General features: G+C 57.7%; 76 protein-coding genes across 76 annotated transcripts in view; 42 read left to right on the top strand and 34 right to left on the bottom strand.

Annotated features, from left to right (window-relative positions):
* Positions 1–677, bottom strand: part of BJ171DRAFT_426033 (kinase-like domain-containing protein) — a gene marked incomplete at both ends in the record, with an annotated part of 873 nt that extends 196 nt beyond the window's left edge. The window contains one exon of the mRNA XM_053107753.1: positions 1–677. This exon is cut by the window's left edge and continues 196 nt beyond it. Within this exon, the coding sequence (XP_052964997.1) occupies positions 1–677 (677 nt within the window).
* A 5,500-nt stretch (positions 678–6,177) lies between these two features.
* On the top strand, positions 6,178–7,050 carry BJ171DRAFT_426090 (kinase-like domain-containing protein; the record flags this gene model as incomplete). Its single annotated transcript, XM_053107756.1, has 1 exon — positions 6,178–7,050. A coding segment is annotated over one exon (873 nt), but the record flags the coding sequence as incomplete, so codon positions are not given.
* Positions 7,051–7,657: 607 nt separating this feature from the next.
* On the top strand, positions 7,658–8,357 carry BJ171DRAFT_512609 (uncharacterized protein). The gene has a single exon (XM_053111675.1). It carries the CDS (start codon positions 7,729–7,731, stop codon positions 8,185–8,187), a length of 459 nt encoding a protein of 152 aa, XP_052964995.1. The 5' UTR covers positions 7,658–7,728; the 3' UTR covers positions 8,188–8,357.
* Positions 8,358–12,236: 3,879 nt separating this feature from the next.
* On the bottom strand, positions 12,237–13,580 carry BJ171DRAFT_512582 (uncharacterized protein; the record flags this gene model as incomplete). Its single annotated transcript, XM_053111674.1, has 2 exons — positions 13,550–13,580; positions 12,237–13,484 (listed from the first exon to the last, which is right to left on the bottom strand). Exon 2 carries the CDS (start codon positions 13,476–13,478, stop codon positions 12,237–12,239), a length of 1,242 nt encoding a protein of 413 aa, XP_052964994.1. The 5' UTR covers positions 13,479–13,484; positions 13,550–13,580.
* A 1,034-nt stretch (positions 13,581–14,614) lies between these two features.
* Positions 14,615–15,283, top strand: BJ171DRAFT_512581 (uncharacterized protein; the record flags this gene model as incomplete). Its single annotated transcript, XM_053111673.1, has 1 exon — positions 14,615–15,283. One exon carries the CDS (start codon positions 14,615–14,617, stop codon positions 15,140–15,142), a length of 528 nt encoding a protein of 175 aa, XP_052964993.1. The 3' UTR covers positions 15,143–15,283.
* BJ171DRAFT_512579 (uncharacterized protein) lies at positions 15,284–16,275 on the bottom strand. The gene is made up of 3 exons (XM_053111672.1): positions 16,177–16,275; positions 15,648–15,945; positions 15,284–15,484 (listed from the first exon to the last, which is right to left on the bottom strand). The coding sequence occupies exons 2-3, from the start codon at positions 15,794–15,796 to the stop codon at positions 15,352–15,354; spliced, it is 282 nt and encodes a 93-aa protein (XP_052964992.1). The 5' UTR covers positions 15,797–15,945; positions 16,177–16,275; the 3' UTR covers positions 15,284–15,351.
* Positions 16,276–16,716: 441 nt separating this feature from the next.
* On the bottom strand, positions 16,717–17,505 carry BJ171DRAFT_425944 (Sel1 domain protein repeat-containing protein; the record flags this gene model as incomplete). Its single annotated transcript, XM_053107745.1, has 1 exon — positions 16,717–17,505. One exon carries the CDS (start codon positions 17,503–17,505, stop codon positions 16,717–16,719), a length of 789 nt encoding a protein of 262 aa, XP_052964991.1.
* A 2,254-nt stretch (positions 17,506–19,759) lies between these two features.
* BJ171DRAFT_512577 (uncharacterized protein) lies at positions 19,760–22,726 on the bottom strand. The gene is made up of 4 exons (XM_053111671.1): positions 22,155–22,726; positions 21,407–21,870; positions 20,738–21,255; positions 19,760–20,432 (listed from the first exon to the last, which is right to left on the bottom strand). The coding sequence occupies exons 1-4, from the start codon at positions 22,532–22,534 to the stop codon at positions 20,103–20,105; spliced, it is 1,692 nt and encodes a 563-aa protein (XP_052964990.1). The 5' UTR covers positions 22,535–22,726; the 3' UTR covers positions 19,760–20,102.
* Positions 22,727–23,417: 691 nt separating this feature from the next.
* BJ171DRAFT_461017 (protein-tyrosine phosphatase-like protein) lies at positions 23,418–25,159 on the bottom strand. Its single transcript, XM_053108464.1, has 2 exons — positions 23,984–25,159; positions 23,418–23,756 (listed from the first exon to the last, which is right to left on the bottom strand). The coding sequence occupies exons 1-2, from the start codon at positions 25,032–25,034 to the stop codon at positions 23,482–23,484; spliced, it is 1,326 nt and encodes a 441-aa protein (XP_052964989.1). The 5' UTR covers positions 25,035–25,159; the 3' UTR covers positions 23,418–23,481.
* Positions 25,160–27,658: 2,499 nt separating this feature from the next.
* Positions 27,659–29,277, top strand: BJ171DRAFT_461012 (ribosomal protein L4 domain-containing protein). The gene is made up of 2 exons (XM_053108463.1): positions 27,659–27,696; positions 27,904–29,277. Exons 1-2 carry the CDS (start codon positions 27,694–27,696, stop codon positions 29,029–29,031), a joined length of 1,131 nt encoding a protein of 376 aa, XP_052964988.1. The 5' UTR covers positions 27,659–27,693; the 3' UTR covers positions 29,032–29,277.
* Positions 29,260–30,958, bottom strand: BJ171DRAFT_512572 (uncharacterized protein). The gene has a single exon (XM_053111670.1). It carries the CDS (start codon positions 30,513–30,515, stop codon positions 29,349–29,351), a length of 1,167 nt encoding a protein of 388 aa, XP_052964987.1. The 5' UTR covers positions 30,516–30,958; the 3' UTR covers positions 29,260–29,348.
* A 4,482-nt stretch (positions 30,959–35,440) lies between these two features.
* BJ171DRAFT_512569 (uncharacterized protein) lies at positions 35,441–36,872 on the bottom strand. Its single transcript, XM_053111669.1, has 3 exons — positions 36,807–36,872; positions 36,415–36,581; positions 35,441–36,265 (listed from the first exon to the last, which is right to left on the bottom strand). The coding sequence occupies exons 1-3, from the start codon at positions 36,836–36,838 to the stop codon at positions 35,454–35,456; spliced, it is 1,011 nt and encodes a 336-aa protein (XP_052964986.1). The 5' UTR covers positions 36,839–36,872; the 3' UTR covers positions 35,441–35,453.
* Positions 36,873–37,082: 210 nt separating this feature from the next.
* Positions 37,083–45,502, bottom strand: BJ171DRAFT_512568 (uncharacterized protein). Its single transcript, XM_053111668.1, has 13 exons — positions 45,370–45,502; positions 44,864–44,954; positions 44,453–44,577; positions 44,045–44,179; positions 43,806–43,935; positions 43,553–43,650; positions 43,115–43,237; positions 42,824–42,964; positions 42,367–42,497; positions 42,015–42,254; positions 38,342–41,748; positions 38,165–38,240; positions 37,083–38,004 (listed from the first exon to the last, which is right to left on the bottom strand). The coding sequence occupies exons 1-13, from the start codon at positions 45,451–45,453 to the stop codon at positions 37,260–37,262; spliced, it is 5,526 nt and encodes a 1,841-aa protein (XP_052964985.1). The 5' UTR covers positions 45,454–45,502; the 3' UTR covers positions 37,083–37,259.
* Positions 45,503–45,664: 162 nt separating this feature from the next.
* On the top strand, positions 45,665–47,322 carry BJ171DRAFT_512565 (uncharacterized protein). The gene is made up of 3 exons (XM_053111667.1): positions 45,665–45,995; positions 46,275–46,378; positions 47,074–47,322. The coding sequence occupies exons 1-3, from the start codon at positions 45,798–45,800 to the stop codon at positions 47,180–47,182; spliced, it is 411 nt and encodes a 136-aa protein (XP_052964984.1). The 5' UTR covers positions 45,665–45,797; the 3' UTR covers positions 47,183–47,322.
* Positions 47,323–49,235: 1,913 nt separating this feature from the next.
* On the top strand, positions 49,236–49,927 carry BJ171DRAFT_476382 (uncharacterized protein; the record flags this gene model as incomplete). Its single annotated transcript, XM_053108830.1, has 3 exons — positions 49,236–49,494; positions 49,609–49,647; positions 49,881–49,927. 3 exons carry the CDS (start codon positions 49,236–49,238, stop codon positions 49,925–49,927), a joined length of 345 nt encoding a protein of 114 aa, XP_052964983.1.
* A 3,260-nt stretch (positions 49,928–53,187) lies between these two features.
* Positions 53,188–55,886, top strand: BJ171DRAFT_163458 (uncharacterized protein). The gene is made up of 4 exons (XM_053105894.1): positions 53,188–53,268; positions 53,443–54,681; positions 55,027–55,277; positions 55,410–55,886. Exons 2-4 carry the CDS (start codon positions 53,523–53,525, stop codon positions 55,473–55,475), a joined length of 1,476 nt encoding a protein of 491 aa, XP_052964982.1. The 5' UTR covers positions 53,188–53,268; positions 53,443–53,522; the 3' UTR covers positions 55,476–55,886.
* A 1,380-nt stretch (positions 55,887–57,266) lies between these two features.
* BJ171DRAFT_476379 (uncharacterized protein) lies at positions 57,267–57,978 on the top strand (the record flags this gene model as incomplete). Its single annotated transcript, XM_053108829.1, has 3 exons — positions 57,267–57,458; positions 57,600–57,624; positions 57,845–57,978. The coding sequence occupies 3 exons, from the start codon at positions 57,267–57,269 to the stop codon at positions 57,976–57,978; spliced, it is 351 nt and encodes a 116-aa protein (XP_052964981.1).
* Positions 57,979–59,045: 1,067 nt separating this feature from the next.
* Positions 59,046–61,695, bottom strand: BJ171DRAFT_512560 (uncharacterized protein). The gene has a single exon (XM_053111666.1). The coding sequence runs from the start codon at positions 61,527–61,529 to the stop codon at positions 59,118–59,120; it is 2,412 nt and encodes an 803-aa protein (XP_052964980.1). The 5' UTR covers positions 61,530–61,695; the 3' UTR covers positions 59,046–59,117.
* A 148-nt stretch (positions 61,696–61,843) lies between these two features.
* On the top strand, positions 61,844–66,559 carry BJ171DRAFT_512559 (Cullin). Its single transcript, XM_053111665.1, has 15 exons — positions 61,844–62,267; positions 62,531–62,704; positions 62,900–63,050; positions 63,254–63,468; positions 63,702–63,795; positions 63,909–64,039; positions 64,181–64,288; positions 64,487–64,627; positions 64,734–64,865; positions 65,032–65,232; positions 65,379–65,469; positions 65,575–65,735; positions 65,829–65,902; positions 66,006–66,111; positions 66,291–66,559. Exons 1-15 carry the CDS (start codon positions 62,049–62,051, stop codon positions 66,483–66,485), a joined length of 2,193 nt encoding a protein of 730 aa, XP_052964979.1. The 5' UTR covers positions 61,844–62,048; the 3' UTR covers positions 66,486–66,559.
* A 100-nt stretch (positions 66,560–66,659) lies between these two features.
* BJ171DRAFT_512556 (acyl-CoA N-acyltransferase) lies at positions 66,660–68,372 on the top strand. The gene is made up of 5 exons (XM_053111664.1): positions 66,660–66,824; positions 67,044–67,201; positions 67,412–67,524; positions 67,752–67,854; positions 68,194–68,372. The coding sequence occupies exons 1-5, from the start codon at positions 66,801–66,803 to the stop codon at positions 68,267–68,269; spliced, it is 474 nt and encodes a 157-aa protein (XP_052964978.1). The 5' UTR covers positions 66,660–66,800; the 3' UTR covers positions 68,270–68,372.
* Positions 68,373–69,347: 975 nt separating this feature from the next.
* On the bottom strand, positions 69,348–70,310 carry BJ171DRAFT_476376 (uncharacterized protein; the record flags this gene model as incomplete). Its single annotated transcript, XM_053108828.1, has 2 exons — positions 69,348–69,464; positions 69,795–70,310. 2 exons carry the CDS (start codon positions 70,308–70,310, stop codon positions 69,348–69,350), a joined length of 633 nt encoding a protein of 210 aa, XP_052964977.1.
* Positions 70,311–74,415: 4,105 nt separating this feature from the next.
* Positions 74,416–77,733, top strand: BJ171DRAFT_444090 (uncharacterized protein). The gene is made up of 3 exons (XM_053108134.1): positions 74,416–74,824; positions 74,938–75,147; positions 75,299–77,733. Exons 1-3 carry the CDS (start codon positions 74,635–74,637, stop codon positions 77,485–77,487), a joined length of 2,589 nt encoding a protein of 862 aa, XP_052964976.1. The 5' UTR covers positions 74,416–74,634; the 3' UTR covers positions 77,488–77,733.
* A 620-nt stretch (positions 77,734–78,353) lies between these two features.
* Positions 78,354–79,953, bottom strand: BJ171DRAFT_444085 (uncharacterized protein). Its single transcript, XM_053108133.1, has 2 exons — positions 79,284–79,953; positions 78,354–78,971 (listed from the first exon to the last, which is right to left on the bottom strand). Exons 1-2 carry the CDS (start codon positions 79,845–79,847, stop codon positions 78,564–78,566), a joined length of 972 nt encoding a protein of 323 aa, XP_052964975.1. The 5' UTR covers positions 79,848–79,953; the 3' UTR covers positions 78,354–78,563.
* Positions 79,954–82,035: 2,082 nt separating this feature from the next.
* On the top strand, positions 82,036–83,175 carry BJ171DRAFT_626026 (uncharacterized protein; the record flags this gene model as incomplete). The annotated part of the gene is made up of 2 exons (XM_053115519.1): positions 82,036–82,494; positions 82,681–83,175. The coding sequence occupies 2 exons, from the start codon at positions 82,036–82,038 to the stop codon at positions 83,173–83,175; spliced, it is 954 nt and encodes a 317-aa protein (XP_052964974.1).
* A 3,451-nt stretch (positions 83,176–86,626) lies between these two features.
* Positions 86,627–87,448, bottom strand: BJ171DRAFT_426011 (kinase-like domain-containing protein; the record flags this gene model as incomplete). The annotated part of the gene is made up of 1 exon (XM_053107750.1): positions 86,627–87,448. A coding segment is annotated over one exon (822 nt), but the record flags the coding sequence as incomplete, so codon positions are not given.
* Positions 87,449–88,796: 1,348 nt separating this feature from the next.
* On the top strand, positions 88,797–89,953 carry BJ171DRAFT_512542 (uncharacterized protein). The gene has a single exon (XM_053111663.1). The coding sequence runs from the start codon at positions 88,994–88,996 to the stop codon at positions 89,654–89,656; it is 663 nt and encodes a 220-aa protein (XP_052964972.1). The 5' UTR covers positions 88,797–88,993; the 3' UTR covers positions 89,657–89,953.
* Positions 89,954–90,030: 77 nt separating this feature from the next.
* On the top strand, positions 90,031–95,158 carry BJ171DRAFT_583704 (vacuolar sorting protein 39 domain 2-domain-containing protein; the record flags this gene model as incomplete). The annotated part of the gene is made up of 16 exons (XM_053114266.1): positions 90,031–90,289; positions 90,560–90,870; positions 91,078–91,285; positions 91,455–91,538; positions 91,677–91,948; positions 92,061–92,247; positions 92,422–92,705; positions 92,959–93,029; positions 93,201–93,348; positions 93,525–93,548; positions 93,673–93,850; positions 93,956–94,084; positions 94,175–94,277; positions 94,466–94,625; positions 94,736–94,870; positions 94,997–95,158. The coding sequence occupies 16 exons, from the start codon at positions 90,031–90,033 to the stop codon at positions 95,156–95,158; spliced, it is 2,715 nt and encodes a 904-aa protein (XP_052964971.1).
* Positions 95,159–96,267: 1,109 nt separating this feature from the next.
* On the bottom strand, positions 96,268–98,785 carry BJ171DRAFT_163291 (uncharacterized protein). Its single transcript, XM_053105893.1, has 4 exons — positions 98,486–98,785; positions 98,142–98,197; positions 97,476–97,694; positions 96,268–97,296 (listed from the first exon to the last, which is right to left on the bottom strand). The coding sequence occupies exons 1-4, from the start codon at positions 98,553–98,555 to the stop codon at positions 96,415–96,417; spliced, it is 1,227 nt and encodes a 408-aa protein (XP_052964970.1). The 5' UTR covers positions 98,556–98,785; the 3' UTR covers positions 96,268–96,414.
* A 3,684-nt stretch (positions 98,786–102,469) lies between these two features.
* On the bottom strand, positions 102,470–104,926 carry BJ171DRAFT_569396 (lysozyme-like domain-containing protein). The gene is made up of 6 exons (XM_053113568.1): positions 104,789–104,926; positions 104,323–104,621; positions 104,016–104,111; positions 103,601–103,889; positions 103,239–103,472; positions 102,470–103,092 (listed from the first exon to the last, which is right to left on the bottom strand). The coding sequence occupies exons 2-6, from the start codon at positions 104,460–104,462 to the stop codon at positions 102,799–102,801; spliced, it is 1,053 nt and encodes a 350-aa protein (XP_052964969.1). The 5' UTR covers positions 104,463–104,621; positions 104,789–104,926; the 3' UTR covers positions 102,470–102,798.
* Positions 104,927–105,090: 164 nt separating this feature from the next.
* Positions 105,091–107,917, bottom strand: BJ171DRAFT_600611 (plasma-membrane choline transporter-domain-containing protein). Its single transcript, XM_053115029.1, has 3 exons — positions 107,453–107,917; positions 106,405–107,216; positions 105,091–106,162 (listed from the first exon to the last, which is right to left on the bottom strand). The coding sequence occupies exons 1-3, from the start codon at positions 107,716–107,718 to the stop codon at positions 105,219–105,221; spliced, it is 2,022 nt and encodes a 673-aa protein (XP_052964968.1). The 5' UTR covers positions 107,719–107,917; the 3' UTR covers positions 105,091–105,218.
* Positions 107,918–107,996: 79 nt separating this feature from the next.
* On the bottom strand, positions 107,997–109,972 carry BJ171DRAFT_512495 (uncharacterized protein). The gene is made up of 5 exons (XM_053111662.1): positions 109,838–109,972; positions 109,662–109,745; positions 109,086–109,554; positions 108,432–108,951; positions 107,997–108,318 (listed from the first exon to the last, which is right to left on the bottom strand). The coding sequence occupies exons 1-5, from the start codon at positions 109,881–109,883 to the stop codon at positions 108,172–108,174; spliced, it is 1,266 nt and encodes a 421-aa protein (XP_052964967.1). The 5' UTR covers positions 109,884–109,972; the 3' UTR covers positions 107,997–108,171.
* A 229-nt stretch (positions 109,973–110,201) lies between these two features.
* BJ171DRAFT_512494 (pyruvate phosphate dikinase) lies at positions 110,202–114,620 on the top strand. Its single transcript, XM_053111661.1, has 8 exons — positions 110,202–110,463; positions 110,690–110,777; positions 110,906–111,216; positions 111,401–111,849; positions 112,091–112,271; positions 112,372–113,254; positions 113,465–114,171; positions 114,264–114,620. The coding sequence occupies exons 1-8, from the start codon at positions 110,337–110,339 to the stop codon at positions 114,485–114,487; spliced, it is 2,970 nt and encodes a 989-aa protein (XP_052964966.1). The 5' UTR covers positions 110,202–110,336; the 3' UTR covers positions 114,488–114,620.
* Positions 114,621–114,733: 113 nt separating this feature from the next.
* Positions 114,734–116,818, top strand: BJ171DRAFT_512493 (chromate transporter-domain-containing protein). The gene is made up of 3 exons (XM_053111660.1): positions 114,734–115,230; positions 115,369–116,114; positions 116,226–116,818. Exons 1-3 carry the CDS (start codon positions 114,953–114,955, stop codon positions 116,657–116,659), a joined length of 1,458 nt encoding a protein of 485 aa, XP_052964965.1. The 5' UTR covers positions 114,734–114,952; the 3' UTR covers positions 116,660–116,818.
* Positions 116,819–116,881: 63 nt separating this feature from the next.
* Positions 116,882–118,431, bottom strand: BJ171DRAFT_476365 (uncharacterized protein; the record flags this gene model as incomplete). Its single annotated transcript, XM_053108827.1, has 4 exons — positions 116,882–117,385; positions 117,573–117,644; positions 117,737–118,108; positions 118,198–118,431. The coding sequence occupies 4 exons, from the start codon at positions 118,429–118,431 to the stop codon at positions 116,882–116,884; spliced, it is 1,182 nt and encodes a 393-aa protein (XP_052964964.1).
* A 4,486-nt stretch (positions 118,432–122,917) lies between these two features.
* BJ171DRAFT_163209 (uncharacterized protein) lies at positions 122,918–123,982 on the bottom strand. The gene is made up of 4 exons (XM_053105892.1): positions 123,961–123,982; positions 123,761–123,846; positions 123,418–123,693; positions 122,918–123,314 (listed from the first exon to the last, which is right to left on the bottom strand). The coding sequence occupies exons 2-4, from the start codon at positions 123,817–123,819 to the stop codon at positions 123,023–123,025; spliced, it is 627 nt and encodes a 208-aa protein (XP_052964963.1). The 5' UTR covers positions 123,820–123,846; positions 123,961–123,982; the 3' UTR covers positions 122,918–123,022.
* Positions 123,983–127,379: 3,397 nt separating this feature from the next.
* BJ171DRAFT_460986 (uncharacterized protein) lies at positions 127,380–130,018 on the bottom strand (the record flags this gene model as incomplete). Its single annotated transcript, XM_053108462.1, has 3 exons — positions 127,380–129,025; positions 129,142–129,449; positions 129,613–130,018. 3 exons carry the CDS (start codon positions 130,016–130,018, stop codon positions 127,631–127,633), a joined length of 2,109 nt encoding a protein of 702 aa, XP_052964962.1. The 3' UTR covers positions 127,380–127,630.
* A 1,938-nt stretch (positions 130,019–131,956) lies between these two features.
* On the bottom strand, positions 131,957–135,697 carry BJ171DRAFT_512480 (Rtr1/RPAP2 family-domain-containing protein). Its single transcript, XM_053111659.1, has 7 exons — positions 135,383–135,697; positions 135,078–135,173; positions 134,584–134,738; positions 134,379–134,420; positions 132,897–134,135; positions 132,526–132,672; positions 131,957–132,228 (listed from the first exon to the last, which is right to left on the bottom strand). Exons 1-7 carry the CDS (start codon positions 135,635–135,637, stop codon positions 132,105–132,107), a joined length of 2,058 nt encoding a protein of 685 aa, XP_052964961.1. The 5' UTR covers positions 135,638–135,697; the 3' UTR covers positions 131,957–132,104.
* Positions 135,698–136,900: 1,203 nt separating this feature from the next.
* Positions 136,901–138,049, top strand: BJ171DRAFT_425957 (uncharacterized protein; the record flags this gene model as incomplete). The annotated part of the gene is made up of 1 exon (XM_053107747.1): positions 136,901–138,049. The coding sequence occupies one exon, from the start codon at positions 136,901–136,903 to the stop codon at positions 138,047–138,049; it is 1,149 nt and encodes a 382-aa protein (XP_052964960.1).
* A 1,090-nt stretch (positions 138,050–139,139) lies between these two features.
* BJ171DRAFT_512473 (glycolipid transfer protein domain-containing protein) lies at positions 139,140–140,905 on the bottom strand. The gene is made up of 4 exons (XM_053111658.1): positions 140,671–140,905; positions 140,481–140,536; positions 140,039–140,293; positions 139,140–139,603 (listed from the first exon to the last, which is right to left on the bottom strand). The coding sequence occupies exons 1-4, from the start codon at positions 140,792–140,794 to the stop codon at positions 139,436–139,438; spliced, it is 603 nt and encodes a 200-aa protein (XP_052964959.1). The 5' UTR covers positions 140,795–140,905; the 3' UTR covers positions 139,140–139,435.
* A 1,545-nt stretch (positions 140,906–142,450) lies between these two features.
* On the top strand, positions 142,451–144,172 carry BJ171DRAFT_625966 (uncharacterized protein; the record flags this gene model as incomplete). The annotated part of the gene is made up of 4 exons (XM_053115518.1): positions 142,451–142,835; positions 143,031–143,078; positions 143,174–143,430; positions 143,687–144,172. The coding sequence occupies 4 exons, from the start codon at positions 142,451–142,453 to the stop codon at positions 144,170–144,172; spliced, it is 1,176 nt and encodes a 391-aa protein (XP_052964958.1).
* Positions 144,173–145,954: 1,782 nt separating this feature from the next.
* Positions 145,955–148,424, top strand: BJ171DRAFT_562378 (tryptophan synthase beta subunit-like PLP-dependent enzyme; the record flags this gene model as incomplete). Its single annotated transcript, XM_053113267.1, has 7 exons — positions 145,955–145,971; positions 146,026–146,309; positions 146,450–146,662; positions 146,819–146,942; positions 147,029–147,490; positions 147,643–147,980; positions 148,125–148,424. 7 exons carry the CDS (start codon positions 145,955–145,957, stop codon positions 148,274–148,276), a joined length of 1,590 nt encoding a protein of 529 aa, XP_052964957.1. The 3' UTR covers positions 148,277–148,424.
* A 301-nt stretch (positions 148,425–148,725) lies between these two features.
* On the top strand, positions 148,726–150,417 carry BJ171DRAFT_426063 (uncharacterized protein; the record flags this gene model as incomplete). The annotated part of the gene is made up of 7 exons (XM_053107754.1): positions 148,726–148,799; positions 148,938–149,036; positions 149,195–149,329; positions 149,443–149,536; positions 149,560–149,798; positions 149,871–150,072; positions 150,271–150,417. 7 exons carry the CDS (start codon positions 148,726–148,728, stop codon positions 150,415–150,417), a joined length of 990 nt encoding a protein of 329 aa, XP_052964956.1.
* An 893-nt stretch (positions 150,418–151,310) lies between these two features.
* On the top strand, positions 151,311–153,796 carry BJ171DRAFT_460973 (glutamate-5-semialdehyde dehydrogenase). The gene is made up of 5 exons (XM_053108461.1): positions 151,311–151,637; positions 151,790–152,156; positions 152,373–152,469; positions 152,559–152,975; positions 153,171–153,796. Exons 1-5 carry the CDS (start codon positions 151,337–151,339, stop codon positions 153,354–153,356), a joined length of 1,368 nt encoding a protein of 455 aa, XP_052964955.1. The 5' UTR covers positions 151,311–151,336; the 3' UTR covers positions 153,357–153,796.
* Positions 153,797–157,191: 3,395 nt separating this feature from the next.
* On the top strand, positions 157,192–159,697 carry BJ171DRAFT_163090 (uncharacterized protein). Its single transcript, XM_053105891.1, has 9 exons — positions 157,192–157,442; positions 157,719–157,784; positions 157,944–158,233; positions 158,351–158,478; positions 158,612–158,668; positions 158,804–158,898; positions 159,017–159,181; positions 159,291–159,383; positions 159,536–159,697. The coding sequence occupies exons 1-9, from the start codon at positions 157,359–157,361 to the stop codon at positions 159,584–159,586; spliced, it is 1,029 nt and encodes a 342-aa protein (XP_052964954.1). The 5' UTR covers positions 157,192–157,358; the 3' UTR covers positions 159,587–159,697.
* A 144-nt stretch (positions 159,698–159,841) lies between these two features.
* On the top strand, positions 159,842–161,656 carry BJ171DRAFT_444054 (uncharacterized protein). Its single transcript, XM_053108132.1, has 2 exons — positions 159,842–160,316; positions 160,453–161,656. Exons 1-2 carry the CDS (start codon positions 159,901–159,903, stop codon positions 161,540–161,542), a joined length of 1,506 nt encoding a protein of 501 aa, XP_052964953.1. The 5' UTR covers positions 159,842–159,900; the 3' UTR covers positions 161,543–161,656.
* Positions 161,657–161,714: 58 nt separating this feature from the next.
* On the top strand, positions 161,715–163,825 carry BJ171DRAFT_512465 (uncharacterized protein). The gene is made up of 6 exons (XM_053111657.1): positions 161,715–161,889; positions 162,022–162,093; positions 162,175–162,425; positions 162,528–162,743; positions 162,867–163,320; positions 163,479–163,825. Exons 1-6 carry the CDS (start codon positions 161,865–161,867, stop codon positions 163,571–163,573), a joined length of 1,113 nt encoding a protein of 370 aa, XP_052964952.1. The 5' UTR covers positions 161,715–161,864; the 3' UTR covers positions 163,574–163,825.
* Positions 163,826–164,980: 1,155 nt separating this feature from the next.
* On the bottom strand, positions 164,981–167,207 carry BJ171DRAFT_444053 (WD40-repeat-containing domain protein; the record flags this gene model as incomplete). Its single annotated transcript, XM_053108131.1, has 2 exons — positions 165,767–167,207; positions 164,981–165,693 (listed from the first exon to the last, which is right to left on the bottom strand). Coding segments are annotated over exons 1-2 (1,788 nt in total), but the record flags the coding sequence as incomplete, so codon positions are not given.
* Positions 167,208–170,123: 2,916 nt separating this feature from the next.
* Positions 170,124–170,966, top strand: BJ171DRAFT_460966 (uncharacterized protein). The gene is made up of 3 exons (XM_053108460.1): positions 170,124–170,300; positions 170,446–170,835; positions 170,958–170,966. Exons 1-2 carry the CDS (start codon positions 170,174–170,176, stop codon positions 170,601–170,603), a joined length of 285 nt encoding a protein of 94 aa, XP_052964950.1. The 5' UTR covers positions 170,124–170,173; the 3' UTR covers positions 170,604–170,835; positions 170,958–170,966.
* Positions 170,635–171,648, bottom strand: BJ171DRAFT_583682 (protein-tyrosine phosphatase; the record flags this gene model as incomplete). Its single annotated transcript, XM_053114265.1, has 4 exons — positions 170,635–170,804; positions 170,939–171,111; positions 171,305–171,432; positions 171,616–171,648. The coding sequence occupies 4 exons, from the start codon at positions 171,646–171,648 to the stop codon at positions 170,635–170,637; spliced, it is 504 nt and encodes a 167-aa protein (XP_052964949.1).
* Positions 171,649–172,095: 447 nt separating this feature from the next.
* On the top strand, positions 172,096–177,455 carry BJ171DRAFT_460964 (uncharacterized protein; the record flags this gene model as incomplete). The annotated part of the gene is made up of 8 exons (XM_053108459.1): positions 172,096–172,497; positions 172,707–172,905; positions 173,036–173,669; positions 173,900–174,808; positions 175,055–175,470; positions 175,671–175,840; positions 176,142–176,500; positions 176,608–177,455. 8 exons carry the CDS (start codon positions 172,096–172,098, stop codon positions 177,185–177,187), a joined length of 3,669 nt encoding a protein of 1,222 aa, XP_052964948.1. The 3' UTR covers positions 177,188–177,455.
* On the bottom strand, positions 177,450–180,136 carry BJ171DRAFT_444046 (ergosterol biosynthesis ERG4/ERG24). The gene is made up of 7 exons (XM_053108130.1): positions 179,764–180,136; positions 179,343–179,458; positions 178,743–179,196; positions 178,596–178,622; positions 178,432–178,469; positions 177,990–178,239; positions 177,450–177,831 (listed from the first exon to the last, which is right to left on the bottom strand). The coding sequence occupies exons 1-7, from the start codon at positions 180,086–180,088 to the stop codon at positions 177,605–177,607; spliced, it is 1,437 nt and encodes a 478-aa protein (XP_052964947.1). The 5' UTR covers positions 180,089–180,136; the 3' UTR covers positions 177,450–177,604.
* A 255-nt stretch (positions 180,137–180,391) lies between these two features.
* BJ171DRAFT_512405 (small-subunit processome) lies at positions 180,392–182,277 on the bottom strand. The gene is made up of 6 exons (XM_053111656.1): positions 182,190–182,277; positions 181,781–181,985; positions 181,512–181,622; positions 181,014–181,170; positions 180,758–180,885; positions 180,392–180,623 (listed from the first exon to the last, which is right to left on the bottom strand). The coding sequence occupies exons 1-6, from the start codon at positions 182,207–182,209 to the stop codon at positions 180,432–180,434; spliced, it is 813 nt and encodes a 270-aa protein (XP_052964946.1). The 5' UTR covers positions 182,210–182,277; the 3' UTR covers positions 180,392–180,431.
* Positions 182,278–182,408: 131 nt separating this feature from the next.
* BJ171DRAFT_569379 (survival motor neuron interacting protein 1-domain-containing protein) lies at positions 182,409–184,479 on the top strand. Its single transcript, XM_053113567.1, has 3 exons — positions 182,409–183,149; positions 183,259–183,464; positions 183,609–184,479. Exons 1-3 carry the CDS (start codon positions 182,496–182,498, stop codon positions 184,279–184,281), a joined length of 1,533 nt encoding a protein of 510 aa, XP_052964945.1. The 5' UTR covers positions 182,409–182,495; the 3' UTR covers positions 184,282–184,479.
* A 30-nt stretch (positions 184,480–184,509) lies between these two features.
* BJ171DRAFT_512400 (uncharacterized protein) lies at positions 184,510–186,463 on the bottom strand. The gene is made up of 3 exons (XM_053111655.1): positions 186,183–186,463; positions 185,100–186,061; positions 184,510–185,054 (listed from the first exon to the last, which is right to left on the bottom strand). Exons 1-3 carry the CDS (start codon positions 186,384–186,386, stop codon positions 184,913–184,915), a joined length of 1,308 nt encoding a protein of 435 aa, XP_052964944.1. The 5' UTR covers positions 186,387–186,463; the 3' UTR covers positions 184,510–184,912.
* Positions 186,464–186,620: 157 nt separating this feature from the next.
* BJ171DRAFT_162938 (RNA pol II accessory factor, Cdc73 family-domain-containing protein) lies at positions 186,621–189,297 on the top strand. The gene is made up of 7 exons (XM_053105888.1): positions 186,621–187,191; positions 187,471–187,538; positions 187,676–187,847; positions 188,006–188,273; positions 188,522–188,754; positions 188,885–188,958; positions 189,129–189,297. Exons 1-7 carry the CDS (start codon positions 186,831–186,833, stop codon positions 189,228–189,230), a joined length of 1,278 nt encoding a protein of 425 aa, XP_052964943.1. The 5' UTR covers positions 186,621–186,830; the 3' UTR covers positions 189,231–189,297.
* Positions 189,298–189,950: 653 nt separating this feature from the next.
* BJ171DRAFT_162964 (uncharacterized protein) lies at positions 189,951–191,648 on the bottom strand. The gene is made up of 2 exons (XM_053105889.1): positions 191,442–191,648; positions 189,951–191,254 (listed from the first exon to the last, which is right to left on the bottom strand). The coding sequence occupies exon 2, from the start codon at positions 191,249–191,251 to the stop codon at positions 190,043–190,045; it is 1,209 nt and encodes a 402-aa protein (XP_052964942.1). The 5' UTR covers positions 191,252–191,254; positions 191,442–191,648; the 3' UTR covers positions 189,951–190,042.
* Positions 191,649–191,685: 37 nt separating this feature from the next.
* On the top strand, positions 191,686–193,579 carry BJ171DRAFT_559023 (uncharacterized protein; the record flags this gene model as incomplete). Its single annotated transcript, XM_053113188.1, has 6 exons — positions 191,686–191,705; positions 191,863–192,134; positions 192,480–192,731; positions 192,942–193,011; positions 193,226–193,278; positions 193,413–193,579. The coding sequence occupies 6 exons, from the start codon at positions 191,686–191,688 to the stop codon at positions 193,577–193,579; spliced, it is 834 nt and encodes a 277-aa protein (XP_052964941.1).
* A 7,973-nt stretch (positions 193,580–201,552) lies between these two features.
* BJ171DRAFT_162676 (uncharacterized protein) lies at positions 201,553–203,662 on the bottom strand. The gene is made up of 6 exons (XM_053105886.1): positions 203,152–203,662; positions 203,008–203,063; positions 202,687–202,810; positions 202,428–202,539; positions 202,084–202,129; positions 201,553–201,888 (listed from the first exon to the last, which is right to left on the bottom strand). Exons 1-6 carry the CDS (start codon positions 203,220–203,222, stop codon positions 201,854–201,856), a joined length of 444 nt encoding a protein of 147 aa, XP_052964940.1. The 5' UTR covers positions 203,223–203,662; the 3' UTR covers positions 201,553–201,853.
* A 1,075-nt stretch (positions 203,663–204,737) lies between these two features.
* On the top strand, positions 204,738–206,977 carry BJ171DRAFT_162849 (uncharacterized protein). Its single transcript, XM_053105887.1, has 9 exons — positions 204,738–204,935; positions 205,071–205,295; positions 205,409–205,520; positions 205,625–205,723; positions 205,825–205,912; positions 206,125–206,208; positions 206,321–206,350; positions 206,532–206,607; positions 206,750–206,977. The coding sequence occupies exons 1-9, from the start codon at positions 204,841–204,843 to the stop codon at positions 206,775–206,777; spliced, it is 837 nt and encodes a 278-aa protein (XP_052964939.1). The 5' UTR covers positions 204,738–204,840; the 3' UTR covers positions 206,778–206,977.
* BJ171DRAFT_162606 (P-loop containing nucleoside triphosphate hydrolase protein) lies at positions 206,978–209,410 on the top strand. The gene is made up of 9 exons (XM_053105885.1): positions 206,978–207,217; positions 207,409–207,591; positions 207,782–207,853; positions 208,077–208,205; positions 208,446–208,512; positions 208,623–208,764; positions 208,882–208,968; positions 209,104–209,137; positions 209,234–209,410. Exons 1-9 carry the CDS (start codon positions 207,178–207,180, stop codon positions 209,257–209,259), a joined length of 780 nt encoding a protein of 259 aa, XP_052964938.1. The 5' UTR covers positions 206,978–207,177; the 3' UTR covers positions 209,260–209,410.
* Positions 209,387–212,334, bottom strand: BJ171DRAFT_512327 (uncharacterized protein). The gene is given in 11 exon segments (XM_053111654.1): positions 209,387–209,595; positions 209,769–209,965; positions 210,075–210,200; positions 210,369–210,492; positions 210,712–210,894; positions 211,031–211,177; positions 211,257–211,375; positions 211,546–211,623; positions 211,768–211,850; positions 212,072–212,263; positions 212,279–212,334. 10 exon segments carry the CDS (start codon positions 212,155–212,157, stop codon positions 209,542–209,544), a joined length of 1,197 nt encoding a protein of 398 aa, XP_052964937.1. The 5' UTR covers positions 212,158–212,263; positions 212,279–212,334; the 3' UTR covers positions 209,387–209,541.
* Positions 212,335–212,417: 83 nt separating this feature from the next.
* BJ171DRAFT_583667 (uncharacterized protein) lies at positions 212,418–213,481 on the top strand (the record flags this gene model as incomplete). Its single annotated transcript, XM_053114264.1, has 2 exons — positions 212,418–212,520; positions 212,667–213,481. 2 exons carry the CDS (start codon positions 212,418–212,420, stop codon positions 213,479–213,481), a joined length of 918 nt encoding a protein of 305 aa, XP_052964936.1.
* Positions 213,482–214,381: 900 nt separating this feature from the next.
* Positions 214,382–216,580, top strand: BJ171DRAFT_425947 (NIPSNAP-domain-containing protein; the record flags this gene model as incomplete). Its single annotated transcript, XM_053107746.1, has 10 exons — positions 214,382–214,607; positions 214,750–214,795; positions 214,887–214,981; positions 215,101–215,129; positions 215,213–215,251; positions 215,484–215,624; positions 215,883–215,914; positions 216,037–216,138; positions 216,263–216,339; positions 216,516–216,580. 10 exons carry the CDS (start codon positions 214,382–214,384, stop codon positions 216,578–216,580), a joined length of 852 nt encoding a protein of 283 aa, XP_052964935.1.
* Positions 216,581–217,259: 679 nt separating this feature from the next.
* BJ171DRAFT_460954 (uncharacterized protein) lies at positions 217,260–219,446 on the bottom strand (the record flags this gene model as incomplete). Its single annotated transcript, XM_053108458.1, has 4 exons — positions 218,980–219,446; positions 218,704–218,823; positions 218,128–218,462; positions 217,260–217,941 (listed from the first exon to the last, which is right to left on the bottom strand). Exons 1-4 carry the CDS (start codon positions 219,190–219,192, stop codon positions 217,260–217,262), a joined length of 1,350 nt encoding a protein of 449 aa, XP_052964934.1. The 5' UTR covers positions 219,193–219,446.
* Positions 219,447–220,263: 817 nt separating this feature from the next.
* Positions 220,264–222,353, top strand: BJ171DRAFT_512319 (metalloprotease 1). The gene is made up of 6 exons (XM_053111653.1): positions 220,264–220,443; positions 220,614–220,652; positions 220,778–220,982; positions 221,117–221,365; positions 221,532–221,611; positions 221,789–222,353. Exons 1-6 carry the CDS (start codon positions 220,324–220,326, stop codon positions 222,080–222,082), a joined length of 987 nt encoding a protein of 328 aa, XP_052964933.1. The 5' UTR covers positions 220,264–220,323; the 3' UTR covers positions 222,083–222,353.
* A 212-nt stretch (positions 222,354–222,565) lies between these two features.
* Positions 222,566–224,054, top strand: BJ171DRAFT_512317 (regulator of chromosome condensation 1/beta-lactamase-inhibitor protein II). Its single transcript, XM_053111652.1, has one exon. The coding sequence runs from the start codon at positions 222,830–222,832 to the stop codon at positions 224,018–224,020; it is 1,191 nt and encodes a 396-aa protein (XP_052964932.1). The 5' UTR covers positions 222,566–222,829; the 3' UTR covers positions 224,021–224,054.
* A 3,920-nt stretch (positions 224,055–227,974) lies between these two features.
* BJ171DRAFT_162560 (uncharacterized protein) lies at positions 227,975–229,839 on the bottom strand. The gene is made up of 3 exons (XM_053105884.1): positions 229,046–229,839; positions 228,700–228,915; positions 227,975–228,500 (listed from the first exon to the last, which is right to left on the bottom strand). The coding sequence occupies exons 1-3, from the start codon at positions 229,703–229,705 to the stop codon at positions 228,150–228,152; spliced, it is 1,227 nt and encodes a 408-aa protein (XP_052964931.1). The 5' UTR covers positions 229,706–229,839; the 3' UTR covers positions 227,975–228,149.
* Positions 229,840–231,350: 1,511 nt separating this feature from the next.
* On the top strand, positions 231,351–233,219 carry BJ171DRAFT_625906 (uncharacterized protein; the record flags this gene model as incomplete). The annotated part of the gene is made up of 7 exons (XM_053115517.1): positions 231,351–231,411; positions 231,514–231,542; positions 231,640–231,701; positions 231,809–231,930; positions 232,088–232,306; positions 232,410–232,593; positions 232,765–233,219. The coding sequence occupies 7 exons, from the start codon at positions 231,351–231,353 to the stop codon at positions 232,958–232,960; spliced, it is 873 nt and encodes a 290-aa protein (XP_052964930.1). The 3' UTR covers positions 232,961–233,219.
* Positions 233,220–233,366: 147 nt separating this feature from the next.
* BJ171DRAFT_512310 (plasma-membrane choline transporter-domain-containing protein) lies at positions 233,367–236,149 on the top strand. Its single transcript, XM_053111651.1, has 7 exons — positions 233,367–233,907; positions 234,025–234,221; positions 234,382–234,570; positions 234,659–234,867; positions 234,962–235,311; positions 235,433–235,525; positions 235,636–236,149. The coding sequence occupies exons 1-7, from the start codon at positions 233,461–233,463 to the stop codon at positions 235,960–235,962; spliced, it is 1,812 nt and encodes a 603-aa protein (XP_052964929.1). The 5' UTR covers positions 233,367–233,460; the 3' UTR covers positions 235,963–236,149.
* A 998-nt stretch (positions 236,150–237,147) lies between these two features.
* On the top strand, positions 237,148–239,610 carry BJ171DRAFT_512307 (uncharacterized protein). The gene has a single exon (XM_053111650.1). It carries the CDS (start codon positions 237,278–237,280, stop codon positions 239,297–239,299), a length of 2,022 nt encoding a protein of 673 aa, XP_052964928.1. The 5' UTR covers positions 237,148–237,277; the 3' UTR covers positions 239,300–239,610.
* A 217-nt stretch (positions 239,611–239,827) lies between these two features.
* BJ171DRAFT_162465 (uncharacterized protein) lies at positions 239,828–242,421 on the top strand. Its single transcript, XM_053105883.1, has 5 exons — positions 239,828–240,004; positions 240,122–240,239; positions 240,392–240,789; positions 240,881–241,146; positions 241,330–242,421. Exons 1-5 carry the CDS (start codon positions 239,951–239,953, stop codon positions 242,009–242,011), a joined length of 1,518 nt encoding a protein of 505 aa, XP_052964927.1. The 5' UTR covers positions 239,828–239,950; the 3' UTR covers positions 242,012–242,421.
* A 92-nt stretch (positions 242,422–242,513) lies between these two features.
* Positions 242,514–244,644, bottom strand: BJ171DRAFT_512304 (uncharacterized protein). The gene is made up of 5 exons (XM_053111649.1): positions 244,330–244,644; positions 243,565–244,257; positions 243,238–243,331; positions 243,088–243,129; positions 242,514–242,928 (listed from the first exon to the last, which is right to left on the bottom strand). Exons 1-5 carry the CDS (start codon positions 244,525–244,527, stop codon positions 242,831–242,833), a joined length of 1,125 nt encoding a protein of 374 aa, XP_052964926.1. The 5' UTR covers positions 244,528–244,644; the 3' UTR covers positions 242,514–242,830.
* Positions 244,645–246,769: 2,125 nt separating this feature from the next.
* On the top strand, positions 246,770–249,153 carry BJ171DRAFT_600575 (uncharacterized protein; the record flags this gene model as incomplete). Its single annotated transcript, XM_053115028.1, has 2 exons — positions 246,770–247,255; positions 247,358–249,153. Exons 1-2 carry the CDS (start codon positions 246,952–246,954, stop codon positions 249,151–249,153), a joined length of 2,100 nt encoding a protein of 699 aa, XP_052964925.1. The 5' UTR covers positions 246,770–246,951.
* Positions 249,154–249,707: 554 nt separating this feature from the next.
* Positions 249,708–252,070, top strand: BJ171DRAFT_512302 (uncharacterized protein). The gene is made up of 4 exons (XM_053111648.1): positions 249,708–249,937; positions 249,974–250,290; positions 250,402–251,102; positions 251,133–252,070. Exons 1-4 carry the CDS (start codon positions 249,816–249,818, stop codon positions 251,655–251,657), a joined length of 1,665 nt encoding a protein of 554 aa, XP_052964924.1. The 5' UTR covers positions 249,708–249,815; the 3' UTR covers positions 251,658–252,070.
* A 560-nt stretch (positions 252,071–252,630) lies between these two features.
* Positions 252,631–254,207, bottom strand: BJ171DRAFT_600573 (uncharacterized protein; the record flags this gene model as incomplete). Its single annotated transcript, XM_053115027.1, has 5 exons — positions 253,918–254,207; positions 253,725–253,757; positions 253,424–253,598; positions 253,012–253,356; positions 252,631–252,974 (listed from the first exon to the last, which is right to left on the bottom strand). Exons 1-5 carry the CDS (start codon positions 254,125–254,127, stop codon positions 252,631–252,633), a joined length of 1,107 nt encoding a protein of 368 aa, XP_052964923.1. The 5' UTR covers positions 254,128–254,207.
* A 1,046-nt stretch (positions 254,208–255,253) lies between these two features.
* BJ171DRAFT_625894 (plasma-membrane choline transporter-domain-containing protein) overlaps positions 255,254–255,387 on the top strand; it is a gene marked incomplete at both ends in the record, with an annotated part of 2,369 nt that continues 2,235 nt past the window's right edge. The window contains one exon of the mRNA XM_053115516.1: positions 255,254–255,376. Within this exon, the coding sequence (XP_052964922.1) occupies positions 255,254–255,376 (123 nt within the window). The remainder of the gene's footprint in view (positions 255,377–255,387) is intronic.

Genomic DNA, 255,387 nt, shown 5'->3' with positions numbered 1-255,387 from the left:
TTCAGGACCTCGTACATGGTGATGGCGAAAGCATAGACATCAGTCTTCATCGTGGTGCCAGATGGATTTTCGTCGTCGAGCATCTCGGGAGCCATATACCCCTCGGTACCTCCAGAGGGACCGTTGGTTCGATTGGGGTTCATCGAGGCTGAGGTGTGCTTGGTTCTGGATAAGCCAAAGTCGGTGACGACAGCCTGGAAGGATCTGTCCAAGAGGACGTTCGCTGCCTTGAGGTCGCCGTGGATGATTCTTCTGGCGTGCAGATAGGCCAGGGCCGACGCAACCTGGTACAGAAGACTGAGTTTCTCCTCGAGGGAAATGTTGCTATTGGCCACATAGTCACGAAGCGTGCCGTTTGGCATGAACGGAGAGACCATGAAAGGAGTGATCTTTTCGCCGGCGTCGCCCCTGTCGCAGGCTCCGAGGAGGGGGAGAACATGGGGGTGGCTGAGATTCTGCCAAACCCCAATCTCATGGTGGTAGCTGGCGAGCTCGCGGTCGTTTGGAGCGCCGAGAAGTTGCTTGATGGCGACTTGGGTGCCAAAGTAGTTGCCAGTGAACACCTCACCAAACCCACCACGGCCGATGGGGTTGGCTGAACGGTCGGTGATGTCGCTGGGAGAGATGTACCATGGCGGTCTGTCTTGGCGCTCGCGGATAAGGGGTTTGCTGCTCATGTTGAAGGAGATGGAGGAGCGAGAGCTGCAAGGAGGAGCGGCGGAAAGCGGGCATTTTCGTTTTGGTTCTGGAGGCGAAGCCTTTGTCAGAGTGACTCCTGCGCCAACGACAGAAAGCTCTGCCCCATTTGGCAGCGCGACTCTGAAACATGCGCGCACAGGAACGTGTTGTTTGTGCTGCGCATGATCACGTGGTAGAATGCGCAGCAGGTCCAAGCCACACCACGTGGGTGGCGGTCCAACTCAAACACAAGGCACACACAAATGATTGGGACAGCCCAAAGAAGCAGCCACCAACTTCCATCATGACAGCGCGCAACATGATCATCCTGTGCAGGGCGACAGGAATGTTGTCGAGGCGACCTCTTCGAATGGACATACAGCGTTTCCAAAATGAAATGGGACACCTCGTTTTGAGTCATGACTATGTTTTTTTCTGTGACCTGTATACACACACCCACCCACTCATTGCAATCAAGGCCAAACATAGCACCGTCGTCGTTTCGCACTGCGGCACTGCGATGCTTCACACCAATGGTTCCTGCGCTTGCTGCTTTCCCTTCTCTGGCCCACCCATCCAGTCGCGAATGACACCAAGTCGCTCGATGAACCCACGACCTGCCTCTTTCCACTGGCCATTCAGCACCGCGAGTTCTCTGTTGAGACCCTCCAGTTCCGCCACCCGTTCTGCCGTTGCCATAGGGCTGCCGGCCGGTGCCCCCATGCTGGTGGCGGTGGATGCATCTGCCAAGACCACCGGCTCATCTGTCATTGTTTCAGAGTCCGTTGTCGATGGCTTTTGCCGCTGCTCTGCACCCCCCCAGTTCCTCCACCAGTTGCTTGATCTTGTTGTCGCGGTCGAGTAGCTCTGCCTCCAACCCTCTCACTTTCGCTTCCAACGTCGCTTGCTGGTTCTGAAGCTCTTCCTCCAACTCCTTCACCCTTGCTTTCAGTGCACTCTGCTCATCCAAGAGAACTGCATGTTTCGCTTCATGTTCTTGCACCGCCGTGTCCATGTCGTTCTGGAGTCTCTCCTTCTCCTGGCTTTTGCCGTCGAGTTGCTCTTGGCACGCCTTTGACTGCTCCTCGAGTGTCTCGATCTGTGTGGTGTACCTCGTTGCTTGCTGAGTACATTCGTTAAGCTTTCCTACCAGTTCATCCACCTCTGCCATCTTCTCAGCTGTAGCAGCTGCGGCTTCCTCTGACGCAGCGCCGGCACTCTCCACATTGTCCTGGAGACTCGCGATTTGCTCCTTGAATCGTGCGATCTCGCCCTCGTACTCTTTCGCCCGGGTTTGGCTGTCCTAGAGCTCGCTCTGCGCATCACCCAACCTTTGGTTCAGCTCCGATAGCTCTTGTGCAAGCCTGGTGTTTTCTGCGTCAAGCTCCTGCTGCTTGGTTTCTGTCTCCGACTGACTCGCTTTGTGCTGCTCCGCCAACTCTTCCATGGCCTGGGCATTTTTCTTGATCTGCGCTTCCAAGGAATCGTTCTCAATCTCCAATGTCCCGATCATCATTTGGCACGTAGTGAGGGAGTCGCGCAGTTCTGCGGCCTGCTGCCGCGTGGCAATGTGCGTTTGGGTGAGGGTGTGCAGCTTGTCCTGAATGGCCTTGTGGGTCAGCGCACAGCCCGAGTGCGCTTCATTCAACTTTTGCAGTTCGTTGGCACTGGCTTCGTCGCGGGTTTGCTGCTCTGCATGGAGGGTCTCGATTTGCGCGGCGGTATCGGCCATCAGCTGCTCGTATGGTGCGTGCAGGTGAATCTTGTATTTCCGACGCCTATTGGTCCTGGAATAATATGCGCAGCCGCATTTTCTTTCGAACGGCGATGACCTTGTTAAACGACTCAGAATCGATCATGCTCTCGTTCGGCACGAAGCATTCCCTCATAACACATCATCCTGGTGAGATATTGGCGTTCAAAATGAGGTCATTTTAATAATGATGACTCAAAAACTGGCCGGTGCCGCGCACAATACACGCTTTCGGTCACACAATCCAAGCGCGTTAACGCGCGTCCCTCCTTGCTCACCTCCCTCCAACTCAGACCTCCTCGCCTCCTATATAGCCGGTGTCTCTCGTCGATCGCCCATCACCAACGCATCCTCATCATGGGACGAACATCCAGGAATAAAAAGCGATTTCAGAAGGCTAGAGAAACTGCCCTCCGAAATGCAGCTTTTCGGGCCGAGTTGAGGAGATCTAGTCACATTAACACAATCTCTCCTCGACGTCAGCACGCAACCAGCTCGCGAACTCCCGCCTCTCCAGGACAAGGATGCATCTGGCGCCTCCTTGGCGAGACCAGAGAATGCTCAACCAGACAGAAAAATCATAGTTTACGATCTGGATGCCGATGAAACCATGGATACTTCAGCTACGAGCTGGGCTCCCGCAGTCGATATCGATCATGATTGTTCTGTTCTCATCAACGGCACTGAACCTCAGCCACGCCCGGCTCCTCGTCAGTCAGAGCATCCGTTGCTCGCGTGGCCGATCCGTTTCCCGTCCTCCTTTCCCGAACCTCCTGTCAAAGATCGACGACGGCCTTATGTTGGAAATTCAGAAAGTAGTCAGCGACGAGCCAATGCCGAGTCGCGTTCCCGGGCTTTGCAGCACGGCACCTCCAAAACGATTCCCGAATACTTCGGTTCCCAATGTAAAGCGGCAGCCCAAACTTCCTTTGAAAGAACAATCGAGGACAGCAATTTGCAAGTCTTCGATATTGACGCTGACCATCCACCACCCAAATTCCCCTCCGATTACATCGTGGGCTTGGATGGCTGCTATCCAGTCCGGATGTGGGATGCTCAAGTCATTGACCTGGATGACGGTCATCAGGCGGCTGGAGTCTCCACTGGCATGAGAAATTACGAAAGAAACGAGCCGTCCGACGAGGCCCCTTCCAATGTGATATTCGAAATTGATGGTGATCAGGAGTCGGTGTCCTCAGACGACACGGAATCCACCGACTTTGAACAACAGATATCGATGGAAATCGACTCGGCCATCGGGCACCTCAGAAGTGAGACATGCGCACGATGTGCAAACACATCTCTTGGAAAGAAACCCAACTATAGAAAGACGGTTATGCACCATGCTATATACCTCTACCTTCGAGAGAAACGAAGAAACACGGAACTCACGGTCGCTAAGATCGGTGTCGAAGTCGCCCGTCAACTTGCTATGGGAAAGTCGTTGCCATACTTCAGTCGGATCATAAGGAAAGCAGCGACTGAGTATTTGACGACAGGATATATTCCTGATACATATACGTTGCTTCACCCAAGAGAGACATCCCTGTTGTCGGATAAAACAGTTGCGGAAATGTGCTTGGAATATCTGAGTGATAACAAGCAGCGCAGCCCGGTGAAGTTCGCCAAGTTTGTCAATAGAAAAATATTGAAAAAGCTCAAAACGGAGAGGAACCTTCGAAGATATCGGCTCAAACACGGCAAAATATCATACCGCACTGCCTTGCGTTGGATGAAGCACCTTGACTACAATAAGACCAGGGACAAGAAAGGGGTATATGTCGATGGCCACGAGCGTAGCGATGTTGTCGATTATCGCCGTGTATACCTCCAGAAGATGAAAATTTATAGACGACGTATGACTCGATACGTTGGGACGGATCTTCAAGAGGAACTTCCCCGAAATGTAAATCCCTGCCTCGCATCGTCCTCGTCACATATGACGAGAGCACTTTTTACACCAATGAATCAACCAACTACTCATGGCAACGGAAGGGCGAATGCAGACTGAAACCAAAAGGCCTGGGATCAAGCCTCATGGTCAGTGCATTTCTATGTGAATGTCATGATCTATTGAAGGTCGACGACACGAATGGCTCGACCAAGATCATCAAGCCTGGGCGTCAAAACTGGTGGACATGCCGAAATTTAACTGAACAACTCGAGGAAGCCATCCCTATATTTGAACGGATGCATCCCAATTGTGTTGCACTGTTTCAGTTCGACAACTCATCCAACCACCGGGCCTTCGCTGACGACGCTCTCAGAGCTGAGTCACTCTGGCCAGGAACAGGAAAGAAGTTTCGGCCTACATCCTTCGGGCCAGATAACATTCCTCAGGCGATGTGCTTTCCGGAACAAATGGACGGTGAAATGCACGAGGTAATGTGATTGATTCGATAAATGAATTGACAAAAACGGAGCCAATATGATCTAACCAACGATCCTCTTCACGACTCCCTCGAGCGACAATGGGCAGGGCAGCCCAAAGGACTTTACATCGGGCTAGAGGAACGAGGGCTCTGGGAAGATGGTCTGACACTGACGTGCAAGAGAACCTCCGAAGAAACCGAGAACTCTGATGGCCCAACACGCACCCCTTGTTGTGCCAGGCACCTGATGAAGGTCCAGCCAGACTTCCAGAAACAAGAGCCATGGATTGACGAGACCATTCACAGTCGAGGCCACAAGGTTATCTTTCTCCCCAAGTTCCACTGCGAGCTGAACTTCATCGAACGATTTTGGTGCGACGCCAAGCGATACACCAAAGATATGTGCTTCAACAGTTTCCAAAATCTCGTGAGGTTACTTCCAATAGCCCTGCGGAAAGTAGAAGATGTCAGACGAGTCCGAAGGCATGCAAGGACAACATGGAGGTACATGCGTGCTTACAGATGAGGCATTGCATTGACTGAGATCCAGGAATATGTAAGGAAAAGGTACACCTCCCACCGGAAAACCTATCATACTGTCGATGCCGCACTGAGCAGGGACGGTGCAGACGACACAGACTCTGAATGCGAACCGAATTGTGATGCTGAAAGTGACCGGGGATGGTGACAGAAGCGCGGGGGTGGGGAGCACAGAACTGCTATTGACACCTATGGCTCGAGCCGGTTCGAATATATGACTCATAGTGACAATTTTTACTCATATGGGCGAACTAAAATTTGGCCACTTCTGAGCGCCTGCAAACGCTACTTCAAATCTTCACCTTCTCGCACCATATGGCCCACACGACTGCGTGATGTTTGCGCTGGGTTACGACATCACAGGAATCGTCCACGTGACCACGGATCTGGTTGGATTCGATTCGATTCGAACCAACGGGAGAAGGGTGACCTTGCGCAGCACACCCCGAGCCAATCGGGATGCGAGATCCCTGCTCCTCGGTCGCGCGGAATATAGGCGATACAATGGTGATACAAGAAATCACGACCTCACAGTAACAATGACTCGCTCAGAACCAGCAGAATCCACCTGTACTACCATCGCCGAGTTTACCCGTTTACCCGCCAGGCAAGCCTTGCCAAGCCCACCCAAACCCATCTCGATTAGGCACCTGCTGCGCTCGTGTGTCGCGCATCTGAAACTGTGTCACCGTCAATGATACCGGGTGGCGTGGCTCGGGCCCTGCCTACTTTTTCTTCGCTCGTCCCCCGTTTTCCCCCTCATCCCTTGTCGTCCCCCACATTTCGCCAACACCCACCTTCTTCTCTCCTATCCGGCTGCCTCCCCTGCTCACCATGGCCAGCAGAGCCATCATCAGCCCCGCTCCCGAGCGTCCGTCCTGGTACATATCGCCCAGGGACATCACCAACCGCTCAGCCAACCCCATCGGCCGCGGTGGTTTTGGCGAGGTCTTCACTGGCACATACTTTGGCTCCAAGGTCGCCATCAAGCAGCTCCTTGGAAACTACAACAACCGGGAGCTTGCTGATTACAACTATGAAATCAGCATCTGGAAGCAGCTCAGCCACCCACACATCCTCCCCCTGCTCGGCGCTTGCGACAAGGACGATGACGGTAATCCGATTCCTCCCTTCATGGTCTCGCCCTTCATGCCCAACGGTACATTGCGCAACCATGTTGCCAACAACAATGTCCCACTCGAGGAGAAGCTCCGTCTCCTCTTCCAAGCTGCATCGGCTCTGGCATATCTCCATTCCCGGCGCATCATCCACGGCGATCTCAAAGCCCTGAACATCCTCCTGGACGGCTTGAACAACGCCGTCGTCACCGACTTTGGCATGTCCCGCACCAAGCACACCTCTGCCTCGCTGGATCGCAACCGATCCATGGGCCCGACCGGCGGTACCGATGGATATATTGCACCCGAGATGCTGGACGACGATGATCCCAGTGGCACCACCATGAAGACCGACGTCTATGCCTTCGCCATCACAATGTATGAAGTACTCAACGATGCCAAACCCGTCTGGGTCACCAACAACGGACAAGCCATGCTAGGCCGAGCTATCGAACGCATTTCATGCAACGGCAAGCGCCCCAAGCGTCTCGATGGCATCCCCGACGATATCTGGGCCCTCATCGAACGCTGCTGGGCCCAAGATCCCGCCGCCCGCCCTGCCTTCACCGAGATCCTTGCCGTCCTCCAGCCATACAACCGTGACGCCGTCCCTGCTCTCGCCATTCCCACTCCCGCCAAGTCCCCTTCCGTCGACCGGTTTGTCAGCCATTTCGCCACTCTCAGCGTGAACAACCGATCCCCGTCCCAGTCCAGTCGTCCCGCCAAGCTCAAGTTTGATGGCATTGACGATGTCGTCCACATCCATGGCTCCATCGTCTCCGACGCCAAGCAAGGTGATCCCGATGCTTGTCTTGAAGCCGCCAAGTTGGTCTCGGAGGGTCTCCCTGCACGCCACCAAGATTGGAAGCTCGCCGCCCAGCTCTACAAGGCCGCTGCCGACCGCGGCAAACTCGAAGCATCCTTCCAGCTGGCCTGGCTCGCGTTCCTCGGTGAGGGAGTGGCCAAGAACGACCGCAGCGCCTTCTGGTTCTGGCAGGAAGTGAGCACCAAGTCAGATGACAAGGTCCTCAAGCCCATCGCCACGCATATGGTCGGATGGATGCACTACCTCGGCAGGGGTACCCAGCAGGATAAACAGAAGGGCATCAAGATCATCCGAGATAACCAATCGGATGAGTTCAAGCTTGGGGAGAACGAATGTCTGGGAGGATATTTGAACGATATTTCGTCCGACGCACCCGCTGCCTGCAAGTTCTTCGAGTTATGCCAGCTCGGATCGGACCGTGACTGGCTTTGCAGGCATCTCATGGCTGTGTGTGTGTTCCTTGGATTCGGAACCACCGAGAACAGGACGAATGCGGCGGGCATCTTTGAGCAACTCGCCAACGATGGACACAGCGACAGTCAGTTGTGGATCGGAATTTGCTACTCCTTTGGCGGGGGAGTATCGAAGGACCACAAGAAGGCATTCGAGTGGTTCAGCAAGTCGGCCAACCAAGGCAACTCATATGGACAGTGGAGGGTTGGTTGGTGCTACTACCGGGGATACGGAATCACCAAGGATCGCACCAAGGCAGCCAAGTGGTATCGTAAATCGGCCGAACTGGGCCATCGATTCGGACAGAACTCGCTTGGCGACTGCTACAAGAATGGTGAAGGTGTCCCGCTGAACATCAACGCCGCCGTCTTCTGGTATCGCAAATCCGCCGAGCAGGGTTGCGATTGGGCCATCAGCGAACTCAATCAACTCGGCCTGTGGCCCTGATCCCGAATCCCTCCCTAGTACCACTCCCAAATAACCAAGTCGCAACACTGAACATGCAAGCAGCCAAGCAAACCGCACCGCCAACACCCATCCCAACCACCATGATTCCAAAGTGTGGATTCGCAATGTGGACCCGATGAAGCGGCAATGACCGAGTGATGTTGTATTTGACATTCAATACATCCAATACATAAACAGTGCTGTCCCATAATAATCGCTGATGTTGATCGATCGGCAGAACCATCCCATGACTCGACAACGACAACTCGACCACTACAATCAATACTCGTTCTGCAGCTATAGCTAGCGAGCACGATCCAGACCATTCCTCGCCACATGGTACCGAAGAAAGCAGACAACAAGCCACCAGCCTTCCCCGGCACCAAGACCATCCTGCCTCGATCCGACACCAGGCAGCGTGTCCTGATCAGCATCGATGGACCGACAAATGGATGGCAAAGGCGACGAATGGCCTGGATCCAATCGGGCATAGGTTCGCCTCTACAGCCGCCAAAGGAAAGAAAATGGCCACACTGCAGCTTTCTGGTCCACCCTCGATCCGACCCAGGGACGCCGGGGCACGCCAGCGTATGTGGTAAGACCATGCGAGGTTGAAACCAGTCCACTGCAGTGCAGCCTGGAGACTGAGAGAGGACTCTTTGGACCACGAATGACAAGAACCACTCCTCTCGATCCGCATCTTCCAGGACACGAGCGTGATCAAGAACGATGTCATCCGTATCGATGCCCACCTCAATACCGGTGCCCATGACTTGACCAGTTCATCGACATGGCCAATGCCACCATGGGCTATCTATTCGAGTTCCCCATGTGGAAGGAGCCACCACTCTCAAACATCCTTGGCCGCCTCCTTCGGGACGAAAACCTGGCATTTCCCAAAGCACTCAACGCCGCCAAGCACTTCTACCAGTCCCAAATCGATGCGATCCCATACAGCAATCGCTGCTGCCCAGATCAGCAAGATCCTGTGACGTGATCACCAAGTACGGTAGCGGACTCGCCAACCACCACTCGTCGTTCAAGACCGCCTTCGCCAAGGATACAAGGCCTTTGTGGGCACCCTGGACACATCGACGGACAGCGTTGTGTTCAGTGATGGCACTCTCATCAATCTCCTGGATGGCACACGGCGCATGGCCACGGCAGAGGACATGTTCACGGCGACGCTCGAGATCCGATACAACCATGCGGCACTGACTGCCGAACGCAACGGGGAAATGATCACGTTCCTTGTGGTTGACACCCAGAACGGCAAGTCAATGCTGCTCAATATCATCGAGGCCGTGCTTAGGGGTTTGTTTGTCGTTCGATGGCGACAAGCTCCGCGATATGAAAAGTGGCATGTGCTTACTTGATCTCGATATCCGCGGGATCATCAGGGAGAGAGCACACCAGAGAATGAACCGCACCCTGCCGACTGGCACACTGCCAGCGATGGTCGCCAAAGCGCAGAACAACAGAAACCTACCAAGGGGCCATCCAGCATCAGCCCTGGTCGGATCGAGGGCACACAGGGGCCCGAAATCCGACGCTTGGAACGAGAGCGGCGATGCCTGAGCAGAATGCTCGCCCAGACCCCCGAGTACGACACGGAAGAGTTGGACGACCTTCGCCGACAGCTTCGGTCCACGAGAAAGGCCATCACCCAGCTCAAGCGCAAGAACGGCATACGGTCATGGAAGGAATCCATGGCCACCATGGACACCCAGAAGTGCTCCGAGATGACCAAGACCATCGGAGCGATGCACACGAGGAAGGAGAGGGAAGGATCCCATCTCTTTGACAACTCGGATGCGACTCTCGAGAAACTCGTGGTGCACTTTGGCAAGGTATCCTCCGCCTCGCAGGACAGCGGGACAGAGTACGACAGAAGTATAACCCCGCCACCCCTGAGCACGGAGGCGACCCTCCTGCCGCCCGACAAGCGGCTCCCAGAAGTATCGCTGGAGCACATCCAAGAGACCATCGAGAAAGCTCCACGTTGCAAGGCAGCGGGGTCCGACAAGATCAAGAGCGAAATGCTCATACCAGTCGCACCAGTGATAGCCGAGTGGCTCCGCCTGATCATCATGGCGGCGCTCAAGGCCAGCGTGGTGCCAAGCGAATGGAACAGCGTGCTGATCCACCCAGTGTACAAGCAGAAGGGATCGACCCTGGACCCGACCATGTATCGCCCGATCGGTCTCACTCAGACTTGCAGGAAGATCGTGGAAAGGATCATGCTCCCCTTCCTGGCAGAACAGGCAGGAGACATGGACGTCGCCCAAGGCGGATTTCGAGCCAGACGAGGATCCCTTGATCAGATCGTCGCCCTGGACACCCTGATCAAGCACCACAAGATGAACGGTGAGGAGTACTCTCTGATCTTCCTCGACATCAAAGCCGCATATGACACCGTATGGCGCGAGCGACTGTGGACCAAGCTCAAGCAGCGAAGAATGAACGGCATCGCCCTCGGCTTCCTCAAAGCCATGTTTGACCGGGTATCCATCCAAATGGTCAGCAAGGGCCGAAGATCCAAGCCAGTATGGCTCCAGAAAGGACTGATCCAGGGATCGGTGCTGAGTTCACTCATGTTCAGCGCCTTCATCGACAATCTGCCAGGACCGAATGGTGACCAGGACAAGAGAAGCAGCATCCAACATGACCAAGATGGGTCTGACCTTTGGGAACCTCACGCCAAGACACTGACGATTGCATACCGCACGTTCCTGCGGCCGATGATGGAATACGGCCTCGCCCTCGACGCCATCCCAAAGAACGAACAGAAGTGGCTCCACCGGACACAAACATTCTGCCTGAACTTGCTGTTCCGCACAGCCCTCTCAACATCACACGGAGCACTGCACCTCAACTGCGGATTACCTACACAGAGTGGTGGACACACAACTTCCCACGACCAGCAGGAGAGACAACCCTCTCTTCGCACCAAACAGAATGCCAGGCAGATGGAGTGACTGGGACGCTGAGAGGCACTAGGCCACGACAGCGAGTCCCTGTGGGACCTCTTGGAGGATGTGTTCACCCGCATGGTCCGTCTTGTGGGCTGGAGAGTCGGCGAGAGTCGGCGAGAGCCACAACAGGGGTGTGTGAGCTTGCTTGGACATCCACTGCCGGGTACCGCATGGTGCTGATGGTATGTTGAATGTTCTTGAATATACAACCATCGTAAACAAAATCAAAATAACCATGGTTTTGGCTCTCTTTGCCGTGCTCGCCTAATAAGCCCACTTGTTACATGGGGCTTTCCGCCGTCCTCTCACCCATCATTTCCCGGCCACTGTGGTTTCGAGGGACCAAGCCTTATTTCCTCTATTACTACTCCGTGTGGTGTTCCACTCGATGTGGTGCCCTACTCCGTGAGGTGTCCTACTCCGTGTGGCGTCCTACGCTTGATGCAAGCATTGTCTTTCGGGCCCACTCTCTCACTCTTTGAGCATCATCCGCCAAGGCCCATTTTCAACCAGCCCATCGGCTTTTTAGTAGAAACAAACCTTTTCATTTCATCCTCACCCTATTTAAACTCATATCATTCCCCTCCCCCACAACGAGCCCAAGAACGAGAGCGAACAAAAATATGGATAAACTCAAACTTCCCCCCCCCGAGAGTGTGGATCACTACTGTTGTTTCCTTCCCCTCCCCCTCAGCCAGAAAATACATGCATACGGTGCTCGTTATGTTGAACTAACAGACCCAGTCTCGTTGGCATGTGCGCGCTATTACTCTATATCAGAAGGCGTCGAGGACACGGCGGTCGTTCTTGGAGAGGGATGGGACAGCAACTCCCTGCCATTGGTGCACGAGGCAGCAATCGTCCCTCGCCATCTTCAGGGCGTATTCAACGGCGGTGTATAATAACGACATAGGCTCACGACGGCGTATCAGGCAGAGAGACATAGTATTCATAGCTTTCACCAACAGCAGGAACATAGATTAGTACCGCGCATCGCGAGCAGCCAAGTCTTGGATGAGTAGGTTCACCGGTAGATAGTACTGATGGTCGAAGGGGCTGCGAAGGCACCATCACTCAGCGAGTGTATGCAGGCGGGTTGGGGTCGTACATCTCCAGCTTGGTCGGTCCTGATCCGCCGACGGGAGCATACGCCGAGCTGCCGCCGCCATAGCCCGAGTTGGCGGCGAGCGGTGCGCTGGAGTATCCGTCGTATGGCATGGAGGTGGCTGGGTTGTTAAAATCACCCTTGCCGGAGCTCGCCACCGTTGTGATGGTACGGGGATGGTGGGCGGCAGGAGCGCCGGTCACATGAGGCTGGTGAGGAACATAGGCGTCTACCGGAGGCTGAGGCATGCCGGAAGCAGACTGGACGGGCACGAGCGCAATGTCCTGCGATGGCACTGATGGAGGGGCTCCGTTTGGTGTATAGCTGTTGCTGTGGGCTGGGGCGTACATCGGAAGAGGGTTTGGGGATATCGGATTGGGCTGGAACGGGGCCGAGGTGTCATACTTGCCACTTGGCAGCCGGTTGGCGGACTGGTCAAAGGTCGGGTTGGCGGGTTGATAGGCGAACTGGTTACCGGGCTGGTTGCCGAACTGGTTGCCGAACTGGTTCGAGGGTGGGTTGGCGGACTCGTTGAGGATCGGTATGGGCTTGGATCGCCGAGAGCGGTAGACGAGGAAGCCGACAATGGCGATCACAGCCACGGCACCGGCGGCACCTCCCGCGATGGCGCCAATAGGCAAGCTGGAATCGCTGCTGTCGGAAGAGGAGGGAGACGAGGCCGGACCAGATGCAGGAGCCGAACCAGGAACAGGAGCAGGAACAGGAACATGACTCGATGTAGCAGTTGAACCAGGGGCGGGGACGACCCTAGATGTCGCAGTTGTGCCAGGGGCGGGGACAGGGCCAGCTGCAGTAGTTGACGGTGAAGCGACGCTGCACTGCGTAGGAGTCCAGGTGGACGGGAACGAGAAGGTGCAAAAGTTGCTGCTGTCGCCAAAGAACAGGTCGCGGCAGGAGACATAGGGCTGGCCGGCGACAACACCAACGACGCAGGCAAAGTTGTCGTCTGTCGTGGCGCACGGGCTGATGGCTTGGTCCGAGAAGCTGCATCCGTTGAAGTTGCAGCACATGCGGGCGAGCAGGCGATGCTGCGAGTCCGAGGCCATCAGACTCTGGGCGCTGGTGATGTATTGGGGGGACACGCCGATGCAGTTGCCGGCGGTGAGGGTGCTGGTGGGGATGGTGCAATCATAGAAGCCCGGCTGGCTGCCTTTGACGCAGATCTGATTGACGCAATAGGTCTGGCTCATGGCGGGCGGGACGATGGATGGAGCTGTCGTGTGGGAGCAGAGTCGACAGGATCGTCGGCTGGACGAGAGCCGAAACCTTGGAGAACCGAAGAAACAGCGGGGAGACTAAGTAACCTTCGAGTAGACGATGTATCATCGAGGAGATGAACAAACAGCGAGGGAGAAACGCTTCTCTGACAAAGCAAAGAAATGGCCAAAGCGCGGGGCGTTCATGCTGCCGGAGGCGAGGGAGGGAACAAAAACTGGGCAACAAGAGGGACAACTAATCCGGCGCCGTGCGCGCATGGTTTTTTCGTACATGGTTTTCGCCCGTGTGGTGAGGGCTTTGTCGCTGGAAGGTGGATCGTTTGTCCCACGGCTTGACTTGCAGTAACACGGCGACATGGGACATGTCCAACCCGGGAGAGCCACCGTCCAACCCGAGAAAACCACCGTCCAACCCGAGAAAGACATGTCCAGCGCCCAGGGGACATGCCTGACACTGAAGAAACATGCTCAACACTCAGGAGACAGTCCGGGGGCACTTTCTCTGTCCGTGACGAGACAACAGCGCACATCCAAGGTCATCGCCACCACGGCTTCAGCCCAGCCCCACAGCCCCCAGAGCCGCGCCCCGCACCGGATTTTCTTCTCTTTCTTTATTGTGCATTAGTCATCAGGGTCCCCGGCATCTCGTTTCTGGGGTCCCCGCACCGGATGTGTGTGCGCCTTTGATCCGTCGCCTGGGCTGTGCGGGGGTGTTGTCAACCAATCCCACGCGTTTCGCACACCCCGGCTTGTGATGCAGTTGTACCGGGCTGTTCCGCCTTCGCAGCACAACGGTGGCAACAAGCAGTGCGGCAACAGAGTGTCTGGTTGTGGGTGGTCTGGGTCCGGTCACACACACAGCGTTTGGTATCAGTCATCCCGGCAGAACATGACTACATCTCCAAACATATCCATACAGCCCCCTAAAAGTACACCTCGGAAACAGAAAAATATCCATACAGCTGCCTTCGCCTTGTCCCATGCGCTCAAAGCGGGCAAAGCCCAAGGCGGCGATGTACCTCGCCTCTGGGATTTAAATGCCACCACTTCCGCTCCCACCATCACAACCACCACTACCAACTTCCACCTCTTCGACCAGTACCACCAACATGCAGTTCAAGCTCTCCTGCCTCGTCGCCCTCGCTGCTGCCTCGGCCGTCCAGGTCCAGGCCCAGACTACCTCCGTTGGTGCCCAGCTCTGCACATCAATTGGAATGTGTATCAAGAGCACGACCACCGGCAACTACTGCTACGACGATATCGCGCAGAGTGCCCAGGCCCTGGCCACCACAACCGACCCAACCGCCGCTGCCAAGATCCTCTGCACCCAGTGCTACCACGATGTGATCGTCTGGTTCCAGAACAACCCCACCGCTGGCGGCACTTCCGCAAGCCAGTTCCAGGGCATCATTACTCAGGTCAACACGATCTGCGGCGCCAACTTCCTGAGCGGCAACTCGACTGCCTCCCCCACCACCGGCTCCGCTCCCACCGGCTCCGCTCCCACCGGCTCCGCTCCTGCCAGCTCCCCTACTGCCAAAAGCTCCCCTACTCCCAAAAGCTCGGCCGACACCTCCAAGCTCTCGCTCGGTGCTGTCCTTGTCGGCGGTGTTGCTCTTGCTGCCATGATGTTCTAATCGTCGATGAATATCGAGCCATCTGCCTCACCCTGTACATGTTCTATGATTGGCATCGTAAGCCCTCCTATATGTCCCATGTACTTTTATATATCTCCCTGTCAACACACACAGCAGCTATTGCTTGCCAATACATATGTTTGTTGTCAAGTCATCCGTTTGCAGCTTCTTGCCTTCGTCGCTCCCACGCGGCAAATCTTGTTGCATTCTCAAGTGGTGTGGCTCAGCCCGCCGCTGTACCCGAATCCTTTGGGTCCAAACTTCTTCCCATAACATGAGCGACAGAAGATGGCGCTGTCTCGTTCGGCCATCGACGACGAGTCCAACGTCCGGTTGCATTCGCTGTTGGCCGTCCCCCATCCCGTTGTGGCAAGGACATGACACCGCGAAACCAATACCGACAGCAAGATCCATTGGCAGTCAGCGCGAGCTCTGTCAGTGATTTCTGCTCGTGAGCGACAGCACTTCGCGGCCATAACTTGCAGATGCGAACGAGGGCACTCACGAGCGCAGGAAGCAAGACTTGTGGTACTTTGTGTTTCCAGGGCCAAGCGCCTGCTCGGCAAAGTATACGGCCTTTCCACAGCGAGGGCATATGTCGGTCGAGCCAAATTTGGGCTTGGTGCTTGGTGCAGCTGAAACAGAAGCTGCCATGGGTGCTGCTGTCGGTGGTGCTGCTGGTGGTGGTGCTGGTTCGGCAGAAGCAACGGTGCCCGTCCCTGGTTCGGCAGTGCCCTGGCCCTGGTTGGACTGGGGCTTGCCTTCACAGTGGAGAAAAGTACCACCACCGCAGCCGCCGTATCCTGGCCCCATCACACGAGACAACGACCGTCAAATATCAATGAAATGCTTGCCGACTCTTGCGCGGGCTTCTTCATTGAGTCTCCATGTCCGGCGAACCCCATCGGCCGAGCCAAAAACTCTCCCAGGCTTGATCTGACCCCATGCACCAGGCAATTGAATACCGTCACATGTCTCTCAAGACCCATCAGAGATCAGGACTGGATGTCTCGTCGCAGGTCCGATGGCCTCACCTTTGGGACCAAAGAGCTTGCCATAGCAGGACTTGCAGTAAATCTCTCCGGCACTTTCAGTCAAAGTGGTGGACTCGAGTCGTTTGCGGCATTCTTGGGCCCAGAGGCGGTGAGCACGACGAAGCAGTAACGGGAGCAGCACATCACAGAGCCCATCGGATTGAATTCGGTTCACGACGCCATCATCGGTCGACGGTATCTATCGCCGGAATCGCATCCCTCACACCCACCTTGCAGCTGAAGCAGCTCTTGTGCCAGGCCGAGCCTGCTCCGATAACCTGAATATCGTGCTCAAGCGCAAACCGCCACTCTTGGCTCCGGCTCGGCTGCTTTACCGTCAGGATGATCGGTGCGGATTGCTCCACTCTCCAAACATTGATTGCCAGTGTTTCATATCCGTACGTCCATCGACAATGCCAAGCACGATCGTCTACCAACGGCCTCACTCTTGAAAACTGAATGAGTACGCCTGTGTATTCATGGTCCAGGATAGGCCCGCAATCGCGTCTGAAATGAGGAACGATGAATAATACTGCACTCTCAGATCACAAGACCCCGGTTCCTGAGGTCCTCGAGGCCATGGCGCGCTTCGGAATAGCCCTGATCAGCAGATTGGCGATACCAGCTGGCGGCCTTCTCGATGTCCTTGGGCAGCCCGCGACCTTCCTCGTAGAAAACAGCAAGATTGTACTGCGCATACATGTTGCCCTGCTCTGCAGCCTTGCGATACCAACTGGCTGCGATGGCGAAATCAGCAGCGACACCATAGCCGTTTTCGTAGCACAGCCCCAGGTTGTTTTGGGCCGTGGCGCTTCCAAGCTCGACTGCCTTGCGATACCATTCCAGAGCTTTGGTATAGTCCCTGACAACACCCCAACCATTTTCGTAGCACCGGCCGACCATATTTTGTGCGTACGAGTTGCCCTGGTTGGCTGATCGACTGTACCACTGGTATTCAGCGGAGTGATCCATGGCCACGCCTCGGCCGCTTCCGTAGCATCGGCCAAGCCAGTACTGGCTTACATCCCGGTCCTGCGAAGCGAGCTTCTCAAAAATCGCAACCGATCGGATTTGGTCCTTTGTTACGCCGAAGCCTCCCATGTAGCAAACGGCCACGAGGTGGGCACATATCCAGTCCCTCTCCGAGCCGATCTCGCACAACCTAAAGAATTGACGGGCGGCAGGCGAGTCCGACGAAATTGGGGTACGCGAGCTGAGGCAGTCTTCCCCAAGGCCAAATGTGACCGTTCGGCTCTGGCGGATGAGCTCGATTGCTTTCGGCTTGTCTGTGGGGGTGCCGCGTCCGCAGTAATGGCACCACCCGAGCATCAATGTGGCGAGAGGTTTCAAGATCGGATCGGTTGATTTCGAAGAGACAAGCTGCCAGCAACTGATCGCCTGATCGTCGCGCTGGCCGACGCCTATTCCGCAAAAGTACAGCCAGGCAAGATGGAAGCTGGCGCCGAGATGCGGTTCGTCGGCAGCTCTTTCAAAAAGCTGTGCAGTCCGCGCCCAAACGGGATCGGCGGCGGGCTTCTCAAAGGACAAGATTTTCCCAATTTGGACATATGCATCCAAGTCGTCGGAGAGAGCCCGACGCATGACCAAGCTTGGGATTTCAGGGGCAGAGCCAAGTTCAGCCGCTAAGAGCTTCAGCACACCGGGATTCGAGAGGATGCCGTTGTCCGGGGAGTCGGGTGAGTTCCCAGTCCGATAATGCAGGTATTCGATCACGGCGCGGGCGATAGTGAGTTTATCTCCGTCTGAGGTCTGATACAGGGATGGAGATGAAGACGAGGACGGGGTCGGGGATGGAGGCGGCGGTGGCACATAGTCCCGATAGGGCTCAAGCGCTTTGAGGACGATGCTGAATGCCGGACGCTGGGCCGGATCCTGGTGCCAGCAGCACTCTATGATGGCCCAGACATCATCGGGGATCCCGTCGAAACGCTTGGGACGACTACCTCGGGAGATCTGCCGCTCAACGATGCGAGGACGCAGTGGGGTCCCGTCGTTTGCGATCCAGGTTGGCTTGCTATCATTCAGAAGCTCGTAAAGCAGAATGCCAAAGGCATAAACATCTGTCTTCTTTGTCGTGCCCGAGGGCTCGTCGCCGTCGAGCATTTCCGGAGCCAGGATTCCAAGATCTCCGGACATGGTGTCGGTGAGACGGACCTGCACAGACGACGACGACGTGTGCTTGGTGCGCGAGAGTCCAAAGTCCGAGATGACTGCGACAAAACTCTCATCGAGGAGTATGTTTCTGGTTGTCAGGTTGCCGTGGATGATGTTGCTTCCGTGCAGATAGGCCATGCCCGAAGCAACTTGGTGGGCCAAGTACAGCTTTTCGTTGAGGGGGCAGGCGGACTCGGGGTCCGAGACGTGTGTTCGGAGGGTACCGTTCGGCATGAACGGGGAGACCATGAAGGGCCTTTCGGCCGCATCGCAGGCGCCCACCAAAGTAAGGACGTTGGCGTGCCTGAGCTTGTGCCAGATATCAATCTCTCGACGGAACTCGGCAATCTCGCTCTCGGTGTAGCTGCACAAGAGCTCTTTGACAGCAACCTCGGATCCAAAGTAGCGTGCCGTATAGACCTCGCCAAAGCCGCCACGGGCAATCGGCTTTGCGGAGCGATCGGTGATTGTGTTGGCATCGATGCGCCACCGCTCATTCTTCATCGAGCGAGCAACCTGGGACTGGGACTGGAGCAAGTGCAGGAGTGGGGCAACGACTCGCTCGACGATAGGCTGCGGCGCCCCGTCCTCACCAGCCAGTCCAAGCAGGGCACTAGTTGCCTGGCGGATTCTCCAGGCTTGACTGTCGATCGCAATATCAAACTTGCTGAAGACGGCGGTGCTGTTTTGCTCGAGAAGCTGCACCGCCTCGTCGATGAAGGCTTGTTCCTGAGTCTCATCCGCACGCATGGCCACGAGCAAATGGGACTCGTCGAGCTTCAGGGCACTGGGGAGGGAGAGTGTATGCGCAATACTTTCCCAGTGCGAATCGAGCTCGCGATAAAACAGTTGAACGGCCTCGCGGGATTGGCTGGCCTTGATAACCCGCTCGACCTTGGGATGTTTGTGGTTCTCGGTGACGTAGTCACCAATACGTGCGTAGAGATTCTGCAGACGTGCGAGGTGCGGGGCAAGCGTTGGTGGTGCATCGATTTGAGCCTCGGCGAGGGTCTGAAGGACCTCGAGCGAATGGTTCGAGAGGCATGCCCACGATGTTTGGTTCTCTTGCACTTGCTTGGCGGCATCGAAGGCGAGCAGGGCGGCATTCAGGACAGGGCCCAGCGAATCGCCGCCGTGGCACTGAACAAGGACAGCAATGCTTGTCAAGGCAACAGCAACGTCGACAACCATACGTCCGGCGGGCAGGTCGAGGAGCAGATGGAAGGCTGAGGGGGGAGACACGGGCGACGCCCAAACCACAGACAAGAATGGACTCTGGCCAATCAGGGCTGGGTGGTGGGTGCGACCAGAGCCACCAAAAACGGATGCCGTGCGACTGTCGTGATTCCGAATGATATGCTGGCTGGGGCGAATGATGTGCCCGGAGCGAGGCTGTATCTGGCTCCATGGGGCAGTCATGCAAACATCATCAACTCTACTCCACAGTGCAAAGGCTATGCCACCAGTCCCGCTGAGATTCGTCCGGCGCTTCTATTAGTCCCACCACTATCACCACCAGACGAATAGATGCTTCAACCAAGCCGAACATGCCCCTCTCTTGCTCGACAATGACGTCTGGATATCTCTGCACGTTTTGAGGGACTATATGCATAGTATACGACGGACACACACACAGAGAGAGAGAGAGTCGCAGCCCGGTGAGGCTCCTGCTCAATCTCACACCTTCAACGACAGATTCGAGATGGGTGCGGTTAGGGTCGCGAGGAGGCAGCGAGTGGGAAATCGAGTCTTTACTCGGACTCAGTCTGACTGGTTGACGCAGGTTTGCTCGACGATGTTGGCCGGCTCGGCGATGCTGGCTGGGTGGACGCCGCTTTTGTGGACGGGCTCTGGGCTTCTGGTGCGGATTCCGGCGGGTGGTAGGTGGCAACGGAAGCTTTGGCGCCCTCGGGATTTGCTTCTGCAGGAGGCGCCCGGCTGGTGGTGGCCTGAGCAAGACTGCTCTTGTAAGACGGGCACCGCTCCAGCGTGGGATGCTGTGCGGATGGATCCGAGGCGTCGTGCGGAGCCAGTTTTCTCATTGGCACAAGACCATGCCTCTCTGTGGTGTCGTTGCGGGCCTGAAACAAAAGCAAAGATTGCAGCAATGAGTCGATGGCCCGAGCAAGCGAGATAAGGAAGCATTCTGTGCATATCTGGAGGCGAGCGGGACGAGTGCAAGAGCTCTCGCAGCATCTCCTCGACTCGTCTCTGAAACACCGTCAGCGCACACGCGCTAAGCTGTGAAGCCTCCACATCCTCTTCGCACACATAGGGGGCCTGCTTGCGGTTCCGGCCACGCTAATGCTGCGGATTCAGTCGCCCAGATGGGAGTGACACCGCCGCATCAGTCACAGCCTTGGGGCTAGGGCAGGCGAGACTGTACCTGTCCCCAGGTCTCGTTGACGAGGTAGAACACAGTGACCACGTCGCCGACATTCAGAGTCAGCTCCGGCGAGCCTTTCTGAGGGTCGTGCGATTCGATGACCCTGAAGGGTGGATATCCGGGGTTGGCGGCCGAATTGAAGGGCGGGTAGATGTAGTCCGAGTTCGAAGAGGCCATGTAGCTGTTGCGCGAGTATTCCGTTGAAGACTGGACCAGAGACTGCGGTCGGTACTGCAAAAAGCCGGGTGGATCGGCCACGGATGTATACGAGATCGGGCGGTCGCTCTCGGCACCGCTGCTGACGGCTTGGGACGTCCGGGGTTGGCCGTATGCATTAAGGATCGAGGCGGTTAGATCCACGTCGCGGTCAGAAGCGCCAGAGGGCAACGATGCCGAGGGAGGCTGGGCACCATCTTGATTAGCAAGCTCGAGAGTCTCGAGGATGGCAGGGGGTTTCTTCTGCAGAGCTTTTCGCCGCTTAGTGATCACGACGGCGGCAATGATTGCAGAGATCACGACTGTGGTGGGAAGCACACGAGCAGGTCAGCGATCCAGAGCATGCGAGCATGTCAGCAATTCTGCCAAGGGCACTCAATCAGCTGAAGAGACAGCCGAAGCCGGGAGGTGTGGGATGCACCCTGCCATTCGCACACATGCTGCAGGACTCACCGAGGCATCCAACAACAATGCCGGCAATGAGACCCGCGTTGCTTGGGGAAGAGACCGGGGCAGGAGCGGGCCCGACGGGCGAGCCGCCGCCAGGCTTGGTGCCGTTAGCAAAGGCCGTTGGGATGGCAGCCAGAACGGAAGGACCAACGGACCAGCCGACGAAGGACTGGCTGGTACTGTTGGGCGCAGGGTGGCTGCATGCGCTATTGATGCCGAGCTGAGCGGACGTCGGGCCAGCAAAGCACGAGGAGCAGCCCGAATCGAGGCAGCCATAGTTGGTCAGGACCGCATTGCTGTTTGCGTCGCTGGTTTTGACGGTGTAGACAAAGAGGTTGGAGTCGATTTGGGTGCAGCTACCGTAGACGGGCACACGGATCGCCCAGGCAGCCGGGGTGTTGCAGTTGGGATCGACGTAGTAAGTGCTGTAGGCAAACAGGGTGGTTTTGAAAGACGGGCTGAGGCTACTGTTGCAGCCCAAGGCAAGCAAGCGAGAGGGTTAATACGAAAAACCGCTGCGAGTGGCAGATGCAAGCGAGTCCGTATGCAAGCGAGTCCGTATGCAAGCGAGTCCGTATGCAAGCGAGTCCGTATGCAAGCGAGTCCGGATGCAAGCGAGTCCGGATGCGCATTCATGCATCTGTGGACGAATGGGCAGGTCCATGCAGATAGGGTATGTGCAAATAACCAAAAAAGCAAATGGAGCGGGGATGTCGCTTGGGGCCAAGCGATCTCGGCGGCCACAACTTACTCCTTGGATGTGTAGTCGCTCGGGGTGACGCCGTACCAGGACGACCCACAAACATCGGCATCAAGGGCTGGGGCCGTGGCGCTGTTGTAGAGCTTGCAGGTGGAGGCGTCGCATGTGGACGAAAGACAGGTATAAGTGGTGCGGGCCTGGGTGGTGGGATCGATCGAGTCGTATTCGAACTGGGTCGGATCGTAGCTGAAAAAGTGGCTGCAAAAGTTGGTGCGGAAGACAAAGTCGCCGAGGACGCTTGCTCGCTGGGCGACCGAGGAGATGAACCGGCTGCACTGCGGGAGAGAGTAGCTCTGGTTGACGCCGTAGAAGATCTCCCAGCCATTGAAGGAGCTGCTCGAGTTGATGGGGACGACGGCAGGGGTCGACATGGCCGCGGGCGGTGCGGGGAGAGTGCGGGAAAGGGTGGATGCTTGGGCTGCTGTTGGTCAGGAAAGGCAGAGCAAGAGGAAGCGGACAGGCGCTATGAGGAGCAAGCAAGACAAGACAAGACAAGACAAGACAAGACCAAAGCCGGACGAACAGCAGCGCGGCCCGAGTCCAGAGCGGGATGCAAAGGCAAGATGAGAAGGGGGGCTGGCGGGCGGCAGGACGGCCGTTCGGGAACGAAGGCGAGCGCAGAGGATGCACGCAGGAGCGGGTGGCTGGAGAAGCAAGGAACGACCGCGGAGTGGACGACGGGATGGTGGGATGATGGGACGGGGTGGAGGGTGTTTGCGGCCGATGCTTGCAGACGGTGTTCACAATTGATATTCGCACTTGATATTCGCACTTGATATTCACAATTGATATTCGCGACCAATGTCCGCGGTTGATGTTCGCAGACGATGCGTATCGTCGGTCGTTTGGCTCTCGAATGCAGTCGCGGAATAACGGGAGGCCACAGCCACTGTGTGTGTGCTCTGTCCAACTGCTTGCCAACTCTGTCGCGCTGTGTCGCACGGATGTGCCATCTCGTTCCTTCTGTGTCGCTGTATCCGCCCTGTGTCTCTGTATCCCACCCGGCTCAAAAGCGCCGCGGCTGTGTTTGCTTGTGTCCTGCATCGCCGCTGCACGCTCTGTGCGGCGTGTCCAGCCCGGCGCCACCCGGCCCGTGACTCACACCTTGCCCCACCCAACACGCCAACACCGACCCGCCACCCGCCAACACCGCCCCATCTCGTGCCCACACGCGCATCCCAGCGCCTCGGCAGATCCAAGCTTCTGGCCACAGCCACAGCCACAGCCACAGCCACATCCATATCCATATCCATCTCGATGACGGCACCGTTGCCTGTATTCATCCAAGGCCCCAACACACACGCGGCCTCGTCATGCATCAGTGCTTGTTGATTGCACAGCTGCTCAGGCTGGCAATGTCCGTGCTCGAGCACGCCAGTCCATGCACTTCCTTCTCGAGCCGCATGAGCGCCAGCATGAACCCAATGTTGGGGCACACACCGGGCCGCAGTTGCTTGACGTGCTCGTAGGCATCCTTCAGCAGCATCTTCTCGCCCTTGATGAGATATCCAATCACTGCCGTCGCCGATCGAGACCGACCGGCCTGGCAATGAACGAGTATCTTGGCATCCTTGTTGGCGGCCTTTGCATCCACTGAGTTGGTTGTCGAGTTGATTGTCGATTGCCAAAATGTAGACCACAGGGCTGCGTGAGTCCAAGTTTGCACCCACCGCACAGACAAGCCACGAACCAACTCAACTCTACTCTACTCCGTTTGTACATCAGTTCCTCCACAAACACACATCCAATGACAAACCGCAGTTCCCGCCCAGCGAGCGAGCTCCCAGCCCCTGCTCCGTGACTGATGGCCTGTCTCGTACCGATAAACTGTAAGGCCTCCTTCATCGGGGCCTCGGCGTCCTGTTCCGCGCTGTCGTGCATCTTGATGTGGTGGTAGTGCAGCGTCCGGCCGTGGGATAGCTCCTTGGCGACTTTGACCTCTGCCGCCATGTTGAGGACGTGCGTAACTCCAAACCTTTGCAGTTGCGTAACGCAGTCGTTCGACTGAGGCAGTGCGTCCGAGCCTAGAAACAAGAACGGCCGAATCTCTGTTATCGGCGGCATCGGCGCCGGTTGCTCCGATTCATCGGGGCTCGGCAACTCCGGCGGCGCCGCTCGTGTCGATGTGGCAAGGTCCGGCTCCGAGAGTACGTTGCCGGCTCGCAACGGCGTCCCCTTCTCCAATAGCGCACGGAGAGGGGTCGAGCCGAACGCTCTGTCCTTGGTTGGCGTTGTGTCGATCGAAAAGTTGGAAACCTTGCGGGTACTAGGGTGCCGTATCGGCGACGGCCGCGAGGCCGACACGGCACTCTTCACCAGCGGCGACACAGCATCCGTTCGAATCGACTCGGGCTTGCTCGCCGCCTTGACCTTGAGCTCCGTCGGAGCTGTGGCCGCAATGGCTCCAGAGGGGATTCGTATGTCCGTAGTTTGCACCCCGGCCAGGACCGAGTCGTGGACCACAAACGGATGGCTGCCCGCAAGCGTCACAAAGGCGTTGAAGCCGCCCTCGAGGTACACGAGCTGGACCACCTTCCCATTCGGAAGCACCATCTCCGAGCCCGGCCCCCGGCCCTGCGACAGCTGCACGAGGCTGATCTCCTTCTCCAGGATCGAGATGAGGCCCCAAGAGTCAGACGACTGATCACGGTTCATGTGGTCGTCGTACACTAGCATCCAGGGCTCGCTGCTCAGGGCACCTTCTTGACGCCACTTTTCGTAGTCTTTCCGCGACTGGTCCGAGCCAAGAAAGTTGGCCATCTGGAAGCTGGAGATTGACCCACGGCTGAATCGCTTGAGCATGATCGGCGGAAGATACAGGTTAACCGATCCGGAAATCCTCCGCTTCTCATACTCGGCTGATGGACGCATATCCACAAACAACACAGCCGCGTTGGCCGGGAACTCAAATCCATCGCCACTGTCGTCGCGGCTCGGCGAGCGACCGGGTGAGCGGGAGCTGTGCTGGTGACGATGGTGATGGTGGTGGTGATGGTGCTGGTGGTGCTGGTGCTGGTGCTGATGATCGCGGTGGTGTTCCTCTTGTGCGGACACTGGCGGTGCTGCTGGTGCTGCTGGTGCTGCTGGTGCTGCTGGTGCTGCTGGTGCTGCTGGTGCTGCTGGTGCTGCTGGTGCTGCTGGTGCTGCTGGTGCTTGCTGTAGGTCGAGTTCGTTAGATTTGTCACCCAAACGACTTTCGGAGCCATGCTGCCCGACCACCACTTCGGTTGGGTTGCCCCACACTTGGAGCGCTGCCGGATCGGTCCCAGAGCCCTTGGACTGACTGTGTCCCCTCACTCGGGTTGGTGAGTGCAGAAACTTCAAGACATTGGCGGCACTGATACGCTGGAGAGTGGCCGCGGGCTTCTTGGAATCGGATCCTCTCTCACGGCCCGAACCCCAGGACATGAGGCCTTCATTTCCCGGTGACCCCTCTGGTGTGGGCTCGTGACGGTCCTCTGGCTCTAGCAGATCATCGGATGACTGAATACTGGACGCCGACGCCTTCAGGTCCACAATCCGCTCTTTGCTCGTCAGGTTTCTATCTGTTTGAACCGATGCAGCACGGTGTTTCATCGAGAGTCCGGTTTCGATCATTAGCAATTTGTCGGCCACCACCATCACCCATAGCAAGAGACTCGGTGTGATAGCACAGCGGCAAATCAGGGGTGGCTGGGTGGGCGCAGGGTTGCTGTATAGCATTCTCTCAAACGATATGGCGCTACTTTCATCCCTAGTGCGAACCCAAGCTGCTCTTGCCTCCAACCGATTCCCAATAGAAGCATTCGGCAAGCTCAAATCGCATGTGTCCTCACCTAGGGACTTGCTGGGGGCCACACGCTCTTCTTCGGAGGCCGAGCTAGCTTTGGAGGATGAAGTGGGAGATCGGAATCGGCCCGGGAGATGCTCGCGCGAGCCACTATGCGCGAAATACTGATAAAAGTGCGGGGTGGGCTCCTTGACAGGCGATTCAGAGGCAATATCCTTGTTCTCCGAAGACTTGGAGCGGATCCGAAAGGACGACTGTGCGCCCGGTCCTGATGCTGATGCTGATGCTGATGCTGATGCTGATGCTGATGCTGATGCTGATGCTGATGCTGATGCCGATGCCGATGCCGATGCCAATCCTGATGCCGACTGTATGTGCAGCGTCTCGAGAGTTGCCGAGAGCAACTCAGCCGAGCGCGAGGCCAAGTCAGATGAATGCGACGACAGCCGCTTGACCTCATGCTCGCTGCCGCTCGGAACGAGCTTCTCCTTGCTGCTCGAGTGCGGAAATGGGCTCGGGGGAACTCCAGCGGTCGTCGCCGAGCCCAGGGCCGGTCGGTCTCGCATGGCTGCCTTGCACAGCACAGGTCACGTCTCACGGCAACTTCACGTCGACGGGGGTATGTACCCAAGTGCTCCACGACAGGAATGCAACAGCTATGGAAGTTGAGTCCGTTTGGAGGAGATTACGGATCAAGTTACCGGGTAGCGGTGCAGGGACAGTCCCAGTCGGTGGGTACGGCTCAATATCGGGAGCGAGCAAGTCGTGGGAACAGGAGGGACTCGGCTTGGTGCCAAAAGTTGATGCGCTCGCCAGGATACGAGTGCGCAACTGAAGATTGCTCAAGTATCTGGCAAAACAACTCAGCAGTGAGTGTCGGTGCTGATGGCAATGGCGCTGATGGCAATGGCGCTGATGGCAATGGCGCTGATGGCAATGGCGAAGCGGATGTGCACGGCAGTGGAGATGCAGTGTTGGGCGTCGTGAGAAACGCTGGGTGGCCGGTACAGGGGAAGTCAGCGCCGCAGATTACCTCCTTGGACGGCGTGTCGGGAGAGATAGTTGCAGTAAGGATTACTACCGGGTGCCCTGCGGTGCTCGCAAAGGCTCGCAAATGCTCGAAGGGCAGCCGAGGGAGGAAAAATGGAAGGCCGCCGAGCCAGGCGAGCTGACGAGTATGCTCGAATCAAGACTCAAGCAAAAGAATAGCCCGAACGCCTCCCCCACCGTTCCAAGAAAGCCTCCCTCGAATCATACACGATGCCCAGATCGCCTCTTGCACGCGCCAGGGATTGTCTACCAGCCCAGTTCTGTCTGCGAGCACCGGCGAGGAAATCTGGGTCGATCCACCGACCACCATATCGAGCTCACACGCCGGGTATTGATCATTTAGAGGCACGTGTGTGTGTGTGTTGTGGCCATTGGAATTGCAGTGCGACACCAATTCACTCAGACAGCATTTGTCGTTGTCGGATCATATCATGCAGCCAAATGGGTCGAGTCATCCTTGGGCGTCCCTCCCTCAGCGCCGCCCCAAGAGTCCAGTACGATCCCACAATCGAGCCTCTGCGGTCGGCATCTCATCGCCCAGGTCCACCACAACGGCGCGTGTGTCGATCACCGTCCAAGCCACACAAGCCACACGGGCAGTCCACGTGTTGAGGTGTCCCGTTTCGGAATGGCCGCCGATATCTGCCGCTGGGCGTGGCGGCATTCTTGGATCTCCCCTTCATTTCGCTGTCAACGGCATTTACAGTCAACATGGTAACGACCACACGATCGACGCATGGACGCATGGACGCATGGACGGACGGATAGATGGATAGATGGATGGATAGATACTTGCACAGATGGATGGATGGATGGATCGACGGATAGATGGATGGATAGATGGATGGATGCGCACGATACCACCCGCAGCGCTCTCGAAGCAACCCCGCTGACCGATCGTCTCGCTGCCCGTCCCAACAGTCCGCAGCCAGACCCGCCATCTCTGTCTACTCTGACGCCGGCAGCAACAAGGTCGTCGACACCGTCCCTCTGCCCGCTGTCTTCAAGGCCCCCATCCGTGCCGATGTCGTGAACTTTGTCCACACCAACCTGGCCAAGAACAAGCGTCAGGCTTACTCCGTCAACGTCGAGGCCGGCCACCAGACCTCGGCCATCTCGTGGGGTACCGGTCGTGCCGTTGCCCGTATTCCCCGTGTCTCTGGCGGTGGAACCCACCGTGCCGGCCAGGCTGCCTTTGGCAACATGTGCCGTGGCGGTCGCATGTTCGCTCCCACCAAGACCTGGCGCAAGTGGCACGTCAAGACCAACCAGAACCAGCGCCGCTACGCCACTGCTTCTGCTCTTGCCGCCACTGCCCTCCCCTCGCTCGTCCTCGCCCGTGGCCACAAGATCGAGCAGATCCACGAGATCCCCCTCGTCATCTCGGGTGGTGTCGAGTCCATCAAGAAGACCAAGGACGCCGTCAAGCTCCTGAAGGCCATCAACGCCTACTCTGACATCGAGAAGGTCATCAGCTCCAAGAAGCTCCGCGCCGGTGTTGGCAAGCTCCGCAACCGCCGCCACCGCCAGCGCCGCGGTCCCCTCGTCGTCTACAACACCGATGACGGCATCGTCCAGGCCTTCCGCAACATCCCCGGCATTGAGCTCGTCAACGTTGCCCGCCTCAACCTCCTCCAGCTCGCCCCCGGTGGCCACGTCGGTCGCTTCGTCATCTGGACCCAGGGCGCCTTTGAGCAGCTCGACTCGATCTTTGGCACCGAGACCGAGACCTCCCAGGTCAAGAAGGACTACATCCTCCCCCACTCGATCGTTGCCAACACCGATCTTGCCCGCATCATCAACTCTGATGAGATCCAGAGCGTCGTCCGTGCTGCCCACGAGAAGCACACCAAGCGTCCCTTCACCCAGCGCAAGAACCCCCTCAAGAACGTCGGTGTTCTCGTCCGCCTCAACCCCTACGCCCAGACTCTCCGCCGCCGCGAGATCCTCGCCGAGCAGGCCCGCAAGGAGGGCAAGGTCACCAAGGTTGCCAAGAAGAAGGTCGACAACAAGACCTTCAAGAAGATTCTCCTGGACAAGGCCCTCTAATTGCCTCTGCCACCGGATGGTGTAGCGTCAGAATAATAAATCAGATCGCGGTCGAAATGAATGGCCCAACTCTGGATCCTCTGGTGTCTGACATTGCGTGCTGTGGCGAATGGTGGATCTCTTTGAATGCGATCTGAGGGCGAGCGGCCTTCAAATAGTCTTGCATGCGAGTCATGGATGCCACCCCCCGATTCTGGATCAACAATAGCCCAGCTCCAGGCCCTGTACTGCTTTGCGTACATCGCATCTAAGAGTATATTCGATCAAGCTCGCCAACTACGCCATGTTCTGTTCCAATTGGTGGCTGGTTTTGGTTGCTAGAACGAAAGTTCATCCTGCGTGTGCTTCTCAGCAGAATCATACTCCACGTTCAGCGAGCCGATGCGGTGCACGGGCTTCGGATAGGGAATAGGGCCCTTCGGCCCTGTCGGTTGACAGGAGCCGCTGGTCGCAGGGAACAATGTGCCGTACTCTGCTGGCCGCTGGCCATGGCCCGCATCGGCATAGTAGGCGAGTGCGTTGCCGTTCACCATCGGCACAAGCATCGGGCTTTGTGAGGGGAAGCTTGCGGGCATCACTGGTACTGTCGGCTGCCAGCGGCCGGCCAAATCAGCAGGGGAACGCTGCAAGATGTGGGGTGGCGAGCCCTTCTTCTTGCGCAAGGCTTCTTCGGCCTGCTGATGGGCAAGCAGGGAGCCGTGTGTGAATGACGGCGGTGGCTTCAGACCGACTTCGACCATTGGTTGATACTGATACTGCATTGATGTCGCTGTCGTGCGGGAATACATCGACGCTTGATCCCAGCCCGATGTCGTCCCTGTCCGCACGGACATGGTGTCAATGTCGCTTGGGGCCACGCTCCGCTGCGACGACAGCATGAGGTAGTAGGCCTGTGGGTCGGTGTAGAATCCTCCAGTGAAGCCCTGGTGATGGATGTCCTGTGGTTTGGGCGAATAGCCGCCACGATAATGCCGCGGCGACGGTTGCGGCATCAGCGAGGCTGGTGATTTGGGCGGTCGTCGTTTGGATGACGAGTGGCTCCCAGCCTCTGAGCTGGCGTACGCAGTTGCGGCGCTGACGAGTCGGTGAGAAACAGAGCCTGGGAGGACGAGCGTTGGGGTCTGGAGTGGCAGTTTACTTGGCTTATCGACCGGTCCAGCGGCCGCACGCTGCATCGCCTGGTGCTGGTTGCGCTCCAAAATGAGCTGCAGCGGCACACTGGACTCTCGATGGCTTGAGATGCCCCCCAGATCAAGCGAGCTTCGGTTGAGTCTGGGTGCCTTTTTCTTCCTCCTTGCCTTGTCCTTTTTCACTTTCGGCTCCGCCGGAGTACCAATGCCTCCTCCTGTCCGCTCGGAAGGCACTTGCCCATCTGTATGTGTCGTTGCACCATCTCTTCCAGAGACAGCAGCTCGACCCAGCCGTGATACAGCCGGCAGTGTATCTTGAGCGACTGATCTCGACTCTTCTCGATCCTTCGGCATCACTGTCGCCTCGGCCGGCGTGTTCTGAGTTGCAGGACCGTGACCGAGCCGAGTCTCCAGCTGGACTTTGGATGCAGGTCCCACGACTTGATCGGCAGCAGACACATCTACCACGGTGGTGTGAATGGCGGTCGCCGGTGCAGCATGCGCTGAGCGATCGGTATCGTGCGGTGGTTCGCCCAGTGCTTCCAGCGCTTCGTCATTGAAGGCAATGCTCAGGGCGTGCCGCCGATTCTCAAATAGAATGTCGTCGTCGTAGTGCCTCCGCTTTGATTTTCTCGCACTCCCCTGGCGGGTGAGAGTATGTCGCCGCTCGAGCCGTCGGCCAATGTGCTGAAAGCGGTCGGATTTGAGCGCCGAATCTCGGTCTGCCAGCACGGTGCTGCGAACAATGGACACGATCGCAGATTTGTGCTCTTGCCCGTGATGCTCGGATGATCCACTCGGTTTCGGCCGCCGCTGGTCTCGATCGATTGTTGCAGCCGTCGGATCAGACATGGACCTCATCGGATCGGTGCTGGACAGCAACTTGGCATCGGGAGAAGGCTCGCTGCCATAGGCAAGAATATCTTTTCTCTGAGGCGACTTTGCAGGGCGATGCACTTGATCTACGGGGTTGTGCTCGCTTGGGCGATCACTTTCGGTTCTTGTAGCCCCGTCTGTGTCAGATCCACTTCGCCTTCTGACCATGTCTTCAGAACCAAGCTCATCAGGGTCGGCAGATACTCGGGCGTCGGTCACGGCAACCCAGCTTTGTAGGGGGCAGACCAACACAGACGGGGCGACCTGGTCTCGCAGCGTGAGGAGGTAAGGCTCCTTTTGCTTCAGAGAAGGCTCGATTGGCTGGCGGCCGTACAACGGATGGTCTTCTGTCGGAAATATCAGCCGCTCCACTGTGCCATATGTCGGTGTATCGAGAGCGGCAAGTTGGTGGGCCGGAGAGGGGACTTGCTTAGCTTGAGAGGCAAGTTGCTGGACTGGAGAAGCAAGCAAATCACAATGTTCATGCGAGGTATCCACCGACGAACTTGGGAAGGATTTCGCTGTCTGGGCTTGATGCAAGGCAGCGCCCGCGATAGGAGTGGCCGCCGGAAACTCAACAGACTTGTTCAAAGTCGATATCACCACGGCATGGTCCAGATCGGTCAAGGCAGCATGGACGGCTGGAGGAGGCTTTATGGTCGTGAGGCGATCCGGGACAAGGGTGTCGAGTGTTCTCTGTCCACTTGATGCAGTTTTGGTGCTGCTCGGCTGTGTGTGAAATGGCAGCGGCATGCTTGTTGGAATCGGAGACGGCTGCAGCGATCCGAGGGAGGCACTGCCCACTCCAAGTCGATTTTGATGCATCGATGGGCAGATGGAACTCTCGGACGCAGCGTCGCTCGTGACGCCGGCATCCAGTGCACTGTTGTGTGGTCGGTGTAACTGCTGCTCATGGAAAGGCAGTATGGGCAGATCCGAGTTGCTCATGCCCTGGCCTGTGCTCAAGCGAGCCGGAGTAGCGCGGTGGGAACCTGGAGGGCGGTGGCAACAGTTATTCGGACGGTACATGTGAGCTCACCAAACACCGAAAGCGCAAGGTCTTAGAGCAGACTACACGAGCTCTGCCGTCTCGACACATGTGGCCAGAGTTATGAAATTGCAGCTTCAGATCGGCAATGGAGCGTAATCCAGAGGGCAAGCGCTTCGAGCCGCCATCCACTCCTTCACTAACCTCGAAATGGGGGCCACGATGGTGATTTGAGGCCTGCTTGTCGTGCTCGCCTTTTGTAGATCCACGCCGAAAGCATCAGCAAGGCAACGGTGATGGCCGCGCCGAGGGCTATCCCGATAATGGCTCCAAGCCCAAGACTCGTCGATCCTGTCTGGCTTGCGAGCTGACTAGAGGCAACACAAAAGAGATTGCCGGAGCCGCTGTCGCAAGCGAGGCACTGATTCTGCGAGGAGCTGAAGGATGTTCCGCGTGGGCAGTTGTTCGCCGGGTCTGGGTCGATGGTGCCTGTGGTTATTGACTGGAAATTGCCGAGCAGAGCGTAGTTGACGTTAATCACCCGAAAGAGACCGTTGGCCTCTGCGAGGGTGGACAGCTGCGACGGAGGCTTTGTTTCTTGTGTAAGCAAGAACGTGGCGCTATTGGCAAACGTTGATGTCGAGAGACAGCGAAACGTAGTGGCAACAATCGCATTGGACGAAGGCAGATTATATGGAGAGGCAAGCGGGAAGACGGGCGAGGCTGCCACGGATCGATGCAAGTTCTGGTCGATGGCGAGATAGTATCGTGCGTCCGAGGCCAACGACGAGTTCTGAACCATGGCCAAGAGGCCCTGGAATGACGACGACGAGCTGTTGAACTGGGGGTTGTTGAGGCACGAGAGCCACAGGACGCTGTCGGTTGCCGGAATGACGTTGGCCCGAGAGGCCACAACGCTCAAGGATGAGGTATCAAACATGGCGACACTCAGCCCGGCACCAGTATCGGAAGCCACCAGCGAGAGATACAGGTATGGCCCACAAAGCTTGAGTGAGGATTCCGATGCGTTGGTGGCCGCAATGCTGCCAAAAGGAACCAGCGAGTTGCGAGGAAACGAATAGGTGTGGAGGACCTTGCTGGGTTGGATTGCACTGATCGCACGAAGAAAGTAACTGTCCGAGGACGAGCCGAGCAGGTAGATCGTTTGGGTTGAGACATCGACGGCCATGTCGAGAGCTTGCTCGCTGGTGTTCATCGAGAGGCTCTGTGAAGTACCGATGTGTACTGAACCCGCTGTCAGCAATATCGGAATCTCGGGAGAGACTGCGTCATTGGCAGCGGCGATGCCAACGACTCCGGGTGCAGCATCGGCCCATTCCAGGACCAATGACGGACTGAGAGTGGCGGAGCTGATGGGTGGACTCGAGGCACTGATATTGAAGAGATAGAGGTTCTTGGAGTCCGATCCTTGGAGGGTTTTGACGGAAAAGACAACAGTCGAGGTGGAAGAGTCTGCGGTGGCTGAAACAAAACTGGCGTCTTCGAGCTCATCTGGCGAGCAGAAAGGAATCTGAAAGTATGCGAGCCAGGGTTGCAAGGCAGCAGTGTAAGGTAAGTGATTAGCGCGGGTCGACATAGTGGGAAACGCAGTGAGAGGACAGAAACGGTGATCGGGGCATGCAGCCCATTTGCAACAAAACAACACAAGATACGACATGCTTCGCTAAGGCGAGAAAGTGATCCATCTGCTCCACCGCCGTGATTAGCGATCGAGAGGCCCCACCTTCCAAGCCATCGAGAGGGACTCGTTGCCAGCCAGGAGACCCGTTGAGTTTTGAAGCGACGGCGACGATGCGTCTGGCTTGGTGAATCCATAGACGACCACGCCAAGCTTGGTTGAGTTGGAGCAGACGACATCATCGGCAAAGACGAGGAGCGGCCCAGAATCAAGCGGAAGCGTCGATCGCACGGCTCCTGTGTAAATGGGATCAGATCCCGTGAGAGCTGACAGGGAAGATTGTGTGCGAGCGGTCGCTTTGATAAGCACGCCGGTACTGCGTCGGCTGTGGAGCAAGGCTGGGGATAGCTGTGATACTCACAAACGTTGGACATTTAGAGTTGCTCGAATGTTTGGCTTTGCAGAGAATCCAATATCTCGCGCGCTGAAACAGATCAAAGCCTATGCTTCAATCACGAGCGGGTTGCAGCCGAGCTGAGCGGTGGGGACCGAGAAGCCTTGAAGGCGGAACGAACGAGGAATATAGCTGGAGACGCAAGAAGGCTTTAATACATGTATCGGGGGCAAGACGAGATGCTGGATATGGCAGGTCCATGAGATTGGTCCATAAGGATCATGCGATCGGTCCACGATCGCGCGCCGACCGCGAGAGATTGGCCTACAAACCTGAACGACGTCGTCTGACAGTAACAGAGGATGGACAAGAGGGATGATCGGAGGGCGAGAGAGGGGAGAAACGGTAGAGGGCTGCGGATTGTCGTGCCGAGATGTATGCGCTCCTGCCCTTGAAATCTGTCTGCAGAGGCTCTTGACAGCTTGGACGAGCGACGGATTGTTGGAGGCGACCAAGACCAAGACGAAGCCGCCGACGCAGACGGGCAAGTCAGAGAAGACAAGGGAAAAGACCAAGGCGAGAGGGTGCCGTGCAAGGACCCGAAGCGGAGCGGAAGATGGGGGGAACGGAAGGGAGAGCGGATGGAGGAGCCAAGCGGACAGGGACGGGGCCCTGAAATGTGCCGGTGGGAGCGAGCGGGAGACCCAGGGTCGAGCAGCGGGCGAATAAGGGCCAGAAAGGGGGCAATGGTAGGGTCGATGCGAGCGAGGGAGCAGCAGCGGTGGTAATGTTAGCCCGTAGTGAATGACAGTGTTGGCTGTGATGGTTCGCAGTGATTGCGTTGGCGACGACGGTAAATGTGGCCGTGAAGGATCGATATTAACGGGGTAGTGGTCGTCCGAGGAGAGTCCATCGCAGGCGTGGTTCTGTTACCGCAATGCCCATCTGCGCTGTGAATGTCGTCGTTTCCCAGCACAGCAAGAGCCTTGACTGCACGGTGATTGCAATCTCTGGCGGCAATCTCACGCAGCAATCTCTCGCATCAATCTCACGCATCAATCTCACGCGGCAATCCCACCGCAACGCCGACCTCGCGTCCGTGTGCATGCATGTCCAGCACGATCCAACATGCGATTTTGCCGACCACCTGTCCCCGCGGCAACCACCCGTCCTCCGCCTCCTCCGCCTCCGCCGCCTCCGCCGCCGCGCCGTCCGACACCCCAGACAACGCGGCCCACAGCGACACACGCCGCCAGCAGCGGCTGGCTGCGCATTCCGACAGCCAGCTGTCTTGTTCCGTTGTTCGAAGCCATCGCTCGGCCTTGCTCTGATTCATGGCACATCCGCATCGGCCTTGTGGTTGGCCAGGATCGTCTGCTGCTGTTCGAGCCACGTCTATTTGCATCCTGCCTTGCCGGCCCATCCAGGAGATTCGATCTCGCTCATCAGCTGCACTCGCCACCGCATCATCCGAAGCTCGGCCATCCGGCGTTCTCGTCGGCGTTGTCCGCCAAGTCTTCGCCCGACCGACCTGCTGCCTTCGTGGACAAGCTGCGGCCGTGCCACCCCAAAGTGCCGTAGTCCGCGCTGGTACCCGGTGTTCATGCGGTCTCGGAACGCTCGTGTCGGGCTCTTCCGGAGCTGGCCCGGCCATGCCTTTACATCCAGAGCCGGCAGACTCTTCGTGTTGTCCATCGGCTTCTTCAGCGCCGGCTCCTGCTTGGGCTTGCCATCTGGTCTGAATCGGATCTCCACCTTGACTTCGGGATATCCACTGAACTTGGGCTCCTCTTTGACAATGGCGACGCTGCTCACTTGATCTTCCTTGGCAACGGCGACAGTATGCACAGGCTCTTCCTTGACCATGGCGGTGATGCACATGGGCTCTTCCTTGACGACGCGGGTGATGTACATGGGTTCCTCCTTGACCTTGACACCATAAAACTTGGGCTCCTCTTTCACCTTGATGTCGTCAACCGTGGGCTCCACTTTGATGTGCTTCTTGGGGCTCTCCAGCTTGATGACAACGCTTCTGCAGGCCATCAGCTCGTTGAGAATCGACCCGCCAGTTCGGCTGCCCCGATGATGTGCGCGGGGCTGTCGGTTGGCTGGTTTCATCCGCAGACGAACGCCCATGGTATCCAACTTCCGCGGGCGACCCAGCATCGATGGCCCGGCTGCCATCGTCCGTTTCGCTTTGACCGAATCTACCAATACAATCTCTGGCATTACCATCCCCGATATTGCGCCGATTTCGCCCCGCTGCGGTGCACTCAGCTCAAATCGTGATGCGCGTGGTTCTCTACCGCCTCCGCTGCGACTCTCCGATTCAGGCTCGAGCCGCACCCTCACTTACCTAATTGCGGTGATGAGAATCTGCGGCAGCCAACTTGGTCGAGTTTGGGAGTCCTTCGTTTCGTCCCGAGCCCAAGCCTTCGTGGGCGGGCTGGGCTACCTCTTGGACTGCCTCTTGGGCTGGCCAGACGACGTTCCACCGAGCCTCCATGGCTTCGGCGAGAATTGCTGGGCATTCGAAATACAGTAAACCAGAGGTGAGCATGGAGGGGCAGACATTGACTCAAGGAGCAACACAGCCGTCGACCTGATGCAAAACATGTCGCCAGACCAACCCGCTATTCTCATCGGCCGAGCGACCAGTGGGCGGCCAGTGGGCGGCCTGGCCCATAGACACGGTTCCCTCAGACTCCCCAGCCGCACCCTCGCACTGCACCCCTTCCCCTGCCATACCTTCGATTCACCAGCGGCGTTGCGCTGGCCATGCTGTCTGCCGGAGGATCCCCTGTAAGCGGGCAGCGTCCTCGCCCTGGCCCTGGCCCTTCCCGCACCGATTTGGGCAAATGGATCGGAGCGGAGATTGCGACTGTCACGTGGACATCCCACATGTGTGGCGCGATTCCTGCGCAGCCCTGGCACGTGGAGCACGATCCCACATTCGGTGCTGCAGCATGTTCAGTGCGAGTCGCTCAGCCCCCAGGCGCTGCGAGCACACTTGGCCGTGATAGGCAATAGAGGAATGGGTGTGTATTCGGGGCCCCAGGAACAGCGACAGCCCTGAACCGAACAGGGTGTCCTGTTTCGTTTTGAGCATGCTGGATGTCGTTACTTGTTCTTCAGCCACACCTCCCCCCATCGCACTCAAGATTGCACTGGTGCAGAGTCGGTGCACCATGTCGCGGCTGGTCAGAACGATAACGCCACAGAATCCAAGCCAAGTTCCTTGCCAATCTTTTCCAGACAGAGCTTGATCGCCGCCGTCACAGCCGCCTCTTCGGCGCTCTTCGAGGCCGATAGCACGCTCAGGCAGTCGCACAGGTCGTGGTAGATGCAAAACAAGTGCGCCGATCGCCCAGATAGGATATGCGACCGAATCGGCGACACCTTCAAGTCAACCACGGTCTTGATCAGGACCCCAGGGCGCACGTTCAGTGCCGCAAGGTGCTCCAGGAGGAACTGGGTTTCCTGCACAAAGGCCAGCTGGAGAGCGCCGTGGGCAGCACCCTCGGCAGTGCTTGATCGTGCCTGGAATGTCTTGAGCACCACCTTGGCCTTCTGGATCAGAGCCGGCACAGCGATTTCCGCCACCCGAGTGCGGGCTTCTTCCGTCTCTGTCGTCTTGAGACTGACCTCGGCGCAGAATCCAAAGAGTACCTCGAAACACTCGGTGGCAAACTTGGCTCGACGGACCGGCTCCAGTGCACTTGGCTGGCCATCCAGCGGTGCTGAAGCGTCTCCATCCAATCCAGCGGTGTTCTCCAGATAGCTGGCACCCCGAGTCGCAATCTGTATCAGAGTGGCCAGTACCTTGTCCGAGACGTGGGATTGGGCCATATGAGGAACCACAAACGTCTCGATCGTTTGCAGAACCGAAATGTCAAAGACCTCGTCGGTCGCCAAGTCGTCTGCGGTCGCTGTTGCCGGGGGTTTGCTGGGAGGAGGAGAAAGGAGATTCCGTGCGTAAGCGGCCCGCATGGCGTCCCGTTTGTCGCTGGATCTCATTCTCGGCCCGACTCGGTGGTTCTGCATCTGCCCGGTATCCCCCGAGCTTTTCCATCCATCTTTGCACATGCTCGTTGTGTCGCACCCACCTCTTTGGCAGCAAGACACCGTCAAAGTTGTCAATGACCTTGGCATACACTTCGTCGAGGACAGTCTGAGGCAGCCCTGTGAAGTCAAGTTTATCATGAAACGAAACACAGTGTCATCAGCACGCTCTCAAAGCCACTTCTCTGGACCCTCTCGTGCGGCTCCAAAAGGGCGCATACCTCCGACAAACCGCTTCTCGAGCTCGGGCATGCCTGTTTTTGCGATCGACAAGAAGGCGTTTGATGCGAGCTTCCAGAGCGCCACGGCCCCGTCCTTGTTTCCAACTGGGGGACACTGGTACTTGCACTTCATCAGCTCACCAAGGGACTCGACAATGACATCAAAGCAGCCCGTGGTGTAGATGGACGCACGCGCAGAATACTGGTCGTACACGATCTTGAGGAGCTCCATCGACCGTCGGCTGAGTGCAATGAATGTGTAGTTGGACTTGCTGGCGGGGTCGGTGCCGACAGTGGATGCCACGCCGCTCGGGTTGGCGCTCGGAGCGACGCTCTCTGGGCCTCCGCCCGCAGCGGCGCTCAGAGACGCATCCGACCCCAGTCTGGGAGCCGACCCAGACACTCGCACCAGCGGCATCAGGGCGAATGCGCACAGGGCCGTGATCGCGCACTCTGGGGCACCTTCAATCCGCTCGATTCGGATACGGGGCTTGCGTGTCCCTGCATCTGCGTCCGAGCTGTCTCCGAGCTCACCGACAAAGACCTCCAGAATGGCGGTCTGCACGGCTGTCAGGTTGTCGAGGTCGCTTGAGAAATCCAGGCGCATGCGGCTCGATGCCAGCGCCGGTAGCGGATTGGTGTGGTATCCAGCAAGCGACACCAGGATATAGGCCAGGCGTCGATAGTCGTTCAGCGTAAAGACGGTCGCAATGGATTCGTAAATGTCCCCGGACAGAGTCGCGTACGCTGCCAGTGCCTCCTGGGAAAACGTGCCGTGGTACAGACTGCCGCGGAGCACTTTGCTGCTTCCTGCCGTCTGCGAGAGGCTTTGGGCGGAGCTGCTGGGGCCCTCGTCAGTCGTTGCCGCCGCCGCCTTGGCTCTGGCTTCGTCTGTTGAGTCGATCACCCCGAGGCCGATTGCCTCCCAAATGTCCCAAGCCGTCTTCCACAAGGCAATGAGGCGGTTCTCTGTCGCGACATCGCTGCCAACGCCCTCGATCGCCTTGAAGCCTCCTTGCTCGATAGGGTATCGGACCAGCGAGCGGAACGCCTTGATGGCCGCCATCGAGACCTCGGGGCTGCTGCACAGGCACCAAGTCTTGATGTAGTCCAGGAGCAGGCTCCATGCTTCATCAAAGCGCTTGCCAAGCTTCAGGAGGAGCGGGAAAAAGTCGATCAGAGTTTTTGTCACGCCGCCCAGCGTCAGGACCTTGGTTTCGTCCCACTGCTTCGTCATGGTGTTGCGCGAGTGATGCTGACTCGCCCCCACAGCCGACAGGAGCGTCGTCGAGACTTGCTTCTTGGAGACCGAGACCCGTGTGAGGCTGCCCGAGATCGAGAGCGGCCGGTCGCGTGTGGGCAGCTCGATGCCCTCGCCAGTCAGTTCCTTCTGGTCCTGCTCGACACGGTCGCTTGTGAGCTTGACTCGCTCGAGGAGCGGGAACAGAATCTTCCAGATACACTCGCTCCAGGCCTCGAGCGTCAGTCGCGGTCCGTTCATTGTGATCGTGCGGAAGAGCGTCTGGTTGGACGAGTTGCGGACCTCCGGTCGCGTGTCAGCACACAGCTGCGACAGATGCGAGAGCAGGTACATCCACAGCAAATCGAGGCTCTGCACTGTGATGGGTCCGTCCAGGGTATCGGCCGTGATGGGCTCGGCAGTCAAATGCGGCGACGCCGATCCCTCGATCCCTTGCCGCTTGGTCAGGACAAAGTCTCCGACCGACCACAAGAGCCCGATTGCGGTCAAGCCAATGTTCAGGTCCTCGTTCTGCGAGCCGAATCCTCCAAGCGACTCGATACAGTCGTACAGGCATCGCAGCGACAGCAGCGACAAAAAGTCCGTACAGATGAGCTGCAGGATCGGAAAGGCGTTGCGGACCAGCAGGGCGTTCTTCAGAATGGCCGTCCCCGAGGGCAGGGCCTGCCCCGCGGAGGCCCCAATGCTGTCGACCGGGCTGATCACAGCAGGCTCATCCGCGACATCGGTCGAGTTGGCAAAGTTGCGAATCGACCCGGAGGGGGTCACGCTCTTGGCAAAGCGCTTCTTGGCCGAGCCCGCGCCCGTAACCAGGGGTGTCTGGACAATCTCAAACACCAGCTCCCATCCGTGCGACAGGTTCTGGCCGCTGGTTTGGAGGATCTTGAAGAGCGTCTCGAGGCCACATTTTTGAATGTCAAAGAACCAGCCGCTCTTCATGATGCGCTCGCGCTCCTCCATCGAATACACGGGCGCCGACGGCGTTGTGCCCAGCATCAGCTGCTTGACGGGCTCGAGGATCTTCATCTCGACGCTGGGATCCTTGAGATCCGATGCCTGGCACACACCCGTGAGCACCTCCGAGAACGTCTGGCAGACCTGCAGGCGGACCGACATCGGATAGTTGGGGGCGTGCGCAATCTGGATGAGCTCCGACATGATGATAGTCCAGGTGTCAGACTCGCGTTTGGCGCCGTCGGCCTCGCCGGCAACGACTGTCGACGTCATCAGTCGGGTGGCGTTGAGCATGGCCACCTGCTGCAGCTTGGCGATGGCAAACGACTTCTCCTCGGCGCCTTTCGTGTCCTTGCCGAGAGTGTCGCGCTCGCTGCCAGGACCGCCGTCTCTGGAGACCGTCGATCGGCAGAGCTGACACAGGGCCTTGATAAACTCGGCAAAGCTGCGCAGACCCATATCCTTGGACATGTCAAAGAGCTTCTTGATCAGCGTTTGGGTCAGGACGTACTGGTTTTCGATGGGCTGGGCGCCAGCAGCGCCGGCCTTGGCCAGGTCGTCGCGGGCAGCCTTTCCCCACTTGCCGGCAGCCAAGAGTCCGTCGGCTACTTCCAGCGTCTCCAGGATCAGATACCAGGCCTTGTCTTCGAGGATGGGCGTGAGCGTGTACGCGATTGTGAGGAGGGACCGGAGACACACCACATTGCGATCGGTGAGGACCCCGAGGTTGCCTGAGGGCTTGACAGACGGAGCCTGCATGATGTTGAAGAGGCTGAATCCGCTGACGTTTTGCAGATTTGGCATATCGGCGCTGATCACGGCGGAACTAGGAACGCAGACCTTGCACAGCGATCCAATGAAGGCGTCGCGGTGAGAGACGAGGCCGAGCAGTCCGATCACGCCCGTAAAGTTGGTAAACGACCGCGTGACGAGGCCAAAGAGATCGTCGTCGACCGAGCCGGTGATGAGAAAGTTCAGGGCCCCAAGGATGCCGCCCCACGAGGCCTTGGCCATTTCGATCGCAACGATGATGTCGTTCTTCTCGGTCTCGCTCGGAGTGGTGCTGGGGGAGCGGAGGATAGGCACCACCGTGGCTTGCGATTCGACCATGTTGGCGAGACACTGGATGGCCAGATTCAAGGGGTATGTGTCTGGGAACGACGGCGGGTCGGATTTGTCGAGCTGATCGATGCTGTGACGGAAGGAGTGTGTCAGGTGCTGGTTAGCAAAGGTCGAAGCTGCAGCAGGGGGGGGGAGCTTGACCGATTTGATCGCTTCGCACATGGCTTTGGAGTGGTCCTCAATCATTATCCAGACATATGGAGATTGCAAATGCGACCCGTTTCGATCCCACGTGGAAGACGCACGATCACAAGCACCGCACACTGTCGCTGAATCGCCGACCGAGTGGCTCCGATCACTTGCGAGTCAGTAGCAGAACGTCATCGCTCCACCTACCACGGAATCTTGATGGACGATCCAGCAAAGGTAACGGCATAGGACTCAGTGCTCCCGCCTGATCCCGTGAGGGCAGAGCCCAGGACACCGCCAGTGTTGGTGGGACTCTCGCCGGCCATCGACGACGAAGCCTGGAGCAGGTAGTGCTTCTCGGAAACGATTACCCGGCCAAAGCCAGCCGTGATCTCGTAAAAAATCTTGACAGAGTGGTCCTTGGCGTCGTACTGATTGAAGATGGCGCTGTATACACAGGGTTGGTGTGAGTCCGACGATAACGTCAGCCACCACTGCTGCAGTTGGACCAAGCTGTTTTGGTGATGCGTGGTGATGCGTGGTGCAGCGAGCCCCTTACCGCAGGAGATTGATGTCGTTGCAAATGCTCTTGTACACCTCGAGTACAAGCACACGATGCCACAGTGGGGCCTGATCGCCCGCCTCCAGCACCTTGATGAACATGGACATGAAGATCTCGCACTCCATGGACTAGTGCACACAACGATACGGATGTTACCAACAGCGCCAACGATGACAGCACGGATGGATGTGATTTGGAGTTAACGATATGCAAGGATATGCAAGGATATGCAAGGATGTGCAAGGATATGGAAGGAGGTGCAAGAATATGGAAGGATGTGCAAGGATATGCAAATAACAAGAGGCGAGCGACACCCGTAAGTCACACCTATGGGCCACACCTATGAGCCACACCCGTGAGTGCCTCACTGCCCAGATCCACCAAGAGAACGACAGGCATCTTCAGCACTCGCATCCGGCAGTGCACTAGCTCGGTCAGCAGCGTTGGGTCTTACCAGAACGCCGATAAACTGCTTGGTAACAGTGTGAGCCAGTCGCGTCAACCGGACGGTCATAGCAAAGTCGTTTTTGTCCGAGAACGATTTGATGACCATCGGGCAGATACGGTCCTTCAGCAAAGCCTTCAGCTCAGGGTGCTGTGTGGGTTGAATTGCCATATTCAATGTCAGCTCAGACGAAACTGCAATCACGTCATCGCTCCAAAGTGGGCATTCTGCGGACACGGACGGCCTGAGCACGGGCGCGGTGCTGACAGCCGACTGAAGCTCAGCTCGAGCGATGCATACTTGTTTGAAGAGACCCGGGTGGTTGTTCAAAATCGATTCGATCAGCTCAAGCCCAAATCCCTTGGAGATGCCCGAGATCTGCATGAAGCCGCCGGTTTCTCCCACAGTCATGAGACACAAGTCCTGAATGCATACGCATCCGCAAGCAACAATCGACGCGGGTGTGACCAGGGTTGCGGGTTTCATCAATGTTAGCACACGTGCACATGCATATCGCCATTCGAATGTTGTCGCAGCCTGGCCCTTGGCCCTCACGGACAGAACGAGGGCCACATGCAAAGCCAATTGCGGACTGCTCCACCACCACTACCGCGGGACGGTCGGACCAGCACCGTCATTGATGAAGCCGGTGGTACCGGTTGAGCACGCACGCTACTCCACAAGACGACATAGTGGCAGCGATAAATCAACGCCCATGTGTGCAAAGCAGAGTCACACCTGAAAGAACGAAAAGGCATCGCGGGCGCAGGGAAGCAGCGCGTTGAGGGCGTTGTGATTGACAGGCAGGTCGATTCGTTCTGTCTTGAGCGTGTTGCCTGGTGCGGGATGGAAGGAATAAAGCGGTGACGGATTGTGGTTTCGAGGCGTGCCAAACAGTGAATCAGCTTTGGCTGGTTCAGCGGAAAGGACGGCCATAAAAGTCGGTCGCATGTGAACATCACAGCGTATGCGTTTACGGCTCTCCACCGACCTGGGAAGCGCTCGTCTTCCTTTGATACTTTGTCAAAGATGTGGATCACCAACTGCCGAATGGTGGCTGCGGCAGTGTTGCTGACGACAGGACTCTTTGATTCTTGAAGCTTGAAACACAGAGCCAGACACTGAGTCCAGGGACGAAGCACGATGGGTCAGCGGTCGATTCTTGAGCACTTTCGATGCCAGGACCAACATCTGCCAATTGGGATGAAAGGGGCAGCGGCAGTCGCATACCTCCGCCAGCACTTCTCCGTGGACCGACTCGTAGTTGTTGAACAGCGGAAGAATAGTCTGCAAGACTTTGAGCTGCAGATCCATTGGCGTTGCGACAAGCTCGGAGAGTGCCTTGAGAACCGGAGAGACAGATTTCTGCACGAATTCCACCAAGCGACACGATTGCGTTGGTACAGGGGCACATCCACGTTTGCCCAGATCCATCACACACATACATCCACCCAGGGCCCCTCGGGCCGGTGAGAGGTGCCGGTGAGAGGATCCAAGGACCGATGTCTCCCTGAATTTGTTTGTTGGTTTGTTGCCAACGGCAGGGCCTCGTGCCGATACCGATCGTTCATTTGGGGCAAGGATGCTCTCGGGCGATATCGGGTTGGATCAAGCTCTCCGCACTGTGCAGCATCTCACCTCGGGAATGGCGCGGTGGGAGATCAGCTTGTACACATAGCCGACGGCTATGGTCACCAGCTTTGGATTCTTGGTCTGGCATGAGAGAAGGAACGGACGCAGCGGCTCATCGGTCTTGGAGAGCTCTGTATGGCAAAATGCAAATGACCAGATGAGATGAAGCCCGTCAGTCCGTCAGTCCGACAACCCATCAGCCCATCAGCCCGTCATGTCCAAGTGTATAATCGACCGGCCAGCGTCTGCCGCGAGATCCGTTGTCGAGGCGAACGCGTGGATATCAACAGAACATGCCGCAGGAAGAGAACAACGCCACCCCTCGACACCGTCACAAGCGGCCCCCAACCCATCATAAGGCCGCTATTTTCACGGGGGGGGGAAATCATGAACGTAGTCTTTGGTGGATGCGTGTACCTTGCGCAACAACATCGACGCCGGGAGGAGCACTGGAGCTGCTGGCTTTGTCTTTCAGTGCCCGGAGGATATAGAGCACACGCTCTGCTGCCTGTTGTTGGTGGCCGCCGAGTTCAAAAGACGCAGGTCACCGTAGAGAACAGAGCACCGACAGTCGCGTGAGTACAGGGCAAGGACGTTGCTGTGGACAAGCATGAAGCTCGAGGCGGCCGAGCAAACATGGGTCAGGGCAGCCGCGATGCAGCCCAGACGATGTGGATCCAGACACCCGTAACAGAGGCGATATCGCACGGCCACGGACGGCACGCCGAAATCAGCTGGGCGACTGGCGACGCAAGCATCCGCTGACATGCCACACGAGCATAGCAGCAGGAGTCGGGGCGATAGCAACGGCAACAGCCACGACAACAGCCGCGGCAGCATCAATAGCAGCAGCAGATGCACAAGCAGATGCACGGACAGCGCCATCGAGGCGATGCAGAATGGGGCCGCGGCCCAGCACGCACTTCTTTGATGTCATTGTTTTTCTTTTTGGATTCCTGCGAGAGGTTGACGAGCTCGTTCTGCAAAAACGCCGCGAGTCCGCTCATTCTGGGCCAGGACGGGGCATGCAGGCCGGTGCTGGGCTCCTGGAAGGCAGACGAGCAAGGGTTGTTGGGCAGGCGCGGGGGTCGGTTTTGTGTGTCCTTGCCTGGAAGCCCCGCCGGATCGAGCCGCGTCGGCTCCAGCCGGATCGAGCCGGCGCCGTGGCTTGAAAAAAAGCGAAAACGCAAAAACCGATTTGGGGTGTCTGCGACAGCCTTCGACACCACATCGGCCGACCCGACAGGCTCCCCGACAGGCTCCCCGACGACACTCTGGCGAAGGCATCCCTCGCTCTTGACCCTCCAGCCACGAAAGAGAGAGAAGGATACGAAAAATAGCCACACGAACCATGCTGCCCGTTCTGCGCTCGCTCCGATCTGCGGCCTCGCCCCGACTCCTGGTCTCGAGATACGCCTCGACCTCGGCAAAGGCCAGCGCTCCTCATGCCACCAGTCCGCTGAATGGCCACCACAAGGACGAACACCACGACGACCATCACCACGAGCCCGAGGGATACGAGCCTACCGGATATTTCCTTGGACGAGCTGTAAGCACTGGCTTCTGAATCTCTCCATCCCTGGCCTTGCATCACGAGGCACAGCCAGGCGACGACACACGCTTCCCCGCGGATCTCTGGACGATGGGCTTCCGGGATCTGTTGCATGGTGGAGCACCGAGGTCAATCCTGGCTGCACATGGCACAGAGTAGGCTGGCTCGACCTGTTGATTCGCCATGCGCCCTTCCTGAGGTCCATGCAACCAACGGGCCAATATCCGCGGCCATATCCAAGGCTGCAGCCACTAACACGCTCTCTGTATGGCTCAGCCCAACGACCGCACTAGATACGCTTGGGAGCCCGTCTGGTACTATGGATACTACGGCTCCATCGTCGCCTTTGTCATTGCCTACATCTACATGGACAAGCCCACGTAAAGTATCAATGTCTGCGCTCTGATGGGGATGCAACACGGCGTGGGTGGGCTCTGGAATGGAACATGCACACGGGACTTGCTCAGACGAAGGGCCCTCTCGCTGTGGGGTCAAGTGCATTCACGTTTGCGAAGCCGGTGTCGATGACTTCAAGCGGAATATGGGCTTTGGAATGGAGCCACCGCCAAAATCGATCATTTGGCGTATTGGTCGCGAGACCCTCTAACGGCACTGGACACTGCATCTGGATTGGAGGCGACGAGAAGGACACGATACTCGATCGAGAATGGCACGCTGGGGCATATTGGGGAGACCAGACCCGGACTCTGCGGTGTGGTATCTCGTTGGTGCGCCGCCGTTTGCTCCCAAGAGCGAGATTGCGGACTGGAGCCACTCGGAATCAAAGCGACGGACATGTCTCGAACGGAGACTAAGCTGGATGGTCATCAGAGGAGAGTTGGACGAACTGGTGAATCGATCCTGGTGCTGCAGCGATCCAGCAACAGAGAGCATCGTCAGTCCCCCGGAGCGAGCCAATGATGGCCTGGGGCGACCGGGTGCTGTTGGCGATGAAAACGTGTGCGGGCACCTGCATGTGTACTGACGGATGTGTCCTCTCATCTTCCCTCTGTCTTGGGCCTGTCCTGACTGGTTTGCACGAACCACCGTTGTGCCGACGGACGACGCAACCCAGTCTCCACGAGCAGTCGAAGCTTGAGGCTCACAAGCGCCTGGTTGAGCGCGGAGAGTCTCTGGACTGGCCCCTTCCTCCTTCATATGCCCTTGTCAAGAAAAGCGAATAATCGGGAACGACGTGGCTCGACTCGATACCACAATGCACCCGCCGGAGCCGGGGCTTGCCTTCTCGCTCATCGGGAACGAATGGGAGCGGAAGCGAGGCTGAGGCGAACGAACACAAATATACAGCAACATATGCGACCGAGACACATGGCGTGAGGTGTGAGGTGTGAGGTGTGAGGTGTGAGGTGTGAGATGTTGGATGCAGGTGTGAGCAGGCAGGCAGGCAGGCAGGCAGGCAGGCGGGCGGGCAGGCAGGCAGGCAGCCCAAAGAATGAGGGGCTGGTGATCCCAGCGACGAGCCAGGTTCGCTGCATTCCCATGGGGGCAAGCCACAGATGGATATGGCTGACATGGATCGATCGGTGGCAGACCACCCCTGCATTTGCGAGCAGCAAAGAGGTCCACCTCCTCCCGACTGCCAGCAGCCCTGCCGCCGCCTGGACGGCATGTGCCAGAGTGTGACTCGGTCGCTGAGCCGCTCCCCCTTCCCGTCATAGTGGGCCACCTGGCAGCGGTAACCCACGGTCCCTGGCTTGTGCTGGTGATCCAAAGGAGAAGAAAAAAAGAAAGAAAGCGGCGAGTCGGGCCCAGGAAGAGGAGAGCATCCCACAGCACCCACAAACCCAAAATGGGAAAGAATGGCCGGGCATGAAAGAAAGAAGCGCTTCCGGCATGTCGTCCCGAGGGCTGTGCCGAGGTGTGCAAGCCGGCCGCAAGTACTTTCCGTTTCCTTCCTTCCTTTGCCCCCCGCTGCCTCGCTATCGACAGGCGAGGAGCCACGGCAAGACGAGACAAGACAAATACAGGGCCCCCAAACCGCAAAGGAAAGGGAAAGGCGGAGAGAAGGAAAAGGCAAGGCCCGAAGCATGCGCGCTGCTGACCAAGCTGCTCTGGTCCTGGATGCCCGGCAGCGGGATGCACATGGGCGACGGCTGAATGGGGGCGGCGGCTCGCGTGAGAGCGCATGGCGGTTTTGATTATGGTGCAGACCGATGCGATGGTGCAGTCGACAGATGCGATCGACCGATGCGATCGATGGATATGTCGATGCATGCGATCGATGGATGTGGCGAGTGATGCGACCTGCGGCAGTACCGGGACTCTTGCATCTCGCCATTCCGTCGGCTTGGCCAGAGCGCACCAACACGGCAATCTCGAGAACCGGCAGAGCACGCTTGCTCCCGAGCAACGAGCCGCTGAAATGGGCCCATGCCACGCCCCCTCCCCTCGGCCAAGCCGAGATGTGGCGGCCGATAGCACAAGCCCAGAGCGGAAGCCTGCCAGAGGGGCTCGGACAGGGAAGCAGACGAGCGGTCCTTGGTCGGCAGGCTTGAGCAACATCGGGACAGCGGGCCTATGGACCCGGGCGTTTCCATGGAGCACAAATACAGAAAGGAGCCGGGGACCCCCATGGCGAGGCGACGATCCAAAGCTGCTGGGCTGAGCACGCACCAGCACGCACACCAATGCCGACCACCGGCAAGGACAACTTAATGCAGGCACTTCCGGCATGGATTGCGAGCCCCCCTTCGCTCCAGCAGCTGGCACCAGGGAGGGCGAGTGGATTGGCAGACCAGGCCTGTGCTCGGCCAGCAGCAAACCCAATCGGCGGCTGGGGGCCATTGGTGGCGTCTCGTCCACCGCACCACTCGGGCTGGTGGTGGCAGCTGGTCATGCCAGCGCCCACTCAGGGGGGGATTGTGCTGGGCCGATGCGATGCTGGAAGGGAGATGCAATGGCATTGGCTTGATCGACCAGTGCACTGGGGCTGATTGACCATTGCACTGGGGTTGATTGACAACCGTGCGACTGCCCGAATCGTTACCACTGCTATCAGCATCAACTGCCATCCCGGGAACTCTACCCCCTGCATCATCCCGCTCGCTCGTGCAGGACTGGGCTGGCAGCATCGGGACACAGGCCCATCTGCATCGCGCAAGCGGGTCTGCCACGGCATCTCGGCCTTGTCGACTGCATCGAGGAGGCCAAGCACGATGACCAAGAGATCGTCATTGGCCCAACCCGCCCGATGGACCAGAGGCGCCTGACCCAGCCATGTGCCCGGGAATCCCGTTGGCCGTCGCCTCTGGGGGGCTGCTGGCGGCGCCAAGCTGCCCATCGACAACCGGGGGATTCGCGGCGCTCTGCCGGGGGATTCCTCGTGATGGCGTGGGGGGGGGAAGGAGAGCAACCAACTTGGGCCAGGGCAATGGGGGGGAAGATGGAGCGAAGGAGCCGACGGAGAGGAGCCAACCCACCGCGGGTGCACCGGTGTCGCCGGAGCGCAACAAGCGCAACAAGCGCTGGCGAGAAGGTGGGACGAATCCAGACCATGCATCTGTCCAGCATGGGGCAGCTCTGTGAATATGGTGGCGTCGGCGCACAAGCCCACCCCGGCGCTTGCCCAAGATCCAGCGCACGACGACAGCAAAGGAAGACAACGACTGCATTAGCTCGGGCGAGAGAGGTAAGCAGCAAGGCGGCGAACAAGAGACGGGACAGGCGGCCGTTTGCCGGATACGGCGCAACGTGCGGGTACGAGAGCTCGTCGGCCAGCAAGGGACTGCAGGCCTGCAGCGGCAGCGGTGGACGATCTGCTGCCCCGCACGCAATTTCGTATCTCGCCGGCGACTCTGTTCGGCAATGCGGGGGGGGGGGAAGTGTGCAGTTGCACCGGCTTGCTGCTGCTGCCTCGCACAGACTGCGGCAAGCCCGATGTGTCGGCATGCAACAGGGGGAGTGAGTGAGTGAGGGAGTGAGTGATGAAGTGATGGAGGGAGTGATAGAGTGAGGGAGTGAGGTATCGATTAACAACAACCAGCAGCAGCAGCAACAACAGCAACAGCCAGCGCCTGTGCGCTCGATTACGCCGGTTTATCGCATCTCGGATCGCACGATCAGCACTATCTCGCGGCGATCAGGCGCTGTGTTTCGCTGGTGAAACGCCGGCCGTTGGTGCGACTGCGGTTCCACCAGCGAGGAAAGAAAGCGCCGTGGCACGCAGCGGGGACGGGCTGCAGCTGGGCTGTATATGCGAGGTGTTGTTAGCTGTTGAATATCAACTATCGATTGCTAAACAACAGCTATCGATGGCTAGATATCAATTGTCAATTGTCAATTGTCAGTTGTCAGTTGTTAGATGTCCGTCGCTGGATCTGGCTGTTCGCAGCCGGCCCAAGTCGATCCAGGCAGAAGCAGCCACATGCCCGGGCGTTACGAGCGACAGTGGTGGCATGGCGATAATGCATTGGCGGACGCGCGGCCGTGCGCCCACCAAAGGGGAGTGCGATACAGCGATGCAGGAGAGGACCGCTTGTTGGTTGGGGGGGCAGTCCAGGCAAGGGACGAGTGTGCTGCTGCACAGAGAGTGTTGTTGTTAGCGCTGTTGTTAGCGTTAGTTAACAACTAGCATACCCGCCATTGCCACCAGTGTCCCAACTATTACTTCAACTGTCACTTCAACTGTCACTTCAACTATTACGCCAACTATTACACCAACTATTACACCAATTGTCACTCCAACCACCACACCGGCTGTTGCATCAACTACTGCACCAACTGCAGCCACCGTTGCCCAAGCGCGGCGACCATCCTGGCACTCGCCCGCGGCCGATCAGACAACACTCCCCAAGTGGTTACTTTTTCCCTCCCGCGACTTTGACACAGGCCCGCAACTAACGATGCACCGGCTGCCCCCGCGCAGCGCCAACAAGATCATGGACGCTTGCCCGCACAGCACCGGCAGCAGCACCGGCTTTGCCCACGCCCGGCCACAGACGCGCAGGGCCCCGCTATTTCGGCCCGCTGTGGACTTGCCCCCCCCCCGGCCTGCTTGCTGGCTTACTCGCCCCACTCCCCCTGCTTGTTGCTTGCTTGTCGCTTGCTTGTCGCTGCCGCCGTCTTTTTTTCGCCTTGTGGGCGGCCCTGGGTTCGAAATTTGCGGTCTTGTTACGCCTATAACTGCTCTGCACCCCTCCTCTCGCTCGCCGACCCCCAGCGTCGTGAGACTCTTTTTTCTTTGCCGGCTCCCTCCCCTCCGGCCTCGACCCCGCCCTCGTCGCTTGGCTCGAGACTTTCCCGGTTGGTACTTTGCACCACGGCGCATGGTCCCCTGGTCTCTCGCCACTCTTCTCCTCCACTTTGTCCTGATCTGCGAGCCCCACCACTACCTCGGCAATCGCACTCCCCTGCTGTCCACCACCGCTCCCAATCTCTCGCTAAACTCCCCTCTCTGATCCACCGCCGCTGCCCAAAGCCACGGTTGCTACTTTTTCGGAAGGGTGGTTTTGTCTCCCTCTCGCTCCAGAGCCTCCCGCCCTCAAGCCGTCGCGAGAATACTCTATTCGCCCTGGTGCACACCTCTTTGGTAAGCTTGCATTGCAGTGCATCGCATGGCATCGCATGGCATCGCATGGCATCCCATCCCTGCCGGACATTGCAGTCGCAGTGCCTTGGCGTGATGTCCCTTGGCCAGGAACACCCTGGCCGGTCGAAGCGCTGTCCAGGCGATCCATCTTGGGACCATTCGGGACCATCTGGGACCATCTGGGACCATCTGGGATCGTCCGACCACTTTTTGTACCCGCCCCGACCACCCCACCCCCCAGATCTGCCTCGATCGCTTTCCAGATCTACGCCTCTCCATGACCGCATCCACATCTACCCCCTCGCCACTACTGTCTCTCGTTGTTGCCTCGTCGGAGGGCACTTGCCACCAACGCCGTTTCCACCCCTCCTCTCCTCTCTTCGCCCCTCCCCGGCTCCACTATTCCTGGTCTGGTGGCAACGACCGCCTCCCGGTCTTTGCCACAGTTGCCACCCTTGCGTGCTTCCTCCTTTCCATCTCCGCTCCTTCGCTGTGACAAGCACTTGCTCCAGATCGCCACGAGTTACTCCCTCCCAGTCCGTCGATTGCATTCTCCCGTTACCTCCGGGCGACATTTCTCTCGCTCGCTGCGTTCGCTGTTTTGGCTCCCTCTTCCTTGGGCTCGATGCCCCGCTCCCCGAGTTGGTTCCACGCCGCATTGCTCCGTCTGTTTTGTTGGCTGCGTCGCCGCCCTCGAGTCGGGTCCGCAATGCAGTCCATCACGACGACGAGCAGCTTGCAGGCGCTCTTGTTGCATGACGCCGTCCTTGGTCTCGTGCAGTTCTCTCCTGTGATTCTTTCTCCCTCTGCTCCCGTGTCCTGGCCGTCCTTTGCAACGCACATGGCCTTGCTGCCGTTGGCGGGTACAGCATCCTTGGAGGCTACTTCCTTGGAGGCTACTTCCTTGGAGGCTACTTCCTTGGAATTGTACTTGTCTTCGGAGGGCGGTCGTGTTGTTCCCGAGAGGCTTTGCCGGGGCCACGCAGCTCCCACGCACCACGCTTCCTTTGCCGACCACCATGTTGCCCGAGCCCCTGTTCCTTGCCCGCCTTGGGCCCTATGGCAGAGCATTCGTTTGCAAGCATTCGTTTGCAAGCATTCATTTGCAAGCATTCGTTTGCAAGCATTCATTTGCAAGCATTCATTTGCGAGCACCAAGGCCGTTCGTTGCCGTCATCCTTCACTCGTGTGTGGTCTTGTGGTACCCTCTTTGCAGCGCCTGGTTCTATTGTTTGTCCACTTCCACCTCGCCCCCCGCCCAGATCACTCCCATATTACCCTTCAACCCACCCCCCCACATTGTCCATCTATCCTTTCGGCCACCCACACCCTCCCACGATCACACATTCGCTGCGCCCGCGCCCTATTTTTGTCCATCCTGCTCGCCGTCGACCTCTTAGTCCTTGACCCCGTGGTCCTCGACTTCTTGGCCCTCGCCCGACCACCAAATATAGCCGACGACCAGCCTGCTGCCGGCCGGGGCGGCACCGCCGATTGCGGCTCTTCCCGGCTGCTGTTTGCTGTCTCGATCGATCGGCTTGTTTCGTTGGGCAGCCTTTCCAAGTTATTCTCGGCCGTGTTTCCCGTTTGGGCGTGCCATTCTGTTGTGCGCCCGCTGGGCAGCCGCTGCCCCCCTCGACACCTATATATCTCGCCTATCCGCCCCTCCGACTCTTTCTGCTTTTGCCTCTTCTTCCCGCACCGCTCCATCGCTGTCTCGCAGTAGGTCCCCTCCCTCCCCCCGCCTCCAGCCCTCGACCGTTGTCCTCGACTGTTGTCCTCCCGGTCTTTGCCGGCTTGTCACCAAGACGACCCCCTCCCTATCTGCCTCCGCCGACAGTCCCCGTATCTGACCCCCAGCGATCTCTCTCTCCCCGATCTCGCCTCTGCCCACAGGATCTCGTCCAAGCCCGATCAAGCCGTCTCCCGAGCCCGAGCCGCCGCTCCCGCTCAGTCCCTTCCCTCGCCTCGTATTTATGATAGACTTTCTCCAATATACCAACCCCGCCATGCAGCCGCCGATGTACCATCCCGTCGCCCCCTCAAGTAGGCCCCTGACCTCGGCTCCGGCACAGCCCCAGGCGCTCTCGATCTCGACCTTCCCACAAGGCCAATCCCTCTACGGGATGCAGGCTCTTTCTCCCACGGGGCTCACGGCCCCTCAACGCACCGTCGTCGGCTCCTTCTATCCCTCCCACGCTGCCGACATGGCCAATCCTGCTTCGGTCTCGCCCTTTGGCCAGTACCCGCCGGCGTCGACCCCCAACCCGGCTGCCGCTGCTGTGGGTGCGGCTCCCCTCGGCCCTTCAACAGACCCTCGTCGCCCCTACCCGTCGCACCCATCGGCCTCCTCCGGCTATGTCGCCCAAGTATCGCCCTCGTCCTACGGCAGCTCCTCGAGCCCTTCTCCTCTGGTGCCGGACTCGAACAGCCTGTACGGCCCTGCTGGCTCGCTCGCCCGTTCCCACCACTCCGCCTCGACGACCGTCCGCCCAAGCTACCACCCGCACAGCTACTCGCCCTACCCAACCATGCCGCTGCTGACCCGGCCGTTTTCGCCTTCCTCGGCGGACAACTCGCAGCGCAACCTGGCCCTGGCACAGTCGCCGTCGCATCCGGTCTATGTATCGGCGCCTGGCTCAAACCTGCCCGTCCTGTCGGCCCCGGTGGCCGCGCGCACGGCGTCGCAGTCGATCCACCACGAGTACTCAGCCCAGCCCTTTGGCCACTCGCCCTACGGCTCCTCCAGCACCATTGTCAGCGCCGGCAGCAGCTCTCTCCTGGGATCCTCGACAGGCCCTCTTGCCTCCCCGCCCATCGTCACGGCCGCTGCGGCCGCTGCCATCACCGCTGGAGACCACCGTATCGGCCCCATCCTCTCGTACGTCGGCCCCCAGCAGGCACTGCCCACCGCCACGGGCGAGCCCTTCTACATGGGCGCCGGTGTGGCTCCCCCAATCTCGGCCTCGAACTTTGGCGACGGCACCCCGAACTATGCGGACGAGATGGCTTTTGGCCGCACTTCCTTCGAGACCACGCCGGACTCGGGACAGACGATTTCCCCAGCGATGGAGCACTACTACCCTGAGCCTCAGTATACCATCCGAGGCGGCCACTACGAGATGAGCGGTGTCGGTGAGTAGCATCCTTTGGCAGCGCTGTGCACTGTGTGATCTGGAGTGTGTCTGTCACGACGAACAGCGGCTTTGCTCTTTGCATCATACAGCACCAGACCTGTTGCCTCTGCTGTTTGTGTTGCATCCGCTGCATCCGTTGCATCCGCTGCATCCGCTGCTTCTGGCTGGCTTGGTCGCATCGCTCTACACTCGCTGTCAGCCGCTAGGACCGCTGCCAGAGCGGCCTCTCGATCTTGACAACAACCCTTGTCATCTCTGGCAACGACCCTGATCGCGTCCACATGGCCCTCTGTTTACGCCCATGTCCGCTGCCCTCTGGCTCCGCTGCCCTCTGGCTCCGCAGATCCCTCCACCTACAACCACATGTCTCAGAACATGATTTCGTGTCCTCATGACGACTGCACCCGCACCTTCTCGAAGCAGACCCACCTGCGTGCCCATCTCAAGTCGCACCAGAACGAACGGAACCATCAATGCAACACCTGTGGCTCGACTTTCCGCCGTTCGCACGATCTTCGGCGCCACGAGCGTTCGCTTCACTCGACAGACCGCCCCTATGAGTGCCTCGTGTGCCACAAGACGTTCTCGCGAATGGTGAGTGCATGTTCTCATCGGCAACGCGGACGACAGGGCTACCTTGGTGTGTACTTTGAAGTCGGTCCTGACCCTATTGCCATCGTTCTCATCTCTCGGCCTTGATCGTCCTGCCCCCCCCCTCTACCACAGGATGCCCTCAAGAGACACTCGATGCGGTCCAAGGGACCTTGCAAAACCGACTCGACAGAGCCATAAGCCTCTTTGCCTTAGCGCTTTCTCTTGGCGCTCTCGTGTCTTCCTCAAGACTGTGACGCGCCAGAGTAGTCCCAGGCTGCTCGCCATCTGTGCTATTCCTCCCCCCGTTCCTCCTAAGCACCTCGGTTTTGGTTTTCGTCCTCCCCTCTGCTCTTGCTTCGTTCTTGCTCCCTTCTCCGTCTTTGTTGCGCGAACGCCCTCCGCCCCCTTCGCTTGGCCGCTTATCCTTTCGCAGCGCTCGCCCCGTCAAACCTCTCCCAGTATCTGCTGAGCTGTGGCAGCCCAGCTCGAGCTGGCGATGGACCCGAGGCAAAACCCCCCACCTATCCTGGTCCTTATCCCTCATCTATATTTGTGATTTGCCTCGTCTCTTTGAAGCCCTCATCGCTATCTCTGTTCCTGATCCCTCCCCCTCCCTCGTACCTGGGCCCGCCTCTCAACTCTTCGAATCTCGCCGTGGCCAGACCGGACCGATCCCAAAATCCGTGCCAATCTCGCAAACCGATTGGGCACACCTCCCTGTCCACCACGATGATGTTGAAGCCGCTGCCGCTGCTACTGATGCTGCTGCCCGTATCTCCCCTCCCCTGAAGCGACTCGATTGCCAAGCTCCCCCCGGTACTCGCCGACTTCTCTGGGGGAAACGCGCTCGCCTATGACCCTTTTATTATTATTATCTCGCCTTCAGTTCTGATTTCTTGGACGTCTCCCTCCCCACCCCTCCTCTCTCTCTTTCGCCAACTCGCGCTGCCCTACTTCCCTTCGTCGCTCGCAATCTTGTCGTTTACAAATCGAGCTAACTATTTATTCTAGAAGCCCTAAATGGCCTCTCTCTCCCCCCCTCTCTCCTTCCTGCGCTATCTTATTTACTCGGACTGTCTTGTTAATGATTGCTTCAGAAAGCATTGCCGAGCGTGCTCTCCCTCTCGTGCTGCAATTCCTCCTCTTGCCTTTCGGCAATCGCCTCTCTTTTTCTCTCTCTCTCTTTCTTTTTATGTCTCCCGATTGATCTCCTTATTATGCTCGGTCCTTGGTCTTCCCTTAACCTCCCCCCCCCTATTTATGAAAACGAGCAGCGATAGAATAGACTAGATCTCATAGAGTGATACTTCCGACGCTCTTCCCTTTGCTCATACTCCTCCTCCTACTACTCTTCGCTTTGGGGAAACAGAGCTCCGTCACTGCCGTGTGACGCCGTGTCTTCCTCGCACAATTTTCCCCGATGGACTTGCCTGTGAAGCAAGCTGCCCGGGACGACGCCGCCTCTTTGCGCTCGCAATCCTGTCTGGATCGGGTCTTGGGTTTGGACCCAAGATCAAGGCAGCGTCGTCAAGGGCGGCTGTCACTTGCATGTCCGTCTGCCCCGTGTCCTCCGTGCGGGGGTGAGTGGGAATTGGCAGCGTGGGGGGAAAGCGCCAATCAGCTGTTCTCGCGTGCTTTCGCGCCGTCACCACGTGGACTGAGCTCATGGCCGAGCCCTAAGGGTTGTGCCAGCCAGCCCCTGTCCTTGCCCTCGCTCGCGCCCTTGCCCTTGCCCTTGCCCTCGCTCGTGCTTCTGTGTCGTCGTCCTTGCGACACAGATCCGCGCACGCTTTTCTGCCTTTTTTTCGGTGGTCTCGATCTGGCCGATCTGGCCTTGCGGTTTCCACTATCGACACCCGGATCAACAGCGCTCCCCCCTCCAAACGTGAACCGGTTCATCCTGCCGAACGACGAAAAGACGAGCATTGTCCATCGATCCATCATCCTTTGATTCACTCACAACCCCCAACCTGCAACCAGCACCGACAAATGGCCACGATCGTCAAGGAACTATGGGGAGCCCACCCAACCTTCATCCGCCAGCTGACTCGCAAGTCCATCTTTGATCTGGCCCGCAGCGCTCCAAACGGAGGGGCTGGGCTTCGGATCGCGTCGACGGAGCACTATCGAAAGGGCATGCATGACTCCTTCTACACCATCACCACCGTCAAGGATCAAGATGTGAGTTGGATCGGCAGCGTTTGAGAGACGGAGGAGGGTGGGTTCCCATGATCGTGGCTAATACGGGTCTGTTCCTGGCGCCGATGCTGCACTCGACTCGACCCAACTCGACTTCACTCGACTCGATTCGATGACTTCCAGGCGTACGGTGTTCTGACGTGGAAAGGTGAGTCTGGCCCGCGATTCTGGATCCCAATCGACGACAGGCATTTTTGAACTGGGCTGGATAGAAACGCAATGTCGTCGCCACCCGATGGCATCTCAAAGCAAACTCGATCGAGTTCTGTGAACAGCAGCAGTCCTTCGCCCATCCCCACACGCACACATCAATACGGATATGTCCTACCTCGCCTCTAACCCGATGTGAAACCACCACAATCCCACAGGCAAGCAGGGACCTGCACCCGTCCGAATTCCCAAGGCCGATGCCGGCAAGTGGCATCTGTACGAGCCGCCACATGAGCTCAAGACCATCGAGGAGAAGCTGCGGATCCTTCCGGACGCCCCGGCCCGTCCCTGAGCCTACTGAATGACGGAGGGCTGTATCGTTGCCATGGCCATAGGGCCCAAATGGAAGGCGGGAGCGACCTTCGCAGCCTCGTGCTGGGATTCACCTCTGACGTGGCTTCCGCTATCGCTATCGCCATCGCCATCGCGATTTCCAGCGTCCCCGGTCCCTGTACTCGTCGTCTCGATGGAATTTATGAGCCCTTTGAGACCCCAGGCCGTCCCGGAGCACCTTTCTGGCATCGACAACATCTCTCTGGCTGTCATTTCCGCCCACTCACCGCTCCGCTCCCACTTGGCACCGACCGTCTCTTGTTTCCAATATCTCCCGCATTTTGTCCATTTGCTTCTTGACCCTCCACACCAGCACACCAGCACACTCCAATAGAGCTTCATGGCTCAGGCTGATCCGACATGAATCCGAGACGCGAGACGAGACGAGACCAGACGAGGCCGATCTCGCTCGCGCCTCGCCTGCATTCCCCGTGCGCCCACCTGATTCATATGCGTGTGGCTGAGCCGATCGCCAAGCCACGCGCCTGCTTTGCCGCCGCTATATAAGCGCCCTGGCCTGGTCGCTCCTCTCTGGCCGCCGGGGGGCCTTGGAGGGAAGCTTGTGTTTAAAGGCAAACATACGGAAGCTCTTTCTTCCCCGTCCCCTCGCGGGGGAGGAAGGCGCTTCTCACGACCTTTGGCAGTCTCCCAAAAAGTCCTAGTAGCTCGAGAGGAGCAAGGCCGTATGGGTCGACGTCGTCACCAGCAAGCCGACCCCCTTTTTTTCTTATCCTTGGGACCGCAAGGTCTCTTGGGGGTTTGAAACCAGGCGCGTGGACAGCCACCTGTGAAGTGCAATACACAAGTCGCTCTGGGATGCCTCGCTTGCGGGGCGTCTGGAGCGGACTCAATTGGGATGCTCTTCCTCCACGGCCCCCCCCCTCCCCTAAAAACTACGATGAAAACGAAAGCAATCTGCCACCAGATCCGATCTGATGCGATGTGATGTGATCTGATCTGACTTGATCTGGTCCTGATCCAATGCGATGTGACCCGACTACTGATCTCGTCGCAGATCGGCCCGCAGTCCGTCCATGCGTTTGAGGGAAATAGCGGTCTATTCTCTACGTATCCTCTATTGCCCAATCGCTCTGCGTTTCACTGCAGACAGAGCTTGGTTCGCCGTGCATCCACGAGCTTCTCGAGCACCCGGCCAACGCGAGTGCCTGCCAGGTCGTTCTCGGTGACGTTCAGAATCTTGAGACTCTTCATATCCTCGATCTCGCGAAACACCTCGCTCGGCGCCGCAGCGAGCGCATTGTTGGCCAGCAGCAGATAGGTCATCAGGGGCTTGTGGTGGAGCAGTTTCTCGAGGATGCGGCGGCCGCTCTTGGTCTCGCCGAGCTGGTTGTGGGAAAAGGCGGCAATCTCCAGGCGCTTCATCTCCCCGAGGGGCTCAAACAGCTGCTCTGCCCAGTCCAGCGACAGCTGCGAGAGCCGGTTCATCTGCAGCTGCAGCGTCTCGATCTCGGGCTTGTTGCAGAGCCCGAAGCGCAGAATGTCGCTGCCGTTCGGGCTCGTGCCCAGCGCATTGTTCGACAAGTTGAGTCCCCGGAGCCGGTCCATGTGCCCCAGCCGAGACAGGTACTCCTCGGTCTCCTCCGGCGTCAGGGACCCAAGGGCATTTTCGCTCAGGTCGAGCGACCGGAGGCTGTTGCGCTGTAGGAAGTACAGCAGCAGCTTGCGTCCGTCGTCCGTCGAGCCGAGCAGGTTGGAGCCCAGGATGACCTTCTCGAGTCCCCGCAGCTCGGCGATCTCGGTGCTGAGTTGGGCCTCGTCCTCCTGCGCCAGCCGGAGCTGGGCCAGGGCGTTGTCGCTCAGGCCGAGCCATCGGAGCCAGGGCTTCTGGTGCAGGGCCTGCTTGAGAATCTCCTTCCCGCAGGCCGACGTGCCGAGCGCATTGAAGGACAGGTCCAGCTCCTCGATCTTGGCCATTTCGCCGAGGCTCCGAACGACTGGCCCGGCGGCCTCCAGCGAGGCCTTGCCGAGGTTGTTGTTGTCCAGCATGAGTCGGCGCAGATGGGGCTTGTGGTGGGCCAGGTACTGGAGCGCCTTGATGCCGCCCTCGGTGCTGCCGAGGTCGTTGTGTGAGACCTGGATCTCCTCGATTTGCTCCATCGCAACAAAGCTCTGGAACAGCTCCTCGGCCTCCTCGACCGAAGGCTGCCAGAGCGAGCTCCAGTCGAGCTTCAGGATACGCATTCGCGGCTTGGACGACAGCAGGAAGCGCAAGAGCTCCCGGCCGCCCTCGGTCGAGCCCAGGAAGTTACTTGCCAGGTCCAGCTCCACCAGCTCTGGCATTCCCGTGGACTTGAACTCGGCCTCCATCGCAGCAACGTCGTTGGCCGTGATGCGGCACAGGTTGTTGAAGCACAGGTTGAGGCGCTGCAGACGGGGCTTGTTTCGCAGCAGGAGGGTCAGGATCTGCCGCCCGGCTTCGGTCATACCAAAGTCGTTGTGTGAGGCTTCGAGGACCTCGAGTCCGTCCATGTGGCATTCGCCAAAGACCGACAGAACCTCTTCCACAGGCATCTTCTCGAGATGGCAGGACGTCAGGTCCAAGATCTTCATGTTGGGCTTGTCGTGCAGGATGTGGCCCAGCAGGATGTGGCCGCTGCCGAGAGCGCCCATATCGTTGTCCATCAGATCGACATGCTTCAGCGTCGTCGTCGTCCTGAGCGCCCGGAAGAGGTGGTTGGCGCCCAGCGCCGTGATCGACCCGAGCTTGGTCGATCGGAGCCGGAGCGTCTCGAGATTGGGCTTCTTCTGCAGGAGATACAACAGCGTGCGCTTGCTGCAGCGTCCAAGACCAAGCTCGTTGTGGGAGACGTCGATGTGCCTGAGGTTGACAAAGTTGCGGAGAAGCTTGAGAGTCTCTGGATTGGTCCCGTTGTCGAGGTTGTCGATGTGGTTGATCTTGAGGTGCGTGAGGGACTCGGGGTCGATCCGGGCAAGCACCAGACTCACAAACTCGGTCGAGACCCGCGAGAGACTGAGGCGCTTGAGGTTCTTGAGCATCATCGGCGACGTCGCCTGGTCCTCGACATCCTTTCCCGTGCGATTCGTCTGCCCATCCGAAGCAAAGACGGCCTTCCAGATCTCGAGCACATTCTCCTCAATCTCTGGGTCGCCCTGGAGGTTCGAAATGATCAAGGTTTCGACCGAGGTCAGCAAGACCTGCATCGCCGACTGGAACCGGCGGTGGCGCTTGGACGAAGTCTCTTTGACAAGGACCCTGAGGTTGTCGTAGATTTGGTAGATGAGCTTGGGTGAGAGGATCACGACCTTGAGCATCGTCGGCTGCTTGCGCCATTCGTCCGGCTCCTCGCTGATCTGCACCAGCGCGCGGGCAATCTCGGAGGTGCTCGCTTGCGAGCTGGTGGCTGGAAGGAGCAGCGGCGAGTACTGCGGCATCACCAGCGAGAGATATCGCTTCTGCTGGGGATTGAGGAACCGGCCAAGGCGGTAGATGATGTCATTGTTGAACTTGGACAGCTCGGAGGGCTCCATGGCGCTGGTGCGGCAGCGATCGCAAGAAATGGCTAGAAAATCGACAGATGAGGGCGAGTGAGTACCCGTTGCGCCCGATTCGAGTGCACCAGTCGGTCGGATGCCGTCGCAAGGACACTAATTGCACAAGAGCGGCTGCTGGGTGCCGTCGAGGCGATCAATCAAGCGGAAACCCAAGTGCAAACCGCAAACCGCAAACGCACACACACACACAGCCACAAACCAGGACGGACAGCCACACACACACGGCCACACACACACACAAGCCCTGGCACAGAAGGGCCTTGTCGTGTTCCTCTTGATCTTCGCCGCCATCTGCATCGTCGCCCGAGCCTGGTCCTGCTGCCCACCGCTGTCCACAGCTGCCCCCGCACGACAAACACCAGTCCTTCCCCGGCCTGCCCTCGCCGCCGCATCCGTCTCGCACCCGATCCATCGGCTCCGCTCGGCCCTCGCCTCCCGGAGCAGCCTCGACGACCAACCCGTCCGCTTTCCATCGGCTATCTCTGGCCCAGCCCAATGTCGCTCCGTCCCAAGGCCATCGATTTCAAGGCCACCTATGTCGACTTTGAGACCAACCTGCGGGCCCTGTATTCCCCGTCGGACCAGCGTCTGACGGGCATGAACATGTTCCAGGCTGTCTACGACATGTGCACCTGCTATCCAAAGGGGCAGGCCGATCGGCTCTTTGACTCGATCGCCGCATTTCTGACGGGCTATTGCACGCAGGTCGCCAACGTAAGAGACCGCGAGTCTCCTATCCAGTCGCCGTATCTTGAAACGCACCTCTTTTGGTCCAACTCGCGTGGCGCCGACTTTGGGCCGCATCGTCGTTGCGCTGCCCATCTAATCCTATCGTTCCTATGCTTGCCATTTCCATCTGCCCACCGTCGCGCATCGATCAATATGCATTCGCCACCTTCATGGGACGACGACGCCATGGATCCATTGTTGCCGCTCGTGTATCGACGATTCGTCTGGGTCGTCCCGGGGGCCGGCAGCGACTGCTGGAGTTTGAAGAAATCGCACCCATCTACGTGTCCGAATGGAACAGCTACCAGACCGCCTCTCGCTATGCCAACTCCATCTGCGACTATCTGAACCGCATTCTGATAAAGATGTATTCGAGCAAAGTGGGCTCCGACGCCAAGTATCGCCGGCAAAGCATCGAGGCCGTGAGTATGCGATTCGACGAGCACGGGCCATTTGCCCCATTGATTCGATTTGTGTGCATCGTCGTCGACCAGGCCCAGAACAGGGTCCGGCTTGAACTCTGTGTCCGAGAAGGAGCAAGACAGGGAGCCTGAACTGCACCGCCGAATGCCAGAGAGTGGCCCGCGCTCACCCGCTTGTCTCGTGCTCGCGTATAGCTGGCTTACAGCCTGTGGGTCGAGCACGTCATCAACCGCCTCAAAAGTCGGTCCAACCGGCTGATCTTCCAGGTCTCGCAGTTGATCGAGAAGAACCGGGATGGAGACTCGATCTCGGCAGACACGGTGAGGCAGGTCATGGAGTCGTTTGGTAAGATACGTGGCGTGATCCCAAATTGTCGCTGTGGCAGAGGGGAGGGCAGGTGATCCCGCGGTGGCGATTGTGCTGGCAGGCTTGGACGGCAAGACGATGCATCTGCTTCGAGCTTCCCCTGCGATTGCTGATTATCTGCTCTGCGCCCGTCGTCTACAACGAATGCACCACCAATGTCTGCGACATCATTCGGCATAAAGTCGAAGTCTACCGATACAAGGACCACCACCTCCAGCTGTACGTGGAGGAATATGAGAGGAGCTACCTCGAGTCAACCCGATCCTACTATGAAACAGAGTCCAGCACCTTTGTGGCATCCGAATCGATTTCCAACTTTATCCAGAGAGCTTCCCGGCGGCTGGCCGAGGAGCAGGAACGGACCACAAGGTTCTGCCACCCAACATCGTTCGAAAAGGTAGACCCATGTGGTTGATGCAGGAGCGGCGCTTGGCACTTGCGAGCGACTCCATCGCCAGCGCATCGGTACACTTGGTACCGCCATGTACTTGCTGTAACGAATCTGATGTCGGTGTCGAGAACCCGCAGTGGAGCCGCAGTGGAGCCGCCATCGTCGATCTGGTGCCTCCAGGCCATGACAATGACTCACTGTGCTGACCCGACCGTTTTGGTGTATATCCGATGGACAAGGTGGTGCGGGAGTGCACCAACCAGTACGTGGGCGTCCACCAAAAGCGCATCCAGGCCGAGTTTGTGACCATGCTCGTCCGCGATCTGCACGAAGGTACAGCCAGGGATACGCATTTGGTCGGGCACCGCTCTTCGGGCAAGCATCTCGTCCCGACCGGGATTGCATCGACTAACTGGTCGTCTCGGCCCTATCACGCTGGCTCGCAGATATGACTGTGGCATACGACTTGCTTATACGGATACCCGACGGCACACTACCGCTCCTTGCATCGCTGGAGACCCACATCAAGGAAACCGGCACTAAGCTTGTCGAGACCGTGTGGTCGGCTGCCACCAAGGTAGAGAGCTTGGCTGTACACTCCCATGTTCAACAGTCCCGTGTAGCTGCATCATGCACATACTGATCCATCTCCTAAATTGCATCCTCTGCACTCGATGGCCTCACGGATCATTCTTACGCTTCCACACCGCTGATGCAGAACCCTTCCGAGTACGTCGATGTTCTTGTGGCCCATCACGCAAAGTTCACCGAGATGTGCACCAAGCTCTTCAAGGGAGATCTCATATGCATCTCGACCGTCGACAATGTAAGCGTGATGCCGGTGGGACACGGACGTAGTGCAAGTTTATTGGCGGATACATCTACGAGCATGCATGCGTCGCCTGATTCACCGAGTGGGCAGCTGCACTCTTGTTCATCCTGGGGCAACGGTGTGATCGAGAGAGCGAAGCATCCGCCACACGACAGCGAGTAGGCGCTGATCCCCCGGACTTTTTCACCAAAGGCCCTGCGATCCATCATCAACAACCGCTCGCTGCACAAAAATACCGGCTCGGCCGAGCTGCTGGCCAAGCACGCGGACAACTTGCTCCGCAAGAAGAGTGCAAGCAGTGAAGGCGACGTCGAGGAGAAGCTGTCGGCACTGGTGCGTCCCTCGGCGCTGATTCTGTTGCGCCTGATGTCGCTGAATGTTGAGCACCAACGAATGCCGCTGCTGACGCGGCGCATCCACCTCGATCCCGCTGTTGCAGATGATCCTGTTCATGTACGTCGACGACAAGGACGTGTTCCAGAAGTTCTACTCGAGAAGTTTGGCCAAGCGGCTGATCTACGGCGGCTCGGTGTCCGATGAGGCCGAGCTCAGCATGATCACCAAGCTCAAGGTAGTGTGACAGCACGGACGAGAGAGAGTCGAGTGTCCGACAGTGTAAACATGAAGTGTGAATCACAGCTGCGCGGCCCCATGGCTCAGACTCGCTCTAATCCCTGTGAAACTCAATGCTCGGCATCGGCACGCTTCGTTGCTGAATCGGAACCGACAATGACCAGATGGCCTGTGGCGTTGACTATACCAGCAAGCTGCTCCGGATGTTCCACGACATTGGCGTGAGCGACGATCTCAACACGAGGTTTAGGGGCCATCTGGATCAGCAACACAAGTCGCTCAATCTGGACTTTAGCATCATGGTCTTGACGGCCGGGTTCTGGCCTCTCATGAATGCGCCATCTGAGTTTCAGCTGCCGGCCGAGGTGAGGATAGCGGGCCGTTGCGATCTGGCCCGGTGGCCCAGTACGGCTCAGTGGCGGCTCTATCGTCGCTTGAATCGTGCACGGGAACTCACTCTTCCCCATTCGTGGCGCCGATGACACTGTGGTGGACGCTTCCATTTCGCAAGATGGAGCAGAGTGTGATCTACTTCACCCAGTTCTATACCAGCGTTGCCTTCAACGGACGCAAGCTCACATGGCTGCACCATTTGGCCAAAGGTGTGCGCAAACATTCGCTTGGGCAGTGTGTGTTGCACCTGCTCTGTCGAGGCCGGGGGCCCATGCAATCGATTGGATCTGTGAGCTAACTATTGGTTTGTCTAGCCGATGTCAAGCTCATTGGCTTTGATAAGCGGTACGAGTTGAACGTATCGCTCTACCAGCTGTCGATACTGCTGCTGCTCAACTCGCTGCCCAGAGTTAGTCTCCAAGAGATCGAGAAGCAGACCAAGCTCAGCCAAAGCGAAATCCAACGATCGCTCAAGGCAAGGAAGGCAGAGTTGTTATCGACAATGGGCCGGGGGGAGTCAGGCGGTATGAGCAGCGCGTGTTGACTGGATTTGATCTCGTTTGTGCAGGCGCTGGTGGACATCAAGTTGGTTGAATTCAACGAGGGAGCCTCTGAGATCTCGGTCAACGCCAAGTTCACCAGGTGAGTGCTCGCTGCGGATCCGCATCAACGACGAGCCGCTGGCACCATCTCGAGAGAGAGCAGTCTCACATTCGTGGCTTGTATCTCGCTCGCGACTGTACAGCAAGCGGATCAAGATCAAAGTCACTGCAGGCGTGCAGGCCGACACGCCACAGGAAGTCGATGCAAATCGCAAATCGGTCGAGGATGATAGAAAGATATACATTCAGGTGGGGCCAAGTCCGAGCCCTGCACAAGAGCGACATGCGACTTGACTCTGCAGTGTTTCCAGGCGAGATGGATCGACCCAGCAGAGAGTGTCTGAAACGGCACTGGCAGCACAGCAGGCCGCGGCGATACGTCCAGCCACCGCCACTTGCTTACGTCTCCGCCGCTCTTTGCTTCACAGGCGGCGATCGTCCGGGTGATGAAGTCCCGGCGCGAGCTCTCGCACAACCATCTGATCCAAGAAGTCATCAGCCTGTCCAAATCGCGGTTCAGCCCCAGCATACCCGTGATCAAGAAGTGCATCGAGCATCTGATCGAGAAGCAGTACATTGAGCGGAGCAATCAGAATCGGGACCGATACGTGTACATCTCATGAGCCGTCGGTGTGGGAGACTGGCGATGAAATATATCTGTGCGATGCAGCCATCGACAAGCTGGCCATGTTCTGGACACGCGAAATCCACGCTCTTGTCACGTGTGAGCGTCCACGTGGACAGACTCTCAATCGATTCGCTGGCTTGCGGCCAACACAACACAGCCCAAGGCAGCAGCGATCGCACCGGCCTCGACACCGACATCACCAACATCGACATCAACGACTGCAACAGCAGCAGCAGCAGCAGCAGCCGCTAGAACCGCCCGCTCATCTCCGTCCGCCGTACCCGCCCCCGCACTCACACTCGTCGCAGCCATGATCCACATCCGCCAAGCTACCGTATGAGCTTGTTTCCGATCTGATCGCAATGCCGATACGAACGCTCGCACTGGCCGCCAGATCGACAGCCGCAGCGACGAGAGGGCAGGCCGCCGAGGGTTGTGCTGGACTGAAGACGAGGCCGTGCCCGTCGACGGCGACGGGGGGATGCCGATCTGCTGCCAGGATGTCTTCGAATCGATCGCTGACCTGGATGCTTCACTTCCGCACCAAACCCAGTCCGACGACCTGTTCGCGATGCAGAACTGCAACCTGATGAACCTGCCGGAGAACTACGTGATGAAGTATTACATCTACCATGCCCTGTCGTGGCCCCAGCTTTCCTATGTCGCCGAGGACCACAAGGGCCGGATCGTTGGCTATGTTCTGGCAAAGATGTGAGTGGCGTGAATACGATATCCATGCGCGTTGGGTGCCGATCTTGCGAGTTTGAGCGAGGACGGATGGGCATTGCCAGGAGAGGCTTGATGGAAGCGCTCGTGCTGCTGCTATTGCTATCCTTGCTGCTAATTTCGCTTCGCCGCTGGCTGTGTTTGCATTTCCCTTCTGAACGCCTTCTCTGTCGCTGCTCTGTGGGCTTTGGCCAGGGATGATGAGCCCACCGATGCCTCCAGTCCTCCCCACGGCCACATCACCTCGCTGTCGGTGATGCGAACCTGGCGCCGTCTCGGTATCGCCGAGAAGCTCATGACACAATCCCGTAAGTGCAGCCCTTCCCTTGATCAACAGTAGAGCGGACCGGAACATGGGCCAGGCGCAATCCGGCTGCTTGAGCGGCGCTCTGTGCTCGGTGGCGAACAGAGAATGTAGCTTCCTCCAGATCCGCAGGACGGTCGTCGACTTGCGGATCCACCCCACAGCCTCGCTAACTCACTTTGGGTTCTTCGCCCCTGCCCGATGGCAATCTCCCAACTCCATCATCCCCAGAGAATGCCATGGTCGAGTGCTACAATGCCAAATACGTTTCGCTACATGTCCGCAAATCGAACCGAGCTGCCCTCCATCTCTATCGGGACACTCTCAAGTTCAGGTACGGCTCTTGTACCATCATGCTGTGCAGCATATGTTTGTGCGGCGAGCGAATGAGCAAGCTGCTGGCAGACGTCTGGGTCAATCATGGCTTGGGCTGACTGGCTCTGCCTTGCACTCCCGTCCAACGATCCTCTGTTTTGTGGGGGGGGGATATTCTGCGACTGATTCCGAATCACATTGGTACTGCTGGATCCGCTCTCTGGACGGTGATGCTTGCATCGAATCATCATCCAACCCTTCCTCTGCCCGAACTCTTGCGATGACCTGATGGGACTGGACACAACTTCAATGTCTCGCTGGCAACAATCTCCCATGCACTCTTCGTTGTGCCATCCAGCGTCAGCGAGGTGGAGACCGGATACTACGCCGACGGAGAGGACGCCTACTGCATGAAGAAGGTCCTGCAGGAGTAGGATCTGCTTTGTCTCAATCCCCCTTCCCACCCTCAATACAGCTTCTCTGAGCGGGATAGTTACTTGCCGAGAGCCACGACGGGACAGGTAGAGGATATGAAAAGAAAAAGTATATGGTGGGCAGTTCTTGCTGATACAAACAATGTAGATATCGAATGTGAGAGTATTGCGTTCTTCGCAATAGAGAGGGGGCGGGGTCGATGCCATCCGCCGTTCCAGTTCCCAACATCAACAGCGCCGAGAGGTCCACACAGACAAAAGCAGAGCAGCCAGGCGCTTTGCTTGGAGGAATGCCGAGATGTAGATTCAGGTCCAAAAATGCTAGCTGAAAGGTAATAGGTAATAATATGCGAGCAACCCCGACAAAACCACAACACACCAACTACCACGATACAGGCAATAAATAAGGGATGCATGGAATGGGAGAGATACTCCTCTCATAGATTGATCAGGCACATGGCGGTCAAAACTGTCGCCACAGACGGTCATTCCGGCAGAGTCGAGCGCCATTCCGGGACAATCTGGGTCGAGACGATGCAAGAAATAGCAGGCATCAGAGCTGTACGATCTTGAGTGCGGTGGAGGGTGCAATAAATAGCTGCAGAACAGAGTCGAGGGCACGAGGTTGCTTGGCAGTGGACGCAGGGGGGATCCGTTGGGTCGTGGGAGCGGCATTGCGGCGGCTACTTACGATCAGCGTCCCCCGGAGCGGCTGCACACTCGCTAAAGAGCCAGTTAAAGAGTCGAATCGGGGGGGGGAAGCGGGGAGGCAAAGGCGGAAAAGGGAGGTGGAGACAAGCGGCAAGCGAAGACGGGAGGGGTACTGTGAAAGAAGGCGGATTTCATACAAGGCGATAGCTAGAAATGTTTGACATCGAAACCAAGCCTGCGCCGGCATCGAATAGGGGAAGAAATGAGAGGCAGGCGACACCTGCGCAGTGCCAGATGCGCAGGGGCCTGTGGGAGAATCATCGGTCAAAAAAGAAGGGGGAAGGGATGGAGCAAGATACAAAGAGAAAGCGTGCGAGGGAGAAGACTTGGCAGGACGGTCGAGGGAATAAGGCGCAATGTGAAGCCCTTAGTTAGCCACGACGAGGGAGCTGCGTTCGTTGGATTCGACGGGGGAGTCGTTCGCGGATCGTGGCTGGACGAAAGCGAGAGGAGACTGGACGTGCGGCGCAAACGACCGAGGGTTCTGTTGAGAAACCCACCGTGCCAGGAGAAGGTCAGAAACGGCATGGACAGGAGAGGAAGAGGCCGAAGCGCAGTTGGTATCCAAGCGACCGGCTCAGGAGGGAAATGCACACGCAGGCAGACAAACAGACAGACAGACGGGCAGGGCAGGGCAGGCCAGCCCAGCAGATTGGCCATCGACATCCGCCTATCGACGAGCCCGGAGCAGCATCGGCGCAAAAGGCCCACTCTCGGCACAGTCGGCTGGACAGGCCCTCGGCCGCCGCGACGAGCTCGCTGGCATACATGCGTGCGTCGGCATCGATGGCGTAGCCAAGGGCAACGAACTTACTTTGAGGACAGGGGTGCGGCGCTCTCTTTGCGCAGGAATAAATAGTCTATTGTTCGGAGCGTTGGCGCCGTGATTACTGCTGGCGAGCGGCGAGGCAGCAGCGGCGACGGCGGGTCCTCGCTGCGATGGTTGCAGGGACGGGTCTTGCGAGGCGTGGCTCTCGTAGATGGTGGAGACGTGGCCGTAGTCGCCGATGCGATAGGAGACGCAGAAAGGATCGATCCACAGCACCAGGTCGAGCGGGAAGAGCCTGGCGACCGGGGCAATCGACTCTCTGGAGGGCAGCGCAGACAGCAGCGAGGACACGATGACGGGGTCGAGGTTCCCCGCCAGGTTGGAAAGGGAGCGGAAGGCGCTGCCCTTGTGGGGACACTGCAGGTCCCAATGGCACGAGTATTTTGCGAGCAGCGACTCGATAAGATGGGACTTGAACTGCGAGACCGAGTCTTTCGAGGACTGGTGGAGCATGAGATACCTCGAAAGGAACTCGGCTGCGGTGGTGATTTCAGTCAGCATGGTGGCTTGAGGGAGGGGGGAACTTGGCGAGGAAGCGCAGCGGAAAGACAAAGCAAAGGTCGCCGAGAGGAGCTATCTTGGGGGGAAGCAGTGAGGTGGAGCGGGGGGAGCAGGCAAGAGCGGATGCAGCGGGCGAGAGGAGCAGCGCGGGCTATATATGTGGAGAGGGGATGAGCTGGCGATGAGCTGGCGATGAGCTGGCGGTGAGCTGGCGGTGAGCTGGCGGTGAGCGGCAAAGGAGGACGGCGACGGAGGGGCGCAAACAGACCAAACGGTGGAGCGTCGGCGACGTCGGATGGATCGCTCTCGCGGGGCTCTCGGTGCGCCCTCGCCCGCCGCAGTCGCCTGTGCTCGCCCAGCTGGCGGCGAGAGGCGAGAGCGCCGCGGCGAGATGTCCAGCCGCAAAGCCACCGCTGCATCGCCACCCAGCGGCAGAGCGGGTCACGCGCCGCTCATTCGAGCCGCCGGCTGCATTCCAGCTAGACAATCCAGCCAAACAATCCAGCCAGCAGCGGCCAGGTGACCAGCGGCCAGGTGACCAGCGGCCTTCCAGAGTGTGCTCCGACGTTCCAGCAACAAGCAACCCATGTGGTCTGCGTCCCCTGGTCTTGGTCGGGGGAGGAAGACGACGCCGACCTAAAAATAGCTCCCGGCGAATGTGTGCGGACGCCGTCCTCGTAGCCTGCCTTCTCGTCAGTGCCCGCTGACTGCCCGGTGATGATACTGCGGGTCGTCCTGTGATGGCCCTGTGGGAGGCCTGTGATGGTTCTGAAGGCCGTCCAGCGATGCTCCGGTCCAGCGATGCTCCGGTCCAGCGATGCTCCAGTCCACGGCCCGATCAAGGCAAGCTGCATTCTGAGGACCTGCTGATTGCGCATCGCCCACTGGCAGCACAATGCAAGGATTCGCCTGACCTGCGCTCGCCCGGCTGCCGGGCGGTTTCCCGCATCGACCCGCAACTCTGAGCGGCTGGATCAACAAACAAATCAAATCAAATCGAAAGCGAAATCGATGGCGGTATATAGGGGGTGAGGAGGACGCCAGCCCCATCGGCATGCATCCATCGACTCGTTGTTCTTCTGCTCAGACATGATGCACCAACCCGACCCGCTGTCGCTGCCTGCTCCGGGCTACTGGGGCCATCCAACTTCCACTGTGGACTGGTGCGAAAACAACTACACCGTCTCGTGGTATATTGCCGAGTTCTTCAACACCATATCGAGGTACTGCCCAGTACTCTTGCTCTGCTTGCCGAGGGTGGGCAGGATAGGCGGGCGGGCGTGTGCAGGAAAGCCCATGCCGGGGTGGCAGGGATGGGATGCACGATGCGGTGCGTGGGAAACGGGATATGCGTGCTCTCAGATGTCGCCGCGGTGCATGGTCGAGGACAGCCCACTGTCGCAGCGACCTGTGAACGAAGCTGGGGTGAGCAGACGACGACGACCTCAGATGTCGCCGTGGCAGCGCCGTTTGAGCCGGAGACCCGCATGGCGGACTGCCCTGCATGCTCGCTGCAGCCAGAGGCACTGTTCCGGCTGGTCAGTCGCTGTGGTGCGTCGAGGAAATCGGTCTCGGCTTGCCCGAACCAGACTGTCTCGCACCCGCACAGAGGGAAATCCCGGATGGAACGAGGCTCGATTGCTGCGGCGACTAACTCGTCTGTTGGATCGGCCCAACCAGCGCATCCATGGTGATCCTTGCTCTGATTGGCCTTTGGTCCAACGCCAAGTTTGGTGCCCGATTCGTTGTCATTTTTGCGTCGTTCTTGGTCGTTGGCATTGTGAGTATCAAGAGCCCGCACCGATGTGCACGCGTATCCATTGCTTCGATCCCTTCGATCCCTTCGATCCTTGGATTGCTTCGATGCACCTCTATATTTTTGTATCCACACCCCATTCTTCCATCCCTGGCTGCGTACCTGTCGTCGCTGCGTTGCATCACACTGACTCTTTGTCCCTGCTCTGTTGTGTCTTTGCAGGGGAGCATCATGTTCCATGGAACGCTGCTGTTTCCATTCCAGATGCTCGACGAACTCCCCATGTGCTACACCTCTCTGGCCATGGCGTACTCGCTGCTCGAGCCCTCAAAGAAAAAAAAGTACGGCTGGACGCTCCCCGCAGCGATGACGGCCTATGCTGTTGCCACGACCCTCGTTATCGCATCGAACCAGAACGCGGTCCTTCAGTTCTTCTCCTTCCATCTGAGCTTTGGACTTCTTCAGATATTCGTGTTCGGATCGACGTACCACTTCATCCGCGACCGCAGCGACGACGCCCACCGCATCTGGTGGACCGGCATTCGGCTCTATGTGTTTGCCCTGGTGTTGTGGCTCGCAGACCTGAACTTGTGCTTCCTGATGAACTCTCTGCCGATCAATCCTCAGCTGCATGCCTTCTGGCACATCCTTGCTGGGCTCGGCTGCTTCTACACCTGCCAAGTTTGCGTGCTCCATCGACTCGACGGGCTCGGTCGTGTTGGGCGAACGGTTCGCCTGGCCAGGATCATACCCCTTGTTGTCGACGGTGGCGAACGACTTGTTTGCCGCACAGTGTGTTGAAAAACAGTAAGGCATGTCATTTCTCTTGGACAAAAACCCGCCGAGGTTGGATCATGCCATGCCCAACCAACGACGGAGTGGGTCAAATCACCTCCGCAGATGTCCGTCCCGTGGAGTCGGTCCAAGTCACCAGTATCTCATCGGCCGAGTCCGCCACGACGATGTGAACCCCGATCGGCGTCGTCCAGCCAGGTCGATCAGCATCGTTCAGTCTGCGTGTTGAAGTGCTCCATTTCGCTTTGGCCGTGCTGTTCATTTTCCAATCATACCCTTGGCCCCCCCAACCTCATACTCCGTGACTCGAGCTGGACAGCGCTGCCAGTGCAATACAGCTTGTGTGCTAATAAGACATATGTCCCCGTTTCCTCCGCTGTCCTTGCGGGTTGAACGATCTCGGCTGTGGGATTGCTTCTGGTCTTGGTTGGGACAGCATGCTCTCCATACTCGGTCGACACTTGGACATGGGCATCTATTGCCCTGGCTCCGCGGGATGTGTGGCCGTCGCAGATGATGCCACTGCGAGTCTGGTCAGACGTGGCGGAAGAGAGATTTGACAGTGGCACCGATGCCGCAATAGTGCCGTCCCGCTGGCATGTGTCTCGCGCTCGCCAGAAGGTTTTTGGGTGCCTCCCAACTACTCTCCCGACCACCCTCCCGACCACCCTCCCAACCACCCTCCCAACCACCCTCCCAGCCGTCCGCCAGCCCAGTGCTTGTGAGCTGCTCCTTGCGCTTTCAGCTGCCATCTGTCCCTACTGCTCCTGGCGTTTTCAGTTGCCATCTGTTGTCCGCTGCAACATCCCACTGGACTCGGACCCGACTCTCCAGCCAGCTGCCGCCATGTGGAGGCAATTGCACCATCCCCTGTTCTGGCTCCTCTGTATCGACGCAACCGTCGCATCCCGATCGCCCACGACAACCATGTTCGCCCACGACAACCTTTTCCGCACGGCCCAATCCGAATGGACTCGCATCGGATCCTCGCGGCCACCAGACGCACCAGCCGCCTTTGCTGATCGGGCCGCTGCGCGCTCTCGTTCCCCAGCCCGTCTGCGCTGCCAGGGTGGCTCGCCAGCAGTGCCACACAGCCTGCTGTAGATTGCCACTGTCAGCACATCTCCTGTCGGTGCTGGCTGGGCTGGGCCGAGTGGGAGCCATGGGCCGATGGGCTGGTGTCCATGGTGGCACTGATGTACAGCAGTACAGAGGCCTGAGCGCCTTGTGCGCTGTCCCGCAGGACATGTGATGCCCCCACCGGCACCCGCGGGGCCTTGCTCAGGGCCCATCCAAGCCCCCAGTCGCGCAGGAGTGGGTCAGCTGGGGATACATGTCGCACATCCGTGTCCACCGCCGGCTTGCTGCTAGCTTGTTGCTGGCTTGTTGCTGCCCGGTGCTGTCTACCCAAGCGCTGTGCCGTGCTGGATCTGGGCTCTCCGCGCCCTTTCGCGCCTCCACTCACCCAAAGAGAGTTGCATCACGGATCCGTTGTTGGCTGCAACCCAAAAGCCATCCCCATTCCTTGCAGATCTGTTCCCATGGCGCACATGGCGCTATCGCCCCACCCGATTTCATCTTCCCAGGCGACACCATCCTCGTTCGTGGGCTTGTGTGGGCCGCCGTCCCCATTCCGAGCCAGCGTTGTCAGCCAGCTCCTGGGGAGTCGGCTTCCGAAGATATAAACCCATCCTCCCCCGTCCCGTCGACTGCCCCTCACCTTCTATGCTTGGTCTCCTCGCCCGGGTCTAGCTGCAGCCTGTCGACGCCAACATGAAACTGACCTCCATCGCCTCGTCCCTGGCCGTCCTGGCCTTCATCCCCGCCTCGCTGGCCAACTTTGCCGGTGACTTCCAGTCGCTCGTGAGCTCTGGCAAGCTCAAGAAGATCAACGGCACCTCGTACTATGCCGGTCTGGCCGGCGACCTCCGCGGTTCCGTCACCAACACCGTCCTGCCCTATGGTATGTCCCTCTTTGCACTGCACCGCTTCCTCGTTCTCGTGGCCATTTGCCTCCATCTGGATCGTCCTTCGCTTTGCTGCCTGGCGCTCATCTGTGCCGTCGGCTGCCTCCAGGACCCGACAAGCGCCAGGCTGTTGCCGATGAGGTCTCCAAGCTCTTTGACATCTGGGTCAACCGCCAGTCCAAGATCGACCACTACGGCTCCGATCCCCTCGCCGTCTTGGGCGACATTGTTGGCAACGCCAGAACCACCGACGACCTGAGCTTCCATCTCTCCATCTCCCGTCTCTTCCTCTCCATCCGCGATCTCCACACCAACTACTGTAAGTGCGGTGCACACTCGCCCCGGTGGCACATGCTGCAAGTTGTGGCTGTGCATGCTGATTCGCTCGTGTCTGATACTGCCGTCAGCGACACCCTCTGTCCGTTCCCACGGCTGTCATCTCACCCCTGCCTTGCCATTGATTCCCACAGACCTGCCTCCCCCTTATGCCTGCAACCGCGCCTTTCTGCCCTGGGGCTTCCAGTTCGTCGACGGCCCCGACTACTGGCAACCCACCCTTGCCGTCGCCGGCTTTATCAACGCCGGCTTCCCGCTCTCGCAGTTCTACACCCCCGAGGTCCGTGCCGCCGTCGCCAACGTCAAGCTCGGCCACACTCTCGTCAGCATCAACGGTCTCGAGTTTGGAGAGCGTTACTTTGAAGACCCCCACAACTACCAGACCTACGGCGCTGCCGGAGCCAACGACCAGGGCGGCATGCAGCGCTACGCTGCCAAGCTCTCGGCCTTCAACGGCCGCTCGGGCCCGCTCCCGCTCCCCGAGGAGGACAACCTCAAGCTTGTCTTTGCCGACGAGAACGGCAGACAGTACACTGTCTCCGTGCCCTACATCCAGCGAGTCGACGGCGGCTGCATTGCCCCTCTCCTCCAGTCAAACGGACTCCAGGCCGAAGAATCCTCGCTCCTGTCGGACCCTGTCCCTCCCCCCAAGAAGCTGCCTCCTCAGATGTACGACCCCACTAACGACGAGTACCGCGAACTCTTCCCCGACAACTACATCCCTTACACCCCCACTGGCGAAGGCACCGTCCTGTACTCAAAGTATACCAACAACGGCGCCAATGTCGGTGTCATCCGCATTACTTCCTTCCAGGCCACCACCGGCGACGACGGCGCCATCCAGACCATCCGCAACCTCCTCGTGAACGAGTTCAAGGACACCGACGGTCTGATCATCGATCTCCGCAGCAACGGCGGAGGCTCCATCACTTATGCCGACTCGCTGCCCCAGCTCTTCAAGTACGGCTGGGTTCCCTACTCTGCTCGTGCCCTGGTCTCCAAGACCAACACCAACCTCTTCAACAGCGCCAGTATCTCGGAGCGCGACTGGACTGCTCCCTACAACGCTGGCTTGGCGGCCGGTAACAAGTACAGCGACTTGCATCCCTTTGACCTCCCCAAGGACGTCAACACCATCGGTGTCGCCTACCTCAAGCCCGTGGCCATTCTCAACGACGCCAAGTGCTTCTCGGCCTGCGAGCTGACCTCGGCCAACTTCCAGGACTTTGAGATCGCCACCATCTTTGGCGAGGACGGCCAGACTGGCGGTGGCGGCGCTAACGTCGTCGAGCACACCGCCAACTTGGTTCCCTGGTCTGCCGGCAGCCAGAATGCCTCTCTGGCCTTCAAGCTGCTCCCGTATTCCGACTACCCCAACCCTTCGTACCAGCCCAACATGCGTGTTGGCTGGCGAGAGCTCATCCGCTCTGGCCCCAACGCCGGCAAGAGTGTCGAGGACGACGGTGTTGCCTCGGACGAGACCCCCATCCGCCCGACCGTCAAGGACGTTCTCACCGCCAATGTCTCGAGCCAGTTTGACCGCATTGCTTCGTACCTCAAGGGTCAGGGCGAGCAGACCGGCCGGAACAAGCTCTACTTCAACTCTGAGCCATTCTACTTTGAGCGCAAGGCCGGAGAATCGATCGACATCTCGGGTGTCGTCGGTGGCTTCCGCACTCTCACTGCCGAGCTCGACGGCACCAACCAGACGTCGTCCGTCGCCGGCACCAGTGCAAAGTCCAACTTCACCGTCAAGATCACTCCCCCTGCCCAACTGGGCTTCTACACCGTCACCATCAAGGGTGTTTCTGACTACTGGGGCACCGACGATGCTCCCGCCCTCGTCACCAAGCGTCTCGTGCGCTTGACCCCTGCCCTCAGCAGCTACCTGACCTTGCCCGACAACTACACCTTTGACTATGACCTGAACAAGCCGTACTTGGCCCTCTACAACCGCCACAACTCGCCCGAGCACGGCTGGTACATCAAGGACAGCCGCCTGGTCGTCGGCCACCCTTACGTCGACAATGTCCAGTCCACCCTCTCGTTCTTTGTCAACCTCAACGCTGCCAAGAAGTACACCGTCCAGCTCGAGATCTCCTATGACACCGAGCCCAACTACGACTTTGTCTATCTCAAGTCCGTCAACGCCGCTGGAGACTCGACCACCTTTGGCCAGTGGACGGGCAACAGTGGAGGCTTTGTCAACGTCTCGGGCGCCGTCCCTGCTGATGCCAAGGAGATCCAGCTGGTCTTCTTCTCGGACGGAGGTGTCGATGCCAGCGGTGTCGAAGTCAAGTCCCTCAAGATCGTTGCTGCTTAAAAGTTTCCCGTGTTCGGGGGGATGGAGTTTCTGGTTCCTGTCTTGCAGCGTCGATGCATGCGACCCTGTGTCTGGCATTGGGCGAGTCTCTCAGCGGGGCGCTATTTCTATTGGTTTAGACTCTCTATGAAGCGCACTTTCTAATGGATATGTGAGTGCAAGTGACTATGATTCTAATACAACTTGGTCAGAGCGAAGCAGGATATCCGTTCCTGGGTCCTGAATACACAGCCATCCACATCAAAAGCGATCAGTCAGTGCTCCATGAGGCGTACCTCCAGGAGGCGTACCTCCAGGTCTTCAGCGTTTCGAACAAGGCAATCGCTTGCTTAGAGGTACGATGGAACAGTGTCGTGGTCCGAGGTGACATTGAGAATGGATGAAGTGATCGAATCGGTTTTCCACCTTGGGGAATATGTCGGGCAGACGAGCGGGTGGGACCAGGCGATGACCAGGTTGGACATGGGCCATGCTGCTGAGTGAGAGGCATAGCCTGTGGGGGGAGGCTGCCAATGACAGAGTCAGAGTCAGAGAAACGATAGATCAGAGGGGAGAGCGAAAGTACGAGGGCAGTTGGTGGTTGTTGAGGGAGAATGGCCGAGTGTCTGGAGGAGCTTGTGAGGTCCTACGACAGGCAGATGATACCCTGACATGGTAGTCTACAGACAAGGATACCCAATGTGTCTTCATGGAGTGATGGAAATCACCAGAGACTGTGTCGGTTGTGCTGGTGAGTCGTCCAAGATTTGGCAGAGATCGCGTGGGTAACGGGGTCGTCGCTGTGTGCTGGTTGACCCAGTCCTGTGTGATCAGCCATCGGGCTCGGCAGGAAAGATGAGCCATTCGGCTATTGCTCAGGGGAGAGTGCTGGTTTGTATATCGGATGTATTGGATGGATTGAATGCCAAATACAACATCACTCTGCCAATGCCGCTTTATCGGAACCACTTGTCAAGTCCTCTCACTGGTATCGTGTTGTCTGAGATGTGTGTGGACGGCGGGACTGCTTGGTTACTCTGATAGGATGTTCAACGTCATGATTTGGTTGATTGGCAGTGGAACTCGGGGGCTCGGGATCACGGCCACTTGCCGAGTTCCTTGAGTTGGTTGATGGAGTATTGGTGACCCTGGTCGGCGGATTTGCGCCACCAGAAGACGGCGGTGTCGGTGTTCTGGGGGACACCATGCCCATTTTGATAGCAGTTGCCGAGACACTTTTGCCCGTATCGATTGCCCTGCTCGGCCGACTTGCGATACCACTCGACCGCCTTGGTGTGGTCCTTGGTGACTCTGTATCCACAAAAGTAGCACAAACCAACCCAGTACTGCCCGTACGAGTTGCCTTGATCAGCAGACTTGATGAACCATTCGAATGCCTTCTCGTTGTCCTCCGATACTCCCTTACCACGACAGTAGCATTCTGCGATCCAAAACTGGCTGTCGCTGTGGCCCTCGTTGGCAAGTTGCTCAAAGATGCTCACTGCCTTGGTTTGATCCTTAGTGGATCCGAATCCAAAGAACACACACACAGCCATGAGATGCCTGCAGAGCCAGTCTTGGTCCGATCCGAGCTTGCAGAGATTGAAGAACTTTCGGGCTGTGGGTGAGCCGGATGAAGCCCAATTTGCTGCCAGACACTCATCCTCTCCGAGAGGGAACTCATCCGATTTGTTGTCTCGGATGATCCTGACGCCTTCCTGCTTGTCCTGCGTGATACCCCGGCCGAGATAGTGCATCCAGCCGACCATGTGAGTGGCGATGGGTTGGATTACTGAATCGGTGGAGTTGGCGCTGACTTCCTGCCAGCGGTTGAAGGAATCGACGTCGCTCTGTTCGATATTGTGGCCAACGAATGAGAGCCATCCACGGAGGAACACGATGTGGAGTCGGCCGTCTTCACTGCCTTGGTCAGCTGCCATGGAATACCACTCGATGGCTCTGTTGTAACTTTGATCGACACCATCGCCATTCTCATAGCATCGACCGAGGGCGATTTGGGCCTGAGGGATTCCACGATATGCAAGACTGCGGTACAACTCGACAGCCTTGGTGTGGTTCTCATTGACTCCAAGTCCGTCGCGATAGCACCGGGCCAGGTAGAAGTGTGCCATCGTGTGGTTTGCGTAGGTTGCCTTCTCCAGATGCTGGAATATCTGCTGATGCTTGGTGTTTTCTTCAGGCTCATCGTAATCGTCTGTTTGTAAGTCGATCTCAGATTGCAACATTCGAGCCAAGAGATACGAGGCAGCAGCATTGCCCTGGTCGGCTTGATCTTCCAGCCAGGATCGGTTGGCTGTGGCTTGATCATCGCAGTGCAGAGAGAGGGCGATCTTGTCGCTCGGTGTGAGGCCAATCCGCATCTGGCCGTCTGTATGACACAGTCCTGCATTCTGGCACCAGTTGTGGAAGCGAGGCAGTTTGGAGCTCAGGAGAGGACGGGCACGCCTGCACACTCGGAGCAGGATCTTGATGGTGTTGTGGTCGAGGGCAAGCTGGAAGCTGTCGTTGCAACAGATGATGGTGAAGATGTCTAGGATGTGTTCGAGGGAGAGCTGGGTGATATCGGGCATCGACGAGGCTGTGGTGGCTTCAGCTTGTGATTGCTGAGTGGCAGATGATGCTGTGTTTGGAGCAGGCTCCTTCATGCTGGCCATGTTGACGGAGACAGGAGGCAGCGGGATTGGAGGCAGATGGTGATGGAGATGGACAGGAGACAGAGGCAGGTTGTGGCGAAGCAAGCCAAACCCTGGCAAGCCAAACACTGGACATTGAAAACACACACACAAGCCTGGCTCGATCCGTTGGTTTGCTGGCTGGATTCGTTGTTGTACCTGCATTGCCATATGTACTGCCACATGCACTGCCACATGCACTAAAATTGGAACCAATCATGAAGTCGAACACGGAATCGGTCCTGAAATCGAGTCCTGCAGGCTCGCCATCCAAGGCCAGATGCACCTCACAATCGGCGATCCACAACCTTGACCAGCCCAGACCCTTCAGGCATCCTCATTCCCTTGCATCTCGCAGCACGCCAGACCCACTTGAGCCCACTGAAGATCGCCAGGCATCAGGCCGCTCATACCAGAAAGGGACACTGTCCGTTTCTTTCCGAAATGACTGTAATAGGGAAAGGAGGCGACTTCGCCTGATGGAGCCGTTTCAAATGGGAATGGTACCTGATGGATGGTGACAACTGGGAGCTCGCCTGGTACAAGTCTGGGACCCACCGACACGCATATCCATGCACCGATTGAGGAGCGCCGGAGCTGGACGACGCATCGCCATGATACCGGTCGACAGCCTCAGCGTCGGTTCAATCTGCCCATCAATCCCGCGCGCTCAAATCAGAGGCGGTTCGGTATGCTCTCTGAAGACATGGCTGCGAGCGCGGACCCGAGGCAATGCCAATCCGACGAGCCCCAGTCATCCGTCATGCGTCGCGGTGGAGCAACTGGCCTCTTTGAAACAGCTTAATACAACTCGCTTCTCAAAGATAACTGTGCCCCCAATGGACCACTCGCATCGTGGCAGGTGCCCATGGTGCATGTCCAGAACGCCCGTCGACAATCGCTGTCGACCCACCCTTGCCTTGGACATGGCTCGTCGTCTTCCGGGAGGCTCCGTGGCAGGCCACCCCCACCACAGCGTTACCAGCGGAATTGGTATTCCTCAGCAGAAGCCATATCGCTGTGCCCATGACCACAGGGCTTTCCTTTTTCATCACGGGTGCCATTGGATATCCAACCCGTCAACGAAATTGTCAAGGACGCTTGCGATTTCCGGGAGGCACCTGCGTCAGCTGCTGGTGCTCGGCGGCGTGTGTGCCCATGTTCGGTCGGCTCAAGGATGCGGGTCTAAGAAGCATTTGCCTGACAGAACAGATGCACCCGCGTTCTCACGCGTTCTCACGACCGAGGCGGCACTTCCACTGTCCCCACCCTCACCAGCCCAGTCAGCATTCCACCCACCCCCAGTTGTAAGCATCTTTGCGGGGCTGGTACATTGATCGAGTAAGCGAACCCATACCCAACGTTTGTCAGCACACCATACAGCGAGGTTGCTGTCTTGCATGCGTTGTCGTCGAGAGTCGAGTGCATATAAACTCGTGCATCACGGAACAGCTAGACTCCTGCACCATCGATGCTTTCCATTGGGGGCGTATTGCATCGTCCGCCAACATGCACATACTCGCCTCCGAGCCTTCGGTCGCTTTCCACAATGCGCACTGGCAGACCGCCCACCCCTCCCCGTCGGCAAAACACTTTGCTGCTTCTCGCGCCGGGTCCCGTCCTTTGCGTTCATTCATTCGGATGCTTCCTCGGCGGCACCATCTCCATTTGGGGCGTGATCCCTCCACTCCGCTGCACTCCCGCATGACCAACTGGATCCACCTCGCATCCTGCGTGCCGCATGGGGTTCCGAGGGCCATAAATACCGATGCAGTTCCCAGCCTCCTTCGACCAGCACCACATCCACCGAGCTCGACCAGTCGCCTCTTGGAGCAACACCCGCCTCTTCACTACTCTCACCAACCCTCCTCCAGCCATGCTGTCGATCAAGTCCTCTGTTGTCCTGCTCCTTGCCCTCGCCGGAGCTGCCTCGGCTGCTCCCAAGCGCAAGACCACTACACACAAGCCCCATAAGCCCCACAAGCCCGTCGTTGCTCCCACCAAGCCTGCCATTCGCCAGAAGGGCATCCACTACAAGGACGGCATCTTCCCTGCTCCCAAGGTCGAGGAGATTGCCGCTGCCTCGTCCAACGGCCTGACCTACTACGGCGGCCCGGTCATCGCCAACATCGACGTCCATCCCATCTACTACGGCGGCAACGTCAACTACCAGAACGAGATGGATACCTTCTACGGCGCCATCGTTGGCTCTCCCTACATCAGCTGGCTTTCCGAGTACAGCACCCCCACCCAGAACATCGGCACCGGCACCTTCTCGGGCTCGATCACCCAGAACTCTGGCCTTAGCACCTCCACCACCGATGACAACATCAAGGTATGCTTCCTGTTCGCGCTGTGTTGGCTTGTACTGCACCCAATTGAGCGATGATTCCCACTCGCCCGGGCACCCTCGATTCACTACGTTACTCGATCCGAACTGCTTGCTCTGCTTGTGTGTCTGTTTCAGCGACATCTCACACGCTGTTACTAACTGGCTTGCATATACCCCTCTTCATTGCAGACCTGGCTCCGCGGCCTTGTCCAGAGCGGTACCCTCAAGCCCACCACCAACACCTACTACCCCATCCACTTTGCTCCTGGATACTCCATCTCCATGGGCTCCGACTCGTCCTGTGTCCAGTTCTGCGCCTACCACGGCACCATCGATGTCTCCGACATCAGCTCGACCAAGTACCTCTACTACGGTGTCATGCCCGACCAGGGTGGCTCTTGCGCTGGTGGCTGCGGCAGCAACCCCTCGACCCTCAACAACCTCCAGTCCGTCTCGTCCCACGAACTCGTCGAGGCTCTGACCGATGCCGCTGTCGGTATTACCACTGGCAACACCTTAGCCTGGTACAATGAGGCCAACGGCGAGATCGGTGATCTGTGCACTGCCCAGCAGGCCACCGTCTACGGCACCGATGGCAAGACCTATGTCGTCCAGAAGCAGTGGTCCAACTCCCACAACGGCTGCTATGTACCCAAAACTCATATCAATCCTTCGAATGTTTGAATTCTTGGCTATGACCTTGATCCGAACCAATTGATTGTCCTGACCCGCAGCGCGAACGCGGTACTGTGAGTCAATCCCCTTCCAAGTCCTCAAAATAGTATTTGTATCAACGGACATCGTCCCTCCCCCGCGATTGCCACAGGCAGTTGTAGTCAGCCTTGCAGAATATAATGGCTCCTTTGATGAATATAATTTGCTGGAATAGTTTACTACACCAGAGCCCGCACCAGCTGCCTCCTCGCTCATCAAGAGTGGTCACGCCTTCAGGGGCGTACCCATCGGTTGTGGCATGGCCTGGCTGAATGGAACGCTCGGGCTGACAACAACCGGCTGTACAAGCCCATTCTTTTGTTGCTCCGCACCACTCTGAAGAGTCGGGTCAGACAGTGCATCTGTGCTCGTCTGAGTGTCACCGCTTGCTGCTTCTGGAGCACTTCGAGGGTCAGTTCATACCAGAGCATGGGCCGAACAAAGGTCTTGAACACCCTCGTCACCGTCTTGGCCGAGTATCGGCCCAGGCTCATTCCGTGCTTCACCAACTTGTCGGCGGCACCTCGAGCCTTGTGTGTGAGGTTCTGGATCTGGCGGTCCATCCTGAAGCCGTTGATGTCGACGATGGCTCCGAGGTATCGGAACTCCTTGGCGACTGACAGCTCCTTGCCATACAGGTGTACCTTGGCATCCTTCTCCGGATGCTGTTCTGTAAACATCACCTCGCACTTCGGGAGCGAGAACTGGTATCGGTTCTCGATCCTGTAGCCCTCGCAAATGTCCAGCATGCACTGACGAGATCATTCCTGTCTCCTCTGATTTTCTCGAGCTTTGCTCGCGGCACAAGGCACCGAACTTGATCCTCTCGCTATGCATATGGACACAAATCAGCCCACACTGTGGGCATATATCCGAGTTCATGAAGCAAGTATATGCTCTATTGAATAAACGAAATACGTGGGAATACCCCATAATTTTGACACGACGAACACTTAAATTTGGTTGGTTAGGCTAGCTTGCGAAGCCACTTGGATAATCCCTTGAGCTTTTCAACTTCAATCTGTTTGGCTTCCTCGACTTTCGTCGTCGAATTGGCTTGAGTAGAGGGAGCGCGCGCTTGAATCTCGGGGTCAGTCGAATTTCGAAGATATTTGGTGATGGCCGCCTTGATCTCCGGCGTTTTGAGATACACGGGCTGTAATTATTGAAGTGTTAGAAAGAAGGTTTCAAGCGAGGGATGGGTAGCGATTGAACTTACCAGAATAGTAGTGGGCAAGTGCGGGGACTCAGTTGTCCAAAGGATGGCCAATCGTGGGGCAAAATCGCGACGACTATATGATATAGGTAATTTGGCTGCATGAATTCCGTGGCGGATCCATTGGGCTTGATTGTCAATTTCGACCCATTCATTCGAGGTAAGGGTGACTGGAGAAATGATTGCTGCCGAAAAAGTTGATGGGTGATCGGAGGAACAAACAAAATCATCACCACTATGAACCCAGACGATTTGATGGTCGTCGTTAAATTGACGAGAGAGAATTGTGTTGCCGTCGGCCGAGATAGCTACTGAGCGGACAGGATTTGTGTGTCCAGCGAGGGTATGTTTCAACTGGCCAGTGGCGGCATCCCATACTTTGATGGTCTTGTCCCAAGAGCCAGAGACAATCCACTTGCCATCGGGTGAGATGGCCACGTACATCACCAAGCTTATATGTCCCTCGAGAGTTTGCTTCACCTGACCTGTGGTGGCGTCCCAGATCCTGACAGTGTTGTCACTCGAACCAGAGACAATCCACTTGCCATCAGGGGAGATGGCCACGGAGTTCACATCGTTTGTGTGTCCCTTGAGGGTAACCTTTGAACTGCAGGTGATAGTATCCCATAATTTGATGTAATAAGGACGATCATAAGGATTGTTACTCACAATAGCCACAAACTTGCCATCGGGAGAAAGGGCCGAGGGCTTTTTGTCGTCGAGATGATTAGTAAACGTTTTCTTGAGCTTCCCTGTTCGCGCGTCAATATGTTTGATGGTACAATCTTCTCCGACAATCACGAACGTTTTGCCATCTGGCGAGATCGTTAATGCGGCAACGCTTCCATATACAGAAGGGTGTAAATTCACCCCGCCGGTGGCGACATCCCAAATTTTAATGTTTTCCTTCGCCTTCGATGCGAACCAGGTACCATCTGAGGAGACACCAACCCAGCTAACTGGCTCCAAGTGTCCCTCAGTCGATTGCGCTGGGCTATCCCAGTGGTTCTTGGATCCAAGTGTAACCAGGAAGGGGATTTTGACTTCAAGTCGGGCAGCGTATGCCCTGTAGATCGCCGTCTCCTTCGGTGTGAATGCATACCCCGAGTTGTACACCTGTGGTGCACTCTTGATGATCGGATCGGCAAACTCGCGGATGAATCGATACCCGTCCTTGACCAGCTCCTTGGTGATGTCATCGGCCACCGTGCTAGGGGCCAGGGCGAGTGTCTCCCCCAGCGAGTGGAGCTGGGTTATCAGTTCCGGAATCATGCCGATAAGGGAGCCCACCTCAAGCCAGAAAAACACATGGCTCGCGAAAAGACGGCCAAGCAAATCGCCCGAGCCTGAGATGCGATACTGCTTCCAGATTTGTCGGTCAAACGATTCTTCGTTAATGCACCACACAAAGTGGGTGATCCAATGGGCAACACTATATCGGAGAGTCGGTGTGATCTTGGCTCTGATTCGGTCTTCAAAGTTGTGAATATTGTCATGAAAGTCGTAGATATCGCAAACGTTGACTACAGGCTCGAGGGATAAGATCACAGAGAGGCACCGTGAGGCGAATGTGATGTGGAAACTTGGGAGAGCATGAAAGATCTCGTCGGCAGATTCGTCTCCGAGCAGGTAGGCGACTATCGACTTGTGTTTCTGGGACTTGGTCTCTGTGCCGCTTTGCTTGTCGCGGTTCAGTTTTCCGGGATCGAGAACGGATCCGAGTTCCTTGATGCACCGACGGACGATTCGGATGTCGATGCCAAAGAGGTCAGCAATCATTCGGATGGTCAGAGGAGACTGCGATGTGGCGATGGCCGAGATCAACAGAGTGAGCTGCTGCTGATTGCGGGACTGGGCATAGACGTTGGTGAAGGTTCGTTGGTAGCTGATAGAGTCGTTTCCATCGGAGACCGCAAACCAGAGATCGAATTCATCGTCATCGTCTTCGTCCGAATCAAACTCAGCATCGCCGCCGACATGGAGCAGATGCTGTGCGTCTGCCAGGTTCCTGACAGGGACTGGCTTGGATGTCAGGATTGCAGGGGAGGAAGGGGCCTCCGGAGTGAGAGGAGCAAGTAAGGACATACGAGGAGTGAGAGCTTGTTGGATTGCCTGGAACGACTCCAAACGGCGAGGAGCAACTAGAGCCGGTCTGTGCTCTCGGTCTTGAATGTGGTAGATCTCAGTGGACTGGCGGAGGATGGCAAGGATCTCGGGAAACTTGGGTCGCTGAGTGGGATCCTGGTGCCAGCAGCGCTCGATGAGGGCCCGGATGTCGTCGGGGATGCCATCGAACTGCTTGGGTCGATTTCCTTTAACGACTTGGCGCTCGATAGCCGTGGGTCGCATTGGCTGACCGTCGTTGGTTGACCAAATGGGATTACAGTCGTTGAGGACCTCGTACATGGTGACGCCGAATGCATAGACATCGGTGGCCTTTGAAGATCCAGCTGGGTCGTCATCATCGAGCATCTCTGGAGCCATGTAGTCAAGGGTGCCGCCCATCGGCTGGTCGCGGCGGGTGCGGTTGGCCGTGGCCGAGGTGTGCTTGGTGCGGGACATGCCAAAGTCGGTCACGATGGCATTGGATGAGCCATCCAGCAGCACATTGAGGGACTTGAGGTCGCCGTGGACAATGTTGTTGCCGTGGAGATAGGCCATGCCAGAGGAGATTTCGTAGAGGAGGCGGATCTTCTCGCCAAGGGGTCGGGGATTGGGTGCGGTGGTAAAGTGGTTGTGGAGAGTACCGTTGGGCATGAACGGCGAGACCATGAAGGGCTTGGCGGTGGTGTCGCATGCACCGAGGAGCTGGAGGACATGAGGATGACTGAGTCTGTGCCAGATGCCAATCTCGCGGCCAAAGTCGGCGAGCTCGTTCTGGTTGTAGCCTCGATAGAGCTGCTTGACGGCGACAGGGGCACCGTAGTATGAGGCAGTGAAAACCTCACCGAACCCGCCGGCTGCGAGTGGATTGGCAGACCTGTCGGTGATGGCTTCCTCGGGGATGTACCAGGGTTTATCGGACATGGTTCGACAGAAGGAAGTTTGAATGAGGACAGCTGCTGGCGAAACCAAACGGGATGAGGACCGAACCGCCTTGGGAGGGCGACAATTCTTGGTTTTTATCTCCCGATTTCGGCCATCAGTTGATGGCAGAAATGGGTGTTTCATTTGATCAAAAGCGGAAATCGCAGAAAACACTACTTTGATTGTTTCATGTTGTTGACGCGACTCTGAAACACTCTGTGATAAGAGATGATTCGAATTTGGACAGATCCCGCCTCATCAGGGAGATTTGACGAATGGCATTGACCACTCCAGTCTGCCGCTGTGTGCTTGGCTGTTTTCTGATCTCGCCCATTGTCTGTCGCCTCAAACACCCACTCTCGCTCTCGCTCCATAAATCCAAGTTTCAACTATTGCCTAGCCTCGTGCCAAGTGTATTTAGCTGATTATGCTTGGTAACGTTCGTCTCTTGATCAAGTCGACTCCACAGCCATTGAAGAAAAATACGTACCATTGTGCTTTGGTGATAGCCACATCTCTTGGCTGGACCGATCTCACCAAAGAAGGCATCAATGTTACGGAGCCACTCGGCGAGTAATTCATCCATGCACCCGATATGTTGCTGGATCCGAGACCTCTTCCAAAAGCGGGATGGCGATCCTCGCTGCCGTGGATCCGAGGCGGGATCCTGGCGATTCTTCTGTGGGACTTGGGCTGGCAATGCTTGGCCTGTGGTGATTCCCAGTGTGAGCCAAGACACGCATTGAGCGAGCGGGCACAAAGTGGACCAGCCAGTTGCTGCAGATGCAGTCGCTGCAAGTCAGGGAAAGAGCACACATCTCGAATGAATGAGGAAGACGCAGGGTCAAGATCAGGTTCGGTCTATCCCATCAGCCGAGTTCGTCCCAGCAAGGGCAGCGTCGATCAACTTTCCTCAATCCGCGTGTTGCACTGCAATGCCCAAACAACCGCCAGGCTTGGTCCCTGAAATGGCGGGCGCATCGCAAGCACACTCCCAACGCCTGATTGCCGACGCCGCCATTCCACTTGGTTTCCTCCGGCATTGGCTCCGTCGCTTCGATTCTGCGCGGCTCGACGTCGACGGTCTCAGTATTCTTTCCCGTCGCGGCTGTTTCCACCTTGCTGGTGTCTGTCGTTCTGCGGTGCCGAGCGAATCCTCGCCCTTGGCTGTTCCTGGTCTCTTTGATTGTCTCCAAGCACTCAATCTATCTGCCCCGCGCCGGAATGATCCATCCAAAGATGCGGCGAAGACTTGTTCTCCTTGCCACTGTGGTTCTGCTGTTCTTGCTCGTCATCGGCTGGCAGCAGCTTGGGAGCCCACGTCGCCCAGAGCAAGTATTCAGCAACAGCCGCATCAGCCAGACCGGCGATTCGACCGGCGGTTTCTCCAATTCATCCGCGTCCATCCATGAACCGGATCCTGACTCTGCTCTCGCACCACGTCCCGAAGGCGATCTGGCGTCCATCGACTATCCGGATATTGCTTTGGGTTCGCCCCGCATCCTGGTGGGAATCCTGACGGTGCCAGCCAAGTTCCAGCGCCGGATGATGATCAGGTCGACGTACATGCGCCTCAAGCCCGAACACACCGATGTGTACTTTGTCATGTGCTCGATCGATCAGGAAAATGCGGGCTGGTATGCCTCGATGGTCCACTTCGAGGCCATCAACCATCGCGACATCATCATCCTCGACTCCTGCACCGAGAACATGGACATGGGCAAGACCTACTCGTATTTTGAGTTTGTCGGCCGCCCCCACAGCCCGTCTGTCGTCGGTACCCTCCAGCTGCCGGCCTACGACTACGTCATGAAGACTGACGACGACGTCTTCCTGCACCTGCCCAACCTCGAGGCCCGCCTTGCCGGGATCCCACGCAATCTCGCTTACTACGGGCGCCAGTTCAGCGGCTTCATGACCGGCATGGGCTATGCTCTCTCCTACGACCTCGTCCGCTGGATCAGCCAAGAGTGCGAGTATTGCGCCGAGAACAAGGTCGGGCAGGAGGACTTTATGGTTGCCAAATGGATGATCCACTCTGGCAAGAGGATCCATTGGATCTCGGAAGACTCCGAGCACTACGACGCCCCCGAGTTCAAGCAGGGCTGGTCACATCCTTATACCAGCGGCACCATCCTGATTCACAGACTCAAGGACGACAAGTGGTTCATGAACGCCGCCGCCCGGTTTGTCCTGCCCTTCATTTGATCGGGCGGAATCGAGCCGCTGGCGCTTCCTGCATCATCGTAAATCAGCACAGCTGTTCAGCGTTTTGTTCTAGCCTCCGATGATCTCCTCAACTGTTCGTGATGTAGTGCTGGCGATATTCCAAACCTGGTTTCTCAATGAGTGACGGCAGCACAGGTCCAAATAGAATAGCTCGATGCTGCGCTGATCCATTGGGGCTGCCCTCGGCATGTCGATGCATGTCTGGGGGTGTCCATGTCGGTCTCAGCTTGGATCAGGGATGGCCAAGTCGAGGGTCGGTGCTCGCACGCCCTGGATTCCTGCTCTCGCATCCATCCATCTCGCAAGCTGCCGCCACTCCCTTCATCTGCTCCGCCCGTCGGCCCTCCTCCAACATGGCCAGCAGCCCGCAGGCCTATGAGGTCTTTCGAGCACAGACCGTCATCGACAGCCTCCCTCTCAGGATCGAGTCCCTGGCCACCTACCACAATCGTCTGCTCGTGGGCTCGGACGATGGCTCCATCCTCGTCTACACCATCGAGGACGAGCCCGAGTTCAGCATCAATCTCGTCCAGGTCCTGCAGGGGTTCGCCAAAAAGTCCATCGACCAAATCGTCCCCATTCCAGAGCTCGGCTGCTGCTGGGTGCTCTCAGGTGTGCTCGTCGGTCTATCCTGCGATACCCTGGCTCAGGCGAGTCCAGGGCCATGCTTGCAGCGCCGCCCTTCCACCCAAACCAGTCCCATTGCCCTGCCAACCGCTCTCCATCCAACTCGACCGTCTTGACTGCACGGCCAGAGCGGGATGGATGACGGCGCCGGCGTCGCTGCTGGAGCCCACATGCCATTCTCGCTCTGGCCAAGAATGCTTTGGGCTGAACTTCGGCACTGACCAACCGAGCCCCATCTCCCTTTGAATGGTGCAGACGGCGCCGCATCGGTCTACGAGCTGGGCACCCTCTCGCTCATTGCTCCGCTCCCGTCAGCTCGCGGATGTAGTCTCGTTTCGATATGGAGCCCCCCAACGGTCGATCGAGGAACCAGCGAGCCACTGTCCCGGCTCTCAACCGGCCTGGTGCAATCGCCGCGAGACCTTGCTTCAGTCGGGCTGGAGGAAGCCTCCTTTGCTCCCCCGTCGACGAGCGAGCCCGGACGGTTCAAGGCTTGTGTCGTCGTGAAAAAGAGGCTGATTCTGATGGAATACGATCGCAGGTCAAGATCGTGGCTCGAGGTTCAGGTAAGAGCGACGCAACGTCCGCCAACGAGGGCTGTTGTGCCAGGGTCGTTGGCCGCTGATTTCGGCATTCCAGCCCGAGATGGGTCGTCCGTATCTGGGGCTAACTAAGGTCCTGTCATTCGGCCTTCAACGACGATTGCATCTTGTGCCGGTCGCATCGGCGATTTCACCTTTCACTACCCTCAATAATCATTGCACCTGGCACAGTCGCTCGCCACGGCCGACCGAGTGCGCTCGATGATGTGGATCGACGGAGACAAGATCGTAGCGGCCCTGCCCAAATCCTTCGTCTTCATCAATCTCCAAACGGGTGCCACGGCCGACATCTCGTTGCAGGTCGGCACGGCCGGCCGCAACAACCGCCCTGCGATGGTTCGCATCTCCGACAACACCATCCTGGCATACAACTCGGAAGGTATGACGGACCGGATCTTTCCGACGCTGTGATGGCCGGTGGCTTCAAGCGCCTCGATCGAGCCCAAGGGCCCGATGCATCCTCGACATGACCTCGAGATCTGTGAATCATCGAAAGCGCACGACTGCCTGCTTCTTCTCCGTCTAACAGCGAACCTTGTGTGTATCAGGTTCCAAGACAATATTCATCAATCTGGACGGAACAGGTCCGCCGATCAGCTTCCTGGAGTGGTCTGCATATCCCGAGGAGCTCTGTAAGTCATACCGTCGCTGTTGAAGCCCAGCTGCCTTCGTTTAGCCCCGAATCCGCCCGGCCTTCCGCGTTGTCTGCCCAGAGTATGTCGTCCGAGTCCACAACCAGATCTTGCTACTCACACCCAAGCTGCCTGCAGTCTTTTCGTCTCCTTATGCGATCGCACTCACCTCTGTCGGCATCGAAGTCAAGAGCACAAAGTCAGGGCGCGCCGTGCAGACGCTCGATTCATCAACCGGCTGTCGACACCTCGCCATCGGCGACTCCATCTACGTCGCCAGCTCGACTTCGGTGTGGAGACTCTTCATGGTCGACTTCGAGGATCAGATCGAGGACCTGATCGTGCTTGGCAAGCACCAGGCCGCCGAGCAGCTGATCGAGGATCTGGAGTTTGCCTCTCCGGAAGAAAAGGTGTGCCGCGCATATGTCCGAGCTTGCTTGTGGGAGGGTTACGGTTGAGACAGGCAGCTCGGCTAACGGCTTGATGGCGCTCGTATGGGGGATCCGCCATTGCTGTCCACAGAAAGCAAACATCGTCCGGGTGAGGGCGCTGCATGCCTACCACATGTTCGCTGTCGAGAAAAAGTACAAGGAGGCGATCGAGATCTTGGAGCAGCTGGATGCCTCGCCCATCGACGTCATCAACCTGTTCCCTGACCTCGCCGTCGTCGACCCTGACGATGAGCCAACCGAAACTGCGCCCGAGTCCGGTCCGTCTGCGCTCTGGTTTGATCATGCACCCTTGCTTCCTGGCTATTCCGGGGTCGCCGTGGACAAATTCCATCCTACCAGGCTGCCCAACTGACATGACCCAAGCTCCACGACCTGTGCCTGGCCAACGTCATCCCGCTGACGGTACGCTGCTTTGCACCATCACCGCACAGACCCCAAAGCTCTCGAGATCCTGGTCATCTACCTCACCGGTCAACGAAACATTCTGTCCGAGCTCAAGAACAATCTCGAGGGCCGATATGCCGTCGTGTCAGAGCCCCGCCGCAAAGACTCGCTCCGGGCCGAGCTGGAGGAGACCCTGTATCTGATGCAGCTGGTCGACACGACGCTGCTGAAAGTGTATCTGGCCATCAACGACGGCATGGTTGGTCCCCTCATGAACGTGACAAACAGCTGCGATGTCGAGATCACCGAGACGCTCCTGCGTGATGCAAAGGTGAGGCGTCAGCCGGGGCTTCTGCGTGGACACTTGTAGACATGTCTGGAATGGGGCAGCACTGACGCAGGTCGCTGCGTATCTTGGTGCATCGATGCTGTGTCTTGCGCTGTTGATGTGTTGGCATGGTCTTGCCGACACGATCCTCTCCGCCGATGCTGCATCATTATTGCGGCATCAACCCTTGATTGACCCTATTGGATGCACGTTGCTACTGACTGCAATGATTGCAATGGTTGCAATGGCCCCACAGAAACTCAAAGCGCTGTTGGATTTTTATCGGTCTCGAGGGATGCACCAAAGAGCTATGGAGTACCTCACTGCGTGAGTTTTGCCACTATAACAGCATCCCGTGTACGCTCTCGTTTCGTCCTCCTTCATGACTCCCCACTCTCAAGCCAACGATGGCTTGCGAGGCGCCATACATATGTGACCCACCGGTACTAAACCGTAACCCCGGCCTTCTTCCTTGGACATTCCGCCATCCTGCATCAGCGAAATCCAGTCCGACGACCCTCAAGTCAAACTGCGCATGTGTTCAGAGCTTGTCGAGTACCTGCAGCGCATCAAGTTCGATCAACTGGATCTGATCCTCGAATACTCCCTTCTGGTGATCCAGAACGCCCCCGCGCTGGTGGCCAGTGTACGATGCCACTGCCTGGTGCTGCTGCTTTCAATCTTGGCATGCAAATGCCGTGTTCGTTTCAGCCGCTATGGCCACATACCACAGCCGACTCAAAATCGGCTTGCTCTGCAGACTTGACGCTTTGCATCTCATAGTACCATTCCTCCCATTCTTGTTCCTACTTTGATGTCTAGATATTCGTCGATCGGTTCGATGAGGTACTTGTCCGCTGCAGCTACATCCCCAGATATTTTGCGGTTGCTGCTCTTGGGATGAGTCCGGCCACAGCAGCTGTCGCCCTTTGGACTGACTTGGTCTCTCTCTCTCTCTCTGGCTGAACAGGTCACCCTAGCCCAGGCGTCCAAAATCCTGATCCACCTCGACCACCACTCGCCCGAGTCATCGCTGCCGTTCCTGAAGCACATTGTTACCGACATGGACATGCGGTCCAAAGACTTGCACAATCGTCTGGCGCTGGGATATTTCAACCAGCTTGCTTTACTTCGAAAGCGAGCGGCAGGTCAGTTTCAGTACCTCCTTCGTCACCGTTTGCGGTTGCAGGATCAGTGTAGCCTGGAGCATCGGCTCACGCTCCGATGCCGTTCCCAATGACACCCCGTTGCAGACCAGGAGAATCATGACCAGACACTTGCCGCGAGCGAGTCGAATGAATGCGAAAAGGATCTCGTCGAATTCCTGGAAAAGTCCGACCTATACGCACCCGAGCTCATCCTCCGACGGATCCCAGACGACGGTAAGCAGCGCTCTCCACAAAACCTCGCACTTGCCTCGCTGGCTGGTGCCGACGCTGTCGACTCACCTGTGCTGTGATCCCGCGCACCAGATTTCTTTGAGGAGCGCGCCATCTTGTTCCGCAAGCTCAAGAGATACCCAGAGGTCCTGAAGATCTATGTCGAAAAGCTGAAGAAGTACTCTGCTGCCGAAGCGTAAGTCTCTGTTGCCCGGCACACCTCCGAGCCAATCTGCAATTGCCTTCCTGACCCCGAGAATGGCCTCGGCTTCGGCTGTCATCACACGATGGCACTTTCTGATCCGCACCCAATGTTCTCACTCATAACACTGCCCTTCCTATCACCATGTGCCACGCCTCACGCCACGGGGGCTGGGCATCCAGGTTTTGTGAAAAGTACTACAACTCCCACGACGAGCACAGCAGAGAGGTCTTCCATCACCTGATGATGCTCTACATTGGCCTGACCAGCCGCGGCGAGATGGACATGGAGGACGTTGTCCAGTATGTGAAGAAATACGCACCCTATCTGCACGTCGAGGAGGTAAGCGCCAGTGGCGATCTGCCGTTGCTCCCGTTACAATCCCGACCAGAGGGCGGTGGCTCGCCGTGACCCTCGAGCGACCCGCTCATACCAACCAATGCGACTGGCAGGTTCTCAAGGTGCTTCCCGAGTCGCTCAACCTGGCGGAGATGATGGGCTACTTCTCCAAGGCCCTCCAGAGTGTCTACGAGGCCTGCCATGCCAGCCAAATTGTGAAAAACGTGCATCTGGCCGATCGCCTTCAGGTACACATACATACCCCTGCAAAGATGTTGATAGCTTTGCGGCGGGGGCATCACGCAGCCCATTTGCTGTGTCTTCTTATGCATTGCACACGCCATCATCTGCGCTGCCTTTCTCTGTCTGCGCAGATCCAGGAGCAGTTGTCGTACTACCAGTCCGGAAAAGTGTACATTGATGACGATAAGATGTGCCAGTCGTGTCTGAAGAAGATCTCGGGCTCGGTATTCGCGCGGTATCCAGACGGGCTTGTGGTGCATGTCTACTGTGCCCGCGAAGCCGTCTCGGAGTGACAATCAGCTTAGCAAGGGACCGAATCGCCTGCCAGCGATATCATGGCATCGCAGCCAGAGGGCGCCAGTCCAACCCGTGTAAGAAACAAACAGAGTGCATTCTTTGGCTTCAAGAATGTATCCCACTACCATGGCTGTAGCAAAGTCATCGCCAGCCCTGTCTTGGAATGCGCCATCTTGAATACATGGCGTTGACCTCCGATGCAGTGATCGACTTGTGGTGCATTGTCTGCGGTCGCCCAACACGCCGCTTGAACGCATTGACGGGCGGATGTGTATTCGTCGCTCGCAATCCGGAGGTTCACACGCACCTTTCCCTGTCCTGCCGATCCTGGTTTCTCACGGCCATGCCGCTCTGCTTTGATGCGATCTGCCCTCTTCCCGTCCCCGCGATGAGAATGCACGTCCGGACTTGCTGTGTTGACTCAACGGCTGTTCCCTTCCACTATAGCCACAGTCAGCACAGCCACACTCCCAACATCTCGACCAAATCTGCTCGGCGAGACACTCTTCTGTATCCATCCGTGCCTCGATGCAAAGTGATATACGGTCCAATTATTTGCAAACGACGGTGTATCGGGGATGGAAGCGTAAAAGGCAGGGTGGGAACAGACATGGGCGTCACAGCAGCAATCCGGCTTGACACAAGCGGAAGAAACTCGAACGCAGCAAAAGGGCGCAAGTAGAAATAGAAGAGTGCGCGAGAAAGAGGTCAAGGGTGCAGCTATGAGGAAGAGGAGTAAGCAAAGCAACGGAGACCAGCAGACCGGGGATGAGGGCACAGAACAAGAAGCAAGAGGAAGCTATCAACCACTCCCCCCCCCGATAGACAGAGCGGCCAAGGCAGTCGGACCTGTGATCGAGTGCGATGCCAAAGAAATGACTTCGTCTCCCCTCTCTCAAACATGTCAACCACCGCATACGCAAGACCGAGAGAAGAGGAACGAGAAGAAGCAACGATAAAAACACAGCCCCTGTCCACTGCCAGCACCTGAGCCAATCTATAAAAGCAAAACGCATCGCCAAAGCCGGCACTGCAGACACAGCCGAAGAAGAGACGTACAACCGTGATCGCAACAGTCTTGAACGAGCAGGGAAGCATCGACGAGCGTCGGAGGGAGAGCAGCGCCGCTGGAGGGGGGGTCTGGGTTTTGGATGTTGCAGACATGCTCGAGATTGCATTTTTTCTTCCTTTTCTTGGAGTGATTGCGGGCTCTTCTGTTTGGGACTCCTAGTTGCGCGACGGAGCCGATGGCTCACGAATCCATGTCCATCGACATTTCCTCGCCGGTCGATGAGGCCGGAATGGCGGTGCTGGTGACACCCACCTGACGCACAAGACGGCGAACTTGTTCGTAGGAGATGGCCTCCTCGGCGAGGCGGACAGACTGTGTCCGCTCCGCATCCGTCTCCATCTCGCCAAAGGTGACGTCGGCGCCACTGTCGTCCTTTCGGGAGATGGGCGGCGGCACTACCGTTCGGGGCTCGTAGCTGCCAAAGTAGCCACCAAAGACGCCGGAGCCGTGATGTTTGTAGGCCGGGTCAGTCGAGCGCTTGTAGTCATAGCCGCCCGAGGTGGCGCTGTAGGTGTACGACTCGCGCAGGCGGTTGGTGGAGACGGCCTTGAGATGTGACCGGGCCGCAGCCAGATCAAACGAGTTTGCAAAGACGGTGGCGTTGTGCTCGGCCTCGGGAATGTTGACGTACGGATCGTCGACCTTGAGCTGTTTGGTGACGACGTTGCTGATGCTCATCTTGGAGAACAGTCGGTCGATCAGGTCGTCCTCGGTCATGACGCCGTCGTTGACTTCGGTGCGGACGGCCATCTCGACCTGGTTCGAGAGCCGGGCCAGATTCATCTGCTCTTGTGCGCCACCGACGATGACGTCCGGCAGCAGCTCGGCCGAGGTCAGCGGCACCATGCTGCCGCCAGTAATCCGACTCAGGCCCTTGTAAAAGTCCACGGCGTACTGGTACTTTTGCGAGATGGCTGGCTCGCAGACGACCGAGTAGATGCAGACACCCAGCTGCTGCAGCTGCCGGGCAACGACGAGGGGATCGACCTTGTGGGGGTCGCCATCCGGGAAGCCATCGTGGCGCTCGCCAATGCCGTGAGGCGGGGCATCGGCAATCAACACCTGGTTCGCAAAGCACCGCCCCGGTCACCAACGACAGTGCAGGGTAAGCGGTCTGTCAAGAGAGCAGCAATACGCGATTCCACCGAGACGACAGCGTTGATCGCATCGCTACCGATCGTTGCCGCACCGCAGACCGGGGCCATATGTGTGTGGAGAGCACTGCCTCTTCTGCAACTTACCAGGACCTTGGTCGAGTTGGGTCGCCAGTTCATTTTCAGGGCGTCGTTGAGGGCAGCCGTGACGGCCTCAGGCCCGTCGCCACCACCCTGGGGCCGCTGCATCGCCAGATGGGTCTTCATCTCGGGGATGCTGCTGGTGAACGGGTAGCAGCGAGTGACATAGCTGAGGTCTTGCGGCGGGTGGTCGCGGTACGAAATCAGCCCAACAATAACATCAGACTGGTGCGCACAGGTTTCAGCGGCGACACGAATGATGTGCGCCAGCGAAGAGGCAGGTTGCGGTCGAGCGTAGGTTCAGCGATTGCGTGTGGAGGTTGGGCGTCAGATCGGCATATCCGTTCAGTCGTCGTCCAAGTTGTCGTCCAAGTTGGTGGCCGAGTTGGTGGCCGAGCGGGCGTTTCGCACGTTTCGCAGTTGAGGCAGCCGACGGATGCGACCGAGGTCCCACATAGCCCAGAGGATGTGAATGCCGAGCATCCAAAGCAACAGAGGCAACCGGGCCGTCAGCTCGACGAGCAAGAAGTGGGTCGGCATGCGACTCTCCCGTTGGTGGCGGCACTCCCCAAGTCCCAGGCGAGCAGGCGGCTCGAGCGAGACGATGGCCCGCTCCCGCTGCACCCTCTGCCATCGATCCGGAGACAGGGGGAGCAGGAACGAGGACGATACCTGTTCGGCATTCGCAATGGTTTCGACGATGGTGTTGATCGACTCGGTGGCCTTGGCTGTCGAGACAACAGGGAGTCGTTGGGCAGTCCAGCGAGAGAGAGGCAGGCGAGCCAGAAGTCGGCGGGATCGGACCAGGACATTTGAATCGGCGGCATAGGCGGCCGTACAGAAGCCAAGGAACGAATCGGAGGAGCAGGAAGTAAGACGACCAGGATGAGGATGCCGCTATGTGCGATTTCCGAGACCGCCGCCAGTTCCAGCAACCGACAGACGGCTAGGAGAACGAGAGAAGAAGAAGAAAAGGAAACGGCAATAGCGACGCAGATAGCCCAGCCGGTACGCACCGATGTAGGGCCCCATCGAGGCCGTGCAGTCAAGCAAGAACAGGAGGTCGAGCAGCGAGCGGCGAGACATTGTGGAGTAGCTGGAGAGTAGGCAGCAAGTATCGATGAGGAGGGAGTGAGATTGAGGGCGAGGGATGCAGGCGTGAGCGACGGGCTGATCCCCGGCGGACAGGTGGGCGATGCGACGCTTGCGGACGGGGTGTCTCGGGCAAACAGGTGGACAGGCGCTCGGACGAGGGCGACAGATGGAAGGGCAAGGACGCAGGGCGATGGGCGAGCAAGGACGGCGGCCAGAGTCGAAGGACCGGGCTGGGAAGAAGCGAGGGCTCGTTGGCGCACCCGATTTGGCCGTCAATCAAAGATGTGCCCTGATCGCAGGACGGGCGGCTGCTGTGTCCATCATCGAGTTGCTTGTTCGAACGCCTACTTGCTTGTTCGAATGCTTACTTGCTTGTTCGATTGCTTACTTGCTTGTTCGATTGCTTACTTGCTTGTTCGAATGCTTACTTGCTTGTTCGATTGCTTACTTGCTTGTTCGATTGCTTACTTGCTTGTTCGATTGCTTACTTACAGGCAATCCAATAAAAAACGGGACACCCGGGATTTTGACCATTCATCGAATATTTTGTTACCCAATGTTATCGCGCGCTGGCCATGACCATTCGCCACACAACCACTCTCCAGAGGAAAGTTTCACTCTCACTCTGCCACACTGCCATCCACCGAGCAGGTCTCTCACACAAGAGGGCAACACACCTCTACAAGTCCAAGCGACTGGATGAGCGAGTGGCACAGTTCAGGGACCAGGCCCACTCCATCGACCCGCGGCGATTCGTTTTTGTCGATGAGACAGGGATCAGACGAACCACCTTTCCGCTCTACGGGTACTCACCGAAGGGTGCTCCGCTTCGCCAGCGCAATCACATGGAACACAAGTCTGTCTCGGCTGCATTTGCCATCAACCACTCTGGTGTGCTGCATCGCATGTACATCCCCACATCATTCAAGACACACTCGATGGTCGAGTTCTTTGAGCGAGCGAGCTTCCTAGACGACTCTGTGATTGTGATGGACAATGTCAGCATGCACAAGACAATGGCTGTCCTGGACTGCATCGAGCGCCGAGAATGGTCAGTGATCTTCACCCCACCTGCCTCGCCCGACTTCAATCCCATCGAGAACTTCTTTGGGATTGTGAAGCATCAGTACAGGAAGGTGGCAGCGCTGAATGCGTCCGAGGGGTTCAAGATCGGGATGGTGACCCTGTTTGAGTCTGCCGTTCGGAGGGTGCTTCCAGATGTCTTCCCACGGCTGATTGAGCGAGCGATGCACTTCTGGGGTTGAGTTCCCTCCAATCAAGCCGCCGTTTTCGCGTTCACATCCCTGGCTTGAACCTCTCGGCGATTTTTGAACAGGTCACTTCCCCAACCAGCCCGCAAAGACGGGTTCCTGCTCTCGGGTATAAATGCCACACCTTCGTCCTGCTGCTTTCTTCCCTCATCTCGCCTTGATCGGATCATTGCGCCATTGTACGATAAAGAGAAGTCTCTGTTCTGACCAGTACCACTGGCAGGCATCCAGCATCCTCTGCCCCCATGCCTCCGAAGCGCAAGGGTGCCGGTAATGGCCAGCCTCGGCCACCCAGGCCAAGAAAGCCAAGTCACAGTCGGAGCCTGTCTCTGGTTCGTATTCTGATCCCACGCATGCTTGGTCGTCTGTTGCTCCGTCGCTCACCACCACTGCTTCTGCAGATCCAATGGATGTCGATCCCACCGAGCCTGGTCCCTCATCTGGTCCTGTCAAGCGATGTCCCAAGTGCGACGGTACCGATCACGAACGCTGCAACACCAACAAGTGTCCCAAATACCGGCCCCTCAAGAGTTCTGTCGTCCCTCTCGTGGATGGAAGGTCATCCGCCCCTCAGTTCAGCTGCTTCAAGCAGACCATGGATGGCTGTTGTCTCAATCCCGCTCTCCGCGACAAGATCCAGGCCACCGTCGAGGCCATGACCCAGATCCAGTTCGAGGCATCCAGGCTGCTCAACCTGTACATCCTCCGGTGCATCGAGCAGGATCTTCCCGTCCCTGTCATCTCCAAGTCCACCCCTGCTTTCGTTCGCCAATGCTTCACGATTGTCGAGGCCGATGCCCTCTCGCCGACCGGGGACAACGAGAAATACAACGAGCATCTGGTCGCTTCCTTTCGCGACTATCAGACCACTCGGCACGCAGACCTACCTCCGGCCCCTCGTCTGCCTGATGGTGCTCGCAGTCAGCTTCTCACACTGGCTGTCAATGCCTATGCCACCAACTGCACCACCCACCTCGACCTGGCCTACTGGCGACTCCTTCGCCGCTTCTGTGCTGCCGTCTTCCCAGCCAACAAGCATAAGCACGAAGCCATCGAGGCCTGTCTCGAGCTCTTCGAGAAACCAGGGCAGACTCCACCCAAGGCCGATCTCGAGTTCCTCTATCCAGACTTTGGCCACATCCTGGACGAGTTTCGGTACAGCAACGACCAGGACCGCTTCCGGGCCCTCCATCGCCTCTCACACCATGTGGGAATCCTCGCCCGAGACAAGATGGTCGACAATGTCCACAAGTGGATCGACTGTGACATGCCCGCCCTCCGAGTCACCGAGCTGCAGCGCCAGGCCAAGCTGGACGAGCTCACTGCCAGAGGCATTCCCTCCGACGACAAGAGGTTCACCACGGCCAAGTCTGAGCTCGGCACCACCAAGTCCAAGATCAACAAGCTGGCCGCCAGGATCAACTGGGCACTCAAGCAGCTCGCCGTCGACACTCCTCCGGCCGTGTGCACGATGGTTCCTCTGTGCACTGCCACGGCCAAGTATGTCAAGATTGACACGGTCACTCTCTGGCAACTCCTTGACACCGAACATCGTCTTGGACTCACCCGGGACAAGCTCAAGGAAGAAGGTGAGGACGGCATCAACAACCAGGATCGTCTCTGGCGCAGTTGCTTCAAGCTGCGTAGTTCCCTCTTCCAAGAGCGGGACGTGGACAAGAAGCTGTTCAACTACGAGATCAGCACCGATGGCATTGGATGCACCATCAGTCTCGTCAAGTTTCTGCGTCGAACCGATCGCACCGAGACCATCGAGCCTCCTCCGACTGCCGAACAGCGTACCCAGGCCCACATCGGCAGCCCAGACCCCGACAAGACCACTTGGATTGGCATCGATCCTGGAGTCGGCTCCATCTTCACGGCGGTCATCCAAGCACCGGGCCACCAAGACGAGGTGGTCTCATTCTCGAATGGTCACTACCAGCACATGTGTGGCCATACGTCCAACACCAAGTGGCACAACACCATGAAGTATCGACTCAGCATCGAGACCTGGATGTCGACCACCCCCTCGCCCAAGGTGTCGTCCTCGGAGGCCTTCAAGGTCCATCTCACCCATGTCCTGCGACCGGATCTGCGAGTGCAGCTCGACTTCCACCTTGGCAAGAAGGCCCGTCACCATCGCTTCACGGGCCACAGGAGACGCCAAGTGGCCGTCGACAGGATGTGCAAGGCCGTCCTGAAGCACGCCCCGATACGGACCGATGTGGTGATCGCCTTTGGCAATGCATCATGGCGTCAAGGCAAGGGCTATGCATCCAGCCCTCGGAGGCAGCGATTTGCTTAGTACTTTGAGCAATTCGAGCACCACCGACGCCGTCCCAATCACCATCATGGAAGCGTCAAGGTAGTCTTGACGAACGAGTTCAACACCTCGCAAGTGTGCTCCAGGTGCCTGGAGCTAGTTCGGTTGGAAGGACTCGATGCGCCCAGTGTTGCGAATTCCCACTTTGTCAGGAGCTGCAAGAATCCCAGCTGCCGGACAGTGTGGAATCGCGACGTCAATGCGGCGCGCAACATGATCACAGTATGCAGGTCGATTGTGGAGATCGGAGAGCGACCGGCGGTCTTCACTCGGAGGCTGCCAAAGTGATCTGTTTTATTTCTTGTGGCTTTGCTTGACGCAAGCACAGCACATACTACATGTTCATGGAAACGGCTATATTGTCCCGTTTTTTTCTGAATAAAGTGTACTCGGTGGTGGGCCAGCAGCGCCGTGCGTCTCTGGCCAGTCGAGCCGGACCTGAATCTCTCTGGATGTGGTTCGTCGAGCGGCTCAAGCGATCGCTTATGGGATATTCCAGATTGCATTGCCCAGTGGCGACATGATAGTTACATAATCGAGACCGAGGATATAGGAACACCAAGCCCCGGCGATACGAACACTAAGCCCCGGCGATGGTTCACAGGAAGCATCGATCGGTCCTCTCGGCCTTCGTCAGGGCCTATCGTGACATCCGAGAGATGGCTCTCTTGGACCGGTACGACAGCTCCGAAACCCATTCGGCGACAAGTCGGCGTTTGATGATACAGAAGGTCACGATGAGCAGAACCAGGACGCCGACGCCGATCAAGACGCCGATGAGAATGCCCTTCTTGGGAGTCTGTATCGGCAGCGGCGGGCCGACATAGTTCCACAGGGTCAAGTCGCAGCCGATGGAGACGGTGTTGCCGTCGTTGTCGAGGGCCGTCAGGGAATCGTTGAAATGGACCGAGCCCTGGCTGAGGGCATATTGGTACTGGAGTGCGTCGAGGGCGATATGGTGGTTAGCAGGACGATCAGGGCAAACACAAATGCCCCGAGTTCAGGACCGGCTGCTCGCATGCTGCGATCGTCGGCGGGGGCGATCCATGTCGCCGCCGTCTCCAAGCGAATGGTACTCACGGACTTGACCCGGTATATGCTTTGGGACCATCCGGCCTGCGACGGCTTGTAGGCAGGGTTCTGCAGCGTTTCTATTCTGACGTTCATGAAGGCTGTCAGCCAGTCGACCTCGCTCAGGCCGCCGGGAACGCTGTTGGGCCCCGACTTGAAGCTGGCGGTCGTGCGGTCGATCATGGACGGGAGGCTATCGGCCTCACTCAAGGCTGTTCCGTGCTGGATCGCCGCATCATACATCTGAGGGAATTTGAGGGATTGGGAGCGATGAGCTGCAAGCGCCATGCGACGACTGGCATCTGAACCGGGACTGAGCAGCAGCAGCAGCAGCAGCAGTAGCGCCATCCAGGGTACGCCGGCAAACTCACCTGCCCCTTGGACAGCTCGAACTGCAGTCCGTTGCGTGCGGCATAGGCCATCGCTGGGTTGTAGTAGAGTTGGTTGACCATGTCGACTTGGACCGTCCGGAAGAGCTGGTCGCTGCGGGCCGTCGTGCTCCAGACGTTGCAGAAGCCGTCCAGACCGCTGGTGGAGCCATCGATCGTGGACTGGTTCAGCTGGATGAGCCGACTCATATACGGGCCGAACGGATTGGGGGTGCTCGAGTTGAGCTGGGCGGCATATGCCGAGATAACCTGGAGAGCATCGTGGGTGCCGCTGCAGCACGACAAAGATTTGGCCGAGTTGAGACGCCAGCAAGAAACGGAGGCCGAGGCTCAGATCAAATGCAGGCCAGCGACAGAGGCATCTGGTCTCGGATATGCATCACCCAGCCAAACTTACGTTGTGAATCCCACAATGCCGCATGTGTATCCTCGGCCATCGCCAATGTTCTCGCAGTAGTCCCAGGGGAAATACTTGACAGAGTTTTCAAAGATGCTGGGATTGGCGAGCGGACGGCCCAAGCGATTGCGGGACAAGGCCGGTATCGGCAGCCAAGGAGCAGAGCATCAGAAGCCCATTTGAGAGCCGGAGCTGAGTGGAATGCAGGCAAGCTGGCTGGGAAGAGCCAGGGGAGAGGCCATGACGAACTACGAGTGCGAGGGACTGGGCATCAAGCAGACAGCAGCGATGGCAATGCGACACCCACTTGGTCAGTTGCTGGACAATACTCTGCTGGCACTGTGTCAGGGCGTTGGTGCCGTTGTTGGTGCTGTTGTTGCTTTGAGCCTGAGCCGTATTGGCCAGGAGCAGCGCCTGGAGAAGGAGGATGCAGCTGGTGAAGCGCATCTGTGAAGCGGCAGAGGGTGGTTTGACAGGCGGCGTATGAGGCAGATAGATCGAGGGAGAGTTGGAGGGCGAGTTGGAGGGCAGGATGTGGCAGGAGAAGTGCAGCCGAGAGGGGGATCGACGGCTTCAAATGCGATTCGGGGGACTGCGGGCTGCACCCTTGTGCGGCGGTGGATGATGCTTCGTCAGCGACGGATATCAATGGCGATACTTTGATCAACGGCGGATAACACTTGGTGCATCCGCAAACGGAGCCATGGCAGGGTCTTGGCGCCGGCAGATGCAGGATCCGCAACCGGAGCAGCCGCCCCACCCAGGCAACCTACCGAAAGCGAGCCAAGACACAACAAGAGCGAATCGATAGGAGGAATGACAAACGACCAAGACCAAAGCCAACAGCAAGACCAAAGCCAACAACAAGACCAAAGCCAAACGACCAAAGCCAAACACACCGCCACAGATCCATGGAGGCTTCCGCCAATCATGTGCGGCGTGCCCGATTGGCGCACTTGGGCGGAGCGCCAAGACTGCACCGCCACAGCACCCCGAGCCGATCCCATGGGTGCCGCTGTGAACAGCGCAAGTGATACTCTGGGCGACAAACCAAAGGATACGCCCAGTGATGCACCAAGTAGCATACCAAGTGACGCACCAAGTAGCATACCAAGTGACGCACCAAGTAGCATACCAAGTGACGCAACAGACCATGTTCATGATCGATCCCAGACGGCAAGCCATCCAGCCGCATGCTGCTCGCTAGAGCCGGCTCTGCGATCTGCACGCCGCCTCCTCCTCCTTGCTCGGCCTCTGGACGACGTGGCCAATGCGCATCAGGCGTTTCGACATGGAATACGGCCGTGCCTCGGACCCGTCGTTGACCTCAAAGTCCTCCAGAAAGCAAAGGAACAGCGTGTCGATGCCCATGTGATAGACCGACAGGAACAGATACGATATCATCAGGGCCTCCAGTCCGATCAGCACCGTCGGCGTCAAGATGCTGACCACATGGACATTGTCGGCCTGCCACGAGAGCAGTCCCCAGGCAATCAGCCCGCTGATGAACGTGACGTTGATGGCCCCGAGCAGCAGCATGAACTCTGTCACGAAGCCGACGGGGACAGTGTGGCTGGCGTTGCGCACGAGCAGCCCCAGAACCGAGTCGGTCGACCGGCAGAACGATTTGCCCTTCGTGGCAATGTGGATGTACACCTTCTTGTCGATGTACTGCAGGATGCGCCGGATCGTCTTGAGGAACGAGTCGAGGCACGCCATGCAAAAGTTGGTTACCGGGAATCGCGACTCGGTCGCTCGTTTGTGGAGAAAGAACATGATCAAGCTGAGGACCTGGATCACGGCAATCTGCAGTGATCCGATTGCGATGCTGCCCAGGTGGTACCGCAGCGCTCGCCCGACGGAGGCAGCGAGCGGGTACCGGAGGTTAGACTTGTTTCGGGCCCAGTAGTACTCGCCAAAGGCACCCGCCAGCGAGACCATGTGGAAGCCGCTGAGAAAGGCCCAGTTCCAGAGGAAGCCGAAAAAGTGGTAGATCTCGAGGTAAAACGGGAGACTTGGGTTCTGGAGGCTGAGGCCAAAGTCGGTGATCTTGAAGGTGCTGCCGAGCGAGGCCAGATACGCAAACACGATGAGGCAGTGTGCAATCAGCGCTATCCCAATAGCCCAGGTCATGAACGGGAACACGACTGAGTGTTGAGGATGGAGATGGAGATGGAGATGGAGATGGAGATGGAGATGGAGATGGAGATGGAGATGGAGATGGAGATGGAGATGGAGATGGAGATGGAGATGGAGATGGAGATGGAGATGGAGATGGAGATGGAGATATAGTGTGCAGTTAGAGCGAGAGCTCGGATGCGCTGCTCCCGTTCCCTGGTGCATCCAAGCCACCGATGGTAGTGCACCAACGCTGCACGCACCGCCTTACCAAGCGACGGCATTCGCTGGATTGCCAGCGCCGCCTCCTTGATGACTTCGATCGCCAAGGATATCTCTTTGCGCAGGGCCAGCGAAATGGCCATGAGGATAAGGGCAATGATGGCCACAACGATTGTGGCTGCGAGGAGGCCTCGGAGACTGGGATCGAGCCCCGAGAGCGTGGGATCCTCTGCGACGGCATCATCGTTCTTCATCTTGACGGAAACGGCCAGCACAACGGCACCCGAGGCGACGGCCAGGTTGCTGATCACGACCGAGAGCCACACGAACGGGCCCGCAAACCAACGCATGCCCACGAGCCAGAGCCCCGACACCAGCACGGCGATAAAGACGCCGCCGACCAGCCAGGACCAGGTCTGCGACACGTCCGCCATGACCTGCGCCAGCAGGGTTTTGCCCTGGGCCAGGAGCTTGCCGACGTCAAAGTCGACGACTGTGCTGCCCACGGTGATGTTTTGGCTGGCGCTCTGCAGCACCTGGCTGGGGATGGGCTGGCTCGGGACGCATCGCCCAAGCAGAGGCTCGCCTGCATAGATATACGGCGCGCACAAGCGCTGCTGGATTGCAAAGGAGAGCTCGTTTTGTGTCGTTGGCCGAGGGTATCCGTAGACGCAGATGGCATTCGACAGGTTGGCGAGCACGTCCTGGTCCGGGCAGGTCTTGACGCAGATCTGTGGGAAGTTGAGGATATCGAGCGGATCGAGAAAGTACGCATACGGATAGTGTGTGAAATCGGCCTTGCTGGCGTTTTGAGCAGTGTTGTTGACGCCGCAGCTCTGGCCGAGGTAGTCCGTGGGAATGCTGTGGGGGGTGGATGTGAATGGATTGCGAGCCCTATCAACCAGTGGTTCGTCGACGATTCGTCCAGGAACCACAGCAATTGTCCGCGTCGGGTCTGATTTGATGCCCGCAGCCGCATCGCTTCATGCGTCAACCTCCTCTCACAAACGAGCCGCGGACGATACAGCAATGGAAACTAGTGTCCTCGAAGCCAGATACAGTGCGTCGTGCTCCTCGACTCACTGCTTGGTCCTTACAGCAGCTGCGCCGGATTCCCGTTTCGGATGCTGATGGTCGTGAGCCACACGAGCCCGATCCAAAAGACCAGGTAGAGGAGCAGGAAGAAGACATCGTGGCACCGCCGCTTCTTCTCGATGAACTCGACAGCAGGAGGTCGCGGCGGTGCCGATGCTAACAGCGACCGCGATGAGACGAGCGCGTTGGTTGATACGCCAGTCGATGCTCCGATCGATGCCAGAGACTGCTGCGGCGTCTCAATGATGTGCTCGTAGTTTTGTTTCATGGCCAAGGCGAGACAGAGGCGGAGGACAGTCGCTTCGATGCGTCGAAAGGCGAAAGGAGAGGAGGTGGGAATGGTCCTGGCTGAGGGGCCTCTGAGAGCACGGGGCTTTCGAACACATGATTGAATCGCAGCAGAAGATCGATGCCAAGCCAAGCCAAGCCCGATTGGCTCGGCCAGGGCCAAAACTCCCGCCTGGATCCAATATCGTCCGATCACGAGTACTCATACGCCTGTGTCCGGTGGGGGGGGGAGAAATCGATGTGCTCATTTCGCATGTGATTTGTAAAACGACTTGTATTTCGATAATGATACAGATATAGACATGTTTTTGACAAGTGCCAAGGGATGGAAAGGTGAGAGTTGAAGGAGAGACAATGTCAAGAGAAGGTGCAAGAGAGGAGGGACGGCTTCGATGGTCCAAAACCGCCGGGGTCAGAGTGGATCGACAGAGCCTTAGACGGCTGTCAGCACAGCAAACATGTTGTGCAGACTCTGGGTGATCCGTCCGCTGCCAATGAGCTCGTCGCGGAACTTTTCGAGCTGGGCAAGGGGCATCGGGCCCTCGCGCATGCAGATCGCAATCAGGGTGTCCGGCATGCTCTGTGATGATGGGAGCGAGGGAGGATGCGAGAGGCAGAAAGAGTCAGCTATCGGCTTTTTGAGAGTTTGTAAAACCCGCCTCGGCAAGGGCAACTACTGCAAGCGATAATTACCTCGAACTGGGTCAGCGACAGCCGCACGCCCTTGGTGAGGAAAGCAAGCCCCTTGAAGAACTTTGTGGAGGCGGCGTTGTTCTGGCACTGGACGGCGTAGCAGCGGATGCCTTCCTTTGCGCACTCCTTGGCCTCGACCTTCCAGTCAATGTTGTGCGGGTTGCCGCGGCCCAGGGGATGTGGAATGGCGTCGCCGATCATGACCAGCGAGCGGGCCGACTCGCCGGGGGCACGCCAGCTGAGCTTGGTGCGGGCTTCGCGCAGAACGAGCTCGTAGCACTCTTCAAAGTCGCCGCCGCCGGTGGGCTTGACATCCTCGACAAACTTGACGATGGCATCGCGGTCGTCGGTAAAGTCCAGGATGCTGGTGACATAGGAGCTGCGCTCGTCGCAGTAGTCGCCGTGGGCAATGACGGCGATGCGGATGTTGGGGACGGCGGCGATCAGGCGGTTGGCGGTGTCCTTGATGGTCTCGCGGACCTTGGCAATGCAGCCGTACATGCTACCAGTGGTGTCGAAGCTGTGGAGCGAGCGACGAAAGTTTGAGGAGAGGCAAGACGGGAAAGCACGATGAGTCGAGGCTGTCGCAAGATGGTGGGCTGGGGAGTGACGTTGCAGGGATGCTAGACTGAGGAGTGCGGGCTGCTGCCTTACCTGAAAGCAATGTCGGGCTTGTCGCTGCCAGAAAAGTCCCGGTCAAGCAGCTTCTCAACGCTGGTGTCCATGTCCATGTCGAGGAAGCTATCGGTTCGGCTGGTTGCAAGGGTGGCTGGAGTCGCCCTGCCAAAGGCCGGAGCAGCACGTCGACCGCCGGCAGCGGATTTGGCTCGGCCATAGCCAGAGGAAGCGCGGGTGGTCTTCTTGGCGACTTTGGCGGCGGCGGCCTTCTTGGCGACTTTGGCGGCAGCCTTCGTGGTCTTCTTGACGACCTTCGCCTTGGTGGTGGGAGTGGCGGCCTTGGCAGGGGAAGAGGGAGCGACTGATGCCTTTGCCTGCTTCTTCAGCTTGTTGAGCGTGGCCGGCGAAAGACCAAAGAACATGCCATCGCGGCGCAGGGTGCCATCGGAGACAAGAGCGAGGATGCGGCTGTGGAAGATGCGCGACCAGCCAGCGGAGAGAGAGACTGTTCCGGAGAGAAGGGTTTCAAGGACAAGACCGATGCAGGAGTGAGCAAGGCTGTTGCGGTGCAAAAGACCTGGCCGAGGACGGCAGAAGGCAGGGGACACTCACGGGAGGCTTCGGTGCGCAGGTCCTTGAAGATGGCGCGGATGCGGAGATAGTGATGGAGGGAGGTTCTGGGATAGATGTCGGAGGCTGCAAGCGAGGGAAGCAAGAGCAGGGGGTGAGTCGTGGACACTCGGTGCAGCAGAAGGGGAATGTGAGTTGTTGCGAGCAGGGATGCGAACCTTTGCGGATGGCCTTGACAATGAGCTGGGTGTACGAGTTGGACATGGCTGGCTGAGGATTCAGGGGGATTGGAAGAGCTGTTGCTGTTGCTGGTGTTGCTGCTGGTGTTGCTGCTGGTGTTGCTGGTGTTGCTGATGCTGATGGTGTTGCTGGGACATGGCGGCGACGAGGGTATTTATTCGGGCCGGGCGTGCAAAGCGAAGCAGTCGCGCTCGGCGTTCTGCTTTGGGCTCGTGCTTTGGACTCGTGCTTTGGACTTGTGCTTTGCCACCAATCCAGCCACCCATGGAGCACTCGATCCAATCCAGCCAGCCATGACGCACTCGATCCAGTCCAGCCACCCATGACGCACTCGATCCAGTCCAGCCACCCATGACGCACTCGATCCAGTCATGACACATCATCGGACCGCCCTTGTCTTTTCTCCCCCGCTCCCTTCGCTTCCTGTTCGTCTGCATCTTCCAGCCTTCATTCCTTAGCTACAATCCTCTATCCTCAATGTTGCCCGTTTGGTCCCCAAAAGCGATCGCTTCTCGTCTCCGCGAGATCGCTGCTGGCCGTGAGGCCCTGGATCAAGCCGCCCGCGGCTCCACCACTCCGCGTTTTCTCTCTCCCGATGATCCCAGTATGCGTTCGGCGCGCCTCTGTTCATTGCACGTTGCGGAATCAGCAAGCCTCCTTGCTGGTGCATAACTTGTTCGCCAGTGCTCCCCACGAGCACCTCCATGAGCACCACCGCAAGCATCTCCATGAGCATCCCCGTTGCCCGTCATGGTCCCGCCGTAACACCCATTCCCATCCGCCTCGGCTCTCGCTATTGCCTATGTGCGTTTGCAGGGCCCGTATTTGAGTTTCCAAATGCCGATCCAAGCAACGCAAAGACCCGCCGATTCCGCTGGTTGGCGGCAAAGGCTTCTCGCTCGTCTACATGGCCAACTCGTCAGTATCTCCGCTGGCAAGCGCAGTATCAAATCCATCTGGTGGCGTCGTCGCTCATCCCAATCACCGTCCGGGCGGGTTGTAACATGCTCTGCCGAGCCTGACCGCCTTTCGCTTTCTTGGTTCAGGGGTATCCGTGTACCTCCTGGCTTTGTTCTGACCACAAGCTTTTTCAAGCCCTGGATCGACCAGCTCCGGCGAACGAGCGAATGGTCCGACTTTCAGGAAAGACTCTCGAGCCACAGTGCCGCCGAGCTCTCGCAGTCCCACTCCGAGTCCGACGGGGGCATGAGAGCGGCCACCGATGCTCTCAAAGCCTATGCTGCCGCCCATCTCACCTTCTCACCCGAGATGAAGACCGTCACCGATCAGACCTGGTCTCGGCTGAGTCTCACCCTCGTCGCTGTCCGTTCAAGCTCGCCGGACGAAGACCTGGGAGGTATGTCCGATAGTCACCACATATCACTTACAGTCACCATAATATCACTTGTAGTCATCATCATATCGCTTGCAGTCATCATCATACTGCTGCACCACCCGTCGATCATCTCGTCCGCCGAGCAACACTACTTGCGCCTTCGTTGCAGTATACGCTAACTCGCGAATCTGTGCTGGTCTTGCAGGCGCCTCCTTTGCCGGTGGATACGAGACTGTTCTGGGAGTCAACCGAGAGAACCTCGAGAGCGCCATCCTCCAGGCCTTTGTTTCCTGTCTTGATGTTCGTGTCGTGCTTTACAAACTGGCACATGGCTTCTCGGCACTCTCGCCCTCAATCGCCATCGTGGTTCAGCAACAGGTCGACAGTGCCGTCGCCGGCGTGGCCTTCAGTGTCAACCCCTTGACCAACTCGCACAACGAGGTCTTTATCAACTCAAACTTTGGTCTGGGTGAGACTGTGGTCGCAGGATTGGCCAGCCCAGACGAGTTTGTGGTCGACAAATCGACCAAGCGCATCATCAAGAAAACTCTCGGCGCCAAGAACGTTGTCATCAAGCTACTGCAGGGCGGCGGAACCGCCGAGTCCGCTGTTGATGCCGAAGCTGCCCAAACCTTCTCGCTCTCCGATCACCACGTGCGTTGATGTGCAGTGGTCGAGGTGGAGTGTCGTGAGTCTGCCAAAGGATGACCGAGACTTGGTCGTGCTGCATTGGGCATGGTGCTTGTGGCCCAGCGGCGCTGTCATCCTATCGTAGAATCATCATGTGGCTGTGTGCCCCGCTATGTCTGGGGTCAAGACGGTCACAAGCTTGCGCTGTGTGCTCGACGGTCGTGCATCCACTGCGACGCTGACTCTCTGTTCCGATCATCTGCAGGTCGTTGAGATTGCATCCCAGGTCCAGCGTATCGAGAGCCTCTACGGCCGGCCTATGGATATCGAGTATGGAATCGAAGCTGATAACTTGTATATCCTGCAAGCGAGACCGGTGACGACCTCGTTGGACCTCTCCCCCATGATCACATCCTTGAACAACCCTAAACAGCATTTCCTCTGGGGTAGGTGTTGTCCGCTATCGATAGAACTGCGGCCTACTCCTGTGCGTGAGCGGGTGATGATGAGTTGTTTTCTCATCGTCACTGCAATCATCGACTACAGATATCACTCTGGCTGTTCAGGGTCTGCCTCTGCCCATGTCCGTCTTTGGAACGAATGTGCTTGAGATGGCCTTCAACTGCCTCAAAGCCAAGCTCGGCCAGCTCGAGTCCAGGACACAACCGTTCCACTCGTTTCCATTGATCTTTGACGCGAAAACGGGACGTATCTACGGTGATGTCTCCTTGGTTCACAGTTACCTCAACCCAAACATGAGCCGCGACATAGCCATCATCGACCCGCTTTCCGCCAAGGTTTTCCAGTCGCTCGATGCAAATGCCCTTGCTTTGGAGCCCCTGACGCTCTTGTCAAAGCTGTGGATTGCTTTGAGAGTCGTGTTGCATGCGCCTCTGCTCTCAGTCATGTACAGTCTGGTTCGGTCCTACAACTTTCCACGCATCCGAAGACACGAGATCAGCACGACTATCAGCACCCAGCTGAGCGATCGACTGGCCGAGCCACGCAAGCCCGGAGACTCTCTCTTCGACTGGACCGTCCAGATCATGCACGATGGCTTCACCACGATCCTCCAAAGCTCGGGTCCAACCATGATCATCTGGCGCAAGTCCCTGGTGGATCTCAGAGCCATCCTGAAGCCCGTGCTTGAGGATGAGCAAACTAAAGAGATGGCAGAGGCCTATCTCGAGCGAATCGATCGCAGCTTGCCCGGCAACGTCACCATCGAAATGGGATTGTCGCTCGCACAGCTAGCACACGATCTGGCGGCCGAGGGCGACCGTGTCAAGTCTATGCAGCCCGCAGAACTCGAGGAGGCGCTCGCCGGCCGATCAGATGCCCTCGGTCCCAAGTTTGCCCAGAAGTGGAAGACCTTCATGGATACCTATGGCCATCGCGGCGACACGGAGCTGGATGCCTCCACTCCACGGTAAGATTCGCGCGTCTGTTGGCATGGCCTCATTGCTGAATGATCGATCTCGGCATAGCATCGCATGTGTCCGTTTGTGGGACTCCATCCCCCACGTTGATCCTCGCTCACTTGATCGTCGATTCATGTCGTCAACACCCTTTGCTTCGCTCTTGTTGGACATCAGCACTGACTCCTCTGTCTCTTGGTCCCGGCCGCTCTCGTTCACAGTTACCGCGAATCCTCACACACCCTGATCAACCAGCTGTTCCAGCAAATGAACTCGACCCGCAAGGACCCGATCGCGCAGTTCAACCAGTGCCAAACCGAGCGTCAGGAGGCATACGAGTACTTTGCTGCCGAGCTCAAGAAACACAATGGGAACGTGGCCCGCTTCGACCGCATCTACACCCGCATTGTGGAGCTTGGTGGTCTGCGCGAGACCCACAAGTTCAACATCGTCAAGGCCGTGGCTCGTGTTCGCCAGGAGGCTTTGGCGGTCGGCAAGCTCCTGGTCGAGCACGGCAAGATCGAGTCAGTCCAGCAGGTGTTTGACTTTGAGATCCTCGATCTCGACGGCGTTGTCCAGCAAATCGAGCGTCGCATACATGCCGCGCCAAGCGAATCGTCCCGGCTGCTGCAGTCGTCGCCCCATGACGGCGAGATCGATCTGGCCAAGGTCCGGGAGCGACGCCTTGCTCTCTGGAATCAATGGACCAAGGCTGCGCTCTCGGGCAACGAACTTCCGAGGGTGATGGACTCCTACGGCACCATCTACCGCGAGATCCCTCTCCAGCGCACCGATCTCGGCGAGAACTGCCTGGTGGGCTATCCGATGAGTGCCGGCGTGGTCGAGGGCCGAATCAAGATCCTTGAGTCGCCCGACGAGAAGCCTCTGCTGCCAGGCGAGATTCTGGTGGCTCGATGCACCAACCCAGGTTTGGCTCCAGCCTTCCGTGTCTGGTGTCGGGGAGGGGGGGGCGAGTGTCGGGTATATGCTTGGTTCTGACAACATCGTTTCTGATCGTAGGCTGGACACCCCTGTTCATCAACGCCGCTGCCGTGGTGCTCGAGGTCGGCGGCGTCCTCCAGCACGGAGCACTGGTCGCCCGCGAATACGGCATTCCCTGTGTCGCCGGCATCCTCGGCCTGCTCAAGAATGACAAGCTCAAGGACTCGGTCCGGGTCCGGGTTGACGGCAACCAGGGCATTGTCACGATCCTGGATGACGGCGACGAGCCCTCCGCTGCATGATTGCGCTGTATCTTTGCCCCTTCCCACACCTTTCTTCTCCACATTTGACTCGCCAGTGTCGTCTGCCGGTTTTGCGAATGCGACTGGATGTTGTTGATGATAATGATGAACAACACGCATACCTTCAGACACACCGCACCAATCCCTGCACCGCCATGCTCCTCCACGCACATCGGAGCGCCGTCGTGGGCACCAATGTGCTGCAGTCGTGGTGGATGGTCGGTGCAATGCCCAACACCCGCTCACCTTGTCCCCTGATCGCGCCATCAGGTTCATGGATGTCGCCTCTGGCAACGTGGCCAGAAATCTCTCTGCAATCCCACTTTGATATCACTTTTTCTCGCATCCCATGGTGGCAAGATCTCAGGTCCAATCCCCATATATTCCATATCCCAGCCCTCGCTCGATGCCGCCCTGCACGCCTGCATCGCACTTGCACTCGCAGACGCTCGAGACGCCCACACCATGGTCGAGACCGCCCCATCCGCAAAACCAAAGCTCGCCGACGTCTTCTTGACGTACCTCCCGCTTGGCTTCATCACCTTTGGCGGACCCCAGGCCAACGTCGCCCTCTTCCATGACTACTTCATCGACAAGTATCAGTGGGTCAGCACCGATGTGTTTTCGGAGCTGTTTTCCATCGCCTCGGTGCTTCCTGGGCCGCCCAGCATCCAGATGTCGTTTGCCTTTGCCCTGCTTCGGGGCGGCCCGCTGGCCGGAGTGGTCGGGTTTCTGACATGGACGTGAGTATAAACCGTCTGCCCACTCTCCATTTCGGTGGCGAGAAGCTGCTTCGAAACATCCTCTTATGCTGCACCATCTTCTCGGCTCCCCGGCTCCCCGGCTCCCCGGCCGCCGTCTCCATCCTGGCATGCACCAAGCCTGCCCGTCACCCTCTTCATGACCATCGCAGCCATCGTCGTCGCTTCCTTGCCTGAGAAGCTGCCCCCAGTCGTCATCCAGATCGAGAACGGCTTGACCTCGTCAGCAATCGGCCTCACGGCACTGGCTGCCTACAAGCTCGGCACTAGGGTCTGCACCAACCGCATGACGCAGCTCTCGGCATTTGCCTCGGCGGCAGCGGCAATCAACTACAGCGCCCCCTGGCTGTTTCCGGCTCTGATGGTTCTTGGCAGCGTATCGGCATACTGCGAATACCGCTACAAGCTCTGGACCGAGCGCCGGACACAGCCCCGATCCCAGGCAGCCGGCGACGGCCTCCATCTCGACGATATGCCGCAGGACGCAGCCAGCTCGACGCAGCCTCGCACTCCAGCAGATGAGGAATCTTCATCCCCCGGTCCATCTCCGTCGGCCCCCGTCTCGACCCAGAACTCTGGCCAGGACTCGGGCTCCTCCAACAACGTCAAATGCTCGTATTCGAGCCGGGTCGGGCTGCTGGTGCTGGCCGTGTGGATCCTGCTCCTGGTGGTGGCCATTATCTTCAAGACGGTTGCAGGAGTGCCTCTGTTCCTGAACGTCTTTGGAACGTTCTACTTTGTGGGCTCGCTCATCTTTGGCGGAGGCCCTGTCGTTGTGCCGCTGCTCAAGGACTATACCGTCTCTGTCGGCTGGCTCAACGAGCGCGAGTTTCTGATCGGATTCGCCCTCATCAACTCGACTCCCGGTGAGTGAGCGACACTGGGGTACCCGGATGATGCTCTATCCATCTCCATCCATCCATGCTCTTGACCCACAGCCAAAGTGCGCTCATCCTGCTTCCACATGATGCATGCAGGCCCGCAATTCAACTTTTCTGCCTTCCTTGGTGGCCTGGCGCTTCGCAGCCTGGGCATCGGCGTCAGCGGCTCGATCATCGGCTCGTTCCTGGCCTTCTTTGGCATCTTCTTGCCAGGGCTGCTTCTGATGTCGGCCTTGATCCCCCTGTGGACGCAGTTCCGTCGGCGGACCTATATCCAGGTGATCCTCGGGGGCATGAGCGCCTCGGCCGTCGGGCTGGTCTTTGCGGCCGTCTATTTGCTCTGGTCCAAGGCCATTACCGACGGCCAGTCTGGCACGGCTCTGAGTATCTCCCAGTTCCCGCTTTACGTCACCGTCGTTGGATTTGCGTTCTTGGGCGTCGGGTTCTTGAAGATGCCTTCGTATTCTGCCGTCCTTGTCGGCGCCCTCACCGGCGTTCTGCAGTGCGCTATCTCGGGCGGATTCAGTTGAAGCAGTCGGATCGGCCGCCAAGGACGATGCACCGATCGTGCTCGATCTAGCCAGGGCAGCCGTTCAGAGCTCTGCCCTGATGGACTTGGAGGATGGGGTAAAATCCAATATCAATATATTCGCTGAAGTTCACGTCCGGTGGGCCTCCATTCGACCCTCTCTTGCATACAAGACACTGATCAAACCATCCATTGGCAAGCTCGCCGATACATGCATCGACTTTCAAGCAAGTGGGACTCCAAAGGTGAGGCTCTTGGCGATCGGGCTGCTGAGCATGCACCAGGCGTCATGGTAGCAGCCGTCGACGATGTGCACGTCCATGGTGTTGCAGCCGACGATGTAGTCAAAGTAGGCGGCATATGCCAGTCCTCGCTCGATGCGGACGTATCCCTCGGCATCTGCCCCGCAGGTCATATCCAGCGGCGGATTTGCGGTCGTCCTCAGCGTGTCCTTGGATCCCAAGAGCATCGTCTGCTTGAGACAACGCAGACTGGGTCCCTGGTGAGCGTTGCCCAGGTGTGACGTCACATATGGCCCGGACAAGTTGTCGAGACCATACGGGAACGAGTTGGCATCGGAACAGGCCGAGTTGGAGTACGGCTCAAACGACGAGGCATTGAGGGTGCCGAGGCAGGACTGGTCTTGGCAGGAAAGCAGCGCAGCCTGGGTCAGACGGTGGTTGGACTGGTAGGTGTAGGTCCCAGAGTTGGCCAGGATGACTTGGTACTGGAAGGCGAGGGGAGGAAGGATTGCAAACGACAAGCGAAGCGGCAGCATCGCGGCCCATAGTGCAAAGTGTTAATGAGCGATGGGCTCCTCAGCCCAAGAGTGCATGGCAATCGGTGATAGCCTGCCAAGGTTCAGTCGCACGCCGAGACTCTGCTGGAGCGTGGCCGGAATCATGTGCACTCACTTTTGAGAATGTTTGTGGATCCGTGAAGAGCGAGTATCGATGAACGAGCTGAGCGCCGGCGCTGTGGCTTGCCTGGAGGAACCAAAGTCAGTCGTGGCCATCGTCTGCAAATCCGAGTCTGTGCTTTGTCAAGCAACCGTCATGCAGCCAGTGAGCTTACTCACCAAGACAATCTTGGCTGACGGAAAGGCCTGAGCGATGGTTGCCAGGAAGGCGTCGACCATGTCAAACGATGTCATGGCATTGTTGTTGTCTGCAACGTCGCCTGTCGACCACTTTGTACTGGCCGAGAAGACAGCCAGGTTGAGGCCGCCTTGGGGCACTCCCCATGTATATGCTTGAGTGGTGCTCTTGACCGGGAACAGCGGCACAAAGAAGGCATGGGTGTTCAGGTCGACGCCGGTGGTGTTCTGAGCGACGTCAACGAGGATCGAGTAGTAGTTGTAGGCATCGCACGCTGCTCCGTGGAATGTCAGGACGACGGTGGTGACATTGTGGTAGACATTTGATGGAGAGAGGTCATGCGATCCGACATACTGCGGCGGACAGTGATATGTCGGTGTTAGCCAGGGCTGAGCTGAGTGTCAACGATGAGGTGCTGCCATCTCAAAGCACAGATGCTTACGATCATGTCGGTTGCTCCACCATTGCCTCCAAAGCTGCTGAGACGAAGGACTCCGGCACAGGATCCATCGGTGGTGCAGGGCTGGATCGGCGCCGTGGGAAGGTTGGGTCCAGAGTCGAGCGTAGCTGGCGGGAATGGATCGCCGATGGCGGTTTTGGTCAAAGCCAGAAGGACGAACACGAGGATGTTGGGCAGAACCATCCACTGATGGGCGTGCGAGGACGAGGATCGCATTGGAAGAGCGGGGGGGGGAATGGTATCGATATCGATAGTGAGAGATTCGGTTGGTGAGGGAGAAGAATGCACCAGCAGCCCTAGTTGCAGCCGGACATGGTCTCGGTTGGTCTGCACCGGTTTATATGCGCTGGTGGACCGTCCGCAACAAACAAACATGGCGGGAGATCCTGTCCGTGCTCGCGGCAAGGTTTCATGGAGCCGGCCGCGTTCCATGTTGGGTTTGGCGGGCGATTTGGCTTGCGACTTTCGGCGGGCGCTCTGGCTGGACCTCGACTGCCCCAGAGAGCCCGCTCGCTGGACCAATGAGCGGTGCATATGGTAGGGGGCTTGACCTGAATACCAGCATGGACATGTGCGGTTGGTGGGTCGTTTACTTTTGGATGAGTTTGGATGGGAGCGGAGTCCCGGTTTGGATACGTAGTCGTATTGTGTGCTCGCACAGTTTCCTCCCACACCGGTCGCCCCAGAGCCGCATCTAGGCTGTTGTGATGAATCATGCGTCAACGACCACTCCTGAATAATTTGGGAAATCGCAGGCTCAGTTTCGACGGGGTCTTTTGCAGCGGGGGAGGTGTGCTTGTTTGAGGACCGTAGCTGGTTGATGCGTGGGAGCTGCTTCCTGGAGAGTCTTGCTGCAGACTTTGATCTGGCGAGGTGGGCACGTCTTGGCCGGCTTCCGTGCTGTTTCGATAGCTTGGCTGTTGTGATAAAGTATTAGTGACAGCCCGATCGAGCACTGCAGCCCATGCAGTCCATGCAGTCCATGCTTGGTACACAGATGCAACGTACGTGAATCACCAGCGGAAAGTAAGGGGCGGCGATACCCCAGAATATGATACTCTCGCTTGCAGTACATCGGTGCCGGTCGCCCTGAAACGAGTTCTGCCCGTCCCAGTTGAAAAAGGCATGCGGGACCTTGATCATATGCGGGCCATGGCGGATCCACTGGGCTTCATCGACAACTTGCGACCAAGTCGACGGCGGCAGCGGTGTATCTGTCCAGTCGCGATTCTGGCGATGCTGACTGAATGGTACAAACCCATCCTCGGTGTTACTCCAGAGAATTTGGTTGCCGTCATAGTCCAGCGATTCGATCGACTCTCCGTCGGCAGAGATGGAGACCGAGCGCACACATTGGCTGTGCTGTTTCAGCGTCTGCAAGAGACGACCAGTTCCGGTGTCCCAGAGCTTCAGCGACTGGTCGTAGGATCCCGACACCATCACAGTTCCAGTTTGGCAAACCGCTGCCGTGGTAACGGGGCCGGTGTGCCCATCTGCAGACTGCTCGACGCCGCTTGTATCGGGATCCCAGACCTTCAGAGTCTTGTCATCCGAGACCGATACAATCCACCTTTCGTACGGTGACACAGCAATCGAGTTCACATGGCTGGAATGTCCCTTGAGAGTTGTCCGTAACTGGCCGGTTGCGAGATCCCAAACCTTGATGGAATGGTCCGACGACCCGGAAACAATCGACTGCCCGTGAGGCACGATGGCAACCTGGGTGACCCAGCTTGTGTGTCCTTCCAGCATCAACCTTGCCTGGCCTGTCTCGGCGTCCCACACTCGGACCGTTTTGTCATAGGAGCCGGACACAATCCACTTGCTATCGGGCGAGATCGTCACGGACGAGACCGAGTCTCTGTGGCCCACGAGCACAATCTTCCATCTTCTGGTCACGGCGTCCCAGATATTCACGGTTGCGTCTCCCGAGCTGGACAGGATCTGCTTGCCATCCGAGGAATAGGCAACGGCCAGTACCGAGTCTGTGTGCCCGACTAACCTTGCCTCCAGCTCCAAGGTCTCGAGATTCCAGATCCGGACGGTCGTGTCGTATGAGCCCGACACCAATGACTTGCCATCTGGAGATATGGCGACCGAGGACACGGCATCGGTATGGCCTTCGATAACGTCGATCAGATGGCCCATGACCACATCCCAGATCTTGATTGTTCGATCACCCGAGCCAGAGACGATCATGTTGCCATCTGGTGATACCGCAACGGCATTGACGGGATAGGCATGTCCCTCGATCGAGAACTTGGACTGGGCCGAAACGGCGTCCCAAACCCGAATGGCTCCATCTCGGGAGCCCGCCACAACCATTTTCGTATCCGGAGAGATTGCTGCGGCGATTAATTCGGCGGTATGGCCCGAGAGAGTAGCGACGCACGGATCCCAGGAAGACGGCGGTCCAGCAGCCACCCTAAACGGAACCCTGTCCTCGATCTGAGGAGCATATGTCTTGTAGAGAAGTGTCTCCTTGGGCGTAAACACAAATCCAGAGTTGTACACCTGCGGCGCACTCTTGATGACGGGGTCGGCAAACTCTCGGATGAACCGATAGACATCGACCACGAGGGCTTTGGCAACTTGGCCGAAATTGCGGTCGTCGTTGGTGACGACGCGCCGGAGGACGGCCAGTTGCTCGATGACTGGCTTGATGACGTTCATCAGCGATGCGCACTCGAGCCAGAAGAACACGTGGGTTGAAAGCAGTTTGGAAAGGAGCGACGTGGCTCCCGTCGACCAGAGCTGATGAATTGTCAATGCCAGCGTTGGCGCCGTATCGAGACGCCATACAAAGTGCGTAATCCAGTGGGCGACGCTGTATCGGAGCGACGGGGCAATCTTGTCGCTGACTCTGTCGTCAAAGTCGGGTATCTCGGTGTGGAGGTCATAGATGTCGCAGATGTTGATCACTGGATCGTGCGCGAGGATCACGTCGAGGCAGCCCTTGGCAAAGACCAGATGGAACTGGCTTGACACATGGAACGGCTCGCCGAACGAGTAGTCAAGGAGGTAGTCGGCCACGGACTTGTGGTTAAACTCGACGTGGCTGTCGGCCGTCGATCCATTGACGCCGGGGTCGAGGACAAGCGCGAGTCTGGCGAGACCATCCTGCACGACACGAAGATCGATTTTGAAGATCCCGGAGATTATCCGGGGCGTCAGGACCGATTGTGCCGTGGCCATGGCCGAGATCACGGTGACCAGCTCGGCCGGGTGGCTCGCCTGCGAGTAGATCTTGTCGAATGTCTTTTGGTAGAGCTGATCGACATTCGCGACGCTGTCGTTCATGTCCTTGATCGCGGCGAGCGTCACTGGGCCGTCCCTAGCGATATCGGAGAGGGTATTGAGGATCAGGTTGATCCACACGAATGTCTTGGACTGATCGCCTCTTGCACCATGGTCCTCGAGTCCGTGGCTCTCGTGGGCAGAGTTGAAGATGATCGAGCTTACTATACTGTCCCTCTCTGCCTTTGGGAGATTGTATTTTTTGAGCCGAGAGCCAATGTATATGCTCAAGTCGTCAACGTTGTTGCCGCTCGAGGGCTCGATCGTCTTGGTTGGGACTCCATCGAATGCTGCCTTGATGTCGGCCTCGGGACGGGATGTCAGCAGCAACTTGAGCCACGGACGGGTCTTGTTCAGTTCGACGAACCGCCCGGCGAGCAGGCTGAGCAGCTGGTCGCGCGGAGAGCACTCGTCGAGTGCATCCACCAGGATCATCACCGATCCCTTGGGTCTGTAGTCGCCGATGGCTTCGAGTGGATCGGCAATCACAGTTTTGAACAGCTCGGGGATGCTCATCTTGTCAAGATCGTCCTTTGTGATAGTTCGTTCGCCATCCGACCTTGCCACAGTCGCCAGCAGTCGCCGACCGATGGGGGCATACCAGCGACACAGGCCGTAGGCGATAGTGGTCAGCACCATGCGGGGATTGCTCTTGCGGGTATCGTTGTACTTGAGAAAGATGGATGCCACCAGTTGGCTGCTGGCGGTCAGAAGACTTGCGATTTGGGCGGCGGACACAGACTTGCCGGTGCCGGCGACGGCGTTGACCCACAGGACCGGGTCGTCGTTGTCGGCGTTGACCCAGGAGGTAATGTCGGTCAAGAGCCACTGGCGTGTTCCCTTCATGAAGAGATCCTCGAGAGCCCTCCTGTCCTGGTCAAAGTCGATGGGGTCGAGCAAGGCGACGAGGTCGCAGTCTTCGTGGGCAGAGAGAACAATCGACTCGAACTGGCGTGTTGCAATCTCCTTGAACTTGGTTGTCTTGGCACACAGCTCGCGAAGGTTGGGGACGAGTCTGCAAACGATGCCAATCCATCAGGGACCGATCCGGCGCAGATGAGCCCGTTGTACGCTCATGCTCACCGAGGGCTATGTGAACTCACCGCTTCAGGGCATTTCCATCGACCGCATCAAGGGCCTGGAGCTTTAGGATCTCCCTGATCGTCTGGCGCACGGTCATGGGCCGGTCGTCAAAGAGGGGGCTCTTCTTGTGGGCCGGTGGAAAGTTTGGGAAGTGCTCGGGATCGGGAAGGTATTTGCACGAGTACTTTTTGTTGTCGATGGTCTTGTTGGACCACATGAATATGGGCTGGATGACGACCGAGATGTTCAAGAGAACAGAATCCTTCGCCAACTTGAGGGCGTGCTGGATCTGTTGGGATTGGGCGTGGATTGGGCGTGGATCGGGCGTGGATCGGGCATCAGATGGGAGAGGCACAGCCCGGAGGAGCAGAATCGGGAGGCAGGCTCGAGAGATGGACGGGCATGGCGCAAATGCGCCGCAATATGGCTAACGTGCGAGAGGATTTGTCAAAGGCGGTGCAGGGACGCAGCCCACCTCGAGCAGCAGGTTGTCTGGGGTTGTGTGAGCCTGGCGCACACGCTCCAGGCCCCGCTCCGAGAGGAGCAGCACAATCACCGGCGAGTTGTGCAGTGCATTGATGAAGCCGCATTCCCAGTCTTGGCTGTCGTGCAGGCAGAGGTGGTCGAGAAAGGGATGGATGGAGAGATCCTTCCGTTTGCCAGAGACCAGGGACGCCACCAGCATGTTGGCGCTGTCGCTCTCGCTCGAGCTGCGATAGCTGGCGGGGATGAATAAGGGTGAGCGCTGCTGCTCTCAAGCGAGGCAAAGAGGCAGAGACAACCAAGCGAGACAAGTCCGGTACGAGTTGGAGGACATCCTACCTCACGAAGATATCGTGTTCGCTGCTGTCGAGCTGGCACCTCCAGTCGTGGATTACCGTAGCTGGCTCGTAGTATTCCGGCTCAAAGACAACCACCTCCGCGGCGGTGCTGCCGCACTGCTTCTCCTGTGTCGAGAGGCCCTTCGCTGACGGCAGAAATAGGCTGTCCCGATTGTCCCGGCTTTGTCGCTGGGCCCGTTGGACTTTGCGGATGGCTCCGCCCACCATTCCGATGGCCTTCATTTCCGCTTCTGTCAGCTCCAGCACCTGTCGGAGCCTGTGCATGTTAGCGATGCGGGTTGGGCCAGGGGCGGCAGTGGCAGCGGGCAAAGTGCCAGACCCACCAGGTCGATGGTGTCGTACTCGTGCTGCAGCAGCAGCTCCCTGTTGCGCTCCAGGCCATGATGCTTCAGGAACAGGTCGAAGGATGCTGGTGCGCGGCGTTCGTGGATCAGCATTTGTGGGTCAGCAATCAAGTGAGGATCAGGCAGACGGCGAGGCCGCAGTCCCACGCCCAACTCGCCTTCCCAGTCTGCCCCCATACCATCGGCCATCCTGGAGTTGCTGCTCGACTTGGAATCAAGCCGAGGCAATGGGCGTTCTGCCCTCTCACGACAAATATGGACTTGAGACAGGGCACGTGTCTGGGTGCCGGAGGACAAGTGGCTGTCACAGACTCTGTGGCTGGGCGACGTGGGCTGCCATCAGCGCGCCCTTGATCAAGTAGCCAGATGTCGCTGTTTACGGCATTGCCTGTATTTGTCAAGTACATCCATGGCAGTGACATCGGCGACCTGGTGACGTGATGCTGGCGTTAGAGGAAGCCGATCATGTTGAGCCTCAGTTTGTTCCTGGCGCCGGTGTGGCCCTGGTTGGCGGCCTTCTCAAACCACTCGACGGCCTTCTTCTTGTCTCTGGGAACCCCGGTGCCATCTATATAGCACTGAGCGACGGTGTACTGGGCGAACGGGTCCTCCTGGTATGCAGCCTGGTTGCACCAGCGGAAGAATCGTTCGGTGCTCTTGGGCACGCCCCACTCGAAGCCATAGCACCGCCCGAGCCAGTGCTGGCTGGTGTCCTGGCCATCATCGGCGAGCTGCTGGAAGATGCCGACGGCCTTGGTTGCGTCTCGAGCGGTGCCGAATCCGTTGACGAGGCATACGGCTTCAAGGAACCGGCAAACGCTGTCCGTGCTCGAGCCAAGCTGGCACAGCCGGAAGAACTTGAGCGTCATCGGGGTGACCAGGGCGATGAGATGGTCAGGAGCCAGGCAGTTCTCGCCAAGGCTGAAGTTGCCTGTTTTGCTTTCGCGAGCCAGAGCAATACCCTTGCGCTTATCGCGATGTCCACCGCGACCAAAGTAGTGCATCATGCCAAGCATCAGGGTGGCAATCGGCTTGAGGATGGGATCGTAGGACTTTTGATAGACCTCGTTCCAGTACGACATGGCGTCGGCATCCCTTTGGTCCACACCGACGCCGGCAAAGTACAACCACCCGAGGTAGAAGTAAGCCTCGACGCTTTCTTGATCTGCGCTGATCTGGAAGAGCTGCGCGGCCACGCCCCACATTGGATCGGTGGAGGGCTTGTTGTCTGTGATGATCTTGGCGACTTGAAGGCACGCCTCGACATCCCCGCTCCGGGCTCGGTTCAGCAGCAGCCGGGTCACGTCCGGATGCGCCTTTGCGATGTCGTCGTGCAAATGCGGAGCGACGGGGGCTCTGGATACCCCGGCGGAATTTCCGACGGGAACCTGCCAGTGCTGGAAGTTACCGGGAGCGTACGGCCTTGCCGCATAAGGATCGCTGGGCGAGACGATGCTGGGCAGGTTGCCCAGCTGCGATTCGGTGATGCTCTGGCTGGGTGCGATCGACGGCGAGTCGGTAAAGCCTGTGAAGCTGCTGCCGCTGTCGGTGCTGAGGGGTCGGGCGTCATTGCTGATACTGGGATACAGCCTCGGAGTGCCGGTTTGGCTCCTTGATGGAACTGGGCTGATGACGACCGGCACAGGGCCAGCGGCCTCCTTGTACGGTTCGAGGGAGCGCAGGATGTCGCTAAACTTGGGGCGTGCGTTGTAGTCTTGGTGCCAGCATCGCTCGATCAGATCCCAGACCGGATCAGGAATGCCGTCGATTCTCAGGGGGCGACTGGCGCTGCTGATCTTTCGCTCGATGGCGCTGGGACCCATTGGTCTGCCGTCGGTCGTGACCCACACAGGCTTTCCATTGTTGAGGACTTCGTAGAGGGTGACCCCAAAGGCAAAGACATCTGTGCGCTTCGAGGTGCCCATCGGGTTCTCGTCGTCCAGCATCTCCGGAGCCATGTAGCTAACGGCACCTCCTCTCATCTGACGGGCCCTTCCGACAGTGGCGGCCGCCGACGTGAACCGGGTGCGAGCCATGCCAAAGTCGGAGATGATGGCCTGGAAGAAGGAGTCCAGGAGGATGTTCTGGGGCTTGAGGTCGCCGTGGACGACGTTCTTGCCGTGCAGATAGCACATGCCCAAGGAAACCTGGTACATCAATCGAAGCTTGTCTTCAATGGGGCGAACGTTGGAGGCGTCGGAGACGTAGGTGCGGAGGTTGCCGTTCTTCATGAACGGCGACACGACAAAGGGCCGGTTGACGGCGTCGCACGCAGCAAGGAGCGGGAGGATGTGGGGATTGACAAGCTGATGCCAGAAATCGACCTCGTGGCGAAAGTCTGCAATCTCGGTTTCGTTGTAGCTGGTCATGAGCTGCTTGATGGCCACCTCGGTGCCGTAGTAGCGGGCAAAGTAGACCTCGCCAAAGCTGCCTGTGGCTATCGGGGTACTCGACTGGTCCGCGATTTCGCTCGGATGGATGCGCCAGTTCTCCTTCTTCATCGACTTTGCCACGGGCGAGCGCCTGCGGAGCAGCTCGAGAAGCGGCACGATGGTGTCGTCGATGATGGGCTTGGAAACAGAAGCGTCGCTGGCGAGGTTGAGGAGGGCATGGGTGGCTTGGCGAATCTGCCATGGAAGCGCATCGAGGCGGATGCCGGCCCGATCGAGCGCCTTGTCGTCGCCTTGGCGGAGGAGTGCAGTGATGTTGGCGATGAGAACCTGTTCCTCCTCCTCATCTCCGCGGACGATCTGCTGGAGCTCAGCCTCGTCCAGGATGATGGGCTGGGGGATGGACAACGTCGCAGCGCACGTCTGCCAGAGCGACGCGAGCCCCTTGCAGAGCTCCTTGACCTTCTTGCGGATTCGGATGCCCCTGGCCAGGCGCTCGACCTTGACGAAGGTCTGGAGCTCCCGGACATAGTCAAAGAGGTCGCTGTGGAAGCGCTCGATGCAGTCGACTTGCTGGACAAAGACCGGGCTCTGGGAAGACGACTGGGCGAGGGCCTCGATGACCTCGTACGAGAGGTTGACAAAGGCCGCCCAGGATTTCTGGTTCTCGTCGAACAGGTCCAGGGCCGAGAAGATCCTCAGGGCCAGGCTCTGGAGGTTCTTGAGAGGGCCATCGGGGGTCCTGCGGGTGGTGGAGGTCAAGCCTTGGATGACGATGGGGATGTCCAAAAACATTGCGATGAGGCAGCAAGCAGCGCCGGGGAAAGACCGGGGGGGAAAGCCGGGTATATATTTGCGCAGCGCCAGTTCCTTGTGCCAGCGGCCAAAGGTCAAGATTCAAAATCGGGTGCCAAACGCGCCACAAACACGCTTGTTGTTGCACATGATATACGCGTATTTTCTCTGCCCTGTCACGTCGGGTCTTCCCAGAAGCAGCTGCCCCGCCGATCGGCAGTGAAACATGGCTCCAACAGCCGAGGAAAACCGGCCTCGCGGATCACCGGCAGTTTTGTGGAGTGCAGCACACAGCATTCGCATCCCGCTTGCTCACTGCACTACCAATCCGCATCAGTGAGGTCCGCCTGATGATTGCACGCATGGACACTGGCTGTCAGGAATCAGGAGCTGTGATGAGCACAGAAAACTAAGGATTATATTGTTTGCAAGGCCAATAGGAGCCATACGCATTTCCAAATCAAATACACGAATCCAGACGCGCCGCTTGGACGGCCGGACGGTGAGCAACGAGGGAGAAAGGGAGGAATCGAACGAAAGAGGACGACAGTTGAAGAGAGATACACAGAAGCTATTCGATAGAGCGGCGGGAACAGTGACATAGACAGGAGGGAGGTGGGGTGGTTCGGATCAGGGCCGCAGCAACATGGTCAGACCACCAACATTACACCTTCCACGATTCTCGGTACCAGTCGAGGTGCTTGCATCCCACGACAATGTGCTGAAGGGTCCTCATCAGTCGTTCGGGCCCGGCACCGAGCACGGCCACATTGGTGCCCTTCTCGCCGGCGTATTTGTCCATTTCCTCGGTGACGACCTTGAAGTCGGGGCGGGCACGGTTGACGTTGAGCTTGAGGATGAGATTGTGGAGCACGCCGCCCTCGGAGAGGTGAGAGGCAGAGTCGGAGTCATCGGCAGCGCTCAAAGCGGCATTCGGCGCGCTCGAGCTGCCGCCGGTAACAAACAGACGCAGGAACAGGAGCCCGGCAATGGTCGCAAAGGCAATCGAGAGCACGCTGCTGGAGAGGGGCTCCAGATACCAGCAGAGGAAGTGGTCCAGTCCCACGAGCTTGAAGGCGGTGTTGGAGTCGCACTTGTCGGCCTCTGCGCCAGCGGGTCTGACCAAGATGCCGATCACAAACCCAGCGATGCCAAAGCCAAAGACGACACAAGCCAGAGCCAAGTCGGTCAGGCGTGCTTTCCAGTGGGCCTTGCGCTTGGTGATGTTGGCAATCTTGTCGTCGAGAATGACATTGTCCTTGACGGCCTTGGCATGGTCGGCGTCCATGTCCTTGGCGCTGTCGATGTGGTCGGGGCTGTCGGTATCGGGGTCGGTCTTCATGGATCCAGTGATGTGGAGATCCAGCGTCAGTTTGCTGCTCAGAAGAGTCGATTTGTTGACATAGTCAAGCAAGAAGCTCGAGTAGGCGAGCGCCGTGGACTCGTCCTTGACAGTCCAGATCAAGCGCATCTTTCCAGACGCCGGGCCGGCGATGGTATAGTGGTAGATGAAGGGGAGGACGGCAGAGATGCCGCTTCCGCCGACGAGCATCAGCAGTCGCTCGTGATGCAGATAGGAGACGCTGCGGGAGCCAAAGGGACCGTCGACCTTGATGGGGACATGGACTTTGTCCTGATGCTCGCAGAGCTTGGCCAGCTTTGTCGTCCACTTGCCGCCCACCTTGATGAGCAGGGTGATGCGGTCGGGGGTGTCGTGGCAGTACGAGGCGATGCTGAAGGGGTGCCAGTGGAGCGCCGAGATTTGCGGCACACAAATGTTGACCCAGTCGCCGGGGGCATAGGTGCTCGCACCCTGCCAGGCATCGGCGATGGGGATGTCGACCTTGATGATGGTGTCGGACAGGGTCTTTTGAACCGAGGCAGTGGCATTGAAACGGCGGAAGTAGACACGGGCACGGAGACGGTCGTATACAAAGTACAAACAGGGGAAAATGAAGGGATAGGCCAGGTTGGTGCCTTTGTGGATGAGGGCGAAGAGGAAGAAGGTGACGTAGAGCTGGTGCGTCCAGTAGAAGACCCTGTAGTTGCTGCGTCGAACCTGTGGAACGAGAGGCCGGAGAGTGTCAGAGCGACTGAGGGTGCCGTATGGTATGCTGTGCTGTATGGTATTCTGGGTGCCGTATGGTATTCTGAGTGCAGTGGTCGGGGCCTCACCTTGTAGACCGATGTGGCGGCAATGCCCAGCAGCGACAGCCAGGCAAGCAGGCCACCCAGGTTGCCATAGCCATAGTTCGACGCCCACGGGAAGAAGCTCTTTGGCACTCGGCCCTTGTTGATAAAGTCAACGATGTTGAAGATGGCATGCGCCGTGATCAAGAGGAAGCTGGTGTATCCGAGGCCGATGTGGAAGCGGTTGGATCTGTGGTACTGGCCGGCGTTGTGGCCGAGCGCCTTCTTGGTGATGAGATTCTCGCGAACGACAAACAGAATGCACAGTCCGGCATCCCAGAGACCGGCCCAGGCTGCGCGAGTTGGGGGGGGGAGGTACATCCAGGAGCACGAACAGAGACAGTGGATGGCGTGAGGAGCGGAGTCGCTGGCTGGTTGCATGGATGTGCTCAGCACAGGTGGATGTGCGCGGTGCCTCACGGCGATTCCCAGACCAGTGGCACAACCGTCTCTCACCTGTCTGGGTGGTGATCTGCTGGACCCAGTTGTACAAGGCGGCAGAGGCCGGAACCGACGATGGCGGGGACTGGATGATGGGCACAAAGACCCAGGCGAGGTTGCTGATGACCAGAAGCGCAACAATCAGGACCTCGCCGAGGGACCAGGCGTTGCCAAAGAATGAGGGGCGGGGCGCCGTGGCCTTCAAGACTTGCCACCTGGGATGCCACAGCTTGAGCAGCGACCAGTGGAAGGTGGTGGGCGACTCGACCGAGGGGCGACGCAGGCCAACGAGAACCGAGTCGTCGATCAGGGCAGAGGCCACGCTGATGACGGCCAACGGGGCGATGGCAAAGAGGATGTAGTAAATGTCGACGGACTCGAGGACGGCGTCGGTGGTGTCGGGAAAGTCGCCCTGGCTCATGTACAGCGCCCATCCGAGAGGAATGAGGGCCACGAGGCCGATGACGACCCGGGACGGGTGGAACATGGTGGGAGGAAGGGTGATTCGGCGACGGGGGGTGTGTGTGAGAGGAGGGACCAAGGAGGGAGCGTCGATGGAGTTAGGAGGAAGTGAGGGAGGAAGTGAGGAGGGGAGGGAGGGAAGGCTGCTGGCGAGGGAATGCGTCTGGGTGCCATAGACCGGGTTTTATATCCCCGACCGACCACCCCACCCTCGTCGACGGGTGTGCGGTTGCTGTTCCCATGGACGCCTCCAGCGAAACCTGCTTCCCATGTGCTTGCTCGGCTGCCAGTCGGTCACCAGCACAGATCCGCCCCCCCCTATTCTTTGCGTTCTTTCCCTCAGTCGCTGATCACGCCTTCGCAGAGCGAGGACGGGGAAAGGGTGGACGGGGGAGACAAACGAGCATGGAGCTGTCAGGCGGGCCGCTGCCTTTCGCTCTCGATCTGCTGTGCAGCCGCTCTCGATGCCCACCGTTGCAGCCGGATGAATCGTCCGGAATTGCGGTGTCTGGGGAAAGATCGAGTACCGAGGGGGGGGGAGGACATAGGCATTGGAATTGCAGTCCAGATGCTCGCAGCGGAATGGCCAACAATAGCCAGGTTACTTCCAGCGGAGCAGCCGATGCAGATCGAGTGCGCAGATCGAGTGTCCAGATCAAGGGTGCAGGCCGCGCGTGAAGAATGGCATCAGTCAGCCGATTCTAGCGCAATGGCGGGTGGTATTGGGTATGCTGGAGGGAAGCAGACCCGGGAAGCAAGGTCATGTACCCCCCCCCATCGGCAAAATAAAAGAAAGGCCAGGACAAGGAGGCCGGCACCGGCGCCTCTGTGCTCCGTCGCAGGTTCAACCGAGGGTGATGACAGGGCATCCCCAGCCGCCCACGACGGGCCCATGGCAGTCACCCTTGCCCCGGGTCGAATGCTAGGGACATCATCTGACGGGGCCATGCACGGCCATGCGCTTTGCTGGCGACGCGGGGGTCGCCTGCCTTGGCCCTGGGCACTGGTCGATTCCTTTGCTGGCATCACGCGGATCTGCAACAGCAGCAGCCAGGCCGCTGGTGCTGCGTTACAGTCTGTAGCTCTGTCCAGTTCATCTCTGTCCAGTTCATCTCTGTTCTGTTCAGTTGTGCTGGCACCAGAATACCGGTGTAACTTGCCGTGGTCATCTGCACGAGGGAGACCGTTGCTGGGCAAGTCAGTCCACCAACCTGCTCGACGCGGACTGGGGAGAAAAAAGGCAAGTGGGGAGAAGGGTGCCGTGTTTGGTCGCCTGGGAGGCGTCGGGAGGTCGATTGCACAGGCGCTGCCTGTCTGTCTGTCTGTCTGTCTGTCTGCCTGCATGCGGGCATCGGCAGAAACGTGTGGTGGTGTGATTCATTTCCGGGGCGCTGTGCTATCGCCTGCGAGCGGCGAGGAGCGGCGTCAGGCCCACCCGGAAGAGCGAACGGGAAAGAGATATCGCGGGGGGTGGGCGGTCACTGGGTCGCTGGTCGAGGCGACTGGCAGCGGCGTGGGGACTGCTCTTGGCCAGGTCGGCCTGGAAGCCAGGCGTCATGCGGGTGGTTTGGTTCGGTTCAGCGCGACTAAAAGTCACTCGAGCAAGAGGAGGGGGGTTCATCCGATGCAGGGCAAGTGGTCTGCATGGACCCAAGCACTCAAGCGAGGCGCTTTGTCCGAGCCAGAACACGCACAAACGACGGTGGTTCATTCAGGAAACGGCACGCCGAAGAAATGACCCCGTCGACGGCCAAGGCCGCGCCGCTGCCGAGGGGGCACCACCATCGGTACCGACGGCCTTGCGATCGCCATGCAATGGCCCGGATGGCGAAACCACCCGCAGACACGCCGAAGCAACCCGGCGGACACAGGAGCCACGCACGCATGTCAGAGGGAATGGGGCAAAACACATGTGTTCATTACCGACCCTGGCCGGACGGATTGGACCATCAGCAGGAAGGAGCACAAGAGACGGGGGGGGGCACTGCAGACAGGTGAGACGGAGCGGGGCGGAATGGAGCGGATCTGCGTGGGGACGGCGGTGCTCATTTGACCAGGGCGGCAAATGTGTGCAGATGCTCGACGGTGAGACCGCATTTTTCGGCGATGGCCTTCCAGTGCGCCGGTCGATCGAGCTGGTCTTTGAGGGCAGCGACCTTTCTGCAGAGCCTGCGGTGAGAAAGAGGCGACGGGAATGGGCCGGGAATGGAACGGGAATATAACGGTGACCACGGGTCAGCTGTCCTGCGAGGGGGTCAAGGCGACTCTCGCTGGCGGAAGGTGCCCCCCCCCGGTGCCGTCGACGAGGAGGCACGACAGGGTTCGGTGCTGGGGGGAGGCATACATGCATGTAGGGCCTTGGGGAATCGCCCGGGAGGGGCAGTGGCGACGAGAACGACATGTCCCCCAAGTATCAGTCCTCGCAAGTAACAGCTGCCAGGGCGACACATCGGCGCGGCTACTCACAGCATCGCAAGAATCGCACAGACGGCGTATTCTTCGGTGAAGGTCAGGCCACTGACCGTCTGGTTGATCGACATGGTTTTGATGAGGGAGAGCAGGTCGTCCTGGACGACGACAGACACATGGCACTGCCGGAGCAGTAGTGGCAGTCTGTGGTTTCCGAGTGTTAATCGATCTTGTCCCGGTTACGCCTCCGAGATGTCGCTTGCCCCAGGGCAACACCCAGACAAGCATCGACAGGGCCTCCGGCTCAAGCCCAAGCACGCCAACCCAAGCAAGCCAAGCAGAGATAGGTCCTTCCCCACATCATCATTGGGACCCAGCATCGCCGTGTCTGCATCGACACCCACCCACCCCCATGTCTGAACACTCACATCTTCATCATCTTCTCGCTGAACAGGTCCTTCCGCAGCAGCTCGTTCTGGTCCGTCTCAAAGTGGACCAGCTCCTCGTCGGTCTGCAGCCATGTGCGTGTGTCCGGTGTGATCATCTCGTCCATCAGGATCCATATCTTTCCAAAGAGCGTCAGCTGCGGCACCTGGATCTTGGACGGCCGCATCAACACATCGAGGTTCAAGGGCATACGGCCGTCATCGTCTTGGTCGTCGTCCTCATCCTCATCATTCTTGTCTCTGTCCCTGCCCTCGTCTTGGTCGACTTTGTCATCGTCATCATGATCGCCATGACTGTCGTCGCCATGCTTGCCTCTGCTATGTTTGTCCTCGTCATCGCAGTCGTCGTCGTTTGCGACCTTGGTCCGGCTTCTGCCATCACCGCTCTCACTTTTGTCCCCGTCGCCGTGCTCCTGCACAACAACTGCCCCTTTCCTGTCGTTGCCGTCAGGTCCAGGGTCACTCGCGACACTGTGGGCACTATCGCCATCGCCTTCGTTGTCGCTTTCGTCGTCGTCGTCGTCGTCGTCGCTGTCGGGTTCGTGCGGTGGCCTCTGTTTCAGCACAGCTCGGCCCCGCAGTACCTTGGGCAGGGCTGTGTCAGCACGCTCGATGAGCTGAGCCTCTTCAGGCCGGACCGTGGTGTCCGCCACTGTCACCTGGCCGCGATCGGGAATCAGCTCATCAGCCAAGGATCGATCCAGCACTTGGGACTGCCACTTGGAGGTCTTGAGGGGCTTGGACTTGCCAGAGGCAGGGATTTCAATGACCTGATTGTCGGATGCAAAGCGCACGCTCCGCTCAGCAGCTGGGGCTTGCCGATTCCTTGGTGGCTTGTCTCCGATACCGAGGACTTGTTCGCTGTCTGGACGAGCCGCTGGTCCATTTGCGGTGCTTCCGGCTGACTGGTCGACGGGCTGCGATTCCGTCTGGCTTCCAGACCGATCCACGTCTTTCTGCTGATGGGCTGAGTCGCCAGCATCAGGTTCTGTGGATTTCTTGTCGAGATATTGGCTCCGGTAGCCCTCGATCGCATCGAAATGGGCGATCGGTAGTGGGTCCGAGATTTTGGAGGCAGAGGGGTCGTTTTCTCGGATCGCCAGGCCGCCGTCAAACCCCGGCAGAGCCTCCATCATGTCCCGCACGAATGCCGACAGGGCCTCGCCTGACCCGCTGCCGGATTGGGTGGTGGAAGCGCTCGCTGTCGGAAAATGGTGATGGCTGTTGAATCGATGTCGCAAGCGCGGTCGTCGTGGGTCGATTGTCAGTCGTTGTGGATCAATTGTCAGTCGTTGTGGGTCAATTGCGGTCGTGGGTCAATTGTTAGATTGGGAGGCGCAGCCATGCGGCCAGCAGACCAGCCAGGTTGACCCCGCACTTTGGATCGTGTGCATTTTGACGACAGCGACAAACACCTCTGGCCTGCCGGATTGCGATCATGAAACAACTCGTCACGAATCTTACCGCGGATCAGTATCCTTGGGGATGATGTCAAAGGTCATGGGTCTGAGCCGGGAGCAGAACCAGTGAGCGGTTTGTCCAAGCCGGCGTGAGTCGCTGCATCCTCGTTGGGCCAAGGGCCCTGATGTGACTGACATCAACGTCCCTCCTCGCCGTGCAGTTTAGCGCAGCGTCTGCAACATCAAGCCAGAAGCGAGAAGATACCAACATGGACATGTTGCGCATGTAGGGCGGGTCGGCATGGAGCTGAGCCTTGAGGTAATTGGAGGCCACAAGGCACTGCGACGAGCAGAACATTTTGAGCTCGGTTATGTCATAGACGCGGGCCTCCTTGGTCGAGATGCGGTATCGTCCCTTGAGGCTCTGTCATTGTGTGGGTTGACGGAGACGGAGACAGGGCGTGGGAAGCCATTTGACGAAAGCAGCAACAGCACGGGACAATACACCTGGGTTAGCTTGTCGATTCGAGGGCAGTGATACCCTTGGGGACCGAGCCTCCTCCCACAGCCGACATGCCATCAGTGGCCGGGTGGTGGATCTGCTGCAGAGCTCATCCACAGCCGGACCACGACCAGAAGGGATCCATCCGCCATCCACAGGAGCCGATCTAATCTTCAATACACTGCAGCGATGCGATCCTGTTGGATGCGATTCCGTCCGCTGCAGCCGGATCGGCAGTACACTGCTGCTGCATTGACATACTTGGCAGGGCCGGTCGCAGAGCGAGTAGCCACAGAGCTTCTCGGTGCTTCGCTCGACGACGACGGCATCGTAGGTCTCGGGAGTGAAAAAGCTGCACTGGCGGGTCGATGGCGAGCAGCGAAACCAAGTGTCAGGATTGTGCCGATTCGGCTGGTGCAAGACCAAGAGCAGGCCAGAGCACCGCAGCCAGCGAGCCAACCAGCCGATCCAGCCAGCCGATCCAGCGTCCGGCTGCTCGGGCGATCTAAAGGACCCTCTCTCTCCCGAGGAGCCAGCCGCTCGCCCCAACCTGCTCGCAGACTTACGGCCTCGTGCAAAACGTGGATCCCGACGGCATCGTCAAAGAGCCGCTGCTGCCAGTCAAACACGACGCTGTCCCAGTGCTTCTTGGTCAAGGCCGACTGGCGGATGGTCTGCTGCGTCTCTGTCCGACCACCTTTCTTGGGGCGGTTGGCTGGCCTGGCACGGCGGGCCGTTGCTGTTGATGCTGTTGATGCTGTCGATGCTGTGGACGGGGTGACCGAGCCGGCTGTGTTGGCCAATGCAGCTGCGCCGGCCATTCCTGCGTCTGAGAGAGAGAGAAGGGGGAAAGCGGCTGATGCAAAAAATGTAAAAGACGATCGGCAAAACCAGACCCGCGGCCATGAGGCCACAGCCGGCTTTTGTGTTGGCCGACATGCTGCGCGCGTGTGTGTGTGCGGGTGGCTCTCGCTGGTGCTCTCGGTGGCGTTCTCGGCGCGCACTGGCACTGGGCGTTCTCGCGAGGAGGGGGGGTGGGCGAGAACAGCGGCCCTGCATCGTTGTATCCAGACGACCACCAAGACGACCACCAAGACGACCACCAAGTGTGAAAAGCCTTGCTGCAACAACCGCTGCCGATGGCGACAAGAGCCGCTGCTGGCCGAATGCAAAAGGTCCGCCTGCAGCAAGTCAATAGGCTGCAATTGTAACAGTCCCAGCCGCAACGACAACAGATGGATCGGCTGCCATTGCAACTGTCTCCGTCGCAGTTGTTACTCGCCCGTTCTAAGCTGTGCGATTGCGAAACACCTCCATCGCTCCATCCGCAAACTGCAGCATCGATCTCGCTGGCCGCCCCGCCCCCTTGCTCGGTTGCTTGCTCGGCTGCTTGCTCGGCTGCTTGCTCGGTTGCTCAGACGGCGCCGGGTGTATTGTGTTGTTCGGGTGCCCTGCCTTCCGTCGCGTCTGTTTCCATCTGATCATGGCCCCGTACTCGCCCACGCCCCTCCACCACCACCACCACCACCACCACCGCCGTCGGCCTGTCCATCACACTTTCTGCATGGCCTCAGCAGGCATCTGTGCCTGGCGTACAACTGGAGTGGCGGCCACCGCCTCTTCCCCATCTGTTCTCGGCCCTTCTCGTCTTGGCTCGCTTTGCCAACCAGATTTTGGTGGTCTCCAAGTCCCGCCCAGACTCAAACTCCCGGCTCCTCCCCCGCTTTGGGTTGAGAATGCTCCTGGGTATCCGCCGCCGTCAGAGCCGGTCTTCGTCTTGCCATCCCCGCAGCACCCCAGCCATGCGGACCACGGCACCAAACCCGGCCGCCGAGCGGCATCTGGTGCTGGAAATCCTGCTCCACTCCAACCACATCGACCCCGCCGTTGTCGCAAAGCTCTCGCAGCTGAGCCGTGGGTACTACAGCTACATCAATGGTGGCGGCTCGGCAGTGCTCTTGTCGGGCTCGCCGGAGAGCAGCAGCTACTTTTGGCGGAAGCTGGTGGCCTTTGCCCTCAATGTCCCGGCCAGCCAGATGCCCAGCGACGACTACAAGACCGTGCTGCTTGGCTGCCACTTTTACATGCAGGAATCGCCGTCGGCGCTGCGATCGCTGCGCGAGCAACAGGCCTGCCAACAGGCCTTTTGGCGCTTTGTCGACACCGACAGCACATTGTTCGACTCGGCCGTAAGGCTGTCCCGGCAGCACGACGACCGGCTCTTCCGACGGTGGGCCGAGAGTGTCCCCAAGCCTACTGCCGACCTGTTCGACAACTACCGCAAGCAGCAACAGCCCGCCATCCGCCCGAACCCGCCCCACCACCCATCCGTCAAAATCGAGACTCTGCCTGATTCTATCGGCCACTGGACATGGCTCTCCGAGCTGTGTCTGCACGGCAACGGCCTGAAGCGGCTGCCGGACACCATCGGCAATCTCACGGCCCTCAAGCGCCTCGAAATCTCCAGCAACGAGCTCACGGACCTGCCCGACTCCATCGGCTTCATGGCCAGCCTGCGGTCCCTGGACGTCTCCGCCAACAGAATCACCCATGTGCCGCAATCGCTCTGCGCACTCTCGGCCCTCCGGCACCTGGCCCTGGACTGCAACCGCCTCCGCTCCCTTCCCGACGACCTTGGCCGCCTCGCCGCCCTGCAGATGCTGATGCTGTACGAGAACGAGCTCGAGACCCTGCCGGCCTCGATCGGCCGCCTCGGATCGCTCGAGTCGCTCCACATGGACCAGAACCGACTGACGCGACTGCCCGATACCCTGGCGGGGCTGGTTCGCTTGGAGGAGCTGGTCGTGCAGAACAACAAGCTCGAGCGCCTGCCAGAGTCGCTCACGAGACTGCCGCGGCTGAGGGAGCTGTATGTTGCCAACAACCAGCTGCGGCTCCTTCCCGAGAGCCTGGGCGGCCTCACCGCTCTCTGCCAGTTCGATGTCGGCGGCAACCTGCTGACGACCCTGCCGCCCTCGCTCGGCCGGCTGCCGAACCTGCACTCCCTCAACCTCGACCACAATCTGCTGTCGCACCTGCCCGCCGTTCTGGGCGACTGCTCGGCGCTGCGGGAGCTCAGCATCGTCGGCAATCCCCTTCGCACGCTCCCGGACTCTCTGGCAGCACTGCCCGAGCCGCTGCACCTCACTGCCGATGGACATGTCGTCGCCAATCTGCCCAAGGGAATCGTGCTGATGCCCAGGCCCGAGCAGTGGATAGCGGCGGATGCCTGAAGGCCTCGGCCTTCTCTTGCCCTTCTCCCGACAGACACCATACCCCCCTCCCCTCTCTCCGGCTCTCTCGAACAAAAAAATGCAATGTCCATGCTGTCGGGAAGGAGCAGAAATAGGAAGGAACAAAATAACGTAAGCGCTATCACGGCGACTCGGCACCGTCGTTGAGGAGTCGGCCATGCCTGCTCCCGCTCGAGGTTGCTCTCCGGAGGGACCTGGACTCTATGCTTTCGATGCCGAGTTACCTCCAATGCAAACACCATCTGAGGCGAGGCGCTGTCGATCCACTAACAAATAATCACACGCCGGCGTTGCAGATGTGGTCCAAATAAACGAACATGTCATGTCAAATGCCAATCTTTGTCGACCCCTGTGAGCGGCCGAGACCACCCAAGTCGAGACCACCCAAGTCGAGGCCATCCAAGCCTGAACCCGGCTCGCCGCAAATACCTCATATTCAGTCGGCAAACACCGGCATCCCTTTGCCGCAGCGGTCGTCCAGGTGCTGCAGATCCGCTGCGTGTCCCCCCTCGCCCTCACCCTCTTTCTCCTTCGAGCTGCGACGATGGGATGCCACATCGTTACTCTGTAGTCCCCGTCCTTCTCGCCCCTTCCCCGACCCTTGGCTCTCTCTCCATGCAAATATCTTTGCGACCTTGTTTGTTCGAGGCCCTTTTGTCCGATCCGCAATACCGTATGACCTCATTGCCTCAAATTCCGTTCAAAATGAAACGCAGTAACGCCCTCAGTCGGCCAAGGAATCTGTCCTTTTCCCCTCTCCTCCGCTCTCTTGCCTATACCTTTGCTTTCTGTCTTTGCTTTCCTTTTGAACGAGGACTCGTCCCCTCCCTCCCTCCTCCTCCTGTCTCCCCGATATCATCGCTTCCTTTCCAAGTGCTGTCCCTGCTTTTGAGTAAACTGCAGCCCTTCCTGGTCAACTTCTATGTTCTCTATCCTTTTCGACTCCCAGTGCCTGCAGGCGCTGCGGAGACAGATTGTACATCACAACAAATATATCTACTCTGTGAACGACACCGAAGCGAGCACAGGGAGGGCGGGGCGGAGGAGGAGGTGGTGGAAGAGGAGGAGGAGGTGGTGGAAGAGGAGGAGGAGGAGGAGGAGGAGGGACTGGATAGATACATAACAAAAGCAGTGCCATGCAGACAGGTTGACGGAGAGTTGGCGATCGGTCGAAGCAGAGGGTCCACAAAGCAACGACCGACGACTCTGCACCTTCAAAAACAAGTGCGTGTCTGCATCGGTATCATCATCGGGTTGAGGGAAGGGAATCTGGGAGAGATGTCCAGGAGCTCGACACCAGTACCACCGCGGGAAAGGGGCAGGAGAGAGAGAGAGGAGGGGCCTGGACACTCCAATCGCACCGGATTAGAGCTTGTCGTAGTTGCCGGCGACGTAGAACTTGATAAGGATGCCGATCAGGTGCTCCAAGGCAGACAGCCACTCGGACATCTGCTTCACCAGATCCTCGGGAGACTCTGATCCCGCCAGCTTGGCGTAAAAGTCCTTTCGCAGAGGGCACGCCTTCATTGCGAGCTGATCGGTTGGTTTGAGGCAGCAGCAGGCAGCAGCAGCGTCGCAGAAGAGGGTTGACAACTCGGGAGTTAGGAAACAAGCAGAGCATGACCATCTCCAGCATCCCACGACTATTGCATTCCCCGCTGCCGACGGTGGCTCGATGTCCAAGCATTGCTCTCGCCCGTCTCAGCCATGGGACATCTCGTTTGCATGCGATGCAATACAAGCATCGTCCTGGCCACTTGCCCCTGAATCAGGCCGTCCCTGCCCACCTCTGCCATTCACAATCACTTCTTCGATAAGGCCTCTCCCTTCCATCGCCCATCGCCCATCGCCCATCGCCCATCGCCCATCGCCCATCACCCAACACTTGCACACACGCATGCTCATCGAAGCCGCTCTCCATCCCTTCCCATTCCCATTCCCATTGCTCATGTTGACCAAGCTGCTTACCGCAAAGACAGGGCGGATCAAGAAGCTGTGGAACTGGGCCAGGGTCACCTCATATGCCTTGGAGAACGAGACGCTGAGCTCCTCGGTGGGCTGATCCAGGCTGCGTCGCAGGCCAGCCGATGTGAACTCGAGGGCACGTTTCAGCCAGAGCAGAGCCTCGGTCGCCGTCTTCTTCTTGTCGGACTTTTCAGCCAAGACGATGCTCTGGAGGGTGCTGAGGTTGATCGGATCGCTGAGGAACTTTGTTCTGATTTTCTATTTGGGTTTTTGGATTTTGAGGGGGGGGGGAGGTTTTGGATTGTTTTTTGGTTCAGTAATAGCTAGACCCTCAGGGGAAGCAGATACAAACCCGACCGGGGATCGGGCCGGCAAGATCCGGACCAGAACATGCAGAGTGTGTTGGCGACAGGGCAGCGGGCCTGGACTTGGACAGACAACTTACGGTGACGTTGCCCTGCATATCGGCCTTGACGCTGGCAAAGGCAGATCCCATCGAGTCTGCAAGCGATTCCCCGACAAAGTGAGCGAGCGAGCGATCGAGCGACGGTCAGCACCAGACAAGGGGAGGTGAAATGCAATGCGGGGCTCGGCAGACCATTGAAACACATTGCAGACCATTGCAGCACGCTTACCAAAGAGCTTGATCAGGCTCTCGGTGGCCTCGAGAAAGGCTCCCGTATCGATCCCCTCCTCGGGGGTGATGGGGACATCGATGTAGCTTCGATGGATCTGATGGAAAAACGACGGGGTAGCCATGGGAGTGCGGAGTGCAGAGAGACAAAAGGGACTTTGACGAGGCCGGCGATGCTGTGGTGTCGACTTGGACTGGCGAGGATGATGATGGCGATGGCGATGGAGACGACGACGACCAGGATGTGCTATATCCCAGCGGCTGGCTGCCCAAATCGGGCGCCGAAACATCCTGGGGAACTTCCAAAGACGGATGCGGCGCTGCGGCCGCTGATTGGCGCGATCTGCAGGGCGACCAGGGTGCTGTCCAATTGAGAGCCGGGGGGGGAGGGTGGAATGAAAGTGGTGCCGTGCACATAGAAGCTGTGCAGCCCTGGAATCATAGTGTTGCTCGGGGATGCTCGTTCTGCCCTGGAATGCAATCGGCAGTCGCAGAGCGAGTGGCTTTGTGATGCAGCCGCCGATGGCAAGTCCGGCATGGATTCGAATTGAGGCGACCACCGATCAGCGCTGTGTTGATCACTCTGGACAGCGACGATAGATGTGGAGCGTTCATTTGGGGTGTGGCCGTGGCTGCCTGGTATTTGATATGATCAACATGCGTGTCGCTATGGCCAGCCCGGGTGTCGATGCAAACGCATGATGCTTGGTATGCGAACGTGTCCTCGAAGCCCATTCCATCTGCGGCATTGAGCCACACTTGCAAATCGAACTCGCTGGCCTCTCCCACAGCGATAGATTACTTCGTGGCATTCTTCCTTCCAACGGAAACACTCGGCTCACACCACCGGCTCTGCTTTCATGGCTGTCCTGCTGGGCGGCTCGCCTTGAGGGGCGCCGCAGAGCATCCCATTTCATCTCACACAGCGGTCGTCCCATTTCATCTCACGCAGCGGTCGTCAATCAAATCGTTGTCACCAAGGCGGCCGCCTCAATCATTTCTGGACCACCGCCGTCGCCCCTTGTCAGAGGTCACTTGTGCTGTGATCGTCGAGGGGTATTTCTGCCAGCTCAGCGTCGCCTCCCCCCCCCTCTCTCTGCCCGCTTCGTCGCTCTCCCCTTCCCCTTGCAGTCTGCAGCGCTGCAGCGTCGCTCCGTTTGCGCCCTTGACTAGCACCTCCTCCCGCTCTCCCCCCGTCGCTCTTCTTTGTCTCGGGGGTTTCTTTCACGCGTTCTCACGGCTGGCTCGAGGCTCCATCGTCTGCTCTCTCTGCTTCTGCGGTTACCTCGATCGGTGTTTCAAGTGGCCTACCTGCCCCCACCCGCCTTGTCCATTTGTCTGCCGTCTGCCCCCGTTGTCGACCATCCGAAAGCCCTGTGAGACGCCTCAGCTCCGTGTCGACCCTTGCTGAGAACGCTCCCTCCCTCCCCTTCCCTCGCCCAGCACAACCATCGGGTGAACATCCTGTTGCTATTGCCGAGAGCCTGAAGCTGTCCTTGAGCCCCTCTCCGCTCCCTCTCTACTATCGCAGCCTTCTATTTGCCCAAAGCCCGTCCTTTGGCTCGTCGCGACAACACGCCTTGCTGCTGCCCCTCATTCACTCGCGCCTAAAACCCCGAGAGATTCCCACACCCCATCCTCCATTCAATCGGCAGCAGGGTGCAGCTCTGCGTCTTATCCCTTTTTGAGACTTTCATCAACCCCCTGGAAATATCCCCCGCCTTTGTTTTCGCTGCTTCCCCTCCTACCCCTCCACTCATCTGCATAAGACGCCAAAAAAAATGGGCTGCGGAGTATCCAAACACACGGTCGAGCCCACCATCCCGACGATCGAAGAGACCTCTGCCCCGGCCGGGCGAGTTCCGTCAGCACGCACCATCCAAGTTACACCCTTGCACGAGCACAACGCCAGCAACCCTGAGCCCCAGAAGCACGACGAGCCCGTGTCTGCTGAGGCGGCAAGCGAGCATGTCGCTGCCAATGTGTCGCGCGCGTCGTCGTCAAGTACGAGGCCTGCTGGTTCGCTGCCACAGCCGCTCAAGGAGACGGGCGCCATGACGGCTGCCCAGTCCGAGTCGACGACGTCGCTGGGTGCTTCTATTGAAGAGAAGGTGCCTCCGTGTGCCGAGAAGCCAGACGGCGACCGTGCCCTGTTTAGCGCCAAAGGTAGCACGCCGAAAGAGAGTTGGGCAACTCGTCGATTGCGATGCATACTGGGGCCATGTTTGGTCTGGGTTGCTCTGTACTTGTCGGCTCCATCGAGCAGCATGCGCGCTGGTTTCCGAGAGTAGTTTCTGCTGCCGTGGGCTGGCTTCGGTGTCATTCCATGCTCTCGCCAACATGTTTTACGTTCTCCATTAGGCCATCTGAACAAGCCGCTGATCCCATCTATTCCAAAGGACAGCACATGTAAGCACCCCTGTCTGTTCGACCAGCACACGACCAACAACTGCATGTTCATGTTGCTCCACTCACTCACTCGCCGTCGCTCTGCACGTCCGCAGCGCATTTGAAACCAATCTCGTTCGAGATCCCGCTGGATGGGCTTATCTCGCATGGAAACAAGCCCGAGCCAGTCGAGACCACCGCCGAGCCACCCGCAAAGGAAGAAGAAGTCAAGGTGGAAAAGACCCTTTCGGTCTCGACCAAGCTGGCCCTTCCAAAGCTCGGACTCACAGAGAAGGATCTGCAAGAAAAGTTGGCCAACACAGAAGCCCGCTGGAAGGTTGGTGTCGAGCTGGACCGACTACTGAACCCATCGGTGCGTGGGAGCGCGGAGCATATCGAGACTGCAGCATGAGACCGTGCATATCTGTGGTTGCGATGCTGTCCGTTTGCTGCGATTGCATTCATACACCATGTCTCGTCGCTTCTGCGAGTGCTTTCGTTGCGTCGGCGGCTACTATCGTCGCTTCCGCCGGTGTGTGGCACTAAGACCGCATCAGATCGTCGATCAGCCTCACTGACTGCTTATCGCCCCCCCCCAATTGGCTTGCCCCTGACCCTGCGCGCTGCAGGATCTGGAGAACGAACATGCCAAGAGAAAGTCTGCCAAGCATCGACCGGCAAAGCCCGCCAAGTGGACCAAGAAGGAAGAGGATCCGACTGCGCTGAAGCGTCGCCTCCTCAACAAGGAAGCCCAGGCTGCCCACAATCGACAGCGAGAGATCGAAAAGCTCCAGGCCAAACTCGCTCTGCAAGACCAGCACGCCCGCATGGTCCAAGAGCGCAAGCGCAAGATGGGCCGGGCCTCCAACGAGGATCTCAACCTGTCGTGGGGTGGCGAGAATGGACTGGCCGATGTGCTCACCACGCAGCAGTCGCTCGTCAAGGAGCTCCAAAGACTCGACGATGCCGACTCGGGCAAGGGCTCGTCTTCTGCCAGCCTGAGCTACGGACAAAGCCGCAGCGGCAGCGGACGAAGCACCAACACCAATGTCGAGATCACCGACACGGTCTCGCCCTTGACGACCCAGCTGCAGCCGACAGCCATCGCCCTATAACATGTATCATACACTCGCCTTCCCATCCCGTCCCATCCCGTCCCCTCCTCTTCTCCCCCACCTTCATTCCAACAAACTACCATCATCTTGCATTCCCCTCAATATCCAAGCGGCCGGATTGCCTTGGAGGAACCTGGAATTCCCTTCGACTACCATAACGTGATGACTTTTCTGTTTGCAAGCGCGATCGACAGGCACAAAAGCTTCATTTTCTGGCAGTAAGTGTCTTGGCGATGCAGCACATCCCGCTCCTCGATACGGTGGATTTGGTGGGCCTACTTTGCCGGCTTTTTTTGCTGACAGCGGCGCCCTTTCGCAGTGAAATCCTCTGTGGACGAAGGATACGTCAGAGCCGTCCATCGACACCATTGTCGTCTCGACCCTTGCTTCCTCTTTCCTCTGCCGCACCCATCACACTTGGATTTACTTGAACCGATCGTCTCTTGCCTTCCTTTGTCCCTGCACGTTGGTTTCTTTGCTTTTCGGCCGCTCTATCCTCTGCTGGTCCCTTCTCCATTCCTCTCGCCTTGATTCCTTGTCCTTGATTGATTTCTTTGACTTCACTTCCGCGACCCATGAACAATGAGCTGGCACTGGATCTTGAATCGCTCTCTGGTTTTCTCGTTCTTGACTCTTCTTCTCGCCAATAGCATATGCGTCCGAGAAGACTGCTCTTTCTCTTCCCGAATCTTGCTCCAACTCTTCCCCTCTCCTCGTGCGATAGACGCCTGTTTACTTCGACTCACACATCCGCCATCCATTTCTTCAGCACCTTCGCCACACCCCCATAATAGAGAAACGAGGAGAGGGGAACAGGAAAGGATCATCAAGTTTGGCTCCTTCATAATCTATAATCGGTACTTTTGGAGAGGAGGGGGGCTATATGGCCATCTGCTCGGTACATTTGGCAGGAAAGAAAGAATCCAGACTCCATGTCAGGAACGTTCGCTCTGTGAATGTGAAGGAGATAGACACCATACAGATGCTCTTTCTATCTTGAACCCTTCTTCCATGTCTCCGCACACCTACTTCTCGTTGCCACCTTCTGCCAGAAGAAGGCCGGACTCTCTCTTCCCACAATATACACAAAATGAAACAAGACGGCCAGTTCTCTCTGGATCTCGACCACACATGCACACCCGTCCCTCCCTCGTCACCAATCGAGCGCACGTCCCGATGAGCACATATGCAAATGGCCTTCTCTTGATGGATGGCCAGACGTTCAAGACTCAGAATTGACCGTCGATGCGCCCCCTCCCGGCACTGTCCCCGCTGCCGATTGTTTGATGTTGATCGATCTGGTTGAACGGCTTTGATCGGTACCCAAACCTGCGATATTGCACTTAGTCTTGCGTCTTTCTCCCTCATCCCCAGGTATGTCTTCTTGCTCTGACCTGCAGTGACTGCATCTGCAGCGGCTCGCTGGTCCCTGTCGTGCCCACTCACTCCATGCCCTGGCTTCCGTTCGACCCTGCAGCGAATGTCTAATCGCCTCCAATCATCCGCATATGTGGCCATGCCATATTGCACCGGCAGTCGACCACATATCTATGCGATAACAATGGCGCGGCGAGATATTGTTCCATGGCCCTGATTGTCGCCCCGCCAATCGCATCCTGAGCAACGTCATCTCGCATGCCAGTCCAAAGTGTCCGGGAGACATCAAGGCGCTGGGTTCTCGCTGTCGAGTCCGTATACCCGACATTTCAATTCTTTGGAGTCTTACCGCCATCGCCCAGACGCACCAAGGCACACTTGACTATCCACTTCAGCTCTCCCGCCATGGCCGAGACTCCCATGTCCACACTGCCCAACTTCGCCTTCCCAAACCCGATCATCCCGCCCAGGAACAGCCATCTTCCGCGCGGCTCGATTTGCAACACCAAGAACGACGGGAGCGCCATCAACGACGGACCCGACTATCTTCGATTGATTCTGAATGCGCGAGTGTACGATGTTGCTACCGAGACGCCGCTGACACTGGCCACCAAGCTGACCGCCAAGTTGCAGAACAAGATTCTGTTGAAGCGCGAGGACATGCAGGCCAACTTTTCGTTCAAGTGCCGCGGGGCATACAATCGCATGTACCAGCTGAACGCACAGGAGCGTGCGGCCGGAGTGATTTGCGTCAGTGCCGGTGAGTTGTCACATCCAACGCCGAGACACCGATAGACTCGATGTCGGACCAGCCAGACGAGACGCACGCAGTCGATATCTGCATATCTGTGCACTCCGTCTGACCTGTCTGCGCGCCATCACCAACCCGGTCTGATATAGGGAATCATGCTCAGGGTGTAGCGCTGGCAGCCAAGAAGCTTGGGATCAAAGCCACAATCGTCATGCCGGCGTTCGCGCCCGAGATCAAGGTCGAAAGCGTCAGGCGGCTTGGGGCCGAAATCGTGCTGACCGGGAACGACTTTGACGAAGCAAAGAAGGAGTGCGCCCGACTTGCCAAGGAGCGCGGCTCAACTTTCATCCCACCATTTGACGGTATGCTGTTTTTGACAGGATTGGTGCAGCGCACGCATACCGATACGAGTCTGGCGACTGCTGGTGCCTCTCGCCATGGCCACGCACATTCGGTTCCCACGGCATCGCTGAGTCTTGGCGGCCTCTAATCACTCAATCGCTGCAATTTTGTCGCAGACCCATATGTCATCGCTGGCCAGGGCACCGTTGGTGTCGAGATCCTGAGGCAGCTCAAGCAGGACAGACTCGACGCCATCTTTGTCTGTTGTGGCGGAGGAGGGTTGTTGGCGGGCATCGCAGTGTGAGTTCACGGCCATGCAATCGGGGCTGCACCGAGGATCGCTCCGAATGGCCAAACTGAACTCAGGCCCACCCATGTCACCACAGATACATCAAGAGGATTCGGCCAGAGGTCCGCGTCATTGGCGTCAACACCATCGACAGCGACTCGATGTATCAGTCACTGAACCGCAGCGAGCCCGTCGAGATCTCGTCAGCCGGCCTGTTTTCCGACGGCACCTCTGTGCGTCTCGTTGGAAACGAAACCTACCGCCTCTGCAAGATGTACGTCGACGACATGATCCTGGTCTCGACCGACGAGATCTGCGCAGCGATCAAAGACACGTTCGAGGACACCCGCTCGATTGTCGAGCCGGCCGGCGCCCTCGGAGTGGCCGGCGTCAAAAAGTACATCCAGTCAAACCCCCAGATCAAGGACGGCGTCTTTGTGGCTGTTCTTAGTGGCGCCAATATGAACTTTGATCGCCTGCGGTTTGTCGCCGAGCGAGCGCGGGTGGGAGAAGGTCGAGAGACCCTCTTGAGTGTGGTTCTTCCTGAGCGCCCGGGCAGGTATGTGCTGCAAGCTGCTTTGGAACTGCTGCTGTATGACGGGGCTCTTTCGACAACCATCATTGCATTGCGATGGCCAACGCCCTGATCTTCTCGCTGTCCGTGGTGATCAACGCCCTGATTTTCCCGCTGTTCATGATGATCGGCACCAGTTTCCTCGAGCTCTACTCGGCCATCCATCCCACGCCCGTTACCGAGTGCAGCTACCGCTACAACGATCCAAAAACAGCCCACTTCTATCTCGCACTCGACGTCAAGAGCCCCTCCGAAACCGAGGCGATCATCCACAATATCGCCAAGAAAGGCTTTGAGGTCATCGATATCACCGAGAACGAGCTTGCCAAGGCGCACGCCCGTTTCATGGTCGGCGGGCGCTCCTCGACGGTGATCGACGAGCGGCTGTATCGGTTCCGGTTCATTGAGCGGCACGGCGCCCTCAAGCGCTTCCTGGAGACCCTCGAGGGACGTTGGAACCTCAGTCTCTTCCACTGTAAGTTGGCCGATGCTCGGCTGTTGCGCAGAGTTGAGCATGCAGTGTCTCGACGGAGACGGAGCCGTGGCGACCTATCTGACGGAACAGGGTGCCGAACATATCGCCGATCCTTGCGCTATTGACCACTCGGTCTGCGGACAGATCGCAATCTGGGCGGCGACACCGCCAGGGTCCTCGTGGGCATGCAGGTCCCCAAGGCCGACATGAAGGAATTCAGCGAGTTCCTCACCAAGCTGGGATACGAGTCCATCGATGAAACCGACAATGCCGTCTACAAGCACTTCCTCATGTGAACCAGACGGTGCGCCATGATTCGAATGGGGGGAATCTAGAGCGGTCCTGAGCTGCCTCGACTCAATTTGATCAACCTTCGTGAGAAGCGGGAGCGGGAGCTGCGCGTTGTCTCTGTTGCTGCCAGATACATCCGAAATACATTCCAATTACATTCGAAATACATTCCAAATACATTCGAAATACATCCTAAACAATACCACTCTACAATTTCGAGATGCGACTGCAATCCATCCCATATTGCTTCCCATCAGCACAGCCCATGTGAGCAGTGCTTCAAGTAGGCCTTGAGATTGAGTGCAGTCGATGCTCCAATCACGCCCATTGTTGTTATCGGAGAGTATTGCCTGGCCTCTCTGGCTGCATCGTACCATCGCAGAGCACGAAGCATGCCGCGACTTGCTCTTGTCGGCCGGCTTGTGCACAAGAGCATTCAAACACTCGCAGACTCATGGCAGTCTCGTTCCAACGCATCGAGGCCCTCAGGGGCTTGGACATTGCCGACGAGTTCTTTGTGGCCGCCAGGTTGGTACTCGAGGCCATCCGACCGTTCACGCTGATATCCCAGCTCCACAAGGCCGCAATATCACTCCGGAGGCCATAGAAGAGCCAACTGTCGAAACAGAGTCTGAGCGTGGGGTTGCATTTATGGTCTGTCCGCAGAGATGCCGAGCTACACTATCACGAGGAATATGACGCCGCCGTTACCATCCAGAAGGCGTGGCGGGGATATGCAACGAGGCGCTGGAAATCGGAGCTCCGGTAAGAGTGTGCCTGCATCGACTTTCCCTTCTTATCGCAGCATCTATCGGCCATAGAGCCTGCTGATTTGACGCATACAGCCTCGAATATCGAATGCTTGGCCACGGCCGGTGTAGCGATGAGACTAACTTCAACGCGATGTACAATGCGCTATGCAGGGGCGTTGCTCTGCAGATCCAGAGAATCTACAGAGGATACATCGGAAGAAACTCGTTCGAGAAGAAGGCGCTGGAGAAGAACCATGCCAAGCGAATGAAGATGTACAACGCCATGGCGACCAACATCCAAAAAATGTGAGGCAGCGTGCTGCCGCTCGTGGATATGGCCGTGGCTCGAGCTCGGCCTGATCAGCACCATCTGACCCGATCTGATCCGATCTAATCCGACCCCGATGTGCGCTGTGCAGATGGCGAGGGTACTACTCGCGCAAGTTCAAGTTTGACTATTACAGACGCAAGGAATACATCAAGCACATCACCAAGAAGGTACGTCCGGAACAGGTCATTGCACTCCGATGAAGTAGTACGCACCGCCTATCGAAACTCATCATGACTGTCCCGCACAGATGGACAAAATACGGGAGCAGCTGAAGATTCACGAGAGCTTCCAGAAACAGCTCGTGGAAGAGCAGCGAGAAGATGAGGAGCTGGCTAGACTGGAAGCTCTGGCTGGGCGGAGCCACCACTTGCTCAGCACAAAGGCCATCCCTGGTGTCTGGTCAAGCGTGCCGGACTGGCGATGGAGCAGGGGCAACTCGAACGAGTTTGACTACTACACTGCGTTTGACGAAGCCTCGAGTGTGACCTTTGGCTCGGACCGCCCCAAAACCAACAGTGCAGGCACCACCAAAACCGACGGGACATCGCTGGCGCCTCTGCGGGTACCAGAAAGCAAGCTCCAGTACAACACATTCTTGAAAAAGTGGTATCGCGAGACAATCGGCCGGAATCACCGCGGCATCCAAGTCAAGCCACCATCGGGCTCCGAGGACCTGGACGAGTGCGAAGGGCAAAAGTGTGCCCAGGGCCCATTCTTGGTATGCCTGCGCTTTGTAGTGCCGAGAAGGAGTCGCAGATAGGAGTCGGCATGGAATATCAAGCAAAGCAGCAAGATCCCGGGTTCTCGGACCGGGTCATCGGGCCGGGTCATCGGGCCGGGTCATCGGGCCGGGTCATCGGGCCGGGTCATCGGGCACATGCATCTAACGGCTGTTCTGCTTGTGCCTACCACACAGCCACGGGGCCTGATGCAAAAGCGCCGTGACCGGGGATTCAAGCCGACACTGCGGGTCCAGACGGATTACTTTGACAACCGAAACTACCAGCTCGAAGAGAAGAGGGTGGAACTGACTCAGCGAGGCAAGTGGATGGGCTGTCGATGAGTGCGCGGCTGGACGCTGCCAGAATCGTGGCTGCGGTTGCTAGAACCTGATTGCATGCTGCCCCATACACCAATGCAGTGTCCGACGACATATTCAAGACCATCAAGCATCCACACCACAGCATCCCTGACTATTTCCAGGCCAAGGACCCATACAGCGTTCTACCATATGGCAACTGGTAAGCGACCGGGTGCATCGACGATGATGTCGATGTGGACGAGCTACTGATCACTGCGCGATACATATACCGGGGGCGTTGACCATATAATGTTTGCCGAACTGTTGCAGGGGTGGCTTCCGTGAGCTGAACGAGCCGTCCAAGTTTGTATCCAAGAAGGTGGGTGACGGATGCTTCAAAGTGTAGTCGCCGAAACTGATCGACGGAGCAGTAGATACGGTGCGTGCGAGCGAACGCCAAAGACTGACGACCTGTCTGCTAGTGCCAAGGACTTTCGAACTGTGCTGAAGCCGCTCCCTGTTTTCTCAGAGAGCTACGACGAACTCTCATGAGCGACCACGAGGGAACGGGTGCCGATGTGACCCTGAGAATACACCCACCAGTCTCTTGCCGAACCAGACCCGCGTGCTGCAGATGCACTCTCGCTTGATGCAGTGTGGCTTGATGAAGTGTGGCTTGATACAGTGTGACTTGACGTCTTGGTTGATGTCTTGGTTGATGTCCCTGGTTGATGTCCCTGGTTGATGTTCGTGGTTGATGCACCTCCGGTTTGTGCCGGGCCCACCCTGGCACAGCGGGTTGGCGCAGCCGTTGCACAACACATCATGCGCAGCATTCACAAGATATGGGTGCGCAGCCATGACCCGATAAGGGCGGCGGTCTGGCATTGTCTGCAGCCAAAACCACCTGAAGCCCCCAGCACAAACCGCCATCGCTGTCCATCATCAGGATTCCATCGTCATGCCCGAGCATCCACCGCACGCCGAAGAGGTTGCCAAGAGCGCCCGTCTTGCCTCGCACCTGCTGCAGACCGCCACGCCCGAGCAAATCTCACAGGCCCTGACGGCAATCAAGTCGCTGCTGGCCGAGCGCAAGGACGAGATTCTTGCCGAGAACAAGAAGGATCTGGAAAAGGCCAAGCTGGATGTGCAGAACGGCAAGCTGTCGCAGTCCTTGTACAAGCGCCTGGACCTGGCTGGTGAAAAGTTCAACTCGCTGCTCGAGGGCGTCTCGGACGTCGACAAGCTCCCGTCCCCCGTTGGTATGCCGCAGATTCGTTTGCAGGACCGAGCCGCGAGAGAGCTGTATGTGCAGCGGATGGGCGATGCATCGTGAAGCATGAGTCGCAACAAACGACCACAGGTCTCACCAATCTCGCATCCGCTGTCGATCGCTTCCCACCGACGGACCCAGGCCAAGTCACGCTCGCCACCAAGCTCGACGATGGCCTGGATCTGTACCGGGTGACATGCCCTGTCGGCGTGCTGCTCATCATTTTCGAGGCCCGCCCCGAAGTCGTCGTCCAGATTTCATGTCTTGCCCTCAAGTCTGGAAACGCCGTCATCCTCAAGGGAGGAAAGGAAGCGTCGCACTCCAACAGCATTCTGATGCGCACTCTGCAGGATGCCCTGGACTCGGTCCAAGGAATTCCCAAGACGGCTGTCCAGCTTGTCGAGACTCGCGATGACATCAGTGCTCTGCTCAAGCTCGACCCCTGGATCGACCTGGTCATTCCTCGCGGCAGCAAGCAGCTGGTGACTCACGTTCAGGAGAACACGAGGTAATATCCGCCGTCGCTGTTTCTGTCATCGAGTCGAGTCAAGCAACGCAAACAAGCCCAGCGTTTCCTTCTTGACATTGAGGTGTCAGTTCGATATGCTCCTCGCCAAGCTGCTGCTGTGCCGGCCGCCAGAACAAGGCCATAACACCCCATCTCGGCTGCCAGTACAACGCCATAACACCCCCATCGTTCCTGCGATCCCTCTGTTTGCTTCAGGATCCCTGTCCTTGGACATGCCGACGGCTTGTGCGCCACATTCATCGATGAGAGCGCAGACCTCAGCAAGGCAATCTCAGTCGTCGTCGACGCCAAGGTATCATTTGCACCACAGCCCGCACCTGTCTGTCGTTTGGCGGGACTGCATTTGCGCGGGGACTGATCCAAGATACACTTCTAAACCAGACGAGCTACCCGGCCGCCTGCAACACCACCGAGACCCTGCTGGTTCACCGATCGGCTGCCTCACGCATCTTGCCCGGGCTGTCGCAGGCCCTGATTCAGAAAGGCGTGGAGCTGCGAGCCGACGAAGAGTCTCGGCAGTATCTGCCTGCCGCGAGCGACAAGATCAAACCCAGCGTCCAAGAAGACTACGACACCGAGTTCCTGGATCTTATCCTGGCGGTCAAGACGGTCAGCGATCTCGAGGAGGCCATCAGCCACATCAACCAGCACGGAAGCCACCATACCGACGCCATCGTGACCGAGTCGGAGGAGAATGCCCGGGCGTTCATGCAGAAGGTGGACGCCGCCGGTGTCTTCTGGAACGCCAGCACACGCTTTGCCGACGGCTTCCGATTCGGCTTTGGTGCCGAGATTGGAGTAAGTGGCGCATCTTCCACCGAGCCGATGGGTATACCACGCCGAGCCGATGGGGGTATTCCACGCCGAGCCGATGGGGGTATTCCACGCCGAATGCGATTTGCCAGAACGAGAGTTATGAGGGACTCCTCTGGCGGCATGGATCCAGGTGTCCTTACTTTGCTGTTCACTGACATTGCTTGGCATCTCGCACAGGTGAGCACGAACAAGACCCATGCCCGAGGCCCTGTTGGTCTTGAGGGCCTTGTGATCTACAAGTACAAGCTGTTTGGCAGCGGACATGCCACAGCCGACTACGGAAGCGGCAAGCGAAGATATATCCATGAGCCCATCGATAAGGACACCGTCGCAGCCAAGCGAGCCAAGCACAGCAGCGCCTAATATACGCAGCCACGACGGCCCTGCTTGGTTATAGAGCGAGAGAGGGCACGATGAGCGGCCACTATCAGCAGTTGTCGCAGCTGTCTTGGGATCTTGGTTGTGTGGTGTTCGAACGGCACGGCGGTATTTTGGCAGTTCCCATATACAGGCGCACTGCTGCCCCTTTCGTCTTTCGTTGGGCGGCTGCTGGAGAGTGCCGATGAGAACGCAGTCGATCCTGGGCAGACGCGGGACGATGGTGTCGCTGTGCTTTAGAGAGTTCCTCTGATCGATGCCGTCCAAGGCAATCCAAATCAGCGATAGTCCACAGATATTGCCCGCATTGGGATGTGAAGTGTCAATCACGCCAGCGCCAGAGGATAAAGCGACTGTCATTTCTCTCGGACAAAATACTCTGTAGTTGGATTATACCATGCACTCGACCAAGAGCGATAAAATGGGGCAAGCCATGTCTCTGAATGTCCGTCCCATCGGGCAAGTCCATCCCCTTGGTCAGTCCGAGACTCCAATGCCTCTGCGGTCGACAGTTCATTGGCCAAGTCCATCGCAGCAGCGTGAGAGCCGGTCGACGTCATTCAGCCAAGCAGCCGATCAACGCCATTCAATCCACACGCCACAAGACATCCACATGTCCAAGTGGCCCGTTCCAATACTCTGCTGAAATTCTCCTTGTGGATCCATTTGGACTCGCAGCCTTCTCGCAGACCCAAGTGGCAGGACCACGACAGAGTAGCAGTCCCGCCGACCATAAATCTCGACGCAACGCGCAATCCCATCCTCGGCGATTCATTCGCTGCCCGATCCTGCGAATATCGAGGAACGGCTACATCCAGCGAGCTCCCACGCCTGACCAACACCCACCACGATGATCCAAGGAGGCTCGATCGCACCCTCGGCGCTCTCGGCCTCGCGGCCGTCAACATCGTCGATGAATCTGCATGAGACCGACGAAGTGCTCCAGGAGCACTATCTCCGAGTCCAGCAGACTCTGCTCGGCGCCGTTGACCGGCAAGTGCGCGAAATCGAAACCAAGATGGTCGAGAAGGAAAATATCCTCAAGAAGGTCGAGGACGAGAAGAAGGATCTGGGTGTCGAGCTGTACCGGGCCAATGGCGAGATTGGACGGCTCAACAGCACCGTTGCAGTCGTGTAAGTGCCGCCCGTCTCGGCTGAGCGGCACGAGTTTGTGATATATGACGAGGAACGACCGTCTCGGAATCAATGGGCTACTTGGGCTGAGGTGCGAATGTAGCAGTGGGCTCGGCGGAGCAACGGACATTGCCCAGAAGGATCGAGTGTCAGCCATGGAAAATTCGACTGAACCTCGTTCCTGCTCACAGGAAGTCGAGTATGATGCAGCTCCAGGACGAGAAGCAGACAATCGCACTCGACTGTGAAGCAACAGAGAAGCATCTGAAAGCCGAGCGAGAGAACAAGCAGGTGCTTGCGAGGCGACAAAGCGGACGAGCTGAGATGCAGTGCGCCTTCCCAATGAGAAAGCTGCGCGACAGATAGATGGCTGTGGGGATGAAGGGTCGGCCGTTTCTCTTCAGCAATCGCTGACTCGAGTACTTTGCGCATCGACTCGCCAGCTGATCGAACATGAGCTCGACAGGATGCGCAAGGAGCTCGAGAGCTCGACGCTCAAAATCAACCAGCTCAAAGAAATCAATGCGGCCTACCACTCGGACATCAAGATTCAGAAGCGCATCATGTCCAAGATGAAGGGCGAGTCCGAGGAGATCTTCAACCGCCACAAAAGTCTGGAGGAAAAGTATATGGAGCTGAAGAAGCTCCAGGACGAGGTGGGTGTTTCCCGCACGGCCTGGATGCATTCGTCCAAGAGTATTGAATGACTTTGAATGACCCAACGACAGATGCTCCAAGAAAAGGCCACCTTTGAGGCGACACTCGGTGCGCAGAAACAGGAAACCAAAATCGCCCAGAACAGCATCGACAAGATGAACCAAGGTGAAGAAATCACATGTACTTCCCGTCCACCGCGACATGGATGCGACCAGTCGTCTGTCTGGGATTATGGAGCTTCTTGGCCATCCGAGATGAGAGCAGTGTCGCCTGTTCTGTATCCTTGCACGCTTGAGGTGCCGCTGCGTCAAGTCAGACCGGCTGCCCGTCACTCCGAATCGCTTTCGCGAACACCCACCTGATGGCTTTGTGCTCTCTTGCTGCCCAGAAATCAACCAACTCACCCGGTCCAAGAAGCAAATCGAGAAAAAGTGGGAAGAAGCCTTGTCTGCCATGGCGAAGCGCGACCAATCCTTCCAGACGGTCGAGGCCACAAAACAAATGATCGGCGAGAAGCTCCTTGACAAGGAGAACGAGAATCGGGTCAAGTCGATCGAGAAGGACGAGGCTGAGAAGCGACTGCGCGAGAAGGAGCTGGGTGGGTGCTCTGCTTGCAACATAATGCCGCTCCAGCCGCACATCCAGTGTCGTTCGTATTGGGGATGGACATGTTGAGTGCAACTGCCAGGCCTGCTGACAACAATCGCCGCATCCACTCCTGTCCACCCGACCAACTCCCAGCATTGGTGGCGATGGAGTCCCAGAACGAGAGCCTGCGCCAGCAGATCCTGACGCTCGAGACCAAGCTGCGCGAAGCCAAGCATTCCCTGAACGAGTCTCAGATTGCAGAGTCGCTGTATCGGCAGGAACTGGACCAGGCAAACCTGCATCACGGAGTATGTATCTCGAGTCACATCCAGCAGCTGTGCATTGACTCTCTTGTCGATGCTTACCGTAATCACTGTACCCACTCCAGCTTGCCGTGGACGAGCTTGAGAGAAAGATATCGAGCGTTTCGGAGCTGAAGGCCAAGATCGAGGACATGAAAACTGACTTTGAGACTCGATTCCGAGATAGCCTGCAAATGGTACAGACCACGGCCAGGTTGCGGGTTGATCGGACGGAGTGCGATGGCGAACTTCCCCTCATTTGAACAGTGTCACTAACTCGTCCTCTTCGGCACCGATGGTTGCTTGGGGTGTCCAGAACCTGGCCAGAAAGGAGGAACAGATGGAATCCAAGGCTGAAGTCAAGATCAAGCAGATCACAAGTGAGGAGGAGAGCAAGAATCTGACCTTCCGCCGGCAGAACGCCGAGCTCAATCTCCTTCTCAAGAAGAAAGATGAGGACTTGGTACGCCAGACATCGGACACCCTGCTCAGAGTTGACTGCGCGATCGAGCACACTACCCCATATGCACACCAGTTTGGGATCAGCGTCGGCGGTGGGATGAAGCAAAACGAGAGGCACCTGCATTCGAATATATGTGCCCTCGATGCATATTGCTCATGAACATCACTGCGCTTGCCATGTTACAATCAAGACCGAGTCAGAGACTCAGGCAAGAATGTGGTCCGAAAAGTTCAAGCTCATCAATTCGTCGTATATCAAGCTCTACGAAGAGGCCAAGCACTTGGTCTACGAGCTGGAGCGGAAGGAGCACGACGTCAACTTTCTAAAGTCCAAGCTCCAGGAATCGTGCGATGGTGAGTGCCCTGTGAGAGCAGCGAGGACGGGCGAGGACGGGCGAGCGACTTGCACACGAGCACAATGTATGGAAAGCGATATGGGTCCTTTGCTGACTGCATGTGCTGGAAAGTCGATGCGACCCAGCCCTTCCGAGTGGCCCTTCAGCAGGTCCAGAAAGAACTGACGAACGCCAAGGCGGAGAATGACCGAATACAAAAGATGTGGCTGGACTCCCAAAAGGACAATTTGAAGCACAAAGAAAAGTACGCCACACTGGAGAACGAGACCGTATACCTTGCAGTAAGCTCTGCCTCGCACTTTGAAAGCACGCCAACACCGACTTGTTGAGTCTCTGCTCTGCTGCGTCGGCGGGAACAATGAAAGGAGCAAGTAAGCCAGGTCGGTCTTGGACTGATCGGTGCCCCTCTCCAACAGACCCAGCTCGGCGTGACCGACACCATCAAGCTCAAGGGCTTCCAAGAGCTAGAGGAGGCCAAACGAGAGGCCATGGAGCAGAAGCTAGAGGCCGCCAAACTCTACAACGAGCTCAAGCGCACACAGCCCCTGATCGATGGCCTCAAGAAGAAGAACGTAAGGCGGTCCCTGTCGTGAATAGGCGTGCGATGGCATCGAAGTGATGCAGTGGCATCAGGGATTACAGTCGCAGTGTCACAATACCCAGCGGCCATCGTGGCAATGCGAGGCTCAAGACAGCACCATTGCTGTCTGGCCGCCGGTGGTCATGTTGCAGCAACGCTGTGTGTCGATCACAATCATGTAGAGTAGCCGAAATACCCTGAATAGGATGTGACTGATTCCGGTGCCAAATTAACACGGATAACGCTACCATGGTGCTGCTGAATGCAGATGGAAATGGAGAAACAGATAGAGGAGCTCCGGCTTGACAAACAGGAAGACCGAATCAAGCAATCGGTAAGTGCCACTGTGAGACTGTTGTGGTGGTGTGATGTCTTGCGTGAGCCCAACGGTGGTGTCTTGCGACCAGGCTTTGCATCAAATGCTCATTGACTCGAGAGCAGCGGCGAGCTCAGCCACGGAGATCGGGTACTGACAACGTCAACGGATGTGTAGACAGCAACAATGATGCTCAAGACCGAGATTCGCAGGCTCTATGCCGACAGACGCCTGGTCGACCAAGGCCGCATCCAAGACGAACGGGCACTGAACGTTGTCGAGCGCAAGCAGGCCCTGACCAAAGACATGGTGACGCAGCTGAAGGAGGAGCTGCTGGCGATGAAGAAGGAGAACTTTGAGCTCAAAGTCCTTGCCGAGAAGATGAAAAAACGATACCATGAGGCACAGGCGCAGGCACGCAAGCTGGCCGAGGTGGCCGGACGCAACGTGGGCGATCTGGCGACGAAGTGAGTCGGGCTGATATGCTGGTGATGCGGAGTGGTGGTGTGGTGGTGGTGTGGTGTGGTGGCCGAACAGCGAGTGGTCGTGGCAGGCCCAGACATGTTCTCACACCCACTGTGCAGGATCGGAAACACCATTCCACCCAAGGTCGGCACGCTGGGCAACAAACCTCCCGCCTGGGCCAGTCTGGCATCGACTCCAGGCGGTCCATCGCAACATGCCCGTATTCCGCCCCCGAGCCTACGTGCCAGTTAGTATCTTGATGTGCACCAGGGCCGAGTGCAACCACTGTTGACAGAGCCGGGTGCTGGCGTGAGATCCGCCATCGAATCCAGTGTGCAAACAGGAGTAACTCAGCCATCACTGCATTCTATCGGACACAGCCAAGTCTACTCTCATTGAGCCCGAGCTCCCGAAACCCGAGCTCGACGATGTGCCAGGTGAGGACACACAAGACTACCCGGACGACAACAGCCACACCGACAGAGCGATGCTCGATACAGATGCGATGGCTGGCTGATGGCTGGGTGACGCATAGCAAAGTAACGACTGTGCTATGATGGTAACTCCGATAGACTTTGAAGCCTGGCGGCTCAAGATCGACACCCTGACGACGGAGCGAGATTTCCTTTCCAACGAGTGCTGCATGCTCAAGACCCGGGGGAACGAGGCAAGTTGCAAGCCGGGCCCAGACAGCATTCCGCCTGCATTGAACGAGACCGATGCACTCGACATGGCCTTGGCCGGAGGCTGATGCATAAGTACATGTTGCGGTGTCATCTGTGCAGCTCTCAACCAAGATTGCCATCCTGGAGCGAGCCTCGAACGAAGCACAGGCCCGCATCAAAGCGCTCGAGCTCGATCAGAAGACGCAGACGTCAAGCTACAAGACAATGCAGCTCAAGTGCAACAAGGCTTCCAAGATTGCTGCGAGCATCGAGAAGCAATTCAAGGTGAGCCGAGACGAGCCGAGACAGCCGTCTGGCGAATGGAGGAGTTGGATTGGCGGACGACAAGCAGGCGGCCCTCGCAAGCATACTGACTCTTCGCTGGCCGGGACAGGACGCCAAACCGAATGCAAAGATTGACTATAGTCTGCTGGTGGAATCCGAGCCCTCGACACAACTGCTGGCGGCGCTTCTCTCTGCCCCGACGGTATGGTCTACCGACGTAATCGCTGACGATGTTGATGGTATTGATGGTCCTGATGGTGCTGATGGTGCTGATGGTGCTGATGGTGCTGATGGTGCTGATGGTGCTGATGGTGCTGATGGTGCTGAAGCATATCTGCCATCCGCTGACCTCAGGAACAAATGCGAGCAAGCAGTACAAACCCAGACAATGCCTTTCGGCGGTAGAGTGTGCGGGGAGACATGATGGAGGAGTCGATACCCAGATGTGCACATCGATACCCAGCTGTGCACATCGATACCCAGCTGTGCATGTCGACATCGGCACATTGTCTGAATACCATTCACCCGCTCGCCGCTCTGCCCGAGAGGTTGTTCCGATGGGCGAGGCAGTGCTTCGGACCCGCTTTGCCGTCCTTCGCCCCCGAAACCCTGGCAACAAAACCAGCCAGCCCCGCTCTCGCTTCGTCCCCATCTCCGTCTCGATCTCGACATCGCATCCCGCCGCCCTCCCCTGGAAACACCCATCCGTCGCCGCATCCATGTCCCGCCTCGGAACACCCGAGGAGCGGGTCGCCTGTCCGTTCCAGTTCGAGCTCGAGATTGCCGCTTTCCAGCCCAGTCCCGGCGCTGTCGCCAGCCGGATCGCCATCTTCGATTTTGATTCGACGCTCTTCCGCTCGCCCAATCCAAACCCAGACCTCTGGACGCCCACCTTTCAGGGCGCCATCAAGGGCGACTGCAGCTGGTTCGCCGAGACCCGCACTCTCGACCCACCGTATGTCCCCGACCAGCCCGACAGCTCGTGGTGGGATGCCGAGACCGTCAAGGAGGCCCGCCGATCGATCGCCGACCCGTCCTCCGCCACTGTGCTGATGACCGGCCGGCGGCGAGACGTCTACTACGACCGCATCAAGAGCCTTTGCAGCTTCCTCAACCCGTCTCTCGACTTTGACTTGTAAGTGACCGGAGCGCAACCTCGTCGTGCTGCCGCTCATTCGGCCGGCTGGATCGTAGTTGCGATTCGGCGGCGTCATCTTCCCCCAATCGACTGATCTGCTGTCTCTGTCTCTTCGTGGCGGGCTCTGGTGTAGCTACTTTATGAGAGAAGGCGATGACACTACCCAGCCCAGATACTTTGTCGCCACCTTGGACTACAAGCTCTGCGTCATCGAGACCCTGCTCGGTTCGCCGCAGTTTGCCCACGTTCGGCACATTGACATTTACGATGATCGAAAGAACCACATTCGGACCTTTGCCCGGGAGATGGAGGTGTACAAGAAGCTGGGCCGCATCGACTCGTTCGAGGTCGTCCGTGTGCTGCACGATGCCGACCTAAATGTCTGCATGCCAGTGGAGCTCGAGCGCACTCTGGTTCTGGACCTGGTCCGCATCTGCAACGAAAAGACGCAGCGAGCAAAGCAGCAGCTGCAAGAGCAGTCGCAAGCACAGTCTGTGCCGACCCTGGATGGCAGATTGGCCCGCTCCAACAAGAAGATCATCAGTGCCGCAGCCTTCCGCGAGCAGATCGAACTTGTCGATGAGGTCTACTACACAGCCGTCTTCCTGACCGATGAGTCCCAGGAGCTGCTCAAGGCCCGATTCCCTCGCCCACCGCTCTGGACAACGTACTGCCACCACATGACAATCTGCCTGGGGCAGTGCCAGGACGACGCCGTCGAGAAGCTGGGCGGCCTCGGTGCGCTAGTGCGGATGCAGGCCGTCGCAGTCGGGTCCATCGAGGACAAGGTCATGGCCGTCCGGGTCGAGAGCGTACCGGGCGAGCGGCCGATCCAGTCCAAGAACGAGGTCCCGCACATTACTCTCTATGTCCATCCAGACACGCGAGCCAAGACATCGAACGATATCACCGAGTGGCAGCTGCTCGAGACGCCGCTGCGGCTTGAGGGCCGGGTTGGCGAGAAGGTCCTGACCGGGATGGCCAACAAGGCCAAGAGCCAGACTGCCAAGGCCGTCAGCATCGGCGACCTGATCCTCAAGCACCACCCGACGGCCAAGGGACCGGCCATTGGCAAGCTCGTTGCCGAGGTCGAGCGGTGGATGAGCAAAGGGTTTGTGGAGAATTCGGAGGGCAACCGCGCCGAGATCGAGCTCTTTATCGTGCAGCATCTGGATGCCCGGGATATAACGGGAGCAAATGGAACGCCGTCGGCGGCAAGCTGAGCGGATGCGTCCGCTGTTGCGCCGGCCACGCTATTCCTGCAGCCGGCATCTGGATTCTGATGGCTGCGGGTGTCTCGCTCTGTTGCAGCGAATACATGCTGCTGCTGAACTGAATTGCCTGAACATGGGACGCCCTTGGCCTCCGCGCCACAGGCGAGTGTGTGGCGGTGCAGCGGCTGTGTATGGATCGGAGGCGGTGCTGCGCCGGTCCTGGTCCTGAATCAACCCTCTGCCCTCATCACGACCCATCTTGCTCCTCCATCTCGATCGTTACTCGCGGATAGCCATCCCCAGCATCAGCATCATTACCGATACCATCGCCATGTCGCCGGCCCATCTGCTTTTCGGTGAGCTGGGCGGCAGTCCCCGTGCACTCTGGCCTGCATCAACGACCCACCGCAGTCCAACCTCGCTCTGATCTTCGATCCCGATCCCGATGCTGATGCTGTCTCCCTGATCCTGTCTCCCCGGATGGCCAGTTCTCCCGCTGCTGTCGATGCTGATCGCACAGGTTGCAGCCATGCCGTTGAAGCTTGATTTTGGACCGCCATGTGAGTCTGCAGACGCCCAAGCCAGCCTGAACACCTCGATCTCGCCGGGCTACATCTAACGCCATACCCAATATATCTCAGCAACCGACATTGCCGACACCGACACGACATACCCCGTCGATCCGCTCTCGCCCGAGACCGCCCACCGGATGATCGAGGACGACCGCCAGGCCCACGAGACATACTCGGCCCTCCTGAACGACTCACACTATCCGTCCTACGTCGCCAAATCCGAGGCATACTTCAACAAGGTCTCGGGCTTTGGAGTCAGCCCCCTGTCCCTCTTCCAGGACGTCAGCATTCCGAATGACCAAATCATTCGGGTCGTCTTTGTAAGGCCTTCTTCGCAATGCTTGAGCTGCTTGAGCTGCTTGGTCTGCACTGCGCGGATGGTGGATCGACCTCGGGGCTGACATTGGGCATCGTTGCAACAGGGCGAAAACGAAACGATCACGCCAACCCATCGGGCAGCTTTCGTCCACGCAGCCCTGGCGAGCTCCCAAGGCTCCCGAGCGTCTGCCCAGCCCCAGAAGTTCGACGCCCGGTCTTTCAACTGGGTAACAAGTGTCAAGAACCAGGGCGGCTGTGGCAGCTGCGTTGCCTTCTCGGCAGCAGCCGCTGTCGAAAGCACCTATTTGTCGCAGAAGCAGGTGGGCCATCCTCTCGATTCGACTCTCCCCAGCGCCATCGAACACAGCATGTCAAGGTGGGCTGGGTCCCGCGTCTGTCCGAGACTTGGTCTGACGACCGTCCATAATGCTGCTTCTCGCCAGTCCGCAGATGTCTCCGAGGCCGACCTCTTCTTTTGCCTCGGCAAAACCTCCAATGCCACATGCTCCAGCGGCTGGAACGTGGACCAGGCTGCCTCTCAGCTCAAGAACCAGGGCTTTGCTCCCCGGTCGGTCTTTCCGTATCCCTCAGGCCTGACCAAGGACTCGGTCGAAGGCTGCAACGAATCCAAAGCTCTCACCCGCACCAAGGTCGGTTCCAAGGTCCTCACATCCATTCCGGACGTCAAGGAACACATCATGACCTTTGGAGCCGTCGCGACTGGGTTTGTGGTCTACTCGGACTTTTTGAAACCCAGCAAGCTTGCCAACAACGCCGTCTACAATCCAGCCAACGACAAGAACCAGACGCTAGTCGGTGGTCATGCAATCTCGGTGATTGGCTGGGATGATCAAAAGGCGGCGTGGCTGTGCAAAAACTCGTGGGGCACCGACTGGGGTAGGCATCGATCCTGGCATGCGCAATCTGCGATTCCTTCAGATGTCACTGTGTTGTTGGAAGAGTGAAGGCCAGATGGGATTAAAGGAGGCACAGCGTCAAAAATCCGCATCGGCCAGAGTTGATGTTAAAGTGACTTCCATATCGCTCGACCACAGGAACGAAGGGGTACTTTTACGTTGCATACGGCACAGCCGGATTGATGAGCTTCAACACACAGGACTTTTCTGTGATCGGATACTATCTGCAGTGAACCGCTCCTCTATAAAGTTGCGATAGTCGTTGTTTCCAGGATGCGAGCGTCCAATGGGGCTGGTGAGGGATTCAACTCCACTCAGAAACATACCGATGAAGGAGTCTAAGCAAGGCGACTTGCTATCACCCTTGCCACTGGAATATAACTGATGGACGGAGGTGATATATAGGATCGGATCTATTGATTGTGCTGGGAATTGGATTGTGACACTGGCCATACATTGAAGCCAATACACAAGGATTGACCAAAGTGGAAAAGTCCAGGGCGACCAGATATGCAACTATCATTATTGGTTGCTGAATCACCCGATATGGAGCGGTGAATAAGTGAGTTGACGGTATGGGGTGTGTATATTGACACTTGGCACAGACCAGTTTGAGAGCAACATGGTTCAAGGAGGAGCGGGGCAAAGGGCTGGAGATGGAGTGATTCTATCTGAGGAGCACTTTCAGGCGATCTTGGGCGAAGGACTCTCCCTGCTCAGCAGCTTTGCGGTACCATTCAATGGCTTTGTCAATATCTTTGGTGATTCCTAAAGAGGTCTCAAAGCAGTAGCCAAGCCACCCCTGTCCGTATCTATTGCCTTGATCGGCCGATATCTGGAACCATGATATGGCTGCAGCGGGGTCACGTCGGACTCCATTTCCCCATAAAGAGCATCGACCCATCATCCACTGTCCATATGAGTTGTTTTGATCGGCTGACTTCGAGAACCAATTGAAAGCTTTTGGTTCGCTTCTGGCCAATCCAGCGCCAAAATAACAACACGCTCCAATCCAAACCTGGCTGTCACTGTGACCATCATTGGCGAGTTGCTCGAAGATACTTGCTGCCATTGATACATCCTTGGCGATTCCGAAGCCTTGGACAAGACAGATGGCAAACAGATTATTGCAGAGCCAATCGTATGTGGATCCAAGTTGGCATAACTCGGCAAACTTTCGCGCAGCTGGAGTGCTGGATGATTTGAGCATCAAGTGCTGTGCCGCGAGACCATTGTTCTCTCCAAGTGGGAAGATATTCGACTGATTGTCGCGAATGAGTTGGATTCCCTTCCGCTGATCTCGTTCGGTACCTCGGCCAAGATAGAACATCCAGCCAAGCATGTGAGTGGCGATGGGTTTGTGGATTGGATCATTGGAGTGGTCGTGGATATCTTGCCAGGAGTTGAAAGCATCGGAGTCACTCTGTGGTAAACCAAGACCAAGGAAGCAAGCCCAGGCGTGGAGGAATGTTTGGCTGAGGCTGGATTCATCGTGTCCCTGGTCAGCAGCCCACTTGTAGTAAGTCATGGCTCGAGCAGTATCAATCGATGTTCCGATACCATATTCATGACATCGACCGAGGTGGAACTGGGCTTCACGATCCCCTTTGTTGCATTGGAGTTGTAACAACCCGAAGTACCTCTTTGAGGCGCTTCCATGGCCTTGATCAGCAGACTTCTGATACCAGCTCAGTGCTTGAGTAGTATCAACCGATGTTCCGATTCCATGTTCATGACATCGACCAAGATGGAATTGAGCACCAGGATGGCCATGATCAGCAGACTTCTGGTACCAACCCAGTGCTCGAGTAGTATCAACCGATGTTCCGATTCCATGTTCATGACATCGACCAAGATGGAATTGAGCACCAGGATGACCTTGATCAGCGGCCTTCTGATACCAACTCAATACTTGAGAAGTATCAACTGATGTTCCGATTGCATGTTCAAAACATCGACCAAGGTGATACTGAGCATCGACATTTCCAGCATTAGATTGTCGCTGTGATAATTCGAAATAGCTCGTTGCAGCGATTGCATGACCTTGATCGGCAGCCTTCTGATACCAAGTGACGGCTCCACTGAGATCAATCGATCCACCGATCCCATTCTCCAAGCAGCGTCCGAGATGGAATTGTCCGTCGGGATGCCCCTTCTGTGCTGCTCGATTGAACCAATGTCTTGCTGCAACTTGATCGCTGTCGGCCCCACGACCTTGTTCAAACCACAATCCAACCCGCATCTGTGCCTCCGATTCACCCCAATCTGCAGAGATCCTGAAACACTCAAGCGCCTTGCTCAGGTCTCCGTCGTTTCCCCGAGCCTCAAGGAAGCAGCCATGACTGAAGTGTGTCTGTGTGCAGAGTCGACCCGATCAGTTTGCCATCAAGGTGATCAATCGAGGGCGATCCAAAGCCATGACTCACCCGAATCACCAGTGGTCGTCGATTCATCATGATCAGTGTCCCGTGAGTGCTGGTTTGGCGACAACTCCACTCGTACATTCCATGTGGAACCTTGCACATCTGATCTCCTTGCCGTATCCACTGCGGGATGTCAACCTTCTCCCACACAGTCGAGAGTGTCAGTGGATCTGTGGAGACTTTCAGGAGTTCCTCGCCCGAGACTTCTGACTGGACAAAGCATCCGTTGTGTCTGATCCACAGTGTGCGGTTGTCTTGCCAGTCAGTGGACTCGAGCAAGTCACCGTCCAAGGACAGGTTGATCGACTTGACACCGGTGTCATGGCCCTCGAGAGTCTGGATCAACTGGCCACTGTGTCCGTCCCAGATCTTGATGGTCTTGTCGCTGGACCCTGATGCGATCAACTGGCCGTCACCAGAAACCGCCACAGCACTCACATCGGCAGTGTGCTCGATGGTGGTTTGGCTGGTGGTTGAGTTGGTGGTTTGGCTGGTGGCTTTGTTTGGCAGAATGCCGCTTGTGTCGACATCCCACAGCTTGATCGACTCGTCGCTGGAGGCCGACACAACCATTGCGCCATCCACCGATATCGCCACACAGTTCACCCAGTTGCTGTGGCCCTCGAGAGTCTGCTTCAGCCGGCCCGATTCTGCGTCCCAGATCTTGATGGTGTTGTCCCACGAGCCAGAGACAATGGTCCTGCCATCGGATGAGATCTGAACAGAGGTCACATCTCTGCTGTGTCCATCGAGTGTGATTCGCTCGCCTGTGGATGACTCCCGGATCTCGATCGAGCCATCGCCGAAGCCAGACACAATCACTTGACCATTGGCCGGCACAGCAACACTGTTGACCACGTTGCCGCCGTCATCATCAAAATCATCGTCATCGTCCTCATAATCAAAATCATCGTCATCGTCAAAATCATCGTCGTGGTCACTGCCTCTCTCAATGGTCTGCTTCAACCGACCCGTGGTGGCATCCCAGACCATGATGCGTTTGTCGCTCGAGCCAGACACAATCGTGGACCCGTCCGCTGAAACAGCCACAGAGTGAACTTCATCGCCGTGCTTGTCCATCGACAGACACAGTCGGCCAGTGGAAACGTCCCAAACACGGACTGACTTGTCGTTGGATCCAGACACAATCGAGGCACTGTCAGGAAAGAACGAGATCGATCGCACAGCGTCGCTGTATCCTTTGATCGTCCGCTTCAACTCGCCAGTGGTGGCATCCCAGATCTTGATCGTGTTGTCCCACGAGCCAGAGGCAATCAGCTTGCCGTCGGACGAGAGTGCAACACACGCAACCTCGTCGTTGTGGCCATCGATGGTGAGGACTGCTTGGCCTGTGATGGCATCCCACACCTTGATGGTCTTGTCGTTCGAGCCTGATATGAACCACTTGCCATTGGGTGAGATCGCCACAGAGTTCACTTGGCTCGAGTGACCAGTGAGTGTCATCTCACACGGATCCCAGGTGGGTGCTGGACCAGCCGTGACCAGGAACGGGATCTTGTCCTCGAGCTGGTCGGCATATGTCTTGTAGATCGCCGTCTCCTTTGGTGTGAATGCATACCCCGAGTTGTACACCTGTGGCGCACTCGCAATGATCGGATCGGCAAACTCGCGGATGAATCGATACGTGTCCTTGACCAGTTCCTTTGTGGTGTCGTCGACGATGGTGCTGGGTGCCTTGGCGATCACTCCTCGCAGCACAGCCAGTTGCTCGATGATCGGCTTGACCACATGTGTGAGCGACCCACACTCGAGCCAGAAGAACACATGTGTCTTGACGAACCGAGTGAGCACCGCTGCCACATCGACCATCTCGGCCGACTGCCACACCGGACTCGACTCGGCCACTCCTTCCACACACCACACAAAGTGTGTGATCCAGTGGGCGACGCTATATCGCAGCGACGGCGTGATCTTGGCTGCGACCCTGTCCTCGAGGTCGGCGATATTGTCGTGAAAGTCGAAGATCTCGCAGATGTTGATCACTGGCTTGTGCGAGAGGATCACACCGAGACATCCCTTGGCAAACACCGTGTGGAAAGAGGTCGACACATGCCACGGATGGCCAGTCGATGCATCGCCGAGGAGATAGTCCGCCACCGACTTGTGGTTGAACTTGACCTCGGTGTTGGTGGACTGGCTGTCTCGGGGATCCAGTCCATTGGCGCCAGGATCGAGGACCAGAGTGAGGCTCTTGAGACACTCGCGAACGACGCCGATCTCGAGTCCAAACACATCGGCGATGATCTGCGGGGTCAGGATCGACTGGGCCGTGGCGATCGCCGACACCACCGTGACCAGCTCGGCCGGGTGGCTCGACTGCGAGTGGATCTTGGCGAATGTCTTGTTGTACAACTGCCCGACATCGGCGGCGCTGTCGTTGATGTCCTTGATCGTGGCGAGTATCACTGGGCCGTCTCTGGATGCTGCATCGACGGTGTTGAGGATCAGGTTGATCCACACGAATGTCTTGGACTGGTCCAGCAGGATGGCGACTGCCTCGGTGCGGTCCGAGTCAGTGAGAGTGCCATACACTCGCAGTCGGTGGTGGATGAACACCTCGAGATCACGGATGTTTTCCTCGCTCGAGGGTTCGATCGTCTTGGTCGGGACTCCATCGAATGCTGCCTTGATGTCCTCCTCGGGTCGGGATGTCATCAGCAACTTGAGCCACGGACGGGTCTTGTTCAGTTCGATAAACCGCACGGCAAGCAGACTGAGCAGCTGATCGCGCGGAGAGCACTCGTCGAGTGCATCCACCAGGATCATCACCGATCCCTTGGGTCTGTAGTCGCCGATGGCTTCGAGTGGATCAGCAATCACGGCCTTGAACAGATCAGGGATGCTCATCTTGTCGAGGTCGTCCTTGGTGTGGCCAGCATCGAGGAGCTTGCGGCCGATCGGCGAGTGCCACTTGCACAGACCGAATGCGATGGTGTTCAACACCACTCGTGGATCGCTCTTGCGGATGTCATTGTATTTGAGGAACAGCGCCGACACCAGCTGGTTGGTGGCTGTGAGGATGTTGGCAATCTGGGCAGCAGCGACAGATTTGCCCACTCCAGCAACGGCATTGACCCACAGGACAGTGTCGGTGGTGTCTTGGTTGACCCAGTCGGTGGTTTGGTCAAACAGCCACTGGCGAGTACCCTCGACATACAAATCCTCGAGTGCACGTCTGTCCAGGGTCGAGTCGACGGGATCGAGGAGGGATCGCAGGAGCGAGTTCTGTTCTTTGGTGAGTTGGATGGGACTATCCTTGTGGTATGTTGCTCCTTGGACTGCTGCCGTCTTGGTCTTGGTGATCAGGTTTCGGATATTGGGGACAAGCCTGAGTTTGGTGGATGGGTGAATGAGTGAGTGGATGAGTGAGTGAGTGAGTGAGTGAATGAGTGAGTGAGTGAGTGAGCGTTCAGGTTGTTCAGGTTTGGATATGATGATCAGTCGGCATGGCGAGTGACTGTTACCTCTTGAGAGCATTTTCATCAGCAGCATCGAGAGCCTGGAGCTTCATCAAGTCGCTGAACGTCTGCTGGATGGTCATCGGAAGTCCGTCGACCAGTGGGCTCTTGTTGTGGATCGGAGGATAACGAGGAAAGACGCTCGTATTGGGAAAGTATTTCTTGGATAGATCCTCGCCATCAACATGTCGCTTCGACCACATGAAGATTGGCTGGATGACAACATGCTGGCCGGTGGTGTCCTCATCCTTCATTCTCTTGAGAGCGTGCTGGATCTGTGGAGGGAGTGAGGGCGAGAGTGAGTGAGATTGGACTGGCCCACCCTCCAGCGTCGATGCTGTCGGCTCACTCGTTACCTCGAGCAACTGGTTGTCTGGCTTGAGGTGGGCCTCGAAGGTGCGGTTCAGACCCTCCTCCGACAGCAACAAGACAATCACATTCGATCGATACAGCCCGTTGATGAAACCCTGCTCCCAGTCAGCGCCGCCACAAAGGCAGAGGCTGTCGAGATATATATGGGCTGCTGTCTCGCTCCGACTGTTGGCCGACAGGGCTCCATGCAGGGCCATGGCATTAACGGTGTCACTGCTGACTCGATAGCTGCGAAACGTGTGAGGAGTCAGTTGGTGGCGAGTGGGTCCGATGAGAAATGCGATGGCTCGCCCACCTGATGAACACATCGTGGACGTCATATTCCAACTGGCACTTCCACTCTGCAGTCGGAGTCGCTGGAGTGTAGTCTCGAGGCTGCATGATGATGGTCGGTGGTGTATTTGCTGCTGCAAGGTGAGGGTCAGGCTGGATGGCGACAGTCGGCGGGTTGGAGCCAGATGTTGCTTGAGCCATATGGGGCTTCGTGTGAGGTGCACGCCTTTTTTTTGACTTGGCCATTTTGACACTCTGAATGCAAACGCTAACGATATGAAGGCAAATGAGGCTGTTCAAAGACAGGCCGAGAAGCGCAAGAAAGAAGCCGAGGCAGGCCTTTTCAATCTGTCTTGCCGCCACCACCCGAACTCTTGCTGACCCATCACGAATTGTGACTTCGTATGACACTTGTATGACGCTTAACATCTCGTTGACAGCTCTTGCTATTGCTCGATGTCATCATCCATATGGCTGTCTGTTCCATTTCGCAGTGATCTCCCTATTCCACATTATTAATATCAATATCTCTGCTGCCGACTGCTTATTGATCCCCAGCCGATGCCGGTATGGGCAGGTGTCTGAAACATTCTGAAACCGTACTGCAGATCCCACTTTCCATCAGCCACCTGATTGTATCATCCCACACTTCACCCTGGATGGGAAACGCTCTTGGCTCTCGGTTCGTCGATCATTCATTTGATGATCAAGAATGAATATAATGCATGGCCATCTCTTGGGAACAGCTCACAGCCACTTGGGGTGCGTCACCGGCACCCGAACCAGGTCCGTGTCAAACAGCTCGATGAACTGCTCGTTCAGGACCCGCACTTTTGGCCCAGCATACCGCCGGTACTCTTCGAATATGGACGTCAGATTCCAGCGCTGCAGCTTCCGCAAGCACCCGACGACCGTGCCTGGGGGGATGGCATTTGCACCATCGGGAAGGTGAGTTTGGGAAAGACATTCCGATCTGCCTTGCGGGTCGAAGTTCTGCTCCTCTCGCTCGAGATGGCGCCGATCTTTGCCCAGCAGACAGATCTGTCCTCACCTGTTCGATGCCGGCCCAGATTGCAGACGACGATCAGTGGATAGTTCTTCGGATCAAGAATAAACTCTAGTGCTTCGAGGACGACTTCCTCGGATATCGGGTCCCAGGCGTTCGCCGATGCACTGGCGCCGAGATGATGGAACTGTATCTCTTGGTCGTCGATGAAGTTCAGACTGGACATGGATCAAATCGAGTTTGCCGAGCCAGAAGAGTCAGCGACGGGGCATCGCGTGGTTCGATCGAGCTGTTGTTCGATCTGATACAGATGAAAACGCCTCGAGATCTGCATCCAGTTCATCCGTTCGAATGCAAGCTCGGCTCCTCCGGCTCGATCTCGATCTCTTGATCTCTCGAGCAGCCACCTACAAGCGCTGATTCGGCTCCTCTGGGGCCAGAAAGACGACTGTTTTGAGGCCCAGTCGCTCGACGAACGGAAAGTTCAGCTCGTTCGGCTGGCCAGATCGATAGAGATCCTCCTCAACCATCCCAAAGTTCTGGAGCACGCAACACGAAAGCGCAGAGACAGGCAAGAGGGAGGGCCGTGTGAGCTGGGGTCGCTGGTGATTCAAGGCATTCGGCGTTGCTGGGGACTGCCAGGGATGCTCTCAAATCATCGCAACTCGTCCCTGCCCGACTCTGGATACGAGCCGCAACCGTATCCATGCCGTCAAGCTCACCAGAGGCGGGATGTAGTGCTGCGAGTGCGCCATGGCTGTATGATTGCGGACAGCTGCTGGTTGGGGCGGGTGGAGCCAGATGCAGATGAGGAGAGAGTCGACGGCCGATCCCAGACCGTTCTGCTCTCACAATCAGCCCGCCCTGCTGGCTTCGACGGGCCTCATCTCGCAGCCGGTGTCGGATATACGGCCAATATCACTGTGCGATATAATGCGGCAATGCAATACTATGCACTGCTCCATCGCCATGATTCGCTCCTGCTCGATCGTCGATATGCGGTGAGGTCATCGCCCATGCAGATCGACATCAGCCCAACAATCCTGCGTTTCGTCGTGCGTCCTGATCCAAGCCCAAACGCATCCGGAGCCTCAACAAACCCGATAGGCCTCGGTTTCCTCCATCTTCCGGCTTTGCTCTTGGCGGCAGCCCCCGACTCGTTTGCTCGACGCCAGATACTGCAACTCTGAATCGCCCTGCCCATGAACGCTGCTCGTGAGTCCCTGGCCTCGGAGCCGTTCGAGCAAGAGCCTGCTCGGGCTCCCGAATACACAGTCATTGTTGGGCTGAGGTTCTCCTCCTTCCGGCACCTCCTGTTCTACGCCGCCTCGCTGGCTTCCTTGGGGATCCTCCCGCTCGTGGCCAAGTTCAATCCTCGGGTCTGGAGCTTCTGTCGGGCCCGGGTCGACTCTTTCCGAGATGCCGAGTATATCCTGGTCCGTGGCCTGGACGGAAGCTGGAGCGAGCTCAAGGTGTGTCGGGCAAAAGCCGTAGAGAGCACCGGGGCGAGCCATGCCCGTCGCCGCACCGGCGAAATCACCTTGGCCTGGTTTGAGTATCGTAAAGTGCGATATGTCTACTCGGAGGAGACACGATCGTTCCAGGTGAGGCCATGGAGCATGAAGCTTGGGCTCGATCGGCAAGGGAGTCGGCCAGATGGATGCCAGTGCGATGTCCGTTGGGATAGGCCGGAGCGGACCACGCAGCTTCTTGCAACACCTTGGAATTCCAGTCGACGAAGCATCCGGGCTGGGTTGTTGGAACGACGGCTGTGCGGCAAACTCATCGCTGCCACTTTGCCTCTCGATATCAGCGCCACTCGATGGTGCTTCAAGCAGCATCGTCGGCAATCCATGCCATGGCTGGCGGGCTCACCACCGCCCAGGTCCAGCACGCACAGCTCCGGAACGGGAAGAACAAGATCGAAATCGAGTCGCCTACCGTCCTGGAAATGATTGCCGACAAGATCATCCACCCGATATACCTCTTCCAGCTCGCAGCCATGGTTATATGTGCGTTCATTTCTGCAAATGTCAGCGATATGCAAAGCGAGACAATCCGATATCCCTTGCCCCCGCATGGCAACAGGCCGCACCCAGCGCCGACCACGTGGCATGCTAACAACGTCGCTATTGCTCCCAGGGATCGTCGAGGAGTATTATACCTACAGTCTCCTCATCTGGGTCATGACGGTGTCCTCGATCGCGTGGGAAATCTATGGCGCCAAGCGCAACGAACGCAACCTCAAGCGGCTCATTGTGACCCAAACGCTCTGCCGGGCATATCGAGACGGCAAGGTCGTCGAAATCAACTCGGAGGAGCTCGTCGTTGGCGATGCTGTTGTGATCGACAGGAACGACGGATCGCCCATCACCTGCGACATGGCTCTGATCCAGGGCGACTGCGTCGTGGACGAGTCCAAGCTCACGGGCGAGTCGATTCCCGTCGAGAAGACGTGCCTGCCTGTCTTTGATGAGGAGGGTGCCGTATTCTACTCCTCGGACGTCTGCAAGAAGCACACGATCTACAGTGGCTCGTCCATCCTCTGCAACGAGACCAACGGATGGTCGTCGCCGACAGACTGTGTCGGCAACGGAGATGCGCTCACCATTGGCATCGTCGTTGCCACCGGTTTCGAGTCTAACAAGGGCGAGCTCTTCCGCAACATCCTCTATCCAGCCAAGGTGGACCTCAAGTTCAACCGGGATGCCCTGCACTACATGGGGCTGCTGGGATTTGTAGCAGTCGTGATCCTGATCACACGCATTGTTACCGGGTAAGCCACCGCTCTTGGAGTCCGGCTGGTCAGAAGCAGGTGCCTTACACAGGACAACAGGACAACAATGGGAGACGCTCACGACAGCATGCATCGAATGCTGCTCTTGCTCACTCCATCTTTCTATTCTCGATCTCCTACGCCTCATTGTCTGGCTTCACCCCACTCCATTATCTCGCCCTCGACGCCTGTATCCGGTCGTCGATCAATCACACACCTGGCGGAGACAGTGCGCTGACAGGCAAGACGTTTGTGCAGCTTCTCATGAACTGCCTTGACATCGTGACGATTGCCATCCCTCCGGCCCTGCCCCTGGTTCTGACCATCGGCGTCGGCATCTCAGTGGGCCGCCTCAAAGACCAAAAGATATTCTGCATCAGTCCGCTGCGGGTGCTGTTTTCCGGCCGCATCAACATCATGTGCTGGGACAAGACCGGAACGCTGACGATCCCCTCGCTCGAGTGGGTCGGATGCGACCCCGTGCGGGACTCGAGTGCCTTCGGGGGCGTCACTCGGAACGTCGACATGTACGCTGATCTCTTCCGAGTCATGCTCACCTGCCATTCGCTCGTCTATCGAAACGAGGAGATTGTGGGGTCATCCATCGACCGAGAGATGTTTGGTGCCACCAAAGCAAAGCTCAAGTATTGCCCTTCCAGCATCAACATCGGCATCGGCATCGGCATCGAAAACGCGACCGTCCCGGCCATCGCACAAATTATACCTGACGACCAGCCCGCGCAGGATCTGTTCATTCTCAAGCGATACGACTTTCACGCAGACATGCAACGCAGCGCTGTTGTGTTCTACGTCAAGGACAGCAACCAAATCTATCTCTCTGTCAAGGGCTCGCCGGAGGCCCTGCGGGGCATCTGCGCTCCCAGCACGGTGCCCAAGCAGTACTATTTAGTGCACCGACGGTTTGCCTCACAGGGGTTCTATGTGATTGCCTGCGCCATCCGCAACGTCACAGAGATTGTGATGAAGCGTGGGCTGTCCCAGCTGAATGGCCTGCAACGCAGTGTGCTCGAGCAGGACCTCCAGTTCACAGGCTTCTGTCTGTTCGACAACCGAGTCCGGGACGAGACTCCGGCCGTCATTGGAACGCTGAACAATGCCAAGATCAAGTCGGTGATCATGTAGGTTCTTGGACATGGGCTGTCTACTCCTCGCCAGTGACAGCACCAGTGTATCATTGTCATCTGTATCTATGGCCATGTCCACAGCGACACCGGCGGTGGTGGTGGACGAGTGATCCTCGCTCCATCGAGTACATGCACAGCAATGCCGACCAGTCTCCAGGCTCATGAAACCACAGTCGCTACATTCCTACCTGCTCTAACGGCACTGTCCACTACCATCGAATCTATCGAATCTGTCTGCAGAACAGGAGACAACCCCCTGACAGCCATCCATGTCGCCCGCCAACTCGAGTTGACCAAGAAAGTGCTGCTCATTGACCTGGACGAAAGCGGCGAGGCGACCTTCCACACGGTCGAGCAGATCTCGATGGACGACATGGACGGACACGACCCGGCCACCCCAGTCCTCACCAACCCAGAGGACTATCAAAAGTACCCGATCGAGGAGCTGCCACAGAGAATGACGGACGAGATGAAGCTGTATGACCTGACGATGACCGGGCGAGCCCTCGATCGCATCATCCAGGGCTGCCAAAGGTCGTTCATAAAGTGGATCATCAACAGAACAAAGATCTTTGCCCGCGCGACACCGACGCAGAAGGGGTGGATCGTGTCCGAGTTGATCAACCAAGGCAACTTTGTGGCAATGTGCGGCGACGGTGAGTCCGGAGAGTGTCAGGAGCTTGTTCTGGCGGAATCAAGCAGCCCATCTGTCTGATACCTTTGCCGAGGCCGGGATTACTCGCGCTATCGATCCAAGGTCAATCGTATGTGCCGCCGCATTTCTTGGATGAACAGCCATGTGTGGGATCTCGCTGGCTCACCAAGCAATCAATGCGCTCCGTTCGATGCTCTGCAGGCACGAACGACTGCGGCGCACTCAAGGCAGCGCATGTGGGGCTCGCCCTGTCGGACTCGGAAGCCTCGGTGGTCTCGCCATTCACGTCCGTGAAAAAGTCGATCAGCGACATGGTTCGCCTGCTGTGCGAGGGACAATGCGCTCTGGAGACATCGTTTTCAGCATTCAAGGTGATTGTATGGGTCGTGCAGGGCCGAGGGAGCGGCAGTGACAGTGACGGTGACGGTGATGGTGATGGTGATGGTGATGGTGATGGTGATGGTGATGGTGATGGTGATGGTGATGGTGATGGTGATGGTGATGGTGATGGTGATGGTGATGGTGATGGTGATGGTGATGGTGATGGTGATGGTGATGGTGATGGTGATGGTGATGGTGACGGTGACGGTGACGGTGACGACCACATTGGCAGCATTCTCATATGGAAAAGGGCCGCAGCTGTCTAACCCGATCTCATCGGATAACGGCCAGTACATGACACTCTACCCGATTATCCAAGTGACCATGACGGCGTCGCTGCTGCAGCTCTCGTCGGCCCTCTCCAACAACGAATTCCTCTTTGACGACGTCCTCGTCGTGCTCATCCCCGCCGTTCTGATGCTCTACACCGGCCCGAACACACACCTGACCTCCGATCGTCCCACCGAGAACCTGCTGGGTCCCTTGGTGCTGTCGTCGCTGATCGGGCAGATTGCAATCTGCACCGGGTTCTTCTTCATCAACCTCAAGCTGCTCCAGAACCAGCCGTGGTACTGTTCGGCCGAACGGGCAGTCTTCAATCTCGACCGAAACTGGCTGCCGATCAATCCGCTGCTGCCGTCGTATCTCTGGTAAGTGGCTTTCGTGGGATCCGTGGGATGTCATCGTGTGTGCGATCCACCAAGGCATTCCCGCAAACCAAGTCGCTGACCACTCCGAGGACGCACGCACATCGCAGCTATCCCATCAGCCCCGTCGACGACACCTCGCAAGGCAATCTCCTGCGGACCTACGAAAACACAGGTGTCTGGCTCTTCAGCCACTTCCAGTACATCTTTGTGATCGTCGCCTTCACAGCCAGCTCGCGGTACCGGCGGCCGCTGTGGACCAACATCGGGTACTTTCTCTACCTGATCTTCATCGTCTGCTTCCTCACGGCCATGCTGGTGGTCAGCGACAGCGACATTGATTCGCTCAGCAACGGAACGTACTACTGGCGACTCTTTCCGATGCGCAAGGGCGTATCACAGGACTATCGCTTCGGGGCCTGGATCCTGGCAACGGGCCAGTTTGCGCTCTCGGTGGGCTGGGAGATCCTGGGCGTCCAGATCTGGATCAAGCACTGGGTGCAGATCCGCGAGGGCGTCGCCCAACTGAAGAAAGAGGCCAAGATCGACTATGGCGTTGGATACGGCGAGAGCATCAAGGCAGCACCGGTCTACATCCGCTCGCAGGTCAGCGCCAAGCCGAATGCCTCTGGATACCAGATTCTCCAGGACAGCCTGGCGGATAGATGGCGCGGCGACAATCTTGTATAGCGCGCACGCACGGGGACAGTACCGCATTGTGCAGATGCAGCATTGGGCAAATTGTGGAAAGGGGGCGTCTGTTTGTCCGAAGTGTGTTGACAGGGGCAACACCTGCGACATCAGGGTCATGGCGAAAATGTGTATGCGAATATACCGAATTGCTCGCAAGACAGCACCGATCAACGCTCGCACATGCACATCCGTGCGCCCACCCATCCATCCATCCATCCATCCGCCGGAGGGTCAAACAGTACGGGGATCGAGACGCGAGGAAAGGGATATCGAAGCGAGCTGTATTCGGTGTTGTGATGCTCCAGGGAGCCTTTGATGCTGTCCGAGTGGAGCAGCTGCCTCAGTCCCAGAAAATGCATTGACGCTGCAGCGTGAACGCGACAACGAGCGACCTCGAGGTCAGGACACACCCGTTTACCAGATGTAGGGGATGAGCTTGTAAGGCACGGCCTTGCAGTACTGGTCCCAGTAGTGGCCGTACTTGTTCTGGCATCGGTCTTGGTCACGGAAGATGCGCTGGACGAGCAGGAAGGTCATGTAGAAGATGTAAAAGTAGGGGAGGATGTGGCCCGTGCCGCACGACATGCACATGGCAAGGGAGATCATGAGATCGCCGACATAGTTGAAGTGGCGCGAGAGACCTGTGTGGAGGCACGGAATCGAGGAGACGAGTTCAAAGGATATCAGTGAGCAACACGGCGAAGGCACACGACGGCTTTGGACCTCGTGGGAAATGGCACTCGCCGAATCAGGTGGCGCCGCGCAGCCGGAGGCAAGGCAGCATCGACAGGATACGCACCCCAGAAGCCCGAGATTAAGAGAAGCGACTTGCGGGTCTTGCCGTCCGAGGTGGCAAACTCGGTGCGGATGACCTTGGCAGGCTTGCCCCAGATGAGGCAGTTGCCATCGGTGCGGCGGACAATGTCCTTTTGGTGGTTGACGGCGCGGAAGATGTAGTATCCGGCGAGACCCACGGCGAGGACGGCGCCGGTGTAGGGGAGACTCAGGTCGACAGGGTGGCGGACGAGATAGTGGGATTGGAGGGTGTACTGTGGCGAGATCGGCTGATGATGGGCAAGACAGAGCGTCAGCATCCGTGTGAGTCAAAAGTCATCTGCTCAGCTGGACGCTCAACATGTGTGCTGGATCGCTAGTGCTGCATCACACCGTTGAACGACCATGCTGGATGACGATGTTGGATCACCACGCTGAACGACCACGCTGGATGACCATGTACATACCAGGAAGGGCAGCCAGACACTGTCACCCCAGGCAAGATCTGGTGGGATTCAGGATCATGAGTCGGGCAGCAAGTATGTTAGATAGCCGGCGTGGCGAAAGCGCACGATGCGGGCTCCCGCATGATGGTCATGAGGGTGGGTCGGAAGGGAGCAAAGTAACTTACAGAAACCAAAGTGGTCGTGGCAAATGTCTGTTGATGGAGAGCGTAGACTCGTCAGTCGACGGGGACGTTTCCACCCCAAGGCAAGCGATATGGCCGGCCGCTGGTCCAAAGCGTGTGCACGGAGAGCTGCAGATCGTCACAACATACCGATGGTGCGCAGGTACCAATCCTCGTTGTAGAAAAAGTCAAGGACGTAGATCAAGTGGAACAGGTTGACCAGGATCATGGAGTTGGTCACGTATCCAATGTTGTTGTACTGAGCGGCAGCAAACGACAGGTTGATCAGGGTCCAGGCGACGATACCGGGACGGCCGTTGTGGAAGAGCTTGAAGTCGAACCACTTGCCAATGCGGGGGTTGAACTCGATGCCCATCAGGAAATCGTAGATGAAGGAGGACGAGAACTTGCGGTCGGCGGGGTGCGAGGGGAAGAGGTTGGCCTTGACGTACGAGAAGAAGGCGAGGAAGAAGCCGTAGACGTTGGCCGAGATCAGGAGGGCGCCCCAGTTGTCGTGGATGATCGAGGCTGGGAAGAGACCGAGGCCGATGGAGCCGGCGATGAAGAGAGCGTGGGTGATGAACCAGGCGCGCAGACCGTTGACCTGGAGCACGGAGCGGAACGGGCGACATGTGCGAGGGTTGGTTGTCAGAAGCACAATGGGTTGGGTCCGGCAGACATTGGCGGAGGACCGACATATCTGCGATCTGGGCCATCGGCGTTCGGGGCACATGCGCTGCTTGCACTTACGACATAGGGAAGGATCAGACCAGCAGGGGTCTCCTGTCCATAGCCAATCTTGGCGGGAACGAAGACGTACAGCGCGGCCTGGAAGAACAGCCATCCAAAGTACAGATAGAAACCCTCTGTTGCGGATTGAGCAAGGGTATGTTGTTAGAGAGACACGGGGAGGGATTTGGATGGAAATTCAGTGGCATGAAGGGGGATATGCAGCACATATGATCGCGAGTCCCGGATTCAGCGACGATGGAGGAGCAAGGGGGTGTGTTGACGAAAGCCGGACAGTTGAGCGCTCTCCATGAGCAGACAAGTGCGGTGCCCGCCAGATCCCCGGATATTCCGATACCCAGATCCCCATGTCCATGTTTGCATATGCCCAGATCCTCCAGAAAGCAGGGATCACACGTGTGCATCAGAACAAGCGGATCACCTGCAGTGGGCTTGGGGAAGAAGTCATCGGTCAGGAATGCAATCCAGCTCTTCGAGTCCGACAGATCGTAGGTGAGAAGCTTGCTGGCGGGGCCAAGGATTTCGCATTGGTACTTGTCGCAGCTGACCCACATGTAGACCACAAAGAGGGGCGCAAAGAGGACGGTGATGTACGAGCCGATGATGGTCAGGATGCCGATCTCGCGGGCTCGGCCCCAGGTCTTGCCGGTCTGAGCGACCAGGGTCGGGGCCGTGGCCTCGCTGGAGCCGGAGGCCTTGACGTTGCGCTGCTTGAGGGTGCTGGTGGAGTCTTGGGTGACGGCCATGGCGGATTGAGGGCCGTGGGATGGGTGGGATGGGTGGGTGTCTCCGTTGGACCTTTCCGGGCGAGGAGCGACAGAACAGATCTCCGCGGCCGCCCGAGCGGCTTTAACGCCGGGCCGAAACCGGGGCGGCTGCGATCGTCGCACCAATCGCCGCGCGTGTGCTGCGCTTCTGCTTTTGGCAGTAATGCCGCCGAGCGCTGATTGGCTGCGGCGGCGGTCAGTCCACCGAACACGTGCATCGACTGTGGCGGTGCTGAGCAGGATTCGGCGCTCATGAACGGACCGAGTGCAACCGAGTGGAACTGAGTGCGACCGAGTGCAACCGAGTGCAACGGCCATGGCTTTATTTCTTGCGCTCCGCTCGCCACTTGTATATGGCCAGGCCGCGTTTGTCGTGGCCGACCTTCTTGCGGGCGCCCTTGCCCATCAGCGCCTTCTGCAGGTCCTGTTCCAGCTGCAGCTTCCGCAGCTGTTCCTCGCGCTCGGTGCGAGACAGAATCTCCCGGTAAACTCCCTCGCGCTGCTTGGTCATTTTCTGCAGCGCCCCAAAGAACAGAGCAATCAGCGTCGTGCACGGCGAGTGCATATGAGGAGGAACGTCCCCGACCAAGATGATCGGCATTCGCCGCAATGCAATCGGCCCTCGCCATAACCCACACAAGCACGTACCGCTTTGCTCAGCTGAGCAGGAGCCTGGACCTCGGCCTCCTCGAGCAGCTTGTATGTCGGCCTGTTGAACTTGCGCCCGAGCAGCTCCTCTGGGGTCTGGAAGTGCTCCGCAGCATCAAACTGCTTGACTGGAGCAGACATGACCAACAGCTTGTCAGCACCAGGCACCCAACATCGCCTGCCGGCACAACCGGTCTCCTGAGCACCAGGCAGTGCTTGTGCCGAGTCCAGCAGCAGCTACAGCGAGGTGACTCACCGTCGTCCTCGTCATCGACAAAGACTGTGTGTGTGGCCTTGCTTTTCGATCCCGAACTGGTTGATGGTGCAGCGTCGTCCCTGTCTCCGCCAGCCGCCTGGGCGGGCTCGTCGTCTCCTTCAAAAAAGTGCAGACTCGACTCCATTTTCCCGAGTTTCTGTTGTCAGCATGCGCCATCAGGGCATCAGGGCCATGTCGAGCAGTTCCGATTCCACAGCCGCGAGGGGCACATCGATCCAGTGCGGCGACGTTCGACGAGGTGAATCATCGTTCAAGAGTCGACAGAGTCCGACGGGTGTGCATGTTGGATTCAGAGGAGCGACGTCAGTGTCCAGATCTGAGCGACGACGCAAACAGGACCGCCGAATGATGCAGAGCAACAAAAGCGCCATGCGGCGATATCCAACGTTCCAACGTGTCCACCAATCCGATCGTATCCATCAATCCAGCGTGTCCAACGAATTACGACGCCATCCATCAAGCTGCCGATAGACGCACCTTTTGGTTGACGCTTCGCTGATAGTTGACATAGTTCTGATCTTGCGTCTTGAGCAGCGTCAAAAAGTCGTGGTCAAAGTGTTGATTCCGCTCCTCGACATGGACACCGCCCTGGATTGTAAAGCCAAGGCATCGTTAGTATGCAGCACGCAGCATCGCCATCGGTGTGAAACTTGCTCTCGGTGCGTCTCTTGGTCGAAACAATCTGCTGCTCGCCCAGCGACCCAGTCCAGTCGATCAAGACACGGCCGGCCTCGTCTTTGCCGCACCTTCGTCTTGGAGTTGACCATCTTGAAATAGAACTCATCCTGGTTGCGCATCGAGGCCTTCTCGCGCAAGGCCTTGAGGCGCTTCTGCTTCAGGTTGTAGTCCTTGGCACGGAGCTTGTAGTCCTTTTTCTTCTCGAGCAGGCCCAGGTGTGCTCTCGCCAGAGGCTGAGAGCGCTCCTTGTGCGCTCGACTGTGGAATGCTTTTCTATACACGGCAGCGGGGTTGCAGCGTCAGGACGAGCACATCAGCGCTGCAGCAAATGCGCTTTTCTAGAGGCGCACGACGGCCGTAGCCCAGCCGGATGGCCAATGCCGCAGGTCCATGCGTCCAGCCTCCCGAGCAAACCGGATTGCCGCAAGGAGACATTGGGCCACAGCCGCCCGGGACTGTCGCTCGAGCAGAACTCACTTGAAGGCCGACGACGACATGATGACGCTGTGGTATTGTTCTGCTGCCGATTCCTCCCTTCTTGGATGTCGGTCCCTGGCTGGACGAAAGTGCAAGAGGTGGAAGCTGGGTTTTGTTGGCCAGAGAGCGACAAAAAAAAAAAGCGCAGCACTCGGCGAGAGAGACCGAGAGCGTCCTCGCCCAGCGAGGGTGCTCTCTTCTTCCATCCCGGCTTATCAGATCCAGCCCGGCATCTGCAGCCCATCGCGATCGTTCCGTCTGCCATCGCACACTCTGCCCATCGTCCGTGTGCCCTGCGCCAGGACCATGGCCCCGAAGCGCTCTCGTCATGACGGCCGCCGGAGCGGCCAGCTGAACGACGACGACGATATCGAACAATCGCTCAAGAAACGTGCCTTCCCGCTCCATGAATACGAGGAGCAGCTGGCCGGGGCAGCGGATACCCCGGCCGACCCAGATGCGCCGCCCATGTCGGCCATCGAGTACCTGAAGCGGGTGCGCACAGAGGCCGAAATGTACCCGTCCTTCAAGACAGCCGTGCTTGAGCCGCATCTCCAGCAACAGTCGGCCCCGGCAGCTTCTGGGGCGGCAAAGAATCCCCTCGACATTCGGGCCATGTACTTTGGATCGCCTCAGCTGCACCAGGAGCCTGCATGCGCCATCATCTATCGCCCGTCAAAACTCTGGATCGACCAGTTCATCCAAGACTTTTCCGTGTTACACGCTGCGATCCAGAAGCAGTATCTACACCAACGATCCAAGGCAAAGCCGGCGATGCGGCTGCCAGCGATCGGCGACGAGAGGGGCTGGAAGCGAATGATCTTGGGCAGAAGCCAGGTCTCTGAGCGGGTCGACCCTCTCCTGAGCATCCTCAACGTTCTCGATCAAAGCAAGGTCGTCATTCTGCTGAGCCACTGCCACCGCTGGTGTCAGAACTCGGACTTTGAGAATGTGCTCCAGGTACTTGAAGTAGACAAGATTGCCTCATGAGTAGCAGCAGCATCTGGGACCGAGCCGATTGTTACCACCCAAGTTGTAACTGCCCATCGTCATTTCCTCCCCCTCATAGAGCCAGTGGATGTTTGCCTTGCTGCTGCGGCTTGACCCGCTGCTGACCTCGGACCAGATCACCGTCCTGCGAGACGTGTGCAGAAAGTGTATCAAGCTGCGAGCCGAGCTGGATCCCGAAACAACTGACCCAGGGGCATCCATCGTTGCCGCGCTCAACATCGTCATCTCCATCATTTCTGTATTCTTTGGACAAAAGGATCTCAGGTATCGCCTCACACTTGCAACGGCGCCTTGCGATTCGGTGTTGCTTGTGCGGGGAGGGTCGGGGTTTCTCGCCAGCTGCTTTCGAGCAACGAACGATGCTGTGCTCTGATATCGACCTCACAACATTTACATGCGGATCCACAGAGATACCGAGTTCTCCGACTCCAAGTGGGCCGAGAACATGGCCAGGGACTACCGAGGACGGAGAGATGGATCACAGCCATCGATATCGCCACCGCGTGGTCGTCCGCACGATTCCGAACATTCGACGCTGCATGCCAGCGAGTTGGTCGAGCCTCGGCAACGGGGCGGAGCCGGGATGGAGCCGAGCGACGACGCAGAAGATGGCGAACTGGTCGAGCTGGATGACTTCGAAGACGTCCAGGTTCAGGGCCGAATGGATAGTGAACCAATGAGGAACGAAGCCGGACAGACAGACGTTTATGGCCCATCGAACGACGACAACGACAACGACGACAACGACAACGACGACAACGACAACGACGACGGGGTCAAATCGACGAAGATGAAGAGGGCGAGATGGTGGCATGAAGCTCAATGTCGCCTGCAGTCCTCGTTCATGGCTGGCATTTCCGGAGGAGCACCTCGAGGCTGCACAGCCCACGATGGAGGCGTATACCACGAGACAGCATCGACTGATCATCATCAACGCCGGCGCACTCGGTTCGACTTTGGGAGGCTCGTGCTCGCCGGTGTGTCTCATCAATCTCCTCGAAGGGATGGTCAACTCAGGAACAGTCGAGAGTGGACACCGGGCACATCGCTAGCCCAGCGAGGCGAGACCCAACGACACTGAGGATGTAGGGCGATCGCGATGGATCAATGCGGCCGCAGCGCTCTGTCTCGCTGTGTGAGCGATACGATCTGCAATAACACGGATCACCTCCGAGTGAAGACCTCCAGTCGCCCTCCGGTCTCCACAGTCGACTTGCACTGCCCCCTGGGACTAGATGCATAGCGCTTGCCTTGACGCCACGACGCCTTGCCAACGACAACCACCACCTCGGTCTCCTTGGACATATTGTTTGACCATAGATGCAATGGGTGGGTGGGTGTATTCAGGTCCCAGAAAACGACGCCCTGGTTCAAAACAGGGTGTCCCGTTTCGTTTTGGGAACGATGTAAAAGATTGTGACAATTCAAAGGAGAGAGCGGCGCAGAGGGTCCGCATTGGCGAGTTTGGCGGGAGGGCGACATTCGTTCCGAGCCGGCCATGCAAGTCCACGGCCGGCGACACAGACCATCGAATCAACTTGTCCAAATAAGCCAAGCGTCGGGAAACTGGACGGATTGACAGAGTCCGATCGAGCAGATCAGGTTTGGCTCGCGAGCAGGTACACACCGGTCCAGCAGTTGCGGTGCGACAAGCACATGATTATGTGCGGTTGGACTGCACATGGGCATCGTGGCCGCTTCGAGGACATGTTCTAGTTGGTCTTGGAGCCCAAACCAAGGGCTGACACAATCGGTTGTCGGTAGCGGAACAAGATAAAGCTGCCGACAGCGACAGCCGCAACGCCGGTGGCGACCGAGAGCCAAAACTGAGTCTGTTCTGTGGCTCTTTTGCGCAGGCGCCGCTTCTCCTTATTCTGCTTCTGCTTGAGCTTGCGGCGCTCGGCAGTGGTCAGCGGCTGGCTATGCAGCGCGGCCGTCTCGCCGGCCTGTCCACCTGCACTTGCAACAATCTCGCGCGCCAGGACGGTCGAGACGAGCGAGTCGAGATCGGGCTTGATGCCCGTCGCCTTGGCTTCCTCGGCAACACGGACAAGCGTCGGCAGACTCGATGGCTGAAGCGACTGCAGCTGTGGAGGCAGAGCAAGGTTTGGGTCGAGAGACATGGCGATGGTGATGAGCCGGACGGCCTCGCGAATGTCCTGTTCGACGCCGAAGCCATTCAGGTAGAAGATGCCGAGGTTCCAGGCCGACTGAGGGTGGCCCATTTTGGAGGTCTTTTGCCAGAAGCCGGCGGCACGGGCCGGATCAGGATCGCCGAGGCCGTTGCCGCCCTCCATCAGCAAAAGGCCCGACTGGAAGGCAGCTGCGACAAAGATGTTGGGCTGGGTGTCTGCCAGGAAGGGATCCGAGACAATACAGCGGTTGAACCACTCGAGGCCGGCGCTATACGACTTTGATGCGCCATGGGTGCCCTGCACATGGACGGTGCCGACAATGTAGCAGGCTTCCGAATTGCCGAGCTGAGCAGCGCGGGTGTGCCAGAGCAGCGACCGCTCGCGATCCTGCCGGAAGGGGATCGAGGGACTCTCTTCCTGACCGATCTCATACCAGGCAGCGAGCTTGAGCTGCGCCGGGATCGAGTCCAGCTCAGCGGCTTTGGTGAAGAGATCCAGACAGTTCTGAGAGACTTCGCTCTCGCCCTGGGTGAGCGAGGCCAAGATGTACATCGAATGCGGGTCCATATCGAGCTCCGAGTACAGGCCGGCAGTGACGACCATCGGCCAAGTCACGCCCTCATGGGCCTTCTCGAGGTGGATGGTCAGAAGCTGGTTGCCGTTCTTTTGGCTCTTCTCCAGCTGCCAGATCGAGTCGTTGCGCTTGATGGGCCGGAACAGCTGGCCCTGTTTGCGGCGGTGGGCAGAGTCGGAAGGGTTAATGGATGGGCAGGCCTCGGCAGAGTATGCAGAGATGAGGTACTGTGTTGGGTCGGCGTGCGATGTGAGGCAGTAGACAAAGGCACACCTTGACTCTGGGCTGTGGCTCGCCCTCGATCACGCAGAGGAGGGCCTTATCGCTGAAGGTGATTTTGACCATGCTCGATGTCAGATCGCGCGAGACAGGGAAGGCAATGACGACCTGGTCGTTGGACTGCGACCAGGTGTAGAGCCCGCCGTCCGGGAAGGTCGGGACGGGGACCGGGGCTGGTGCGGGGGTGCCCATGATCATGGCTTGGCTCTGCGGGGCGGTCTGCGGGTGCGGGTGGTGGATGCCGAGCAGTGCCGATGCAAACCAGACGAGTCGCAGGAAAGCCCAGAGGAAAAATCGACACATGACGATGAGAAAAAAAGGCTGCGGCCAGCCCTTGCCCTCGGCGCCCAGCCCTTGCCCCAGCCCTCGCGTCATCGCTCCCGGTCGATCCGCCCCTTTGTCGGCCCATCGCCTGCCCTGGCATCGTCGTCTCGATCTCGGGCTGCACTCCCAAACCTCCGTATCTGCCCGCTCACACCGGCCGTGGCCCTGCGTCGCCTTGACTCCAGATCGCCCTCGCTTCTGCACCGCGCACCGGCATCTTCTGTCCCTATCCGTGTCTGTGGAAAAGACTATCTCTTCCGCCGGATCCCTCAGCTCGCACCGCTCCCGTCGCCGATCGACCACCCAGCCCTCTCCGCCATGGCCGAAGCCGTCGCCCTCTTGCGAAAATACACCGTCGACCAGACCCAATATGTCCTTCTCCGGACCGAAGACCCCGGCTCCCAGGTGTCTGACATTGACCAGGCCGCTTACTTGCTCTTCCCAGCGGAAAACAAGGTCTTCCGGCTGCAGCAGCCGTCGTCGTATCGCGAGTACTCGCTCCAGACCATCCTGTACTTTCTGCAGTATCGCAAGCTCGACCACTCGGCCTATCTCCAAGCCTGCGGCGATCGCGACATCGAGACGGTTTCGTTTATCCACAGGAAGGAGCTGGAGGGATATCTCATCGGCACCCTGGATGCCTCTGCCATCAACCTGAACATTCCCGACTCTGTTCTGGGTACGACGGCGCGACGACTTCCACTCGTCCGGCATTTCATTTGCTTGCTCTGCTTGATCGGAGTGCGGTTAAGCCTTCGGCTGCTGGATCTGGCAGAGGTTCCCGCCCTCTGAAGGCAGGAGATACAGGCGGCAGGGAACGACCGATCTCGGAGTACCAAAGTCGTTGTGGATGGAGCAGCACTGCACTCACTGGGACAAGGCTGAGGCACGCATGTCGGGGGGGAGAAAGGCTATTGATGAGTCTCCTCGACATAATTCATTCTCCTCGGTCAATCAGGCAAGCGCCCGGCTGAAGACAACGTCGATGCTGCGAAACGGGGACGTCTGGATGTGGCGCCCGCCGAGGTAGGACCTGCAGATCGTCGGCAACGCCTGCTCTGACAGCCGACGGCATCCAATGCCGAATAGCTCCCGACTCCTCCCAGTCACCAACTGGGATACAAAGGCCCGCTGCTCTGACTGACTTGATGCCCTGGTTACAGGGACTGAACTCGATCAAATGGATCACGGACCACGAGCGCACCGTCTACAACCGAGCAAGCATTCTGTCCATCAAGAGCACCAGGAACTTTTTGGGCCTGCAAAAGCTGGCCGCAGAGATTTTCGGAAAGCGGACCAAGCAGCCGCCGCCCCAGCACCCACCAACAGCCGCAGGTATGTCCGAGCTGATGGAGGATCAGCCCAGCCAAGTACTTTCGGGGAGACAGCCATCCAGCTTGCTTCCTTGCTCTGTTGCAGTCACGGAGCTGGTCCACCACTCTCGCTTACACCTCCATTTTCGATGCCCCTGACCCTGCCTCGGCTCACATCAGCCAAGAACGGTCCGCCCCGCGATCCTGCTCGCCCTGCCGCACAGTCCCGTCTGCCGCAAAAACCACAGCCCCCGACTACAACACACCCAATCTCAAATACCTCAGACAAGCCGCGTGCGGACCCGCGATCGTCATCGTCCTCGGTGTCAAAACCGACGTCTTCCAGGCAGGACAACAAGGCCAAGGGCACTCCCATTATCGTTGTCCCGGCCATTGCAACTTCGCTGATCACGCTGTACAATGCACCACAGTTCCTGCGAGACAGCGTGTGAGTACTTTTGGCCAGCGCGAGGATGAGGGCACCATTGCGGCAGATCGGGTCTGGCTTCCGCTCCATCGTCCAAAGCCAGGCAAGCCATCAAGCAAGGCAGCCTCCCGCAAAGTTCCTCGTCGCCACAACGCCCTGCTGCCACTCATCTGCGATTTGCGCATTAGCTCAGCGCGACTCGCCGTGAATACCTGCATCACGACTAAACCACAGCGCAATCGACTGCATCTCACGGTGACAACACACAGGTTCCAGCCGTCTGAGGAGATTCGACAGGCCGCCAAGCAAAAGCCGCTTCCTGTCACCATTGAGCGACCCAACACCGCCACCCGAACTGGCCCGAAATCCTTCCAGATCACCGATTCACCGGAGCGGCTGACGGCCGAGGAATGGGACAATGTCGTCGCCGTCTTTGCCACGGGCCAGGCCTGGCAGTTCAGTCGATGGAAGTACAACCAGCCCGTGGACCTCTTTTCGAAAGGTCTGTTGTTCGCTCAGTCACTCTGGCAAGAGACGAAAGTCGCTTTGATCCGGCAATCTAATCCAACAGACTGTGCCCTCTTAACTCACTTGACATTATACCCTCTGCTGCTTTCCTCTCATGGCTACAGTCAAGGGATTCGCGCTCAAGTACGCCGATGACCCCAAGAACCCCTGCGCTAACTGGAATGTCGAAGTCCTGAACGTGAGTACTGGAGTGGGTCATTCTGGTTGGACATTTGATGATCACCCTGATCAGCAGTCGACTGCACTGGACAGCTATTTCGCCAAGTCGCCAGGAAGCCATCGGTGGCCACGAGCATCCATCGGGACTGCTCGGATCTGACGACAGCTCATCCCTTGGTGTGCATGCAGATCCACAAGAGCCGTCGCCACCTGGATGCCCAGAGTGTTTACGACTTCTGGAGCCACCTGGACGAGTGGATCGCAACTCACAAGCGCAACCAGTTCGCCTGAAGCTGCATCTATCGGAACCTCAGTGGAGTCGGCGACATTGTCTGTGCAATAGTCTATAGGATGGCATATCAGCCGCAGTGGAGGCCGAGCCGATACCGGACATGGCTCGGGTGTATACAGCCAATGACCTGCATTCAGCCGTGAATCTGTGTCTCGTCGGTCGCACACATCACTCTGCCTGATGACCTGCACACTCGTGCATCGGCTTGGATGCAGCGGCGCCGGCATCGACGGGGCACCGCCGGATCACGCAATATATGCCGCGAGCGACTTTCCTCGGCAACACGAGCCTGGTCTGGTTTGGTCGGGTCTGATCTGGTCGGGCGAGAAGCAGACGCAGGCAAGAGAGAAATGTTGAACCAAGAATGTACAGCGCAGAAGAAGGCAGAGCCACAGAGCTGCCAGACACCGGCACTATCGATGGGAAAAGCGAGCGGACGATATTGCATCGACAACGACACAGGATTCGGGACACTGCCATGAGCGACTGGCGGCACATGCAGGAGATGATATCGAGAGTAGACGGAGAGACCAAGAAGGAGGAGGAAATGTTGACCAAGACAATCGACCGAGACAAAGGAAGACATGCTGCATGTGAGTACAGGACGGGCGACATCGACAAACTGCATCGGAGAGTGGATATTCAGGACGGCCGTGCGGTCTTTGAGAGAGACGCGATGGCCAAGGAGGCGACGGCTGCGGGATGGGTATGGTTAGCAGCCAAGGACAATGGTATCAGCATGTCCGGTATTGCAGCAGTCATCGCTGTTGCTGCTGTTGTTGCGCACATCGAGCGATGGGTGTGGGGCTTCTCAGCGCTTGAAGAGTGTCCTCCACCATCCCTTGATCTGGGCCGTCAGCCAGTCGCGGGGAGTAAAGTCTGGATACGCCTCCATGAAGCGGCTCTTGGCCTTCTCGAGGCTGCGTCGCTGTGCATCGGTCGTGCTGAACTCGTAGAGCGGACACCGGTTGCAGTCGCTGCACCGGCCCGTGGTCGAGCTGACGGTCGAGATCAAGTTCAGCCAGCGCTGCTGGTGGCAATGGCAAAAGTGGTCGTATCCGCGGATGGTGTAGTGGCAGACCCAGCACATGTGGATGCGGCAGTTTGGGCAAGTCATTTTGTTGCAGGAGCGTTCGTCCGTGGTCTTGGTGATGGCGAGATGACACTTTGGGCAGACAAGCTTGATGGCCCTGGACCGAGCTTCCTCCAGGACCGAGTCGAACAACAGCTGAAGGCGGTCTCGCCGCGGCAGCTTCCGGAGACTCTGCTGGCATTCTCGCTGGTGCTCGTCGATGGCCCCGACGATCGGGCAGGTGCAGCGGAGGCAGATGGTTGCTCGGCAGTCATCGTTGCAGCATCGGAAGGTGGTCTCGACTTGAGGCTCAGCCATGGGTTGGACTGATGCTTTCGACCGTCCAGGCTGCCAGTGGTCGTTGCCGGTGGTGCTTCTGCTACTGCGGTCGGTGTCTTCTTCCAGACTCAGCGACGGAAAAGGGTCCTCGGCCAGGAGGCCCTCCCAGTCTTCAGCCGGATCGAGAGTAACCAGATTCGGCGTCCATGACCAGAGCGCCATGGTGACCCCGACGACAGTGCCCCAGAGCGCCTGGATCCAGCGCCAGAGCAACTGGGCCTGCTCCCGCCGCTCCTTCTCCTCTCGTTCTTGGATCGTGCGGACCATGTCGGCGTCAATCTGGTAGAACCCGCAGCTCGGGCACTTTCGCAGGCCGTTCCGGGGTATCTCCAGATACTGCTCGGCCTTGCCGACCTCGAGGGAGTGCTTGTATCGCCGAGCCTGGAGCGGGTCTTGGCCCTCGAGGGCGGGTCCGACGTTCTTGAGGACACCTTCGCAGCCCTGTATGCCGAAGCAGGCCAGAGGCTTGCCGTAGTTGGAGCTCTTTTGGAAGACAAAGTTCTCGACGGCCGAGTTAGTGCAGGCGTGGCAGTAGATGTGTGTCGGATTCGAGGAGCACTGCACGAGCGGGTCCGATTCAGCCACTTCGAAACAGCATTGACAGGACATGGCCTGCGAATGGGGATTGAGTGAGAATGCGAATGAGAATGCGAATGAGAATGCGAATGAGAATGCGAATGGGAACGAGGTTTTCGGGAAGTCGGTGGCGGCTGTTGATGGTGGGGGGCGCCTCAAATATCAACAAACGATGCCGCCGCCCGGAGACGGACAAGATATCGACGAAATGACCGCGGGGTACCTACGGGAATGCCGAGGGGTGCTTGATGATGCGGGGAACGGCCTGTGTGGCTGGATGGATGCTGGCACGGCTCTCGGCCGGGCGAGATCGAGGCAGTTGTGTGTTTTGTCGAGGTCCGTTTCCTTGGCAGGACAAAATCGGCCATTGGCAGGACAAACCGGCCTCTGCCTCGATCAGCCGCTCATCCTCGCCGTGGCCTCCAGATAGCTCCTGCAGCCCGCATCCCTCCCACTGCGCTGTCGCCATGAGCTTCGACATCCAATGGTAATACCGCCCATCCAATCTGCTGTCTGGCCCTGGCTCGAGGCATGTCCTCGGATTGCCCCGTCCGGCTGTTGTCTTGTACCAGCATTCACTCCCTAACTCTCGGCCCTTTGCTCGTTGGGCCTGCAATCCGTCGCCATTCGGGATGGACCCGCAGGGACAAGCTGGACTCTGGCGTCGCCAAGAATCTGCAAGACTTCCTGAACAAGCACTTTGAGCATCTCACCCGACCGTCGTTCATTGGGCCAATCTCGATCATCGACCTGGACTTTGGCACAATCCCACCCAACATCGAGATCAAGGACATCACCGACCCGCTGACCGAGTTCTACCTCCCCGACGAGGACGACCTGGACCTGCAGCACGGCAGCGGACCGCTCGATGACTTTGACTCGCGCGCCGACCGAGGCTTTCCACTCCCAAGCGATGGTTCGCCTCTCGGCGGCTCCGAGTTTGGACCGGGCCGACCAGGCAGCGCCGATGGATACGGATATGCCTGGGGCGGCGGCGAGCGACATGGCCCACTCTCGGACGACTATGGTGGAGGCTCGATCACCGAGGCCGTCGGGCGAACATCCAACACCATCGGCGTCGGCCTGCATCTGGCCCAGTCGACGACGATGCCGCCGTTTCGGGCACTCACACCACAGCTCTCGAGCACTTCGTTTCCGGGGCTCCTGGTCTCGGGCTCCAACCCGGGCTCTGCTGCGTCTCACTACTCGTTCGATCAGGGATACTCCAATCCGCCGTCTCGCGGCGAACCTGCGTCCGCAGTCGCAGTAGTCGCATCGCCAGGGCATCCGCATCCAGAACGCAATATGTGGCCAGACACCATGATCTCGGAGGACCTCATGATCCAGCAGGCCGAGAGCCTGAAGCGGGAAACCGATGCCCAGGTCGAGCTTTTGGTCGAGTATAAGGGCAATATGCGCCTGTCCATATCGACCGAGCTGATCGTCAACCACCCAACGCCAAACTTTATGGTGCTGCCCCTGACCCTGAGTCTCACAGGATTTGCATTCAGTGGTGGGTGCAAGCCATCAATTGGCTGAATCAGTCGGTTGGGTCATCGGCGGCCTCGCATCGCCGATATGGTGTCGATCCTTCCTGGTCGACAGCGCTGATCTCTTTCTGCTACGATTGGGCAGTCGGTGCACATCGGAATGACTGGTGGGACATCATAATCCACACAGAAGCACTGACTGGGGCACTGGATCCACATTATTTGAACGACAGGAACGCTGCTGATTGCGTATCTTGGAACTCGCATCAATATTTGTTTCCAAGAGCCGGAGAGTGGAAAAAGGTATTGTGTTGTGGATGGATCACCGAGTGGATGGATCACCGAGTGGATGGATCGCCGAGTGGATGGATCACCGAGTGGACGCTGGCATCGGTGCATCTCGTTACTTCATCAGCCGACTCGGTCGCGAACGGCGTCGATGCGGGGGAGGACAATAGAAGCCAACCCTGGTGGTTGTGGACGGCAGACAAGCTCATGCCACAGTGCGATTCCCCAGTCTGCTGCAGGATGTATTCATCGAATCGGAAATCGGGGACAAGAATCGCCAGGGTGAGAATAGCAGTAGTGCCACGAGTGACAACCTGCTGTTGCGCCAGCATGGAATAATCGCAGGCAAAACCTGAGGGACCCGTCACAAGAATCCGCTGACACCGTCCGGGTTAACATTACGGACTCTCACACAGTGCTCAAGAATGTCAGCAAGATCGAGCGGTTTATCGTGGAGCAGCTGCGAAAGTTCATTGATGACAACCTGGTGTTTCCAAACTTTCACTCACTGGACCTGCTCGGTGCGGACGAAGAAGACACTCCCTCGCATCGCGACGATCTCGACGACTTTGACTTTGACTGAGGACATCCCCGAATATGTATCATGACTATAGCGCACTGCATAATGTGCATTGCGGCCCTTCTGCCACCCTCGCATGTCGCCACTTCCGCTCAGTATAATAGAGACGGCCTCAGAAGTAACTCATCGACAAAAGCGATTATTGATGGGCTTGAGGAACCCCAGACAGCTAGTGCTGGTGGTGTATCCCATGATCTGCTGCTCATCCACTCCTGGAGCATACTTCGCGATCCAGGACCGGAGACGGAGATGGCTCGGCTGCTGCATCCATGGCTGCCGCTGTGGGTGGTTGATGGGTGAATGTGATCGGTCAGAGCGAGCATCCAGCACCGTCCGTGGATATCTCGCAGGCAAGGCGTCGTTTGCTGACCGCTCTGGAACCTTGAGTGTGGAGTGGAGCTTCATTGATCGTCCGTTGACGCTGTGCACTTGGAGCCGGTGGATCTCAAAGGATGGCCATCACAGATGAGAGCTGTATGTTGCCATCAGAGAGTCGCAGCCAGAAGCACACCAGGTTGCTGGTTGATTGTGTGCACAGTGTTGACGACAAGTGGATGGCGAGTGAGTCGACGGAATGGGTGGCGTTCGGGCGAGAGATGAAATGGCCTCTGTCCTCCTCTTTCCCTCCAAATCTCCTCAGCCTCCATCGCCCCAAGCGACAGGACAGCATCCTCGTCCACGATACCAGGCCGATCTCGCTCATACACCCACCCCGCGAGGCGTTATTGACATGGATCCAGGGGGCGCCTTCGACGAGTTCCTCCAGCAAAGCGACCTTGTTCGATACAAGGATGACTTTCTGGAAAACGAATACGACACGGTCGAGCTGGTGAGCAGAGGCAACATGGATGTCGCTCTGCGCCCCTGCCGATCAGCCAACTGCTCCTGACAATCAGCCATGTGTTCCAGCTTCTCGCCCTCAGTGTGGATGACATGAAGGAGATCGGAATGAAGCCAGGGGCTATCAAGAAGCTGCAAAGGGCCCAAGCGGCACATGCCTCCAACCCGCCAACTGTCGCCATCCAGCCTGACCCTCACCTTGCAGCAGCAAATACACCACCGATCATCATCATGCAGCCTCGAGACTATACTCCAGCGACTCCGACTGCAGAGTGGAAGTGCCAGTTGGAATATGACATTCACGATGTGTTCATCAGGTGGGCGAGCCATCGCATATCTCATCGGACCCACTCGCCACCAACTGACTCCTTACACCCGTCGCAGCTATCGAGTCAGCAGTGACACCGTTAATGCCATGGCCCTGCATGGAGCCCTGTCGGCCAACAGTCGGGGCGAGACAGCAGCCCATATATATCTCGACAGCCTCTGCCTTTGTGACGGCGCTGACTGGGAGCAGGGTTTCATCAACGGGCTGTATCGATCGAATGTGATTGTCTTGTTGCTGTCGGAGGAGGGTCTGAAACGCACCTTCGAGGCCCACCTCAAGCCAGACAACCAGTTGCTCGAGGTAACGAGTGAGCCGACAGCATCGACGCTGGAGGGTGGGCCAGTCCAATCTCACTCACTCTCGCCCTCACTCCCTCCACAGATCCAGCACGCTCTCAAGAGAATGAAGGATGAGGACACCACCGGCCAGCATGTTGTCATCCAGCCAATCTTCATGTGGTCGAAGCGACATGTTGATGGCAACGATCTATTCATGAAATACCTTCCCAACACGAGCGCCTTTCCTCGTTATCCTCCGATCCACAACAAGAGCCCACTGGTCGACGGACTTCCGATGACCATCCAGCAGACATTCAGCGACTTGATGAAGCTCCAGGCTCTCGATGCCGTTGATGAAAATGCTCTCAAGAGGTAACAGTCATTCGTCATGCCGACTGATCATCATATCCAAACCTGAACAACCTGAACGCTCACTCACTCACTCACTCACTCACTCACTCACTCACTCACTCACTCACTCACTCACTCACTCATCCACTCACTCATTCACCCATCCACCAAACTCAGGCTTGTCCCCAATATCCGAAACCTGATCACCAAGACCAAGACGGCAGCAGTCCAAGGAGCAACATACCACAAGGATAGTCCCATCCAACTCACCAAAGAACAGGACTCGCTCCTGCGATCCCTCCTCGATCCCGTCGACTCGACCCTGGACAGACGTGCACTCGAGGATTTGTATGTCGAGGGTACTCGCCAGTGGCTGTTTGACCAAACCACCGACTGGGTCAACCAAGACACCACCGACACTGTCCTGTGGGTCAATGCCGTTGCTGGAGTGGGCAAATCTGTCGCTGCTGCCCAGATTGCCAACATCCTCACAGCCACCAACCAGCTGGTGTCGGCGCTGTTCCTCAAATACAATGACATCCGCAAGAGCGATCCACGAGTGGTGTTGAACACCATCGCATACGGTCTGTGCAAGTGGCACTCGCCGATCGGCCGCAAGCTCCTCGATGCTGGCCACACCAAGGACGACCTCGACAAGATGAGCATCCCTGATCTGTTCAAGGCCGTGATTGCTGATCTACTCGAAGCCATCGGCGACTACAGACCCAAGGGATCGGTGATGATCCTGGTGGATGCACTCGACGAGTGCTCTCCGCGCGATCAGCTGCTCAGTCTGCTTGCCGTGCGCTTCGTCGAACTGAACAGGACCCGTCCGTGGCTCAAGTTGCTGATGACATCCCGACCCGAGGAGGACATCAAGGCAGCATTCGATGGAGTCCCGACCAAGACGATCGAACCCTCGAGCGAGGAGAACATCCGTGACCTCGAGGTGTTCATCCACCACCGACTGCGAGTGCACGACACTCTCAGTGACTCGGACCGCACCAAGGCAGTCGCCATCCTGCTGGACCAGTCCAAGACATTCGTGTGGATCAACCTGATCCTCAACACCGTCGATGCAGCATCCAGAGACGGCCCAGTGATACTCGCCACGATCAAGGACATCAACGACAGCGCCGCCGATGTCGGCCAGCTGTACAACAAGACATTCGCCAAGATCCACTCGCAGTCGAGCCACCCAGCCGAGCTGGTCACGGTGGTGTCGGCGATCGCCACGGCCCAGTCGATCCTGACCCCGCAGATCATCGTCGATGTGTTTGGACTCGAGATCGGCGTCGTTCGCGAGTGTCTCAAGAGCCTCACTCTGGTCCTCGATCCTGGCGCCAATGGACTGGATCCCCGAGACAGCCAGTCCACCAACACCGAGGTCAAGTTCAACCACAAGTCGGTGGCGGACTATCTCCTCGGCGATGCATCGACTGGCCATCCGTGGCATGTGTCGACCTCTTTCCACACGGTGTTTGCCAATAGATGTCTCGGTGTGATCCTCTCGCACAAGCCAGTGATCAATATTTGCGAGATCTTCGACTTTCACGACAATATCGCCGACCTCGAGGACAGGGTCGCAGCCAAGATCACGCCGTCGCTGCGATATAGCGTCGCCCACTGGATCACACACTTTGTGTGGTGTGTGGACGGAGAGGCCGAGTCGAGTCCGGTGTGGCAGTCGCCCGAGATGGTCGATGTGGCAGCGGTGCTCACTCGGTTCGTCAAGACACATGTGTTCTTCTGGCTCGAGTGTGGGTCGCTCACACATGTGGTCAAGCCGATCATCGAGCAACTGGCTGTGCTGCGAGGAGTGATCGCCAAGGCACCCAGCACCATCGTCGACGACACCACGAAGGAACTGGTCAAGGACACGTATCGATTCATCCGCGAGTTTGCCGACCCGATCATCAAGAGTGCACCACAGGTGTACAACTCGGGGTATGCATTCACACCGAAGGAGACGGCGATCTACAAGACATATGCCGACCAGCTCGAGGACAAGATCCCGTTCCTGGTCACGGCTGGTCCAGCACCCACCTGGGATCCGTGTGAGATGACACTCACTGGTCACTCGAGCCAAGTGAACTCTGTGGCGATCTCACCCAATGGCAAGTGGTTCATATCAGGCTCGAACGACAAGACCATCAAGGTGTGGGATGCCATCACAGGCCAAGCAGTCCTCACCATCGATGGCCACAACGACGAGGTTGCGTGTGTTGCACTCTCGTCCGACAGCAAGCTGATTGCCTCTGGCTCGTGGGACAACATGATCAAGATCTGGGATGCCACCACTGGCGAGTTGAAGCGGACGATCAAAGGATACAGCGACGCTGTGCGATCGATCTCGTTCTTTCCTGACAGTGCCTCGATTGTGTCTGGATCCAACGACAAGTCAGTCCGTGTTTGGGACGTTTCCACTGGCCGACTGTGTCTGTCGATGGACAAGCACAGCGATGAAGTTCACTCTGTGGCTGTTTCAGCGGACGGGTCCACGATTGTGTCTGGCTCGAGCGACAAACGCATCATGGTCTGGGATGCCACCACGGGTCGGTTGAAGCAGACCATTGAGAGAGGCAGTGACTGCGACGACCACGACGATGATGATGATTTTGACGATGATTTTGATTATGGGGACGACGAGATGGATGACGGCGGCAACGTGGTCAACAGTGTTGCTGTGTCGGCCAATGGTCAAGTGATTGTGTCTGGCTTTGGCGATGGCTCGATCGAGATCCGGAAGTCATCCACAGGCGAGCGAATCACACTCGATGGACACAGCAGAGATGTGACCTCTGTTCAGATCTCATCCGATGGCAGGACCATTGTCTCTGGCTCGTGGGACAACACCATCAAGATCTGGGACGCAGAATCGGGCCGGCTGAAGCAGACTCTCGAGGGCCACAGCAACTGGGTGAACTGTGTGGCGATATCGGTGGATGGCGCAATGGTTGTGTCGGCCTCCAGCGACGAGTCGATCAAGCTGTGGGATGTCGACACAAGCGGCATTCTGCCAAACAAAGCCACCAGCCAAACCACCAACTCAACCACCAGCCAAACCACCATCGAGCACACTGCCGATGTGAGTGCTGTGGCGGTTTCTGGTGACGGCCAGTTGATCGCATCAGGGTCCAGCGACAAGACCATCAAGATCTGGGACGGACACAGAGGCCAGTTGATCCACACTCTCGAAGGTTGTGACACCGGTGTCAAGTCGATCAACCTGTCCTTGGACGGTGACTTGCTCGAGTCCACTGACTGGCAAGACAACCGCACACTGTGGATCAGACACAACGGATGCTTTGTCCAGTCAGAAGTCTCGGGCGAGGAACTCCTGAAAGTCTCCACAGATCCACTGACACTCTCGAGTGTGTGGGAGAAGGTTGACATCCCGCAGTGGATACGGCAAGGAGATCAGATGTGCAAGGTTCCACATGGAATGTACGAGTGGAGTTGTCACCAAACCAGCACTCACGGGACACTGATCATGATGAATCGACGACCACTGGTGATCCAGGTGAGTCATGGCTTTGGGTCGCACTCGATTGATCACCTTGATGGCAAACTGATCGGGTCGACTCTGCACACAGACACACTTCAGTCATGGCTGCTTCCTTGAGGCTCGGGGAAACGACGGAGACCTGAGCAAGGCGCTTGAGTGTTTCAGGATCTCTGCAGATTGGGGTGAATCGGAGGCACAGATGCGGGTTGGATTGTGGTTTGAACAAGGTCGTGGGGCCGACAGCGATCAAGTTGCAGCAAGACATTGGTTCAATCGAGCAGCACAGAAGGGGCATCCCGACGGACAATTCCATCTCGGACGCTGCTTGGAGAATGGGATCGGTGGATCGATCGATCTCAGTGGAGCCGTCACTTGGTATCAGAAGGCTGTTGATCAAGGTCATGCAATCGCTGCAACGAGTTATTTCGAATTATCACAGCGACAATCTAATGCTGGAAATGTCGATGCCCAGCTCCACCTTGGTCGATGTTATGAACATGGAATCGGAACATCGGTTGATACTACTCAAGCACTGAGTTGGTATCAGAAGTCTGCTGATCATGGTCATCCTGGTGCTCAATTCCACCTTGGTCGATGTCATGAACATGGAATCGGAACATCAGTTGATACTACTCAAGCACTGAGTTGGTACCAGAAGTCTGTTGATCAAGGCCATGCAAGCGCCTCAAAGAACTATTTCGAATTATCGCAACTGCAATCCAACAAATGGGATCGTGAAGCCCAGCTCCACCTTGGTCGATGTTTTGAACATGGAATCGGAACATCGGTTGATACTACTCAAGCACTGAGTTGGTATCAGAAGTCTGCTGATCATGGTCATCCTGGTGCTCAGTATCACCTTGGTCGATGTTTTGAACATGGAATCGGAACATCAGTTGATACTTCTCAAGCACTGGGTTGGTACCAGAAGGCTGTTGATCAAGGCCATGCAAGTGCAGCAAAGAACTATTTCGAATTATTACAGCGACAATCTGACGAGAGAAATGTCGATGCTCAGTATCACCTTGGTCGGTGTTTTGAATATGCAATCGGAACACCAATTGATCCTGTGCAAGCTTTGACTTGGTATCAGAAGGCTGCCGATCGAGGTCATGCCAACGCCGCAACGAGTTATTTCGAATTATCACAGCGACAATCTAATGCTGGAAATGTCGATGCACAGCTCCACCTTGGTCGCTGTCATGAACATGGAATCGGAACATCGGTTGATACTACTCGAGCACTGGGTTGGTACCAGAAGTCTGCTGATCATGGCCATCCTGGTGCTCAATTCCACCTTGGTCGATGTCATGAACATGGAATCGGAACATCGGTTGATACTACTCGAGCACTGGGTTGGTATCAGAAGTCTGCTGATCAAGGCCATGCAAGTGCAGGGAAGAACTATTTCGAATTATCGCAACTGCAATCAAACAAAGGGGATCGTGAAGCCCAGTTCCACCTCGGTCGATGTCATGAATATGGAATCGGAACATCGATTGATACTGCTCGAGCCATGACTTACTACAAGTGGGCTGCTGACCAGGGACACGATGAATCCAGCCTCAGCCAAACATTCCTTCACGCCTGGGCTTGCTTCCTTGGTCTTGGTTTACCACAGAGTGACTCCGATGCTTTCAACTCCTGGCAAGATATCCACGACCACTCCAATGATCCAATCCACAAACCCATCGCCACTCACATGCTTGGCTGGATGTTCTATCTTGGCCGAGGTACCGAACGAGATCAGCGGAAGGGAATCCAACTCATTCGCGACAATCAGTCGAATATCTTCCCACTTGGAGAGAACAATGGTCTCGCGGTACGACGTGCTTCATTCACAACACCTTACTCTCCTGCTGTGCGGAAGTTTGCCGAGTTATGCCAACTTGGATCCACACACGATTGGCTCTGCAATCATCTGTTTGCCGTCTCCCTTGCCCAAGGCTTCGGAATCGCCAAGGATGTATCAATGGCAGCAAGTATCTTCGAGCAACTCGCCAAAGATGGTCACAGTGACAGCCAGGTTTGGATTGGAGCGTGTTATTATTATGGCTGTGGTGTTCCCAAAAATGACCCAAAGGCTTTCGAGTGGTTCTCGAAGTCAGCCGATCAAAACAACTCATATGGACAGTGGATGATGGGTCGATGCTCTTTATGGGGAAATGGAGTCCGACGTGACCCCGCTGCAGCCATATCATGGTTCCAGATATCGGCCGATCAAGGCAATAGATACGGACAGACATTTTTGGGACAATGCTACGAAAATTCTTTGGGTGTCACCAGGGACATTGACAAAGCCATTGAATGGTACCGCAAAGCTGCTGAGCAGGGATATCAAATTGCTCAGGGTCGGCTGGAAGTGCTCCTCAGATAGTATCGTCCCGTACCCAGCTTCAAAACCCTTCATCGCCTTGAACCCTGTTGTCCTCGAATAGGTTGCGCTGCATATCGATATTCACGTTCTCATACTAGTAACTCACTGGATCACGGCTCTATTTTGCGTTCTCTGCTGACCAGTAATGATAATATGATGGGTGCTGGTCGCTCTGCCGTGTTACACTTTGGCCAATCCAGACTCATCAAGAGATTCGATCGACTCGGATCGTCGTTGTGTTTGTCATCTAGTCTTGGGACGAGCGTGCATCATTCGGGCTACTGACACAATATCACGGTTCTGAGATGCATGGATAAATTGACCAAGGCTTGTCGACGCCAAATCAGAGTCGATCAATGATTCAAACTGGACTTCCATGTATTTTATGCGGCTGGCAAGAAGCGATGACACGACGATATCAAGGGCGGAGCAGACATAGTGAGCGATAAAAGTCGCCATTGTCGAACGAAATGGCAAGGTGGCTCGAGCAAGGTGAGTTCATGAAAATTGGATCGTAAATAGAGGGTGAGAGTTGGTCTCGTCTCATCCGCGCCCACATTCGGCCAATCGACTTCAGCATTTGGCATCGATGAGTCTAGTACTGCGAGGCCTGGCGATCATAGTTGGCACCTGGGCGAGATGCATAGCAGTACTTGTCAGCTGAGGCCTCAAGCCTGTCTCGATCGAGCGGCAGACAACGGCCGAATGTGATGTCCTCGCTGCAGTCAAGCTGTTGGCTGCAGACAAGCTGTTGGCTACCAAGACACTCAGGATATGCGCATATCCAAGGAATCTCGGTCTCTGCATCCCACATCCGAGACCTACCCATGGCTTTCTGGACCTTCAACTTGACCTCCTTGTCCGACAAGTCCTAGAGAGGAGTCGCAGATCAACCCGTTGGCATTAGTTGCCCACTCGAGAACCGAACAGGGCCACATCCAGATTCCAATCTGCCGAGACATATGTTGTGTCCTGCACTGGAGGATCGAGCTCGATGGCTGCACACTCTGCAACAACGAGCTTGAGCCGTGGATGCAGGTTCATGTTGCTCCTCCCATCCCACGGAGACCGTTGCTCTGTATCCGCACACTGTCGAGATATCCGATTTGATCTCCCCTCGCTTCCTCGGTCGGATGTGGCAACACCGCTACCACTCGAGAGAACCCTACCTCGGAGGTGGATCCTGCAATTTCGACAGCAAAGGACTTGATGATGCCCTTGACATCGGCGATGTGGACGGCGAGCTTGGCCTTTCTCATGACCTTGACTTGGGGACCGCACCTGCGAGTAACGTTGTCCATCAGCGACTGCACTGCACCGGCAGCAACAGCTCTCCACCAGCGTCACGAGCTGCGAGACAGATGGGCAATAGCTCGAAGCAGCACATATTACGGGACCACCGTTCGAACAAAAACCCTCAATCCATACCAGGAAATCAGAACAAACTTTTGGCGCAAGCTCAGCTCGTCGTTGCCAATCGTCATTCGGAGGTAGCCGAACGAGGCCTTCTCGGGCTTCAGATGTTCTCGCAGCTCGTCAAGCCCTCCGGCGCCTGGATACGCGCAGAGAGCATGGGACCCGAGGGATATGAGAGCAGAGATATACAGCGGCGGGATTAGCTGGGCCTCTGTTCAGGAACGAGCTGCACCGGACCCTTGACGCTCTGACATTGCTCGGTGTCTTGGCTCGAGGCTGTTGCTGGCCCTCTGAGCGTGGCCGATGCAGTCGGCGGCCCAGGCAAGCACATACCGGTGGCAGAGACAAAGAGGACATCGCTCTTGTCATCGATGTAGTCAAGGAGCAGCCTGCAGCAGCAGAGGAGAGTGAGCAGACAGTCGTCAGGGCGCCGGTGCTTGACCACGAGGGGATTCGGCGACGCGAAGGCCATTTTACCAGTTGGTGGGGGTCTTGTCGTTGCGAACGTCCTCGTAGGCGGCGACGATATCACCTTGGAATTCGACCATGGCAGGGATTCAGTGGACAGATGGGGAGGCAGAGTGTTGACGGCGTCGCTTCGGCTCGGCGGGACGGCGGATGGATGCAGCGCTGGGATCAAAGCAAGGGGGACGGCGGCGGGCAGCGCCGGAGAGGGGATATATCGAGGCCAAGACGACCCCGGCCGACCCCACAGCGACAGCGACGACGATGGGCAGCAAACAAAGGACGGGAACTCTGCGATTGGAAGGTCTGGCGAGAACGGCGGGCGATGCAGAACAATCGGCGGGGCGAGCCGAGGCGACTGCTCATTGATACTGTTAAGTTGCTGGTTGTGTTAATTTGCTGGCTGTGTTGAGTTGATGGCTGTTGAGTGGTAAGGATATCGGCGAGTGATATTGCTGGGCAATGTTGAGTATGTTATCAGCGAGGGATAATGCCCGCCGATATGCACAAGTATACTGTCGACGGACTGCTGTCGTTGCTTGGGATGTGCGATGGCCGTGATCGGAATGAATTGCGAGTGATTACCGCAACACCCATACCCGAATGGGCGAATGAGCCGAACAAGTAACAACCCCGCTCGCCCACATTAACATGTTATCGTTAACATCTCACGGCGAATATTCGACATCGCCTTCACATATCGCCCAACCGATGCCGGGGATGATGGACCGCACTGCCCGACGACGATTGTCTCGGCCGCACATCTCAACAACCCCCCACAGCGACACCGCCCCGTCCGCATCGATCGCCGCATCGATCGCCGCATCCAGAGAGCTCTGTCTCCATCTCGCCCTCCAATCGCCCGCATCCGTGCATCTTGGATTGCCATCAGGACATTGCTGCGTCTTCGATCTGTCTTCGATCTGTCTTCGATCTGCTTCCAGCTGCTGTTCGCTTCGTCCTCAGCCCACCATCATCACCAGCCCATCCATTCGCCTGCTCGCCACATGGACCATTCCGCCGAGGACGTCCCCTCGTCGTCATCCGAGACATCCCAGCCGCGCCGGTTTCGGGACGAAGGCGTAACAAAGTCTCGTTCCAGATCGTCGCTGCGATACTCCAGCAGCGAGTCGATTGCCGAGGAGGACGAGAGCGATGGTCTCGAACAAGTGCCCGTGGCCTCGTCCTCGGAGCAGATCCATCCGGCCGAGCTGTCGCTACCTTTGATTGAAGAAGACTCGAGAATGTCGAGCTCGACGTCGCTGGAGGCCGTTGTGGGTGTGGAGGTAAGCCGACATGCGCTCTGTCCATGCCAACTGCTCGTGCTGGATGGGTGAGATATTATCACACAGCGATCGGCTACTGTCGGAGCAAAGACTCGCCGAGCAAGGATTCATTGCGCCGGTGCTCAACCATATCTCTGTCGCTCATCCCATCAACGCTCTCATCCACAACAACGACTCTACTGCCCATCCCACCGACTCTACCATTCATTGCATCCCATCCTGTCGACCCCGCACACCGCCGCACACGCCCGCATCGCCGGTCCTGCCGGGGTCCTGTTGTGTCCTCTCCCTTTGCCTCCTCATCCGCCTCATCTTCCACATCTTCCACATCCCTTGCCTCATTCCCGGCGACCAGCCAACAACGGCCCAGCCAACAGCCGCTGCCCAGCCTTCCCTGGCCTCTCCGCCCATCAACATGTCGTTCAGCCGGCAAACCGTTGTCGACGACTCGGATGATGACACGGACCTATCGGAGCTCACTCGGCGAGACTACATCAACTCGCTCTTTCGGTAGGCTCTGTCCGATGGCGGCCCTTTGCCCTTCGTCGTCGCCTCTATCCCTTGGTTTGAAGGTGTGCTGCTCCTTGGTCCTCCGGGCACTTGCTCATCGTCTTGCCCACCTCGCCAATGCCGGGTCCTCCCCAGGCCCGTTCCCCCCGGCCAGCGGCTCCTATGTCACATCATTCGCTACCGAGAGGGCAGGACCAAAATGTTTCCGCATTTCCACATGATGATCGAGCAGAACGACGGATCGCCCGCGCTGTTTGCCCTCTCGGCTCGAAAGCGGCGCAAGACAAAGACTTCGGACTATATCGTCAGTCTGGATTCGTCGACAAACTCGCCAAACACCCAGATGGTCGGCAGGCTCCGGTTGGTATCCGCTCCACCAGCTGAACGAGTTAACCTGCGTCTTGCAGCCTTCTGGAGGGTCATATCGACGATGCCGCCACACTCACACTCACGCTGCCGCTGCCATCATCCAGCTCGAACTTTATCGGAACCGGATACACCGGCTCGGCGCTGAAGAGCACCCCGCAACCTGGCTCGGGCGGCCCCGAGAGACCGCCGCTGGTCGAGCAAGTGGGCATTCTCTATGTAGGTGCATGCTGCGGGATGATGGGTCCGTGTTCGGCATCTCGGAACAAGTGCGTTCGCGGTGAATTGACACTGCCTTCTCATCAACATGACAACGGTCATAGGAACCCAACATTCTGGGACTCAAAGGGCCCAGAAAGATCTCCATCATCCTGCCGACGATGAACAAGCAGGATGAGCAGAACGACATTCCGTTCTCAAAGGTATCGCCACTGGCGCGCGACGAATCCTCCGCATCCTGGCTGTCGACGGAGAACATCGCCTGTCGCATCAGCCTTTCCTGACTCTCGTTCATCACACCCAGGACAAGGAAGTGCTCTTGAGTCTGATCAAGAGCGATGCAAAGAAGGATCTTGTCATGCTGCACAACAAACCACCCCAATGGAACGATGGTGAGTGTCCGCCGTGGGAAGGCCGGTCCGACTGAAGTCCATCCGTCGCTGTCGGCTCGGAGTCAGCATATCTCCTTGAGGCAGGAATCTCAGAAACCGACCATGGCATACCGGCACTCGGTACCATTCCTTGGCTGCCGTGCCACTGCTGCCCCAATTTCTCGATGCTGCCACGAATGGCCCTCATCGATGCCACCATCTCTCCGCGTCAGAAACACATTCATACGTGCTCAGCTTCGACGGACGAGTGACCGTTGCGTCCGTCAAGAACTTTCAAATTGTCCACGACCATGACCGTGAGTGGCTTGTCCGATCGGCCGACATGCACTTTAGCAGAGACAGGGAAACCACTTGCCATCACCCCTGCTCACCAACTCTTCGTCGCCATTCCTTGTCACCGGCACTCAGTGGACTACATCGTCATGCAGTTTGGACGAGGTAAGCCACATCGAACACCTTAGCCATATCTACTGCCTTAGTCATATCTACCGCCTTAGCCACATTGACTGCCGCGCACACGTTCGCCTTTGAAGGAGGCAGAACAGTGTTGTGTTGCTGCATCGCTGCAGTCGGTCCAGCAGATGACTCGCTCGATCCTAAGCCTTGCCGCCGTTTGTAGTGAGTTCGAATCGGTTCAACCTGGATATTCAGTATCCGCTATCGCCGATACAGGGCTTTTTGATAGCGATCTCGAGGTGTGTATCGGTGGCTGTCAATGTCCTCGCTCGCCCGTGCGAATATTTGCATCCATGTGGCTTCAGCGCACTCGACCACTACAGCTCACATCTGCCCGTCTGCACATTTACGTATCGATGGGCATTACGGTTTCACATCTAGCTTCGACCGCAAGATCGCTTGCGAGTAGGATCTCTGCTCTTCAACTTCCTCCCCCGTTGGTGCTCTCGGGCTCATCAGGAGCTCGTCGCCGTCCTGGCAGAATCGCCGCATCGCCGACGAACAATATTGGCGCGCAGGAGAGGATTATGGGTCCAAATGCCAACCTCCCGCGCTGAGCTCCTCCAACCACCCGCCCTGCAAAACGCCCGCCAAGTGCTGAGAACCTCATGTGCCCTGCCGATCGAGTCCAGCACTGCTCTTCCTTCTGTGCCTTGAGCGACCGGCACCGCTGTGATCACCGTCGTTGGTGTCGTTGGCACTAGTATATCGACCTTGCGCTGCCGCCGCCCCCTGCAGCCCGCTTCACTTCAGCGCCCTTCAAAGCCATAGCCTCGTATCGACTTGAACTGTGTGTGGATTCTGAATAAATGACCGTCCCCGCAATCGTCATCAAGCACCTGAGGAAAGGTAGCTGTGAGGCTGTGATATTCGCTGAGCATGCGCACTCGGCGCCTTGGCTGACGGGGAGTGTCAGAGCCATGCTCATGGTTCGTCAGTGCTCTCGACTCTCATCTGGAGCAGATCCCCATTCCGGAGCCATGAAGCCTGACGCACTGCTTGCTGCCTCTCTTGTATCATGCGCCGCCCGCTGGATCCAGAATACCATCTGCCCGATGGCGAGGTCATCACCGCCCTCAATGACATCCACCTCAGCGACGACTCGGACTTTGATCCCATCGGCCAGGGCGAGTTTGTGATGCTCCGGGGGCCCTCTGGAGGCGGCAAGACTAGCCTGCTCAACATCCTCGGCACCATCGACACCCTGACACAGGGAAACATTGGTATGGCTGCAGATCCGATGCATCTGGGCGGTTGGCACAAGACCTGCAGGAACCGGATGGGCAGCACTGTCGAACCGAGAGTTGGACGGAGCCAAGAGTCGATGATGCTGCCTCAGCGACCTCTGCCGGTCCTGTTGTCGATACAAACCGTTTCGCTCGGTCCATCTATTGACAATTCATATGGCGACAGAGATCCTGGGGCACCAGATCGACAACCGATGCACAGATCGGTTCCTCTCGAACCTGCGTCTGCGACAGATCGGTATGGAGGGAGGACGAGTGGAACCCAAGCCCGAGACCTACCGTTGTCGCCTGGGAGATTGAGGGACGGGAGTGAAGGGGGGGGGAAGCTCACGACACTTCTCGTTCCGAGCCCATCACCCACCAGCATGTATCCGTCGCCGTTTCGCATTCTTTTTCTCACCCGTTATGCCTGCTTCGTGGCGGGGGGGGGATACAATCGACAATGTCTTGTTCTCGCCCAGGGTTTGTTTTCCAGACATTCAACTTGCTTTCAACGATGACGGCCCTCGAGAATGTCGAGCTTCCGATGGCGATTGCGAACGAGCTGGACGAACGACAGCGGCGCGAACGAGCGCTCGAGTTGCTGGCGAGTAAGTCGAGGCTTGATGGTGATGGTGATGGTGATGGTGATGGTGATGGTGATGGTGATGGTGATGGTGATGGTGATGGTGATGGTGATGGTGATGGTGATGGTGATGATGGTGATGGTGATGGAAATGATTCTAGTCGTGATGGCGATGAAGAACTATGGTCGTCTGGACGTCCATATCAAGGCGCAAAGTGCGGCGACCATGAATGTCGACTAACTGCCGATGCTTCTTCCCTTGCAGTGGTTGGCCTGCGGGATCGAGTCAACCACCTCCCTTCCGAGCTCTCTGGAGGCGAACAGCAGCGGGTGTAAGTGGCTGGGGAAGGGGTTGACCGGTACTCTGGAACTCTGGTTGGGAGAGATCTCGGACTGACGGCCTGTTGCTCTGCGAATACTACTACTACTCCGATCCCGGCAGCACCATTGCAAGGGCGCTCTCGAACAGACCTCAGATCCTGTTGATGGACGAGCCAACCGGTGATCTCGACAGCAGCAACACCATTGACGTCATGGACCTGATCCTGCGCATCAACCAGCAGGACAAAGTAACGATCGTCATGGTAGGCACGGGCTTGGCCAGGATCCACAGGCTCGCTTTCTTTGCCGTGGATGAGGGAATAGCATGGGCTCCTTCCGGGAGTGACCAGCAAACTGATTCAGCGAGCGATTCCCGCCAGGTCACTCACAACCCCGACGTCGAGTGTTATGCCAACCGATTGCTCTATCTCGAAGACGGCGTCATTGTCAAGCAGGCTGTCAACAAGGTAACGGCGTGTTCTGTTGGCTGCATCGCTGGGACGATGTGTGAATGGGATGGTGTGCGATTCATACGGAGCCGTGAGTATCGTCGAGGTGAGGGCCGCCGTGGCCTAATGTAACTCCAACGCCCGCGGCTGCAGATTCAAGTGCCCCTTATCCTTCAAGACTACCAGCGTAAGCACCCGAGTCCATTGAAGCAGCAACGACAGGGGGTGATGGCTGAGCGATCTTTGGCAGGACTCTAACCTTTTGGACTCTGTCGCACCCTAGGGTATTTGTCCAGCAAGGACCAATAACGGCTGGCATTATGGCTATCTTTGGGAATGCCTCGTGCAGGCGAGAAAAGGGATACCCATCGAGTCCACGGAGACTCGGGTTCACCAAGCACTTTGAGTCATTCCACCACCAGAGATGCCCAAGACCCAGAACACAGCCAGCGAGTCGTTCGACACTCTTGATGTCGAGATGCTACGGCGCTATCCGACTGGCTAAATGCGTGTTGCGTTCCAATACAATCCCTTCCCAAATCCTACAGCCGGCCAGTTGATACGAGGGTGCAAATGGACATATCAACGGCATCAGCGCTGCCGCTTGTTGGGGGTCATGCCGGGGGTGCCCAAGCTTCGTTTGAGCTGTGTATGAATGGGGAATAAAGTCGCCAGCGAGGCAGCGAACCGAATGTGAGCAGGTGAGCCAAGAAGAAAGCAGCAAAGGCAGCGAATGTGACCCGTAGCGGTTTGGTGAATGCACAGGATATGCACGAGTCTGCGCTTGGCGTCCCGACTCCACAGAGTGCACGACTCACCATGCTCCCGCCCGGATGAAGCGACGGCCGCTTTCCGGCTCCGTCGTGTTCATGGCCGTGCTTCTTGGCAGTGAGCATTTTGAGCTCGTGCTCGGCCTTTTCGTGCTGGCGCTTCAGCTCGATCAAGATTTGGATGTTGGATCGCAGCTCTTCGTACTTGGCCATAACTTGGGCCGTGGGCATGCGCGGCCGAATCGCTGGAGCGAGAGTCACCAGAAGCAGATGTAAGGGGCAGGCGAGGACAGCAGGACGCCGAGGCTACAGAAACGTGAGACCGGCGCGAGTGGCAATGGCGATGAAGCCTACCAACTCCGAGCTCTTCCAGCATGTGGTGGACCTTGGGTATTAACGCTGTCTTGAGCGGCGTCAGCTTCTGACTTCGAGCATAAATCATCGCCTGGGGCTTCGCGCTCTTCAGAGGCGAATCCAAAGCTTGAGAGCGGCCATGTCAGCAAAACAAGTACAGCTCGGCTCGATGCAAAGCAAACACACACACTCCCCTTCCCAGCATATCGTCCTGGCCTTGATCCAGCCATGAAGCATAAAAACGAATTGCGCGCACTTGCTGCCAACATCCCTGGCAACAGCAGAGCAGCTCACCCTCGGCAGATTCGGCGGATTTCGTGTGCGATTTCTTGAGATGACGTCCCTCGTGGCTCGGCGACTCTGCCGCCGGGGTGCCTGGAGTGGCTGTAACGATTTTCTGGAGCGACTTTTTCTTTTTCTGCCGATGATGATGATGATGATGATGATGATGATGATGATGATGATGGTGATGATGATGATGGTGGTGGTGGTGGTGGTACAGATATTAAATGGGCAAGTCGGCCACACAGACTTTTCAGCCAATGCTATCTTTCAGCGCAACCATCGGCTCCAAATCCATTCGCCAAACCAAGACCATTGGTCTGATAGAGCCAATCTTGCCCCCCCCCCGACGTACCCTGAGACTCTCTGAATGGTCAGTCGTAGTCGCTGCAGCCTCGCCCGAGCCTGTGGGTTTCTGAGATCCTATGCTTGTGGAATCGATGAATCGCAGATCCGACACCAACAGATCTCGCTCGCGAGCAGTCCGGGTTTCGTTTTGCTGACGTTGGCGAAGCTCGTAGACCAGATATGCCTCCTCCTAATGCGACAATGCGATCAGCGTGAGCCAGGCCGAGATCAATAGCCTGTGGTGGGTCTGGACACATGCTTCGGTGCCATGTACGGTGCTTTCGATTGCGCTGTCCAGCCCTGCAGCTCAGGATCCAGTGACCCACCATCATCTGCTCCCTCGAGCGGCCCAGTAGCGTTCGCAGGTTCTTCTTGCGCTCCACTTCCTTGTTTTTGTCAAACTTGTAGTTCTGCGGGATCAGCTTCAAAGAGCCCAGCTTGTTGTTGATGACAAAGATCCTGTCCTTGAGCTCCTGCATGCGCCGGGGATTCAGTGACGCTCGATCAGGGAACAGCATCCACGAGAGGCACAGGTTTCGACAGATGGCTCACCTCCATCGTCCGCATCTTCCCCGGGAACTCGTACCGGTCGTGAATGACAAACCAGCGCAGGTCATATGTCTTGCACAAGCCAAACAGGTAGTCGGTCTCCTCCTTGGTCCAGTCTGGATCTGCCGAATGCAAAACAATGTCCCGAATGGGGACGGATGTGAGGCTTGGTTATCGGGCCGTGAGGATTCAAGGTGGCTCATCGGCCGTCCAAGATATGATTCATGCTCTCTGTCCTCGATCGCACGCCGCAGCAAAGACAGAGGAGATGTGTAAAATGTTCGTCGCTGACCTTCGAGATGGGTCCGGTACTCTTCGTCGGTGTACTGAACGATACCAAAATCCCGGAAGGTGAAATCAGGTGGTTTTTCTGGCGATCGTAGCGGGTCCGCAGACAGAGAAATCAGTCCGACGAGCCATGTTGGATATCGACATCACCGTCTTTGGCTCCTGCACCGGCCCGGAGCCACAGAGCATCTGGGACTCGGAAGCATCGACGATCCTGCCAACGCACCCGAATCGTCGCCGGTCGATTTCTCCCAGTGACTGAGAACGAGGCCGTCTGTTCGTGACGGAACAACAAAGGGCTTCCAGAGCCTGTTTTTATATCCAGGAGATTGGCATTGTGGACGAAGCGGCGAGAACATGGCCGGTGAGCGAATGAGCAGGAGGCTTTGCGGTCATCGACCGATGAAAACGCAGCGGCTCGCTCAATGCAGACCAAACCCAAGTGCCACCGTCGACTAATCGAATCTGGTGGCGATCCTTCTGCAGCAATGGATGCAGAGCCAAGGGCCGCCTCTGCACGCCTGCCCTACCATTTGCTTGGTGTCGACGAGTCGGTCGGGATGGGTTTTGGGGTGATCTGGAGCGACGGAATGCCGCTCGCCAGCTTGGTGGACATTGCAGTGAGCGCGGCCTGGGAGGGATGGTTGGGTTCGGTTGGGCCTGGAGGCAAGCTTGCGGTCCTGGTGGATCTGTCGCCGGCAGCAGCAGCAGCAGCAGCAGCAGCAGCAGCAGCAGCAAAGGGTTGGATCAGGTCCGAGAGGACCAAGCAGCGAGCAACCAAGCGCCAGCCAGGCCGCCTTGCGATTTTGCCTTGGAGCGACCCCCGCCCTTCGCTGCGATCTGGCTCTCTTCCCGATCCACCCGGCCGTTTGCGACATGAGCGACGTCCGAAGCCTACTGAAGCAGGCCAAATCAGCCCGGGTGGTCAAGCGGGTCAGCCATCCGCTGGCCAAGTACGACGGCGATAAACTCAAGTGCGGTGAGCGGCGCTGGACCGATCTCGACACATTCTGTGGCATCGATCGTATTCGGTGGGTAGGATGCTGCATCGTTTCTGGACCGGCATTAACGCAGCGCTACTTTATGCACCCGCCCGCATATGTACCTTCGATTTACTGCTCGCAGCCGTCTGCAATGTCCCGGTCAAAGAGGCACTGTTCACGGCGCATTTGGCAAGCAAGTCTCATAAGGAGGCGCTTCTTCAGCTGAAGCAGAAGGCACAGGCCCCAGGTCCAGCTCCAACCAAAGCGACCGCCCAAGCCGCTGCCCCGCCAAAGACTCGTCAGTCAGCAGCTCCATCGGCTTCTGCCGTGACGGGCCTACTGGCACAGGGATACGGCGATGACAGCGACGAGGAGCCGAGTGAGGACGACGAGGCGCAAAAGTCGTCCGCAAAGAAAATGAGACTTGATACCACGGCCGGGAGCACGGGTGCACTGTCGGCTCTCCCAAGCGGCTTCTTTGATCAGGCCGCTGGACCGGCAGCACCCGAGGCCGAAGCCACACCCGAGCCGGCGCTCGACAAGCTCCCGTCCAACTTCTTTGACCAGCCCACCAAGGAGGAGCAATATCAGCATGAGCAAGATGCCGAACGCGCGCTGCAAGATCAGATCGCCGAGTTCCAAAAGTCCATCGAGGAAGAGGCTCGAGCCTTTGATGTCGCAGACGACTTTGAAGCCGAAGAGCTTGGCCTCAGCCGAGGGCTTGAAGAGCAGCAGGAGCAGATGTCGCTTGCGGCGCGATTACAGGAGCTGAAGGCATCACGACAGCGGATGCAGCAAGTCGACTCGAGAGACACCATGACAGCCCGGGCAGGCATCACGGGCAATGCCGATCAAGAAATGGAAGACACATCGGCCGCTCTCGACCAAGACGAGGATGAGGACGAAGACGAAGACGAAGACGAAGACGCCTTTGGATGGAGGAGCAAGGAGCTGTAGCCGGTGATGTTTGGCTCTGTTGCTATGCTCCGGTTCTCCCGCAAGACATGAATACAGTTTCGAGCGATATCATGCCGCAATGGATACTGCATTCAGCGGACGGCGACGCTCCGGGGCACGCCAAAGAGAGTGCTCCTGTGCAGGCAGTCAGGCGAATCCACAGCATCGATCGCTGTCCAGAGAGGCCGTCCAATCCATCGCAGTATCGATACAATTGGGATCATGAATGATGCAATGGGACCATGATCGATGCAATTGGAATCATGAATGTACATTTGGAACCGTGATCGATACGGCCAGTCTCTTCGAGGTCTGCCACAAATGAACGTGCTCCAGCGATTAAACTGTGGCATCATGAATCGTCGATGTGAGCCGATGCTCAACTCGGAATCATCAGATTCAGAGCTATCGGAGGCCGACTGGTGATGCGTATCCTTGTGATTTCCGAGCCCGGCAGGTTGATGTGCCAACCTCGACCAACGGTGTATCGTCTCATTGATTGTTCATCACCGTCGGTTCAATATACGGCTGGCTTGCCCGCTGCTGTTCATCGCACCGCCGACTGCGAACGGGGACCACCGGGTGCTCACTGCGAGTCCATCAGAGCAACGGCCATGCCGTCGCTGGCGTGCGGCTTCGTTGGTCCGGTGGCCGCAAGTCACCAGGCCTGCAAGCACGCTCATTGCCCGCCTGCCCTCGGCCTGACCATTGCTGCCCCTCCTCCTCCCTCGATCAGCTTTCCTCCCACTCCCACTTCCACTCCCACTCCCACTCCCACTCCCACTCCCACTCCCACCACCCATCGCCGCCCAAATGGTTCCTCTGGTCGCTCGTCCGCTTTCTCGCCTCCCCCACCTCGGCCACGCCCGCATCCCCTTCCGTGCCCTCCACAGGAATGCTATGCTGAGCCAGTTCCCCGAAATAACCGCCACCGCATTCTCGGATGCGGCTGCGGGCTCGGTGCCACCCAGTCCCCCTCCCGCAAAGACCACCGTCGCCGGAAAGGCCCAGTCGATCGTCAAGTCCATCCTCCATGGCGTCTCCGAGGACGACTCGCCGTTCCAGGAAGTCCAGGATACCCATTCCAAGTTGCTGGCCAGGGGCAAGTACGTCCACGAGCTCCAGAGTATGTATCGTCAGCTGTATTCAAGCCTGCTTGCGTTACACTGCGTCGGCCCGTTCCAGAAGAGCGTCAGGTTGGTCTTGGCACGCCGATGCTCGCACTTCTCACCCGTAGCAATACGCATCTCATATGCTTGGCCGTGCAGTCCATGACGTCAAGCCCGAGGCCTGGGACGATTATCTCGGACTGGTGTAAGTCCGGTGCTGCCTCTACGCAGAGAGCACAATCGATCTGTGCGAACGCACCGATCTCACAGCTGCGACGGCCCTCCTCTCTTACCAGGGGCGAGCGCTACACCAAGGTGGCCGAGGATCCGGCCTTCAAGGTCAAGTTGTTTGGCAGCTGGACCACCGAAATCGGCGACCTGGACCAGGCCGGTAAGCCATTCTGGCGAACTCCTTGCTCGAGGATCTCCATCACGGCATCAGATCTGACGGCCCGCCCGTTCGTCGCCATGGCCGATCTCTCACCCACGGCTCGGTCTCCCCCTTGGCAGTGCACGTTTGGGAATACAATCACTATCCGGTATGTCGATGGGCAGGTTTCCTGGCCGGTCTCTAGCCCAAGTCGACAGCCGAAACTGATCTATGTTGTCGCATGCCGTCCAGGGATACACCGAGACCAAGGCGCTGCTGGCTCAGGATCTGGTATGCATCCGTGCTATCGCCGGGGAGGCGGCGGCCTGGACTCTTCAGACCCTGGTCCAAGGAGCACGACCAGGGGCAACGACGCGTCAAACTGCTGTTCAGCCGATCCGCTCGGCTGCTGGATCCTCTGCCGACCGGCCACAGGTGCATTGCTGACCTCCAGATCTCCATTCATGCGTGTCCATGGCTCGCACAACTTGACAACTTGGCTGCATGGGTATGCGTCAACCAGGCACACCGCGAGTTTGAAAAGAAGCTGCGCCCGATGCTGCGCCAGCGAAAGAACCAGATCATGCTCGAGTTTGCCTTCTGGGCAGGCAGTCCTCCCGCTGCCCACGGTGGCGTCTACGAGCTGCGAACCTATCAGCTGAAGGTGGGTCTGATCGTGTCTTTGGAAACTGATAACGTGGTCTCGATCGGTACTTTGTCGCTTCAACCCGGGCTTGCCTGTCGCTGTGTCCGACCGTCGCCACGGATCTGGCTTTGATTGAGTTACTGCTCGGTCTGCATGCTCACAGTCGCTCTTCTCGATGACGAATGCCTTTCGGGCAAACAAAAATGTCCTTTCCCACACACGGCGTTGCTCGCTTGATGCTTGCCATCGTATTTGGATGCATATGCATATCCATAGCCCGGCCGCCTGCTGGAATGGGAGACTGAATGGTAGGTGCTGGAGCTGGAGCAACAAACGCCCATCCATTCGCTCTTGTCTGGATTCTCCAAATGAGGTCAGCACTGAGCATGGAGGATTGTGTATGCGCATGCTGAATCGCTGTGTCTCGAAGGCGTCGCGGACTCGAGGCTCGCCGCAAGCACGTCCAGCCGATTGGTGCCTGGTTCTCGCAGCTTGGCCATCTCAACTATGTCCATCACATGTGGGTCTATCCGTAAGTATCACATGCTCTCGCTCGCCAGAGACTCCTCGAGCCTCGCTCATCCGCCAATAACGCTTCAGCCGGCCAAACGGGCACTGTTCTAACTGATTGCCCGTGGCTTCGGATGTATTCATAGCGATCTCCAAACCCGAAAGGAGAGACGAGAGGCCGCGTGGCAGGTCGAGGGATGGTCACAGACAGTTTACAAAACCGGTGAGTGGCCGCGGCTGCTCTCGAAAAGGACCATCTCGTCCCCTGCTACATCTGTGGCTGCCCTTCAGTTCAGCCGATCAGCTTCCTGCACGTAGCGCCCTTGCAGGCTATTGGCGACAGCCAGCCATCCAAGGCTATGCTCTCTGCTCATCTTATCCCACCTACGTCTCTGTCAGTGCGTCTTATCGACCGCATGCAGGGCTTTATCCTCCGCGCCAATTCGTTCTCGCCTCTCAAGTAAACTGCGCCAGCCATCAGATGCTTCCACAAATCACAACACCATCGACGCTGTCCCGTGCAACACTTCCCACATCGGCTCAAGCTCATACCGTTCCAAAAACACCCAGAGCCCTTCACCGCCCCGCCCCGCCCCGCCCCGCCCCGTACTTCCGAACAAAGAAACAGACACAAAAAGAAAGAGATATTTGAAAATGAGAGAGATGGAATTCGCCGATACTCGGAGCCATAGTATCGGCCGCGCCGTGCCGTGCTCAACGGAACCCAATCCAACGTCGCCAGTGATATCGGGAGGCGGGGCGGGTGCTGTTTAGCGTCCCCAGCAAGTGGATGGCTGGGTTTGTGCACGGCCCACACTATCGAGCCTCGTGTTTTACCCCACCCAACCCGGCGACGACAGTGTATTTCGAGTGACTCGAATGTGCGCCTGCACCTCTGAGGTGTCGAATACAGGTCGTCCAAGGAATGAGCAGAGTGGCGGCGAACCGCTGCCGCCCTCTCCCTTTCTCACGCGTGCCTCAGAGAATCGGATGGTGGTTGACAAGGGTGCTTCATTGATCCATCTCTGTCTCTAGCTTAGCTCTCCCCACCATAGTCTCGCTCAGGCAGGCGCGTCGCGATGTGCCTTTGATGAATGCTGTGAATGGGTCCTCGGCCATGAAAAGTCTGGACATCAGCGCATTCTACACAGAGATGCTATTTGAGGGACCGTGCTTTTTGTCGGCGTAAAGGGTTATGCCGTCCGTCATGGTCGACTCGACCATGGTGTCTTCCATCGACTGGACCTCGGCCTCGTCGATGGAGCGGTGGCGCGCCTTCCACTTCTCCGCCATGCCTTCGATGTCCAGGATACCAAAACGCTCCATGTAGTGGATCATGGTGAAGAGAATCTCGATCGAAATCAGAATGATGATGCACCACTCCAGCTTGAGCGAGTGCTGTTCGTGCAGGTGGTTCCGCAACACCTCGCCGAGCTCGTTGGCGTAGTCGAGCTTCTTGTTGAAGACCGAGATCCGGGCTGTCACATCCAGGTTCTTGGAAATGGCCGAGAAGGCCTCCTCCATGCGGTCGTTGCTCCAGCAAAAGTCGGGCGAGTCCAGTAGCTCCGAGTGCAGGTTGACGTGTCCGCGCAGGCTAAAGAGCTGGCCGAGATTGCGCAACATGGCGGCTCGGCCGACGGGGAGCTTCTTGCCCAGCAGCAGGTACTGCGGGATTTGTCGGTTGTTGTAGAGATGGTTGTCGAGAAGCTCCTCGAAGGCGGCAAGCTTGACACTCCGGACGAGACCCGATGAATACGCTAGCATTGCCTGGTGGGTGGGCAGCCTGCTGCCGAGAACTATGGTGTCTGATACCAGCCCGCCTGCGCTGTAAAGGATCGACGGATGGGGTGGGGCGATTGAATGGATGGAGAATGTTAGAATATCGACCAAGACAACCACGCATAGAAGCAGGATAGCCCCGCGGTACTTGGTTTGGGTGCGATGCTACCGTCGGCCATATGAAGAAGGGACAAAGAGGGGCTCTGCTTGCAATAGCGCCAGTGAGACTCACACCGAAGGATCGTGGAGATAATCGAACCACTCTGTCTCGGGGCTCTTGTATCGATTCACTTCGACGGCCTTGAGATCCTCGAGCAGGGCTTCGTTTTGGGCCTCCGTGGCTCCCCAGGTGACGACCGTCCCGCTGTTGAAGATGAAGGCCTCAGCAGCACTTGGCTGTCGTGGTGCACCCTCGGAGGAACCAGGAGATACACCGGGCTCGGGCAGCTGGATGTGGTAGACATCATCGGCGATATAGGGATGCAGAATGTACTTTTTCTGCAGGATGGGGAGTAGGTTGGAAAAGTGGTAGTTCTCGGCGGTGCAGAAGGCGTTGGCTTTGTGGAGCTGCAGCGCGGAAGGCGGTTTCGATCGAAGCGGATTGAGTTGTCGCGGTGAGACGATGAAGGTGGTGGATGCAGTGGATGCAGCGGTGATGCAGTGGATGCAGTATCAGCACGAGTCGATATGCTCCTGACGATCCAATGCAAGTGCGGTCAAGCCCGACAGAGACTGCAACCCATTTTCGTCACGCTGACTCTTCAGATGCACGGCATATCCAAGCCACTCTCTCCAGCACCGTCCTGACCTGAGGCGTCGGCGACGTGAATCCCGGAGCCGCGGGGACATATGCCTCCTCGCTGATGATATCGCGCACGCCGGCTTTTTTCTTTGCCTTGGTGTTTCTCCGGTCGATGTTGTCGTAGAGCTGGGCGTCGATTGTCGAGAAGGCAAAGGTGCGTGAGCCGCGAGTAAATGCCATGGATCGTGCACCGAACAGTTGAGGTCGTTGAAACAAAGTGCGACCCCGGGGACGGACACAGGTCGGGATACATTCGACACGGCCGTGGGAATGTGTGCTCACCTCTTTGATTGAGAAGGCCGCATTATATCGGCGTGACAGCCAGGCGGGAGTCAAGCCCACGACTGGCTGGCTCCATCGTTGCAGTTGTCCGCCTGAAAGCGGGGCGAGGATTTTGGGTCCACTCGAGGAGCACGCTGGCATCTGCATATGGGGCGGGGCGGCCCTGATGCGGCGGATGGCAGCCGAGCCTTGTTGTAAGAGTGCCTTCATCATTCAGCCGATGTATCCCGCTTTGGTTGCCAAAGAGGAAGAGTCTGGGATGGTCTTGGTTGGCGCCGGTACGAGCGAGAGACAGAGCCGTTTGGAAGGCGAATGGCAGTTGGAGCAGCTCCGGTTCGACTTGTCCTCGACAAGCACCTTTACAAAGGGATCGCGGATCGCGGGGGCCGAGGGACGAACGAGTTGGCAGATGGACCGGCAGATGGATCGGCAGATGGATCGGCAGATGGATCGGCAGATGGATCGGCGGTTTGGCGACGGGCGGCGCAAAGGCCCAAGCCCTGACCGCGCATCGCCGAGAATCCGGGACGGCTGCGCACCACGTGCGAGCCCGCTGGATCCATCCACTCGGGGGCGGATCGATCCGGCATGCGCCCATTGGCCGAAGCTCCACGCACAGAACGGCCTGCATCCACGGAACACGGTCGCACCGACGTGCCACACAAGCGCCACGGTCGCACAGCGCACGGCGGTATACATATACAGCGCGCGTGGTCCGGTGCCACGATCTTGTCCCGCGTTGTGGTTGTATCCCGATGTTGCTGCTCCGCATCATCCGGTGCTCGCTCTGTATCATCCGGTCCGGCACCTTTGCAGCCCCCCGCCATGGATCACTCGGGGGTATCCAGTCGGATCGGGGCTGTGGCTGAGTTCCTTCAAGCCGCCCCGGTCGTTCTCCTTCAAGCCAACCAGCCCCGACCAAGGGCCTTGTATCCGCATCGCTATCGGCGACCACCCCGCCGCTGTTCAGGAGGTGCCACCGTCTGCCAGCCCCTCGCCCGTCAGCCTGGCTTGCTCCCGCCCCCTGCCCGGCCCACCGCAGCTGACCAGCACCATGTACAGCACAACGGCTCACCGTTGCATCGCCACCCCGTGGCCTTGTCATCTCGAGATCCATACATCACCAGCCCAAGGAGGCTGCCACGCATGCATGGCGGCAACAAGGGCAGAGGCGCTGTTGGTCATCCTCCATGCGGGACCAGTGCTGCCGCGGATGTGCCCGCGGGCGATCTGCATAAATAGCCCGGCGTCTGCTGCCCCGGTTTGCACACCATCAGCTCCTCAGCCCGCCTCTGTCTCTTGCCTCAAACACTGTTTTCGATCCTGCTCTCAGCAATCGCCCAAATGACCATCGCCCAGTCCCTCCTCTTCTTGCTCGCCGCCAGCTCCATGAGCGCTGTGTCGGTCGATGCCTTCTGCGGCTCGCATCCCCAGGACGCCGCTGCCGCCATGCTTGCCAACCAGGTACAACAAGCAAACGCATTCCCGCTCGCCTCTGCCGATATCGAAGGCCCACGTCGCCTCTAGCTTGGTCTTCAACCCTCACGGGGTGCCATTTGCACCGCGGACGTTAACGCATAACCATATTCTCCGGCTTGTGCTGCTCTGTCGGGTTACAATCGATCACCATCTAGCGCACTCAAAGATACATTGAGCAGAACTCGCTCCCCAAGGTAAGCATCGATCGCAGTTCAACTGAATTGCATGGCCGTCTTTGGATCGCCCTATCCATGGCTCGGCATGCATTGGACTGCTCGCGAGTATATGGGTTCTCACATCGCATTCCCGTCGAACGCAGATCTTTGCTGCCACCGGCAACGTCAACATCGATGTCTACTGGCATCTGGGCTCCAACGCCACTGCCACCTCCAACATCAGCAACAACGACATCCAGGTCGCCATGAACTACATGTCGGCCATCTACGCCAAGTTTACCACATTCCAGTTCACCGTCAAGGGCGTCGACACTTTCAACAATGTCTCGTGGTTCAATCCTCATGTTTGTACGTGTTTGATCACGACCGCTGCCCCGGATTGCATCGCGAGCTCGTCGCCGTGTGAAATACTCTCGTGAGCGTATTGGCTGGACAGCTCTGAACTGACTCGTCTCATCGATGTTCCTTCATACATCTCACAGCGACCACAAACGAGGAAGAGTATCTCCTTGGCGAGATGAAGGCGGCCCTCCGAAAGGGTGGTGCAAGCACTCTGAACATTTACACCGTTAGCGAGATTGCTCTTCCTGGAGCAAGCGACACCAACTTCCTTGGCCTTGCTGCCTTCCCCAGTGACTATGCTGCCCACCCTGGTCAGGACGGTGTCATCATGCGCGCCAGCGAAGTCAACAAGATCAACTCGACAACGCTGGCCCACGAAGTTGGACACTGTGAGTATCGGCACCTGCGATGCAATGTCCTGTTGTCACTCACATTGCCACCTGAGCGACTCGATCGTTGAGGGCCTCGTGCGGAATCGACAATCGTCAATTCGCTGCTCGTTATCGCCGCTACACTTTCTGACGCCTTGCTACCGCTCGCCGCTGGAAACCACAGGGCTGGGACTGTACCATACTTTCCAGGGTGGCTGCTCTGAGCCTGGAGACTACGTCAGTGACACTCCCCAACAGGCTGCTGTAAGTACACTTGGCTTCCCTGCTGCACGCTAGATCTCGATACTCGCGCCGCAGGTCTCATTCGGCCTGGGCTCTATACGGGATATGAGGAAGGGCGCCTTGCACCATGCCGAAACCTTCATCGAGATACCGGCCGATCGAAACAACCAACTCACCATCTCCCATCCTACCCAACAGGCCACCGACTCCAGCCTCTGCCCTCTCAACCAAGACACTTGCCCTCTTGACCCTGGACTGGACCCCGTCCGCAACTTCATGGACTACTCGATGGATTCGTGCCAGAACAACTTCACTCCCGGTCAAATCCAGCGCATGCAGGCTCAGTGGAACCTCTTCCGTGCCGACAACCGAACTCAGACCCAGCCTTCCAGCACCCCTACTCCTCGCAAGTCCGGTGCTGCCGCCACCACTGTCTCGGCCCTCTTGATCGGCACCGCCATCCTCGGCGCCCTCCAGTTCCTTGCTCTCTAGACGCCTCACCTCACTATTCGCAACTTCTATGATCTCTTGCAAGCCAATTGTACTTCACCAATTGTACTTCGCCAATTGCACTTCGCCAACCCAAGCCGAGCTTCAGCAATAATTTATGGTCGTATTTCTTCTCAGCATAGCATCGGTCCGTGCTATATAGTATGCTTGTAACGAAACGAGACAGTGCACCTTTGGTTTCTTCACATTCGCTGCCTGTTGTTTGGGGGAGCACAGTCTTGAATACATCTGGTCAATCTCCTTTGGTGATCCATTCCTACTTTTCCCTTGCTCCACGATGCATCGCCATTCTCAGAGGCAATCACAATGCCAGCCTCCTTGGTGAAGTGAGAATTCAAGACCTGAAGAACTCAACTGGGTGTTTCGTTTTTACATCGCACTGACTGGAAATGCAATCCACCTTTGAACCCAGCACCATCAAGCCCGCTGCTCTCACTCCGAATTGCCTGCCGTTTCCCGCCATCGCGTCGATGGATCTCTCTGCCTGATCATCCACCATCCCTGCTTGACCAGTAGCAGTGCTCATCATCCTCTCGTCTTGGGATATACCTGCAGACTGGCAACACCATCGTTCTCCCCGCTTGGCATCACCACCCTCATCCGCCTCGTGCCCACTCCATACACATCGGCTCAGCGCAAGTCGCTCTTTGCAACCAAACTACCACAACGAAATCCGGTGCAGCCTCCTCTCCCAGCGCGGCACCCTCATCCGATCAACCCGCATCGCCCATGTCTGCGCTTCTTGCCTTTGGATCAAACTCGCACGGGCAGCTCGGGATTGCTTCATCGAGCGATGCCCACTGTCCTGAGCCCGCCCTTGAAGACAGCTTCCTGATCTCGGCCGTTGCTGTATCACTCAGCGGCGGTGCAAATCATTCGGCTATGGTTCTTGACGACGGATCGCTCGTCACCTGGGGCGACAACTCTCAGGGCCAACTCGGTCGCCAACCGGGCAAGGCGTCCTCTCAAGCTGATCTTGTCCAAACGCAGCCGAGTCATCGATGGGCCAAGGTTCGCTGCGGGTGGAACCATACCGCTGCGCTGGACCAGGACGGCATCCTCTGGACATTCGGCGAGAATCGGTACGGCCAGTTGGGTTACGACACCGGCGGTGCCGAGTCGTCATGCACTGCAACATCAGTCCGTGGCCTGCCCGGGCCAGTTGTGGATGTGGACTGCGGGATCCGACACACCGTCGCCGTGCTGGAGAACGGCCAGGTCTGGGCATGGGGATGCAATCGATCTGGGCAGTTGGGGCAGCGTCAGAGCGACGCTGGCAACAGCAAATCAAACCTGGCTCCGTTCCAGCCTTTGCGCATTCAAGGCATCGACAACGGGGCGGCTGTCGCATGCGGCCAGAAACATACCATCATCTTGACCCTCGATGGGGAGATCTATGCATTGGGCTGGAACAGACATGGTCAGCTTGGACAGCAGCCATCGTCGATCAAGTCCACGGCAGTCCCCCGGCGCATCGACTTGCCTGAGGCTACAACCGACCCGGTGCGCCAGGTCTGCAGCGGATGGTCGCATAGCATGGCCCTGACGGCGTCCGGAGCGGTCTATGCCTGGGGCCGCAACGACCATGGCCAGCTGGGGATCAAGCACGACGAACTTGCTGCTCGGAGCTCAGGAGCGACAGCAAGCCAGCCGACACCGCTCTGCTGGAAGCCCGTGCGGATACCGCTGCAATGCGGCCGAGTCTCGTCGATCGTCTGCGGCTCTGAACATGTCCTGGCCGTCGACGAGGATGGGCGGTGTCATGCCTGGGGATGGAACGAGCACGGCAACTGTGGAAACGGAGCCACCCGGGACTGCGAACCGACGATCCTCGAGGGTATTGTGGGCCGGGTGAGTGTAGCTGGGTGCGGATGTGGCCACTCGCTGGTTTGCATCCGGTCTGCAGATCGCAGAGTTTGATGGTGGCAATATACGCATCTTCTCCTCGTCGCGACAGGCATTTGCAAGATACTCGATCCGGGCGTCCTTCTCGCGGGGTCGCAGCATCATCGACAAGCAGTCGAATTACATAGATCCCGCGATTGGAGGACCATCGATCGCATTGTCTGGCTGCCGGGCAGTGAGGGTTTCGATGCAGCACCTCGCCCCACAGCGGGCGATCGAGACGGTCGGCCTCCATCTGCTTGGGCAGTACTCAACCGACCCAGCGTCGCTATCCAACACAGCAAACACCCTCTTTTCAATTCTATTCTATTCGAGTCCGAGTCCTTGGCATTCCCCGGCCTTGTCCACTACAGCGAGCACTTTTAAGCACATCATCGATGAACACAACCAACCGCATTTCGTCTCTCGATCCAGCGGGCCCTTTCGGCGAAGCCATCCCAGCATCCCGCACGGCCCTGCCGGCCATTCCGTCGCTGCAGAACTCGACCCTGGTCGGTATCCCTCTTCTCTCCCTCAAGCCGGCCACTGCCCTGGCCTGCATCGTTCGCCTTGACCCGAGGTACCTGACCCGCACCGAGTTTCTTGCCCGGCGACTGGCTGCACTGCAAACCGGCAACGGCGGCATCGACATCGACAACGACGATGATGACGGGCTGGACCTGCTGCTGGACTTGCTGTCGCTACTGTGCCGGCATTTTCCCGGGACGACAGCGGGCCGTCGTGGCCGCTTCCACTTCCCACACCCACTGGAATCGTCGTGTGCCCTTTGCCTGGGCGCCGGCCACAACTTTCGGAGTTGCCAGGCCCGGAAAGTGGTGCTCTTCCTCCGGCAGTTCCCCGACCCTCTGCTCTCGGACGGCACCGCCCTGTCGCCTGATGCTTGCGACCAGATGCGCCGGTTCGCTGTCACCAGTCCTGTGCCTCTCGAACGGCTCGGGTCGCTGGCATCCGAGCCCTCCATCCGTGTCCCATTGGGTTTCGACTTGCTGGCGGACAGCACCGCTCGGCACGGCGTTCGCGAGCTTGTGATCGTCGGCGGCCAGGGCTCCATCGACGGGCACTCCTCATTCGGCGACAGTAACGCTGATACCGGTGATATCAGCGACCAGGACGACAGTTGCAACCAGCACTCGTGCGATCAGCGCATTGGCCCTCGTCTCCGCTACGAGTCCCGTCGCCCGCAGCTCGACCACCTTTCGCCCGAGCACATCCAGGACATTGCTGGTCTTCTCCGGGACTCGTCGCTCGATCGCCGCAATCCGAGAACTTTTGGACTGCCCAGATTCCGTGAATTGGCTGCCCCCCGTCCGCTGGCTAAGCTCAAGCTGCCCTATTGCATGATGCGGGATGTCGGTGCTCGCGAACTGGCCCGCATCTTGCAAGACCACCACAGCCTGGTCGCCCTCGATATCGCCTTCAACGGCCTCAGCGGCACCGGCATCAGGGACATCTGCGAAGCCCTTCGGGGGTCACCAACTCTCCAAAGTCTCATTCTGTGCGGCAACGTGGGGCGTGCCGCAATCGTCATGGAGGACCACTCACCTGCGGCCGAGAGCCTAGCGCACACGATAGTATCTCTCGCAGCTCTCAAAGAACTTGGTCTAGGGTGGATGGCCTGGGAGTGCAACGACTCGGATTTACTGTTGGCAGCCGTCGCTGTCCACGGCGGCCTTGATATCCTCGACTGGAGCGGCAATGAGATCACCACAATCGGAGCCGGATGGCTGAGCACGATACTCAACGCCGACATCGCTGAGACAAGCAAACTGCCAAACCCAGAGGGGGCTCCTGAAGCAACAGACGCTTGTTTCAGCTCCAATGTCCTTCAGGCCCTCCGGAGAACCAAGAACACCTTCGGAACTGACTCGACCCCCCTGGGACTGCGTGATATTGATCTGTCGTCCATCAGCGCCACAGAGGAGGCATGGAAAGCAATCAGCAATGCCCTGGCTTTCAGTCGATCGCTGCGGGTGCTTCGCTGCAAGGAAGCTCGCTATTCATGTTCGCTCTATCCAAAGTCCTTCTCCAGCTTCGCCGGCATCCCCCATCCAGCTGCAGCCACACACATCGCCGAAGGCTTGCGCATCAACACATCCATTCGTTTTCTGCACTGGGGTACTCTAGCAGACCTATTTACAAACTTCAAGTGCTCGCCGTCGATAGCAAGAATCATCCACTGTCTGTGGGCGCGTCGCTGCCGACTCTATCAACTGCGATTTGTCCAGGACGATTCTTCCCCAACGCTGCCAGACCTTGGCTCGACCCATAGTGGTGATCGGGACGATCGGAGCGATGACAACGGCAGTGTCGATGCTGATGTTTCTCAGAAACTCGCAGAGCTGGCCGCCTCGGTAAATCGCGGGGTATCACAGCTTTGGATCAAGGGCGATCTGTTTGCCACCGCCACAGAGCAGCTTCGATTCTTTTCGGCTCTCTCCGAGTCTGCCCAGGCAAACTCGAACCAAGTCTTGTCGCGACTCATTCTCGAGTCCTGCTCGATCGCAGACCAGCATGTCGCCATACTCTCGCGCGCGCTGACCCAGACGGCGCTCAGTCGCTCGCTTGTTCTTCTAGATCTGTCATCTAACCGCATCACGAGCAAGGGCTGCAAATCAATCGCCGCGGCATTGATGGCGAGCCAAGGCTTGCAATATTTGGTGCTGTCCAACAATCTGATCGACGACGGCGGCGCCCGCAGTCTGGCCAAGGTCTTTTGCGAGCCCAACTCCGACGGCATTTTCAACCAAAGCCTGCGCCACCTGGATCTGTCGTTCAACCCGACAATTGGTGACCTTGGCGCTGCTTCCCTCTTTGGGTCCCTGGCTCGGCAGAGCAGCTACCGTGGACTCCAGTCGCTGGTCATGGACGAGATACCAATGTCGGCTTTTGTGCTGACCTCGCTCAGTGAACTTCTGAAACACAACAATGTCCTCAAGTGTCTCTCTGCGACAAGGCTGCTTGATCCGCTACTGTCCACAGGTTCTATGCCCAGCGACACGGCCCAAGCGCTGCTGGCTGCGAGCGAGAAGAACAGGTGTCTTGAAGTGTTTCGGGTGGATTCGACCCACGCCGCCAACAGCCGCTCGGGAGCCGATCTGCACTTTGGCCGGATGCCACAGCGGCAACGGCAGCACCTCGCCTTAGCCCCACAGATGCGTGTTTCTTGGCCAGTGTTCCAGAGCATCGAGGCTGTCTGCAATCAAAACAAGGTGCGCTTCGAAAGGATGCGGGCACTGGCCATACGGCTGCTGAATGTCATTCGGACGCTGGTCTTTGTCGACCACACCCAGAGCCAGCCTCAGATCCATCTTCCGGGGGATGTCGTCTACGTCATCGCAGTCAAGCTGAATCTGGACTGCAACGGAAAGCCACTCCTCAACTCGCTGCAGCTCGCCTCGGTATTTTCATATGCCTCAAGTCGCAGTACGCTCCGGCATTGTCCCTGTCCTTCGACCTCGAACAGAGCCATATCTTCTGCCGAGACGCCGGCATCTACCGCTGAGATTCCTGCTTCACAGCCCGATGCCCCTGTGATGCCCTCAACGAAATCCAGCACATTGCGCCGTCAAGATCCACATCCTTGCGACGGACCCGCCCTTTTCAGCGGATCATGCTGTTTCAATGACGCTGACCTGTGCGTCGCCCCCGAGTGCGGTAGTGCCGGGCAGATTGATAGGAACACCTGGTGGAGTCGCATCCACGTCGGTGGTCCGTCGCTAGATCTTGGGGGGCGACAGGATCCGGGGCTGAGCCAGTTTCTCACCCAAACGTTTTGCGATTACATTCGGGACTGAGACCTGCTCGGCTGATACACGGCTATGCTCGCGGTGCCACCTGCATGTGCGCTTGCCACTTTCATGGTCCTTCCTGTCACGCAGCTCTGTTGATTGCCATGCTCACTCTATAGTGTGCAATCAGCTATGCAGCTCAAAGCGAAATGGAACGGGCTACACTGGAGCATCGTGTATTAAATGTCCATTCGCGGCCACAGCAAGGACCAGAAAATACAATTGATAGCTGCCACCAAGAGCCAGTCGTCAATCGCGTGACAATCATACTGTTGCCGATGGGCGATGATGTCGGATTTGCACTTGACAGCATCATCAGAGCCCAGCTTGGTGCGCGACTTGTCTCTCGAGACCCTCTACGAGTCTGACCGAGCAATCTTCTTCCGCGATGACGACGAGGAGGATGAGGGGCTTGTCACCGCCGATCCAGATCTCGATTTCGACTTGGGCGTCCCAGCGGCCGAGGCAGCAGTGGGTGTGGCGGCGTTGGAGTCTCCGGTACTGTTGCTGCCACTGGCAGCTCGCGATTTGCCCTTGGTCTTGGAGCTGGCCTTGGTCTTGGCCTTGGGCTTGGGTGAGAGGAGACTGGCATAGTGCGTCTGAATGTGCTTCTTGAGACGGTCGTGGTGGTCAGACGAAAGCTTGAATAGTTCGTCTCGCTGAACCGTGCCTGTATCCCCGTCCGAGTAGCGAACGGACACGATGTTCTGGAGGCGGTCGGAAGGCCACATCAGCAATTGTTGAGGGACAGGAAGAGGGTGCATCCAGAGACCAATGTGGCGAAAACAAGGCAGAGTAGCGATTCAAGGAGAGACACCAGTTGCACCGAGGGACTGAAAGCAAAGCAGACGTATAGAGACGAGGGGACCAGTCGCCGCGGATGCCCTGTCCCTCTCTGGTAAATACCTTGCTGATCTTGATGACGGTGCTTTCGTAGAACTCGGTTGAGAGTGGCGCATCGGGGGCCTCGCGGTAGAGCGCATAGACTCGATCGCCTGCTCGGAGAAGCTCTGCCAATACATTCGATTTGTAATTGACGATGCTGACGGGATGGACGTCCCAAGTGTCTTCGATGCTGCCGTCGTCAAGGGCCTCCGGGTCGGGGTCGACGACGACATAGGTCTGCAAAGGGAGGGAGTAAGCTTGCTTGCTTGTATGGGCCAAAGCTAAGCGCACGTTGATCTCCAAGCCACACGAGATCATGGTGATTCCGCCAAATCACATATTCGTCGCTGTGGGAGTCGTTGTTCACCTGTTTCTCGGCGTTGAGTCTCTTGATCTTGACAATGAAGCACTTGAGCCCTAGGTCGCTGTCTTCGTCCGATGGAATGGGCACGAACGCCGCAACAAGCGCACCTCTCTTGTGCACAGGCTCGCTCTCTTCCGTCTTGATGTTATTTGCGGGTGTCTTGGAGCCGGTGGGCGTGGACGGGGCCGACGCCGCGGAGGCAGGGGCTGGGTATGAGTCAAGTCCCTGCAACGTGCTTGGTTCTGTATGACTTGCCTGTGCTTCTGCTTCGGCAGTGGCTCCTTCGGAGGTGCTGGGTGCCTTGGACGCTGGTGGCTCTGTCGAGTCGTCTGAGAGCAAGGGTTTCTTGGGCAGCGGGGCATCGTTCGCAATCGTGTCGCCCTCACCAGCAGCCCAGCTGGATCGACTCCGTTTGGAAGGCCCCTGAGGCTGCAGCGAACTGGCGGTGAGTTCATCGGCCTTGGTCGAGTCGGCTGTCAACAGACTGTCGCCGCCCAGAGATTGGGGTTGCGGGCCAGCATCAGGCTGCATAGCAACGCTTGGAGCGCCAGGTTGGCTCAGAGACTGTACAATGAGAAGTTGATCATCTGTAGATCTTGAAGATTCCACCGGCTGCATGGCACTCTGGTCGCTTTGTTCTTGGTCGTAGCTGTCAATGTCCATATCGTCGTCCTGGGGCACATTATTGGGATCTGGGCGGTGTCGTAACAACCCGGTGAGAATGAGTGCATGCGAGGTAAATGCACTTGGAGGTATGACCTCAGTGAGTTCTTTTCCGTTCTGTGCTGAGCGACAGTGTTTTCAAGCTCACGAACCCTCGTGGATAGGACTGTCCTGGTTGCCTTGATTGTCAATGTCCTTGGGTTGTGGTTGTGGCTCCTTGGGTTCGGGCAAGTCGGAGGAAGCTAAAACATGCGAAGGCTCGATTATGGATGCATTCGGCTCTGGTTTTGCGGTATTCGGCTCTGATTTTGCAGTATTCGGCTCTGGTTTTGCAGTATTCGGCTTGGTATCATCGCCGCTGGATTGCGTGGATGTGTGGTGTTCGGGAGCTGGTTCGACCAGGGTCGGTGCTTCGGGTTTGGGTTGAGACGGGACCTGAGAGTTGCGATCGGGCCGGTTGTCTTGAGGCGAGGGATTGGCTTGTGTGCTGCGATCTAGGGCCGCCATTGATGAAATCCAGAGACTGTGTGTAAGTCCGTGAGCCGTTTGGTTGCCCTCCGCTCGATACGACGGTGCGAGCGATTAGTCCGAATATCGAACCACAGATAATGACCGACCTTGCCCTTCGTCACGCCATTTCGAGATGGCATCCTCGATTCGGACTCGGATGCGGTCCATGAAGTCTTTCGAATGGAGCATGGTTGTTGAGTTGGCAAAGGTGACGGCCTCAGCCAGGGGCTTGCTTCTGGTGATCAGCAATCAAGCGCCATGAGCATCGAGGGTGGTCAGAGAAAGCGGAATATACACTCGCCGCTGTATCAAGGGGGAGGGACACACCGGAATCGACATGGGAGTCTGTCGGTGATAGGGGTGAAGCAGTTGATACTCATGCATGTCCTCTCTGTAGTGAGGACAGGTCAGCTACCTTGTCGACTTGTCCATCAGCTCTCGGTGGATCTCGATCCTACTGTTGCCTGGCCGAATGGCCTCGATCTCGCTGGCGAGGAGGGATCGAATGCGTACGGTGAATTGGCTGCCCTCCTCAGACGACTGAAAGGCGTCCAGGAGCTCTTTCCGAAGTTCGTCAAAGATGCCGCGGCGCTTGAGAGAGAGGAGTAGATCATCGGGGGACGAGAGGGCAAAGGTGGGGCTCATTGCGGCGATGGAGATGAAATCTGAGACGGAGATGGAGACGGGATGCGTGCATCGAGGCCGTCTGGGCCGGGACAAAGCAGATCAGGACCAGGACGAAGCAGAGCGAGACCGGGATGCGGCTGGCACGAGACGGAGGTGCTGCAGATCTTGGCCAAGAGAGCGTTGCGGGCGGGGCTGTTGCGTTTGGGCTGATCAGGCAGACTTCGGAGTTCGGGTCGCCATTTGGGTTGCCATTTGGGTTGCCATTTGGGTTGCCATTTGGGTTGCCATTTGGTTCGCACCTGCACGATCGCTGCATCCGAAGCATGACGGTGATATCCTCGACCGGATGGACTCAAGCGCATCCCAATCACGGACGCTGCCGCTGTTCCTGGGGATGTCCTGCGATGGCCCGGGCATTTCATTCTTCTGTCGAGAGAGCCTTCTGTCGTTCGCCAGGCCCGATTCATCGCCTATCCCATCGTTTCTTCATCCGCCATCAACGCTGTCGATGGGCCCCCAGAGTCTCACGAGCATTCTGCAGCACAAGCTGGCTACCCGAGACTATCTCGGTGCGCATCGGCATTTCTCGTCTGAGAGTGGCCTGGGTATCGGCTCGCGTGGCTCATGGCCCATCTCTTGACTACTTGGACTGACCCCGAATCCTCTGACAGAGCATCACAAACTGAGTGTCTATCTCGAAGTAAGCTGCAGCCGGCGCATATCCGAGCAGTATGGCCCGAGCGGTGCCGTCCGAACAGTACGGCCTGAGATGAGCGACTGAGAGCGTGCTTTCGCAGGATGTTCTCATCAAACTACTGGAAGACCGTCCCGAGAAGCCCATGAACTACCTTTACGATTAGTACGTCTGATGCGCACACCAGCCCGGCGCCATGCCTCCTCTCCGTCACTATGGGCCCCATTTATTTGCGCGCTGGGATACTGACGATGGCTCGGGTGGTTCTCCAGTTTCGAGAGTGTGCGCCTTGGGACGAACATCTTGCTTCGCGACTTTGAATACGTCAAAGCAACGACCCGCAACCGCATTTCGTTTGCGCATCTCTTGGAAAGCATCCTCAACTCCAAAGCAGGTTCGGGTCCCTTGAAACGGATGGAGTTGATGCAGATGCAGGCTCGGATCTGCCGGTGAAAGCGCCTGCCAGCGATGCATCATCGCCCATCGTCTCGCCTCCCATCCTCTTGGGCGATTCGGGCTAATGGCGATACCTTTGGCTCACTCGCATCAAGATCGACATACGGCTCTCGAGCTCCACCAACTTGCTGAGCTGATCTGCACCGATTTTCCGGGCGAGATCGTCGAGAGGGCTGCCGAGATTGCGAGCTATTCTCTCGGGCTGTGCATCCCAGACCTCTGGCACCACCCATCGATGCAGCCGGACAAACAGACGGTTCAGCTGCCGATCCCCGAGTTCATCAAGGTGTTCAGGACATATTTTAGCTTTCTGGGTGAGCAGTGTGGTCGCGCCGCAACGCAGAATACTGAGCCGGGCAGCTGGCAAGAGGATTCGGATCGGGAAACAGTAACCCGAGACAGCCCAACGTCCGACAGAGTTCTTTGAGATGTGCGAGGAGATCTTGCGCGATACTCTGTCGACCTTCCACCAGAACAACCTCATGGCTGGTCGCCAGCACGTCAACAGCGACGATGTGTTCACGGTCGAGGACATCTCGATCCTGGAAGACATCTATGTCGACTATCTCAAACGAAGGCTATGCCGACTGGAAGGATTCAGGTGAGGCCGCTCGAATGGTCGTTGATCAGCAAGGCCGTCGTTGCTGGGGTTGGCAGAACAGGCACATCGTCTCACGACAGCCATCAGACGGCAAGAGCCGCGTGCGATCGTGGGTGCCGCCCCACAACGGCCACTTTTGACATTCAGCGCTGACAGTTGGTGAACATTCAGCGTGCTGGTTCTTCCGCACGAGCTCGCAGTCGATATTGTCCACAGGGCCTTCCAGACCGAGCGTGCTGCCCGGGTGCCTTCATACAGCAGCGCCTCGATCATCTACTTTCAGCTCACACGGGAGATCGTCGACAGCCACACAGTCCAGGCGCTGATGGAGCGGGCTGTGCCGATCGCCGCTCTGACCCATCGATGAGTGCCGTCGGCGAGATAGCCGCGGGACGGCCGTGGGACAAATGGCAGCTCCTCACTGCTCAACGGAGCGGAGGAGGCGAGCATTTGCAAGCCACGCGCGAGGAATGTTTCCGCACAGACGAACCACATTATAGGATGGAAACCACAAAATGAGGCAGATAAGGCGGTGGAACGAGTCCTTGATATTCCAGCTCCCAGCAAGAGCGAGAGCCCATGGACTGCGACGGATCGCAGCCGGTCAGCGCCCATGCCAAAGGAACTGGGTGAACGATGCAGGCGAAAGAGGGACGAAGAGCGGCGGAGGAATTTATAGGCCGCCTCCACTGCGCCACAGGCGTGATCGGGTCGAGTGCGGGTCGAGTGTGGTTTGGGTGGCGGTGTACGATCACGTGTCAGATTCCGTGCACAGCCCGGTGCTTGGTGCCAAGCAGGGCGGCCGAAACTCAAAAGACGGCCCTTTGCCATCGCAGCGGTCTGCTTGGCAGCCCCCCAGTCACTCTCATGGACATGTTATCTCCCAAAGCCCACCAGGAGGAGCCGCAAGACCGCTTTGTTCGGGACCCTCGCGGCTCAATGAGCCGGGCTGGGTACACCAATCTGCCCGATAGCCGACAGACGCTTGGCGAGCAACAGCAGCAGCAACAGCACCTTCCCCCTCATCCATACCAATACGGCCAGCCCAACCCGCAGCCGTACGACCAGGCCGTCCACCAGTATGCTCAGCAAGGCAACCAGTATATCCATCCAGGTAATCAGTATGCTCAGCAAGACAATCAGTATGCTCAGCAAGGCGGCCAGCACGGCCAGTTTTATTCCTATCCGCCCCCGCCCTTCTCGTCGCAGTCCGCGGCATTCGGCTTGGGCTCTGGCCACTCAGGGCCTGGGGCTGGGAAGCTGCCGCTGCCTGGCGGTGCTCCTCCTGTTATTGTGGCCGACCGCAAGTGGCAGGTACGAGTGCATTGCGGTTATTCCTGTATTCAGCTTGCATGAACACTGTCACTTTGGCTGCCCGTCCGGCTGACCGACATACAACCGACCCGCGGTGGCGGGAAACCTCTGTTTCAGGACCCGTGGGCCGTGGTCCTCTTTGTTCTCTGCCTCGGAGTCTTTATCTTTGCTGCATGTATCGGAATCCCCGTGGTCGTCTCGCAAGTCGGCTCTGGGGATTTCGGGATTGTTGTCGTTGATCTGGCTTACGTCATTGGCGTCGTGCTTGTGGTCTCTGTGGGCTTTGTCGCCATTTGGTTCGTCCTGCTGCAAAAGTACGTATTCACTGCCACAGCACACTCGGTGCCCCCTTTTCATGTCCCTATGGTCCGACCGATGTTGCGAAATCAGCCCCCCACTCGTCGAGACACGCCTGCTTCGACAACTCCATGGCCGAGACACTCATGTCGCATCCTTTTGGTTTGATTGTAACAGGTTCCCCCGGCAGATGATCAAGATTTCATATTGGGCTTTCTGCGCACTGCTTGTTGCCGCCGCCGTTTTGATGCTTTGTCAAAACGCACTGCCCGGCTACATCACCGGGTTTTTCTGCCTCGTCATAGCGGGCCTCTACGCTTGGTTCTACTTTTATCTGCGCACCAGGATTCCCTTTGCCTCGGTCTTGTAAGTCCGCAACAGCCCGGCAGCTTATCATGTCGGTTGATTTCGTGCTTCTGACTACAAACCATCTGGCCCGCACCCGACCACATAGGCTTGAAACCGTGACAAGGATCTCGAGCCAGTTCCCGGCCGCGATCCTGACTGGCTTGTTGGGTGTCATCCTTAGCCTGTGCTTCCAGTTCGTCTGGATCTTCACCTCGATTGGCATCTTTATATATGCTGCCAATGGTTGGAGCACAACCTCCAAGCAACCCCAGGGCTTTAGTCCTGGCGCCATCTTTGGCTTAATGATCGGCTTTGGTAAGGCTGTCTGGTCACGACGCACATAGGTATCGACATCTCAGAGCTTGCTCTCCCCCTGTGACTGCTCGCTGACACCCATTGCGGCTTTCAGTGTTTATACTCTATTGGACGCAACAAGTCATCTACAACACCGTCTATGTCATCTGCTCGGGCCTCTATGCTACTGTCTACTTTACCGGAACGCAGGTCCCCGGATCCACAAAGCTGCGTGTCGGCACGTCAAATCCGACAGCCAAATCGGCCGCGCGGGCCCTGACCACAAGCTTCGGTTCAATCTGCTTTGGATCCTTGCTGATTTCCATTCTGCAGACCCTGCGGTTCATATCTGGAGGCTCACAGTCCAACTCTCCCACCGACCTCAACTCTGGCGTGTCCTTCATTGGCTGCTGCTGCCAGTGTCTCTTCATGAGTATCGGCGATGTCATATGCTACTTCAACCGCGTAAGTCTGAGAGTCTTGTGCTTGAGATCTTGAAGGCAGCGTCGAGCCGATGCCAGATCCTTGTGTACCAATCCACTAAGAGGGACCAATGCTTTGCTCTGCTTTGCTTTGCTCCATGTAGTACGCCTTCACCCACATGGCCATCTATGGCACGGGTTACTGTGAGAGTGGCAAGGCGACCTGGGGCTTGTTTCAGGCACGCGGCATCGAAGTAGTAAGTGTTCTGCCACCTGCGTCCGGTCTGCGCTTCTTGTGTCTTTGGCTTTCAAACGAGCTGGCATGTGTCTGACTAACTGCTCGTCCTGGCTCTATTGATAACCGCAGCTTATCAACGACAACATCATCGGCCGTGTCATCGGCCTGGGCAGCTTCTCTGCTGCCGTCATCGGTTCCTTGACGGCCCTTGCTGCCGCTGTGATCAACAAAAACATCCCACAAAGCCCTGAAACGTTTATGATGCTCAGCAGCTATGGCATGGTAGTCGGCTTCACGAGTTTCTTCTCGATGATGTGTGTCATCAAAGCCGGTGTGTCGGCCACCTACGTATGCATCGCCGAGGACCCTGCAACGATGGAGAAGCTCAGACCCGAGCTCTTTGAGAGGCTCAGAGAGACCTGGCCCTCCATAACCTGGGGGCTTGGCCAAGCCTGATGGCCAGCCGTGTGGTCGCCTTTCGATCGGCCCTTGGTGGCAGGATCCGCACATACATCAAGCAGCTTGGTGTCGGTTCTTCAAAACACGAATACAGCGCGCTGAATAAACCATCGGACACCCGTTGCGATGACGACGACTACCACCATCCGCGCTGCGAATACACCTCTTCTTGATCACTCCACTATCAATCTCAGTTCTTGCCAGAAACGTGTGGCTCCGACTGCGCATGCGCCACATGGACACACAGCCAATCAGCAGCCTCCAGTTGGAGCTGCGCACGCGTGGCTTCTTGGCGCTGCCAGTCCGCACCCCTTCAAAACGGCCCGCTGTTCCCAGCCTCGGTCGTCATCGTTTCTCCACCATCGCCCCTCGCCCTTTGCACCGAGTCGTCCGTGGATTGCTGAAGGCATCTGGCAGCATGTCCAACTCAACGTGGTTTGCGCCGCTAAGTACATTCTCTGAGGCATTTGGTCAGCAAACGCCGCTCCACTCAAACCAATCGCGTCAGAGCTTGGTGAATGATCCCGCCGAGCTGTCGATCTTTGATCCTCCAATGCTCTCGCCGTCTCCATCGACGGCAGCGGCCTCGGACTCGCCAGCCTCGCCAGCCTCATCGCCGTCTCGATCCAGCTCCAACTCATCTCCAAGCGCCGACCTCGAGCTTCCCGACAGCCCACACACTCAGTCGGTCTCGTGCCCACCGACGCACCAAGACCTCCTTCCAGCCCTGCCGCTCAATGCCCTGTCGGCTCACGGCCCCTCTCGTCCAGCTGCGAACCCACCAACGAATCCGCCCACCAACCCGGTTCTGGCCAGCCGCTCCCGCTCCGCCGTCGATCGCTCCGAGATCCTCAAGGCTCGCATGGAGCGCAACCGCATCTCGGCCCACAACTCGCGCGAGAAGAAGCGCAAGCACGTCGAGGATCTCGAGTCGCAGAACTCGCTGCTTGTCGAGGAGAACAGGGCCGTCTGCAAGCGGGTCAAGCTCCTCGAGGACCAGAACTCGCAGCTGCACGACCAGCTGAGCGCCATGTCCAGCCAGGTCCGTGCGCTGCAGGACCAGCTCAGCGCATTGGCGTCGGCGATGCAGGCAGGTCCGGCCCCCAGCACCACCAACAGCAGCATGGAATGCAGCGACACCACCACCAACCACACCACCACCAACCACACCACCACCACCAACCACACCACCACCAACCACACCACAACCACCAACCACACAACCAACGACCCCGACATTCTGTCATCTGCCGATGCCGAATTGGCCACGCCGCCCCACGCCACCTCACATGCCTCCGTGGAGTTCCAGGACATGTTTGGTCTTTCCGACAGCCAGGATGTCCCGCTGTTCTCACAGGACGTCCCTCCGTCGCTGCTCGCGGGCTCCTGTCCCAGCGATCTGTTCCCGATGCATCTGGGTGATCTGGACCATCCCTTGTCGGTCGGACCGAGCTCGTACGATTCCGTTCCTCCGTCGAGCCACGCGCTGTGGTCGGTCGATCTGTTCCACCCGGCCGACCTGTCGTCGCCAAGTGACGGAAGCATTGCATCCGAGTTCCTGTCGCTCGACAACCTGAGTACTGACGGGGCCGACTTTCTCGCCTCGCTGTCGCCGCCAAGCGCCGCCGCTCTGTTCCCGCCCACCCACCAGCATGCCTCCACCAGCACCACCACCGCCATCGCAAGCACCGACCGTCTGCCATCGACACTTGCACTCGGTCCCACGGGTCTCCCTGTCCCGACCCAGGGGCTGTTGGCCTCGGGCTTGGCCCTGTCGCCGTTCTCATCGACAGTCACTCCTCCCGCAACCACGCCGACCTTCAGCCCACTGCTGGACCTGCTCACTCCTCCCCCAGACGTGCTCACTCCGGGGTCGCCGGCCGCCTTGCTGCCGTGCACTCCGTTCTCTTTGTTCTCGCACCCGTCGTCCACGACACTGCCATTTGCAGCACTGCCGCTTGCAGCACCAACCTACGCACCGTTCTCATTCTCACCGCAACCGCCCGCCACACTCTCCACGCCTCCACAGACAACCCTCTCGACAGCCGCTCTGGCTGTGACCCACTCACTCTCTCCCCTCTCTCCTCTCACAGGTGGACTTGGCGAGCCGACAGCGCTCCCAACACCCGAGTCTCTGCCATGGCCGTCCATGTGTCGTCAGCGTCCGCCGTCTGCGTGTCCGCCGCGTCCGTCGCAAGCTCCTCGCTCACCGCGCCGGTCCGTGCCGCCCCGGCCGCCGACTTCACAGCAACTGACCACGGTCGTGGATGTTGTGGCGGCGCATCTCTGTCCCGCAGGCCACTGCGCGCAGGGATGTGGTCGCCTGTGTCAGTGTCGGCGGTGCGGGGCCGATGGTCTCGCTGACGTTGCTCGTATTGGCCGTGCCGCCTCCCGGGGCCGCATCGCCCGTATCAGCGACCGACTCGGCGCCATCGGAACGAGCAGGGCCAGTGTGGTTGTCCATGGCGATGGATGCATGTTGAGCGACGGCGCGGCGCACGCAGATGTCACGGACGCCGATACCCACACTGACGACAATCACGACGACGACGACGACGACCACAGCGTCGACGGTCGTGGCTCTGACGGGGTGTCCCTGCCGCGGAGTCCACCCTGCTCTCCCGCCGAGGCAATGCTGGCGTGGATGTCTCGATCGCCCCCGGGCAGCTGGCCTGGTGCCCCTCCAGCCTCTCGCCTCCACTTGTGGACGGCGGCGACGTTGGGGTCGCTCTTGGCGGCGCTGGTGGGTCGGTCGTTGACTCTGGCCGGGGACTCGACAGCACCCCGGCCTGTGACGGCATCCCGTTCCTGTCGTCGGCTCTATTCCCAGCCAGCGACCACACCCTTGCCGTCCTCGGCCACATCCTCAACAACACCTTCAACACCACTCTCGACGACGCTCTCCGCAGCGTTCCCAACAACAACCTCCTCAGCACCCTTCTCATCAACAACATCAGCAACAACACCAACAACACCGACAGCGACATCAGCAACATCGACAACATCAGCAGCAGCGACCCTGTCTTTGGCAGCCTCGGTCTCGCCGTGGCACCTCATGGTGTCGATGGTGCAGATCTGGGTGTCGGTTCTGTCGCTGGTCTTTGCGGCAGCCGGTGAAGGGCGACCCAGCAACGGGCTGCCCGACGACGGCAGCAGCCTGGACCTGGCGATGTGGACCGACGGAATCATCCACGCCCTCCACACCTCCCTCTCGGCGCCGGCCCTCTCGACCATCCTCGTATCGCCTCCTCCGTGCCTCTCTCCGCTGACGGTGGTCCGGGCCATGCGGGTCCTCGAGGCAGCCGGCACACGCAGCATCCTGATCGGGTCTTGACGACACCCCGCAGGTCCAAGCAAGGCCCAAGTACAATCGCCAGCGATCGCTCGCACCCAGACTTCACTTCATGTACATATTTCATTCTCGCGAAGCTCGTGCGGACGCAGCAACCAGGCAACATCTCCAAGCTCCTCTGGCCCGCTGGACACATTGTCCCCGTCGATCTCTGGACGACAGCGACACAGCTCCAGCCAATGAAGCATCCTCGTTGGCTGGTCGCCCACACCACCACCACCACCACCACCACCACCAGCAGCAGCAGCACTTGCACCGCCGACCTTCACTTTTTGGATACACATCTGCCCGGACCCCCGACACGGTTGTGGTCGGCGGCCCGGCAGCGACACAATATAATCTATACCATTAAGATTCTCGGCCAAAGCTTCATCCAGCATAGATGACTTGCCCTCATCCATCTAAACGATGCACTGGGTCGCTTGATGCCGGAGGGCCCAGATCCCGCACCGTTCTCGATGGACCTTCATCACATTCGTTCATGATTGGATATGACGTCACTGTGGCTGACCTATATCATCCACGCTCCCCAACAGAGCCAGATCCAGACTTTCCTTCGTTCCTTGCATTATTTCGCTCGGATTGCCAGATACTGCTGTGTTTCCGAGGTCCAGGCCACCGTTCCAAGCGACGATGCCACCCGGAGGAATCGTTTATCGCATGAGCCTGCGTAGTGAATGCGAACCTGTGAGTTGATGTTCGTGGATATCCTTGGGATCATCCGACTGCCCGCGCACCCATATCCAAGCTGCGGTGGCAAAGCTGCCGTAATGCTAATAAACCCACTTCCACCCCGCTCAACAGGAGTGGATCGCCTACACCAAGACAAGCTCCAAGCGATTTACCATCAACATTACATTGCATATCGTCTACGTTTTCGATGTGACCGTCAACTTACTCTTGCGAGGCATGAGTCTCGGAGGTACACTTTGCCCACAGCCGAGCTGCTCTCTATGCACCAAGAGCACTGGATCTGCGGGTCCCATGATCCTTGCTGTGGCAGAGCGAGCCGATTTCACAGGCCATAATTGAGCCGTGTTGACACACCATGTTTGTCTCATTTTGCTCGTCCAGATATGCCGGGTTTGGCGGTCAGCTGCTTTACCATCCTCATAGAGCTGATACTGCTCCGGTCCCCAAACCTTCGGCAATATCTGGTTTACTCCCCGAATTTCGTGGCGCTATGCTCTGTTGCTTCGCTGGCATCCCTGGTCTTGGACGGCACCAGTATCGAGGGAGTTTCCCGAATCGTTTGGGAGACTTCCGGATACGCCGGCTTGGTCTTTGGCATATCGGCCATCACCAAACAGCCCACATCTTGGATCGTCGTCGAATTCGGCCTCTTTGTGATCGCGAGCGGCATTACTTGGTCGATTCTTGAGCCGAACGACTACTTTGGCATTCAAGGCATCACCATCACCTTTGACTACGTCAAGGTCATTGCCAGTGGAATCATGGCATCATTCATCGATGTAAGCACCCCTGTCCAAGCCGCTCCCACAGAAGCGCCGCCTCGGCTCTGCATCGTGCTTACCGTGTTGCCTCGGTTGTTCTTGATTCCAGAGCTCGATCAGCTGTGACGCATATCTCATGGCTAAACGCACACCATACTCACCGGAACACTGGGACACAGAGTTCGTCGATGACCTCCAGACCTATTTTTCGGAAAAGTCGATAACCTCTGGCGAGCACATCTTCCCGTTCTATCGTGCCAATCCGACCCGCCAAGACCAACAGCGTCCATCGTTGAGGGATCGGATTCGAGCCTTGTGGCACAGCTGGGTGGATCTGCGCTTCAGGAATCCGGCTCTGGAGTTGGAGTTTCGAGAGTACGTTAATCCTTATCGCGTGTTCAGGGTGCTCAAAACTCGTGGTGGAATGACGGCGCCTTTGCAGCCCTGGGTGCCCATGTGTAATTCCGCAAATCCAACTTGATTGCTTGACTCATCCAGAACCACCTTGCCTCCTGACTGCTTTCCATCGTCGCGGCGGAACCCGTGTCGATGTTGCAGACATCGAAACAAGCGGGCGATGCAGCAACATCTCATCACCACCCTGATCAATCTCCTGAGCGCCATTGTTCCGATTCTCCTCAGTTGGATCGACCCGAGCTCGGAAATTCCAAGCCCGGCGTGGAAAACTGGGGCCCAGATGATCTATTTTCCCGCTGTTCTGATCATCCCAAATCTACTGCTTCTGTTCAAGACAGTGCGGTCGTCCGCACGGGCGGTGCAGATGGTGATCCTGTTCATATCGATCTTGAACATCAGCGGATGGATCCTCAGCCATCTGGCAACGGTGTCAAACGGTATATCTGCCAACGTGCAAATGGTCACCTTTCACCGAAGCCTGACCAACGTCGTCATCGCCCTCTTTTCGGCCTCGGCTCAATCTGGTCTCCTGTCGACATTCTACCTTCCGCTACTCCCGATAATATCGATCGGCAACTTTCTACTGTTCCACTTCATCCAGCCAGTTTTCTTCCGCTACCAAATCAGTGCCATTCCGCAGTCCTGTTCGGTTGCTTACTTTGTTTGCATCGTAAGCGAGGCAGAGTCCCGGCGGGCGTTCTTGATCCGGAAGCTACAGCGGCCGTCGAGCCAGGTTTCGAAGAAGGAGGCTGAGGCTGCAGCAGAGTCGACAACGAGCATCAAGCGGTCTGCTTCGATGCCAGACAGCCCACACATCTGCTGATACCGCCGATCGAATGAGGGTATGTGATAGTCGATCCAGTCTGTGTCGAGTCAGAATACCATCCCAGCGGCTTGCAGGCCGCGAAGAGCAACGCCGAGTGAAAGACATGGATTTGCAGGGTCAATCAAGATCTGGTTTTATTTGTGATGCTGAGATATCAGTCGTCAAGGATGTTGCGAGCTGCCACCGCTTTGGGTCTGAAATGCGCTGTAGTAATCAACGAAATGCTCATCCTGCGGATCTTTCACCATCGAGCTACTACGAGGTGGTGGCGAGACTGATGGGCCACAAGGTGCAGGGGGCATTGCTGATGCATATCGAGTGCCTGTTCCTGGGACAGAGTTGTCCTGGTAATTTACCTCCAAAAAGTTTGATCTATGGTCTTGTGGGTCGCTCGATGCATGCTTTGATCCATAAATCATCGAATCGCTCGGCATTCGGTTTGGGGCCATAGGGGGATGGTCCTGTCGGAAATTGGTGGTGGATGCCCCATGGGTCAATGGACCCGAGTTTGAGTGGCTCTGTGTGTGGCCAATTGATGTCGGATGGATGACTGTCCCGTTTCTTTCTGGATCGACTGTATGATCCTGATATGATGTCGAGCCAGCACGAACATGAGTGATCGACGACGAAGCTCCGGTAACGTGAGGGCCGACCCTCGCTTCTTCAACGAATGGCCCATTGCGACTGTGTTGTTTGCCTGCGCCAGTTGGGGGGACTCCCGTCGGAGCGGGTGTGTTGGTCGGCCTGGAGGTGGGTTTCAGCTTGGCCTCCCAGTCAAACTCTGCCATTTCCTTCTGGAAATCTTGGACGGTTTTGTCAAGGTCTAGCTCCGTTTCTCCGCTGCTGGCTTTGAGCAGTCCAAGCACTTCGTCCAGAGTCTGCGGATTGGCTTGATGCTCCGGCGACTGCGACAGGTACTGCTGTTCCCTCTTGTAGGCATCGCGGACGGACTCGAGCTTCTTTTGCTTTGCGAGATTGACCACGCCGTTCTCGACGGCCTGCTGCTGGATCACCTGGAAGTCGTCGACGTCCAGGAAGGTCTCGTTTCTGACGACGACGCTGTGCTGGTGCAGGCATTGATTGCTCAGCGCAAGCAGCTGGAGCGACTGTGATCGGTGCGTTCGAATCTGCTCGATTTGAGTTTTGAGAGCCGCGATTGCGCTGCGGTGTTGGTCGATGAATGTCTGCTGGACGCTGATGGCAGACTGAATGTTTTCGCTCAGGGTGTCTTCTTCGACAACGTGGGTGCGCCACTTGATATACTTCTTCTCCAGAAAGTTCTTTCCATGCGAGCATGGAGTCGGCTTTGTGTTCAAAGTACGAGTCTTCGATGCAGGCGGCGAGGCTGGATGAGCCTCCGGTTTGATCACATACTGTCCGCTTGGGAGCACCCTAAAGTCCGTGCAGTCGATGTGGTTGCAAACCAAGGTGCCCTCGGGATAAAACTCTGCCGTCATTTCGAGCCGTCCGTTGTTCTGTCTTTTCAGATAACTGATTGTGTGCTCAACGGCACGAATGCCATCCTCGTGCTCCTTGATCTGCTTGTTCAGCGACTCTTCGGTGCCCTCGGAGGCGACCAGGCTCTGGATTTCCCTGTCAATGTACGTCCTCAGGGCCTCGAGCTGGGCAGTCACCCTGAAGTCCTTTGGGCTTCGTCCCCGGGCGACCCTGACCATTTTGCGGCATGCGATCGAGGATCTGTGCCACGAATCGTCAAACTGGAGAACCTCGCCTTCAGAGAACTCGACCTTGTCCTTGGCGAGGAGATAGCGATATGCCTCGTTGTCGATGATGAAGCTGTTGGTGTCGTCCAGGTGGATGTCCACGCCTGACTGGGACTTGATCTGGTCAAACAGCTGTCTCATGTTTGGAATGGTGTCGCCCACTCGGAAGGCTGTCGACCGGGCCTTGGTGAACAAGAACGCAATGTTCTCCACGGTGCCACGGTCCAGGTACTTGAACAGCTCCATGATGCAGAATCTGAACCAGACCGTGAGTCGGCTCTGGTTTGTGGGCAGCGCAATGACGAGCATGTGGATCTTGCCGACGCGGGTGACGCATCGGATGATGTTTTGCATGTTGAGTCTGTCAGTCTCGACGCCTCGCGAGTCGCCCATGCCTGGGGTGTCGATGATCCTGATTTTGGTTGGCAGGTTGTCTTCGTCGTATACACTGAACACGTACGACTGGGGATGCTGCGTTGTCGACTGTCCTTGCTTGTAGACTTCGTTGGCGTGCGCGGCTGGGCGAGGAACAAATGGCGGATCAGCACCATCGACGACTGCACAGAGTTATGGAGGTGCGGCACACTCACCGTGAGCAGGCACCTTCAAGGATTTATCGTCGGTCTTGATCTCGGTCGGCTTGCATGTTTCGGGGTCGTAGAGAACAAACTTTGTTGGCACGAGGGTCACAATCTCAGAGGAGGCACAGGCTTCTTCCAGAGATTTGAAACTGACGTAGTTGGCGACGGCGTTGATGAGGGTCGACTTGCCGACACCGGTCTCTCCCATGACCAGGATATTGACATCCTGGCCGTTCCAGGGCAGGTTCAGAAAGTCAGAGTCGTCGAATTGCTGATGGACAGCGGGCTTCTTGATCTGGGACTTTGACGAGTCTGCAATTGAATGGGGCTCTTGCCTATTCGGCTGATTCGGCTGATTCGGCAACTTGCTACTATTTTGCGGGGCAGGTAGTGCGGCTGGGGCAGACGGACTTTGATGAGGTCCAGGGTGTGGCAATGGTAGTGGTTTTGTGTCTCGAGTGCGATGAGGTGTACCTTGATTGTTAACGGCGCCTTGAGCACGCACGGCTGGGTTTCCACGCGAAGGAGTGGTTGAGTTGGTTGGAGGGAGATAGTTCAACTGAGATTTGCTCCGCTGAACACTGGTACCGCGCACGTTTGAATTCGATTGGATCTTGTTGGTGGCTCCAGTTGAGACAGGCGCACTCGCTCTGGCTGCCGACACACTGTTGATTTCTCTCTCGGAAGGCTGTGTACCCCCATAGAAATATTCGTCCAGATTCTTCAGGATATTTAACGCTTCCTCAGATGTTGCGGTGGCATGGCTCGAAACAGATGGACGCGACAAATCTGAGTATACAGTTCTCTCTGTCTCGAGTCGAAACTTGAGCTGGGGTAACTCTTGGTCTGAATAGCCTGCAGTGGGTGTTCGTGATCCCAGGAGGGTTTCCATGTACGAGACAGACGCAGAGTTCAGGATGGTTGCGTCTCTGATGTGGTTCTTCAATATCTCAAGATGGGCTTTGAGGTTGGACGCCCCTGTTTCTTGTCCCTGCTCGTGCGATGAATCAAGGATGGCGAGCTGGCCCTGCCCTTTGGAGAGGATTCGATGCACGTATATGAAGTAATGGATGTCTTGGAACGCTATGTGGGTGTCGGCAGCCAGATAGGCGGCAAGGGTGACACTCTGCTTCGGATTCCTCGACAAGGTTCCTGTGCCGGCGCTGGGCACAGCAATGCGGAAGAAATGCACGTTTTGCTTCGAAGAGTCGTCCAAAAACTCCACTTGGATCACGGGCCAGTTTCCACGCAGATTCATGATGCCATTGACTCTATCGAATGGTCGTGCAGCTGCCGACATTTGCTGGCCTACAACTGCGAAGAGCAGGCTATCGACTCGGTTTCTTGGCCAGCACAGCAGCAGCTGGGAGACCCAGTAGTCTGTGAAGGGAGATGGCGATTGTTGGATTACAACTACGGCCTTTCGAAAGCTGCTCTCTTTGGGAATGCGCCGGAGCTGCTCTTGAATGGGATGAATGGACTGGAGTCGAGGTGGCTCTTGCATAGCGAACATCTCGAAGTTGGCTGCCTTGGTCTCTGAGGAGTCGGTGCGATCTTTGGACTTGGAAAAGAACCCAGCTGATTCTGTTTCCGGGCAACGAGAGTGTGAGTGCGGAAGAAGAGCAGATGGGATGGCTCGGGCACTCAAGAGCGAGAACCATGACATGTGTGCTTACTCTTCTGCGGAGCGGGATGGAGGAGATCGCTGAGGATTCGAACGACCTTGTCGCTCTGCTCGCCAGTCAGGTCTGTGATGACCAGGATGCGATCGCTCTGGGGGGCTGTCATGTTTGCAGTGCGCTTGGGAGTGTGGGAGCAAGTAACCTGCTAGCCGAACGACTTGCGGTTGTCTCTGATATACCAAGACAGGATGCGCCGTGCGGATCGGTGATGCGGCTGCCCTCCTCCTCCGCCCGCCCGCCAGCAAGTGCCTCCCGAAAGGGTATCCCCAACACCAAAAATGGCCGTGCGCACCCCGTCGCAGGCCAATCGCATCGCCCGGGACATCGGCAGCCTGTGGCGCCGGTGTGCTGAAACGCCGTGCGACGAGATGCCAAAAGGCCGTCGATCGGTGCGACCCTGGTCCAGACACAGCCCTGGCTCGGCCGTGTCCCAGCGGGCTGTGCTGTAGCGCCAGGCTGCGCGGCCGTCGCACTGCAGCCTCCGCCCGGGGCACACAGCGTCGGCATCAATCCTGAAACACAAGCGGGCCCCACCCTGTGTGCCCATCGGCCCCGCACCCCCACGGACGGCGCATCGGGCCCACGCGCACATGAAACATGTGGCATCGTGCGACGTGGTACGCGAGGACGGCGTCGATTGGTGCGGCTTTGGTCTCAGATTCGATCACCCTTCGTGGGCCAGGGTGCCACAGGAGAACACAAGGATCGTCTGGCAGGGGCACCCAGCCAAGCGCAATGCCGGGTCGGCCAGTCTCAGCCCCGCCGTCGTGCCACAGAGCGCATGGTGTTCCCGCATCGTCCAGATTTGGTTTCGTTCGCGGCAAGGCGTGCGAGCCCAGCATCTGCCGGTCCTCCGTCAGCTTAGGGATTCTAAAATCGGGTGCCTCGACCCTGCCCCAAGAGCGCACTGCAGACACGCACGGTACTTGCCTTCAAACTCCAACGTCATCATGGTTGCTGCCAATATGCCGACGGTGGAGGTCATCGAGCACCATGTAATCAGCCCGTATCCGAGCCAACCGTATTCCGGCCCCAGGCGGGAGATTGTGCTCTTGATCCTCGGCGAGACAGGAGTCGGAAAATCGACCTTCATCAACGCCCTGCCCAACTACTGGTTCTTCAATAGCATCGACGAGATCCGAGAAGACCAAATCATCAATCTCATTCCAACGAGCTTCCACGTATTTGAGCCCGGGGCCCTCACGAAGGGAAAGCTGATCGAGTCGGGACAACTCTCGTTCCGATCCAACGTCCGTAGGTCATCCGCTCCAGCAATGGTGGCGAATGCAATGTTGTGTGCATCGACTCGGTGGTGCGTGCAGACGGTTATGTGAACGTGCCTATCCCCTGAGCCAGCAGTCCACTTTGACTCAGATTCCGCATGGAAGAACGAAGTCCGGGGCCAGGGCCAGTCATCGACTCAGTCCCCACACACCTACGTGCTCGACACCGAGCTCAGCAACGGAGAGCCTGTGACGGTCAAGTTCATCGACACTCCTGGCATGGGCGACACCCGAGGCGTCGAGCAGGACAAGAAAAACATGGACAACATCATCCAGTACATTGCCAACTACGAGAAAATCCACGGCATCCTCATTCTCCTGAAGCCCAACCAGAGCCGCCTGACAACGTTCTTCCGATTCTGTGTCATGGAGCTGCTGCGGAGCTTGCACCGCGAGTGCGTCAAGAACATGGTCTTCCTCTTCACCAACGCCCAGAGCACCAACTTCCGCCCTGGAGACACCATGGGCTCCCTCTTGCCCCTCCTTGAGCAGGTATCCAAGGATTCTGGAGTCAAAATCTCCATCACCCGTGACAGCGTGTTCATGGTCGACAATGAAGCCTATCGGTATCTGCTGTTCCGAAACAAGGTTGCGGTCGAGGAGCACGAGCGGGAAAAATACCACCAGTCGTGGGACAAGTCTACCATCACCTGCCGAAGTGTCCTCGATACGATATCACGGCTGGCCCCTCACGAAACCCACCAAACTGCGACTCTCTACCAAGTCCGAAGCCAAGTGCTTGAGCTCTGCCGGCCCTTGGGTGACGCCGCGGCCATGATCGTCACCAACAAGGGCATCATCGCAGCCCAGCGCGAAGTCCTTAAGGCCGCAGAACAGAAAATCGAGAAGCTCGACGAAATCCTGAACGCCAAGTTTGACGTTCCGGTCAAGCGTCCTTTGAGCCCAAACCACCGAATAACCGTGTGCATAAACCTTAGCTGTGTTCAGCACTACCAAGATGACTCTGGAAATACCTTCACCAAGCATATCACCAGATGCCATGACCCTTGCCATCTGTATCAAGTCGTTTGCCAGGTCATAGGCGACCCGATTCTGGAGCATTGCGCCGCCATGCGGAACGGCGATTGCAGGGGCTGCGGCCATAGCTTCCGCGAGCACATGCACACTGACTGGGAGCTTGCCTTCGAAACCAAGCCCATCATCAACGTGAAGTTGCAGGAGGAGATTCAGGAAAAGCGAAGCAATGTGGCCAAAATCGAGCGCTTGATTCAGGAGCTGGAGGCCCATCAAGCATTCCTCTCGCAGGAAGAACAGCGGATCATGGAAATCAGCGCCAAATTTGCAGTGTTCGTGAAGCACAACGGCATCGTTCTCTACAACGACGCCATGCCCGACTATCTCGACCACCTCATAAAAGATACCCAACAATCGTCCGCGGGCACAGCCGAAGCACGCAAAGAAAAGATCAAAGGACTCGAGAGGCTCAAATTGATATACGACGCCGAGCGCAGGCTTCTTGTTGAAGGAATCAGCAACGACAGCTCAGAGCCGCCAAGTGTGAACGAAATCCGAGCGTTGATGAGCCAGCTTGGTGACTTGCAGTTCTCTGGCCAGTTTTTCAAGAGCTTCAGCTCACCGAACGACGCGACGCACATCGGGTCGAACAACGGGGCGAATATCAAGGCGAGCAATGGAACGCACATCGGAGCGAACGGCGGCGGTGTTCCCATGCAGTACTCGACGTCAGAGCCGACTCCTTCCCGGCCATCAATCAGTGCCATAAATGCTCCTCAAGCCCATCTGCCCACCCCGGCAATAAGGCCCCTGGCGCCATACACCCCTATTTACGATAAACCCAGGGTCGGTGTCAAAGAATTCTTCTCCAAGTTCAAGTTTTCACGCTCCTAGACAGAGCCTCGTACTCTTCGGCTCTCCCAAGTTCCTGCTCTCACGGCTTGGCGTCTCATAAACACACCAGCGGGTGCTGATATCTATTCCAGCCACAAATACAGTCGGTCCAGAAAGAAACGGGACAGTTCCTTCCTGGCTTCAGATCTCTGAACTCGGGTGATGAGACGCTCATCTGCCGCTCCGGGCGGATGACGGACCCTGGTCGGGCGCTTTCGATGTCCGTGAGTAGTATTCCGACCCTTGATGCTTCCCAACACTGTCAGTCGCACCGAGACTCGCTTGGCGGCGGACTGCCGCGGTTTCACCCCAGGCTCGACCCAACGCTGTGCTTTGTCAGGCCGCTGTGCGATCCCATGCCATCCGGATCTCGAAGCAGCGCTCGATCTGATGTCTGGCCAATCGGAGGAGGTCAAGTCGACTCCTTGTGTTTCATCTTTGACCCATTCCCGGCGGTGTGGCTCGGTCACAGCGACGTCTGGGGTGCACATGTTTCAGATACGGTGGCACATGTCGTCGCAGTCGCTGGCGGGAGCTCATGCTGTGGGACCTCTCGGGACCCGGGCTGACACTTTCCGAGTCCCATGGCCAGTCAAGGTGCGAGCGCTGCGACAGAAGCAAGACTCGATCACTAGTCCTCGCAAGAAGCGGCAACAAGATAGATGGCATGGCCAAGCAAGTCACACAGAGACCCACATTTGGGAGTTTGCAGCGACAAGACAGCCGCCTCACCCGACAGAAATGGCCATGAGACAGCTGCCCAAAGACTGCCCAGAGGAACCTCGTCGCTCTAGCTGCTGTCCGGCATCCTCACCACGAGCTCCGTAGCGTATCCCGGCATGGCATCGAAGCGCATCGACGGGTTTCGCTCAGTATTCTCGCCCTCGCCCTCAACCTCGGCGCCGCACCATGCACCCGCCTCCGAACCCGTGATCCTGGTCTTTGGCGAGACGGGCGTTGGAAAGTCGACGTTCATCAATGCACTGGCAAACTACCTGAGCTTTTCCGACATCGACAGCGTTGATCAAGGCAATATGAAGATCATGATCCCGACGCAGTTCTCGCTGCACGACTTTGAGGCCACGGGACACGGGACGATGTTCAAATCAGGCAATCTCACACTCAAGTCGACCCACGGTAGGCTCGCATAAGATCCTCGGCGATTTGTTGTGTTGAACAAGCAGTCGCAGTCGCATTTTGCCTCGCACTGCCCCTCAGTATTGACTAACCGCCCGGGTCTCTGGCCAGAATCGACGACCGACAATGAACAGCACATTGTCGGACGATCCTCAACACAAAGCCCCCGCACCTACATCCTGGAGACGCAGCTCGATTCGGGTCGGCATGTGTCCATCAGAATCATCGACACCCCCGGACTGGGCGACACCCGGGGCTTTGACCAAGACCGACGCAACGTCGAAAACATCATCGGCTATCTCTCCCACTACGACAACATCAGTGCTGTGTTTCTTCTGCTCAAGTCCGACGTGACCCGGACGACGATTCCGTTCAAGTTTTGTTTCAAGGAGCTGCTCAAGAACCTGCACAAGCGCTGTGCAAACAATGTTATGTTCATGCTCACGCATTCACGAAGCTCCTTTTTCCGGAATGGCGACACGATTTCCAGCTTGACTGCGCTGCTGGAGGAGATCAAGCGGGAGTCCGGGGTCGAGATTCCGATTGCGAATAACGTCTTCATGATCGACAACGAGGCGTTCCGCTTCCTGGTTGCCAAACACAAGATGGAGTTTTCGGACACTGAGCGAAACCAGTTCCGCTCCTCGTGGGAGAAATCGACCAAGACATCCCGGAAGCTGATCCAAGCCATTGCCGAGATTGAGCCCTGCGAGACCGAAAGCTCCGTGTTCCTCCTGAGCACTCGGCGCTGCTTCATAAAGCTGTGCAAGTTCTCGGCCCATGTCACCAAACTGGAGGAAGCCACAGAGAAGGTGATCAGAGAGCAACGGTCTCTCCTGGAGTCGACCCGGGCCGATATTGCCGAGGCCAAGCGCACCCTGACGACGACCCTCAACATCCCCGTCAAGTACAAGCTGTCCCACTCGATGACCGTCTGCACCAACAAGAGCTGCACCAAGGTGATGCAGGACCAGAGCGGACAGAGCATCATCGACTATGTCGTCAAGTGCAATCCTCGCTGCACCCTGGCGGACATACACTTGCAGAGTATAGGAGACCCGAGACTGCGCTTCAGCCCCATCATGGTGCGCGAGCAGTGTCGAACGTGCTCGCACTCCTTCCGAGAGCACATGAACATTGACTGGGATGTCCGATATGAATCAAGAGAGATCGCCAGTCCTTCGGCACAGCGACAGCTAGCCAAGGCGCAGGCGAAAGAGCACGCCATCAGCAAAGCCATCCAGACGCTGGAGGAGTCGCTGCGGGAAATCCAAGCCGCAGACGAGAGCATTAGGAAGGTCGGCCGTCGACTCGCCAGCTACTTGACGGAGCACAGCATCAGTCCCCTTCAACACCTCGCTGCTTGAGTATCTCGAGATCCTGAGCAAGGACGCACAAGCCTCGGGCATGAGCGGCGCCTCTCTTGGCCAATCAAGTGAGAGCTTCAAAGATCTGGAGACCGACAAGTTGATCCACGAGGCCGAGAAGAAGATGGTGCTGGCGGTTCAAGAGAGGAGCGAGGCCGTGCCCTCGAGGGACGAGATTGAGCGACTGATGGGCGAGCTGTCCAAGATTCGCTACTCCAACACCGAGGGAGTGGCAGGGCTTTCACGAGCCTTTGGCGCAATATCTGTTTCGGGGAACTCGGGCGGCTCACGATTCCACGCTCTCGCTTTCCGGCCCGTAGTTAAATAGGATGGTGGTTGCTCACATCAGGGTGCGCCAACAAGTGCAGCGATGTTTGAATATAGATAAAATGGAGGATGGAATCAGTCCTGCCTGGATGATGGAATCAGTCCTGCATGGATGATGGAATCAATCCTGCCTGGATGATATTCTCATGTTGATCATATGGAACACTCTCTGCGGTGCTGTGGGTACAGCCAGCATCAATCCCGAACTGCGCTCTTGCATCAAGTTCCAAGGGTGCGATGAGTCATGGGAGCGAGCCTCAAGCACATTTCTGTCAGCCCCGAGGCCACTCCCCACTCGACGGATGAAAGAATACAGGATGTGGAATGTCTCGATTGCGCTGATTTGTATTGGCGATCTATAGAGTGCCCGGGGCTTACTGCCTGATGGGGGGGGGTTTAAACGGAGTCATAGCGCTGCAAAGCGGCAACCAAATTTAAGATCGAGTTGAAGAATATCGAAGAAACCATCTGCGCTTGCCATAGAAAGTGAAGATCGGAGAGGATTGATTGTGTTTACCCCCCGACATAGAGACAAAGAAGAGCTGGATAATTCATAGGAGTGCCAGAGGATGGGTCAGATTCGCCGAAAGCAGGGAGGAGTGTGCCGGGCAAGGCGAAGGGTCAGCTCAGTCATAGTTGAGCAGGCTTATGCCAATCTCTCCTCCTTCACGCCGGGGATAAAGTTACGAGAGACAGCGGTACTCTCTCCATGATTGAGGATGGCAAGGCTTGGGACAACCGGCGGCCGGTAGCTGCTCGGAACGGAGTTAATGCCCTCCGATTGGTTGATGGACTCGTTGATTCTCGGAGAGACATGATTTGCGGTCGAGTGAACAACGTTAGGGCGATCTAGGCGCTCCAAATCATGGGTGTTGTTTTGGGGAGGATAGTGGGTGTCCGGCTGGTAAGGGCCATCAACGTAGTTGCTTTGCGGGTAATCGCGAGGTTGGTCGATATTGGCGGGATTGGTTAGGGTCGTTGTTGACAGCTCTGTTTTGTTCAGCTTGAGCTTCAGCATCGGCCTCACGCTGGCGTCTCGCTTCAAGCTCCTTATCCTTGTTGAAGTGGCGGACACCAAAAGCGAGCAGAGCGATCGCTGCCAAGAAAGCGCTGGTTCCGACGAGGGGGGCCCAGACATTGGGGGCGGGATTGGCGTTCAGGATAGTGCCGGACGAACCCGTGGCTGTGGCATTAGGGGCGCCAGTTCCGGAAGCACCACCGATGACACCGCCCGAGACACCGCCCGAGACACCGCCCGAGACACCGGTTCCGACCGCACCAGAGCCAGAGAGGGCGGTTGCGGTTCCGGAGATGGCGGTGGCGGTTGCGGTAAGGGTGGCATGGGAGTCACCGCCGCCGGACTGAGTGGCATCTATGTCGTCGATTAGGACAGAGTTAGGAATGCTCCAGCAGCACACGATGTGCGCACGATTACTTACCCCAGGTGGCGGTGGGGGTCGGGGTAGGAGAGGTAAAGGCGCTGTGCGCCTCGACGACCAGTCCGCGCTTCAGGTGGACGGGCTGGGGAGCGGCGTTGGTAGCGACCAGGGCCATGGCCAAGACGGTGAAGGTGTTGAGCAAGCGCATGTTTGGGAGGTTATCGAGACAGAGAGCCTGTGGGAAGCGGGCAAAGAACAGCGGCAGCAGTGACGGGTCAGCACAGGCATGGACCGGCGGTTGGGCTGATAGCGCCAAGGATGTGATGCAGCCAAGGACGTGATGCAGCCAAGTTTGACATACTGATTCAACTTGACCGTAGCAGTGGAACCCCAGCTGAGAAGGAGGAATGCGACAGGAGATCTAAGCAGCCGAGGAACCGGGGAGGAGCCCAGGTTTAAATATTCGGAGACGAGTACTCTGCCGCGAAAGCCGCCTCTGGCTGGGCTGCGTGGTTGTGCCGTCGCTTGGACGGGTGGCGCCCGGGGGGATATACTTTTTCGGCAGGCACCCGATGGCGGTGCGACGACGGTGCGACTGGCTGCTTGTGGACGGCCCTTGGTCGCAGCGCAAGCGACATGGATCCACAGCCGTCAAGGCAGCGACAAGCAGCCCTTGTTGGGACAGCGCGACGCTTGTTGGATGAAACGCCGGGATCCAAGCAACCATTCCATCGCTTTCCCAGAAGCAAATGTCGACACAGCATCCGTGGACACGATGCGCAAGTCTTCGCTGTCGTTGCTGCCAGGGGCCTTGCTCGCTCATGGGCCTTGCTCAGCCGTGGGCAGCCCAACGGGCCAGAGGCGAATATTGCGCAATGCGCGTGGCGTAACCCCCGCCGAGGCTGCTTGACACTGCAATGTTGTATCGATCTCGGGCAGCCCCTCGCAAGTACGCCAGTTCGCTGGCGCTCTCTGTGCCGCCGCTGCCCGGCATGCACTCCAAGGCAGGGACATGGTCATGTCTGCGTCTCCTCTGGTAGTCTGGCAATGATCTCTTGTCGGCTGCGATGGCGAACACAGCGCATCGGTCGAGTTGACTCCCGTGTCGCATGGCCTAGCATGCGATACTACTATTTCCCTGCCTCTCCCTTTCCTTGGTGGGCGACTTGACGTGATACCAGTGGCAAATCGCCGAGATACACAGCCGGTTGAACAAAACAGCGCTTTGCATCACGCACATGGCATTCCATAGATACAGCGACACGACGATGGATGTTTGGGACATCCAACCAAACCGAGGTGCGCTATCCGCTCCACATATCGCAAGGCTCCTCGGGCAAGCTGCCGAAACACACATTCTTGGAGTCTGGTCTCCACAGGAAACCGGACGTGTCGGCGCTGGGTGTCGAGTTGTGCGGTCCTTCACAGAGGCAGATCACCGAAACAGCAGAAGCCACCAGGCGATCGCCAGCTAGCGCCTCGGAGATGGTTCTTCCTGGCAGCCCCGCTTCGGACACTCCCAGCGATGCTTCTTGATTCTGCGGGCTGGTGCACGGGATCGCTGCGACCAGGGCCAGGCCGGCTCGCTGCCCAGAATGGCAGTTTGTGGCACGGCAGCTGGCCCGGGCGCGGCAACAAGGCACTCACCGCCACATTGATACCGGCCATCCCAATCGCGGTGGAGGCGGTGCTGGAGAATATGTTGGGTCCGCGCGTTGGTGCACCACCAGGTTCTGCTGCGATGATACCGGGTATCATCGCGCCGGGGATTGCAGATAAATGCCAGGGTGTGCCCTCCCCCCCCCCAGCGGTCTCCAACCACTCCACCACTCTCGACCTTCCCTCCAGCTCCGGCTGCCTGATTCTCGCTTGCCAGCTAGTGTTACCCCCATGTTCGGAAAAAAGAACCAAACGAAAGCCGAGCTGCAATCGGGCGAGAATCCATTGCAGAACAGCGCCTCCGGGTCAAACCCGCAACAGTCTTCCAAGATCGTCGAGCGACGTCCATGGAGGGTTGGTGTTGC

The sequence above is a fragment of the Polychytrium aggregatum genome (genome assembly GCF_025602895.1).
Source record: "Polychytrium aggregatum strain JEL109 chromosome Unknown BJ171scaffold_28, whole genome shotgun sequence".
Lineage (NCBI taxonomy): Eukaryota > Fungi > Chytridiomycota > Chytridiomycetes > Polychytriales > Polychytrium > Polychytrium aggregatum.
This window is presented reverse-complemented; position numbering and strand designations above follow the sequence as displayed.

Bases quoted from the DNA above. Each gene is read 5' to 3' on its own strand.
- BJ171DRAFT_512565 (XM_053111667.1), top strand. From the start codon at position 45,798: ATGCTGCCCGTTCTGCGCTCGCTCCGATCTGCGGCCTCGCCCCGACTC. The intron at 45,996-46,274 runs GTAAGCACTGGC...TGTATGGCTCAG, and splicing joins GATATTTCCTTGGACGAGCT to CCCAACGACCGCACTAGATA. The intron at 46,379-47,073 runs GTAAAGTATCAA...GACGCAACCCAG, and splicing joins ATCTACATGGACAAGCCCAC to TCTCCACGAGCAGTCGAAGC.
- BJ171DRAFT_512400 (XM_053111655.1), bottom strand. From the start codon at position 186,386: ATGATCATGGGCACCCCCGCACCAGCCCCGGTCCCCGTCCCGACCTTC. The intron at 186,062-186,182 runs GTGTGCCTTTGT...CGCCGCAAACAG, and splicing joins AGCCACAGCCCAGAGTCAAG to GGCCAGCTGTTCCGGCCCAT. The intron at 185,055-185,099 runs GCGCCGCAAGCT...GAAGCGGCGCCT, and splicing joins CAGCCGCTGACCACTGCCGA to GCGCAAAAGAGCCACAGAAC.
- BJ171DRAFT_163209 (XM_053105892.1), bottom strand. From the start codon at position 123,819: ATGGCCTGGAGCGCAACAGGGAGCTGCTGCTGCAGCACGAGTACGACA. The intron at 123,694-123,760 runs GTGGGTCTGGCA...TAACATGCACAG, and splicing joins AGTACGACACCATCGACCTG to GCTCCGACAGGTGCTGGAGC. The intron at 123,315-123,417 runs GTAGGATGTCCT...CATCCCCGCCAG, and splicing joins GAACACGATATCTTCGTGAG to CTATCGCAGCTCGAGCGAGA.
- BJ171DRAFT_162560 (XM_053105884.1), bottom strand. From the start codon at position 229,705: ATGGACATTGACAGCTACGACCAAGAACAAAGCGACCAGAGTGCCATG. The intron at 228,916-229,045 runs GTGAACAACGAC...CTCCCTTTGCAG, and splicing joins GACTCAACGCCGAGAAACAG to ACCTATGTCGTCGTCGACCC. The intron at 228,501-228,699 runs GTATTTACCAGA...GACCGCCTCCAG, and splicing joins CCGTCATCAAGATCAGCAAG to AACATCGTGTCCGTTCGCTA.
- BJ171DRAFT_444054 (XM_053108132.1), top strand. From the start codon at position 159,901: ATGTCCCGCCTCGGAACACCCGAGGAGCGGGTCGCCTGTCCGTTCCAG. The intron at 160,317-160,452 runs GTAAGTGACCGG...GCTCTGGTGTAG, and splicing joins CCGTCTCTCGACTTTGACTT to CTACTTTATGAGAGAAGGCG.
- BJ171DRAFT_512302 (XM_053111648.1), top strand. From the start codon at position 249,816: ATGGCATGGCCAAGCAAGTCACACAGAGACCCACATTTGGGAGTTTGC. The intron at 250,291-250,401 runs GTAGGCTCGCAT...GTCTCTGGCCAG, and splicing joins CACACTCAAGTCGACCCACG to AATCGACGACCGACAATGAA. The intron at 251,103-251,132 runs GTGATCAGAGAG...TCTCTCCTGGAG, and splicing joins TGGAGGAAGCCACAGAGAAG to TCGACCCGGGCCGATATTGC.
- BJ171DRAFT_512572 (XM_053111670.1), bottom strand. From the start codon at position 30,515: ATGCCGAAGGATCGAGAAGAGTCGAGATCAGTCGCTCAAGATACACTG.
- BJ171DRAFT_512568 (XM_053111668.1), bottom strand. From the start codon at position 45,453: ATGAGCGGACTCGCGGCGTTTTTGCAGAACGAGCTCGTCAACCTCTCG. The intron at 44,955-45,369 runs GTGCGTGCTGGG...CACCAACAACAG, and splicing joins AAAACAATGACATCAAAGAA to GCAGCAGAGCGTGTGCTCTA. The intron at 43,238-43,552 runs GTGTGACTCTGC...GTATGCATTCAG, and splicing joins ATGCCTTTTCGTTCTTTCAG to GACTTGTGTCTCATGACTGT.
- BJ171DRAFT_460973 (XM_053108461.1), top strand. From the start codon at position 151,337: ATGCCCGAGCATCCACCGCACGCCGAAGAGGTTGCCAAGAGCGCCCGT. The intron at 152,157-152,372 runs GTAATATCCGCC...TGTTTGCTTCAG, and splicing joins CACGTTCAGGAGAACACGAG to GATCCCTGTCCTTGGACATG. The intron at 152,470-152,558 runs GTATCATTTGCA...CTTCTAAACCAG, and splicing joins CAGTCGTCGTCGACGCCAAG to ACGAGCTACCCGGCCGCCTG.
- BJ171DRAFT_444085 (XM_053108133.1), bottom strand. From the start codon at position 79,847: ATGCGGATTGGCCTCACACCGAGCGACAAGATCGCCCTCTCTCTGCAC. The intron at 78,972-79,283 runs GTCAGCGCCAAC...GATCAAACCAAG, and splicing joins CCTTCAACCGCTGGCAGGAA to GCAGTGAGCATCTTTGAGCA.
- BJ171DRAFT_162465 (XM_053105883.1), top strand. From the start codon at position 239,951: ATGCCACCCGGAGGAATCGTTTATCGCATGAGCCTGCGTAGTGAATGC. The intron at 240,005-240,121 runs GTGAGTTGATGT...CCCGCTCAACAG, and splicing joins TGCGTAGTGAATGCGAACCT to GAGTGGATCGCCTACACCAA. The intron at 241,147-241,329 runs GTACGTTAATCC...TCGATGTTGCAG, and splicing joins CTGGAGTTGGAGTTTCGAGA to ACATCGAAACAAGCGGGCGA.
- BJ171DRAFT_512307 (XM_053111650.1), top strand. From the start codon at position 237,278: ATGTTTGGTCTTTCCGACAGCCAGGATGTCCCGCTGTTCTCACAGGAC.
- BJ171DRAFT_512569 (XM_053111669.1), bottom strand. From the start codon at position 36,838: ATGGCCAGCGCAACGCCGCTGGTGAATCGAAG. The intron at 36,582-36,806 runs GTATGGCAGGGG...TCGAATGCCCAG, and splicing joins ACGCCGCTGGTGAATCGAAG to CAATTCTCGCCGAAGCCATG. The intron at 36,266-36,414 runs GTAAGTGAGGGT...TTGTATTGGTAG, and splicing joins ATTCTCATCACCGCAATTAG to ATTCGGTCAAAGCGAAACGG.
- BJ171DRAFT_600611 (XM_053115029.1), bottom strand. From the start codon at position 107,718: ATGAAACAAAACTACGAGCACATCATTGAGACGCCGCAGCAGTCTCTG. The intron at 107,217-107,452 runs GTAAGGACCAAG...CACCCCCCACAG, and splicing joins GGGAATCCGGCGCAGCTGCT to CATTCCCACGGACTACCTCG. The intron at 106,163-106,404 runs GTAAGGCGGTGC...CTCAACACTCAG, and splicing joins CCAGCGAATGCCGTCGCTTG to TCGTGTTCCCGTTCATGACC.
- BJ171DRAFT_512556 (XM_053111664.1), top strand. From the start codon at position 66,801: ATGATCCACATCCGCCAAGCTACC. The intron at 66,825-67,043 runs GTATGAGCTTGT...CACCAAACCCAG, and splicing joins TCCACATCCGCCAAGCTACC to TCCGACGACCTGTTCGCGAT. The intron at 67,202-67,411 runs GTGAGTGGCGTG...GGCTTTGGCCAG, and splicing joins GGCTATGTTCTGGCAAAGAT to GGATGATGAGCCCACCGATG.
- BJ171DRAFT_512317 (XM_053111652.1), top strand. From the start codon at position 222,830: ATGTCTGCGCTTCTTGCCTTTGGATCAAACTCGCACGGGCAGCTCGGG.
- BJ171DRAFT_512494 (XM_053111661.1), top strand. From the start codon at position 110,337: ATGTTGCCCGTTTGGTCCCCAAAAGCGATCGCTTCTCGTCTCCGCGAG. The intron at 110,464-110,689 runs GTATGCGTTCGG...CCCGTATTTGAG, and splicing joins TCTCTCTCCCGATGATCCCA to TTTCCAAATGCCGATCCAAG. The intron at 111,850-112,090 runs GTGCGTTGATGT...GATCATCTGCAG, and splicing joins TCTCGCTCTCCGATCACCAC to GTCGTTGAGATTGCATCCCA.
- BJ171DRAFT_512609 (XM_053111675.1), top strand. From the start codon at position 7,729: ATGGCTGTGTGTGTGTTCCTTGGATTCGGAACCACCGAGAACAGGACG.
- BJ171DRAFT_512405 (XM_053111656.1), bottom strand. From the start codon at position 182,209: ATGTCGTCGTCGGCCTTCAA. The intron at 181,986-182,189 runs GTGAGTTCTGCT...TGCCGTGTATAG, and splicing joins ATGTCGTCGTCGGCCTTCAA to AAAAGCATTCCACAGTCGAG. The intron at 180,886-181,013 runs GTGAGTCACCTC...TGTCTGCTCCAG, and splicing joins TGTCGATGACGAGGACGACG to TCAAGCAGTTTGATGCTGCG.
- BJ171DRAFT_163291 (XM_053105893.1), bottom strand. From the start codon at position 98,555: ATGTCTCGCCGCTCGCTGCTCGACCTCCTGTTCTTGCTTGACTGCACG. The intron at 98,198-98,485 runs GTGCGTACCGGC...TTGTCTCGACAG, and splicing joins CTCGATGGGGCCCTACATCG to CCAAGGCCACCGAGTCGATC. The intron at 97,297-97,475 runs GTAAGTTGCAGA...TTTGCGAACCAG, and splicing joins CCAACTCGACCAAGGTCCTG to GTGTTGATTGCCGATGCCCC.
- BJ171DRAFT_512579 (XM_053111672.1), bottom strand. From the start codon at position 15,796: ATGGCAGCTTCTGTTTCAGCTGCACCAAGCACCAAGCCCAAATTTGGC. The intron at 15,485-15,647 runs GTGAGTGCCCTC...GACGGCCAACAG, and splicing joins AAGTCTTGCTTCCTGCGCTC to CGAATGCAACCGGACGTTGG.
- BJ171DRAFT_512495 (XM_053111662.1), bottom strand. From the start codon at position 109,883: ATGTCCAACTCGTACACCCAGCTCATTGTCAAGGCCATCCGCAAAG. The intron at 108,952-109,085 runs GTAAGGCAGCAG...CTCGCTCCACAG, and splicing joins AAGCCCGACATTGCTTTCAG to CTTCGACACCACTGGTAGCA. The intron at 108,319-108,431 runs GTAATTATCGCT...CCATCATCACAG, and splicing joins TGTCGCTGACCCAGTTCGAG to AGCATGCCGGACACCCTGAT.
- BJ171DRAFT_162676 (XM_053105886.1), bottom strand. From the start codon at position 203,222: ATGGTCGAATTCCAAGGTGATATCGTCGCCGCCTACGAGGACGTTCGC. The intron at 202,811-203,007 runs GTATGTGCTTGC...GCGCGTATCCAG, and splicing joins CCTCTTTGTCTCTGCCACCG to GCGCCGGAGGGCTTGACGAG. The intron at 201,889-202,083 runs GTAGGTCTCGGA...CATCTCGCCCAG, and splicing joins GAAGGTCCAGAAAGCCATGG to GTGCCAACTATGATCGCCAG.
- BJ171DRAFT_569396 (XM_053113568.1), bottom strand. From the start codon at position 104,462: ATGCGCTTCACCAGCTGCATCCTCCTTCTCCAGGCGCTGCTCCTGGCC. The intron at 103,473-103,600 runs GTGAGTTTGCCG...AAATTCCCTCAG, and splicing joins TCGAGCTGTCCAAGGGGCAG to ATGTATGATGCGGCGATCCA. The intron at 103,093-103,238 runs GTGAGTACCATT...GACGCACTCCAG, and splicing joins GCATATACCGGGTCAAGTCC to TACCAATATGCCCTCAGCCA.
- BJ171DRAFT_512577 (XM_053111671.1), bottom strand. From the start codon at position 22,534: ATGTCGACCCCTGCCGTCGTCCCCATCAACTCGAGCAGCTCCTTCAAT. The intron at 21,871-22,154 runs GTAAGTTGTGGC...GGGCTGCAACAG, and splicing joins AGCGACTACACATCCAAGGA to TAGCCTCAGCCCGTCTTTCA. The intron at 20,433-20,737 runs GTACAGTCTCGC...CTTTTGTTTCAG, and splicing joins TCAACGAGACCTGGGGACAG to GCCCGCAACGACACCACAGA.
- BJ171DRAFT_512473 (XM_053111658.1), bottom strand. From the start codon at position 140,794: ATGGCTACCCCGTCGTTTTTCCATCAGATCCATCGAAGCTACATCGAT. The intron at 140,537-140,670 runs GTAAGCGTGCTG...AATCGCTTGCAG, and splicing joins GAGCCTGATCAAGCTCTTTG to ACTCGATGGGATCTGCCTTT. The intron at 139,604-140,038 runs GTAAGCAGCTTG...CCAACCGATCAG, and splicing joins TGATCCGCCCTGTCTTTGCG to CTCGCAATGAAGGCGTGCCC.
- BJ171DRAFT_162849 (XM_053105887.1), top strand. From the start codon at position 204,841: ATGTCGTTCAGCCGGCAAACCGTTGTCGACGACTCGGATGATGACACG. The intron at 204,936-205,070 runs GTAGGCTCTGTC...GGTCCTCCCCAG, and splicing joins TACATCAACTCGCTCTTTCG to GCCCGTTCCCCCCGGCCAGC. The intron at 205,521-205,624 runs GTAGGTGCATGC...CAACGGTCATAG, and splicing joins AGCAAGTGGGCATTCTCTAT to GAACCCAACATTCTGGGACT.
- BJ171DRAFT_512542 (XM_053111663.1), top strand. From the start codon at position 88,994: ATGATGATCAGGTCGACGTACATGCGCCTCAAGCCCGAACACACCGAT.
- BJ171DRAFT_512465 (XM_053111657.1), top strand. From the start codon at position 161,865: ATGTCGCCGGCCCATCTGCTTTTCG. The intron at 161,890-162,021 runs GTGAGCTGGGCG...CCGGATGGCCAG, and splicing joins GCCGGCCCATCTGCTTTTCG to TTCTCCCGCTGCTGTCGATG. The intron at 162,094-162,174 runs GTGAGTCTGCAG...AATATATCTCAG, and splicing joins GCTTGATTTTGGACCGCCAT to CAACCGACATTGCCGACACC.
- BJ171DRAFT_512319 (XM_053111653.1), top strand. From the start codon at position 220,324: ATGACCATCGCCCAGTCCCTCCTCTTCTTGCTCGCCGCCAGCTCCATG. The intron at 220,444-220,613 runs GTACAACAAGCA...ATCACCATCTAG, and splicing joins CCGCCATGCTTGCCAACCAG to CGCACTCAAAGATACATTGA. The intron at 221,366-221,531 runs GTGAGTATCGGC...TGGAAACCACAG, and splicing joins GGCCCACGAAGTTGGACACT to GGCTGGGACTGTACCATACT.
- BJ171DRAFT_512327 (XM_053111654.1), bottom strand. From the start codon at position 212,157: ATGTCCACCAAGCTGGCGAGCGGCATTCCGTCGCTCCAGATCACCCCA. The intron at 211,851-212,071 runs GTAGGGCAGGCG...ATATAAAAACAG, and splicing joins TCGTCGACACCAAGCAAATG to GCTCTGGAAGCCCTTTGTTG. The intron at 211,624-211,767 runs GTGCGTTGGCAG...TACGATCGCCAG, and splicing joins ATCGACCGGCGACGATTCGG to AAAAACCACCTGATTTCACC.
- BJ171DRAFT_460966 (XM_053108460.1), top strand. From the start codon at position 170,174: ATGAGGCTGTTCAAAGACAGGCCGAGAAGCGCAAGAAAGAAGCCGAGG. The intron at 170,301-170,445 runs GTATGACGCTTA...ATTGATCCCCAG, and splicing joins TGTGACTTCGTATGACACTT to CCGATGCCGGTATGGGCAGG.
- BJ171DRAFT_512559 (XM_053111665.1), top strand. From the start codon at position 62,049: ATGTCGCTCCGTCCCAAGGCCATCGATTTCAAGGCCACCTATGTCGAC. The intron at 63,796-63,908 runs GTACAGCCAGGG...GCTGGCTCGCAG, and splicing joins CGTCCGCGATCTGCACGAAG to ATATGACTGTGGCATACGAC. The intron at 65,903-66,005 runs GTGAGTGCTCGC...GCGACTGTACAG, and splicing joins GTCAACGCCAAGTTCACCAG to CAAGCGGATCAAGATCAAAG.
- BJ171DRAFT_461017 (XM_053108464.1), bottom strand. From the start codon at position 25,034: ATGCGTCCATCAGCCGAGTATGAGAAGCGGAGGATTTCCGGATCGGTT. The intron at 23,757-23,983 runs GTACGAGACAGG...CAACCAACTCAG, and splicing joins GGAGGCCTTACAGTTTATCG to TGGATGCAAAGGCCGCCAAC.
- BJ171DRAFT_512304 (XM_053111649.1), bottom strand. From the start codon at position 244,527: ATGGGAGAGACCGGTGTCGGCAAGTCGACCCTCATCAACGCCGTCGCC. The intron at 244,258-244,329 runs GGTGAGTGTGCC...GTTCCTCGCCCA, and splicing joins CCTTGAAGGTGCCTGCTCAC to GCCGCGCACGCCAACGAAGT. The intron at 242,929-243,087 runs CTGCACCAGCAC...GAACAGCAGTAC, and splicing joins TTGCGCTGAGCAATCAATGC to CTGTCGCAGTCGCCGGAGCA.
- BJ171DRAFT_444046 (XM_053108130.1), bottom strand. From the start codon at position 180,088: ATGGCCGTCACCCAAGACTCCACCAGCACCCTCAAGCAGCGCAACGTC. The intron at 178,240-178,431 runs GTATGTACATGG...ATCTCGCCACAG, and splicing joins GTGTCTGGCTGCCCTTCCTG to TACACCCTCCAATCCCACTA. The intron at 177,832-177,989 runs GTGCGTATCCTG...GCCTCCACACAG, and splicing joins CTTAATCTCGGGCTTCTGGG to GTCTCTCGCGCCACTTCAAC.
- BJ171DRAFT_163090 (XM_053105891.1), top strand. From the start codon at position 157,359: ATGGAGCAGAAGCTAGAGGCCGCCAAACTCTACAACGAGCTCAAGCGC. The intron at 157,443-157,718 runs GTAAGGCGGTCC...TGCTGAATGCAG, and splicing joins ATGGCCTCAAGAAGAAGAAC to ATGGAAATGGAGAAACAGAT. The intron at 157,785-157,943 runs GTAAGTGCCACT...ACGGATGTGTAG, and splicing joins AAGACCGAATCAAGCAATCG to ACAGCAACAATGATGCTCAA.
- BJ171DRAFT_512480 (XM_053111659.1), bottom strand. From the start codon at position 135,637: ATGGCCGGCGCAGCTGCATTGGCCAACACAGCCGGCTCGGTCACCCCG. The intron at 134,739-135,077 runs GTATGTCAATGC...ACACAATGACAG, and splicing joins TCTGCGACCGGCCCTGCCAA to AGCCTCAAGGGACGATACCG. The intron at 132,673-132,896 runs GTGAGTGTTCAG...CGGAAACCACAG, and splicing joins AGCGAGAAGATGATGAAGAT to ACTGCCACTACTGCTCCGGC.
- BJ171DRAFT_512310 (XM_053111651.1), top strand. From the start codon at position 233,461: ATGGACATGTTATCTCCCAAAGCCCACCAGGAGGAGCCGCAAGACCGC. The intron at 233,908-234,024 runs GTACGAGTGCAT...CCTCTGTTTCAG, and splicing joins TGGCCGACCGCAAGTGGCAG to GACCCGTGGGCCGTGGTCCT. The intron at 234,571-234,658 runs GTAAGTCCGCAA...CCGACCACATAG, and splicing joins ATTCCCTTTGCCTCGGTCTT to GCTTGAAACCGTGACAAGGA.
- BJ171DRAFT_162938 (XM_053105888.1), top strand. From the start codon at position 186,831: ATGGCCGAAGCCGTCGCCCTCTTGCGAAAATACACCGTCGACCAGACC. The intron at 187,539-187,675 runs GTAGGACCTGCA...CCCTGGTTACAG, and splicing joins TGGATGTGGCGCCCGCCGAG to GGACTGAACTCGATCAAATG. The intron at 187,848-188,005 runs GTATGTCCGAGC...GGCTCACATCAG, and splicing joins GCACCCACCAACAGCCGCAG to CCAAGAACGGTCCGCCCCGC.
- BJ171DRAFT_512493 (XM_053111660.1), top strand. From the start codon at position 114,953: ATGGTCGAGACCGCCCCATCCGCAAAACCAAAGCTCGCCGACGTCTTC. The intron at 115,231-115,368 runs GTGAGTATAAAC...GCATGCACCAAG, and splicing joins GTCGGGTTTCTGACATGGAC to CCTGCCCGTCACCCTCTTCA. The intron at 116,115-116,225 runs GTGAGTGAGCGA...TGATGCATGCAG, and splicing joins CCTCATCAACTCGACTCCCG to GCCCGCAATTCAACTTTTCT.
- BJ171DRAFT_162606 (XM_053105885.1), top strand. From the start codon at position 207,178: ATGACCGTCCCCGCAATCGTCATCAAGCACCTGAGGAAAG. The intron at 207,592-207,781 runs GTATGGCTGCAG...ATATGGCGACAG, and splicing joins CCTGACACAGGGAAACATTG to AGATCCTGGGGCACCAGATC. The intron at 208,206-208,445 runs GTAAGTCGAGGC...CTTCCCTTGCAG, and splicing joins AGCGCTCGAGTTGCTGGCGA to TGGTTGGCCTGCGGGATCGA.
- BJ171DRAFT_569379 (XM_053113567.1), top strand. From the start codon at position 182,496: ATGGCCCCGAAGCGCTCTCGTCATGACGGCCGCCGGAGCGGCCAGCTG. The intron at 183,150-183,258 runs GTACTTGAAGTA...TCCCCCTCATAG, and splicing joins ACTTTGAGAATGTGCTCCAG to AGCCAGTGGATGTTTGCCTT. The intron at 183,465-183,608 runs GTATCGCCTCAC...GCGGATCCACAG, and splicing joins TTTGGACAAAAGGATCTCAG to AGATACCGAGTTCTCCGACT.
- BJ171DRAFT_163458 (XM_053105894.1), top strand. From the start codon at position 53,523: ATGATAGACTTTCTCCAATATACCAACCCCGCCATGCAGCCGCCGATG. The intron at 54,682-55,026 runs GTGAGTAGCATC...CTGGCTCCGCAG, and splicing joins CTACGAGATGAGCGGTGTCG to ATCCCTCCACCTACAACCAC. The intron at 55,278-55,409 runs GTGAGTGCATGT...CCTCTACCACAG, and splicing joins ACAAGACGTTCTCGCGAATG to GATGCCCTCAAGAGACACTC.
- BJ171DRAFT_512560 (XM_053111666.1), bottom strand. From the start codon at position 61,529: ATGGAGCCCTCCGAGCTGTCCAAGTTCAACAATGACATCATCTACCGC.
- BJ171DRAFT_444090 (XM_053108134.1), top strand. From the start codon at position 74,635: ATGAAACTGACCTCCATCGCCTCGTCCCTGGCCGTCCTGGCCTTCATC. The intron at 74,825-74,937 runs GTATGTCCCTCT...GGCTGCCTCCAG, and splicing joins CAACACCGTCCTGCCCTATG to GACCCGACAAGCGCCAGGCT. The intron at 75,148-75,298 runs GTAAGTGCGGTG...TGATTCCCACAG, and splicing joins CGATCTCCACACCAACTACT to ACCTGCCTCCCCCTTATGCC.
- BJ171DRAFT_162964 (XM_053105889.1), bottom strand. From the start codon at position 191,251: ATGTCCTGTCAATGCTGTTTCGAAGTGGCTGAATCGGACCCGCTCGTG.